The sequence below is a fragment of the Apus apus genome, chromosome 3 (genome assembly GCF_020740795.1).
Source record: "Apus apus isolate bApuApu2 chromosome 3, bApuApu2.pri.cur, whole genome shotgun sequence".
Classification (NCBI taxonomy): Eukaryota; Metazoa; Chordata; class Aves; order Apodiformes; family Apodidae; genus Apus; species Apus apus.
In genome coordinates, this window is record NC_067284.1 from 71,361,565 (window position 1) to 71,587,264 (window position 225,700).

Genomic DNA, 225,700 nt, shown 5'->3' on the forward strand with positions numbered 1-225,700 from the left:
TTAATAGAAACTTCCATTTATAAATACAAAAATCTTCATGTCATCATTAAATTACTGTCAGCCTAGAATACACCAACTAGTATTTCTTTCCTAATTGTCCAGTTTTAAATAAATGTGGCAGATCAGGTCCTATTAGAAGACAAAAAAAGTGGATTGTGTTGCTAGTGAGCTTGTTTATGTTGTTTTAAAAATCTTTGTTACATTTCGAGACAACACAATACACAACACAAACAGCTGATGGGCAGATTGAGACTTCTAAACAGTTCATTAACATAGCAGTACAAACAGAACTTTTTATAAAGCAGTATACGAACTGTGAAGTACAGTATGACCTTCCTGCCTGCTGTTGGGTAGATAACTAGCAAGAGTGAGGTTTCTGTAGTACTATAGTAACCTCCTCAAACGGACACTTCTTTTCAAGGTAACAGAGTCAGGAAATGAAGTCTCTTACATACACAAACACACTTCAACAGCTCAGTTTCTAAACACAGCTATGCAAGTATCATAGGGGCTTGCTCCATGTTAATCAAGCTCCAGAGCTACTTAGAGGATACCACACACCGTAAGACAGTAAAGCTGAAAATTTCAGAGTTCAGACAGATAATCTGTTCTGCTTTCCCCACTCAGCCCCAAGCCTCATGAGTGATCCACATCTCAACCTTGAGTCGTCCACTAAAACAATTCACACCGTGCTACCTAATCCACAACAAAAGCTCAGGTAGGAACTAGACCTTTTCCACCTTGTGATTTTCAGCAGCAATATGATGGGAGCTATCAGAAGAGCAGTGACCTCTGGGACCAAAGAAGCTCCCATGCTCAAGGCTTGCAGAACCTAGTTTATAAAAGTATTCTCAGGATGAAATTAATATGCTAGCACATGCAAGAGACTTCACCTTCTACCACAGACTTCATCTTTTGTCCTAGCTTTGAGCTAGCGGTCAGTAACAACAATCAGTATAAATAGTCAATGAATTTGAGCTTGGAAACAACTGAAAGATCACTAGTAACTCTCTATGTAAACAACCACATTGATTTGAAAATACTACTTGGAATGCAATGTAAATTAATCTATTACTTGAATGTCACTTTGTCAGTTTTTCTGCAGCAGTATTACTAAGCAAACTGCTCACTTGTAAGACACACAAGACCTATTTACCCCTGTAGTACAGCAGGCAAATGATAAAGCTTTTAAGTTTTTTAATGTAATTCACAAAACTAGTGTTCTTCTCTTTAATTTACATTTAAGTTTGGTTCATATTTAAATTTAAAATAGAGGCATATATTTCTCTATAAAAGAAGGGTGGTAGGTATTTGGTGTTGGAGTTCCTTATCAGACTAACACAGTTTCTATAGGTTATGTCCTGAAGGAAAAAATTCATCCTTGCATAAAGGAATGCACCACTCTTAGCTTTAGGTAGAGCTTTAATAGTCCATACAACTTAGTGCAATCCATTAGTTTGAGTTAATTTTAACTAAGGTGATTATTAACTCAGTAGTAATGAATTAGGAAGAAGAAAAAAAAAATTATAGTTTCTTTGGGAAAAGGAAATAAAACTGAGCAAGATTAAATTTAAAATACTGACAACTCTAATTTCATTTCCAGATTGGACACCTCTCCATCATTGTAAAAATACTTTGCTTTTTAGAATTCTATTTTTGCTTTCACAGTAATATGTGCCTAAATCCTAGTGCCAGGAGCAATTCCTTACCTTAATTTTGCTTTCCTTGGCAGAGCATTAGCAGCTTTGTCTGGGGTTTTCACCACCTCTGACTGCTGATTACAGATCAGCACTGGCTTCATATACCAAGATACCAGAAATGTTCTGTTGAAACTGATGAAAGAAATGCATTTAGAGTGCTGATGCACTTAGGCATCAGCATGACAGTATAACTCTACACAATTAAGTTTCTTTCTGGATTTTAATTAGCAACACCATGGTTTCTATAGGGGGCTAGCAAATACTTCAGAAGATGCATGTAAAATCCTGGAAGTAAATAAAGATGGGGAAACAACCATCTGAAGGCTTCTGGAACTGAAACCAATTATACTAGTGATACTTAGAAGAACCTCTTTTTTAACAAGTATTAGGGTCTGTAGAAGGCTATGTAAATCTTTGGGGAAGGAACAGTTAAAATTAATTTTGAGTTAATCATTATGAATGAGGCCACTTTCCTTATCTTGATCAGACAGGCAAGAGAGGATTTCACTCAGGTTTTCCTGTTTCTAGTCTCTGAAGACACAAAGCAGCTACCCAGCAGCAGGTGGTTAGTTGTAATTGTCCTGGATTTTGGGTTACTTCCCCAAAGCTGGACACTTTTGACTTGTCTTTTTGGGTTCACCTACATCCTATATCCCTTTCATAGGGTGGGTTATGCTGCGCCCTTTAAATCCTAGTTTCTAGTCTAAACCTAAAAAGATCTTTGATCTTTGACTGACAGAGTTTGAAATAATCTAGCCTTTAGATTGTTTCTAAAGATACATATTAAGATGTATATTATTTCTAAAAATATATATTTTCTAAGATGCCTTTGTCTGGCATCTTTTTTTTATAATAGTTTATTTGTATGCCCCAGTAACGACAAAATAACTACACGTATGCTCTCACACAGCAGTTATTAGGTGGCAGGAACTAGCTCAGGTCTTGTTTTGCTCCCTCCGCAATTACAAAGCCATGTTTGGGACAGTGCATCTATGAGAAGCCCAAGGCTGAGGTCCCATTAAGAATTGACTCCCGCCGCTCATTACTTGTTTGTTCACCCCTGGCTTTCCCACGGGTTCAGTCTTTCGACACCTCACGAGGGCCACAGTCGAGGTCCCCCGAGGGCCCAGCGACTCCAGGAGCCCCCGCACCGGCCCCTCTCACTCCAGCAGCCCCCGAACGCTCCCGGGGAGGGGACGGGAACCTCGGCGGAACCCCCACGGGCCGCCGCTCACCTCAGGCCCGCCGGGCCCCCGGCAGGCAGGCTCCCGCCCGCCGCACTGCTGCCGCCTACCTACGGGGAGCCGCGGCTGCCGGCGCCCAGGCGGAGGCGGAGGAACGAGCGCCGCCGGGGCCCAGGCCGCCGCTGCGGGGCGGGGAAGCGGGAGCGGGCCCCGCAGGGCCCCGCCGGGGGGGAGGCCTCTGTCCCCTCCCCGCGGAACTACGCCTCCCAGCGCGCCCTGCGCGGTTCCCCAGGCGACGGGCGGGCAGGCCGGGCCGCGGGCAGCCATGTCCCGGGCTGGGTGAGGGGAGCCCCGCTCCGCGGGAGGGGGCTCGGGTGGTCCCCGCCGCCGTGTGGGGAGGAGCCGGCGGCTGGGGAGGGCGGCCCGGAGGACAGGCGGAGGGAGGGAGGGAGGGGGTGTAGAGGGGAGCGTTTGGGTGTCGGCCCTGAAAGCCGGCGGGGCCGCGGGCAGGGCGGGGACGTGCCGGGCCCTGGGTGCGAGGGGCCGCTGCTCCTCGGGGGGACCCCGCCGCAAAGGGGGAGGCCTGGCCCAGCCTGCCTCGTCCCGCAGGCGGGGAGGCTGCGAAGAAGCCTTCGTTGCCCTGAGCGGCAGCTTCTTCGGGACGCTGAGCCCCCCCCGATCCGTGACCGGCTCCTGCGCTGCCGGGGTCCGGGAGCGCCCCCCGCTCCCGGAGGGTGCGGTGGGAAGCCTGCTTCGAGAGAACAGCTCTGAACGGCGCTCAGACCTGCCCAGAGCGTCCCGCCACTCAGCTGGTGTTTCCTCAGCGTGTGCCACGAATCACTCACTGCTGGGGTTCCCTGGGGAGTTGGGCTTAACCTGTTTTTTCTTAGAAGTACTTTGTCAAGCAGAGGGCATGTGGTGTGAGGAAATAATAACAATAATAATGCAATATCCTTCATTTATTCATTTTTATATTTTCGGGATTTATGGTCTAGGCTCCATTCTTTTTTTCTGTTACGACACTCTTACATTGTTTTTCCAACTAGTGATACTTTATGGGATCTTGCTGTAGCTGAAGTAGAGAAGAGAGAAAACCCTGATGACAATGGCAAGCATGTGGAAGCTTTGGAAAAATCAGTATTATTTATGGGAAACAAAAACGGGGTAACTATATGATAATACTACTGTATGATTCTGTGCTTTTCAAACATAGTTTGTGTCAGGGAAAGTATCTCATTTTCAGATATTAAGGTCTGCTTAATTCTTCTAAAGGCAAAATATGTCATGTTCTGATCCTGCCTGAGAGTGGGCATTCCACTGAGTGTGGACCAGTTAGACATGTTTACAATTCAAAAGCTCAAGTTTATGGTTTGGAGAGTCCAAACTTCAACCATTGTTATTGATGATGTGCTAACTCTTTGACATTTGGCTTAATTAATTTTTGTAAAAGTAACTGCTAGAAATAGTTCTACTCTTTAATTGTTTGACATGACAAATTTTCCCTTGTAAAGGTTTAACTGGTAACAAACCAATTAGAGGGCATCGATACCAGTTTTGTTGTAGACAGAAGCCTTGACATCCTGCTTTGAATTGTGTCTGTATTATGCCTGGCCTGTTTGAACGTGCCTTATCAGTAATTGCAAACTCATTGTTCCACCTGCTGGGCATTGTTTTAATGCATTGTCCCCTAAGTTTGGCTATTAGGATTTTCATATATTTTTTTCTGTTAGCATTTACTTGTAAAGTAAATAAAGAGGTGGTCTTTTTGACCAAGTGAATAATATTTTTTTTAGAATACAGTTTTTATTTTAGAAGGATTGGTATACGTGCAACTTCTTTATCAGCAATTTGTAAAATACCTTTTCAGAGAAAATACAGTTACTTTTCAGATTTACCTGAAATTCACTGATATTTGAGATAGGAAGGGACACAGGAATAGACTGTAGAAGTGCTAGCCCCTTCAGTGTGGCATGGAACTCAGTGTTTGAATTTCAACAGCATAAAGACATTTTTCTGTATGCATTTTAAGCATTCTTTTTACTTCCATCTCATCAGAGATAATTTGTTCCAGTGGAAACCAAACAATACATACATGTGTTATTAATTTAATGCTATTAAACGGTTCAAGAAAGTTGGTCAGGTTGATCACTAATGTCTAATTTTAAGCACACTATTCCTAGTACTGTGTTTATCATCTCTATTAGTTTGTAATTATAATAATGATAGTGTAACTTGATTCTGACAGAAAGCTGGCAGTGAAGCTTCCACTATAAGGCTACAGACAATTATATGAGTTTATGCTTTTCCGGTACTTTATTATTGGAATGTTAAATGAGTGAGTTTCTTTTAGCAATACAACTTTTATGCTTTAATGACAGTACAGTAGGGTTGTTCTTTGTTTTTAATTTCCAGGGAAAGACCACTATTATGCTGAGGTGTCTGGAGAGGTATGTGTTAAATTTTTAAGAGAAGTTTTCAACCACAGATTAGAATTTTACATAAATAGTTTATTGTGTGATAATTCATAATATATGTATACAAATGTTGTCTCCTGTGACCAGTTGGTCACTTTCATTACTATCTGTCATTTGACTCCTTCAGTCCTTCTCCAGAATTAGAGAGCTTAAATGGCCATCTCTTCACACAGGTGCTGTTAATTCCCCTGTCTTTAGCAACTGAGACCTGTTGTCTTAAAAGTGTCCTCTCTGTACTGCTGTTTCTCAGCCTAATGCTGAACTGATAGATAAATATAATTTAGTAGCTGTAGAATTAACTTTCTTTATTTAGAAGATCTTGACAAAATAAAGTTATTTTTCCTTACCTAGGGAAGAGAGTCCAAAGCCAACATTAGCCCTGGAATATACTTTTGGAAGAAGGGCAAAGAGACACAATACAGTGAGTATACAGAAAGTATAGTTTACAAGAGAGATACATATACACACACATAAAATAATAGATGTGTGTATATTTTAATGTATAAGAATCTTAAGAGTTTCTAGCTTCTTGTTTGTGAAATAAAAAGGGTTTTAAAATATAATTTTATTTGAATTAGCTAGCTTAATTTTGTATTTTAATCTGTAGTATGCTTTTCCCTCTCACTGAAACAAGACTAGTTCAGAGAGCAAAGTACAACACAAAGCAGTAAGATTCATCTATTAAAACTACCTTGTTTGTCATGTTCCAGTACTTTTATTTTCCCATTGTAATACAGGGTGCATGCCTTTAACTTTGTCTTTAGAACGCAAAATGAGTACAAACCAATGAAGATACTTTAAAATCAGTTTTATGACAGAAGCAATCAACTCCGAGGGTGTTAAAGCATAACTAAATTTTTGGGTTATGTGTCCATATCTCTAAATTTTGTGGTGCAGATTATGTTAACAGAAATACCAAACCCATTCCTGTTACAGCACAACACTGCACAGCAGCAATAATTATTGCTGCAGGTAATTGCTGTTTCTATTACTGAATCAGGGAGTGGAAAATCTGACTCTGTCTGAAAGATAAAAATCACTCAAAACTTTTCCCAGAAACTAAATTCAGAGGTGAAGATTCATTACTTTTCCAGTTGCAGACTTCTCAAAAAGCATTAGTCTTGAACTGCCATAAACAAAAAGAAAGGGAAAATAACCTGATTTTTTAATGTTTATCATTAATCATGCTGCTTCCTGACTATTTTACTGTAGTCATTTATCAGGTCAGTCACAGGCATGCCAGGAGTCTTTCCTAAGTGTTGTATGGGATTTCTTTAATATGGGGGGAAGGGTGTTGGGTTTGTTTTTTTAGAAAATACTATTGAAATGTTATGAGTGACTTGCATGAAAAGCCAGTTTATCAGATGAAGCTCTTTTCTTGGTGTTGCATGGAAGCAGACATTTCTAACTCTTTTACAGCCTAAAGATGTAGCTCATTTTTGGGAACTAGGTGGTGGAACCTCATTACTGGAACTGATTCGAATACCAATCACTAGCAACAATGTAAGGTAAGTGATTAATATTACAATTCCAAAGTTAATTTCAGCTTTCCCTCAAACATAAGTAAATCTTTAGACCTTTTGTTGTGGTAAACCCCTTCAAAACGTAAGAGAGGACATTTATGAATTTTTCAAAAAATCATGGTAATACCACTAATTCTCTGAACTTTCTTGGGTGGTTCTCTCTTAATAAGCCAAGTTCTTATCTAGCTCTGATCAAAAAAAGCAATAACATGCAGGAAATGGGTTGGCCTTAAGTCGAACAGGAAATACAAAAAAGAGTAGTAGTGTCTTTATGCTCATTGAAAGAGCAGAAAAAGCAACTTTGGGGCAAAAAAAATAAAATCTGGCTTCCTATTTCTGTATGCAAAAATAGAAGCTTTCTCTGTGAGGGGCAGTATTTTAGGGTGAAAAACAAGACAAAAAAAGTTGAGAAAAAAATCTCTGGATTTTTTTTGAAGTGACCATCTGATGTGAAGATCGTGCAAGAGAGTGGATGTTTTTGAGAGGGACTAAAACTACTGAAATTATTTGAAGACAAAAGGAAATAGGAATTTAGAGAGAATTAAGATAAAGTACTGAGAAAAATCCATAAAAGTGATGGAATAGTATGGGAAGAAGAAGTGCATGAAGAGTTTGAGGAATAAATTAGAAGGTGATGGGGGATACATTTAAAGTTCTGGTTAGGGAAGATGGAGTTGTAAGTGGAAAGAGAGGAAAGGATGGAAAGATAAATTTTGTATTTTGATCCATTGGTTTGTTTCTTTGGTAGCAAGCTTTAAATTTTGTGGGGAAGAGAAAAAGAATATTATTTTTATCAGGTGATTTGCTACTGTTGGGGCTACTCAGATAATGCCATTGAGAGACTAATACACAAGTAAAACAAGAAACACAACACTTCTGGCATGGAAGGATTTTTGTTTCTAGAAGAGCTTAGGGCAAAAAATCAACTATAATTTTTCAATTATTGCCTCATTGAACTTACATGAGCACCACCTCCCTCCATTGGTCTTGTCTTCCCTTTTTACTGATAAGGAATCTTCTCACGTGGATGACATTAAGATTCTTTGATAGGATAGCAACATTGTTCTCTAAGACCTCTCGTGTCCATAAAGCAATATTTAACATACTACTGAAAAATTCTACCATTTCAACTTAAGTTTAAGTACTTTTCTCTGGTTTTCTTATCTGTGTTAAGCAATTCCCTTTTTTTAAAGCTCCACAAACTGAATCTAGTTTCACAAAGACTTTTTAGCAGATTTTTTTTTCCCCATAGCATTTTCAAGTGAAATTGGACATCGACTTTGCTTTCTAGTTTTTCTAATACCACTCTGTTCTGGAATCTCCTTTTTCAAGTCAGGATGGAATATGAAAGAATGATTGCATGCATCCAAATGGCTACATTTTTCATGTTCTTCTTTACAGTTGCACTTTAATGGAGTATTAGGAGGAGAGATTCTGCCTTTGAAAGCCTGGTAATTGCTAACTATGTCTTGAGTATTTTGACTTCTGTTCATCTTTCAGAAGACTTTCTCATATGCTCATTTGAGGTTCAATCTAATTAGCACAGTCTACAGCACAGAATATTTCCCTTAACCATTTTTTTTATTACAAAAGCATAATGGAAGTATAGAACACTAATGGTTAGGAAAGATCCTCACCATTTGCTAACATTGCTTCACTGGGGATTCTGGAATTATGAGATGCCCAGTCATACAGAAAGGAAGGAGCTATATGGGCTTAAGATATTTGCATAATTTACTGTCTTCAGAAAGAAAGTTTGATACATACAATCCCCAAAACCTCTGATAGAAAGTTGCCAAAGTAATAGTTCTGAACAAAAGACAGAGGAAAGGTTTCTTCAGAGCTCAGCATATCCTTAAAAGAGCCCTTTGTTGTCACATTTATTTCTGTCTTTGCATTTGTATTTTCACAATTGTTGCTGTCACCATTTGTACTACAGGTATGGTTGTTGATTAAAATGTTACTTGTCTTATGTGCTAAGAATCTGATCAAATCATACCTTCTTGATAGGTCATTTTCTGTAGTTCTTGTATTGGATTTATCCAAACCTAATGAACTCTGGACTACTATGGAGAAACTTCTGCAGGTCACCAGGAACCATGTGAACAAAATTTTGACCAAATTAGAAAAGACAAATCCTAAAGTAGCTACTGAAATGAAACACAGGATGCGAAACAATCTGCAGAAGGATCATCCAGTAAGTTCTTCTAATATTTTCTCCAGATGTCACAGGCCTTTATACAGTTAAAGATAATGCTTTTGAAAATCATAAACAACTCTTTTAGATTTTTATGCATGACTGAAAATCCATTTGATGTAGATGAACCTGTTCACTGGAAAATTATAGCAATTTAATAAAAATTCAATAAGAGCAGAAACAAGGAAAGAAGGTTTCTTATATCTTTTTGTTAGATATCTAATGTGATTGTTATGGCATGTTACACTAATCAAAAGAAATAGTTTTAGAGTAGCAGTTTGCTTTTTTCCCCCCCTCATCTTTTTAAAATGAAGATGAAAACTAGAATGTACAAAAGTCATCTAGCAAGAGACTAGCTGAAGGTACAAATTTAAGCAAAGAATATAGTTATAACAGCCATCAACATGACTATATACTTTGCATTTATTTAAATGTCTATCACAAACTCAATGCCTTTTGATAATCTGACAACTAATTAAATTATAAAGTTTCAGAAATGTTAACATCAGTCCTTTAAACATAATTGCTAACTAAATCTGTGGAAAAGCTAAACTAGATTATGCGCAATAGAAATGAAAAGTCATTGTGCATTAAACCTCTGCAAATGTTGTGTGTATATAATGCATAAATAAGTATTCAACAATTCAGAGACTTGGCACGTAACTCTAGTTACTGGAACGTCTATAAAATTCTGCAATACAGCAAATGCTTATATAGCTCGACATTTTTAAAGTAACTTGTATTTTTTGAGAAAGCAACATATGTAGCACTCTTTAGATTCAGAGTATCGGGTATGAGATCTGCTGGATTATGATTTTGGGTTTTACTTTTCAAGAAGGTAATTCACAAAAAGAAAATGCCTGCAAGCAGACTTGGCAATAAATCATCATCACAGTGTCAAGCTTACATATAGGGGCTTGCATTTCAGAAAACTGCAAGCTTTTTTCTATAAGTAAAAAGAATAATGCCATTAATTGTTAAGAAGACTTGTTATACTTGCCATTTAGGGAACACAATTATACCTTCTAAACTAGAATTTCTATTCAGCCTTCGTTATCAAAACCAGAAAAGATGCAAACAAAATGTTACATTACTCCTCAGTTCTCTTCAAACTTTCATCGTTGTTCAAGAAAAAATTATGTCAATTTTGTGGGAGGAAATACTGTCTTTTATAGTCAAAGTAAATGACAGTTTATGCAGATTTTTATTTGCCTTTTTACAGCTAAACATATTTTTATGATAAACAGGAATTGGTAAGGTTCTTGAGGGCTTTTTTAAGGATTAGATACATTCTATTGGCCTAGATAAAAATTATTGAATATTCTTATAAAGCATAAATACATCAACTCCAAACCTTGTTTAAAAAAGCTGGATGCACCTACGTAGTGCACATTTAATTCCATAGTCAAAAGATTAATAGGATTCAGTAGGCCAGTTTTATTGCTTCTGATGTTACCCTGAATTAAATTTTTATTAGTTAGGAAACTAAAACTAATTTCTTTTCAGTTCTATATTCCCCCCAGGAAGGGGGCTTCCAAACCTCCCTGGGCAACCTAGTCCAGTGCCTTACTACCCTCATGGTGAAGAATTTCTTCTTCATGTCTAACCTAAATCTGCCCTCTTTCAGTTTAAAACCATTACCCGTTGTCCTATCACTGCCCTGTCTGATGAAAAGCCCCTCCCCAGCTTTCCTGTAGCCCCTTCAGGTACTGGAAGGCTGTTATAAGGTCTCCCCAGAGCCTTCTCTTCTCCAGGCTGAACAGCCCCAACTCTCTCAGTCTGTCTTCATAGCAGAGGTGCTCCAGCCCTTTGATCATCTTGGTGGCCCTTCTCTGGACCCTCTCCAACAGCTCCATGTCTTTCCTGTGCTGCGGGCACCAGGACTGTACACAGTACTCCAGGTGGGCTCTCACCTGAGCAGAGTAGAGGGGCAGAATCATCTCCCTGGCCCTGCTGGCCACACTTCTTTTGATGCAGCCCGGGATGCAGTTGGCCCTCTGGGCTGTGAGCACACACTGGTGGCTCATGTCAAGCTTCTCCTCTACTACCATCCCCAAGTCCTTCTCAGGGCTGCTCTCCAGCCTTTCTCTAGTCTGGCAGTTGTTTTGTGAATATGTGGAGTTTTTCCTCTCTTCCCTTACCATCTAATGTTGGAGCCAAAGTATTATAGTGTAAGAACCCTTTTATGCCAGTAAGTGTTTTGGGGATTATTTCCTGACCATTTATGAAGAAAACAAGAAAACTGGAGAATACGGTATGGATATTGCAATAAAGTTTATTCATCTACTTCAGGTTTTGAAAAAATAGACCTTGTCCTCTGTGAATTAATTTTACCCCTTTCAGTTGTTCTAACTTGGACAATCTTGGACAGTTTGTTTACACTGCTTAACTGCCATCTATCTGTTTAATAGGATTATGAGTTAGTTGACCCTTTTCCAATACCTTTGGTGATAATTGGAAGCAAATATGATGTTTTTCATGTAAGTAATACTTTTTTTTTTTTTAATAACTGGAAGATTCCTGGTAGAGTTTCTATATACTAAAATCTTGGTAAAATAATCGTAATAATTGAATAAACCAAATATTAGTAAAAAAAACTACAAGGCCGGTCAGCCTTCTTCCACAAAAAAAATCTTTCCATCTAACAGCATTATGGAAGGCTGCCACTGCTTCACAAAGCACTCAAAAAATGATGATTTTTGAGATGTACTTGGGAAATGTTGAGATACAAGTTGCTGCAGACCAAAATGGGGAGCAAAAAACCATCAGGTTGATGACTTTCTTTTATAATGAGAAAAATGTGTCCCTTCTGAGAGTGGCTGTAAGTTCATGGCAGTGAAAGAGGGGCATCTTTTAAGTCAGCTGGTCAGATTTTTTTGGTAGTTGTGGCAGCACAAACAGTAAGCTATCATTTCAGTCTGAAACTTTTTTTTAGTACTTAAGTTTTTAGAGACAAGTGGTTAACTGCATATTTTAGGGGAGAGAGGAAAGAAATGTCATAGTACAGCTGGCCTCTCTCCCAGGATATTAAAAATCCAAACAAATGCAAACTCAATTGTCAAGCAGCACTTGATAATGAGAAACTGGAACAGTATGTTTGATTTTTAGCTGCTGTGCTGGCAGCCTGTGTTTCTCTGACTACATACTGCATGGGTATTTGGCTGACTCTTTGAGTTGCTTAATTCTTTATTAATGAAGTACTGTTCCTTCTTTCATACTGAGGCTTTATGCTGAGCCATGACCTCTTTAAAACTCAGTGTCTCTCATGTAATAAGCACAGAATAACAGCCTGTTTCCATTGGGGTCTATGCACAGATGCCTGCAGGCTTCACTGGGATCAGGTTTTCACCCACTTTAGCCAGGGAAGGCCATCTGTGTGAGTTTCTACTGAAGGAACATTGTTGAAAAGGTGTTTCTATGCACCTTTCAAATCTTGCAGGTATTAGAAGTTAGAGAGCATATACCCAAAGATTTACTGAAAATTAAATATTTTCACAACCTTATTTTTCTAGTAGACATTAGTTCTACTTCTAAAAAATTTAAACATAAAGAAACCAAGTCATTGGAAATGGAATATACAGTCCTGATTAAGGAACTTTTTCTGGACTAACATATTGCCTGAATTAGGCTTCCTCTGTAAAAAAGAGACAAAGGGAAATTGTGACATTTCTTTTCAGAGTAGGCTGTTACTGATTCTGTCTTAAGATGTAATTATGCTGACAGCTGAAAGCCTCGTATATTGTAGCCTAAGTGCATTGCAGTTTATACAAAAAATGAAAACTTCTAGCTGTAATATTTTGCTTTTTCTTTCTTACATACATGTTCCAATATCAACTTTTTCAGGAGTTTGACTCTGAAATGAGGAAAATAATAAGCAAGACACTTCGATTTATTTCACATTATTATGGAGCATCATTAGTGGTATGTATACTCACTTTCTAACTAAGGATAGAGAAAATGAGCAACATTTATGTTGCAAAACAACATTTAAAAAAATAGAAATGTAAAACTAGAGGAAATGGGATTTATTTGGTTTTACAGTAGCTTTCTTAATAAGATAATCTGTCAAACAGGTGACAGGCACTGACAGGGGATGGATGAATATGCCTTGTGAACAAACAAACTACACGATTCCCAGTATTAGCAAACTAAATAAAAATAATTATCTGTTAGCCAGATCAGTTCCCATATTGAGTTTACTGCATGTCTGGCAGTAGTTTTTTGTTACAAGAAAGGAGGACGGGGAAAAGTGATCATCTTAGAATTAGAGAACTGGCCTTTCTGGTAGAAGCATGAATTATGTCCAGTGACCTGGCTTCAGCAGATAGAAAAATTTGCATCCAAGGGCTCATTTTCACAGCAGTTTAAGCATACCAGATTATCACACTTACAGTGTTGAAGAATGAAGGCAGTGATTTTTTAACAGTAATGAGTAGGAACTGCCAACCATGAGGACAATTAAGTATTTATGTGGGTAGATAGGTTGATTTGAGCTTGGCAGATCACCTCCCGAGTAAAGGCAGAAACATGCATGCTCAGGTTCACATCCAAAAAAGCTGCCTCTTTGGCTTTCTCTACATCAGAAGATAGATCTAATTGCATCAACCCTTATTTAAGTAATAATTAATACTAATAGTGGCTTATTTTGATTACCAAACACCTTATGTTTGCTTTATATTGTAATCACAGCACATCCTTTTGCATCCATGTAAAATTGTACAGCTTTTGTACTTTGACACCTGAATTGATCTTTTGCTAACTGTTAACTGTCTTGATCAATTCTTTTTTATTATTTTAAAAAAGTATTTAAGCATTATTATAATTAAAAATTAAGAAGTAGGAGGAGCCTAAAACTCCTTGTCTACTAAATCCTGATTTCTGTTGAAATGAGCGGGATAAACTTCATTTCCCAGAGTAGAAATCTGACTTCTTTCTCAAAGATGTGAATTTGTTAGGATACAAAAGCCCTTAGATAGGAATAAGCATGCTTTTTGAGAAGATATTCTGGGAGCTGCTTTCTGATAAATTTGTACCAGTTCTGCCACTAACAAGCTGCTTTTATGTGTGAACAAGTGTAATTATTAATCACATTTCTAGTTGTTTATGGTATTCTGGATAATTTTTAATGTAGTTTAAAATATTAGTAACTCATTAGTCCTGGGCAAAAAATTGTGTCCTTAATGTGCATACGTCTAAAGCTGTGAAACAATATTTTAAAATTTATTCTTTAATTATGCTATTTTTCATCTAATCTTTCTTGATCTATATATTCAGTGACAAACACTCATTTTGGAAAGGGAGGGTGAGAGTTTTATTCTAGTAAATTCAGCACACCTACTAAATTTGTTGAGGTCAGAAATTAGGCAGGCTGTATCTGAAATCCTCTATGTAGATGACATAATGTAATAATGATGGAAAATCATAATGTGTTTTGTTGTGGTTTTTTTCTGATACGTTTAGTTTACCAGTAAATCTGAGGCTCTCCTGATGAAAGCTCGTGTTCTTATTAATCACTTGGCCTTTGGCTATGATAAAAGGTAACATAATTATTGTCCAATTATCAGCTGTCTTGCCCAGAGTCTACAAGTAAAAAATATTTTAATCACCAAAACTTTTCTTCTTAAATATGTTCTCTGTAATATTCTTGTTTATGGACTTTAACTTCTGTGTCTCAGCTGCCTAAGACTGAAAAGTCCTTGATTTTGATCCTAAAACTGATGGATTAGAAATTATGGTCACCACTAGAACTGAGCAGATTTTTATTTAAATGTATTTGTGTGCAAAGCCCAGTGAGAGTCTAGTCTTGGCTTTTTATTGACTGCTAAATGCTCACTTGATATGTTTTCTTTGTTCTGTTTAGCAGGTCTGCATCAGTGGATCACAGCAAACCTCTGTTTATACCAGCAGGCCTGGATTCCTTGAGCCAAATAGGTTAGGACATTTCCTGTTTATTGTGTTTTTTCTTAATTGTCTTTGAGAAAAAAAATGTAATCAAATAAAAAATGAAGTTAAATTATAGCACGACAGCATCGGTTTTAACAGCTTATTGAAAATAATGGCTTAGAAAATTTAAAATTATGATTCAGTATGTATCTTATTGTTAATTACTTGTGCAGTTTTGTTAGGTAGTTAATAAAGTATTGGGACTACTTCAAATAGTAAAGCACTAACAAGCTTAGATCTGAAAGAAAATATAATATGCAATGCCACTCACCCCATTTCAGGGTAGGAGATCAGTGTTTATTCAAACTTCTTTCACTTTCTCACTGTAGAAGATAAAATATTAAATTAGATGGATTGTTATAAAAAATGGTTTGATAATATATGTTGTTACCTATGTGCTATGACAACATAGTTGTGTTACTTTGTGCTGTGCTGTAATCCTTAGGACCACCACCTGCCTCTGATCCTGACATTGGAAAGCTGCGTGCAAACACACCTCTGGAACTGTGGAAAAAAGTGTTTGAGAAAACATTTCCTCCCAAGGTATGTATTTACATGTATGCTGCACAGCTGCTTTCCTTCAAGTCCAGTCACTGGAATTTCAGTGTCACTTTGCAGTTCTGTTTCTTCCAGCCTCTTTAATTCATACATTTCTAAAAGATACAGATTTGTGTGTCGTGGTGTTTTGATTATTAGCTTCTGTGTCTTCAGACACGTTCCTACATTTAATAATAATGGAAGTATTGATGTAACCTTCTGTTTTTTCCAAAAGCTGTACCATTGCTTTTTATTATAATGAGAGACAAGCTATACTCAGGGTTTTTGGAATTTGGTAAGGTGATGTATCCCCTAATGCCTAAAACGACAGTGACATTCCAAGATGAGAGCTCTTCCTGGCCATAGCCATGCTACTGACCCATGCTCTCTTAGGGCGTGAGTCTTTGCATGAGGCAACTGTGTTAAGAATTCCTTGTCAAAATCTGTCACTTCGCTATAGGAAGTGTTTGGATTTGCAAGGTAATTAGAATCCTTTGGCACCTAGGTAGTGATATTGTACATATTTCAGAAATTTCTGGTCCCAAGGGGCAAGTCCTCAAATGCTTCTTTTCAATAAAAGTAATTGCTGTTGTTAGGAAAGAAAAATTCTTCTTTATTTGATCCGAGCTAAAACAGGCTTCTGCTTTCTTCTGCTCTACTAGACTGTATTTCCTGCCCTACAGCATACCTGGGCAGGCAAGGAAGTTAGGGCCATGCAACTGTCTCCATTCTTGGTGAGAAGGAAGGAGTCTGAATTCACCATTTCTTACTCACTTGACTGCTACATATCAAAGGCTACACATTATTTCAGGTGGTTTGTGACCAGGAGAAATTATTCCTAAGATGCTGTTCTCAGTTTAGTGTGCCCCAATATCATAAAGACTAAACTTCACTTTTCAAAAACTATACAGAACTGTTACTTTACATGAAGATTGTCTGCATGGCCTGTTAAAAAGCAATAAGCAAATCTTCCCTGTCCCTCTGTGCCACAACTCCCGAGCTCCCCATGAAACAGCTGGAGAACTGTACTCATTTCTTATCTTGCAGGCTCTTGTCAGTGTTCTAAGGTATCAGTCTAATTCAATAAAATGTCCCAAGTAGATTCCCAGTCTTCTGTTTTGCTTCCAAAATATGCTTTACAATTTAAAGCTGTTTTTATGCATTGTGAATTTCTTTTTTCATCACCTCATCTAATAATCATTATAATTTTGCTGTATTTTATTCCATCATTTGTATGACTCACTGCTACCTTCCATTTGTTACGAGTAAAGAGAAATCTGCAGGACAACATTTAAAAAAAATCTTCTTTGATAGTGTTCTTTTTATTTTAGTGTATTTGCTTATTTTCAATTAATGTAATTCCTTATAATTCCTTCAAGGTTAGTAAATGAAATTTCAGGTGTTTGACAAAAAGATAATGATCCATTTTTCAGATATTGAAGTAACAGTTCTGGTAACTGGAACTGAATTCCAGTCATGATTTTTAAATGCTCTAGCAAGAGCAACCTTAACCCAAATTCATGGGCCAGAAATTTTCATTTTGAGGAGCGAATAATAAATCACTACAAACTAGGAATATTTTCTTTTTTTTTAAGATCTAACTGCATTACTGCTTTCACATCATTTTACCAATCTGAGATTATCTATAGTATATTTTATCTAATCTCTATCAAATAGCTTAACATTCTTTCATAAATGCAGGGATTTAATATATTTTTTATAAAGGCAAAATACTTCCATTAGACACCCAGTGTGGCATTTTCCTGTTAAAAGAACAGGAGGTAAAACTTACTTTATAATTTCTTCTTTTAGAGTTTCTGCGATTTGCAGGATACCAAGGACCCTGCACAGGATTTGCAATATGCTGAGTATGAAGTTGATGTCATGAGAGCTCAGAAAAAACAGGTGTGTAGTTGTTCTCCAGTTGTTGTTCAGTTAGGTGTTCCAGAACCACCAGCATTACTGAATTAATTGCAGAATATGCGTGTAGCCCCCCATTTGCCTTTAAATAACTTGAACTTTAGCAGTAGTTTGGTGTGTTGGTAGACATTTCAGATTGTTTCAGTGCATTCAGACAGAATAATTTTCAGGATTAAATGCTCACTCTGGATTTGTATGGCAGTATTTGCAAGGCTGACTTTCCAAATAATTTGTCTCGGCATGTTACCTCTGTCCAACATTAGTGTTGCTTGTCGAGAGAGCGAAGTGTCAGATGTTGCTGCTTGTGTCCCTTTTCCTACTCCTGCTGCCTGGTGGCACTGTCCAGGTACCTCCAGTCCTCTGCTTCTCCTTGCCCTTCCTTTCCCTTCGATTTCATTTCTTTGCAAACCTTCCTTGCCCCCCTCCTTGCCCTTCAGCATTAGGATAAGGAAATTCTTCACTGTGAGGGTTGTGAGACAGGTTGCCCAGAGAAGTTGTGGAGGCCCCATCCCTGGAAGTGTTCAAGGCCAGGTTGGATGGAGCTCTGAGCAACCTGGTCTAGTGGAAGGTGTCCCTGCCCATGCAGGGGAGTTGGAACTAGACAACCTTTAAGGTCCCTTCCAACCCAAATCCTTCTGTGATTAAGCAGGTAGAGCATTGTTAGATCTCAATGCTCTGTGGTTTCTTTAGAAATGAATAATTCAGATTTTCTCTTTAGGTCTCTTCCAGAATTACTTCACTAAAATAATATTGAAGCAAAGCTGTGAAGCATTCTTGGTAGTAGTGTCTTAATTTCTGCCTCCTGTTCTCTCATTTGGATATTGACTGGAAGGAAGTCTAGTATCAAGGTTTACAATGGGGGCTGTTCCCTTTTTATTTTTGTCTTCCACCTTGAAAACTGTTTTGTTTAAATTGGAAAGCTACTGAGATCATTACATTTCTGACTGGAGCTTACAGGCTATGTACATTATATCTTTAACAGAGTGAACAGAATCATTCCACAGAGTCATTTGGGTTCACCCTTGAATTCCAATTCTAGGAAAGGCCTTTACTGAGGAAAGGGTCTTTTTTTTTTCCCCCCCTTATTAATTTTGAAGTGTTTCTGCATTCCCTGCATTTATGGTGGATTAATTTTATGAAAAAGTTCTGTGGCAGCCTATGTGAAGGTCAGAACATTACCTTATAGACAATACCCATTACCTGAGTAGAAATACTGTGTGGGCCTGTTAAAATCAATCCAAGAACTGAGTATTTTTTTCTGTTTGGAGGAAGAACTTATTCTGGAAACTCTGTTTCACATACATTAATTTGTTTCACACACAGAGAATTCTAGAGAAACTTTCCACTCTTACTTTCACAGCTTCTATGTGGGCTACTTGTACACCATTTATCTTCTTTGTGGGTTACTGTGGTTAAAGGAGGTTTTTCGCACAGTGCTTTAAGATGATGGATCATACCCATCTAGATCTAAACTGCTTCTACAGACTCCCACTCTTAAGATGAAAGGCAGTTTTATTGAATTGCACTGTAGTGAATTTCAACTAACCCTAAAATACTGTGGCAGATTTTTGCACGCTTGTAAAAGAAAGGCAAAGGATTAGATTATTACTGCTATCACTTTTTTGTAGAATTTAGTTAGATTGCATAAGGTAGTAAACCTGTGGTTGCCCGATCCAAAGAAATACATTAATAATGTAAAAGAATAAAGCAATTTCAAGAATCCCCTGCAGTCTTTGAACTTGCACAATATCCTGTTAATGTAGGCATCAGTTCTGAATTTGTGTTACATCAAGGGCAGTCTTAGAAATCATTAAAATTTGTAAAGCACATTGCTTTTGGAATTTATAATGTAATCTCATATGCAGTATATCTGTAGATCTCAAAATAACTATATGGAGCACTAGGTTTGTTATTTTGGATAATACTTATGGCTTGCAAAAGAAGATACTGGCATGTGTTGATTAAATTATACAGGAAATCATTAATTTTCTGTTTTTAAACAAAGGAGACAGGCTTTTAGAATCTTAATCTGTTCAAGGGCATTGCAAACCAGTGTAGCTTCTTTTAGTTGGACTACAAGTAATTTGAGCATTAAAGAGAAAATTACTTTTGTTATCAGCAGCTATTTCCGAAACTTCTCTATCATGAAGTTCAATTATTACAAGATTATTTGCACATTATTCAAATGTTTTAAACTCCAAGAATTTCATTCAGTTTGAAATGCACCAAGATAGCAGTACACATCTAAAAGAAAAGAACTCTGTAGTTGCAGTGATTCTTGAGGTGGTTTTGGATTTCCCAGTTATAGGAAAAGTAGCACAAAAATCCTATTTTTAAAGCAACGTTTTAAATGCATCATAAGTCTGACATTCTTTATAGAGTCTCATTAGATCTACTGTGCACGACATAGAGTATATGAAGATGTTTAATATGCAGCCTGTTGGTAATGAAATTATGGGACACTTTCATATGATCACAATGTATATTTTAAAATTAAGTGCATGTTACAATTTTTCTCGGTTACTTTCGGTTAATTAATATGCCACTTTGGACTCTAGGTGATAACCAGTTTGCTTTCTTATCTCAAAGATAAGCTTTAAAGGCAAAATAATCACAAAACATTGCAACATAAACAAAACATAGCTGAGTGAAGCACTAGCATACCTGACTGATATTGCAGTCTTGGTCAGGACCACTCAATGATAACTGTGGCAATGTAAAGTTCAATTACATCAATTCTAACTTTGTTACCTTGGTCGAAGGGTTTCTCTGCAGCTAGGGTTTGTAGTCTGTAGCTGAGTAAAAGGTTAAATTCTCAAGTCTAAAATTAGAAAACCGTTTTTTTTTTAAAAAAGTACAGAAACAAGAAAGTGCCTGGCTTGCTCCCATGTACCAGCTGTCAGCTAAGTGTTTTTTTGCTGTGTTTTTGGCTGTTGAAGTTAAGAGTCCAGCTCATCAGCACTCTGTCACAAGAGTGTTATCTTTTAGACCAGATTATTTTGTCTCCATAATATTTTCACAGTTAACTACAAGACCTACCACTCTATTCTTAGACCTTTTTGCTCTGGAAAACTCTCTGAAGCTGTCTCTCTCCCTCACTGGGCTTTTGTTCAAGAGAGAGCACATCTCTCTTTCTCAACCATATTCTTTCAAAATTATTTTCCTAGCTCTTACCCCACAGACATAGAACGAGCAGGTTTAAATCAAACAGTGCTGTTGCAATTGTGTACTGCTTTTTCATTCTCTGGAGTTAAGGTCTGAGCGAGAGAGAAAACAGCACCAGGGACCTTCTTGGAATTTACATTTTTGATCTATTTCTCAAGTAGCAAATTCTCTCTGGGAATGACTAGAATTTTGTGCTCTTTGCAGGGCTTTCAAGATTCAATAAAAGCATTAATTGTGCATATTTATTAGGCCTTTAATGCGTGGCTTGCTGTTAACTCATCATACAGGCCATGTAAAGCATAAACAAGATGTCAAACCTGCCATCCATTTCTCTCCATTTCTCTGCTACCTTAATTTAATTTTAGGTAGACATGTAACTTGAGTAAGAGTGAGATCTTTTAAAATAATCTTGCCAATTAGAACTGCACATGTAACACCTGCATCTGTGAGCACCTTGGAGATCCTTCTAAATGTCTGTGACAGGGAGATAGCAGAAGGGGTGTCTGTTTTTTTTTCCTTTTGAAATGCTCTCTGCCAGGAAGGTTAGTACTTTAGATTTCTTCTCAAAGGTTTTTTTTTTTTTTGTATTTTAGCTGTCCTGCTACATCTTGTATTGTTAATATGCAAAATAGGTGCTTGAACCATTTTTATCTGGACATTTGACTGCAGCTTCATTGGTTGAAGCAAATGACAAAGCCAACCTTGAACTCAAAGAATTGGATAACCTCCTAGTCAGGTACTCAAGAACTCAGTGTCATGCAATGCTAAAGTTCACACTGACTGGTCCTTGTAACACAAAGGTATTAATTTAGGGATTGGTGCCCATTTTAACTGAAGCCTAATGCCATAAAGTACAAGAAGCTTAGTCCTATTTCCTGTAAAATATGAGTGATCTACTTAACCATGTCATTCACAAATAGAAGTCATCTCGGTGTCAGATCTGCAGCTGACTGATTGAGTTTGGGACTGTGTTGGCCAACAGAAGGAGAGATGCTTCTCTGTTGTGACCATGTTGCAGAACTTCAGGGGACAATTCCAATCTCATGCAACAAAATAAAAGGTTGTATATTGTGTGAGGCACCTCCTTTGTCACACCAGTGTCACTGGGCAGAGAAATATGGCAGGCACCTTATCATGGGTAACAGAGCAGTGGCATCTTTTCATACTTTGGAAAAAAAAGTTACTTAGGACGTTGGCTCATCTGGCAAGAAAAATGTCTCATTTTCACACAAAGCGTGTCCAAATAGGTAATTTCTTTTTTTTTAAACCAGTTTAAAAAACATTATTAGCGAACTGCTATTAAATTTCCTATTGAAGTTTGGTGCTTAAGACTTATAATCCTTATTTCAGTACTTAGTTATTTTCACCGTGTTCCAGGTTGAGGGCACTTTCAGAATGAAACTGCATGAAAAAGAAAGTCCTATCAGTCCCTCAGAACTGAGGAAATGCAACAATTAAGGCTTTTCCTACAATCTTAATTTTTCCTTCTTGTTTGTAGACATTACAGTATTGTCTTTAATTACATGATCATATACTGTTTTGCTGATGTCTCTGTTCAATTGTTCAGTATTTCTTTTCATCATCTTTATTCTTTGTGTACCTTATTTCTCAACCTGCCATTCAGACACTTCAATGAACACAAAAGTATTAATTTTTTTTTCTCTGAGAATGTGTGGTAACAAACATCAGTTAAGTCTTTCTTCCCAGTCCCTTTATGAGATTAGGTGTGATCTTACCCATTTGACAGATGAGCAATTTATAAAAACACAGAAGTACAGAAGCACTACAGTTAAAAAAAAATAAAATCCACTTTATGCCAGTGATGAGACATCTAGGACAAGTTGCCAGCACTAAAAGTTTAAAGCACTTGGAGCACATGGGAAGCGTGTTAATTCACGCTTGGGAAAATAATGGGAAGCGTTTAATTTCAGTTGTTAATTCTTTGTAAATCTGATCTGTGCCCTTTACACTTGGCACCCTGAAAACAAGGGAAGCGTAATGTGAGCATCAGCATTTTGGAGCACTTTGAGATATATTCTTTTGTAGGATATTTTTCAGTTTTGTGAGAATATCTCTTAGCTTATTGTATAGTTACAGCATATTCCAGAATTCTGCTTATGTTTGTAGTACAGGACTTTGTGAGCAGGAAGATACCCTTTTTCAGAAGGGTCTCTGGAGTGATCTTTAAGCTGTATTTTTCCATTACACTTCTGACTTAGGCAGATTTAGTTTAGTTTCTATTTTACATTAAAACTAAGGAAGAGTACTTCCCTGACAGCATCTTTCCTCCTGAATCACTGAATCAGTTAAAGATTTTTATTTTTTTAAATCTTTAAAAATCTTTTAAAATCCTCCCCTTTAATTCCTCTTTTTTCTTTAACTTAACTTCTCATTGTTTAGTCTTACCCAGATGTCACCAAAATAAATATCTCTAATTTTGTTTTGTATGTGGGGGAATAGCTGTACAGTTTTAATATATGCTGTGGTTTCTATACTTTGCATTCCTGTATTGTTTTGTATTGCCTTTACACTGAATGCTTTCTAGCTAGCTAAAATTACAGCAAAATAAATTCTGCTAAATTATCTACCTCTTTATTGGAAGAGTTTAGTCAGATGATAAATTTGCAAGGCTAATTATTTAGACAACACCTGTAGACATGACCTCCAGACATCATAGTCTTCATATGTAAAACTTCATTGTCTTAATTTTACCCCTTCCTGTAGCCTTTGTCAAAGTTGTTATAACTGAAATTACTTACTTAGCATGTCAGGTACACATTATTCTTAAAATACCACAATATTATTTCTGTTCCTAACTGTGGGCAAGTTTCCAACAGTTCAGTATGTTCCAAGATCATAATTACTTCATATTAATAATGAGGGAGTGAAAATACTGAGGCTTAGAGACAGAACAGTTTTGTAGTACTACAGTTGTATTTCATAATGCAACTTACTAGATTTAGACTAATGTGTTCTGTGTCAGTCACCTGTGAATTACTCACTTAACTGTCAAACCAGATTCTGCAAGCGACACGAACAATATGCGCTAATTAAAAATCCTCTTACTGCTTATAAACCTGTGGTGCTTTCTGAAAATTTTCACAGCTGACAAAGCTGCTCAAGTTATTTTCTGGGAGAAAGAAAATTCCATTTATTATTTCCATACAATTTTTAGATTATGATTTCTTTTTCCCTGTGCCCTGTATTTTCTTCTTCCCTCTGTGCTCTGCATCGGTAATTAGTACTTCTGCTAAACCCACCAGGTGTGGATTTTGTTATTGTTGTCAGTTCTGTGTATCTATGGTGAAACCTCCCTTACTCTGTTAAGTTTTTATTAACATCATAATAGCAATCATAGAAAACACATGCCCACTTTTGAGGGTCTTTGCTACATTTATACTGATCACTGGTTTATGTTCACCTCTTTTCCTGATCTAAGTAAGACGGGATGACTTTTTTTGTATTGCAAGCAGTACCTGGTTAGGTCTAACAGTAACTCATGAGTGTTATCAGCTTCCTGCAAATACATTGGAAGCCTCCTTATTCTTAAACTAATAAAAAGCAATCGTAAGGCTTTCCAAACTAATTCTTGCTGAAAAAATATTCAGAAATAATTCCCAGCAGTATGCATCACTACCTAAAATTGACAAGATTAAATTATTGTTTGATAATGTTGCTAGAACCTTTTATTACAGGCTTCAAAATTCCCAGTAGCACTTTTGACTGAAACAAGGTCATTTGTCTACTGTGCTAATAATCTGCTGATGTCAAGTATAGCTTAATGTAGACTGCCCCATCTTTCCTACCTAATTTGCTTTATTTATAGCTTCACAGTTTAGGTCTCTGTTTTTAATAATCTAATCTAGACAATGCATATTTTTAATTACCACACTGGGTTTGCATTTTATTTTTACATGCAGATGCTAACTTTTCAATCTACTAAACAGTAGCCCCTGAAATAATATTTTAAGCTACTAATTGAAAAACCAAAGCATGGCATCACTGTCTGTCATTAGTAATACCCTTGCTGAAAAACCTCATGCAATGATGAATAATACTTCCACAAATACCCAGTACCATTGATTGAATAGATATGGCATTTTGATTTCCTGAACATGCATTGAATTCCTCTAAAATATATTTCTGCTTACTGGACAATCCTGTGTTCTGGAAGGGTTTCTAAGGTCCTGAGTGGTTATCACCACTGGCGATGTATAAGCTTACAGCAGTTCATTTCAGTTCTGTGCTTAAAGAAAAAGAAAAAACAGGCTTTGTTCTTCTAGTTTCTTATCAGGAATCGCCAATCCATTTTGCTTTTTGAAAGGCCCTGACTTCGTGTGTGTGAAACAGTAGTTTCTGTTGGGTAATTCTGAATTCTGTTTTTAAAACACAGGTAGTTCTGCATTTCTGTATGTTCATAGGGAGCCTGGTTTCTCAAACTGAATTTCAAAGACCTCACCCAAAATTCGTTCTACCCTAGAAAGCATCTAGGCCAAACTAATTTAAATCTTGCTCCCTTTGTGAGACCAAATGTTACAGCACTTTCAGTATAAGTCTGTTAAAAATTTAAAAATACATAGTACATTTTTTTCTCCAGTGAAAAATGTTTGTACATGCTTTAAACATTTAGGTGGCTAATGTATGTATCTATCTTACCACTTTTAATAATGAGGAGATTACATTAATATGTATTTATGTTTCTGTTTTAGGAACTTGAACAATATAAAAGAAATGCCTCTAAATCCTGGAAGGAAATGGATTTTGACCCTGATTGATGAATTGCTATAGATGTCTTCAGTTTAACATTTACAAAATCACTTGATTGTTTTATCATTATTCTACCAATTTAATCTGACACAGTTAAAAAAATACCATATGAAACTACAACATTAATTTTTATTATGTATTCCTGTTATATTTAATAAAAATAGCTGTTTATTCATTGTCAGAATTGATGCATATCATGTTACAGACACAGAGTTTTAAAAAGTGGGGAGAAAGGAATTCTAGATTATTCAGAGACAGGTTTGAATATCAAGACTGGCACTGGCCAGTTCTACCTATTTTTTAAGTTACAACATGTTATTTGATTTATTTTTCATTGCTTCCACCCAAAACTTGTATTTAAATATAAGCAAGTTTTCAAACCAAATATGTGAAACTGCATAGTAAAGTATGCTAAGCATTTTTTCCTAGTCACTTGTATATATAATTCAAAAGCAAAGCTTAATGATATAGTTACATCATTGTTTGATATATTTTAATAGGACAATCCCAAAAAACCTGGCAGAATAAAGTGGAATTAAAACCAGGTTTAACCTGGTCTAAATTTCAGAAGTTTCCTTTATCTCTGTTTCAGTATCACATAGTTTAATCCAAGAATGATTTCCTGCAACGTATAATGCTGTAATAACTTGGCACAGAATTCAGAAGATGACATTTCTGCCAAATATTCAAAGATCAGGAAGTCAGTGTAATCCATTTGACAGATATGTGGTTAGTGGGGGGGGAGTATAATCAATTCACATGCAGCCTAAGCTGGTGAAATGCCAGCCTAAACTTTTGTCCACGCCACCCTCACTATTTATGAGATGGCCTGAGCGTTTTGAGAACAGGCAAGATCTGGAGTAAAGGCAGAGGTGTCTCTTGAGAGCCAAGACTTGTTACCAGACATTAAATGGCTCCCTTGGCAGACCAGACTGTAAGAATGTTCCCAGAAGAACACCACTACATGTGTATAAAAATGGGAAAGCCAAACTAATGTGGTATCTTTACAGCTCTTGAAAGGTATTTGTCATTTTTAACATAATTGTTCACCAAGTGTTTTCCTGATACAACATTTGTATCTCAGAATATTATACAGAAAGATATTAGAAAAAAATCTTGGCCTTACACTTAAGTGGAGAACTTGCATTAACTTGAGGATTTCAAATTCTTTGTTACAAAGTGCATAGTCTCAAAACTATAATATTAAACTAGTTATATTATTATGGAATTTCAAGACACAAAATACCTCCTCGAAGAAATCTGTAGCTATCCCTCTGTAATAAGTAATTCTTTCAGTGAATGCAAAAAGTTAGAAAATTTAGAAATTCCATGTCTCTTAGACTTTGAATTTTGAGAGGTACCTATATTTATTATAAATGGATAAATCAGACTCTTAGGGATGTTCATGAGCATATGAGAATAATTTCTAAAGATGCAAACAACATAACTTCCAAGAACCGGCAAAACAACTTCTATATTTATTCCCTTGAATTCCCGTTGACATTTTATTAACAAACAGAAATTTGTTCTAGTAATTCACAAGCTGCTTCCAAAACAAGATTTAGAACTTAGTAATGAAAAGAAGGAATAAATAACATAACTGTCATCTCTGATTTATCATCATTTACAAGACAAAAAACATGTAGGTAACTTTTGTATTGCTTAAAGTTCTTGTACTCATTGGTTGTATAGTATGCATAAGATGAAAGTGATTTCTTGATTCTTGTCTTTATTTACATGTATTTGCTTTGTTCCCTTTCTACAAAGACCCAAAATGATATAAAAACAAAGCATGGGACTGTAAAAGACAATTCTAGAAACAAGATTTACTACCAGTTGTACCACTCTGTTTATTGGTAATGGCTGAAAAACAAAATGGTGGGGAAAAAATTATAGCACCATTGCTACATTGTTAAAAGTTTACAGCAATAGCTGACTAACTTAAATTCAAAAAGTCCTTTAAAACATGTAATACTGTGGATTATGGCTGATTTGGAGTGGGGTGGGAATACCAATAGCAGGAAGCTATTAGGAAGCTACTATAAGAGAACATTGTTTTTCAAGATAGAAAAACCCAGTCAGAACCAAACATGAGAAAATGAATGTGTTTATACATGTATAAACACTTAAATTCCATCTATAATCCAGTAATTTAAGACTACAACCATAATAGAAGTGTAGCATTATACGTTGTTAGAACTCCTACATTTTATTGCCTGCCAATAATTCTCTCTCTTATTTTGAAGCTCAGAATTGCTATAATGGCAAGTCCTGGTAGAAAAGCATAGAGTACTAGGAAGTTGACTGTGAACCGGCTCAGTGCATCAGGAAAGGTTTTTTCAATGAACTGAATGCCACCGTAAAGACATGTGGCATTAGGTGCAGTGGAACTGTTGACTCCACCTGTCAAAAGAAAAAAATAATGTATTTAGTGAGTGAATCAGTCAAATTAAAACTCAAGCTTCAGTATCTACATTGATATATTTAATATCCCTAGCCCCTAACACTATTTTAATAATGTACTATATCCACAGCAGTATTTCTCATCCTTTTAGAATAAGAACAGACAAGCCATATGTTTCTGCAGTTTTTCTATGCCATGTTTTTTGAATGGAAGAATAAAAGGTCACTAGGAGCTTTCTGTTTTGTTCATGCCAAGGAAAAGAAGATTAATGGCTTTTCAGATACATTATCTGGAGGGGCCTCAAAAAGCAAGTTGCCCAATGTGGTAAACTTGCAGTGTTCATATTTGTTGAGTGCTTCCAAAATTCAAGAAATGGGAGACTCCCTGAAGGGCACATTAAAAATCACCTGTTTATTATTACTACCAAAGTCAAGGATTCATTTTCTAAGAGCTGCCACCTATGGTCTTGTAATAAAGAAGAACAGGAGAGATTAATGGATAAAGAATATACAGCCTTGGAGAGGAGCGCAGACACCTGGCTACAAAGCCCCAAATATCTTAGGACAGACCCAAAGCTGCAAGTTTTACCCCCACTGATGGATTTGAGCTGCTAACCCCACCAACTTGATTGATTCTAATGTTTTGCCAGTTGTCTTGCTCACAACCAGCAAAGCACAAGCTGCTCAGTATATGCCACAGTAACGTGCTTGAACTGAGGCCTCAGGATGAGAGGAAACATCTGGTCAGGTGTTACCTGTCAGTCCTCCCTGCACTGATGTTTGATCTTACATTGTGCAATTCCATTGATCCTTATTTATGTAACACTGCTCCGATATGCACACAACAGGCTGGAAAGTTTACCTTCCAAAATGGCCCCAAAGGGGGAGGATAAAATAACAGTTGAAGAAGAGAATGATGAAGAACTGAACAAAGGAGAAATGGTTGAAAAAGGGGAGTCAAACTTTTGTCTAGCTTGCTTATATGGTGTTACAGTATTTACTAATTAATAAGCCTTTCTAACAACTCATAAATTATCTATATCAGGATACTTTTATTGTATGTAGAAGGAAAATAAGCATTGACATTTCATTAAAATTATTTACAGTGGACTTAAAGGCTTATTTTTTTTTAACACTTACCACATGTGAAATTTAAGCCATAAAATTCATTTACTATAAGAACTTCACTGCTGTATTTTTGAAAGGTAAGATAACTGAGTATTTTAAAAGGTGTTGGCATTTCTTCGATGGTCCTTAAAGAAACAGAGAAGTTAAATTGGCTTTTGCCACACTCCAAGAGTCAATTTGACCCCAAATTAAAACAAGCTGTCAACTTTGGTCAAAGCCTGTTACAGAAACAGTTCTTGGCTGTACCTGTGGGGTTTTCAAACATAAAGGCCATTTCAGTGCTAAATGAGTTGACAGCCATGAAGGCTGTCTGTGACTGTGGTGCAGTGTCATAACATTCATCCCTGACTTGTTTATGGACAGTCACAAATCATTCTATGAAGTTGTTTACTATTCACATTGCAGTGATAAACTGAACCTGACCAGACCCAATATAAACCTTAGTTGCAAAAATGCATTGCTTCCAAAGTAAGAAACCCACCACCCCCTCACTCCATCTGCAACACCAAAAAAAGCTGAATACCAATGCACTGGAACAATAACAGCACTACCAAAATGAATCACATAATAGTGAGAAGAGAAACACAGTATGACGATTTTGAAATAAAATTATTCAACGAGACTGGGCAATTTCTGCACCTAAAATACTGCAAGACTTTATGGTTATACAAAATAAGCAGCAAACCAGCAACCCAAGCCTCAAATGCTATTTTTTTATATCTTCCATTGCCTATGAGTTTTACTCCTCAAAGCAATTCACAATATTAATTAGCAATGTCTCTACTGTAAAGGAAGGTTAGAAACCACTCTAATGCTTTTTAAAAGTTAGCATTAAAGCATTAGACTATGGTAGCAGGACTGTCTTGTCACTATAAACATACATCTTTCTGAAATTAGGCAGCCAGCAAATTAATTGGCTATTAATTTAGCTTCATTTGATAAGCAAGTATTAGCTGAGATCTACTTTGAAGAGACAAAGCATCATCTGCTTTGTGAAGACTCATGCTTTTCTTGAGGACAATCTGACATCAGCTTCATTTTATTTTCCTTGGAAAAATCTCAGGTGACCATGTAATATTTTCTTAACATCAAGAAAACTCTTTTGACAATAATTTGTTATTATAAGTTTCTCAAAACATAGTAAATTCAGTATTGACAAATTCAAGAGGAAAACTGTTAAAAGTTCATGCAGTTAAAATGCAAAAACATTTATGTGCACAGTAACAGAGTAAGTGGATCAGAATTTTCCTGCACATTTGAAAAACTACTTTACTAGTTTTATGTAGTTCAGTCTGCATAGATAGAAAGGGTGTCTGAAAAACTTAATGACTAAGCTGGAGAATAACACTAATAAGAAGCCGAGAACAACTTTTTTAAAAACCATAATTCCTAGTGTTCAGTACCTGGTAAGTTCCAGCAATTATTAAAGGTTTTAAGGTTTTTTTCTTGCAGACTCCTCTAATGAGGACAGTATTTCATGAAAGAATTCAGCTGAGCTGATATTAATTGCTCAGTTTTAGCTTCACTTTATTTGCTAAAAGTGAAAACTTACCATTTTTGTTGCTATGTAAAGTTACTTAGATTCCTTTTTGTGTGTTTAGCACGTGGTCTAACATGTTTAGGCAGTTCTGCCTCTGAAAGGTAACAGCTGCACTTTCTTTCCATTGCTACCTGTGCATTACTGTCCTGCAGCGATACAGACTGTTCATGACACTCTTCCACAGACAGATTATTTTAACATTAACACCACAATGAAATAAAACTTTTTTCCTACCTTACTAGTCCAGTTCCTACTATCACACCTGCTGAATTAAGAAGCACCACTCCACTTTGGACCATATTTGGGTTTTGAACCACACCAAGTATAACAAGTGTTAGTAGTTCACCAATTACATGAGATGCTAAGACAACAGCAAAGAAAATTCCAAATCTGGAAGCATCTGGATACAACCCCGTAGTCCTGTACAAAAGTAACAAAAATAAAACTTAAAAATCAGTGTTTGGATACTAAACTTGGAACATAGCTTTTCTTTTTTGTTTTTATTTAGGTTTTACAATTACAGCTCATTAAGTGAACAGTTTACATGTTAACCCTTTGTATACTGTTTAGAGCTTTAACATAAAGGACACCCACTCAGTATTTTAAGTGCAGGTATATTATATTTTTCTCCATCTAGATTAAAGAGGGTCATGTTAAGATGTAATAGTAGCAGAAAGCCATGTTGTTTCAGGATAACTGCTGTGGCTTTTACAATCCCTTAAACTAACATTCTCTTTTTAGAGTTTGTGGCAGTGGGAGTTATTTATGTAAGTCACATATTTAAAGAACATCTTTATGCAGATAATTAACAGATGGACTTTTGCACTTCTGATAGTGTGCATGCAAATGCAAAAATGGATATACTCAATTAAATGGAAGGCTAATTGAATTCACCACCCATGTAATTCATCCAAATGCAATTTCCTCCATAGTCCTGCACTCTGTAATAAAGCATGCTGTTCCTCCCAGCTTTTCCCTGTCTCACCTAAGGAAAAAAGTTGCTCTCTGCCAACCTGCACCAAAGATGAAAAAGTTAAGATGCCAGCAATTGCTTGGCAAACTTAATCCAGCCTAATAGCAAATATGACAGATGAAAAATTTTATTACACAGTGACATATTACTCTTTTTCCAAAATGCCTCATACCAAAATTGTCTCATGTTAGGTACAGACTGCATGCTTTGCTTAACTAACAAACAGCTACTCAGCATTTTATTTTCTTCTTTTTCATTGCTCACTCTCAGGCCCAATGTCCCTTTTTTTTTTTTAATACACCATCTTTTTAGTATGGAATACTTCTTAAAATAGAAGTATTAATTTTCTTATAGGTTTCCTGTAGCATTTTTTTGCATGTAATACCAAAATAATCTCTGTTATAAATAGATGGCTGAACATTGCTTTCAAGTATTAAAAATTCAATGATCTAGCAGGTATTTAACAACCTTTAATCATAGACTGGTGCAGAAGAAACAGCTCTCCAAAGCCCTAGCATAAAAGTATTACTTTCTCTGAAGTGCTCTAATACTTTATACAGGGCTGTGTGGACACAGACTAGTGAATCTGGAGTAGGAATATAAAGAGAAGGCTAAAAGAGAAGGGGAAAAAAGCCAACCAAAATCCAAACTTCAGAAGAGAGAATATTACAGTAATAGAGCAGTAGGATAATATAAACTGTTAAAACATTTCCCAGAGGTATCTTTTGCTAGGAATATCTGTATAAACAAAGTACATATGCTTGATAGCCAAAGTGGCTTGTATTTGTTCTTGGCCAGAGCTGCTCTCTGTCTGACCAGGTCAGAGTCTGAGTCAGCCTGACCCTACACAACCACAGACTCTGGGAGAAACTGCTTGTAAGAACACAGACCAGAGGCTATCAAAACCTCTCCAAAGTTAGTCCATCTAGGAAAGTTTAGTCCTGCACAGATACAATCTTCAAAATTTCACAGAGAAACTGCTTGCCCTAAGAGTTCTAAGGGCACTATGAAATCACTCTGACACATCACTAATGGCTTACAAACAACCACATGGTAGCAAAGATATGCAGAGGTTCATATCTGCAGATATTATCCATTAACCGGAACCATACTCTTTATTGTTGATTGTGTTTAAAGCTAATAAAGCACAAAGGCAAAGTCTTTGCCCGTATTAATTTCCTGTTTGAGTGAGCATGACAAACAGCAGCTCATGATCTTCAGGAGCTTCACAAACCTTCCCTCATTGAGCCTGACAAGGTGCTTTCCAAATGGCTGCCTTCTTGGCAACCAGCTCACTAGCAGGCAGAAATGGAAGGACTCTGGTGAACACAGTGCCTCCCTCTAAATGTTTAGTGGAAGGAGAAGGAATTTCTGTTTGTGAAAAAATAATTCTCAGGGAGCACTGCCTGAAGTAAGCAGCCCTGACACCTTGCAGAAATAAAAGCTCAGGTTGCCAAGGGGACAAAGAAAAAGATGGCCTTGCTTGAACTAAACGTTAGTGCACTACACACCACCCCCTTCATAATCAGGAAACAAAAAACCCCGAAAAAGTTTGAAGGACAGAAACTGGTCCTTATTTTGCTATTGACTTATGCCAACAGCCATGGGCTCTATTAAGCTCAGAATGAGCAAGAAGAAGGTGGGAAATCAATGGAACAGAAATGAAGAGCAGATGTGTATAACAGATAAGGCAATGAATGACAAAATATTTCATCCTTCCATTCTGAGGTACTACTACTTCACAGTGATGTGAGAAAATTAATGTACTGGGGGGGAAAGCAACCTTTACATTCAAACACTTTCTCCCACTATCAGAGATCCACTTCAGTGCCTTTCTCTGGAGTATGAAAGAGAGGGATCCAAATCTCATCACTTTCATGTGCTGTAGCTAAATCTTAAATGTCCCTGAGAAAATGAAGCTTTGTTACTGTCACATACTCACTGTTGTCTTCCTCATGTTTTGTTTTGTTTTTTCCCCCTCTTATTTTCTAAATGCAGTGTAAAATGATACTTCTGGTTTTGGTATGACACAAGAATGCTGTCCCAGGCCCATTAAAACTGCTGACTGACTTACTCAGCAAGTGTTTTAACACTGCCTGGAAGAGAAGTGCTTACCAGTATATAAAGGTGCTGAAAATTGCCACGCTGATGACACTGAAGGGCAGGAAATGTACTATATAAGCTAAAAGCATTTGCCACTTCTTATACAAGCCATCCTTACTTTCTTGATCACTGATGGCACGTAAAGGTGAAACTGGATTAAATATATAAGAAATACATTAAATCACCATTGAATAAAGAGACCAAGACTTGTTGCTAGCAAAAATGATCTGCAGTAGAGAGACAACTTTGAGAATATATCATAAACATGTTGTCTAAACCATTCTGATCACTTTTCCCCCCACTATAAATGCAAACTTTTCTCCCTGCAGATTGCAAAAGCTGGTAAACTTCATGAAAGAGGCCTGACTAGGCAGCACGCAGGACAGCCTTCTCTTTTTGCAGTTACAAATTAAAGACATGAAAAAACTGTCACTGCTGGATAATTTATTGAGGTGCTCTGAATCCAAGGTGATGACAGCAGTGTATGTTCCCTACATGAGCAGAGCAGTTTTTAGGGCTGTAAATACTATTCTTGGTCTTAGCATGGCAGCTATAAGGGAAACATCCTCTAAGAAAAATGTAAGCATCACGTAATACTCTTAAACCTAATTTTCCTTAATTGCTGTCAAAGCTGGTTTGTATTTCTACTCTTTCCATGTCTTTGGTATTGATCTCACTCCAGATGTTAGCAGACCTAAACCTTGTCTTGCCTTTGTAAATGCTACACACAGGCAAGTGAAGGGGCCGTGCACACCTCCTGTACACAGGCCAGCTGCAAAAGGGAGAGGCAGGGATCAAGGCATATTCCCTCATTAAGCACAGTGAACTGGGAACCCCTCTGATGGGCTAATCTTTCTCCTGTGTTGCAAAGCTTTCTGTTGCTTCACCTTTGAATGTTATGCTTCTGTATTAGCTCTGACATTGCCTACAACTGCTAAGATCCTTTAAATTACTACCTTCAAAAAAAGACTTGTTCCGACATACAAAATAGTGGCAGCAATACCTGCTGCTGCACATAAGACAGGAACTCACAAAGGGCAACAGCATTGAGCATCCCTGTGTAGGGGGGGGCACTCACGCACTGGTAGATAAGCCCCACACGGTCCTGCACAGCTCCTTTATCCAAGTCATTCCTTAGTCTAAGAAGGAAAAATGCTACAAACAAGCCAAATAAAAGATTCTGGAGGAGACGCATGATGACACCCATCTTATCTCTGGAAAAGTTTCTTGTTGTCCTCCTGATAATGAAACAAAACAATAACAATATACTTGTTATCTATGACTGACAATATGTTGCTAGGGTATTCAACTTTGAACAAATCTTACATACACAATGTCCACAAAGAAGTCACATTAAAAAAAGACAGTGACAAGTACAGTGGTAGACAAAATAGAAACAAGAAAGTGCATTTACAGGTATGGAGGGAAAAAACTGAGAGATTAGTGCATAAGGGAAAAACCACATATTTTTCTCAAAAGAAAGAAAGAAAATAATAAAGAAAAAAATCTTACCGTAAAAGAATCCATAATTTGTAGAAGGCACTGGGCGAGTCTTTGTTTTTGAATGGTATTGGTGGCAGCTCTTTCATACACTTGGTTTTTTCAATGACTGCCAGTACTTTGCTAAAGATCTCCGAGTTTTTGTAGGCTGACACAATTACCTGAACCCTACTGTAGGTTTCAAGTTCACGTTCCTTGCTTCGGGTGTCCACAGATGTCAGATCCACTGTAAATTTACAAAGAGTTTACTATACATTCACATCACTTTCCCTTCATACCTCTTCCTCCTTTGAAATGAACCTTTCTTTGTCTCTAACTTAAAATCTGCAAAGAAGAAAAGGTCCATTGAAAGTATTCAAGGTTTCTTTAACATCTCCCTTCCACTAGAAGCAACACGAATTAATAACTGTTCTGCCACAATGCATCTCTGTGCTTTGTGGCCTCTGAAGGACCCTGAAGTTCAAGTCCTTGATCTGGAAATGCAAAGACTGAGCAGTGTGCTGGTCAGACCTTTAGGGTTCTTGAACAGCACAGGGCTGTGCCACCAGGAAAGCATTACTACTGCTGAGAGCAAGACAGAGCACAAGCTGTGGATGAACATTGATGAGGATGAAGAGACAACCTTCTGGTCATGTATTTCTTAGGTTTTCCTTAGGGTAAATCCTCAGACAGAACTCCCTGATTGCCACTTGTTACTGCATTGTTGCACTGGGTTTCACCCACATCCTTCTCAGACATACTTCTGTTTTAATGTGCAGTCAGGACATGTTCAGCAGGCCATACACCCCTAGTAGGCTCAGCCCAAGCTGAAGAAAATGTAACTTACTGCTGTGGAACTTACTAAAGGTAGATACTTCACAGAGTTAATGATTCTTTCTAATAAATACACCTATGCCTATTCCCAACACCAGCAATTCTAATATTGGCAGAGGGGAACTTTGTGTGTGCTATTTGTGCAAGTCATACAAATTCAGCAATTCTGCTAAAATGCATTAAAATTTTCTTTTACTCCAATAACAATTAATATCTATGGTTTCAAAAACTAGATTGTTGTTCTCAGGAGTAGCTGTGCTTACAGATTTTTCTATTATTCTTCTACGTCTGCTTTCTTTATCAGTTATTTATTCTTAAGGTTTCTGTTGTCTTTAAATTTCAGTTTTCTGGTATTATGCTCAACTTCAAAATACAAATTGAACAAGAGAAAAGAAGCCCGTTGTCCAAGCTTCTTAATTTGTCCTCAAAACCTGAATTAAGCCTATGAATACTGTGCTGGTGTCCTGAAAGCTGAAATTCAGCAAAATTGCTTTTAATGGCAAACATACCCAAAATGAAGTCATCACTTTTGTAAATATGAACACACAAAATGCAGTCATGCTTTTTAAAACTTGGCCAGCGTGACTTGCTGGAAGTCACACACAAAACAAAGGCAAGGAGATGTGTTTTAAAAATAACAGCACTAACTAGTCACTAGACCAAATAGCTAATGCCTACTTGCACTTTTATATTAAACACAACACGTGACATTTCAATAATATAATCCATACTCAGTACATAGGGCCTATTTTCCTCTGCTCTTGGTGTAAGTTATATCAGAATCCATCCTTTTATTCACATCATTAAATCACACAAAAAATATAAACTACCCATTTTCCAAAGACTAAGTATTCTGGTGATTCTTTGCTCTAAACTGTATTTTTTCCTTCTCTTGTCACATTCAAATGTTGACATTTGAAGAATGCAGTACTCTCTTTACCAAGCTTTTGAAAAAGTGGGTCTAAATCTCAAATCATCTGTGCTTTTCAAGACTATTCAAACTCTTGAAGGCAAAATTATCCTCACTGTCACACCAATACTTTCAGCTTCATCCCATTCCAGTTTCATGTCAACAATCATCCTCTCTTCTCTGAGTTTACGATGCCATCTAGACAATAGAAAAACACTGCCTTCTCTGAAACTGCCATGTTTGTGAATGCAGCTTTTGGGACTGGTCCATTTCCCTGCTTAACACTCAGCGAGAATAGTCAGAAATCAACCTACATACTAGACTGAAGATAGATAGATAGATAGATAGATAGATAGATAGATAGATAGATAGATAGATAGACAGACAGACAGACAGACACAAATACATGTAGGTACATCTATACACACACACACAAACACATGTATATGTTCTTCAAACATGTATCTGTATGGATCAGGTACACAGATGCCCTGCAGCAAAACCAAGCTTCATTTCCGACATCTCAGGCTGACACTTATTTTATCCTGAATTGGTAAACCAGTACTCTTCAGTTTTTGACAACAGCTCGCTGTCTTTGTCTCCTGAAACAGCCGTATGTTCTCCCCCAGTAGCTCACCCTGGTATTAGCAACTCCCCAAACTTTTGGAAACCTAAAACTTAGTATATATCTGGAAACTGTTGCCTCAGTTATCCCACATTTATTCCACATCCTTCCCTCCTGGCAACAACTGTCTTCAGTTGCTTGGCATCACAGAGTTTGTAAGAGCATGGGACTTTCCAGAATTTTGGGATAAAACTGATTTTCTAATGTTCAGTGGACAGCCATAGGGAGATGCCAGGGAAACCACAGGTTTCATGAAGCTGAGATTCCTTTTTTATTGGTAGTTTACTTCTTTTTGCTGTATTTCAGACCAAGTGCAAACTTTTGCTGTTTTATGGTCTCAGTAAAAGTTATATGGGCCCAGCCCTTGCTCTTCTCTGAGATAAGAATACTTGCAAAGTTGGGGAAAAATTCAAACACATCTCTGTCTCTGGAAAAAATTTAATTTGGGGAAACAAACAACTTGTTTATCTAAAGGAAACTCACATGTTTTCCAAAAAAACTTAGAAAATCTTACCAAAGAAGTCAAAAGGATTTGATTGCTCAGGACATGAATAGCCACAGCTACTAAAAAACGTGATCATTTCCATAGGGTTGCCACAGAAAGTCATTTCTCCAAAGCTCATGATGGCTATTTGGTCAAATAACTGTGGGGAGCAAATTAATATATTAACAATAGATACCAAGAAGCAGCACGGTAATTCCTGAGTATGGCTACTGTATTGATAATAAAAATGTTTTGATAGGAAAAATAGTTTTGTAACATTCAAATTTCCCTAGTTCACTTCTGTCAAAGAAAGTTTCTCCTTTCTATCGCACCTCTCGTTGGTTATACAAGATGAAAACTTTGTAAGCTCTTAAAACTATTAGTTCTCAAAATGTGTTAGTGACAGCAGCACAGAAGTAATCCAAAAACAGAAATGGGAGCTGTGGAATTCTGACTTCATTTCTAATGCACCTTCACTTATAGCTTGACCTCCTTTGGTGCCTAATAGCCCCAGTCTAAAATCCCCAGGTTCTTGGGAAGATGGTACTGAAGTGCTTAAGGACTTTAACAGCACTGTTTTTCAAGGGCAGGGTTCCTACTGACTGTGATCAACCTGTATTCCCGAGGCACCAGGATGGCTTTCAGTCCAGACCACCACTGTCATGCTCCTCTGGCTTCATGACCACTTACATGCAATTCAGTCAGCCAGGGAAGAGGTACATTGCATTCATGTGGTGGGTGGTGGATGTGCCAGAGAGCACAACGGTAATGGGAAGGGAGAAAGCTCTCCCCAAGCACAAGCCCTGCAAGGCAAGCCTGCCCCACCACGTGACCAAGATGTACCCACATCACTTGATACAGGAAAAAGGCAGAATTTTTTTCGCTTTCATTTCAAATCATGGCTTTATCTGTCTCAAGTTGCAAGTGTTCTGAAATATGAATATTTAAAGATAAAGAAAGTGCTAGTTTTTACAGTGCCTGCACACATGGGGGTTTACATGGCTTCTCTCAGTGGTTTTGATTTGGGTAGCTGCATAACCCAGAGGTTAGGCACACGGTCAGTGCGTGTACTATTTTCACAGGGCAGTATATGTTCCATAGTGCCCTATGACTGGCCAGAGCTAGTTCAAGATAAGCCTTGGAGTGAGCAAGGAAGAGAGCTTTTGAAGGCAACTGTACTGGATCTTATACTTTCATCCTGAAAAGAACCTAGGTACTCCAAATAGTGAGTAGGTGTCATTTACCCTGAAGAGTTCTGAGCGAGGCTGATGAATCGTAATTATCACAATCCTGTCTCTGTGTGCAAGCTCGGAGAGCAGCGAGACAATCTGGTTTGCTGTCAGGCAGTCCAGCCCTGTCGTTGGTTCATCAAGCAGCATGACCTCTGTGAAATCACAAGAAAAAACAGCATTAAAATGCAGGTAAAGGGGGACAAATGCTACAGCTTCTGCCTGTGAAGCTCATTTGGCAAAATAGTATAGAAATGACTTTACGTGTGAAATTGCACATGTAAAGTAGAGTATGCACAGATATTGCCATGATGTAATCTTTCAGTTTTAGTTAGCTTCAGTGCTTCAGTTTCAATCACTAAGAACAAGGACAGAAGAAACTGCTGCAGGAGCAGAGCATAATATGTTTTTGAAGCTCAGGTGAAATCTGAAAATTAGAAAAATAGATTTGATGCATACATCTGCTTCTAAGAACAAGAATGATAATTTTCAGCATGTATAAAAATGTAAATATAACTGACAATTACCTAGAAGCTTTAAACTTAATTATATCTATATATGCACATAATTCATTATGAACAAATTAAGTTATGCTAAAATACAGCATATATAATTGCACAGATGAGAGAGGTAGGGGTTTTTTACTGCATTTTCTTAATGATTTTATTGCACATGGAAGGGGAAAAGTTACAGTCAAATCTGTTATTTTTACATAGATGAGACAGCACAGAAGAGGGCAGGTCAGCCTTGATCAGGATAAGAGGGGAGATCTCACTCTATAGGTTTATCTACACAGAATTACTACAGTGTTTACTATAGAGTTTAGTGAACTTACTGAGCAATAACTACACCTAATTAACTCTCCAGAAGTCACCAGTAGCACACACTATGAGTGATAAACCTCACTTTGCTATTTAAATGCTTTTTCCTGCCTGGTATGCAGTCCTAGCACATCTGCACCACTACAAGGACTCCAGAATCAAATAAAAGCATCCTATACATTCACTAGGTAAGATTCTGGCACCTTTTTGGAAACTATCTCAAAACTGATAAAATTTACAGTGCTGTTTCTCATGGCTAATCCTTCTAGTTACTCTGCTTTGATTTTCATTCATGGATTTCTTTTTCTTTACAGTACATCTACAACCACATATAGACTGCAATATTCATCAATATCTAGTTTCTTATCAAGGGCAATGCAACATGAGGGCTATTACTGTTCAAAGCATATACTCTGTTTTGTTTATGCCTTTTCCAAATGAGCCAATCTCCTGTGCTGGCTACAGTTTGGCTCTGGAACGTACATGACACTCACATGTACATGGCTACATGGCAGCTACTCCCCTAGAAGGCTCAATGCCTGCATCTGTATGGCTCTAACGTGGTCAAAAACTATATATTCATGTGCCACAACCAACATTTCATACATGGGAATGGCGAGTCCTGGAAGACTAACAAGGGATAAACACAAGGCTAAAGTTATATTCAGTCCCTAAGGTTTCAAATTCACCTGTTCTCCAAGATCAACCTAGTAGATGAATGAGCAGACCTGAGTTACTGCTCATCCTTTTCTGTCATCACTAGACTAGCTTTTGCTGAATTACAGAATATAAATGCTTTTGTAGTTTAAAGTGGTTTATGGAGGTCAAGAGTGCAGAGTGCTTTGTTTTATTTTGAAAATCTGTGCAGTGGTACTTACTGGGATCTTGTAGTAGCTGGGCTGCAATCGATACACGACGCCTCTCACCCCCAGAAATTCCTACAAAAATGCGGCTTCCAATTACTTTGTCAGCAATGTGGCTGAGACTCAGCTCAGCCATAACAGCAGCTACCTGAAAAACAGTTACAATTTAGAAAGAACACAGTCCAACCTGTGTGCAAAGTGAAAAAAACAAAAGGAAATAGCCATAATTTTAAGCTATGGCTTCCCCAATATGCTGCTTGCATCCAATCTAGTTTGAAGGTATCTGACTTAATTTCTATTTCATTAGTTTAAATATATTATTTAAATTATTATTTTTAAGTGTTTTGTTTTGGTGTATTCTGAAATTAGTAGAATTTTAGCTTCAGTTGACATTAAGAGATGAAGAGTTCAGAGGTGGACTAGAAGTTAAGGTATGAACCATAATGTACTGGTCTGGCTTCCAAAATAAGAACGCAGAAAGGCACATTAATCCTAGGGAAGTATAAAATACTGAGTGGAAGACAGATGAAAAGAGAAGACAAAGAGCAAGAGCCTTTTGTCAAAAATAGCCCATCTTTACTTTTAACAGTAGCCAAACAGTGTCCTTTAATAGATCTGAAACACACCTATTTTTTCAAGAAAGTAGCTTGTAGAGGGCTGATTAGACCAGTGCTTTCTAAGCTGTTCTGCTTAGTAAGAGATGTTCCACAGAAGCCAGAGTAGTGTCAAAGTCACCTCTGCTGTGCAGGAGACTTGCCAGCATACATGGCTCTAAACAGCCCAGAGAACTGGGTTTCCCAGCTGGGGAAGGGGAGCTGACCTCCATACAAACAGCAGTATCTGACACAGCAGTTACTTTGGGTGGAAGAGTTTTGTCCCAGCATAATGGTGATCCCTTGAGGCATCAGCAGAAGCCCCTTGCAGAAGCGGGGAGCACCAGGGACCTTGTGTCCTACTCCTCTGCAGGAGGATTTCTCCCAGTTTGCAGTACAAGAATTACACATCTTTATAAATGTAAACCACAGCCATGGATGGAAAGTGCTGCTGCTGAAAACATTACATGACATCTGTCCTGGTTTGAGCCAGGATGAAGCCAATTTTCCTTTTTACTGATTTTTTTTTTTTCCTTCAGCAAGCTTTCTTTTAACTAGCAACAAAAAGCTTATAAGACAGTGGCATGTTTTTGTAACTGCTGGGGCTTCAAGGTCGCACCTTCACTCTGCCGGCTCAGACACTACAGGGAGATCTGTGACCCCCCCCGTAGGAGGCTGAGTTAGACAGACAGCAAAACTGGCCAGAGATATTCCATTCCATATATCTACGTAAGCTCAGAGGAAGGTCAGAGATCACAGAAGACAACTTCCTCCTTTTTCTTCTTCCCTTCTCTCCCATCCATGGCCGGCATCCGGGGAGGACTCCGTCCATCCATCACCATTGACCCTCAGGCTCGAGCTCTCCTGACCCTCATCACTCTGTGCTTTCTCCAGCAGCAGCTCTGGGATTTCTCGGGACTGTCCCAGCTCAGAGGAGTGCTGTGGGAGTTGCTGGGGGTGCGGGGAGGTGAGAGGCCTTTGCTCATACCTGACCATATTTGTATATAATTGTATATATTTTCTTGTATCATCAGTGTTTAATTAAAATGGTGTAGTTTAGTTTTCAATCCAGCCAAGTCTCTCTCTTTTCCTCTCTCTCCTTCCCTACCTGGGTGGGAGGGGGAGGGGATCGAGAGTGTTGTTGTCGAACCTGAGTCAAATGGTGACACATCTTTATAAATGTAAACCACAGCCATGGACGGAAAGTGCTGCTGGTGAAAACATTACATGACATCATGTCTGCCTTTCTTGTGGAAGAAGATAAAATACAGACCTTCTTTTTGATGAAGTCATTAGAGCATTTTTTAAGAGTTAATAAAGCAGTGTAGGTCAGAGACTCTTGTACGGTGAGGAAGCTTAACAAAGTGTCACTCTGGAAAAAAAGGTGAAGGGGAAGAAGCAGTTAGTCCAGTAGTAATTAAGATCTTGCCCCTGCTCACACAACCTTCGTTCATTCATACAATTTGTTAACTGCTTTACACCAAATGTATGCATAAAACTGAAACCAGATTACATTACTTCATTACACCAGCAACTTTACTTCCTTTATGTGAGAGGAAACAGTGCACAAACATGAACGTAAAAATCAACCTGTGGCACATAAGAGAAGCAATCTCTAAACTGTTCCCTCTTCAGCTGACGCCCATTCACGTACACTTCACCAATGAAGTTGTCTTTATGTCCCAGTCTTCCTGATATTGCATCTAGAAGTGTTGTTTTCCCAGATCCTTTCAAACAAAAGAAATTCATCACATGATCAAATGAATTTTATTAATTCGAGACCAATAGCCTTACTTGGATGGAGAGCCCTTCATAGCCTCACTATGAAGAGAAGAAAGTACTTTTTTTTCTCAATAACATTAAAATAACAGGCCCTGAAAATGCAACTAGCTAAGGGAAAGTAAATGGGAAACTAGAACTTTTGTAAATTAGCATTGAAAGTGTACAAATTAACTTCCTAGTGAAACATTCGAGTTTAGAAGTAACCTTACGTTTTACTGAAGTTATAATTGTTAGTTAAATGACACAAGATCAAACTTTGAAAACCAAGCACCTCAGTTTTATGAAGCAGAGTTTAAGACTAGCTATAATTTCATTATTTAAAACACAGACCTCAGTCACATTCATACCACTGTGGAAGTCACCAGTATTAACTCCAAACTTATTTCTCTTAAAGCACTGGAATAACTTACCAGAATTTCCTAAAATCCCCATCATCTGGCCACTCTCTATGTGAAATGAAACATCCTTAAGTATTTGCCGGGTCCATTTTTTATTATATAAAGAAACATTCCACCAGGGGCCAACACGTTCTCTTGGAAAACAAATATCAAAGAAGATGAAATACAAAAGACTTAAAAACTTTCTGTAAAGTAAGAAAATAGTTTATATCTACCCACATATGGAATGAGAGCCTGCAAGGGTTTTAAAACACCAGGGGGTAAAAAAGCAAACAACAAAAACTCTCTCCCCTTCCTCCCCCAGGCTTTAACTTTTTAACTTCAGCATTATCTGAAAGATAAAATAAAGTCTGAACAGATTTTTCAGGATGACTGCTAGGAGGCTTTCAGACTACAACCAAAAAGGGAAACCTGAACTATGGCTTTATTTGTTGTTGATGTTTGCCAGCCAATAATCCACCTGACCATCTTCTTATGGCCTCATTTTATCCTTCTGGCAGCAGTAAGGAAGGCAGTGGGAAAAGGCACAGTCTTTGGAAATCTCCTCTAAAGCACCTCCTTCAGAGCCATGTGAAGAAGAACCAGTGAATGTCTGGAGGACAGACCGGCTCTGCCTTCCCCCAGGCCCTGTACTCTACCCCCATGGGGGGCAGCCCAGCACTGTCAGGCGGGCGGCCTGGCAACCTCCCTCCTCCTTCACTGCGCCGAAGCAAAACTCACAGCCCACCAGTCCCAGCCCCTGGCCCCTCAGTCCTTGGGGTCAGAGCAGCTCCTGGCTGGCAGGGGCTCACCATGCCACCTTCCTGGCCCTACCTGATGCTGTAGGAGATGCTCCGCACACTGATGCTGTTGGAGGGCTGCGCTGCAGCCTTCACCTCACCCGTCTGCCCGCGGCTGCCGCGCCTCTCCAGGCTGAGAGACTCTCCGCCCAACATCCTCTGGTGCTGGGGCCCCGCAGGCTTCCTCCCTCAGGCTGCTGGGCAGGTGCCTAATGCTGCCACCATGCCTCTTCACAATGCTGGACAGGGTCAGCCCCCCTCGCTGCCCCTGGGTCAGAGCAGGTCGCTGGCCCCGGAGCTCACCACCCAGGGAAGTGCCTAAAGGAAAATAGAGGGGCTCCCAGTTCTTTCTTTTTCCTGAGAATAACTGATAGGTGATTAGCTGAAGCCGTTATCTGATGTACCTTTAGCCTGAGCTGTTGCTGTCCCAGAGGAGGGGAGTATTTCCCTGTCCTCAGGGTCACACCAGTGGCAGAGAGACAGCGCGCCAGGAGAAATGGTGCTGTGGTGAAGGCGCCTGGAAAGGGCTGAGCTCAAAACCAAGAGAAGGAGGGTTTCTACAGCTTTCATAGAGTTGACAGCCAAACCATCACAGGGACTGATAGCTTCCACGGCCAATATGAAAGAAACCACTGAAAACGTCTCTCTGGATGGTCGCGGCTGGAACCAGGCGGCATACGAGGGCTTGCCGGTGAGTGAGACCTGTGGGGAGGGACCCAATGGGCTTGGTCATCTGCAGCTGCAGTGTTTGCCCAGGAGCTGGGAGAGGTGGGCAGCCAGCCTGCCAACCAGGCTTTGTCAGGAGGAGAGCCCTTACCTCCTCCAGCACCTTCGCCCCCCACAAGCACACACTGGGGACGAGGCCAGTGCCATACATGCTGCAGTCGGATCCATGGTGGTGGGGCTAAGGAACGGATCTTCAAATACATGGATGGAGCAGAAAGTCCTTGAGCATGGCCTTGACTGGGTTTCCCAGGACATGACTCCGGTCTCCCCACATTTGCTGGAGACCATCTATTTTTTTTTTTTTTAATTAAGTTCAACGTAAGTAGAAGCACCAAGTGCTTTCGCAGTATGGGGAGCTTGGAGGATTTTAATGTGGCTTTCCAGGCTCCTTGGTGTCCTGCTGCTTTGTACTACATATCTAGTCTGAAAAGAGTAATTAGCCTCATTTGCTAAGAGGGTAGGAGGCGTACACAAAGACTGTGGAAACCATCTGCCATAGATACCATAGGCAGGGATAGGGTTTGCTCCACAGGAAACAGGGACATTTGCCTTGGCTAGGAAATGAGTCTGACTCGTAGGAAAACCACAAGGCTCTGGGAGAGATATGGCTGTCTGGAGTAAAAACTACAGGCACGCACAAAGAATTAAACTCAAAGCCAGAAAGCTGCCTCAGCAAAGACATCTTAGTTGCAGCTATATGCAAAAGATTAACTTAGCCACATAGGGACTCTTATTTTAATTCATACCTCAGAACACCAAGTTCCAGCTGACAAACTGGATTTAAAAAAACAAAGGGGAGAAAAAGAGACTGCACTTAAGAGTTGCATGCTTACTTGTTTGTAAAACCTCCAAATTAATGAGTCCCTATAGAATTCAATAACATACTTCCAGTGAGCCTTAATTTTTAGCTGACATAACCTATGAATTCCAATATACAACATTTTGATCTAGAAGACTAACATTGCTGAAACAGTACATTTTTTCCTCAAAAACAGAGACTCATCTCTTTATAGTGGCATGAAATTTATCTCCATTTTGAAAGTGATCCCATTTAAACTGAAAGTAAACAGAAGAGCACAGCAGAGCATGTTTGGCCCTCACACACGTTGCTAGATCAAAGTACATTTCACACTGATTAACAGATAACTAATTTCAACCTTTCAGACTTTTGCACTACAGTAACTCATCAGCAATACATTTACATCCCATAAAATAGATTTTCTTTTTTGCTTTACGTTTTCTGAATTATATTTTTAACAGCACTTTCAGTATTGTAAATAATTATTGTAATTAACCTAACAACTTTTCCAGACCAAGGCCCAGGACACTATTTTTAGCTCTGAAGAAGATAACAGTCTGTATTTCACATACAGTGGAAAATCAAACGTTCTTGAAGTGAAAGAACTCAACTACCAGGTAAAGTTGTAATATATACTTCTCTTCAGCAGGGAGCATGTCCAGTAATGCCTACTTATATAAACAAGTCATTTTTAAAAGCCAAAGTTGAAGCTGAAGAGACAAAGTTCACATGACTGTTGCATAAATACACAGTTTTGTGAGCAGAATCATGCTCTTGGCTGCAATATTGACAGCAGACTAAACCCACCATTGTAAGCCTATCTAGTAAAGCCAGGGCATAAGACAGGAAAAGGGGTCTGTTTCTAGGCTGTTTTTTCTCACTCCTGAGCCAAATTATTCCTCTGAGGGCTGGGGCAGAGGGACTTTCTGTCCAGCGAGGGATGGTGGGAGATCTTGCTGGCAGGAATGAGTATCCAGGAGACAGAGGATGACAAACAAGGAGGATTTCAGGGAATCAGTGACATTTTTCATCTTCCTTTGTGTCAACATGGAATTCAAAGTAGATTTCACAGTCTTTTGCATAATTTCAAATTATATTAAAAAAATTAAACATTTAAAATTTACAATAGCAATAAATTACCAAAGTAAAGGAGGACAGAGATAGCCTTGGTGATTAACAGAATAAGAAGAAAAGTATGAAAACCATACTTGGCTGTAAAAGAACTTTCTTCCATGTATTTCTGAACATAAGCAATATAGTTTAACATATTCCCAGCTTGTAATGACATAAGTTGGAAGATATTTGTTGCTAAATATTTTATTGCTTGAATTGAAGGGACTTGTTTCTTTCTTTGGTAGGTTAACATGACATCCCAGATTCCCTGGTATGAAAACCTGGCGCAGATGAAAATGCCATGGACCTGGAAATCAGATCCCCGTTCTCACGTGTTAACAATCCAGAATCTGAATTTAAAAGTTCAGAGTGGTCAGATGCTAGCTATTATAGGAAGCACTGGTAAGACCAACCAAATTTCATTATTTGACCAACTGTCAGATAAAACATACACAGCCAAGAGCAATAATCTGCAGTCTTTCAAATGGCAAAATCTAGTTGTGAAAAAAATATTGGAAATGTGTCACAAAAACATTATTTAAAATGTATGAGGAAACAAGGGATGATAGGGGAGAGAGGGGGATTTAACCAATTTTGTTATGACTTGTACATATTTGCTATTTGTTTCCTGAGGTGCCATGAGGTATTGTTTTAACTGCAGCCTGCAGTCCCAGCTCTGCTGGACATGAATCAGCTTCACGGCTGACTTCATTTCTACAAAAGAGGTTTTTCTTCCCCATTGCCATGGGAACTTTTTCTTTGCACATATTCTTAACGTATTTGAAGTTGTACCTTAGAGATTCTCCTGATAATAAAAAGAAAAGCTTGTGATGAAATAACATATTGAGTTATAGATACAGCACCTTTGTAAGGCAACATAGACTGAGCACAAACCCCTTTCAGCAAACTAGTCAAACTATTTTTAAAAGCTGTTTATCATCTGTTTCATCAAATGCCTTCATAAAATGGATTAAACTGCTGATGGGTTTCACATTGTCAATGGCAATCAATATGTCACTCTTAAATAGAGCAATACATGGTTTACAGATAGATGGGTTCCTTTTTAAAAATGTATATATTAAGAAACAAGTGTGGAGTTAATCTTTCAACAGGGAGACTAGAAATAAATGACATCTCTTCACAATATGAGAGCTCTGTGTATTTACATTATCATACAGCAAAAAGGAAAAACTATTTGCTATTTAATTCCAAACCAGGTGTTGTTTTCACTGTTTCACTTTTCTTACTTCTGAGTATGAGCCAGCTTTTCTTAATTATTTAAATTACTTTGTCTTACTTAAGTCATAATAATTTTTATTTCAATCATTATTAAGATTCTTACTGTCTGTATAAGAATTCAGTGCTGTAGTTGCTCAGCTGTTCCAGCAGCTGATTCTGAATTCACAATTCCCTCCACAAAGCAAGCTCTTGCCGAGCATCTAGATGCCAGCCCTGCAGCTGTTGCACGATGCTGTCCACCTTTCAGCTGTGTTTGAAAAGTGAAAGAGTGGTAACAAGAGGAAAAGAGATCCTGCCTCTTGAGTTCATAGAGCTCTTCTCAATGCCCAACTACCCAATGCTGCTGAGAAATGACAAAGGTTAAAGCCACGTACTCCATTCCAGAGGAGAGAGCATTCCTGAACATGAGCCTGTAGTCAGTATTTTCTTTCAAGACATTTCTGTCTCCGTTGCTTTGGAAAAGCTTTGGGAAAAGCTTTTGGGCTGGGGAAAAGATGTTAAGGAACCAAAACTTCTATCCTCTGTCTGTGACTAAACCACTTTTCAAAATGATCCCTTGGAAGTTAATTTCATTTTAAATTTTGATTTTTCCAGCTGGAGGAAAGACATCCTTGCTTGACGTGATAACCTGCCGGGATCATGGAGGCAAAATCCAGTCTGGCCAAATTACGATCAATAACAAACCCAGCACTCCCCAGCTTGTTAGGAAATGCATCGCACACGTGCGGCAGGATGACCGACTGCTCCCCCACCTGACTGTCAGAGAAACACTACTGTTTGTTGCCAAACTGCGTCTTCCCAAGTTTTTTTCAGAGTCACAAAGGGAAAAAAGGGTAATTAAGCTGTTGAGAAAAAATAAAGTTGTCAAAAATGTGTCTGACAGGAACTGTCCAAGAGATTCTCTGTGTTTAGAGTCAGAACAGCCAATCTAGCATTTTTAATTGAGATTACGAATTATAAGCCTTTTTCTTCTTTCAAGATAGAAACCAGCAATTGTTTCAAAGATTATAAAAAATCACAATCTAAAGAAAGCATTAGAGAGGCTGAAAGAACAACTAAATTGCTGATCACTGAGCCTTTTTTAATGTTATCTCTAACATCAAGATTTGTTTTCAAGTGCCTCTCGATCAGATAGCACAGAAACATCCAGTCGAATTTTAACCACTTTCATCATAGTTTCAGCTTTATCTATGCATGAATGTGCGAATAAACTCTATCTCTGTTACCCTCCGGGTCCCCCCAGGTAGAAGATGTCATAGCAGAGCTACGCTTGCGCCAGTGTGCAAACACCAGGGTAGGGAACGAGTACCTCCGTGGCGTTTCGGGAGGCGAGAGGCGAAGAGTGAGCATCGGGGTGCAGCTGCTCTGGAACCCAGGTGAGCAGAAACCCTGCCACCTTTCTCGTGCCCAGCAGGGGCCACCAGGGGAAAGGGAGCAGTGAATGCAGATAGAAGCTTTCAGAGATGGATCATACACACAGTTGCCCCTGGGGCACCTTGAAGAGTTCATACTCAGGACACTTAACAAATCTTGCACCACCCTCTGCCAGACGCTACCTCTCCATAGCAAAGTCAGACACAGAGACGGGGTGCTGGTCCATTTGCTTACAATGAAATCAGATTATACTATAATTGTTACAGTAATAATTCTGTAAATTTAGTATTTCAGCAGCCAATCCACTTTCCCTTCAGTCACCTTTGCCACTGGAAAAATGGGGACAGAGCCAGGCAGAGCACTCCTGGGAGCCTTCACACACCGCTGTCTAAAACCACCATCACGCAGGCTACTGAAAGTGGCCTGAAATCACCCTCACAGCTGCACTCTGGTTTGTGCATACCAGTATGAGGTTTGTTTTTTATCTGACCGCACGCCACAAGTTACTTTGGAAGGCTGTGGGCCTATTATAACATCAAGATTGTTTTGCTTTCCTCCAACCCAGCCCATTTACATGCACAATGTTAATAGGCAAGGTCATTTTCTTGGCTGCATAGTCAAGTCTTTGTGGTCTTGTGCAACTCACTGACGTGGCTGACTTATACCACAGGTGGACTAGAAATTTCCATTGTCTTCAAGAGAAGCAAAACAGGAGACTAAATCTGCAGTACTGATTGAGGCCATTAAGTTCTATAATAACACAAACAATGCAAAATAATAAAACCCTTTCAAGTTTATAACAACCAACTGCAAAACCAGAAAACAAAAAATCCAAACATATGCAACTCTTTTCATATATATGTGAAAATAGGTGCAAAATAAAGCATAGGTTGTGAGGAGTAGCTATCTAAATTAATACTGTGTGAGTATTTACATACATATAATGTAAGAAGTTTAAATATCAGGCATTTAGATTAAAATATTTCAGTAGGCAGGGTATAAAATTAATACTATTGTACTAACTAATATTAATGTACCTGATGCTTGTACAGTCAAGGTGCAAAAACTGCAAAGAGGAATGTAAACTTAATAAGGAACCTAAATTCATCCCAGTGAAAAGAATAATTTAAAAAATCTTGTTTCCAAGGGAAGCAAGATAAGATTTAAAGTAATTACTCTTGGTCATCATGTTCAGTCAGATAGGGGAAGAAATTGCCATTATTGAATAATATGTAATGCTGGTATGAGATATACTTTGAACTTTAAAAAAAAAAAAAAAAAAAAAAGAATGTATCAGTGAGATTTCATGCACTAACACCATTTCACTTAGAGCACATGTTGGAATTCAAACATGCTGCTTTCCATTGCTAAACTTATTCTCTTTGGCAGGAATACTCATACTTGATGAACCCACATCTGGACTGGACAGTTTTACTGCACATAACCTCATGATAACATTATCCAGACTGGCCAGAGGAAACAGATTAGTTCTTCTTTCACTTCATCAGCCCCGGTCAGATATCTTCCAACTGTTTGATTTAGTTCTTCTGATGACTTCTGGAGTCACTGTCTATTCTGGAACAGCAAGAGACATGGTCCAGTATTTCACTGAACTAGGCTATCCCTGCCCAAGGTACAGCAATCCTGCAGATTTCTATGGTTAGTATCAAACACTACCATAAAAAAAAAAGTTACTGGGAATCATTTGCTTTCCTAAAGAGTATCAGCTAGCATTGATTTTTATTGACCATCACTGCCTTAGAAATGCCTTATAACTGACTCAAATCAATACTGTAGCAAGCTCAGTTTTTAATAAGTTCCTTATCTGTCAGTACAGGAAATGCAACTAAGCCAAGAGGTATGGACAAAATAAATTTTAAATAATCTTCCTTCTAACCCTGCCAGGTGTAGCAACTCTTCCACATGTTTAGCACTCTTACTCTCATGTTTTAGCTGGTTGAAACTTTTACCCTCACTGAGAAAGACATGGATGGCCTGATGAATTGCTTTCTGTAGCCAGTTCTCTGACTTCTAAATCAAGAAATATGGTAAGGTAGCTTCCCAGGGTGAGGAATAATACATACCTGGAATGCTAAATAGGAAAGGGAAGTGCTGCCCACCAGACTTTATTGGAAGGGAAAAAAAAAAAACCTAGAACAGCAACCCTTCTATTCCTCTACTCAACAAAAGGTAACTACATGGTTCCACATCCATCCGTCTTCTGGTTTTTGCTACACACAAAGGGAATCTGGCCGTGTTAATCTAATGGCAATAGACTCTTACCACAGAGGTCAATTCAGTTCCAGCCCTCAGGTCTTTGCACTCATGTTAGCTAGGAAACCTTGTACAGACACCAATTGCAATGTTCTGGAGTAACCTCTTCGGCTGTGCCTATGTGGCAGACAGGGTCAGCTGGTATCAGCTGTGCAGAGATAAACAGAAGTTAACCTCCATGTCAAGCCCTACAAAAAGACCTTTGTCAGCACCATTGTTCAGAGCAGTCCTTCTCAGCCACGTACAGCCTTGAGGAGGGCTTGCAGCACCCCAGTATGGGAACAGAGAATATCAGGCACTCCTAGGGAAACTTGTTGCTACAGCCTGTGGCCACAGAGACAAGCCTCTATGACATGGAGGCAAGGAGGGATGAGAAAGAGGGGGTGGAAGATAATTTAGTGATATGCACAGAGTCAGTACCCATAGGAGGAGAGGAGACTAATATAGGCAGCAGGAAGGTGGAAATGCAACAGGATGCTAGAGGATGCCACAGCATGAAAGAGCACCCGACGGAAATGCACAAATGCTGTCTGCGTGTTTGATAAAAAAACAGGACACCATGGCAGAAAGGAAGAGGTAGGGCGGGCTGCAACTCATTTCAGATGGACTCCTGCTGAAGAGTCCAGAGATGATCAGCCCAATGTAAGGAGTTACAAAATGCGCAGCAATAGTTCTCTCAGAAAGCATCTGCAAAACATCAGGTATTATCACTCTGCACTGGAGATCAGCATTGGAAAACACTAGTATAAGTTTAGTCTAAAGAAAAAAATAATTTTGTTAAGTAAAACAAATGATGCTGAGTCAAATCTTGTTGCTGCTACTATGTTGTCCTTAGATAATATTCTACCTGGGCTTTCTCAGTATTAGGTAAAGTTTATGGCCTCTCTGTAAGATACAAGAAAAGATTATAACTAATTTTGCAGATGGAGGAAAAAACATTATTTAAGTCAAAGTCACATAACAGATTGTAAATGCCTACATGCCAGGAAGGAAATTCAAACTGTTTATTCTCAGCTCGCCTCTCAAGCCACTTACTAATTTAGAAAAATCTGAAACAGTAGTTTCTAATGGTATGATAAGAAATTATGAAATCTCTCAGTGATTCATTGAACTAGGTAACAAATGTCTCCCAAGACAAAATACACATTAACAATCTGTTCTCTAATTACCTAAGGTGACTGATAAAGTTTTAACCATTGCAATTTAATGCATGAACACAGGTCATACAGACTGTTCTTGATGAAATCTCTGATTCTACATACATGATAAAGTTATCACATCTGTAGCATATGGACTCACCTCAAATAATGTCTTGCAGTTGATTTGACCAGTATTGATAAACAGAACGCAGAAAAGGAGATGGAAAGCCGAAAAAGAGCAAATACTCTTGCCAACTTGTTCCTAGAAAAAGTAAAAGATTTTGATGATTTCTTATGGAAAGTTACTGAAGGAGATAAAGTTGCAACCACATTCAGCAAGCAAAGGTAAAGGAAAGAGTGTCATAGAGCAGATCTGGAATAACAGCTACAGCCTGTGCTAATGTCAGGTTTTTTTTCTCTTTCATTTTGGGCAGGTCCCATTTGAATTCAGAAGAAGCTATCATCATGCCTCATTGTTCAACTGATCAGTTACCAGGAGTCTTAAAGCAGTTCACTATATTATTAAGGTAACCTTATCTTCAGCATGAACAGTCCATGCCCATTTGCATTTTAAAGCATAAGACAGAAGCACAAAGTGAGAACCTCACGTGTGCTCGAAGTTCACGCCTTGTGCTAGGCCCGAGCAAGCAGCAGAGCAGAGGTGTTGCTACACCAGCTCACCCCAGCCCCCTGAGCAGGACAGCAGCCAAATGTATGGCCCCAGGGCTCCTTCCAGACACAAACACCTCCAGCTCATATTGCTGGGAGCCTGCAGCATTAAGGAGCAGCAGGAGCCTCCAGGCTCAGGAATGTGTGTTCCAGTTTTGCGCACCGCCATCCTGTTGTCCGTGTCAAGGGGTAGAGAACTCAGCCTTCAGCAATCCCAGGCTGGCTCTGACATTGCCATCCTCACATCTCTGCCTCAGATTTGAGGTCAGGAGGCTTCACTGATTATAGCCAGCCTTGGTGGGTATTATAGTTGGGTCTCATGTTTGCATACTCAAAAGAAACATGATCAACAGGTTTAACACTTGTAGAACATCACTACTGGTATCAGCTGTTGTTAGCATACGCTGCAGGTCTTTTAACAGAGAGAATTCTGTAATTGAAGTAACTGCTTCTCAGTCTCCGAAATCAGTCACACCTCATTGCCTTCCTTCAAGATTTCAGCATTTCATTTCTGAAATACTGGGTGGCTACATAAGCTCAGTAGTTGTGATTAGGTAAAATCCTTTACAGAAGCAGACAGCCCAACTCCCATCCTACTCAAAGTCAGGAGGTTCCAGTAACTGATTTTAGCAGAGTGTTTGAAGCAATGTATCTGAATATAACAGGCATTAGTAAGTACTATCCCTTATGGTCAATGTTGCTGTTTTCCTAGTCGTCAAGTCTCCAATGACTTCAGAGATCTTGCAACGTTATTAGTCCATGGATTTGAGGCCCTTCTCATGTCATTATTAATTGGATTTTTGTACTATGGCCATGACAAAACTGGACTCTCTATTCGTGACACAACAGCACTGTTGTACATGATAGGTGCACTAGTCCCATTCACAGTGATTTTGGATGTTATTGCCAAATGTAAGTGCCAGTTTTCTTGTAAATGTCATTAAAAAAATCAAAATAAGAAAATTCATAAATCAATGAAAACATTAATGCAACCCCAGGATGAAATCAACGTGTTTGTTCCTACCCTGCAGGCCATTCGGAAAGAGCTATGCTTTATCATGACTTGGAAGATGGAATGTACTCTGTTAGCCCATACTTCTTTGCTAAGGTAATTGATTTTGTTGCCAGGAAATACAAACAGCTAGCTTTAATATCATACAATACGGCTTTGGCTTGTTTGTGTTTTTTAAACTACCACATTCATACCAGACTTGATGTTCTTTTGTGTCTGCCAGCTGAGGCTATCGTTCTTGCTTCCTTGGCATTAATAGATTAAATCTCACACTACTTGAGATCTGTTGCCATAAGCCATGGCTGGGATCCCAACCCAGAAAAGCCAAAGAAGAATCTTTCCTTGGATTGTTTAGCTGAAATTTGAGACATCTCAGGCTCAAATTTGAGGGTTTAGACAGTTACACATACCTGCATATTTCATTTGATGAAGCATCTTTGAAAGTCTGATTACACATCTTCATCTGTAAAACAAAAAGATTTGTATTAAATGCTAAAGCAAAGCAAAATGAAAGTGACAAAATGCTTATTGTGACATCACCAGTAGTTGCTTGGACCTGTACTGGTCAAATGATTGTATTAAGTGCATAAAGAGACCGTTTCTGGGAATAAATTTAGAACTTTCTCTTTTCCACAAGCATTTAGAATAATCCCTTCTTTGTGATGTTGCCACTGTCAGAGGAGTTCTGCCTGCCATGGCATCTATAATTTAGGTTTCCATTTCTGCACAAGATTTTAAATGCTTATTAGTGGTCGCCGGAGAAAAATAATCTTTGCATTGTGTCACAAAGATTGCACATTATTCATAGAGAAATCAATGAAATTTGTTACAATCTTAGTATTAAAGGATAGTAGCAACCTCTCTGGAAAAAATAATCAGAATACTCTTTGTACATACCTTTAGATAGTTGAGAAAATCCTAAGCTTGTTTTTGTTTTACAATGAGTTAAGTTGTTACTAACTGGACTGCCTTTGGGACAAAGTAGGGAAGTGACCAACAGCCAAATTGGTCTCAAATTTGATCTCTAGGTTCAACCAAATTTGGGCAAAACATACAGTTGTAATGAGTCAGTAACAGTATTACTGTTATCAAACACACCAGTTCTCGGGGAAAGCATCTTGAATTCTTAGAAGCTGCCAAAACTGTAACAAGACATCTAATCTCTAACAAGAATCCTCTCATTTTAACAAGTAGTTATAGGAATTGTCACAACTGGAGAAAAAAAATTAGTGAGGATATCGATTTCTGTTGTGGATTACTTTTGCATGTCACTGACAACACCTAACAGGGGGGTGATGGCATTCTCAGGGAGTATTCCCAGTAGTATTTATAGTCCATACCTACATGGAGGTGCACCTCAGGTTTCATGATGATAATTCAACTTATTTTTCTTTCTCTCTTCCCCCCCAAACAGATTTTGGGGGAGCTCCCAGAGCACTGTGTTTTTGTTATCATTTATGCTGTTCCCATCTACTGGCTGGCAAACCTTGTTCCTGAGCCAGAACATTTCCTGCTGAACTTCCTCTTGGTGTGGCTGGCCGTATACAGTGCCCGTGCCATGGCGCTTTGGGTGGCAGCTCTGCTGCCCACATTACAGCTCTCAGCCTTCTTTGGCAATGTCCTTTTTACATCATTCTACCTGAGTGGTGGTTTTGTGATAAGCCTGAAAAACCTCTGGACAGGTAAGACAAAGCTCCCACCATCCCTCTGAAGTCAAACACGGGTGGTTTTAACCAGTGACTGCTTGTTGTGAGGCTGAGTATGTCCTGTGCAAGAAAACTCAGCTTTATTCCTACCTTTGCAATTGTCTTCTTGGGTGGTAACAGGGAAGTCAGATCATTCATTCTACATCTGTTTCTCTATCTGAAAACAGAGTAACATTAAGTTTGGTGAACAAAGCTCACTGAGTGAAAGGCTCAATTCTTATATGGTTGCGAAAATTTTTCAGTAAGAAGAATTACATTCAGTAGATGAAGACTGAGCTCCAGTGAGACTTAGTTGACAGTGGGAGATGGATAAATATGGACATGAGCTCTATTCTAATTTCCCATCTCCACATAACAATATGAAGTGTATCTGCAATTTTCCCCCAGGATAAACTGTTAGATGTTTACAGCCTCTGATTGTCAAGAAATTAGACAAACCTGCTGTATTTAGCAGCAACACAGCAGTTTTTCAGGTCTCAAGTTTTGTGTTTGATTATATATTTATTTCTTTCTTTCTCTCTCTCTCTTTTTTTTTTTTTTTCTAGTTCCATTCTGGGTTTCTAAGATCTCTTTTCTCAGATGGAGTTTTCAAGGCATGATGCAAATTCAGTTCGCTGACCTCACATACGAAATAACTGTTGAAAATATTACACTTCGAATACCCGTAAGTCACTAATAAGAATTGTTACAAACATTTGATAACTAATTAGAATGCTATTTATATGCCCATCATATTTAAGTAAATGTTGCAGGCCTCAAATTTGGCATGCACTAAACCAACACGTTAAGTCATGTTAGGCTTAGCATATTTTAAATTTGTCCCTCCAAATGTCCCCACAGCAGTCACTTCTCTTATCCTTTATCTTTTTTAGTGGAAGAAAAAAAAATAAAAATAAATAAATAAAAGGGGCAACCATTGAAACACATGCTCCAAATATGTGCTTGCTGAAATTGTTCAGAAGCTGAACTGTATTCCTTGGAAATAGCCCACCCAGCCCCTAGGCACAGTGTAGCTGTAACCAGCTATCAAACGGCTCTGAAAGTCACATCCAGCTGGAAACCAAGGAGGAAAGGTGGCAGGGGCCAGGGAAGTTCGTATGTAAAACACACTTGGCAGATGCAGCATGAACATTCTGTGTCTGATCCTAATTTTGTGCTGTGGTTTCAGGTCACTCAGGCTCTGGACCTGGACTCCCATCCCCTCTATGTGAGCTATCTCGTCCTGGCTGGTATCGTCGGCAGCTTCCTGCTTCTATACTACTTATCCCTGAGGTTCATCAAGCAGAAATCAAACCAAGACTGGTAACAGCAAACCGCGCAGAGGAGGCAGCAGGTTACAGCGTGCCGTGCAAGAAACCAGGCTCGGCCCACGGGTTTATTTTTTGGTCACCTCCGCAGGCGGGCAGGGGAGAGCCGGGAGCGGCGGCCACGGGATGGCAGCAGAACACCAGGAGTCGGCAGGCAGGAGCCTGCCACAGCCTGGGGCTGCGGCTTGCGGGGTTGGTTTGTGGCTTTTTTTTATGGCATAGGGTTTTCCTAGGTGACAGGACGCTTATGAGTTCTCCACACCTTCAAATATTCTAACATAGGGGTCACTGATTTAAAGGGACTTAATACCTGATGTGTTAGTCCATAACGTTTGAACATGTAGGGATCAGGTACTTCATCCTGAGAGCTCTGAGAAAAGAGGGTTCAGCACACCCAAACCACTGCTTTCTGTAAAATATAACATTCAGCCCTCATAAGAACACTGTAGAGGAAAGCAAGACACAAAATTTTACTGATGCTTCAGGAGATCATGCAAAGATGGACAATACAACTGTTACTGAGCCTGTCCTGTTTCTACTGAGTGATGTATTTTAGGGCTTTGCCTTTGTGTTCCATTTAGACACTGTTGATGCCCAAAATGGGTATTGTACAGATGATCTTTTGTAAAGGAGAAATTTATCTCACTCTCTTGGATTTATTTGTGCACTATAAACACATACCAGTTCATTGTTATTAATCACATCTTTCTCTGTGGCAATACAAATCACAGCAACTTGCCAAGTTTGGTTCCTAGGAATCTCAGTACCAAACCTCTCCCTCCAGTAATTAAAAATCAAATGGTGCCATCTATGAAATGCCTGTAATTGTGCACTTAGTTACGCTCACCCGTAAGACAGAAATCCTCATAAAATGAGTATCAGTAAATAAATGGCTGTAATTCACACAGTCATGGTAAAAGCATGGGCAAATTAGGAGTAGTTGTTGTGAGTATTTTATAAAGGTAGCTTGCTTGATTTTAAATGTTTGGAAGCATATCTCTGTGCTTATATACAGACACCCAAAGCACATCTGCTACTTTCAATTCCATGTTGCACAGAGTGGAAAACTCCTAGTGTAATGGGCTATAATGCCCCAGACACTGTTATATAAATCCTTTTTCTTTTTTTTTTAAAGAAATAAGAATGAAAAAACATCCATGTTTTATTATTCTATTTGGCAATGAGGACTGCCACATTACTTTCCACAGGCTCTATGTGGTAGTAAATTACCAGGAAGACCCTAGTCTAAAGATGTTAAGCAGATTTGATAGTATAACAACTCCAGCCCCAGGCAGCAGCAAGAATCCAGAACACTCCAAGGTTTTTCTAAGGTAAACTCTATCATTTCTTTGTGGTTCTGCTACATTTGAGTTAAAAAAAAAAAAACACTTATCTGATCCTAGTGCCATTTTGAAATTCTCAGATTTTCACTGCCTGTTAATGGCAAAGCCAATTCTTTCAGTCCAATTCAGCATCATTAAATTGTCAGAACAGCAGCTTCCTGTTTGATTCTTAATTATTCCTTTTTATTACATTTAAGACACTTAATTTTTTTTAAAGTGGTTTACTCTTCTTTGTAATGATCTGTTGTGATTAGCATCTCTTTTATATTACACTGAAGTTTTAAGGGTATATATTGGTACTTCTAGTCTAAACCTCTATTTTCAAGGTATTTAGAGGATTAAATTCTAGGCTGACTCTCTGTTGTGAATTCACTTTGATGCTTAATAAAAAAAGGAGAGACACAATGGGAGAAATTAAAGACATAAGGGACAGCTTGGAATTTTAGGGGCACATTGTCACGCACAGAAATCTTCAGGCATCTAGATAAGAATATTCCATAGCCTTAACTTTGAATTTCCTTCCTTTTGTGAAATTACTCAGGCTGCTGACATTACTTAAACAGCCTTTTTCCATTTTAAATTCCACCCTCTTAACATTATGTGGCAGGACCAAACAGTGTGAGTGTTTCAGAGGTGGTGTTATGACAAGGGTAGATATGTACATAATGGGGACTTGAGCAGTGAGCCCAGGAACAGCCATCGCATGGAGTGTAGGAAGAGCTATCATAGGATGTGGCCAGGCCTGTGTTTACACAGAAAAAGCTCATATTCCATATACTACAATTACATTAGCACTTTGCCTATGATCATATCTTGTTTCCTTGATGCCTAGAGATAGGGAATATAGGCTGTGATTATTGTTACAGGCTTTAGCAATAAGAAGATAGGAGCCTTGAAACACCAGCAATTAGTATTCATGCCTAACAATAGCACACCATGGGGCTGAGTACAGAGAAGAGCACAGGGAAGAGTGGGTGGATGGCACACCTGCCCCACTAGCACTACCTGGAGTTGCAAAACAGTGCAAGTTTTGGGGGGGTTCTGCACCTCTCTGCCACAGAAGATCACACTCTGTGCTTCGGCGTCTATGCTCGTGTCCTGTTTCACGTTAGTTGTGTGCAGGAAAGGTTTCACACTTCCACAGAGGAGATGCTGCTGCAAAAAAAAATGGTTAGTGGAGGAACTTCCCAGGAGTTCTAAAGCTAAATAACATTATTTAATCTCAGCACAGCTTTGCTTTCCAAGTTTCAGAGTAGCAGTTCCTTTTCCTCAGACTCCCCTGTATCAGCAGCAGGTCGGCATGCCCTCCTGCCTGCACTCCATGTATCAGTATAGCTAAACTTACAGCAGTCCCCAAATACAGAATCATTTTGGCTGGAAAAGACCTTTAAGATCATCAGGTCTAACCATGAACAAAGCACTGCCAATTCCACCACTAAGCCATGTCCCTAAGCACCACATCTACACATCTTTTTTAATACCTCCAGGGATGGTGACTCAACTACTTCCCTGGGCAGCCTGTTCCAGTGCCTAACAACCCTTTCAGTGACTAAATTGCTCCTAATAACCAATCTAGCCCTCACCTGACACAACCTGCAGCCATTTCGTTATGTTCTGTCTCTCCTTACTTGGGAGAAGAGGCCAACACCCACCTCACTACAACCTCCTTTCAGCCTTCTTTTCCCCAAACTAAACAACCCCAGTTCCTTCATCCGCTCCTCAGAAGACTTGTTCTCTGGACCCTTCACCAGCTCGGTAGCTCTTCTCTGGACACGCTCCAGCAACTTGACATCCTTCTTGTATTGAGGGGCCCAGAACTGGACACAGTACTTGAGGTGAAGCCTCACCAGTGCCTAGTACCGGGGCATGATCACCTCCTTACTCCTGCTAGCTGCACTACTCCTGATGCAGGCCAGGATGTTGTTGGCCTTCTTGGCCACCTGGGCCAAGAAGGCTGGCTCATGTTCAGCTGGCTGTTGATCGACAACCCAAGGTCCTTTTCCACTGGGCTGCCTTCCAGCCACTCTGCCACAAGCCTGTAGCACTACAACAACAAATGCAATGCAAACAATAAAGATCGTAAGAGAGATACTGCAAGAAATAAATCTTACTGGCCACTCCACATTGGTTGGGAATGGGAACATCAGCTACAAGCAACAATGATATTTGTAAGGAAAATTCTCCAAATACAGAACGAAAAATAACAGATGTCTTGGTTGCAAGGATAATATAAAAATAAAACAGTGTGTGGACAACAGAACTGTGTGTTGTTACAACACCTCCATGTACTAGAGGACTTGTCTCTATGTAAAGAAACAGATATGAATAAATTGAAAAATTGTCTTTTTTATGTAAAATATTTAAGACAGGGAGAGGTGTGAAGTTCCTTCCCAACCTGCACTCCAAGTTTATGCAGTCTCTCCACTTGGCAAAAGGGACAAACTTTTACAGCACTGGAAAATGGACTATAGAAACACTGCTTTGCATATTGGTTCATGGGTAGTGGGAGCCCTCCAAAATGCTTTTAACTTGTCGTTTCGAAAGGACTCTGGCTAAGCTAAATTAATAAGTAGCTGTTGGAAGTTTAATCCCATATTTCTTCACTGCAAAATGCATTCAGAAATGCTTCATCAGTAACAAGTATCAATAGCCATCCCTTTTTATATATTAAAAAAAATCCTAAGAAATTCCTTTAATAAAACCCCACAGACAATACACTACGCAAGGAGACTCTATGGGTAAGAAATTACAGGTGTTGGTGTGTCCACTTGTACCACAAATAAAGCAACCTTTCAGGTTCTAGCCACAATGATTCATTTTAATGGCAGTAGACAAGAAACAGTATACACGGAGCTCTGTGACACGCTGCTTCTTTTTTCTGTACTCTTGAGAGCCAAGACAAGCCCTTCATATGTTAGCAGCTATTAATTAAGGCAACAATGTTTAAGCAGTGCGTTGAAGTAATTTTAAAACTGCTTAACCCTTTTAAGAACTGACGAGCTTTAAAAAGCATATATATATGGGCGTGTGTTCATATTAATATTTATATGTAGAGGTATCTGAATGAATAGATTATATACATATGTATATAGGCACACAACCATAATGACTGATAGCTCCAGTTTTTTCAGGGAATATTTAGAAAGCAATTCAGATCCATAATTTATAGAAGTGCTGTTGCAAATTTATATAATTAATTATAAAGCTATTTGGTGATGTTTATTTTTGTCATGAAATCATACATGGCTATTTTGAGAACTGCAAAATTTGTTGAGATTATTTTGTTTTCATGGTTACAACTTGATCATTCTCATGTTTCCAGCGCTAAGAAACCTTGACTTAACAGACCCTCTTCCCTTGACCTTCATATCACAGCTCCAGAACCAGCATCTCCCATCAACAACACATTTGGATCTTTTACTGCTTTATAGGCATCTAATCAGATTTTGCTGTTTCCTGGCATATCTCAGTACTGTTTCTGTCTCACCTTATTTTTTTAAATGTTTAACAAGTGGGTTTAGAGGCAGAAATGTTAAAAGAACTGGCCAGAACGCATATGGAGAGTAGAGAAATGATGCCACTTATGTAAAAATCTATTCATATTTTGTACACAAGCAAATTAGTCCATAAGATAGTAATCTACTACTCCAGTACTGAATTTTCAGCAAATGCAGACCAACTGGAAATTTATCAACATTCACAAACTCAAAATCAAAATGCACAGAGCCTTGCCATGATACACAACTATACTAGTTAACATCATCATTCTTCAAGCCAACACCTTTGCTCCTTCTCATTTACTGAGGGCTGGGGGAAGAGTTCAGGAAAAAAACCACCAAAACTCTTTTTAAAGTAAAAAAGACTTCATGATTTAATGAGAAAGCAAGAAGAAAAATTAAAAAGTAGCCCTCTGCTATGCCAGTCCAGCCTCCACCAGCAGCTCCTCCCAGACACAAGTAAACATCTTTCTTCTCATGACACAAGTCACAATGCTCAGAAGAGTGCCCTAAATGAACCAAGTAGCATCTCCATGGTTGCTTCTTCGAAACCACCCAATCTTCTACTTCTCTTAGTTACAAATAGCTAATCACCTTGCAGCAGTGCTTCAACTAGCTGCAGAAAGGCACAAAGCCAAGAAAATGGGAGTTCCAAACCAGGCAACACCAAAACGTGCTGCACAAACTGAAAAATTTGAAAAACAGCACATGTGCTGTCCTCATTAGCTGCCGCCAGCTGCAGGACGTTAGGTCACACAAAGCAGTCCTTGAACTTCCAGGTGGGTAAGTCAGAGGTCAAACCTGTGGTAGCCACCACCCCCAGAGGCTGCCCTCTGCTCAGAAAGGCAGAGCACAAACAACTTTTTTTGCTCTTTCAGTATTCCCTTAGTACAATTATCCAACAAACCTTTTGGCTGGTAATTCCTAGCGATACAAACACAAGTTGCCACCCCTACGGAGCCACAGGGGCACTTCAGGCCAGCGAGAACAGTCAGGAAGCTGGAGTCTCCCACCACTCCTGCAGTAATTCTGCATGCAGTGGCTCTGGCCATTCACATCACCACCCAGCACCCACAAGTCCTACTGGCAATCACGTACAAAAGCGTTTTGTCCAAGTATTGTTACCTAGAAAAGCACGTTGCCTCATTACAGCAGAGGCTCAACCACTGTCAAATGCTTTGGACACACCTGCTTCAGGTTTGTCCCCTCTAAAAGGAAGACAAAATAAAACTGAATGATTATTTAGCTTTATATACTTCATAAGGAATTTCTCAGTGCTTTTTGTACTAGAAAAATGCCTTGCAGCTTTGTAGGATGTGCAGCACCAGGCAAATGACAAATTTCTACTGGAAAAAGCCCTCTTGTACATGACTGACAGTAGTAAACCCACAAATTACCGTAATTTTATGCCCCCTGCAGCTAGTGGTATAAAACATAGTTTTCAATCTTGTTTTTACTTGCTGAATTTAGACAAATTTATAATGTTATTGATGTCAGTGAGAAAGCCACTCAAATGCAGAAATTATTCCTGAGCATAAAAACAATCGCAGTATTTTATAGGTACTGTTAATGATGAAAAATATGGCTGTCATTAAAACGATTAAACAATATGGAAAACTAAAGGGTTATTTGTTTTCGCTTGTTCTGGGGTTTTCTGGGGGGGTTTTGTTGTGGTTTGTTTTGGGGTTTTTTGTTTGTTTGTTTGTTTTGTTGGTTTGGGCTTTTGTTTGGCTTGTTTTTTTTTAAATAACTATTTATTTTCAGCTACCACAGTTCATCAGGGTTTGTCCTCTTCCCTGGAATGCTGAACAGTTAACCAGGTGAGATGTGGTATAACTAACTCTCTCACTTTGAACATTAGAGTTTGAAATACAGGCTGAGTCAACAAAATCATGAGGGAAAGCAAAAGCTTTGTTTAAGCAAAGTCTACAGATATATGGCCCAACAGATTTTCCAATGAGCATACACTTTCTATCATATTTCCAACTTTTAGGGTGTAATTTCATTTACACAGGGTTTCAAGGGCCCTAAAAATGGACAATTGCTAGAGATGATCAAGACTTACACAGCTAAGCTAACCTTCACACAAGAACTGATCAAGCTTCTAGCTGAACTAATCAGAGGGAATTCCCAGGGACCTGTGGAAGTAACAAGGGCAGTTGTTCAATTTATTTTTGATCTGGGCAGAAAGCCCTTCAGAGTTCAGCTAGGTAGTGGGCTCAGCAACCCAACAGTTGCTTTGGTTGCAGCCTCACCTCAGGCTGCAACTCCTGTACCAGATCATGCAATGAAGTCCTAAGAGTCCCAGTGCTAAACACTGTCCCATACTCAGACTCATCTTTAGGACCATTCTAAATTACAGTTCATAGAACAAGTATTCCTACAACTGCTTTCAAATTTGAGAAATGTGAGATTTATGAGGTTGGACGTAACAACCTTCAGAATTTTTGGCACATGATGATGCTCCTTTGTCTCCAGTTACACCCAGCTGTCATTTCACCACTGGTACCATCATGAGTCTCCATGGTGGAAAGGCATGAGAGGACCAGGCTTGGCTCAGCAGCTCTGACCAGTCCTTCACAGCATCTTCCTTCATCGAGTTGGACTTAGAAGCCAAGTTGCCTTTAGCAGCCCTTGCTGCTGCCACTGCTTTCTTCTCCAACAAACCTCAAGAAGTGGTTGAGGAGGAGACAGTGGGATTCAAGAGAAAGGTCAAGATCCACAATGGTGCTTCACTGACCCCAACTGCCAGCAAGGGCTGCTACTTGCCCTCACATCATTCTCTCTGAATCCAAAAAGGTCTAAAGCATCATGCTGAAGCTTCTACTTTGTCTTCTCACTATCACCCACAGTACCAACTCTCATACCTAGGTATTTTCCCAGTACTTCCAATCCCTTCAGAGTTCCTGTGCAATGACCCTGTATTTTGACAATCCCTCTTCACAGCCCCTCTCCCATAAATAAAATCCAGCATACAGCAAAACAGCCTTTCAGAGCCCTCTTCAACAACCTTGAAGCAAGTTGGCCAAGCCAACCCCACCCTGTCAACACCCCCCTGTGCTTTCCCTCCTGCCCAAACAGTTTTCTATCTAAAAGCCCACCCTCTATTCTTTCCCTAGATATTCACCCGTGCTACCTACAACTCCTCCCATAACTCCACTTTTCAGGTTTGCTCTGGTCTCATGGACTATGTGAAGAACAGCAAATGGAAACCGGTTGCAAAACCAAAAATTATATCTGCTGCTAGTTGTCAAGACTCATAATTTTCACTGTGAGACACCGAGATCCATTGCTTTCTGAACCTTGAGTTCACTGGCACTTATGGCCGAGTGAAAGAACTACAGTAAGCACAGAACCACTGCATACAATAGCAATTCTATAGCTAACACTGCTTTATCACAGTATTATCAGGGTAATCACATGAGGAACCGTGAAGCATTAGCCAATTGTAATATAGAGGTTTTACGAGTATCAGAGAGAAACCTTGAATTAATAGTTTTATCTAAAAGTAGATCAATGTGGAACCCCCCCCATAGCAGGCAGTGCATAAGACAGTTTCTATTATCTCATTTACTTAATTACAGGAAACAGTAGAGAAAACTCAAACCTCAAACTTCTGTATCTGCTCTTATTTCCATACCTAATGGGAAATCCAGAACTTTGCTCCTGTAGCTGAGGATCTGCACTCTCATACTCAAAAATAAGCCCTTGGATTATACTACAGTCTCAGTTGAAGCCACTAATTTACAATGATATTGGGTTTCCTCTGATTATTGATTTACAGTAGTACTGGAAAACCACCAGAGGCTGCAGCCATTCTGGAAAAGAAAGATCTTTTTACACAGAAATTATAATTTAAAGAAATGCAGAGAAAATGTTGCTAAAAAAAAAAAAAGGCTAAATTCAGTGACAGTCTCAGCTTCTTCTTACATGCTCACTTTTTCACCTTTACAGCAACAATACACTGGTGCAGGAGCTTGGACATTCCTTCTAGATGCTGACAGATTTCTCACATGGAACAGCAAAACCTCCTGATCCATCACTTCTGTTATTTCCTCCTCTGCTGCGTTCCTGGAGAGTCTGGAAGCATCAGACCTCAGAGAAAAGCAGTAAATACAGTAGTACCCTGGTGAACACGCTTCCAGTCTATTTCTCTGTCAATATGTGCCCTCCTGATTTTACCTTCTCTGGTAACAATCCTTCCATGTTACACTGTAAACTGCAGCTGGAATCCTGCTGACTCAGGCATTCAATCTATAAAAACCTTCTGAGTTACCACTGCCAAAGACACAATCCATTCAGTTACTCCATTTTCAAGAGTGAGTGCATATTAACAAAGCCTAAAGACAGCTACTAACCTAACGAGTCACATTTCTCGCTATAGAAAAGGGTCTCAGGAGACAATGAGTTGAACAAACTGTTTTAGAAGATAAAGATAGAACTACAGCATGTAATTATCATGTTGCAAAATTACTACATTGGTAGTTAACAAGGAAACTCTTCCCATGTTGAGCTTCAAACCCAAAAAGCTTCCTCCTCCTAACCCTTCCTCCTCCCTAACCCTGCCCGTATCTTAAGGGTAGGGGGGGAAAGAGGCAAGTCCATAACGTGGCCCAGCACACAGAAATGAGATTAAGTCATCTCAATTCAGCAGCAAGCTTTTTCCAGTCCTCTCAACCCTAATCAAGACACAGTACTATGCAAAGACATACACGCTCACGCAATTTGCTTTTTACAGTAACACGTCAGGTCATTTCATGTCAGCCACTCTCTCCTTCTCTTGGAGGCCTCTGGAAAAGCACACCACTATCTCACAGGCACTGGACCTGGTCTGGGTCTTGAACAATCCCAGTTATCCACTAGCTGGTGGCAAGTAATTCTTTTCTGCTTTAAAGCAGTAAGCACTATGGTCAGTATGACAGAGTACGTTTGGTATCTAGACTAATGAATCACCATGACAAGCTTGCAAGACTGCCATTCTGCATTTTGTCATCTTAGACGTTTCTTTCTTTGAATATGAAGAAACAAATAATGGAACTGCCTACTTACTTGGTCAAGAATCATTAACCTTCTAAACTGCATTTTTCTTGCTTTTCATGCTTCAAATGGCTGAGTCTCAGCACATGAATGCACAAGAAATATTATCATTTCAAGCGTAGTCTAGAAGAGTCGGCACAAATGCTGATTCTGCAAAATCTTCTTGGTATAACCTTGTTTTAGACAGAGATGACTGTGTCCTGGAGTGGCACAAATCCCTCACTGTTCCACATTTTAAATACAGGATAGACTGCAATGCTCTGTGTAATCATTCCTTAATTGTACACAACGCATTTACTGGAACAGAAAAATCAGAAATGTTATCATACAATGTCAGCCTTTGCCTATCCTTTAAATAATCTCTGCCTTCCCATCTCCACCACATCACTCAATGGGTCAGGGTTATCACAACGTGATCCCAAGTGATCAGTGTGCACCTTCCCCCTCTTCCAGCCACTAGGAAACCCTGGATCTGTTTGGTTTCATGTTCCTGTAGTGCCTCACTGATCTTTAGTCTGCTCAGTAACCAGCTCATTCAGCTTGTAACTTTCCATGAGGTCATTCAATATGCAATTTCAGAGCTGAAAACAATTTATATTCTTCAGTTACATGCTATGAAATTTACTTTCCATTTCCACAATCGCAACAATTGTAGGGCAGCTATTGCAACTAATTGTAGGGCATTATTCTGTAAGAGTTCAAGTCTAGCAAGTTAGAAGAAAAAAAGGTGTGGATGGCAACTAGGGCTAATCCTGCATGATCAGACCTCAAGCATGGGCAGTAGTAACATGCAGCTATACATGGGGCTGCAGCCTTGTGTGCTGCTTTTCCGCCTCGCAAGCCAGCAGCAAGCAAACACAACCTGCCAGTACGACAGCACAGACTAATGACAGATGCAGCACCTGACACAGTCACACCTGGTCCACAAACAAAATGGGTTCCATCTCTATGTCAAAAAGGTAGCTCCAGCCTACAGATCTGCACTTGACTTCCTCTGTGATGACCCGCTGTTTGCTTCAAGTAATGTTCTCTTCCTTACCCTATGGGCCAGCTTAGCTCAAAAAGCAGAGGCCCACAGCCTCCAGCTACACTCAGATGTGACTCCACTTGCTGGAACACAGATGTGCCTCTGAAACTGTGAGGTTCACAAGATGACCTCTAAAAACAAGAGCACTGGCACTAGAGAAAGGGTTGCCAACTGGTTGACACTGTCTTCAATTATGCTGCTATTACACTGAAACACATGTAATGTAGCTGTAGCTTTAGAAAAAAAGAAAAATCTCCATTTGTGAAATGAAATAAACTGAGTACTGCCTAGGCTTGCTTTCAGACAGGGCACACAACCATTAGGCTATGAATGAAATTTCACATGTTAATGCCTTATCTTGACAACCCAGGAACAAAGGGTGCCAGACGGTTAGAGCCACGAAGCTGCCGCGTGTTGTCGAGTCTAAGCTCGAGAAGTAACAGAGGTCATTGTAAAACCATACCACCAACAGAGCAGACACAGCTAGGATTCATTCAGTTTCTTTGGAAAACAAGATTTATCACTCCCCTCAGTCTCTTATTAGTTATGCCTCATTTTTTGAGTCCAGCAGCAATTTTCAGTGTGTTTATAAATATGCTAGCTAGTAGTACAATTGGAAGTTATACTTAAAAAAAATAGGTCCCAAATTCTTCCCACCTTCCACGCTTTCAGATTAGTGTACAAGTCTTTCAAAATTCTGTCAAAATCTTGTGTGCACACATGAATTCTTGATTAGCAAAGTGCTGTCTATGTGGAAAAAAAAAAACAACTAAGATACAGATAACTAACTGAAAATCAATCAAGAAAGTTATTAAATGCACAGAAACAAGCCTTCATTTCATAAAAGCCTGTTTGGAAGTACTGCACAGGCAAGGTATTCCATTTGTTATATGAAGGTGTACATTTATGAGTTTGCATCATTATTCACAAAGACAATGGATACATTTTCTGTTTTCTTTCATCTTTGTAATTTACAAGTGTCTTACTTTCACCATCCCACAACTCTGGACTGTAAAACTTGACATCAGAGTAGGTCTGCTCCCACATTTTGCAAATACAGCATGCCCACCAGTCTCCCAGCAAGTAAATGACTGCTACACCTGCAGATAACAGGCACTGTTTTGTTTAAAAGGCATGTTTTCATGGATACCTAGGTTCTCATATCCATAAATCAACTGGGCTAACAGTTATGAGATTGAAGATACTATAAAACTACAACACACAAACTAGTGTAAAAGTATTTTGGTTTTAGCTGTAATATTGAACACCCTAATGAAAGACTTAACACAAGAGAAGTACATTTAGGAGAACTCTTAAAAAAAAGAAGAGGTGTTTATTTTTCTGTGGAGATACAGTTGAATCCTGATGTTCTTTACCCTTCTGCTTTCAACCCAGAGTACACTGACCAGGCAATCAACAACAGAGGATAAGACAGTTGCTTTTTGCTTAAGTTACAGTTACATACCTCTCTAGCAAATTTCTCCATATACATATATTTGGTCAATCAACAGAAGCTAAAATACAGTTGAGGTTATAGCAGATGAAAACAGAAACAGCCTAGAAAGTTACAGCTTGGTATTTCATTACGAATTTTAACAGCACTTGTATTAATGACTTTTTCTATCAATTACAGCTACAGAAAGTGCTGAATAAACAGAGATTAATATTAAAAATTACACAAAACAACATGCTGTTTTAAATTTTTATTGAATGTAATATTTAAACAATTTCATAAACAACTAAAACATAAAAGACTGCCTGTTCATGATGCTTCCAATCTCCTTTTCTTCCATTTTTCCATATAGAACTTCAACGTCTCCTATAAACAGAGTGGAATAAACAAGTTCAACATTGTTTCAACTGAAGTTACTAATTCTGAACAAAGTCTCAGGTCCTAAAAAAGCAAAATCTATTATTCTCTGTCATGCAAAACTAGATCTGTATTGAAGTCTGTATAATTAAGAGAAATACCAGAGAGCAAGAATAAAAGGAAAAGGAAAACCTTGCAGAATATGCATAATGAAGCTGCTGTTACAAAATCCAGTAATATAATCAATTTCGTTTTAAAAATGAAAATACTTTTTAACTGCAATCTGCAATTGTGCAAAAAAATTGAGGTGCTTTTAAAAACCAAGTTGCATTAGAGGAAAATTGAACAGGGAAATCAGAAAATGAATAATTTCAATGACTTTGAAAAAACACTCTTATTTTCACTAGCTACATGTAAGAAATAGTCTAGGGTTTTTAAATTTACTAAGTCCAAATAAAAATTCAGATTACAAATTATGTCACAGTTGCAGAAAAAGCTCCATTACTGTTAAAGGGCTAAACGAAATTTTCCATGCCAAATTTTTTTCCAATTATTTGCAAAATTATAAAATAAAATCACATTTATCATTAAGCAATACGGAGAAACAGCATACAACCAGGTCTTAACAGAATTACAGAAAAACACTTAATTTAAAATATAAAAAGTGGCTAGGAAAATAACAATTCAAAGTTTTCTTAGAGGTAAAATATAGGAAGTCCGTAAAGACTGCCTTGTGAAAATGGTACTAGTAGACTACTAGTCTAGTGTGGACTCACAGTCTACTACAATGTGACAGAGTTAGTGTCATGCCACTTGTCATTCTCAAAACGTATTTGCACAGTTGCATGTATCTGTTGGCAAGGCAGCCAGAAGCAAAGCTGCAATAGAAAATAATTCTACAGTTCTAAAATCCCATCCTAGTAAAGCAATAGCTTGCACTAGATACAACACAAGAAATTAATGAAAACTAAAACCCATTACTTGCTAATGAACTACACATTCTATAAGCCTTTTAAAGTCCAATTGCTTAGATAAATGCCCCAAGGACATTTGATAAAGGTACACCTACAGATGAGTGCCAGATAAGGATCAGGTAGTTTAAACATCATAAGACCCAAGAGGTTTTATTTCCTTAAGTCAAATACAATGCAAGATTACTATAGCTCCTACAACACTCAGTACTTCATCCATTACATCCTTTGAGGAGTCTCAGCAGATATTTAATCCCTATGTAATTATTAATGGAATTTGTTTTATTAACACTGAATATACACAATTCTGCAGATCTATTTCTTAAGTAGGAAATACTCACAGGGGGTTCAGTGAATGGGACAGGCTCTCCTACTTTCTTCAGAAAAGCTGCTAAAGATTTCAGAGATAGCTCGTGCAGGTGTATATTCTGTGCCTTTGCTTTCTCATACAGTGCCTTCACAGAAGCAACATCCCCATCCAATTCTGAGGAAAAAAAATACAGACCAGAAAACCCCCCAGTGGTTAAGTGTTGCTCTTTTCACCTGTTTCCACGATGTCATGCACTCCTACTACTTGTCAAAATATGTTCTAAATAATTTAACATACAACATTCCAAATATTCTGGGTATTTATCATATCCTATTGACAATTCACATTGGAGAACAGAACATACAGCCATTCTAGCTTTTATTTTCATTTGAGGTTGGATAATCAGTTCCTTCCAGAATGTGGCACAAAGGAGCAGGAGCCACACACTGAGAATATACCATTCTAGGATGTGAGAAACTGAGACATGCCTCTTTCTGAGGCAAATTATTAAAAAATAAAAACAAGTGCTAGAACAAAAGCCACCCAAGTTTGCCATGTGACAACCTAGAACAGAATTTAATCGCTATAAGTGCAGAATGTTGTTACAATTACAGGTGCTGGCTACATCAAAACTATAACCTAAAGGAACAACAGAAAAAAAGTTCAGATGCTCCTTTTTGAGCACAAAAAACCCACTTCATCCTATTGTGCAGGAGAAAACTTACTGTGACCAACTAATACTATTAGAAAACTCAACTGCTTAGGTAACCAGTAACATTTTTTCTGAATATTCCATGAAAGGCAACATCCCCTGCAACAGGTTCTAACTAATCCATTCTTAATGTATTTAAAGCACTATTAACTTTCAGCTGTAGGAGAGTGGAGTATATTTCTCCTTCCTCTAAAGTGGGAGAGGGGAGAAACTGCTCCTTCTCCATTGACTCATGCTTAACCATAGACTTTTCTGCTTCTCAGACATTTGCTTGAGAAGCTTCAGGATGAAACTGAAACGACCCCTGACAGTTTCACTGTTGTCCTCAGGGTCCTAGAAGCAGTACAAGTTCCTGGCACCTTGCAAACAACAAGGAAGCCATCATGTCCAGTTAAATTCATTTTGTTGCTTGGGAAAATGCAAACGTCTGCAGTATGGGAGCTGTCTCAGATTCTTAACGCGTTCAGACTTGGAACCACCATCTTCACAATCATATGGGCTACAAAAACTGGTTCTTAGGGAAGAAAAAAGCTTTAGCTGTGCAGAAATGGATGGCTTTTGTCCCTTTCTCAAGAGAAAATCTTCCCACTCACATCTGGCAAGTGTCTTGAGTTCTTTTTTGAATGTGGGAGGCTACTACTGAAACTGTATGAAGTGATGGTTTAATAAAAGCCATTGCATTGACTTTCTATTTCTTTAAAATAGATGTATATATTGTATTGGGAAAAAAAAAAAGAGCTAATATTTAGATTGCACTTAATGGGATTTTATAAAATTCCTTTTTCTCGAAGGTATACAGCAAAGAACTATGAATCTCTCACCAGATGAAGGAAATCTAGTCCTGGCAGTGGATCATATCTCAGGACAAGGGATTAAGTAGATGTCCCTTTATTTGTTCAGTCATGGATGTCTGATACATGATCAGACCTCTTTCAGCTGTGATCTATACTCTACTATATCTTTTCTAGACACATAAACAATTATAATTTTGTCTATTTATTTTTATTAACTAGAAACAGTAACCAATGTAGTAACAGCACAGTTGTATTTCATTCTGCTTTCTAGCTAAGTAAAAATAACAATGGACCTCATAGGACAATAATTTGTTCTCTAGAAAATTACGACACTACAAGCTTGGATTTGGCCCAAAATGAGTAATCATGCTTTATAACTTACTAACTGTAAAATGGAAAAATACAAATAAAAATAAAATCTTTCAAATAAACTACTTGATTTCTAGCCCTCTGGCTAGAACACAACCTAAGCACAACCTTCAGTTGTGGTTCATATTTTGCTGACAATCATTTTAACAGTCATATGAAACTAACATACTCATCACTGCAGAAAGTATCAAAAAAGGAAGAGAAAGAATGATTGGAAGAGGTAACTAAATTACTGTTCATGCGTATAGGTCTGTATATACTATATGCATGGTGGGGACAGAATATACTAAACATCCCTGAATATCCTAAGAGCAGGACAACACCCCACTTCCTTAAAACAGAAAGATGCAATAGAAAATACAAAGACACCCTAGTACAACTCATCGAGCCCAGCCCTCGTAGAGTGGATGAAGTAACTTATGTGCACTCTTCTACCTGATACAGGAGCTGAACCAACGTCTCACACAGCTGAGATGCTTGTACAGCATAACCTCGGAACAGCTTCTAAAAATCTTCATGCTGGTACTGAATGTCTCCTCTGGAAGTTGCTACGAGCCAGCTATGTCTCTGCCTGAAGAAACTACAGCAACCATCTGTACACATACACAGTATGGCTTGACATATTGAATACACTCCAACCACTGTTTTAGGTAGAGGAAGTTTAGCAGAGCAAGTGATTGACTCTCTGCAATCTCTTTATGAAACTCTTCCACTGTGATGTAGTTGAAAAGAATACTGAAAAGTTTAACTTAGTTAACTTAAGGAATTCTTACTCAGCTAACAGCAGTAAAGGACTAATGACAGCGTAAAGCAGCAAGTGCTGTGCTGGTGACAAAAGGGCACTTTCTTTGTTTTATAAAGACGTTAAAAAACTTACCCTGCTGTGAATGAAACTAGTTTTGATGTTAACTAGTTAGAATGAAACTAGACTCAGCGGTTTTGGTAGTTATTGCTGTTTTGAATGTGAATTATACGAGTTAGATACTACCTCATGAGAACTTCTACAACTTCATTCAAATACAGTGATGTTCGTAACCCTTTAACAATATAGCCTGTATTGGGGTACAAAGTGTTTTACTATTTCTATTTATCTCCCCTATAATAGACTGAAGCACAAGGGCTATTGTCATAGTATCATTTTGCTTGTAACACATGTGAAAAGTATTTACTCCCTGTAATAAAAGTGGTGGAGCTGTATTAAGAGACACAAGCTTCCAACTGAGTATTGCCACAGGGGCTGTATGTCTTGTTTTTTCAAGAGTGAGTCTTGCAAATAAACATACTTAAATAAGCAACTTGGGGTTTTTTTAGATCTGTTCTTCTCTGACTTCAACTATAAAAGGAACTGACTAGTACTTTCAGATCAACTATTTAGGTAAATCCAAATGAAGGCACCTGGAATATTAATTTGGCTAAATGAAAACAGATATAAAGAATCTACACTAATAAGGTCCTTGCACATTACTGATAGAACTAATATGGTTTAGAGACACACATAAAAGGAACAAATATACTTATTAAAATGCCCTTAATTTCTAAGTATTTCTCTCCATGGGTTAGGATGGATTCTCTTTCTTATCCCAGGAAGCCCCTACTTTGCACTTCTATTGTAGCAGTATCCTTTAATCTATTACAGCTCTTTCCTAAAGGATTCAAGGCTGGGTCAGTTGGTTGCTTTTTCAGCCTAATAGCTAGACCCAACAGACTTAAACAACAGAAACCCCAGACAAACCCCCCATCTCTTTGTGACTCAAACCATAAAGCAAGTTATACAATGCAGATCCTACTCCTCTTTCTAAGGGTTTCCATGATCTTTCTGAATGTCTTAGGAGTCCTTTATAAAAAACTACTCCAAAGAGATTAAATTACCATAACATTTCATGAGGTAACTGTATGCAAGTTCGGTATCTAGATGCTCAGGAATCAGTTCTAGAAGTGTCTCGATCTTCTTTGCCTATGAAATTTAATACACAGACAAAAAGAGAATTAATTTCAAATCCTAAAGGACAAAATAAAATTGCCAAAGTCAGAACAATTATTTCAGATATTTTATGTGAAATGAACCGTACTCATAACAAGGAATGGACTGTGCAACTGAAAGAAGACATTACAACTTCCTTTCCAAAATTCCATATGTGGGTATTAAATAGTCAAAGAAATAAGGCACAAAATAAAACATGGGACTAATATTCTTTTTCAGGAAGCCTAAAACGTAATTTCTCCTTTTTTTTTTTGAAGGAAGCAATTCATGTATCAATGAAAATATGTCAACATATCACCAAGTTTTAAAAAATGTAAAATCACTCAACAGCCTTAACTGACCTAGAGGTCACTGGCAGCTACAAGCAGTGCTTAAAAGAAGTCAGAACACCAAGTAATGTGCTTAGATTTGGAACCCCTGCTTCCAGTTTCAAAAACTCTTAGGTCTTGAATTAAATGAAGATTATAGAAATTAATAACATCTTTATCACATACTAACTACTATGTGTTACTAAAACTTGTCTTGAAAAGCTGTAAAATTTCAGGTTCTTTAATTTCTTCAAAAACTAGAAGATGTTTAGAAGGACACTAGATGTTTATCATCATCGTATTTACCATCATCACTTCAACAGAACTGGCAATTTCCACAAAACATAAATATGCATTTTTCCTCATTTGAAAAATATTCTAGTTTGTATATTAATTGTCTCCTGATGTTGCTCTGCTGCAAAAGAGAGATCAATATTTTGCATGTGTGTGTTCTGGGTTTTTTGTTGTGCAGTGTTGGGGTTTGGGAGGTTTTTCTTTTGGGACAGAGGGTTTCTTTGTGTGTTGTTTGGTGTTTTGTTGCGGTTTTTTCTTTTTTGTTTGGTTGTTCGTTTTTCTGGGGTTTTCAGGTTTTGGTTGTTTTTTTTACTTTGGGTGAGTTATATGAGGAGGGAGGGATAGCAAGACAGCAGGCACATTGAGAGCATTTTGAATTATAGGCAATGAGCCAAAAGCCAAGAACATAAACACATTCCAAACCACAGTAACAAGTAATAGGAAATGTGTCTTTTAATGTAAACATAGAGGTATTTTATCATTAGAGAGAGGTTAGGATTTTGACTTGCATTTGTATTTGTACAATATAACCAATAAAATAAGTACTTTCAGGTTGCAATACTGAACTGGATAATGCAGTAAGACACTTGGAGAACAATGTTTGTAGGATATAAAGTATAGCATCAAATGTGCAGGAAATTACTGAAGTAATAGAAAAATATTAATTATACCCTCTTTCCATCGTGCTCCGTAATAAATGGAAGCAGCTCTGCAAATTAATATTCCCCTTCTCCCTGACAAACCTGACAAAACCCTCAACTGTGAAGTTCAAGATCCAAAACACTTCAACAAGGAGTGATGAAATATATTTTGCTACATATAAAATTATATACATTAAAAAATAGTATACCTGTCCAGGTCTAGATGCTGATCTAGCCATAAAAGTCACGAAAGCTCTCTTCTCCCCAGCTAGTGCACCACACCTCTGAAGAAAAGAAATAATGTAGCAGTCATGAGCAGGTTAGTGATAAACAGAATTCCTACAGATAAAATGTTCAGTTACAGATGTTTCAAATAATAAACTAATACATGACTTATTTACAAGGTCTATAATTGACTAGTAGTTTGGAAAAAACCCCAAAACAAACAAAAACCCAACCAACCACCCTACTGAACATAGCAAACAAGTTTATTTCAGGCACCATTTTGGTAAACATTGGTTTTAAAATGGTAGGTATAAAGTTTGTTTAAAACAAAAGGGAAAGGAATTAAACTAATACTTCAACACACCACAAAAATGAGGTTTAGGACTGCAAAAGAATGAAAAAGAGAAACACTATTCCTCTCCAATTATACTGCCAAGCATTCACAAGTGAGCTAGGGATCATAAGGTTAATTATACATTTAATAAGGTGTCAGGGAGATAACTGCTCGCTTCTTTATAAAAATTAAAATGTACAAAGCAAGTTCTCTTTAAAGTATAATTACCTACATTTATGCATACAAAGGACTGATTTCAATCTCTCTATTTTATAAAAGGCTTTCACTGAAATAGACAATGTTTGAGAGAGAAATAAGTTGAACTTAAAAAAGTTTCAGACAGACCAGATAAATAAAAAAAAATAATCTATCTTACTTTAGAAACAAGGACAAAATAAAATATACAAGACGGTATTTTAGAGTATGTTCCTCAAAGACATCAGTTTTAAAATTCTTACAATGCACAGTCCTTTTTACCAGCTTTTTACCAGGTATTTTATCAATACCAAAATGCAGAGGAGAGAATATTGTGCATACAAAACCACAGATACCATGAATTTGATACGTTCAACTGGTATTTTAGATGTATGCAAACAAGACATTTTTATTTATGCCCTTGTGTATATATGTGTAATATGGTTTGACTCTTTTAAGGTCCAGGTGAAAAGCTGTGAAGTTTCATTCCATCAGGCAAACTCAGACAAAAATGCACCTGTAGTGTTCTGACAAAAAAATTGCTTTATGGTCATAAACAGAGGCAAAATATTCATGTGAGAAACCAATATTATTTTAGTTACTAATTCTAGCCATTCTCACCTACTGGCACTATAAGAAGTAAGGATGCTCTGAGAGGAAAGCGACAGTCCAGTCGCAGGATGTTTTCCACAGCCCCCTTTTGCGCTGAAATACCAAACCACTTTTGACAGTAAAAGCATTCTCCCTTCATACAGTATAAGAGACACTGCTGCTGTTTCTTGAGCTTTTAAAGACACACTTAGATGCATTTTTGAAAACAAGGGTCCTCCATGAGCATATTAATATTTCAGATTATTACAAGCAAAATAATTAATTTAGGTGGTGGTTTACTTTTCAAGAAAATAACAAAAATGGACACTGATTATTACTATCTTCTGGTTACCTATTAGTTGAATTATGTGATTCACAGCAGCAGTCAAGAATGCTTAAACTGAGTTTTTCCTGCATCGTATGAAAAACAAATTTTCCCCATATACACAGAAATTTCAACTCAAGCATATCTGTGAATGTCGTTCACTTAATATGCAATATTTTTAAATTGTCTCCCCAGATATAGCATATTTCAAGTTTGCTATAGAGCCATGAATTTAATATCAAGAGTTGGATGCTTTTGTGATAAGTTTTAGGAATATATGAATGGAAATTACTCCATTATTTGAAAAAATTTAAGAACACACAGATTTTACTTTAAAATGCAAAAACTCCCATCTTCACAAAAGCAAGAAATTGTAACCAATTTTCATTCACTCATTCAATTTCATTCATTTCAATCAAAAAATCAGGAAGAGTAAAATAACTTGTGGTTTTTTGCATTTTGATGTTTCATGCTATATAGCAAGGGAGTTTGATATCAAAACTTCAGTCTCCTTTTATTATTCAATGACCTCTTAAGCAAAGCAAAAAAATAATATTCCAGAGCAGGGAATATCTAAAATAATACATGTCACACTGTTGTAGAAGTAATGAAACACATATGTTGGTATGCAGTCTTCTCAAAAAATGGTCTTGGAAGGTGATAAAACAGCTGATGGATGAAGAGGAGCTTTCTCTTTAACAGATTAAAATACTTAGGAACTTTTAAGTAAGTAGTATTCATTATCAGCAGATGGTGGAGGCCCCAGTTTGAGGTGGGAGCCTACACACACAGAACAACCTGCAGAGATGGCATGACTGCTGGGCCGCCACCTGTGGGGATGAGCCTCCCTGATGGAGCCTGTTGGTGGGTGTTGCCAGTGGCAGATCCCATCACACACAGGTCATCCCACCTCTGCCTCAGCTTTGTCTTCAGCTCTGTACCAACAGCACAAATGCAGCTGTCCCATTCCTTGAATTCTGCTAACTGAGCTGAGACTGCGGCCCACAGGCCAGCATTTGACTTACAATGCATCCGTGGCACTCAAGTGAGTAGAAAGCAAACTCAGCTCTTCGTAAACCTTGAATGCAGCATGTACAATACTATAGCAACAAAGTGAAATAAGGTCCATGAAAAGCAAGCGCCTGCTTCTGGTTTGGAAATTGTACAGCTGTAAGACACTGCTATGTTTACAGCACATAAACATGTATGTTGCAAGAAGATGGTCTGCAAGAATTAACTGCTGCGTAACAGGAAATATAGAATAGCATTTGCTTCAATGGAATTTCAAGCAATGTATGTCTTAATTTCCTTCAGGTTGTTAGAAGATAACTGTCCAACTCTGGCACCCACTATTACTATTAGTACTAGAATACTAGCCCATAGTTTGGAGTAGTCTTAACTGTGCTACTGCTACTCATGCTGTAATTCAAAAACATACCAGCACTAGCCTGTGCTATACAACACCTTTTTTTGACAATTTCTCAGTTGAAGAGCTCTAAGCATTTCTGTACATCTCTTCTTATGTCATTACCTGTAACAGTGATCTGGCATCATCCACTCTGTCTGCACTGACATACTGAAGGAAAAGATCTGCGACAGGTCTGTAAATTCCAGACTGACTGGCCAGTCGTTCTGCCATCACACCAACTGCAAAAATGATGGGTACATAAGGAAAATACTTGATTGAAAAGCCACTTTTGTAAAATTCACTGGCATGATTTATGCTGACTGAGCAGGTTTTACATGTAATAGCTCTTTCATAACACTTCTGTCTAGTCAGAATATTTAAATATCATTGCAATTAACTTACATTTTTCCAAAGCTGGTTCTAATCCTTCCTCAGACACCCTTCTTAACAAATAGGAAATATTTCTGACAGGTTGATCAGGATTCTGTGCACCAGAGATAAGCAGAGGCTCAAGGTATTCCACAGCAGCATCAAGGTCATTGCTAGAAAAAGCGATAGAACTGGCTTAGTTTCTGAAATCAAGATTAACAAACCTAAACAATCAATTATATAAAATCTTTTGTTTTCTACTTTAAGCTTGTATATGCTAGGAATGGTTGAGTACCTATGACTTCATTCAGATACTGTAAAAGTGAAACCATGAATACATAAATTACCCCATAAGTATAATTTTTAAAATGACCTTTGACCTGTACAAAGTGTAAGTTATTTTGACACACTTTTTGCCTCTTAAGAAAGAAGAGTTCAGCTATCTGCTTTAGGAAAATGTGCTCTGCAAATCGAGAAGGCAAAATCAAAACACTAACAGAAGGTATATGAATAATTAATGCACACAATTTTATTTCTTTTCTAATGCTATTCAATTAATTATTTACCTGATTTTTCCCATGCTTGCCTTTTTGGATGCAAAAGACAATGTTAAATGTCACTTGGTCAGTACCTTAGCCTAAACACTTTTAATCTTACAGCCTAAGTAAAGCAAATGCTAACAAAATAATGCAGGAAGTATTCACCGAAGTGTAAACTCTACTTCTAGGATTCCATAAAGTTCAAATGACAACATCTGTTATCAGTGCACTTTAAAATGAATTTACTTTGAAAGGAAACCAGAGCACAACGAGTACACTTTTAGGTAAATCAGAAATGCAGCACATTTGAAAGCCATGCAAAATGCTTTGAAAACTATCAGAAACATGAATCTATCGATAAATGAAAGGTATAAAAATATCCATAAGAACCTGTTTTTCACAGTTCTCAAGGTACAGCTTGCAAGATATTTAAGAATATGTAAGGTGTATATTATTTATGCTGCTGCCGAGTCTTTTCATACATCCAACTGAGTTTTGGTATGGATGCTGCTTAAATAACCTGTGCTTGCATACAGTGATTTATTTTATTCCTGTCACCAATCTACATCTTAAGAAAATGGGATAGCTTTCCAGCACCTTTATGGCATTGGAAGACAGGAAAACATGCAGCTTATGAGACATATCCTGAGTATCTCCCCTGTTGGAGCATTTAATTCAGTCAAAAGTCAATGCAGCTCCTAGAACTCTGTGCTGACAACCACACAGTATTTACAGGATCAGTCTTGGTTTTAGTGGCTGAAAATATAGTGAGCTCACTACTGGAACTGGCCTGCGTGGTTATCCTTCAAGTCAAGACCTCTTGCTGCTCTGAACACTTGACTATTCTCTCTGGCCTAGCATGCCTCAGGCAATGAGGTATCTGTTATGAACTACACAGCTCTACAGCTTTCTTGCCAAATTAGACACAGGAACCCTACAATTTTAACAACAAAAAATTAAAACTACTCCTCAGATATATGTCTGGCTTTCACATTTTGAGGGTAAACACAATATTTTGTCATTTCAACCACTTGAACAGGTAGCAGATTCTTGTTTCTGTGGGTTCTGAGTTCCAAGCTTTTCTACATTTATATTGATGAAGTAATTCAATTTTACAGTCAGATTTGCTAGGGCCTTTGATCTAACACTAGGGAGAACACTATACATGAGGCATAATGTTAGAAGAAAGGTATCAAAGCTAAATTACACCACCAGAGGAGACCTTATGCTCTCCCAAATGCTTCATAGCCGTCCCTGTATTTCACTAAATGAATTTCAATCCCAAATGTGTTTGGGAAATGATACGCGAAGAGAAGTCAACAGCACACTGCTCAACTGTAATTTTAGCATCTAGGACACTGTAAGAATGGAAACAGAATGAAATGAATAATATAAGTGATCTCCCACCGCTCCGCGTGGAAAAATTACATATACCAGTCCTAGAAATACTTACTTCTTGGTATGAGCCCATGCAATAGCATTTGCATTTAGTGAGGCAGACACACCCATTGATTTTGTGAGGTCTTCCAACATGTTTTTAAGTGCTTGCAGGTTCTTTATATCTCCTTTTTCTGCCAGAGCCTGAGTGAGTGCAATAACTGATGCCCTACTAGGCGACATGCCATTGTCAAGTATTCCTTTTAAAACAGCCATGGCACCTAAGAACAGTGAAGTAAGGGAAAATGGAATCAGATTTTAGTTCAGAAGATAACCATGCTGCTGGTATCATTAACCCCACCCTTTAAAAGACATGGTCAGAAAATAATTCTCTTGCTAAACGTAGGTCCCAAAATTATCTTAGTGAATTATAACAGGAATATATACACACACACAAATGAAAACTTTCAACAGTAATTCAGGTTGTCGACATTTAGTTAATTTTAGCATCCAGCTCAAGAAAAGAAGCTGTCACAAATGTCCTCCCTTATGACCTTATAAGTCATTACCTTTTCAGCTTGTTTTTTCACCAAAATAGAATCAATTTTAGTTACTAAAACCCAAAAATGTCACACACTTAAGAATACAGTTTAAAAATGTAATTCATTATTGACACTGCTAAGGTCTAGTATTCAGGTTTCTTTCTAAATGTGCACTAAAACTTTGCTTACCAACATTTAATTTTTAAAGAACAAAAATAAACTCAAAATTGGACAGTTACCTCAAGAACTCATAAAACCATACCAATTCCCCATGTTAAATCACACAAAATCAATCTCCTGTCTGTGTGCCCCAAATTTCCCTAAACCCACTGTAGATACAGTCACTCATTTCTCTAACCAGAATTATTGTCAATTTATGTTATACATGAGCAAAAACACAGAGAAAAGACTTGCCCTGCTGGTAAAAATCTCTTACTCCTTACCAGCACAGGCAGAATTAATCAAAGATAATAATTATAATACCAAGGGATAACACTTCTAACATAATATACACCCACTTGAACTTCACAGCATTAACATTCCAATTCAATATGCAGGTACTGCAGAAACCAAATATTACCTTTTACAACAGAGGAAGAAAAAACATCCTGTATGCCTAATCTGCCTTCATAGCACATTTTCTTTCTGCATCCCCTCCGTTCCAACCTGCCTCCCCCACACCCTCTTTCTTTTTTGAGGAAAAAAGGAGCATTACACCAGGGGCAAGATTCCCGAAATTTAAAAAGCAAACTTAAAACACATACTAACTTCAAATTCACTCCCAACTGTGAATGTGGAGCACCCTTTAGCATGGGGCATGACCAGTTTTCTCAGGAACAAGGACAGAGAAGGATTTGAAAGATGCATGTGTGCAGCAGCACTACAGCAATAAATTATGTACCAGTAGCATACTAGGTAATTCTGCTGGTATACATTTTTTTCTTATGCAAAAGCACTCATTACTGCTAATCTGTATTAATGATTTAATCCCTTTGGTTTTCAGTATTCAAAAGCAGGTAACCATGTGCTTGTGAAAACCAACCAGTTATCTTATAAAAAGCTTTCCTATAAACTCTGCAACTTCCATACTGTGAAACTCAAGCTCTGACTCAAAGTAACTTGGGTTTTGCCAAGTTCTTCTAGAAGGTATTAGAGCTCTTAGAAGTACACTTTGTGACCTGTATGAAAACTTCTAACTACATGACATTACACAGCAAAGAATGGTGGTAAACTGTACAAGGGAAAAACCAAGCAAGTTTTACGTGAGTGAAAGCCATTACAGGATGTAGGTCAAATAGAGCTCACCACCAAAAATATTACAAAAAGACTGTCCCCCAAAATTAGTTGGGTAATTGATGAACCTCAGCAAATGACCAGTATGATCGAAATATTTAGTAGCTTGCATTTTAAAGGCTTCACTTACAAAAAGAGAACCAGTATCTTTCCAATAAAAATATAAATAAGGATCAACCCTCACTTTTCAATTAAATCACCAATATAGAGCTTGTTCAATGCACAAGATTAAGACAAAAATAATTTTGCAAACCAATGTAATCCCACAGACCTCTTGAGAAACTTTGTATTATGCAAAGTAAAGATTTCTAGAGTACAGCAAGGGAGAGGGTTGATGTGGCAAAGAACATAGTAAGCTAGCTAAAAAGAAATCATTTAGTTGGCACAAGAGACTGGTAGAATGCAGAAATACCGGTGATGTTCTGAAGAAGGGAAGATTTTTGGTGTATAGTATTTAGGAAGAACCGGCAAAGCTTCATGGTATGCTGGACAATAAAGGCAGAAAATGTATTAGAATAAAATCAGACAGGAATGCCAACTGAAGGACTTGAAAGCTGCCAAAAGCAAGAGAAGCAACTGCATTCACTACAAATACTTTAATCAATGACACCTGGCAATGATGTCAGACAGGAGTCTGAATGGGGAAGGAATTTGAAAGAAGACAAGTTTATCAGCTGCAGGAAAGAGTGTAAGAAAATGCATCTAAATGCTGCACTTGGAGTATTTTTATGTAACTGATCTTACATGGATATGGGCTACTGCAGATACACAGATAGCAGAACTGATGGCAGAATCAAAAATTACTTTTTTGGTATGCCTTCTGGTGTGAAAGCAAAACCCAATTCAGAGTAATACATTTTTTTAATACACTGCTGCGTGAATGCTTAAAGTTACTGATGAAAATACCTAACAACACGGTACTTACGTTTGCATAAGGACAAAAGAGACTGCACTGCATGTGCAACTACGTGCTTGCAGAGTTTTCTTCTCTAACAAGAGTTCTACAGAACAACTAAGTAAGTCAAATGAATCGCTGTGGAGCTGAGATTGAGGCTGCAAAACAACCAATGCTGAGAACTGAAATAACACAACTACAAACTTCACCCACCATCTTGCTGGATACCCTTACATACTCTTCAGCCACCATTTTCTTTTTATCATCATGGTTACATTAAAAAGGAAAACAAACTCAGTATTTTGCTACTGTTGGTATCGAGAACTATTAGAAAGTATTTGATTAAGTTTTTAAATCAATATTATAATCATTTAGTGCACAATCATGCACATTTAACAGTCAATTTAACTCATCTGGTATCTCACACAACCAACACAATATGCAAGAAACAACTGCTGGGAATTGTTTCAGATGCTCTAAAGTATGTTAATTTTCAAAGCAAAATGACTTGTGCTGTGAATTTTAACGCACTTGAAAGCCTGTACTTTCTCTCGTTCTGGAGCACAAATTTTGCATGTCTGAAGAGCTGTGATTCATCTTAAGAAAACCCATCTTGTGTTAAATGGAATGGAAACTGGACTAAGTGGTCAAATGACAAGTACATTCATATTCAAGCTGTATTATAAATGCATGTACAGTAATTTACGTCTCTCAGCTACCACAAAAGGCTCTTGATAAGCAGGTAATTTGCTAAATGGACTCCTTTATCCAAGTATTCGAAGGGCGTTACAAGAAAAATCTGCAGAGGCATTAATGTGACGTAAAGGTCAAGCATTGTGACATACCTTTCAAATAATCCCGCCTAACTTGCGATATGATGAGGAGGCTGCTGGCAGCACTGTTCAGTGTGAAGCCCTTGATGTGGGTCTCAGCACTAAAAGAAGCAGACATTTAGAAAGGAATTACTGACATGCTTCTGATACGATAATAAATGGTTGAGCACCAAGGTGAAATTATAAAAACTACTGTTCGTATGTTAAAAATATTGCTGCAAAATATCGACCTGGAGACAGCTTTTGTGTTATCCTGTCAATGGTTATAGAAGGATAATTTTTTTTTGCATTCTGACAGATGACAAAGTTGGAAGTGAGCAACAAAAGAAACAAAGTACAAGATTTTTTTTAAACAATCGGTTCAGATTCTTGAGTGCTGACATATTAGATGACTAAAATAACTGCATGCCCTGCATTGTTCTGTTGTATCCTAGGCTGGATACTTTTTCTTCTTTTTTCAATAGTCACCATAATTATAAAACGTAAAACTATTCTTTCAGCAATAAAAATGAAACATTTATTTTCAGCACTGTATATTTTAAACATAAACTAAAGCATATTATGAACGAACACCATATCATTTGGTTGATTAATTTTCAAATTTCTGTCATCTAGATGTATACAGGTTTTAAAGTGAACATACTGCATTTGCTGCCTTAGCCATGTTAAAATTGTATTTTGCTTATCAATTCTTTATCTCCTGTAATAAGAAACTTCATGTTTCTTTAGCAAAGAGAATCTTTACTTGAGTAACACTGCTAAAGCTTTTCTAACACTCTGACAATTAGTCAAGAGAGACTAACCAGCAATCACACTGATCTTATACAACAAAATGTTCCCGTTCCTAAATTACATACAGCCGCATTTTTAATATATAAGGATAACTTTACAAATGTTCATTTCTAGATTACAAAATCTCTACACAGAAAAGGGGGGCATTGCCATTTACCATATCAGCAATCAAGATAAACCTCACTGATCATCTTGTGGCAAACAATTGAGCAGCCTACCTACTTGAACTTAGAGGCTGAGCGGATTGGGAGGTAAGCAGGGTCATTGCTAAATTATTCTCCTCAATCCCAAGAAAATCCTTCACATTGCACACAATATGACTATCCTCTCAGTCACTTTCAGCCTCCCAGGCTCACAAATGCAGTCACTGGACTCGGGATTTTCTTACTCTCCCAACCAATCCTCTTAATCCCTGCCTAAGCACCCACTGCTCAGTTCTGCCTTTTTTCCCCCCCCCCTTTGTCCCATCTGTCAAAGCCCTTAAGTCAACAATTCATGCATGAGACTGTAAATTACATATAACAAAGGATTTACTTCCTCCAATCTTCCAATCTTTAGTGTGATTAAATAGATGTTAGCTACTATTACAGAACTAATCCATCATTCCAATACTCCTAAATTTCTATTTAAAACTTCTTGGACTAAATGCAGTAAATATTCCTCAAAACAGTGCTAGAATGCCAAAGCAACTGGACTTGGGTTGACCAGCAGACCAGTAATCTGGGTTGTTTGGGGTATTTTTTTTCAAATGCAGAGTAGGAGTCCAATTTCCTTCTATCACATCACTTTCTCACTGAAGTTTCTCAGTTCTGGTAACAGTAGGGAAGTTTTAAAATCATCTGACCTTGTTAAATACAAAGATTACTTATTTTGTTGCCTATGCCAATCCTCACACTCAGGTTGTCTAGATATTATTTAAATATAAAATTTGGCTTCAAGCACAGTAAAAAGACATTACTTATATAAATGGAGGTAGCTTTCCTGTATTTTATGAAAATATTAGGAGTCGCACAAGTTTCAGGCCACTGCACACATTTAGGCTTTGAAAGAGTAATCTCTTTGTAATATGAGGCTGGAAAAATTGTTGAGCATGCAGAAATGTGTGTGTATCACAGAGATTTGTTATTCCTCAACCATGTGTATACACATAGTAACTTTAGCTATTTCAGTGAATAATTCAGAACTTACAGACTTCTGAAAATTCTTAAAGCAAGCATTATTTTGTTACAAAAAAAAAGATACACGGATGAACACCATGAACACTGCCAATATGAAGCATTTTCTGTCTTGATGCAACAGTGAGCTGTTAAACTTTTCTCAGGAAGTCATTCTTTTGCACTTCTATGCTATGAGATGGAGTATGAGAGTTCTGAAAAGCACAGTGGTTAGTATGATGGTTGGCTTTGACCCATGACCAAAACTAGAACCTCTCATTAAACCCCATTTTCTTTTTTTTATCTAAATATTTCACAGTTCAATGTCTTAGTCCTTTAGAACACACCTCTTTCAGTCTTTGAAACTTTTGGTTTATTTTTCTCCTGCATTTTGGATTTGCATACAAAAACATTTATCTAAAGAGAGAATTCTGAATCATCAAAATATCAGGAAGAAGCCACCACCTTCCTTCTGGTCCTCCAACCTGTAAATTATTGCTGATAATATGCAATACTTTGTGCACCTTCCTTAAAAGAGTGTTTGAAATGCAGAGCAGGGAAGCAGTTGGTGTATGCACAAATCTTCAGTAGAAAGTTTCCAGCTTCTTCCCTGAAGAATCTTTCAATACATCTTTGGACATAAGTATTTTCTGCAAATGTTTAACAAACTACCTAAATTTTATCAGCATTCTTTGCACTTCTAAAACGTCTTTTCCCTCTTATCTTTACAAAGATTTATTAATTACTTTAGTTTCAGGAGCTTAATTTTATTTTTTCCCTGATATAAGCCATATATCCATCAAGCACAGACGTTCCTTATCATAAAGCCCAGTTACTGAGACCTATTTGAAAGAACATATTTGTTCTTCTGAATGTAGTACTCAAATGCTTTTTCAACAAAAGATTTCTTCAATCTAACTGCTTTTAAAGAAAACGTGAAAATAATAAACACAAACTATACTGTTCCAGGACACCAAAAAATAAGTTGACTCTAAAAATTATTACATTTTTATAGTGCTCTAGTGCATCAACTAAGTTAACTACAGGCACTTCCACATTCTCTGTATTCAGTGAGAGAACACACTTGATGACAACCACTGTCCTTGTTTTAGCTGAAGAAACTGATTTATATGACTTAAATGTTTGTTTTTCTTACCTCTATATTGATAAGTAGTAACACATTTATTCTCAAGTCTATAATCTGAGCAGGACATGCATTACAGGCAATAATTAAAGCAAGTGGTGTACCATAAAACTCACTAAAGGTTACTTCAATTCTGGTGATTCTAATAATGCATGACAGCAGGGTGGATTTGTTTCAGAAGTCTAAGAGTTGGATCTGAGGTTTACAGTCATCTCCTAGCCACTGGCATCACAGTCAAATGTACCATTTTGCATCTGGCAGTCAGCCAGCTGCCAGGGAATGTGGGCAGGGCAGGACAGCAGCAGGGATGGGCACTGAGGGGAAGGCTCACGGGCAGCTAAGTGAAGGCATATTGTCTGTTTGGATATTGCTCTAAAGAGGAAAAGGCAGACTGCCAGAAGGGTAGTATTTCAGTTCTAATGCCAAGTACATTTGTTGATTCTGTTAGCTGCAATGAGTTATTAGCAATACATACTGCCACTCTTATTGCCTTCTTAATATATGGCATACCACTCTATGAAACACTAGTGTATTTCTTACTTTAACTCCTTATACCAGTCATGACCTATTTTCCCATAAGGACTTATCTAAAATGATCCAGAAAATATTTTAAAACACCCCCTGCTAAACAATTAGAATCCCCCAAATGCAGAAAAGACTTACATGGTTTTCACTTTGATGGCTTCTTCAAGAAAATTCTCTGTTAACAATGCTTTTATAAGGGTTTCATAAGAACGATAATGAAGCTCATTCTTCCCTTCCATTTTCAGGAAAACATTGTAGGCCTCTAAAAATGAAAGTAAAAATGGAATGTCATAATTCTATTATGTTGATCATTGAAAGAAGTCAGCTATTCACTGCAAAGGTCCATCTTAAAGCTATTTATCTGCTGCTTACAACTTCAAGCCCAAAGCTGATAGTCACAGCTTGTTGAAAACTGCTTGTACACAACAATCAACTGACACGTACCTCCACAGAACAAAGTTTGGTACTGCTGTTTTTCCTTTATGCGGTTATTGCTTAAACAGCACACAGCTGGTTAGGAGGGGAAGACTCAGGATTTTTAAAGCAACACCTAATTCTGGGGTATATAGTTACAGTTTCTGGTGCACAATCACAACAGCATCTAACAAATAATATAGGAGGGGAATCCAATATGGGGAGATCAAATTATTTGGCTACGACAAGATTTATACAAAACATACAATTTACAAATATACAGATATTTAACAAGTAAACTATGCCACATTTGTTTGACTGATTAACAGTTTTATTTCATGCATTCACAATAACTGTCACTGTATGAAAAGATGTTACCAAGAAGGGGGAAAAAATGATGAGTACACTTTTCAGTCATTTATTTTTCTGAAACAAGATTATGCAGTTATAAACACGCAGCTAAAACTGCTATCCAGGCTGTAACATATATTAGAAGGCTGTGTTAAGAACCACAAATCATCTTTTACATCTAGACTGTAACTGCACGTTTCATTTAATGAAACTCAAGCAATAATCTCTTTGCTAACTCAAAAGCATAGCCCCAATTGCTTTTAAAAACTTTTCAGAAATACATAGACTGTCACTACAAATTTCACAGCCAAGCATTAAGTTTTTTTCTTATACTTTGAAAGTACAGATGAAATAAACTCATTTGAACCTTACTGTTCCAAGAAGTATCACACTAATAGCACTTATTCCAGTGTTCTGTGGAATTTTAAGCTTGCACTCCCCTAACCAAAACTGTTGGTTAGGGGTGTTTTTTGGTTTGAATCTTAAATTTCTTCAACGAAGAACAGAAAACTCACCTGAAATCTCAGCACAAAAATGACTATGCATAACATTTATTTTTACAACACAAACTCTTACATTGAGTTAACAAGTAGAATTAACATTGCCATCCATAACCTACTTTGGATGCTTGAAGCTACACTAAATATATATATGAACAGAGATAAAGGATAAGAGTATCAGGGTAAATACTAAATACACTTCTGTGTCTGTGAGTTTCATGTATACAAGACAGACAGAGACACACAAGAGAGTTGGAGAGAGAATATGATTGATGTCTGACATTACAGAAGTGATTGCATTGTCAACCAAAATACCAAGAAAACAACAACAGGATGACACAGGAAAGGTCTTGAAATCCTCCACCATGTTTACTTACTGCTCTGAGGTTAAAGCTTGGCCTATTGCACTTTCACTTTTCTGAAATCTGAGGTACCAGTAGACTAGCAAGCACATTCAACAACAACAAAATTTCTTCCACTGGTATTAATCTATTTCAAGTGTAACTAATTATTTCATTAACAAACACTTCGCTGACTGGTGGAAGGTTTGTTGTTCAATGCTCCTGAAAACCTGTTTTCAATTCAATTTTTTAAATCCAAAACCTCCTTATGTTTGAAGACTCCTACAAATAATCTGCTGTCTCCGGACTGAAGTAGGATTTCACCCTGTGTTTGAATATTGCTTTCCTTTGGTTGGATACAGAAATGGATTTTGCCACCCATGGACATTATGTAAAGCATTTGTTAATATCAATTATCCCACTTCACGAAGTGTATTTCTAAAAGGAAATAGATTTTAATCTTTTTTTGTAATTATTAATTCAGTGAAGAATGAAAAATCTTTGCATCAGATTTTTGCATTTTTTCCTGCTCTAGGATGTTTTGTTGTACATGTCAGTCCAGACCTCAGAATTATTATCTTATTCAGATTATTTTCTTTATTTTGCATCAGTGCAAGTAACATGTTTGAAATATACCTAGATGAGTCTCAAATTGAGAGATATGCCTGATCAGGTATTATCAGCTTATTACTTCTTCGGATGGCATCTAAAATTTACTGAAGTACATTAGCATTCAAAAGAGAAAGTTCTTGGTTTCAAAATCATATTGTGTTATACTAGTTATTTCAAGTAAAAAGATTTGCTGGGAAAATGACAACTTGCCAAGAAAGTCTCAGTTCTCAAGACAGTCAAATGTGTTTCAGCAATTGCACCTGTTTGGGATATGTGTAACATGATCCCCTAGAGTCAAGTTCTCACACTGAAGAATCGAGATAAAAATGAAAAAATGACTTTGCATAAATCAAGCACTTCAGAGAACAGATTTTCAAAACACCTCCATGTCAGAGCTGATAAGTTCATTATATTAGTTACATAACTAGATCAACTTAATCCTTTTTTCTCAAAAAGCTGATGTTGATAAGAAGTTATATTTTGCTCTATTACATTCACATCAAAATTACATTATCCTGTTACATAAAAGTGACAACTTCGTTTTTATAGTTTAAGACAAAGATAACTGTTTCCCAGCAAAAAGGGAAAAAAGAAAAATATTGAAAACAATTCCTCTAATTCCCAATAGCTCTAGATCACTTCCTCTCAAATAATACCCATGTAAACAACAAAATACGCAGGAATAATTTACTGAAAAATTCGCTTAAAACAGTAACTTTATGGCAGATATAATACAGAATTCTTAAATGGCCATGTGACAAAACTCAGAGGGTTGAGATTAATGGAGCAGAGGCTAGTTGGAGGCCTGTAAACACTGATGTCCCCAGGGGTCAATACTTGGTCCGGTCTTGTTCAACATATTCATCAAGGACCTGGACGAGGGGATCGAGTGTATCCTCAGCAAGTTTGCTGATGATACCAAACTGGAATCCTCTTTTGCTGGGAAACAGTTGTCTTCAAAATTGTGACCAAACACCTAGAATTCCTGGGAACTTTCTGGGAATTGTTGCATGAATCCTGTACGTAAACTTATTTCTGGTGTTTAATGGACATATTTGAAAAGTCTAGAACATGATGTTAACCCAACAGTATCAAGTGAACTACAGACCAGCAATACTTCAGTAATTTTAAACTTGGTGACTTCACCCTAGACTGGCTTTCAAACATGCGTTTAAAAGCCAGTACTTCAATAACATTTTTACTGTTTTAGCATGTCTTTCTTGTGTCAGCTTCTGAAGCAGAATATTGGCAGGTAATGCTAGCTACCTTTCCTAACATACTAGCAAACCAACAAAAAGCAGCAGCAACCATCTGTTGCTCTGTAGTTAATTGAAAACTTAAAATTAATGCTGGGGGGGCGAGGGGGAAACAACATAAAACAGTGGTTTTCCATTTACCTTTTGCATTGTTTTTCTTGCAAAGCATCCTCATCTTTCTTTCTTCCACGGTAGAAACACCTAAACTTCTAGTATCTTCATGTCTAACCTTTAAAACGAACAAATAAGGTATGCAATCCTGTTAACATTTTTCAACAGAAATAAATATGTTCAAAAGTACTGGTAGCTAGTAAAGTTAAGCTCCAATTAATTACCTTAGGTACCTCAAATGGAACAACCTGACCATTATTCTCAAGTATATCAGCCAGTAAGGCTAGTGTTTTCTCACGAGGGACAACATTTTCTTCTTGAATTTTAGTCCAAACAGCTTCAGCCTTTCTCCAGTCACCGCTGTTCTCTGAAACAAGATTCAGTTCTTCAGATAAAGGCACATTTAGAGTATGCATACGTAAAGTTATTAAAAAAGGTATTTTTTTAAATAACTCATTAATTAATCATGTACTTCTGTTTCTTATGATCAACTTGAAAAGTTCTAAACTGCTTTTACAACACAGACGACACCAGAAGATGCAAACAGAAAAAAAACCAAAACACAAAAGGATTGTATGAATTTTCAAATGAATGAGAAATCAACTGAAAAATATTCCAGAAGTATTCCTCCTAGCTCATCGATTGTAATATTCTTCATTGTTAATTGTAAAAACAGTTACAAAAATTTGTAAATTATTACAGAACATTAACACTCTAAGGTATGACTTCTGAGTTCTATACTGAAATTCCTGAAATGAAATCTTCTGGATATGTTGCTACTGAGTTCAAGCATATACATCCCAGAAGTTTATCAAGTCAAAGAAATGTTCTAGACCTTCAGGTTCTCTATTTGCTAGGGAAAAAAAATATGTACCTGAAGACTGTAAAAGGTAAATTTTATGAAGGAGAAAACCAATAAATTGCTACCAAATTCACAGCATTATTCAACTGCTTTCAACAAGACTAGCATTTTATATTTCTACCACTGTACAAAAAACGCTAGTAGTTGGACTTCGTGAAAGAAAACCGTTAATTGCTATTTAACTACATACAGCAGGTGCTTTCCTATGCCTCCTATCATAAGTCACCAGAACAGCATTGGTTGTAGGTCCTATTCGCAACTACCTAAGCCCAACATCTGCTAGCTGTTATCTGTTCTTTCAATAGTTTTAATTCAGAATCCCAGAAATGAAAAGATACAAGGCAAGGATACTAAGTCAGAATGCGGATGATGGAAGAATTAGTCACACAGCAGTATCTCAGCCTGTAACAGCAGCTCTTCAGCTCTTCTTCCACTGTTCAGCTAAGCAAATACAGCTGTTCTGCAGCTCAGGCACCACTGGACTAAGTCATAACACAAGAAAATGCTGGAGCAGCCACCCGGAAGCAGCATGACACACTGGAACTCCTATATTGGTGTTTGAAAGCAGCATATACTGCTTTACAAACACTATCATAATGTAATACTGAAACAGTAGAGTGCAATAATCTCTATATTCCAATATATGTGTTTACAAAAACACAGATATGTACAACTGGGCTGGTTCAAGATGCAAGCCCACTTTCAACAAGCTTCTGGCATCACCTAAGTTTCTGGGAGAGGCAGTCAACTTGGTGACTACCTTAAATCAAACAAAATTATTGGTTTTAAGGACTCAAGACTGCAGATAACATTTTAAAGCAGATTATTGCAGTTAGCAGAGCAGGCCAGAGAACAACTTAACACTTTTTCATGTGTTTGTCCTTATTTTTGAAGCTTGCAAGCCCACATCTAGGAGACTGTGTCCAGCTTTGGGCTCCACAACTACAAAAGAGATGCTGGCAACAGGAGCAAATTCATTCATCAAGATGGACATGGGACCAGAGGATATGGAGTAAATAAGGAAGTTGAAGGTGATGAGTTTTAGGGAACCTGGAGAAAAACAGGCTATTAGGAGATTCTACCTTCAGTTACCTAAATGACAGTTACAGGCAAGAGTGAGTCCTCCTTGGAAGTACACAGCAAAAGATTAAAGGTGATGGTTAGAAGTTGCAGCAATGGAGTATCTGAGGATGATCAAAATCTGGAACAGGTTGTCCAGGGAGGCTATTTGATTTCTACCCTTGAAAACTCAAAACTTTACCACACAAGGCCATGATCTGACCTAACTTGGAAGCTCTCATAGCTCTGGCCTAAAACTCCCGAGGCTCTTTCCAGCATAAATTATTCCGTGAATCTACAAAACCAAATACATTGTTTCCAACATTTTTTATCACAGTTGGCACGAAATGGTTGATAATATTTTTATACACTTAAAATAGTTCTGAAATTATGGCTTAGGTGCACAATGACAACTCTCTACTGTATTTGTACATGGGGCAGCTTTGATAGACAATCTAACATGGCTGAAAGCAGGAATGTGCATGGTTTTTGTCTTTTATGGTGACAGAAACCCACAAATGTTTTCCACTTCTTCAATGGGTGAAGTTACAGTTTGGCTTTGAAGCTTCCTGAGTCTGTTCAGGAAATGAAAAGCAACAAAGTTCTAAAGGGGTCTCTGGTGATTATTATTATTTTCTTTTTTTTTTTTTTTTCCCGGAAGTACTCATTCCTTCTGCTTGTTTTAAGTGCAATGGGCTCCTCCATTACCATAAGAAAAGAAAAAGAAGGATCTAATAGAATTTATTTGGCATTAAAACATTGCTAGCTCTAGTCATCCAAAACTATATATGGGGAACAGCCTAAAATTACTTCAAGATCAAGTGCAGGATATTCCATTGACCAAATTGCTGTGATGGCTGATTAATGCATATGCACTTAAATGAAAGGCATACCTGTCCCTGTGATGCTTTTTTTAATGTACCAATTTACTATTTAGAGCTCTGTGTCCAACCTTACATAAAATGTTTTTTTCCAAGACTTTAAAATATCTAAAGTTTCCACAATTTTTGCCATATATAACACAGCATGATACACTGTATAACAAAACCAACACAGACTGAAAACTACAGAAAAGAGGAAAATGAAAACCACTATATATATATATACTAAGCTAAGTCTGCAGCATAGAATTGAAAATGAAATTTTATAAGCTTTTCCATTCCTACAGATGATACAAAAGTTAGGTTGTGGCTGGTAAAGAATTGGTGGATTTAAAAAAAAAAAAAGCACATTTCGAAACTACATCCCATTGCAGGAGACTCCCGTATTTTTATCAGTTACAAAGATATAACAAATGAGCAGTTTTTCTTAATCAAGCATATTAAAAACCAAAATAGAGTAAACTTTCAAATTAGGACACAAGACAATAGCAACAACTGGAAGCCTTATAGCATACCGTTTCTAAGTAAGTGTTGAGGTCTGCATGCAAAAAAAACCTTGTACACTCTACCCCTCAAGATGCCTCAGAAACGGTATTCATGTTAACTGCCTATCAGGTTAAAACTCCTCTCCAGCTCAGGGTTATTTCCCATCTCCAATCACAAAAGGAAATAGATTATAACAAAAAAGATCACAAGCTCACTTACCACACAATTGAAGCAAGTAGTAGTACATCTCATCTCTATCACATTCAAATAGATTTTGAGTTAATTCTACCAAGTGTTCCAATGTCTCCATCTTTAAAAAGAAAGAAGGAAGAAGAGTTATACCTCAGACAAACAATTATTTTTCAATAAATGTGCAATTACATGCTGTGTGCATTCAGCTAAAATAAGGTTTCTGTTTAAGTATACAACAGCATTCACAAAGAGCATTAAGTTCACCTCATCAGCCTGTCACAAAAGTCCTTTCGCAAACATAAAAATCAAGCAATAAAATCTTTCAAAACAATTTTTCTTGACAGCTACACAGAATTCATCTTACAAGCCACATACCTGATTATTTGATATACACTTTTTTGCAAACCACTGCAATCTTCCAGAGTGTGCTCTCAAGCCAGGAGTCTGTAAAATATTTCCACAAAAAGAAAAACATTACTTTGCATACAACATGGTAAAGAAAAGTAAACATAGTACATGTACACATAATGCTTATAGCTTTTGTTTTTTGAAATCTGAATGAGACTTTAAGTCATAAATAATCAAGTTAGGTTGCGTTTATGAGAGACTTAAAAATTGCAGTCATTTTATTCAATACATTTTCCTTTGTGGTTGAATGCTGGTGAGAGAGTCAATTTAAAATACACTTCAGATAAACTGAAATGTTAAATCATTGCTATCACCACAGTAATAGAATATTATTGCCATTACCCATAACAATAATTTGTATTACTCATGATAAGGAATTATATCAAATGTTTCTAAACTGTCTTCACAATTAAATATTCTTATTCAACACAACTGCAAGAAAACCATGCCTCTCAGCCACATCACCACCATTTGGTACCCCTCTCCTGCTAAGATTATCCATTTTCTTACAACTAATATCTAAAAAGAAAAATTTACTATTTTTAGATTTTTACTTCTCTTGCTCAGTAAGAAAACCAGGAATTTACAGAGCAAAAACTCTTACAACTGTAATGTACTGCCAATGGAGATGGCAGGTACACTAACTGTAAGGCAATTCTGTCTCAAAAGAGACCCAAGGCTTAGTCTTCTGTGTGTATACACAGAGGAACTGATGTATAACAGGTAATACACCATACTTCTTTCTGTTATTGATTATCCCAGGTTTGAGGAGCCTTTGCTTATTCATTCCTTTGTTGTTTCAAGTGGACTAGAGCTATAGAATACACATTCCCAAAAAGCTTTCAATCCTTGGAAACTCCATCTGGTACAGACTATCGTATTGTCCATTCTCAGCACAACAGACTACAGTCCAAGTATCTGTTTCTCTACAAATTCTTAAATAAACAGGAAAATTCAAAGTTCTTGAAGAAACATGTTACAGTCATACCAGTACTTATGTCCAACTTATCTAAAAAATGACACAAAAAAACTCATGTGCAAAGCATCCATCATTTTCACCTCTTACCCTTCCCTCCCACAGAGTACTCAAATTTACTTTAGTTATACTCTTCTTGTTTTAGCACAAAGATGATTTACAGAGAGGACTCTCATTTCAGGTGTTCAGATTCAAATGAATACAGCTTAAAGTGATTCTGAGAAATGTCTATTCATCCTTAAAGAGAAAGGTGTTTTGACTCTTGAAGCCTCTAGTGTTTAGACATGAAGTACGACTTCCAAAATTTGAACACCACTTCACAAAGATGTTAAGAGGCAGTTTGAACAAAAAGCTGTGAGAAATAGCGAGTCTCAGTTCCAAAGCAGCAGAAACAATTACCACTGAAAAAGTCAATTTTACTTTGTCTTTTTAACACGGATAATTTCCTTTTCCCATACTCCTCAGGAGCAGAATTATTAGAATCACATCTTTCTGAAATAATTGAGCATATACAAAAAAAAACAGCCTGCAAAACTTCAATCAAAAATGTTTAAATTTGCTTAAGTTATAGGAAGTTGCATTCTGCACGGTCAATGTTAGGCCATATGATCCTGTCAACCATACAAACTATTTTATGCAATCATTATAAGGTTTTTAAAAAGAAGACAGTAACACCCCAGTCCTTCAATGTGGACCTTCTTATCTATTTATTTAACTGTACTATAAAAATAGTCTCAGAGGTTACAGAAAAATAGTGTCTTCTCAAGTATTCAAAAATTGTATACATTAAACATGTTTTTTCTTTTCAGGTACTTGTTTTTTTCTGATTAGTTTTTTTCCCCACAGCTATATATGTTCATTGGTACCTGGTTCAGTGTTTTTTTAAGAGCCACTAAGCAGTTTCACATAAAATATGCTGAAAACTAAGTCAAGAATTAACATCTTACACAACAGGCTTTTGAAAATGAAAAAGAAGAAAGTGTGTTGCCTGCATTTGTAGCTAATCCTCTTTAGGACATGGTAGAATTCAAATACTGAATTCCCTTACAACTTCCAATATCACTGCTGATCCGAATGCCAATGAACTCAACAGCTCCAAAGCTAGAAACTTTTTATAGTAAATCCTTTCCTGTTCAGAAATGATTGATGCGTCTGTCACTACAAGGACAGCTGAGTTATACAACATATATCTTTGTGTTTCATTTTGAAATTGAGAAGTGTTTTCACATACTGCAGGTCTCAATCATCAAAAGAACATCTAGGTCAGATTAACTAAATCTCCAGGGCTTGCCTGATAGTCCATATTTGTAGCTTATCCCTTACCATCTTAGGGAATTTTAAACATTGCATTAGCAGGAAGCAGACCTTCTACAATATAACAGACTAAAATACAGAATAAAAAAATGCAGCGTATAAAAATTAAGTGAAAACCTGTTACTCTAATTACTCTTCCATATTCCCATTTGCTATTTTGGTCTTGCCTGTTTGCTTGTTCCAATGGACTAAAAAAAAAAAAAAATCTATTACTAAATCTTAGCGGGTTTTGTTGTGTGCTTTTGTTTTTGTTTTTTAAATGTTAAGACTTTCACTGCTTTAAAGAATGAAAACAACTATTCAGAGTCTCAAGCAATTCATACAGCATATAAACTAAACTTGGAGATTTTCTGGCTTTTACATCCCCTTGGAATAAATAAAATAGCTTTACTGTACCTAACCAAAAGTTCATCTAGCTTGTTATCCTCTCCTTAACAGTGCCTATTGAGGAATACAAAGTGACAGGAAACCCAGCAACCCTTCCCTCTTAGTGCTCTTTCACTCTCCCAACTAATTGAGGGTTCAGTGGGTCACATTGTTTCTAGTAAGTGGATTCAGGGCTGGAATCCTGTAAGATTTATCCTTCGTAACATCTTGTGGCAAAGGGTTGCCTCAACCACCTTCTGCAGAAAACAACCAAAATGATACCACTTTGTTTGTTTCCAGCCCAGTCTCTACTAACTTCATGTGAAGCCTCTAGACTTTGTACTGGAACAGAATGCACAATTTATCCTATCATCTTCCTAACTGCCTCACCAGTGCTGTGTACAGAGAAACGGTCACTTCCCTACTCCTGCTGGCCACCTGTTCTGATACAAGCCAGGGTGGTGCTGGCCTTCTTGGCCACCTGGGCACACTACTGGCTCACATTCAGCTGGTGGAACACCAGTTCTGACTGGTCGCCACTTGGATTTAACTTCATTCATCATAACTCTTTGGGTCCATGCATCTGGCCAGTATCTTACCCAGTGAAGCTTACACCCACCCAAGCCATGAGGGGTGCTGTAGCACATCCAGAGAACGGCAACAAAAGTGGTGAAGGGTACAGAGAACAAGTCTTCAGAGGAGTGGCTGAGGGAACTAGAGTTGTTTAGCCTGGAGAAAAGGAGGCTGAGGTCTTACTGCTCTCTATAGCTAGTTGAAGGGAAGCTGTAAAGAGGTGTTGGTCTCTTCTACCAAGTAACAAGAGATAGAACAAGAGGAGATGGCCTGTGCCAGGGGAGGGCTAGACTGGATATTAGGAAAAATGTCTTCACTGAAAGGGGTGTCAAGCACTGGAACAGGCTGCCCAGAGAAATGGTTGAGTCACCATTCCAGGAGGTATTTAAAAGATGTGTAGATGTGGTGCTTAGGGACATGGTTTAGTGGTGAACTTGTCAGTGTAATAGGTTAATGGTTGGACTTGATGATGTTAAAGGTCTTTTCTAATCAAAATGATTCTATGATTCTATAATTTCATTAGTGGCATATATACTATTTCACTGTTTCTTCTCCAGACTAAGCAGTACTCACCTACTTAGGTATATTTCCTATCGAAAGCACTCCCTACTTTTGATTACATTTGTTATTATCTGAGGCTCAACACGAAACCCTACACTAATTTGCTCTCCGATTCTATACCTTCACACACAGGAAGGAAAACTAACCAGAAAGCGAAAAAATATGCTGCATCTTTAGAAGAATTCTTGCCAAGCAGCACTTAAAAATCATGTGAATGCAACAATCCTAACACACTAAATGCATTTGATTTGTTCTACTCCTTGCTAGAACCCTGTCACTTGAGACAGGTGATTGAAGGTGTCCAATCACCAGAAAAAATGTTTTCTGTTCTAACATTTTTATTTGAGCTAATTTCTATCTATTACAGCTGAAAGAAAACAGATTGTCTGGAAAAATACTGACCTGTCAAAGAAGAATTTATTCCAAGTTTTCCCAGGTTTTTAGATAATGATAGAAATATTCAAGTTTTTTGTTTACATTACTGTTCAGTAACTGTAACAGCTAACAGACCAATATTATTATTTTACTTTTAAAAAAACTTTAAGAAAGTTAAGTAATTTACAGATGACATATGGAAAATGCTTATTTACTTCTCTCTACTTGGCTAAAGCAACCTTTTCCTCTTTAAACACAATACTTAAAGAAAATAAACATAAAACTTACATACAAGAAACCCGATGGTATTGTTCAAAAAGAGGACTTTCAGAAAAGCAAGAATTGAGAATGTCCCAAAACAGTACCAACTTTTGCTATAGCTGGCTTAGGATACTGTGCACTGGTTGTTAAATAATTGACATAAACCTGGACAGCTTGTTCTAGCCTTTCACGGTATAATTTCACTGTGAATAACATACCAATGCGAACTATTCAGATTTAACTCTGCCCTTCTTAAATGTTTTTTGCTTACATTTTCTTCTCAAAGTTCAGTCTTTACTTACGGAAACAGTTCTACTATAATCACCAATCCAAATATACTGGAAAGAAACAGCCAAATTTTATAAACATCATCCACACTGCACTTTCTGATGGTATTTTTTGGATAGGTACATCCATTCATTTCTCTGTTTGCAGCTGAAAAAAACCAGTAATAGTAAGAGACAGCTAATGCTGCTAAAGGAAGAAGAATGTTTCATGATGAGTTACATCAATAGCCATAACAGACTTATGTTTCTAGTACTAGAACCAGTTACTGAGATTTAGATGCCAAAGCAATGTCTTGCAAGAAAATGCTTTACTTCTCCAAACAGACAGCCTTGAATAGACAGCTATAAGAACTGATGTGTGTCATTTCTAACAGCTCTCTCTAACATAAGCATCAGTGAAAACAGAGTATTTGATGGGAAGTTCTTAATTTAAAGGTAGTTTTTTCCCTGATTCCACAAAAATGTCTATGAAAACATCACAATTTCCATGCAGCTTCAATGAAGCCTGGAATATTTCTGCATGGCAGCTTACTTGAAAGTTTTTTTTACAACATAAACACTGTGTGCTGTGCTTGAATCTCCCCCTATGTTAGAACTCTTGGCAGAAGTTCTCACTCTTGCAAAGCAGTAGGTGTACTGCTTAACCAGAAAGTTAAAAGTATTTGCAGATACAAAGTTTTTGTACCTTACGTAGCCATGTTAGTCTAGTTGATAGATGAGATGGTTGAAAATTTCTTACACTTCTGCTCTATTTTTGCCTCATTAAATACTCCTTCACCTTCAAATAGCAATGCATTAGTTTTTAAAAAATACTGATCAAAACATTTAGACTAACTTTTAAAAATAATCTTAAATCTGTGTTCATATGTACAAAACGAGTATAACACTCTGCTGTATTTGTTACATTATAATCTTTGTAGCATAATGGAAGTGAAGTACTATAGTGGGATACCCAGAAATTTCAGGAGATACCTCTGATTACTGGCTCTGAACATGCCAATTTTTATGCAATAGTCCAGAAGTTTACAAAAGATGAAGCTAAAAAACTAAAGTAAAAAAAAATATCTGCATAAAAAAAGCATCTTTCCTATTGCAACCATATCAGCTACCTAATAAAACACATTCATTTTATCTAGCTCAGCTTTTCTTTAAGTCACTGCACTACCAGGGTAACACTAGAGCTACACCTATATATGGCAGGCAAAGGAAGTAATACTTTTTCTACAGGGTCACTTTTCAACTTGAAGTTAGCTCTTGTGTATTTTGAAAATGGTTTCTTAGGTGATGGCACCGAAAGATACACTCATTCACTTTATTGTTTCTAAACAATAGAAAACCTTGAGAACTGCTCAGAACTAAGCTGGGATTACTCTAAAAAAAAATAGTAGCTGCTTTTGGTCTTTGTAAGCAATTTTGTTCAGAGATAAATAAGGACTAAACACACCCCAACTCCCAGAATACTCATTTCTTTAATAAGAAGCTCATCTGAAAAATCTGGAAATTTGGATAAATTTTTGGGCAAGAAATAACTACACAAAAGCTTGAAAACAATTAAATCTGCACCTTCAATATGACTGCTTTTCATGTTTGATAAAGAGGGTAAGCACTCCAAGGGAGCAGCGGAGTTTTGAAAGTTATTCATTGCTCCACTGAAAGTTAGCCTTCAGAACCTGCTAAATTATAGTGTAGTTGATATTTTATTTGTGCTGATATGTAATTAAAGATACAAATGGACACAAATCTACATATTTACCATCCCTAACTCTTCTATTGGGTGTGACTAAAATGCAAGCTCATGCTATCCTTTTAGCCTGCCCTATGATAATCCCAGGTAGCAACTAGACTACTTTCACTAGGTTAACTTTTACATAAAATACACCAGTAGTTCATAGTAAGAAAATGCAAAGCTTAGTCTTCAATGCAAAAGTTTCCACTGTTGCATTTTTTTTGTCCCTGGGGGATGTATTTACCTCAAATCTTCTCCAAGTTATGTAGTTCACTGACTTTACCAGCACAATTAGTACCTGTTGAGTAAAATACTAATGATTTTCTTTATTTCACTAGAAACAGGAATATATGTTGTCTGTTAAACAGACACTGAGAAAAAAGTAAATAAACTTGATTATTTTCAAAAAATACCAAAATATAAATATGAAAAAACTTCACAACTTTAGTGCTACTCATCACAACAATGACTGATGTAGTGTTGGAATACACTACAGTAAGGTCTCCAAGATAAATTATGCAGTAAAGCACTATTATAAAAAAATCATTAGACAATAAGAGAACTTCACAGCAATGATCACACTGGAAGAAAAAGTGCATCAAAAATAAAAAACCTGCTAAAAAAATCTTCAAGGATGCTCTATACTCAGAACAAAAAATTGCTCTTTGCATTGCAACATGGTTTTTCATTGTATGATGAATGAAAAAAGCATTGTAGAACTCAGTATTATCTTCCCTCTAACATGAAGTCCTTGGAGCTAAGAAAGGATGCACAGCAGCTCTTACCATGATCCCATTTTCCAAACACATGACCCTCCCCTCTCCCTTTTTGGAAGGCGTCTGTTCAGCAGTCATCTCCTTTACCAAATTTACCTACTTGAAACAGTCATTTGCTTATTTCAAGAAAGCAGTATTTAAGAACTTCTAAACAATGTGCACTGAACTAGTAAACACCCTTTTTTTATTATACACACGCATGGACACAAAATCCAACTTCACTAATAGCTGTCTCACAGTCCAGCTTCGTAAGGAGAAGTAATGCTTTTATTGGACTACACAGGACTCAGCAGTATGAAAAAAAAAAAATAGTTTATTGTAAGTATAGGGCTTGTATGTCTAGAGGCTCTTCATCCCTTCCTCTGCCTCTCAGTTGCATACAGTTACTCTAATAAAAGCTATTACACCCCCTACAAACTCCTCAGTCCTAGCCAACCATTACCTAATACAATCTGTGTTCAACATTCACAAATACTTGAATTTATACTAATCACCTCCACTCTTCTTAGCAGGACCAAAAACAGTTCTTTGTACGTAGATTCAGGCACTAGATATAACCATAATTAAATTATACATTTAAAAAACCCTCTATATCCTGCTGTTACAAATCAAGCAAGCTTCTTCCCCCAGTAGTTTATCTCCAGCATAACATCATCAAGACTTAATTTTATGATGTAGACTCTTAAACAAGCAATCTGGGTGAAAGAAGGTTGTAATCTCTCCACATCAAGTAGAAATATTCTCATTGTTTTTATGGTAGATTAAATCCAATGGCAACTGGTATTTTGAGGTCTGCTGACAGTGGATGTCACCATTCTTTGCTTAAGCCTATTTACCTCTTGAATTAACTTGACATTTGCTGATAGATATATTCCTGTACACTAAACTAACCCAAAACAGTTATTTTGTCAGGTCTTGCATTTCAGCAGCAAATGCCTTTTCTTGCATTTATTCACTTTGGAACACATTAAAACATTTCACAACCACTTGTCTGTCTCTCAATTCTTCACATAAATGTCTTGAGATACGTGAGATATATTTAACTATTAAATATAAATAATATATTTAGTATGACAGCAGAAGATGAGGAAAGAAATTAAAATCTGGTTAAAATATTCTGAAGCTAAGTGTCATGCATTGCCATTTTTAAGGGAGGTTCCTCTTGTGATAGCAAACTTTTGTAGGTGGGTCTTCTACTAAAAAAAAATTTCCTGACAGTCCTGAGATCTTTCCCTATATCTGCTGAAGGGACAACACAGCAAAGCACCAGCAATCCAGGAAGTTCCTGGAGTGCAGTGATGACAACTTCCACCTCCAAATGACAGAGAAACTAATAAAAAAAGGTGCTTTGCTGGACCTTATTCTCACCAACAGAGCTGGGCTAGTTGATGATGTAAAACTTAATGAGAGACTAGGCTGTAGCAACCATGACATTGGAGAATTCAGGATCTTTAGGGTGGTAAGGAAGGAGCAAAGCAAGCTCACTATATCCAATTTCAAGAGAGCAGATTTTGGTCTCTTCAAGGGTCTGCTTGGTAGGGTACTGTGGGACAAAGCCCTGGAGGGAAGGGGAGCCCAGGAAAGTCGGTCCATGTTCAAGGATCACCTCTTCCATGCCCAGGAGCTATGTGTCCCAACAAAGAGGAAGATAGGCAGTACTGCCAGGAGGCCTACATGGAGTGCAAGGAGCTTCTGGACCCAGTTAAATGTAAAAACAAGGTATACAGAAAGTAGAAGCAAGGCCAGGTATCCTGGGGGGAGTACAGACAAGTTGTCAGAGAAGCAAGGATCAGGTAAGGAAAGCCAAAGCACAGACAGAATTGGTCCTGGCCAGGGATGTTAAGAACAATAGAAGTGTTTCTACATGTATGTTAGCGATAAGAGGAAGATGACGGAAAACATGAACCCACTTCAGAAGGCAACTGGAGACCTGGCCATGCAGGACATAGAGAAGGCTGAGGTACTCAATGACTACCTTGCCTCAGTCTTCACTGGCAAAGGCTCTGGTCACACCATCCAAGTTAGAGAAGGCAAAGGCATGGACTGTGAAAAGGAAGGTCTCCCCACTGTCAGAAGAGCAGGTTCATGACCATTTGATGGACTTGAAGGTGCACAAGTCCATGGGACCTGATGGAATTCATCCACAGCTCCTGAAGGAACTGGCCAAAGAATATGCAAAGCCTCTGTCCATCATATTTGAAAAGTCTTGGCAGTCTGGCAAAATTCCTACTGACTGGAGAAGGAGAAACATAACTCCCATTTTCAAGAAGGGAAAAAAAAAGACCCAGGGAACTACAGACCAGTCAGTCTCACCTCTGTGCCTGGCAAGATCATGGAGTAGATCCTCCTGATGGCACTGCTAAGGCATGTGGAAAAACAAAGGAGGGACTGGTGACACCCAACGTGGCTCCACCAAGGGCAAATCCTGCCTGACTAATTTGCTGGCCTTCTACAATGGGGTCACGGCATTGGTGGACAAAGGAAGACCACCCAACATCATCTACCTGGACCTGTGTAAAGCCTTCGACACTTGCCCACACAGCATCCTGCTATCAAAACTGGAACAGTACAGATTTGATGGATGGTCCACTCGTTGGGTAAGGAACTGGTCAGACAGTTGCACTCAGCATGACTCAAAGATCAATGACTCGATGTCCAGATGGAGACCTGTGATGAGTGGTGTTCCCCAGGGGTCAGTACTCAGACTGGTGCTGTTTAACATATTTGTTGGTGACATGGACAGTGACACTGAGTGCACCCTCAGCAAGTTTGCGGATGACACCAAAGTGTGTGGTGAGGCTGACATGCTGGAGGGAAGGCATGCCATCCAGAGGGACCTTGACAAGCTTGAGAGGTAGATTTGTGCAAACTTAACAAAGTTCAATAAGGCTAAGTGCAGGGTCCTGCACCTGAGTAAGGGCAATACCAAGCACAAATACAGGCTGGGTGGGGAATGGATTGAAAACAGTCTGGAGGAAGAGGACTTGGGGGTGTTGGTTGATGAGAAGCTTAACATGAGCCAGCAATGTGCACTGGCAGCTCAGAAAGCCAACCATGTCCTGGGCTGCAAAGAGAGCAGAAACGGAAGCCTCTACTCTTGCACTGAGGGAGCACTTTTAATTTTATAGCAAATGTGATTTGATCTAGAAAGATTTCAAGAACGATCTGTCAAACAACAAAAAACAGCTAAATATTTTTACAGTATCATAGTTCCTATCAGAAGAGTCCACAAGCTCCTAAATAAAAATGCCTGTAACCTTATCCTCTTTTTAAATGTGGTGCTTTTTTTTTGTTATTTTACATTGTATTTTGCTGCCCAATGAAATACACATTACGGTGACATTTTTCAGAACACCACAGAAATGGATTTAACACCAGTTTAAAATCTTGCACACTTTAGTGACAGGTGTAAAGTGCTCATTTCTACTTCAAGAAAACATGGTTAAGATTTTTACTAAGCAGATTTATAGTACAGTCCTTCTCTGCTGCAGGACCGTTACAGTACTTAATGATATATAAGTCTTCCAACTCTATGAGAAAGAACCAAGCATGGACATGGGCTCAATTGCATGCAGATACAGAGTATTTTGATAATTGCATTCAGCATGAATAATAAATGGAGGAAAATGGGTGAGTCTAGAATAATCAACCATCAGGCATGTAAAACAGCTGCAAGTATGAGATCTCAGAGCAAAATTCAGAGACGACATAGAAGTCAAGCTGTGCCACTCCAAAGGAAATCAAACTAGTATGTGATCTTATAGTAGGGGGTAAGTAGAGAGATGCGCCAACTGTGTTTTGAAATGATCGCCTTTGAAGGACTCAAGACAAAAGCCAACTTATCAGCTGAGGTGCAATTAAGAACTAAAGACTACATCATGCTTTGGTGTTCTACAGCACCCGACGATAGAACTTGCTCCCAGTAGAGAGCAAAAAAGCATCCGCCTACCGGCTTGACTTCAAGGACTCAGGAGCATCCAGGCACAGCTAGAATAAAATACACTTAATTTACAGAGCAACCAAGGCTATCTTATTTGGAAGTATTGTGTCTGAGAGAGGCTTTCTTCTCTAGCTACCTGCCACAGAACAAATGAGATCAGCCCTTCAAAAGCTTAACAGGGCAGTTCTAGCAACACTGCACAGTGTTTTTTATCCATCAAACTCTATGAATTCTTAGAAATCAGCTGCATTTCTCTCTTCTGTCTTCTCAATCACTGCTTCTCTTCTACTTCGCATTGCTTCAAAAGAGACTCACACCACCAAACTACCACATGTTTCAGTTTACTTGTTCTGGTATCTGTCAGGTGCATTACTTGCCTCATTTCCTTCCTATTCACCTTTTACTGCCTTTTATACTATCATTCCCTGCTTAGTCTTGCTGTCCTTCCAGCAAGCAGATAAGCCCCAGAGTTTTCAGCTTTCTTGCTATGATGATACCTCACAACACAAACATATATCTATAAATACATACACACACGCACAAGACATTTGTGGCTGGATAACATATATACACAACTCTGACCCAATTTTTATCATGTCACTCAAATCTTACCCTTCTTCCTTTCCCACTATGTCACCCAGTTGCATTTTACCAAATATTGAGATTTAACACTTATTTTCTTATCCCTGGGGCTTTGAGTTGCAAGTTTTTCAAAGCAGCAGTTGTAACTAAGTTTCACACAAGTCTCTACTGTACCTCTGATTTCTAAAAATAGCAAGAGCAAGTAGAGACAGTTATCTCCAAAGAGTAACACCCCATTTAAAGGACCACAATCTCCACGGTCTTAGCTCCGAACACACTCTTTTCTAGCTTCATTACTACCCTTTTAGATACTCTCACCAAATCCATAGATAATTTTAAAACAAGTTATATCACTAAAATCAACTAACCACCATAATCAGCAATACATGATAAAAGCACATGCTGAAAGGTAATCTATGTCTAAAATGGAACAGCACCTAAGAAGATTGATCACCTTTACTATTATTTCACAACAAAGGAAAAAAGAAAAATAGATAATAGATGCCCAACAAGAGAAGCAATTGAGTTGCAAAAACCACTGGACTAGAGAAAAGGATACACATACACCTTGTATTTGATCTTTCACATTGCATTCATTAAGGCTTCAATTCCCCAACAAACAAAAAAAGGCAACAGTAATTTTTTTGTGGTTTAAAACATTATAAGGTATTTTCTTCTTCAGCAAAATACTAATTTTAAGATTCTTTACCCCCTTGTGGAAAAAAATTATTTGAAAATACTTGACATATTGTTACATAATAAAAGCATACTCAAAATATAACACAGTGTACAGTAATTGATTCTGTGCCACTTTATCCACTGGCAAAATACATGCATTGTATTCCTATACTCCTAAAAATTCTGAAATGAGACAAGAGCAAGAAAACCTACTCTAAATAGCAAAAAAAGTCAGGAAGATTCATATTCAGTGTCCAAATATCAAGTGTTCAGATTTATGCTTATGTGATTACTAATAATTGATGATCCATCACCAAATCCTGAATATTTTCAGAGATTATTTGACACCTTTTTAGAAAATTACAGAAGTTTCAGAGCCCCAACAACTTGATCATTTGCTTACTGTCCTACTTGTAACTGCTGAACTGTAGCCACCAATTTAAGTTTTGAGAAATTAAATGCCAGTATCAAGAAGTAGCTGCTAAATCACATCAAGTACTAGTTTTATTAACTTAGCTTTAATTTTACTTCCAATTCTCAGATTTCATCCTTTTACCTCTTATATGCTTTAATCACTATAAAAGGAAATCAAATCCTCAGTGTCATCTTTCTGTCAAATACTCATATTTCTATTCTTCTGTATGATAAGACTTTGAGCTCCACAAAATCCTCTGAGAACAGAAACAATGCTTCAACACCGTGCTTTGCATTTTCACACACCCCACAGCAGGACATTGTTCCAGTACAACCAGTTCCTTAGTTAAGATTTTTTAAATGCAGGAATTCCAATAGATGATTCAAGTAGGGATAACTGGTGTTTCAAATCTTTTAGGGGCAATTACGAAAAAAAACATACTTTGTCTTTGGAAGGCAAACCCCCAAAATATTAGGTTACTACTGAGTTGTGGATGTATATAACACAAAAACAATGAGGACAAAGTATTACTTTTTCTGCAAGATGCCTCCTTCCACACATTAATCTGAAAACTTATGCAGCATTTTAGAAACACAGGAAAAAAATAATCACAATCTCGGCAGACTCTGCAGCTGCCCCTTTGACTTATCAATTTCAGTAAACACAATTTCAATCAAGTCTAGATAAAATATACTAATCCTAAATAGACCAAGTTTGTCACCTACCACTTTCCTATAAGCTGCTTACTATCCTGAAAAAGAGAGAGAGAAGAAATGCTAAATTAAATGCCAAACAGTAGCAGACAGCGCTTGTTTGGCTGATTAACTTGTAGACAAGCATTACAAATAAATCTGAGCATGGTCTGCAGCAAATTAAATTCCAGTGCTTTTAAGAACAAAGAATTCCTTCGGAAAGAGGATTAGCAACTTTACACCCAGGAATGCCAGTTTAATTTAATTGTTCCACAATCCGATATTTAATATGCAAATATCATTTTGATATATAACAGCGAATTTGAAAAAGTGAGGAAATACTTTCAATACACAACAAGACTGTCTCTTCTGAACTGTAATTATACAAAATAAAGCTGGTCGAGGGTTTTTTTTATTATTGGGATTGAATTATATTAACATGAATCAGAACAAGTCTAATTGAAGGTTAAAAACTTTAAATGTTTCTAATTAAGAGTCTTAATAGCTGCATGATTAGAGTACTATAGTTAAAATCCCACCTCAATGACCTTCCTGGCCTCTTTGTATTTCCCTGTTTGCAAGAAGGCAAAGAAGAGATCATAAAGGGCCATCATGTCACCATATTCTCTGCTTATAAAATCTGAAACTGAAGAGAGAATTAAACTCATTACTTTACAAAATATATTTAAGCATTTTAATATATGTCAGATATTCTTAATACTAATATTTTCCAGGCATCACAAAACTCCAATAATAAGCTAAAGGGAAATAAAATTTAAAACATACAGAATGATTATCACATATTACACAATTTGTTTTAGCTTTGCAGTTGAGCATATTTTAAACGGTTTTCTTTTTATCTGCACTATATTTTTAATTGCATTCAGCAAAACAGACAGACTATATATTGGCATTTTCTGTTCGCATAGAGTGAGGATATAGGATTTCTTAACAGCCCAACTATATGGAAAACAGTTATGTTGTTCCACTGTTGTGTTACTATCAAGTTGTTTCTCAATAGTAATATGCATAGCTAAAGCAAGTATTTGCATTAATATTTGAGAGCTTGATGCTGTATTATCCAAACACTAGAATTCTTCTACACTTAGAATTAATATCAATTTTCAATTTGAAGGATGTAGGCATCACTTGAGGGCTTTGAAGTTACGCATATAAACACAATCTCTTTGATTTGAAAGAAATGATATAAAAATAATGGAAGACAAGCCTCCAAAAAACACTCCATATAACCAGACAGCATCTGACTACATGCAACTAACCCTTTTGCAGAAGATCAGCATCTCCTTTTTCTATCAGTTTACAGTAGATGTTATGAAGCTGAAGAATTTTACCATACTTCTTATAACAGTTCATTAACGCTTCCAGAGCTGCAGGCATGTCATCCCTTGAAGAATGAAACAAAACAAGAATAAAAACAATCACACTTTCCAAGCAGGGGCAGTGCATGCCAAACCCACCTTAGTCTTGAAAATTTCAACAAAAATTCATTCAGCAGTCTATAATCAAATAGTCTATTCTCCCCCCAATATGCTACTGTTATTTAAAATAACAGATAAGTTTTCACCAATAAATACTATGTATGCTTGACAACCACAGAAATGAAAACAGAACTACAGATTTATGCTTAAGCCTCTTGGCTATATAATTTTTGATTGCATGACCCCTCTTCACTACGAGTTAACCAAAGGTGTGAATTCCATCACTGGATGCACTTAATTTTTGAAGTAAAATTCTTAAGTATGTACTGTTTTGACAAAACCCCAGTGCCACAGAAATCCCAGTTGGTATTTAAGACTTCTATACTTGTTGTTAATAAGTAATACTGTGCACATTATACTACCTCCAATTTCGTCTGGTCAGGCATTTTCAGCATTTAAGCTCTTTAAAACTTTTGCACAGAATTTTAATTTCAGTATAAATCTTCAGAGTTAGCTAGGCTTTATACTTGTTTTGCACCTTAACAGACTAGCTATAAAACATTCATTGATTTCCATTCATCACAATTGTTGAGCTAGTGTTTTTCTGTTCTGTATAAAGGTCAGAATACAATGTATATTTCTGCAATAAAAATGTGACTCAACAATACATTAAGGTACCAAAATGTATTTTATGCTGGCCCATCCATGTCACATAGAGCCCTGGCACTAGTAAATTAGTTTGTAAGATGCTGACTTCCTTAAACATACTTATTCAGGAGCCTCTGAGCTGTAAGTACCAGTAACAATACTTGAATTGTTATCTTAATCCTTTGCTGACTCTTTTCCTTGCCTATACAGTATTAACAACTTCTAAAGTATACATACTTAAAATGCAAAATTGAAAAGCCATAAAAACTATCAGATCTGGAACTCAAAATAGCAACAAATTTAAATTAACACTCCGTACTGTGCAACTAACAGAACTAAAACATCTGCCACAGACCCTTTTTCTAAGGATTACAAAACAAATCTAAATAAGCAAATCAAAACCAAAGGAGGACAACTACTGAAATACTGGTAATGCAGTATGTGAAGTTATTCTTTGGAGGGCAAGGTTTAAACTGACATTGAAACAAACCAAGATGACACCCACAAAACATAGTAAGTAGCAAAACCGCGATTAAGACTGCATTTTAGGTTTTAAAAGCTTATCAACTAAAGGGTGGTGGAAGTAGCCATGGGAAAACAAAACAAAACAAAACAAAAAACCACCCCCCAAAAAAACATTTAACAGCAGTAGCTGAAGGGCATAATAAAACTGACTTGAAAGAGTGATTCTGCACTCCTGAAACAACTTCATTATTGATCAACTGAACCTTAACAAATTGACGTGTTTTACTGTTAAAACAAGCCACATTTGGATGTCTCCTCCTCACACTGCATTTCTTGTGCAGCAACCCTTCTGCTTTTCCAAAGAATTATCTAGATTACTATAGACTACCTTAACCTAGGCTGATATTTTAAAAATTCTAAGAGTAAAACACAGAACAAGAATTATTTTTGTTCAGTAATACTGGTATTCTGAAAATCAATGTAAGATGATGGATTTCTACCTTATCCCCCCTTACTGAGCCCTGTTTACAGTGCATCTTCTGGCACCCCATGGAGTCATTTGAATTTTTGTCATTTGGGGTGAAGACTAAATTACAGGTTAATTTCAAAACTGCAAGTAGATGTTGCAGGCTAGATTACTGTCATAAAAGAGAAATACTATGGTAGTTACCACAGACAGATATAAAGCTTTATATAACCAGTATTTTTCTCCTACTTTAGATACAAGTTCAGTTAAACATATAAAAAACAGTTTTACAGAAAACTACTCAATTGCTAAGGAGGCACAACAACATTTATACATTCAAATTAAAGTTTTCAGTGATAAATCTAGTTTTTCAGATTGATGCTCAAACAACTGTAGTATTGTCTCAGCTCTTTTCCTAAAGGATTAATGTGGCTGGTTTTAGGTCAAAGCTATCAATAAATGAATGAATAATTGGGATATCATTCAAACAGGAACATTAAGAGTTTTCTAGTCTCTAAATGTACACTTTTGAAGGCATTAATACTGTATTCCCAGAGAAAAAAGAAAAAATCAGCAAAGAGCTGAGATAGCAAAAATGGGAATACTTTACTTGTTACTGGTACTAACTGCTCAAAGGCACTTGAATACATCTGCATTTAAGGAGGTCAGTATCTTACACACTAATTTACTAGACATTTGTTTTGAAGCTATCAAATTCAGATATATCTGTTCTGTTGTAATCAAGCAACTAATCAGTGACCCACAGTTTACTAGAGATTGGTGTTTATAAAACAGATAAATCACAAAACTGGCAAAAACTAGTTATGAAACAACAAAAGGCACAGAAGTCCAGTCTCTACAAAGGAATTGTTTGTACTACTTCTGCAAAGAAAAAAACTTCAAGCTTATGCTTGAACTTGAGTTAACATGATTTATTCAACAACCTGTAGTATTTTTTAGTTATCACAAACTGCAACTAATTCCAAGTAAGTACTAGCAGTTTTTGCAACACTGTTAGAAAAGCCCAATGAAAATCAGGAACTTATTGTAGGCTTCAAATTGCAAGTAAAAGCAACATTTCAATGTGTTTCTTGTTATGACTCACTAACTTAAAAAGAACAGCACAAAAAAGATCTTCCATATTTTCAGAAAATACTATTTAGACATAAGGATTTTAAGCTAACGAATAGCTGTACATCTGAAAATATTTGGCAATTTTTCTGTACAAACTTATGCATGTTGAACACCCTTTTATCTTCCCAAAGGATATTTACTATACTACTACATTAAAAGCCTGGTCCGAATTGCTACTGAATGAATATAGATCAAGTAAAAAAAAGTAGTAAAGTTCATACACACACAGCCATGTTGGAACAATCTCATTTCCAGTATCAGTCCGGACAAAATTGTATTTAAAATGTGAACACAGATGATTCACGCTTAATTTTGAGTTGGCCAGATACTACAGCATTAAGTCACTCACAAGTATTATCTGTTCAGGGATACTACCTGTTCCACTTCAAGATTAAGTGTATTTTTCCCCCTCTCTTTGAAACTTGTTCATTTAACAATGATTATATACTATTATTTTTAATTACAGAAGGAGCCTCAGTCATCACTGCAGTATGTTTGGCCCTTACGTTGTCCAGAAGATTTCTACTTTGGCATTATGTTTCAACTACCTTGATGCTAGGATTCAGATACCATAAGTTTTTTCACTAATTTGGTTTCTGTTGAGGATGCCTTTGAAGTCTATGATACTACAGGCACAATCTTCCACAATATTTGCGTGGGCAATTTTACTCACACAAAGCTATTTGAAGACATAAAATAACTCAGATGTCTGAACATTTGCAGAACACTCTCTAGCAGGACTGACTATAACATGCATGCATATAACATCCTCCTTCAATTTCAAGAAGCCACTCCCCTCTTGCTTTAAGAATGCAGCAATAAATCTAACCCTTTTACTTGTAATAAACAACTTTCCCAACCAGAGAGTCTGCCTGATAAAAATAAGACTCCAAATATTGATTTTAATTGGAATGAAGTGCTGCAACATTATGCATAAAGCTTTAGTGAAGTGGCAATTTACCTAAGGGGTTTACTGATTGAAAAGCTCTCAAACCTGAAATCACTAGAGAGGTAGAAAGAAAAAAGAGACTCTATAGGGTGGGGGTGGAGGCTAGACTGGTAAAACAAATCCCTCTCTACAAATCTGAAGCAGATGTTAGTGTAGAGGGAAGTCAATTCAGCAAGGTACAATCAGCTTTACAAAAATTATTCTGTTAAAAGAGAACAGGCTCTTGAAAGAGATAAATGTTTTTCTGTTCATTTGCTATACTAAGGAATCTTCAAGGAGACTGGTGTTGCAATTACAACTAATCCTCCCCAAAAAATTAACTGTGTTGAAGGCTTTGTAATTTCCCTAGGTACAATTTAGCTGTCACTTACTTTAAAATTTACTCAAACATGCGTTCCGAACAGCACTAACTTCACATGTCAAGTGCTTTCCAGCCAATTGAGTCTAAACTGGAAGTCGGTGTTAAACAACTGAATGATTAGACAAGATAGCTCATTTCCCTGCTCTTTTGTTCAGAATAAAATGCCACATTTACATTATCAGACTCAACAGGATTTTCTGACAGAGGGAGAAAAGACCCTAGTGAACACTGTCCGTACCAAGCACATGAAGCCTGTCATTTACCAATCATCCTTCAAAAAGCAATAGCCATGAATGTAACTTAATTACGACCTAATGATCCTTAGCGAAAAATCATCTTATCACTGTCCTGTGCCCACAGGGCAAATGAGACACTTTTGTCCTTTGGCATTGATGAAGCTAAATTCCTAATTACAATGATGGAGTTAAGAGAGCCAAACATCCTTAATTTCACTGAAACACATACAGAGTTTTAATACACATATTTGAAATAAAGCTGCTAAAAATTAGAGAAAATTCTCCCCAATGGAGATGTTTCTCCCCACTCAAAATGCCACCAAAGTAAAAAAGATGCTTATTTTAAAAAGTAAACTTAAAAGTCAATTAACTTCTATGTGCTACAAAATCCTCTGAAACAAAAATCAAAGGTCGAATTTAACTCAGTGAAAGCAACAGAAGAAAAACTGTCATGGCCCTATATTCATGCTGTTTCTACTAAGAAACCAAATAAAAGGGGCATATATAAGATTAATCACAAACTAGCACACAATGCTTTACTGGACAATACTGCATTAAAATACACTGGCCATTTGTAAAGAAACAATCTAGGAATAGCCCTTTCATCATCTAAAGCACAGATTTTAACTGATCGTTTTCACTGTTTATAACAACAGAGAATGGAAACAAACTTACATTAATGAAAAGACAGGAACCACATCAAGTTTTTAAGATGTGTATTCCATTTTTTGGTTGTATGCAAGTTGACTTGTGCAGCTTTCTTGGAAGAAAAAAAAAATATCAGTAGCTACTGTATCTGTTAATTTTTCATCATATAAATAGGTATTACCAAAGCACAGGGGCTAGCACAGGGGTTGGTTAGCTTCACAAACCTCTTCAGTTTTGTAAAATGACTCATGTTCAAAGAGGCTTCCACATACAGTTGGTAGAAAAGGAAAATGCCAAAACTACACCCCTTAAAATCCTGAGAAATTTTATATGGTGTAGGTAACACAACCTTTTCAGATTATCATCAGTTGGAAGAACCAGTTCAAAAGTAAGACACTTTTTAAGAAAAAGTACAAGCTCTTCACACCTTTGCAGCTTTGCAACTATCATTTTTGTCATATTGTTCAAAGGCTGGACTATGACCTCGGATGACAGACCAAGATTCCACATGCGGACTGTCTCCATTTTTAATGTGATTTCACCATCTTGAGAAACTGTTTGAACTAATAAATAAAAATCATACAATTAAAAGCAAGCGGGTGGTTCTCCTTAAATTTACTCAGGGTAAAAGAAACCCAAGATAACTTGAGATCTCTCTCTAGTTACTGCAGTTAAATATTTCTCAAAATAGTAAAGTCAAATCTATTAGAATGTTAGATTTTCTCAAGTTATACTCTTCATCATCAACAATTTTTTTCTTTTCCATGCTCTGCTCCAGATTGTCTCTTTTAACATGTACTAGGACTTCATGAGAATTTACTAATACTCAGAAGTGGGAACAGAGAAAACGGGTTGGTGAAAATATTTTACCACTACAATTGTTGAAATCTTCAAAAGCAAATCACAAATTCCTTCACAAGCAACTAGAAAAGTTTGAAATAAATTAAGAACACAAAACACAGGTGAGTACCAATGACATATAGCCATACTATTAGACAGTGTGGAATTACTCTCTCCCTTAAAAATCAAGTCTCACAAAGAGTCCCTTCATGAAAAAAAAACTTTTTAGAACTTTTTACCAAAACTACATAACTCAAAAGAATGTGGAATCAAAACTAAGACAACACTCTCCGCTGTCTCCCTTTGCATCCAACACATGCTCACATCTTTATTTACATCATCATATACTACTTCTGAAGTGAAAAGAAAACAAGTAGCACAATGTACAGTTTGCATGTCAACGTGCATAAAGCAATTATGTAAAATGCAGCTGCTCTTTACTGCACACTGCAAATCGTATCAGATATTTTTCCGACACGTTAGTTACATATGATTGCAGTTAAATTACTTTCATAAACATCTGCCTTGTCTTGTGATGTGACAAAAGCAGTGTTGCTGACTGGAAAGATGTACACTGTATTTTTCACTGTTGACCACTAAATACTAAAATACTATTTTTAGGAGACTGCACGTGCACCTACCAAGAGCTACATCTTTTTGAGAAGAATTCTGAATATAGAAAACATTTTACAGACCTTGCGTACTCAGAATACTTAAAAGAACTAAAACTCTACATGGTAACAGAAACATTAATATGCATCTCTGAGACTGACTTAAATAATACTATGAAAAATTATCTTTTTTTGTAGGTATTATATTTAAGCCAAGAACATTTCATATACATGAACCAAACTTCAACAAATTTATCAACCACTTTAGCTGCAAGATACTAAAATCCAGCAACTACACAAATGACTTAAGAAAAAAAAATTACAGGACTGTGCATACAGTATAAGAGACTGAAAAGGGACTTGGCTCAATTTTCGTAAGAATCTGTTATATAGTTCATATGTACATTAGCTCAAATATCCTACATGTCATAATGCAAACTTATGCAAAGGGACATGACACATGGAATTACAGATACTTCCTGCCAAAAAGAATGCATGAACTTCCTTTTCTCTATTAATTGTATTAAAAGTATAGATGGAAAAAAACTCACAACAGACAAACCAGACAGTAATTTTTGAATTTTTAAATTCAGCAACATAGCAGTCTATTGGCAATAACATCCAGATATTTTAATTACGTGAATGAAAAATATTTCAATGTTGAACAACTGCCCTTCAGCTCACCTAAGATGTATTGGATGGCACAGCACAATAATGCTGCTGTGATGGAAAAACACTTACTACTTAAGCACAAGAGTTGAAAATATACCTATTGTGCTCTGAATAGCTATCTTGTCAAACAGACTTTAGAACCAACTAATTCACAAGCATATTCCAATATACAGCCACTTCATATCCAGTGTGTCCATAGAACACAGCTGTCATGCCCAGTGATATCTAAATGATTAAAACTCAAGACGTATCTTAAGAAAACTTACTCATTCATCACTATTCCTAGATCACTTAAGTATTACATGTGTGTGCATGTTTATGTGCACAAGCACTTTCAAACATGAACATGCAGCTGTGTGCAGCACACACAGGTCATGGAACACAAATAAATACCGTATCGTAATTTGTTTCATCTGAAGCCCAAACATAGCTTACTTTTCAAGGTGAACTGTAATCAGAGGGGAATGAAGGACAGCAGTTTCTGCCAACCCCAGTTTCACAATGGTCTCATGTAATCGATTCACTGCTTCAACTTCACCTCGCATGGCAGCAGCATTAAGAATGCGGAAAAAAGATGCGACTGTTCTTTCTGAGATAGGAACATCCTTCTCTTTCATCTCCGTTAGAATGTTAATAGCATCTACAATGAAACAACACAAAAGACCCTTAGGTAATTTCATGTAGGGAAAACAAACTGCTATTAAAACAGCATTTCAAACCCAGCAGGAATGTAAATTCTGGCATATAATGCCGATTTCAAGTTAATTACTACTTGCATTTCTAAACGAGACTACAATTATAAATCCACAATAGCATGGTTTTATCATTTTGGTGCAACTTTGACTACAAATTATAGATAGGAACTGCATGCCCACTCTGCACCACATAACCCTGCGGAGTCTGCCCTATAGCTGCAAGATTCTGCTAAATGGATGCTTTTATCGTTCAATGCTAACATCTGCTAAATCACTCCATTGTTTCTTCAGCAGATGGCTTGTCACGAGGCCAGATAATAAAGATATGTTTACACTGTATATACAGCCAGACTAATGGTCTGATACCGATAGGGCCTGTTTGCTGTGTCGATACTAATTAGCCAAGGAGAGCCAATGAAAGCTTTCTAACAGACTGCATGTTAAAACATTAGGTTCATTAAGCTTCATTAGTAAGGCAGAAGCAAACATTTCTGTATATGGAATAAGTGCATTTTTATAATGTTTTTAATTATTGTACAGACTGAATGTTTTGACCACTCTACATTTGGCCACGTTTATGAATTAATTTATTTTTTGAGGGACATTTATGCTATTAAAAGCAATCTAATCTTTTCAAACTGCTTTAACGTAGAGATGGTCATGATCTGATTTATTATGATTTGTAAAACATCGGCTTTGTTTATTATTTTTCTAACAGTAAGCTTAATAATAGGCCAAGACAAATTTTTAAAAGAAAACTTAAAAAAAACGCTTTTTATTTTATTGTGTAGTGTTTTGTATAGAATTATAACTTTTTGCATCTAGACGAGGACCGTGCTTTTATAGTGTGAAGTCTTCCACAGAATCACAGAACTCAATATTCAGAATCTCCTTTTAAAGTTGATGACAGTCTGGAGTTCTTTCAAAGCTCAACCAAATCATGTAAATTACAGAATTATATTAGACTAAATTACAGAAATTAAAGAGCTAACAGCCTAATGCAAATATCCAGAAATACACAATAGGCAGTTTGCAGAACACTCATTAAAAGCCAAAATTTCCAGTCAGTTTGACAGATTGACTCTAAAATTCAATAACAAACACATAAGATAATACTAACAGAAAAATATATACTTTATAAAAAGTTAAATTATTTTTTGCAGTACTTGGCTCTTAGAAGAAGGTTATGTTTATAGGTTCTATGTTCAGCCTTCAGACCTTCTTAAGCAAAAACAAAGCCATTAGTCTAGGCACATACGCAATTTGTGCCATAAGTCATGATCTTCAAACTCAATCCAAACAGCAATGCTAATAAAAACTAGCTGCAGAAATGCAAAAAGCACTGAGCTGTGCAAATGTAAATGACAAGCTTGCCAATCCATTAAAACTAATGGCCTGCACTGTCCAAGCATCTCTGGTTGAATTCACATGCAAATTTGTATGCAAAATGTTCAAGCACTTTTCAGGACATGATATACCATTAATATCAACTCACACTTTTATTCTTGAGGCAAGATACCTTTATTATATAGCAGAAACACACAATGAAAGCAAATTGATTACCTTCTAGTCTACCATGCTTTCCTAAGACTTCTACCAATGCTACGTACTTTCCAGTGTCAAGAGCAACAGGTGAATTCTTAGGGAAGCTAGAAATTAAAACATTCAAAATTGTATCAACAGAAGTTCACATTTTATTGATTCAGCTTAAAGATTTATTTTTAAAACTACATAACAAAGCAACAGCATTTAGAACTAAAAGTTTTAGTAAGTATTAAAGGAAAAAAAAAAATCTTACAGAGTCTAAAAGGTGCACCATTAAAATATGATTTAAAAATATATCCATACACCTTCCCTCCTCTAAAACTCAATAGTTTTCTTTTAAAGACCCAAATGCTTTGATTAATTGTTCGGTAGGTATTGCAAAAAATGGTATTTCCCAGAAGCATGGGAAGAAAACTGTCTACATAGCTGGGTTAAAACTATATTCTTCTCAATAAAGAATATTAAACTATTTGCCTACAGAAACAAGGTAGAAGCTACTGAAGTTTCTGCTACGTATTTCTTTTTTTTCTGGAAATGTTACAATTAATTCCGTCTCTGTTGTTCCTTTTTCTAAAAACCAAAAATGTCACTTCTTCACAATATTATGCTACAGTTGAGGCAGATCAGTAACATTGTGCTGCTGCAGCTCCCCTAGAAGACTCAATTTTACTTCATAGCTCACTATGGGGATTGTGTGTGAGTGGTAGTGCAGCCAAAAAACAATACACTACTGTTATTTGCGGAATGGCAAATTTCTTGATATTCATAGCTCAAGCATTTCACATAATTTCAAACATTAGCAAGGTGTAATGAGCACCTGCTTGCTAACCTACTGTTAAGCCAAAGCAAATACTTTGAGAGTGCATATAAAAGAGAGAACCTGAAAGTAACACAACTTGTTCTATATTCACTGTAGCATCAGACTGAAAGGAGGCTTTCAAGGAAGAAAGGGAAGAGGCAAATAGAAATATTATCTTTAGGAATTTGCTTTGGGCTAAGTCACACATAGCATGTTTTTAGCTGGGAGCAAATTTTCACAGCCAACATACAAAGCTCTGAAACGAAACATTTAAAGCAGAACGCTTATTGACAGTCTTAAAATAACGTCACTCAAACTCTGCCATTCTAAAGACAATATAGGTGCATCATATTCTAAAATTTCTAGGTGCTTTCTAATACAAAATACAGTTACTTTCCCTACCTTAAATCAAGCAAAACTTCAATTTAGACACTATGTAAGCTTCAAATAAAAACAAAACAGATTCTACAAGCAATTTGTTTTAAATATATAAATATATAATGATTGACCACAAAAGGTAGCTTCTTCTTAGGTTCAGTTATATAAAGCAAATTTTTGTTTCAAAAAAACACACCCTTGACTGTTACAAATGCACATACATTGGCGGGGAAACCTAATTAAAAATGGATGAGGGGGTTAATACTCAACCTACTTAATTCAACAAGGTCTGTGTATCAGCATAAATCTCTGTGACATGTTTCAGTGCCGGTGTACTTACACTTTTTCTTTCAGGTTCATTGCCTCGTCTACATTATCATGTCGACAGCACAAATTTATTAAGGCTGCATAACCACCAACAACCATGTCCGGTTCGTATTTGGCTTTCACTTCAAGGGCTTTTTGCATATTCTAAAAAAGGAACAAAGCAAAGATGTGAACTAGAGGAAAAGTCAAGATGACATTATGATTCTTATATGTTCAGTGTGCAGTTACATGACTGCCTTACTGCTTTTATTAGGATGAGATCACATTTGAAAACACAGTGCTGTAACGCTCTAGCAAATATAAAGAGTGAAAGTTACTCTGCGGAAATTAATTTTTTCTGAAACACCTTTTAGTTTAACTTGAGAGGAGATTTCTAAACAAATCTTATTGCTTTACCCTTATATTTCTATCATTTTTAATGCATGATTTTTTTATTCTTTTTTTTTTTAACTTAGACCAACACCATGATCATGATCAAATCAAATTCTAAAATGGCCTATATCTATTTGAAATTCATAACATTTTTCACCTGATACACTGCCAAACACATAACAAAACTATTTTCTAAAGAATAAGAAGCTACTTAATGATCCTACAGAAAGCTTATTTTTTTATACATTCCTATTCATACATTTGACCAGTTTGAACCTACAATGGTGTTTGCTTTTAGTCTTATTTCATATGCAAAACTGAAGAGACAGACAGCTGAGAATCACTCTTTCTGAACTGTATTCTTAGCAACAGAGAATATTGTGCTATCATTTGCACAACTGCTACTGTTCCTATATATACAGCTTCACAGGCGGGATCATACTGAACAAGAAACAGAATAAAAGTCTGGTGATACCCCACAAATTACAGACACACACTAAATGAATGTAAACTACAGCTGGACGCCTGCCGAATGAAGGCAAGAGACCCTTTATCTCAGAAGAGCTTTCCTCCTGCAGGAAAATGGAATTTGAATCCCTGCATTAACAACCTAGTAATATTTGAATTGCAAATGACTAGTGAATGTATCAGTTGCTTGACAATCTAGATATAAGAGACCGGAGCCATGGCTTGAAAGGACATTTGGCATGTATGATAAACCTATCACAGCTGTTACTATCATTCACTTTGCAGATTATTGTAAACAAACTTCAGCAACCCCAAAACATGCCATTCAAGGTGTTGCTGAAATTAGTTAACCTTTTGATTTAATTGCTTTTTGCACTTATGTTTGATTTATAAGCATCAAACCATGAAACCTCAAGCACTGCACTTGTCTTTGCTTAACTATATCTTCCCATAAGACAGTCATTTATGTCCCTTTAAAAATATAGCTGTGTTTCCAATTATCTCTGTATTGCTTAAGATACCTCTTCTTCACAAAGAGCATGTATGAGTTGTTTCAAGACATCTGTAATAGGCTGATTTTCAGCTTTTTGCTTTTCTAGCTTCATCTCCAAAGCAGACACGTCAGATTTTGCACTCTAAATGGAAGTAAGAGAAAGAATGTCAATTCCAGAAGCACACTTCCCCGAACAACTTGTAGGATCACTTTAACAGAAGACAGACAAAATAATCCTCTTTCACACCGTAAGTTTTTAATAATTTAAGGTGCTTTTATCTGTTTAAGTAGTAAATACTAACTGAAGATTTGCATCAGAATACAGTAAAAAAAGTATTAGGTAGCATATCTGCAAAGGTCAACATTACTACTACTTTCTTATACTCAGTTCTCTGTATTCAGGGAAGTAGAGAATACAAGCTTGTTTCTTCTTACATCTCTACTCTGCACAGATCAGAGATTTAAAGACTTGACACTCTACCATCAGAAGCAGAAGCAGTATGGATTTACGTGGTGCTTGCCACTCAAGTGGATCACTGTAATTTACAAGCATGAATTAAGCCTCACTCCACCACTAAGTAGAACTTTCAAAAAACATTTATCCAACTGGGAAACTGAGGCATATAAGCTCAGCCAACTCCAAGGTCAGGTCTATGTGAAAATGTGGATAGCCTTTACTCCAAAACTGGAAAAAAAACCTCTGAACTTCAAATGAGATTTAAATAATATACTTCCATGATCTGAAAGCTAGTGATTGCATTTCATTTAAAACCCATATCCAAACACTGTTATTACAGTAAGAACAAGCAGAGCTATCTGTGAATTTACTTACTTCTGGAATGCTGTCTGTAGACAGGGATTTTTTATGAGACAGTATCCTTGCATCCTAAAATTCAGCAAGACAAAGATATCACTAATCCCCTCCAAAAAAAGTTCAATCTCTAAGCAAGCATATAATGCTAAAAATCTTCAATTTTATTATATAATTGCAATGATTAGAAAAACCCTCTATTCTGCAGCACTATTACACAGACTTGAAAAAGCACTTCTTAAGGGTATTCCTCAAAAACTTTCACATATGAAATTAACACAGCTTCAACAGTGAAAAAATATGGAAAGGCTAAAAGGCTTACATATCATCAACGCATAGTTATTTATTTTGTAAAGGAGAATAAATTCAGATAGTACAGATACTCTATTCTGTACCTTAGAAGTAATTTATATAGAACCACAGACCTTAATTAATTCAGGAACTTGAGAGGAGTCCAGCAGTCTGCAAATGCCGCTGCAGTAGGTTGTAGGGATAACTACATTCTGTACCAAGAGGTGGGGGAAAAAATTATGAGTTTTCAAACACAACCAAACTGAAATTTGTCTCAAAGAAATTATATTAGACGTAATTCAAGTCTCTAGCTCTTGCATGTCATTGAGAAGTGGTCTGGTTGTACTTAAAAGCAGCAATTTCAAATCTAATAGATACATGTCAGGCAGGACAGGCATTATGTAGCAAAAAATGAAATGGTACCATCTTCTTCAGCTGATGGAAGTATTGTCTCAAACGCTCCTCCTTGGCCTGTACCTCTGAGTCACTCATGCTGTCAATCAAGTGATAAAGAAAATAGCCAACAGCTTCTGTGGAAAAAAAACAAGAGAAAGCATTCCACTAAAATTACTGAGACTGTCATGTTATCAAGATTAATTTATAAGAAATCATTTTGGTGTGAGATGTCACCCTGATGAGAGGCTCTGAAATGGCAACAATGATCACTGAGGCATAGAGATTATGTGGTTTGGAAGCACATATCTAACTGGTGAGTGAAAGGAATATTAATTATTTTCAGACCTAGTGACAGCTTTTCAGTACAGAATCTTACTTCAATCTATTTTTTCCACTACTGTGTGACAGAAGTGGTACTGCCCAAGGCCTTCCCCCCCTTTCCTGTCCGCTACCCCAAATACTTGCCACAAATATTTTGTCATTGCTCAAAAGAAAAAAGATTTCTAACACCTTGCATACTTATTCTATACATTTTACCCATTATGTTTCATTAACAAACTACACTAAATATTGCAATATTAATATAAAAAATATTTTAACCATTAGATCAATGAATACTAAAGAAACTGCATATTAGCCAACGAGAATCAATAAGAAAATCCAGATTAACAGATTTTGGCAAACAGTGCTAAGTTTCTTATATTATGCAAGGGTAAAAATGTATGAGGTTCTGTAGCCAAGAATAGGAAAAGCATACATTATTGTCTTCTCGAGAGATAGCTTTCCCCACACTCCCTTGCCCATCTGGCTGAGACAAGAAGAAAAAAAAACACCTGTTTTTTAAAAACCATAGTATACCAAAAAAGTATACTTATTTCAAAATAGAAGATTTGGCATGTTAAGTACCATTTTAGTCTGCAAAATCAGAAGAGCTAGTAAAGGTAAAACTAGGTTGAAAGACCTAGAGTATTTAAGCACTGATATTGTGTTAATTCTAAATCTCTATTTTGGTCAATACATTTAGAAAAATAAATCATTATCAGCAAGATGTATTTAAAATGCTAAAAAAAATATCTCATGGATCTTGCAAAATATGCTCTGATTATTTGAATCAGGATTTTGCCCAACATGTTTTCAAATTTCACTTTCAAAAAGAAGCAATCAGTGTTTACTGTTGTAATCCCTCAAACCCATCATTACACAGAAGAACGGATTTGTGGATAAGTTACAATCATAGAAATTGAAACTCTACCAGTTGGTCCTGGAGGCGTCAGGCAATAACGTTCATCCTTGTACAACAGTTCTGTTATCTGGTAAGACAGAATAATCGTACATTGCAGCCAAAAGAAGCAAGCAAGGACAAAGAGTGTCTGAAATTCAATTCTCAAAATAATAAAACATTTCTCTGTTAAAGTATTATTCTTTACCACATGACAGTAATTCCCTAAGAAATACAAGTAAAGGTGTTTTTTTCGGTAAATAATAGGTTCTTCTTTAAAGAATACTGCAAACAGAAATGCTTTCTGAAGTGTGGCAGTAAGACACTCTATTCTGTTTATGTATAACTCTACAGAAAGTTATCTATCATAAGACATTGCTTACAGCAAGTATTAACCAGAGTCACTCCTGGAGACAGTAAAATTATGTTCTAGTTTACAGAAAGGCTGAAACTGGCCCATAAAGCTTTTTTAAAATTTATTTTAAAATAAGCAAATACAGAAATAAAATAGAGCAATATGATTTATCATGCTCTGCTAGATTTAATGTAACTAGTGCAGCTGTTGTAAATGAGTACAATTTTGAATGACAATATATGCATCCATAAAAATTAACTGCATTTTACCAAATTTAGCACACATTCCATCAGTCATACAAACTGAAGGAATACACACATTTTGATTCAACAGAGGAAAAAAAACCTTTAGCCAAACCCCCCCAGATCCTATCTGCAAATTCTTTAACCTAAACTACATCACTTTAAAAATCCATTTGACTGTTCTTAAGGAAAACTGGTCTAGTTAAAAACTGATATTTTAAGTATTTCAAGAATTTTGTATTATCTGCCATGATTCTCAAAAGCAATCTGAAGGTTTTAGGGAGATGCATGCCCACTGTCAAAGTGCTGTACTTTAAGCAATGACAGACCCTCAGCTTCAATTGTTAATGAAAATTAATTAACAAAGCCAGAAAATATCAACTGTGGAATGCAATTTGGTATCTAACACGTCTCACTCTACCAACAACTAGTTCACACTACCAACTGTGAACAGTTGAACTACAGCTTTCTTCTGGCCTTTTGCCCATCCTCCTATGACAAATCAACACACAGAAGAACCTACAACTACAATAAAATACAATAAAGCCAAAATAACACAGGTCTTCTGACTCAAATCTCAGAGAATACTAAAAAAGGATGGACTACAGAAGAAACAACACAAACATGGTATTATTTTAATGCTAAATATCTATTTCTGACTCTAGTATTTATTATTTTTAGATTACCAACACACACATTTACTCATATATTTAGTGGAAACAAAATGTATCTTGCTTCTCCTGTGGAAAACAGCACAAGTAACTCTAGACATTACTTCATGTGCAGACTATCATTACTTCAGTCCTCTGACTGTCCTTCAAAATTAATTTCATAATAGGACAATTAAGAGATCCCCCCTTTTTCCTCTCCTTGCCCTCCCTTTTTATTTTTTAATGCAAAAAAAGAAGAATAGAGGCAGAGTACGAAAGCAACCCCTCACCATAATCTTCACACAACAGAAAATAGTAGTAAAACACAAAAACAACAGCACCTCACAAGCTGTACCTGTCTCATACAAATCACTAATCAGTGACTTTTGAAATTAAATTTCCTTTTCAGTCCAAGATTTCCTTGCAAAATCTAAAATATACTGCAAGCCATGTACTAATTTATTAGTCAGCAGGTACAGTACTGAAGAAAAAAGACAAAAAGCACAGTGCATCCCTTCCCAAATTCTGAAACCAGTATTATGACTGAAACTTTTAAATTCTAATTGTGTCTTATTATTTTATAAGTAGTAGTTTGGGGATGGGAATAAAGTTTAAGGAAGGCAGGAAGGGGAATTTAACAATGTACAGCCATAGCAGGCTTTGTTCCAGAAGCTACACTATATATGACCTCAAGCTATAACAACACTGATCTAGAAATCGGAGTAGCGTAAGCTACATTACATGATAACACTACATTTGATTTTTCACCATTACACTTAGCTGTCCAATTTGAAAATTTAATTTCATACAGCTGCATAAAATCTGCCACTGATAAAAGTCTTGGTCAAATTAATGAGGTCTACAATTATAGGGCTCGGAATTCAGGTTTACAGTAATGTATCATAAACATGCAGTGGCTAAAGAACTTGATTTTATTTACATTATTTCTCCACTTACCTTGCTCCAAAGCTGTACATCATTTGAGCTGAAGAGGGCAGCAAAGGATAACAAATTAAAAGCAACAAAACAATTTTACTGCTATATCTTTTATTAAAAAAAACCAAAACAAACAAACAAAGCATTAACACTGAGAATCTTATTTAAATAAAATCAAAATACAATAATTGCCACATATTATTTAAACCACCTTTACAGGGCAAGTATTGTACTTTTTCCTGTATTGTAATAGTCATACTTTCTGCTAAATAACTTTAAATAATGCAGCCACCCAGATCACTAAGGCTACAAAGAATATTTTTTAGTTTTACTTTTAGTTCAATCTTTTAACATGTCCTAATTGTATTTTTTTTATTTTATATTTCATTCTATTTAGTATTTCAAGAAAATAAGCTTCACTCAAGCAAGTCACACTTTACCTAGCTAGCACTCAAGATGAGGAATTTGCTACAGCAAAAATAAAGACTCCTGTGCATTAAAATTAGATTTTTAGTATAGACAGATAACTATGCGCCGCTATAAATGCACTTATACCATGCGAAAAGAAAGTAATCAAATTGCTTACTTAAGGTATAAAGTTTATTATAGAGAGATAAATATATAATACTTTAAAAAAACAGAAAGCAAAACAGAACTTCAGTTTCTCCCCTCATTGAACAGGACATAACTTGGAGATGGAGAGCACTTCTCTGTACATCATCAGTTTATAATGAAAGATCAAATGTTAACCAGTTCACTGTAGTATAAAAAACCTGATGTATTCCTGTAACTTGTAGAACACTAAAATTATTGCTAGAAGATACAACTTTTTGAGATGTCAGTCTGAATAACTGCATAGAAACCTGAAAGCATTCATACAAGTTTAGAATTTTATTTACGAGGTTCAAGCCTATGAAGCATGTATTCTTTTTGTGCTACTGCCACTTGTATTTGAAAATTACCCAAATGCAAGTCCACATAGAGGGGAAATTAAAAAAAAAAGAAAAAAAGCTATCAGTGAGGTTAGTTAAGCTTTCCTGGATGAACTTGCTCCACCACTGACAGCATGACAATGAACTGCAGATATCAAATGCACCAATTTCCTAAAGTACTTGACTCTGAAATACTAATGGTACATCAGGCAGAAAAGAATGGGAATACTTCAAAGCAGTTGCTAGAGAAGAGCAGCTTCAACAGAAATCCATAAACTAGTCTTCCACAGACATTGTTTATACATCCCTGGTGTCCATACCCTGCACTTCTGTATGCTAGTCCTAAACTCTGCTCATTTGATCATTTAAGATCTGCCTTTAATCACAATATTTTGCTACCGTCTTTATAAAAGGTACAAATATTCTTTTCTTCAATCCTATTACACCCTTAAGCTTCATTTTCAGGCTGTTCTAACCATTAAGTTTGAAATAGAGAAAGAAACATGAATTAGCCTGCTTTCAGAAACAGTGAGACTGAAATTTGGGAACAGCCAACCTTGTACCAGCCAACCTTCTGAAGCCAGGTAGCAATGAAGGCAAATAAGAGATTAATATTAAAGAACCAAAAAATCCTTACAGGTGGCAAGGAGAGGGTGGGAACAGTAAGCTGAAACAAACAAACAAGCACCAAAAAAAAACCCCACCCAACTAAAAAAACCCACCAAAACCATACTTAATTGTCTCAGAATTCTGGGCTTTTAAACCAAATGTCCAGTAATTACTGAAATCACTGCAGTAGTAACTGTCCCACAGCTGAGGAGAGCAACACTTTCACTTGACGGAGAGTACAATTCTGTAGCAGTTAGTTTCCACAATACAAGTTGTTAACATTTAGAAGATGCTTTAAATCACATTCTAAACACCTGCACAACTCTCCAGTGGTGGGGGTATTTTATGCTTTCACTGGCTGTGTGTGGAAAACAACAGCATGGCTTCCTTTCCAGTGCAAGCCTTTCTGTAACTGAATATTTAGCTACACTTAGAGAAAATATGTTTCAAAAATCTGTTCCTTTAATTAATACATCTGAAAGAGATGATGCTGGGGCTGACTACTAAAAGGAAAAGTAGAATACCCTTACTGGATCTAAAACATTATTTCACTTATCCCTCAGACATGTAGGTCAGCTAGAGCCTAGTCAACAAAGCCAGTTTTAACACTGGTTTGCTTTTTCTCTTTCTTTTCCCATGGTAGAGCAGAATCAGCTAGACAGAACTTGCGATTTACTAGGATATATTTCTGGTCATATTTACCTGGCATGTTTTACTAATATCCAACCTAAACATAGTTATATCCCATATCCATTAAAATTTTTTAAGAAATTACTTTGTCAAGAAAATCAGCCTTCAGACTGTTAGTCTTAGAAATATTAAGTGATCTCTCTAGTTCCCAGTGGTGTAGGTATGCTGCAAAAAAACCCCTCATCCCCAGTCCTAAATGTCTGACTGGGGCAAATAGTGAATGACAGAATTGCTTGTTAATTCACATACACTTGCATAAGCTTAAGGCAAACCTGCAAGTTAGCAAGGAGCCCTCCTTACCAAATGGCACCATATTGCTGCAATTACAAAGTAATGTAGAATAATACTAGGTGTTAAAAGTGGTAATTTGGGAGTCCAAATGATCCATATTAGTCCAGAGAGCACAGAAAGCTATCAGATGTAGCAGAATATACCTGGCTCCTACTGGTATTTCATCTTTATTAAGCACTCATTTACTTCAATGGTTAATAGTCATAATCTTCAGAGAAATCTATTAACCTAATTGTTTATAAACAAAAAAAGGAATATAAACAAAACCCCAAACATTTACTATAGTGAGAAGTTTATACACTGTTAAATACCAGAGAAAAAAAACAAGAAGACTGAAGTTCTTTTTAATCCACTATACATAATATTTCAAAGGCATGCTTATACATAGAAGAGGCAAAGAAACCAGGGAGAGCAGAAAGGAAAAAAAGGTATTCCTCAGAAATTCTACAGCTGGAACCCTACTTTAAGGTTTCAAACACGGCATGAGGAAGACTGAACAGACTTGTGCTCACTGATGCAAAAAAAGAGAGGGAACTTTGCTATGGAGGAAAAAAACCCCAAATGTTATTCATATAGCAACCTTACCTTCTAAAACCCAAGACGAGGCTGTTTCTAAATTGACGCATATCAATGGGAGGTGTGCTTGCTGAAGACACTGTAAATGAAATAAATGTTTCTAGTCATTGCAAAAAAATCCCTGAACTGCAACAAGTCAGCAGGTCATGTAAATAGGGTGTAATGAGAAAAACTATTTTGTTAGTTTATCAAATGTTGACAAACTTCTGTAAATCAAAATTTCAAGTATCAGAGTATTTGAAACTCTCAGGTCTATCAGCTCTAAATCTTCTCCATTTCAAAAGGCATCAAACCTTATAAAAGAGAGATTTTTCCCTTTTCATTGCCTGTAATATCAATAGTTAATGCGTTAATTTTTTAGACATATTAGTAATAGGAGTATGCATCTGTAAAAAAGTACAAGACCAAAGAAAATACCATGTTCCAAAAAGCAAAACAAAACCCAAACAATTTCAATCAAGAAAACTTAAAATATTAACAAAAAACAATCCACCAGAGGCAAATGGTTTCCTAATTGTTTCAAACCAAGTATCTCCCTTAAAATAGACTTTACAAATTTGCCCTTTTCTTTCTTACATGTTTGTTTCTTCTGGTGTAAATTGCCTGACAGGAAAAAAAAATTCCATCTAAAGTGTTAACCACTGAGTTAAGTTAAACATAAGGGAAAATTGTAGAGATACACAGTTCTAAATGCTGAAAAATGTTGGTATTTACAATACTGGTTGAACATAAAGCAAACAAAAAACTACTTAAAATTACATGTCCCTGAGAGGTCATTCACAGTTATGTCCCATGTCCTCATCTTCACATCATCTCTTGGCTCAAGATGATTTCAGATCCTGCTGCCTTCTGCCTCTAGAATTGCTGTGTCTAATTCCAGCACCATAGTCCACCAAAGAAAAAAATACAGCAGAAGATGCATTTAAGTCCTATATGAAGTTATTATCCTCTGACTTCACTATCACAGTAGAAATAACCTAAAAAAACCTGAATGCAATGGGCCCTTTCAGCAAAGGCTCCAATGATATATGGTAGAAAAGAACTGAAATAAAAACATCAGCTCTGTAGGAACCTGGGAGTTCCTTGCTAAAACCACTCCTTAGTCTAACTCCAGGCATTTAGATAATTGAAAGTTTAAAATGCTGGAACATTTATTTTAGTTTGAAAATCACAGGTAAAGTTGGTTTCAAGAAAGCCTCAACACAAATCCTCCTCCAGTGGTATATTCAACTTTTTCCTCATAAAAAGGCAAGTAGAAAAGCATCTTAGTATGCTCAGCTGCTGCTGACAATTGGCAACCTGGTTTCCTTAGCAACAAACAAGTCTGAGGAAATCAAGAGGCTGACAATGAAGTGGAATGGAATGGCATGATAAAAGGAAAAAGCAGCTCTCATGTACGCTGCCTTGTGTGCCCAGATTCCTCAGCTGATGCTTCGTAGTTTTAATCTTGTCAGTAGTAGAAATCTATATATTATAAGGTATGAGAAGCTGAATCAATACAGCTAGACTGCAACCAGCTTTAATAACCAACCTTTGCCTCCCCTGTCTACACTGATGAGACAATTTTGAACTATTTTCCATACTACATCTTTTTTTTTTTTCCCCTCTTTGTAATACTGCAAAAGAACCAAAGTAAAAAATTTAGCTGTGTAATACCATGCCTTATCATTACACAGGTGCTAATTAGATTTACTAGCATTCACTGCAGCTTGGTAAACTATTTACAGGAGTACCTTCCTTTAAGGCTCCAGTTCAAAAGATATTTTGTCTGTCTCTATGAATTATTAACCCTAGCCTTTGTGAACAGAAATACCACTACAAGATTTAAATTCGACACACAGACAACAGCTTAATGATACACTATGTGAAACCAATTTAATAATAGTAAGACAGAATGTAGCCTACTATATGTGCCTGTATCATACTTTTGATAACATGCATTTACCATATACTAGGCACACAAGTATTTGTGCCTTATAACACATCAAAAGCTGACTGTTTCAGTTAACGAAATTGAGTGTGCAGGGTTGAGAATACTTTTTTGTGTAGGCAAAAAAACCCTTCTTTCACTTTCCACAAGAAACTTCATTGCTTCTAACAAAGAGTTATCCTTTAAAATATTTTTGAAGTAATTTAAGTACTTTTATATTCCATGGTTAATGGGGTTTTTTGTTGCAACAAAAACAAAATTATAACAGAATGTAAGGTGAATCTTAAAGCTTCACTAAATGATAAATGTCCAACATAAAAATTAAATCACTGATGAGTAACTACTAATTTTCTTATTTTCAACACAACAGCTTCCCAAGATCATGGTGTATGTATACCACATTTTTATATACTCATTAAATCAAACAACTGATGACAACTGCAGCAAAGGCTGAAAAGCTTTTCCCTGAACCTTGCACAAATAGAACTGTTTTTTAAAAAAATATTTTTCTGTATCAGATTTAGTGCAAATGTAGGTGTTTTAACTGTTGTCTCAGTACACTAGGCAAACAAAAACTCTTTTGGTTTTAAATTTTGAAAAGAAATATACATTCCTTCTTAACCAAGCAAATCATCCCAAACCACACATTCAGTCAATGACATGTACTAACTTTTGCAAGCATTGAGGATCAAGGGCAGTCTTTGGAGAAAACTCTTAATAAGTGATTAATTCATGCTGGGACAACTTCTTCATCTCATTAGCCCATCAAACTTATAAACATTACTTCCATGGCCAATAGATCAGCAGAGCCCCATCGGGTTAAAATCAGTGCCAATCAGTTCTTTAAAGTTGGTTCTTTCATTAATTCTGCAGTACTTCAAAGCCATACTGTTAGACTAGCATCCTGTCGTAATTGATGCTACAAACAAAAGCAAGCCCTATACCAAAGACTTTAATGTGCAAGGCAAATAGTTTCCTTAAGTAGAAGTGGATCATATTCCCATCACAATTACAGCAAAGCTAGGATTATTAAGTATCTTACACCTTATATATATGGCCAAGTTCAATATTAAAAATAATCTGACCACGATATGTTGTTCAGAATTCAGTTTCACACAGTCTGATATGTCATCATAGAGGACCTCACATAATAAAGCTTTACTCAAAAGCTTTAAACCTTTAAACCTCATATTAATACATGTACATCTCCTAGCCTACTACCAATCAACACTACCACCAAGTACATAGTAACATGCAACATGAAAAATACTTACGTAGAGAAAGAACATTGTTCAGTTTTCCATGTGTTGCTTCATATCTTATTTCTGCTACAGAAAGTCCAATGGTTTCAAACAGGCAGCCATTTTCCTAGAGAAAAAGCAGTCAGTCATTGCAAAGAGAAGACCTTTTGGTACCTTATAATTATAAACACTTCCTTCCCAAAAGGACATTGGCATTCTTGTATTCATAGCTGTTGAAAACATAGAACATGCTTTCCAGAAGTCAACATGGCTAGCCAGGTAAGTTGCTACTGATCAAAAATTACCCAGCTTTTGTATTTAAATCATTTCAAGAGAACAAGTTACCAAAGCCAGAAATATTGAGACAAAAATTACGAATTCTCAGCATGTAAAAAGAAAAAAAAATCAACAGAAGCAACTCCTAATCCCCAGTAAATAAAGGACATCATTCATTGATTTATTTTTCCACTTCAGGAAATAGAAAGTTAGGAAGTCGAGCAAAATATTTCGGCTAGCTCTGAAAGGAGGAAAAAAAAGAAGCAGGAGGAAAACAAGGTAAATAAACCATCAGTGCTACAACTGTTTCAAAAGTAATTCAATATACTGAGCAGGCTTCATCATACGAAGTTCATGTTTAAAGTACTGGGATCTAAAGCTGAGCAACAGTCACTTTTATGAATTCTAAATGCAAACTCACCTTCAGCTGGGCAAGGGCAGTTTCACTATCAGCAAAATTATTAAAAACATAGTCTGTGTATGTTTCTGCATCCAGTTCCACATCCAACTCGTGCATCACTTTGAGGACCCCAAAGATACCTACAAGAGCAAAATCATTTCAGAAAAATGAAAACCTAAGACTCAGCATTTAAAAATAAATGTTGCTTTTCAAAAAAAGGACTTGTCTCCTCACTTTCTCTCCTCAAAATTGCCATGCAAAATCCTGCAGTTTTGTTTTAGGTGTTACTAAAGTTCTTGATTATTAAACTTAAAATAGATTTATTAAACTTCCTATTATGTGCTGTGAAAACATGAAACTCTTGGCTAATTTGAAAATTGCTACTATACAAAGTTATTGTCTAACACAGCTAATATACGACAGTCATGTTTGCAAAACATCTTTTACATCTGTATATCAAAATGTTCATATTACTGTGCATAAAAAAGAAATCTGAAATTTGGTGTAAAGTACAAATGAATTATTCAATAAATAATACATTCTTAGCTTTGTTGCCAGTATTCAAAACTTATTAGCAAGACAAGTTTTCAACATTTGTCTCCAGATTTGCTTAAAACAATGTTTCTGTAAGGAAATAGTTCGATACTCTATCAGAGCATCAAACTGGAAATTCAGAGAAGGGCTGGAGTCTCCCAAGCCCCAGCAAGGCTACATTGTAACTTCTATGGAGTTCAGATCAATTCACACAACTAAACTGTATTACTACTGCAGATATGCATTTGAAGTTAACAGACACTGTATCTTAATAGTTTGGCAACTGGAGTGTAGAGTTTTAGAATATATGTCACACTTTTTAACTGCTCACTCTTCTGATCTGCAGAAATTTCTAAGAGTAACCGTAGCTACCAAACTCTAAACCCCTGTCAAAACCAATACAGGTATTATAATTTTTTGCTGGTCTAAAAATGATTTGTCAGTTGCTGCAGGACACCAGTACCAAACAGCATATGTTTTTTTCAACTTGCATTTCATACTTATTACTTTTAAAATGTAAAGTTTCCCAAAGTCCCTGTCTTTGCCCTGGAGTGCCACCTATGGAAAAGTGACACTTCCATGAATATTTTATGCAGTGCACTATGGTGCAAATAATCAAATGTGAATTCCCTTTGAGCACTTGAAAATACATGCAGGCAAGTCACACTAGATTAAAGTCGCATCATCTGTTCGAGTTTGCCTGAAAGAAAACTCTTTTGGCCCAGAATCTGCAAAAATGTGAATAAAGAATTAATTACAGTAAGTCTTTCTTGATACCTTTCTAATTTTGACAGTTAGTTTCTATTTCATGTTTTCAGCTTCCAGAAAATACACTCAGTCCTCTTATGCTGAAACCTTCTGAAAAATAACTGTGTCTGATTCCCCAAAAAGTAGACCAAGAACTAGATACCATCACGAACGAGGTGTGGTAAACTCAGGAGATTTGGGTTCAAACTTTTATCTAGAACACAGCAGAAAACAGGTTTGTCAAGCATCCCCGTTCCCTAGTAGACATTTGTCACAAAAACATTATATGACTTGGCCAAGTTCCCAAGTAGGAAAGGGCACATATGAGGATCAGAACATGAGCACAACAGTGAGATGCAGATTGAGGAGGAATACTGATACTGCACATAGACAAAACTTTAAAAAAATGCTGCCACAAATTTCTTAATTTCTAAGATAGCTGCTGTACAGTTTTTTGGGGGAGCAGAAGATTAATGAAAACCAACACAGAAACCTATAATTTTGTATCTATTTTCTACCTCACTGGGAGCAGAAGTACTTTATTATCACATAAATATCTTCCACAATACAAAGCAATGAAACATTCCCACTTCAAACAAAATGCTGTAAAATTGTCAAATACATGCATGAAGTAGGATTTGAGCATTATGTGTGCATTTGCTCTTTATACTGGAAAATACCCTAACCTCTTCTCTCTTTCCAAACAAAAGAACAGACTGAAAAACAAAGACACAAAAGTGCAGTCGTGTTTATCTGGAACACTGGTCTCCCAAACTTTTTTGAGAACACATCCCTAGTACAAGTATATTTATTTAGAAATCATATACATGTACTACTGTACTGATACACTATGAACATAATAAAATATACACAACAAGAGAAAGCAAAAAAAGGATTAAATAATTATTTCTTTATTAGCAGTCTGCTCACGACCCAACGGGTTGGCCTTGCACACCCCACTTTGGAGACCACTGATCCAGAGGACTGGGTATGACTAAAACTCACAGTAAAGTCATCTCCCTGATGATCAAAATCAGGTTTTTAAGAACATAAAGGCTGCAGGAGATGAAAACCTAAAAATCAAATAATTGAGTTGAGTGGAAAAAGGACAGAATTAGGGAAGGAAACACAGCCAAACTTCCATTCTCCCTTTTGTCAATGCTGGGAACAACACTCCCAACACCCCAACAGAACAGATTCCAGCCTTGAATCACTATACCTATATCAAGATAGAAGAAATTAATTTCAAGATGGTCATAATATTTTTGTGGTAGAGCAGAGCAACTTGCTGCTTTCAAGAAGTCAAAATTGACACTTGCATTTCAGTCCACCTTTCATTTCTAAGTTTCTCATAGTAAGTCATGCCTTCTTTCTAAAATAGTCCCATCAGAACAGAGATCTTTCTAAGGCAGTTACATAGAGTTCTATATGTTCAAGGGCAGTAAAATTGTGCTTTAAGCAGTTTTCTAAGGAAACAAAAAACAAAACTCGAGTTCAAAAGGTGAGGTCACATGCAGGAAAGCAACATACTACTTAGGATATTTCACATGCACTCAGAATGTTCTTTGCCAGAAAAGTCTATTTAAAAACCAGTACCGCAAGCACTTTGTGAAATCATCACCCTTATTCCGCTCTGGACTTAAGACTGTTATTTCCCTTATTTCCCAAAGTAAAAACTGAATTACCATTCACTAAGCATGCTTTGAGTATAAAACCACAGTTTAGTAGAAAATACAAGTGAAATACACAACTGACTTTTTAAAACTGTCTTTAAAAATAATGTGATTATACAAAGGTGATGAGGAGCTATAAAACATTCAGTAACAACTATAAGTCAAACGTTTCTGCTTATTTATACTAGGCTCTCCTGTTTTTTGTGTAATCTGATACATGATGGATCTCAGTACCAATAACAGTTTCAGATCCACTGCATACTCATTTTTTAAACCCTGCAAGCACTTTCCATTCCTAAAAGCCTAAAAGTGTTTACTTAGACAAATAGTATGGAAAAATTCATTATCAACTTATATAACAGACGTGCATTAAAGCAAGAATACCCCATCCGAAATTATCTACCTGTGTAAAATGACTGAACTGTTTGCCATTTCAGAGTGGTTGAGTTATCTACGGTATATTTATTATAAAATGGCCTTGCTTAGCTTCATTCCTCTTAGCCACCACTTCACTGCTACTTTTATTTTAAACTTAATTCTGTAATAGAGAAGCTGGGGAATTTCCTTTGATAGCCAGTGTCAGCTTTTGTTACAATAAACGTTAGATGAAAGTATAATTAAACACGGCTACTAGTTATGTAATTGTTTAGGTCACACTTATACATACTCATTCAGACATCTGTACCCTGCAGTTATAGATAGGTTGTTGCTTACATTGTGTTCTTTAATGATTATTTAGTCCACTGTCTATATTCCATCACATTTTTAATAGTTTTTCCTCAAAGTTTTTTCCACTTTCAGTATTACCTATACTGAGATGCAAAATTAAACACATTACACCAAGCATCACAACTTTGTAGAGAAAGGAATTATTACCTTTTGTTTGGTATATGGAGATGTGATACAGTGTCCATCTATACTTCAGTTCAAACAGCTCTCTTATTTTTTGCTACTAGAAAACACCACTCTTTTCATTGACTACCTGCTGTCACCTTTAGGTTCTCACTGCAGCATTATTTTTTGCCCTATTATTTCTATGAAACAATTTCAGGGTGGGTTAGGTTTTTTCCCACTATTTACTTTCTTTCAAGCCTACTGGTTCTATTTTTACAAAGCGGATCACGTTTATTCATTTTTTTATTATTAAATTTTAAAAAAAAATATCTGAGCTTACACATGGGAGAGAACAAGACAACTTGTTTCACTGCAGCAAGAGTAATTTGACTGATTCTTCACTCCAGAAGAAATTGCTTAGATATCTTCTTATGCATTTTAAGAATTTCAAAATCACTGTCTCTCGTAGGTATGCACAGAGTGGTAATGTTCCCATTTGACAATTCAAAATCAGAGACTAAATACCAGGTTACAAAAACGTGTTTGCCAATCTACAGTACTATCAGCCATATAGAACTTTATGTATTTGATGCCTTTGCAGATAGAAATTGCTAAGTCAGAACTGAGGGTTCCTTCATCAGTTTTTTCTCAGTTTGCTCCCATGACTTCCAGCAGGAACTACTATCCCATGCATAGCTGATGTCTACAGTAGGAGTCCAAATCAATCAAGAGAGACATGAAAACTCCTGAAGGTCAGATACTGCTTCAGTTTGGGGACCTAAGTCTAAATCTAAAAATACTTTCAACACCTCTCCTCTAATTGTGTTAGTGAGGTGAAATTTTCCTTGGATTAACAGAATGCACATTTTTTCAGTAGGCACCATTCACATAGAGAAGTATCACACCACTTTCAATTTACTTATTTTTGGCAACACTGTACTTCAAGTAAGTCACAAAGGACCCAACTAAAACAATGTTGCCAGACTTCAAAAATACCATAGAACTTTCAAGCACTTGAAAACCTGGGAGAATATAAACTAGGGAAGTAGTCTAGCAGGAACAGAGCCTAAGGAGTTAATAAAAACTGAATATTGTTTTCACAAAGGATTTTTGAAAAAGACTTGAGACATTTTTATAGCCAGAAACAATTAGGGAATACTTGTTTCAGCATTTCTTCCAAACTGGAATGTGACTGTATATTTAAGATAAAATTGCGATATGAAGAGTCTGCTAAAAGCACTTTTTTTTTGTTTGTGCATTTTGTTTGTCACCCAGTGTCACACTAACAACTCTGCATCTCATTCTAAAGCACATTATACTGTGAGATAAGATGAAAAAGACAGTTTTTTGTTTCCCCAAGGGGGAAGTACTTCTGTTAAAAGCATCTTTTTACAATACCATTCTTTCTGAATTACCAATAACGCAAACCAAAGAACTAGATACTGTACTCTAAAATTTAATATTTGTTCAATTCTTATTCATATCCTGTAGACATCCCCATGTGTAACAGGGGAAAGTATGCTAAATGCTTAAGCCTACTTAAGAATCCCACAGATTGAGCACTTCTGTCCTTCAATCAGTATGCTGTCAGGTCAGGCTCACACATTCAGCAATGTAAGTTCTCCAACAGTTTTTATTATTGCAACGAAGTTTGGCTTATTAGGTAGACAATATGAAGTTGGCATGAAAAAAGGACTGGATTTACAGTCCAAGACAGCGATTAAAACATAACCTTACTTGTAAATTCTTCTCTCAGATTTCAGTTCCTTAAGAGTAAACTGTAAAAGGTAATGAGCAGAACAAAACCAAAAAGAACCAGCGGAAGCCAGAAAAAATGTGAAGAACTAAAAAGATAAACACTCTCACACATCTTTGCTGCAAAGGCTGATTTTAAATTTGTAGAACTGTGTCATAAGTAAGAAAGGAGGCTTTGTAAAAAAGTCTCTTTGAAGGAAAAATATTGCAACAAAAACATGCAGTAAGGTCTTTTGTTTACCTTCAAGAGTCTGCTGAATCTCATAGCAATGTTTTAATAAGGATTTGTGTACTAGGTTTGCAATAGAGCTAGAGAAGCTTTCATCAGATAACCAACCTTTAAGATTCTTCTCTTTCTGGTACCCAACTAGCAGTGGCCAGCAATAATGAGGTCTGAGTGGCAAGCCTTCCTCTTTCATCATCTTCATCACATCAATGGCCAAGGCTGAAAACATTCACAAGATAATTAAGCAATGACCAAGTACTTTAAATAAGCAGACGTAAAGTAACTAAACAAGCTCAGTACCTGATCTGTTGGTCTCCAAAGCACAACGCAAAACAAACGGTAATGGTGCAGAGTGCATTTTTGTTTCTTTTAACTCAGTACAAAACTGCTTCAGCTTGTTCACAGGCTGCAAAGAATTTAAAAAATTGAATATATTTTCCAATTTCTAAAATTGTTAAGAATCTCAGATTCTTCTAGTGTTTAGGAAATGGGTATTACACATGCCGAATGTTATGCCTTTCTAAATTTCAATTTACTATTCCAATCAATATAAAATATTAAAATCCTTCTTTCATTCTTTAATAATCATGCAAAAAAACACACAACCTTCTGTACCTTCACATTAAACTAAAAAATTTACTGTTACTCATATATTAAGAAAAAAGTATGACTATTCTGCATACCAGATCTCTGTTTACACAATGTTGCAAAAAAAAGCTACCCTGGTCCACATTGTCACGTGATACATGATTAAAAGACTTCAAAATATGGAAACTTATGTCTTCAAAGCCATGAGTTATCAGAGTCAAACACAGGTTCATTGCATCTAGCAAATAAAAAACAAAGAACAACAAAATTAAAAAAAGGGCATATAACTATCTTCCCATTAAAATTAGCTAAAACTAAGAAAACCAATTTTTTTCAAGTATCATTAGCATTAAACATTACTAACCAATCAAACTTGAGACTACATTTTTCAAAATTACTTATCAATGAGATTCATTTTTTCCATTAAAAAGACTATGCCAAAAATCACAGAAGCATCACCACAGCAGCATGACAGGATACTAAAACAGAGAAACACATCAAAAAGAAAAAACAAAGTATAATTAACAGCTATCAATCAGATTATGCATGCTAGGATCCAAAAGTGAATTTAACTGTAGATAAAGTGATATATTCAGTGTTTAGTCTCTCTTTTCATGATATTCACAATGAGCTGTCACAACAGGAATTCCAAGTGTTGTTTGAAGAAAGGACTCCACACATACTGCCTTCCTTTAAAATCTTAATAAATTTTAGATGTTAAATAAATAGATTAATTTGTGTACACAACTTAGTAGATTGTTTGTTTGGTTTTTTTTTTATTAAAATTTTATCTAAAGCAGCACAAATTAATCCACAAACCAATGGCAAAAATATTGTTTTCCCTAAATATTCAAGAGAAAAGTACAAAAATTACCTGGTCTTGGCTACAATAGTTATTGTTGCGAAAAAAGAATGAAAATGCTTTCCCTCTCCATTCTAAGTACCAAAACACTGCTGTAATAACAAAGGACATACCTGGAATTAATTCCCTTTCAAATCTTATGCGTTCTTTAATATCTTCAATATGCTGAGGATATCCAGCCTTAGCAAGGCTAAAAATCACCTGCATCAAAATCCTATCCATAAGGTACCCTTCAGTCTTCTCAACCTCTTCTAGAGTCTGTAAGCCAGAATAAATTTAATAAACTCCAGTGACAGAAACATAATACATTAAAATAAAATAATACTAACAAAATACCCCACAAAAAACCTCAAAAAGCTAGGGGTTTTTTTCCCTCTTTTAAAACCATGGGTTTAGATACAGGGAATATGGTAGAGAATACCAAAGCTCTATGGAGTGGGACTCAAACACCTTTAGACTGGAAAAATAAAGAGACACAGATAAAAGGGATATATTAGATATCTTTAATATCTAATATATGAAAACAGATGTGTTCCCATTGGGAGCTTACATTCAAAATAAATTGTTTTGAAAAAGGGAGAATGATTTATCAATTTTTTCTTAGTGTTTGGAAGAAGGCTGGTTGATTAATATTTGATTAAGTACTAAGTCTCAGAACAATATTATTTCCCATATCCTCTTCCTTGATTTGGTCTTCTCCATCTGATACTATTTATTAAACTCAACTTTTATTTTCTCATTCCTTTCTGAATACTTTGATTTAAAAAAGAGGAAGAAAGAATACTTGGGAAAAAAAAAAAATCAGCTGCTGTAAGGCAGCACTATTTATCCACACTTCATGAACACCTAAGCTGCTGGTATGAGGTCTCAAAAAAAATTCAGTTTTACTGTGGTTTCAATGGGAGCCAACGAATGGCTTCATGGGAGCAGAATAATCACAGTTTACTGCTTCTTTTTATAAATAAATACATAAGCACCTTATGTGCACTATTTGTCTTTTTTTAAAAAGTCTGAATGATTAAATCACTCAGTGACAAACACAGCTTCTCAGAGTGAAAGGGAAGTATCAAAAGACAAGTATTTTTCACAAATTCATTTCATAAAGTATGAGACTGCTTTCAGTTAACCAGCTATTCTGATGCAAAAAAAAAAAAATGTTTAATTGCTGTGGACTAGGTGAAAACAAGCAATACAACTCAGCATTATTACACTCCTGCATGGATAGAAAGCATTCCAAAACTAAATTGAACAAAAGATCAAAAAAGTTTTATTTAAACTCAAACTTGCAATACCTTTTTGATGCTGTCAGCATCTCCCTTTTCAGCATAGACATTCAGCAGCGATAAATAGGTGTCTGGTCCTGGTTCAACACCAGCCATCCTCATCACTGAGAGGATATTTTCTGCACTCTTGATATCTCTGAAAGAATTCAAAATAAAGACCTTAATAGATTTAATCATAATAATGTTTATTGTGACTTCCACATTTCCTCATTAATTGGAATTGGAAACAAAGACTGTAACAAGCACAGGGAAAGTTATTTTAAGTAAGTAAATCCTAAAAGGTGAAAACGCAAATCTTTTAGTTATTGTATAAAACTTAGAATACTCTGTCAGCTTTAACAATTGAAAAAGTTCAAAACTAAGCTCATCAAAATTGTTCTTTAAACAGTACAAAAGTAATTTATCTTGAAATTCAGGAATTTCAGAAACAAGAAAAATCTAATTCCTCTGTTTTACTTCAAGCCCTGTTTTACTTCAAAAATTGTCTAAAAAAGACAGTCTTCTACATATTATTATTTAAAACCATCACATTGTTCTGCAGCATGCAATTTTTCCATATAGTATCACTTTATATTGTAGTAAAACTAGAATAAAACAAAAGAAACAGGTATTACATTACCCTGATCTTGCATGACCTTTCACAAGGCTACTGAATACCGCCTCAGTGATTGGGAGATCTTTACTCTTCATAAATCCAAGAATCTTACTGCAAAATACAATACAATTAATTGTTAGATTTTTTTTTTCCTTTGCAAAGATAAACTACTGAGCTATTGCTGCTCTGCTGGACAAGCAAGGATCAAACAAAGCCAAATCCTCATGTCACTGACCCATTAAATGTGGTCATCTTCATTTTTTTTCAGATTAATTGTATTTGTCACTTTGAAACGTAGACAAACGTTGGGGAAAGAGGACTGGGTTCTTCTATTTTTATCTTCCTTCTACGTATTTCTCATGCCCAGCCACCACACTGTTGCAACTTAACCTTTCTAAAATTAAAACATTAGATACCCAGCTAGGCCTCCACAACAATGACAATAAAAATTAGAAATACTACTTTTTGCTCCTTAGCCCACTTTATTCTCAAATGTCTTTCCCAGTAGCCTTTTCCTTACACTGGCTGTAAGCCTTCATAACCTCCTATGTTTTCATACTGGTTCTAGAAATTACAAAAGATGTTATTTTCCGAGCAACTTTAATTCAATTTGATTTGAAAACACTGGTCTATCATTTATTTTTATTTTGCTTGTGGAAGTTCCAGCTGTCTCTAAAAAACTGCTCTTCAGTGCTTGGTTAAAATATACTTAAACCTTCTCTTTGCTTTGCTCAATTTTTAACAATTACACTGAAGTGAGTTTTAACATTAATGGTAGGGAACGTGAGAAACAGATTTTGTGGAAACCCCTTTAAAAATAAATGCAAAAGAATACCTTGCTCCTTCAATGTCACCCTCATTGCAATAAGCACCAATCAACCTTTGGTATGTAACCTAGAGAAAACAAGAAGGGGAAGGTAATGATTTCCATCCAATAAATGGATACTACTATTAAGAATGAAGATGCCATAAAAAGGTAACATACTCGATTGGGCTGCACATTAGCTTCCTCCATTCTGGCCAAGAATTCCGTCGGAGAAAATTTATGCTCATTCTGAAGGTAGACTTTGAGTAAAGCATTAAAATGGCTTGTATCATACACAGCACCTAAGGAAAAATTTCAACCGGTCAGTGAATGCAGGTTCTCTAAAATCAACATAATTTATAGCTTTCTCTGGTAATTAATTTCATATCCTCTTTTCTTCTGTATGAACTTCATGTATCATCAGACTACTTCATTTTATCCACGTTTGAAATATCAGACATTTATTTAACAGCACACATTTGATTATAAAAGACTAAAACATAACAAGAGTACACTAACATCAATGCCTGTGTGCATGCTATTCCACCATCTCTACAGCTGTATTTGTTTTACGGATACAGCACTATTACTATCAAGAAGCAGTTCACCTATGCAACATCTATAGATAAATGAATGGCTTAAAAGAAAAAATATAATCTGATAAAATAGTTGGTAGCACTATGAATACTCAGCCCACAAGAGATCCAGATAACATCTAACAGAAAAGTAAAATACATTTTTACAACAATCAAACTCAAGCACAAGTCCAATTTAAGCATCTTACACACACACAAAAATAATCTTTAGACTTATTAACACCCCTAGATGTCAGTATAACTCCCAAAATAGAAGACAGGTGTCTCACCTGAATAATAAAATCTAGTGTTTATTTGGTATTGAGTATTTGCTGTTATAATCTAACACTTAAACACTACTAAAATATATTCAGTCTCTGATTACAAAGGAAGTAACTAAAACACATAGCAAAACCAACCTACCTAGTTCTTTCATCTTGTCCCATATCATATGGGCTAGTTCTGTTCTTTCAGGTGACAATACCTCTGGTAAAAGAGCACCACAACTTCGCAACAAAAGCAAGGTCTGGTTACTCCCTGGACACCCTGCAAGTTGAACACAAGCATAATATTTCTTTACAAATAATTATGCATTTCGTATTAGAAAAAAATATTCCAGACAGACCCAGTGAAGTATTTAAGGATATTTACTGAATAGAATCTTATACGTATAAGTTTGCAGATTTTTACTGAACAGTAGACTCAAATTATTAAACAATGACACTATTATGCCTTATCATGAGAAAGATTCACGATAAAATGTGCCATTTAGTACAATAAAACACTAAACTTGGATGATCTAGTACTTTAATTTTCCCAATCCAAGATCCACAGATAATTTCATCCTAACAGGGATATTACTTTCTGGTAAATTTCTAAAATTACAAAATACTTCACATCAAATCCAGGCAACTAGCAACAAGACAAGAGGGCATAGCCTCAAGCTGCTCCAGGGGAGGTTTAGGTTGGATATTAGGAAGTACTTCCTCACGGATAGGGTGATTAGACATTGAAATGGACTTCCCAGGAAAGTAGTGGAGGAACCATCCCTGCATGTGTTCAAGGATAGGCTGGATGTGGCACTTAGGGTCTAGCCGATGTGGTGCTGTTAGGTCACAGGCTGGACCTGATGATCTTAAAGGTCTTTTTCAGCCTTGGTGATTCTGTGATTCCATATTACTCCAAAACTGATATTCAGAGACACTGCACATTTAAATTTTTATTTCCACTTGTGCCTTTGGTCAATATAAAATAAATAATTTACAGCTAGAGAATCATGAAAGAAAGCTGTAAGAATGTCTACCTTCTCTGACTTCTGCACTAGTCCCAGGATGTCAAAAAAGTAACTACAAGCTCATCTGTCTTTCTTGGATTTCACTACTACTCTTAAGGCAAAGTAAGGCAGAGCTGCAGAATCTATCACAGATGACCCGATAAGAGGGAGACAATTTTTTTTTCAATCTTTATATGCAAACCCAGTAATCAAAAATAAAAGGGAGTTCCTTCAGAAAGCAGCATACTATAAAGAAAAATAAACCAATGTTACCTTTCTTATCACAGAGAAAGGTATATTTCAGAAGTAATTTCCCCTAATGAGGAGCAAGATAAATGTTCACATACAACATAAACAATAAAAAATCATTTCTATCTCAGAGACATATATGTAGATTCATGCATATGAAAGATTCAGACTTCCAAAATTGCTTGCACCCTAAAGCATAATTAATTCTTTCTAAGTTACTTCCAAGTCATCATGTCAACGTGCCAAGTGGTGCACAGCCCACCACAGAGGCAAGAGCTGTTGCCACAAAGGTTATTTTCAGGTGCTGCTGACCCCTGCAAGTGTAATTTTAAAATTATAAAGAACTGTATAAACAGCTATACAGCTATGAAATATTGGAAAAATAAAGTAAAAACAACAACAAAAAAAACCCCAAACAAAACCAAAACACACACCCAAAACGTCACACAAAGCAAACCTCAACAGAACAAAGCTATCTACCATCTAGAATTACATCTTCAGGTACTGAGAAGGACCAGCAAACCTAGGATATCGCATAACTACTGTGAACTATGTTTCAAGTGCTCAATCTACAGCAGAAAAGTTATTAATACAGAATAAATTCATTCGAGAAGAAACACAGGCAGTAGTAGGTAGAAAACTAAGCAATAATGAGAAGAGAACTAAATTGAAGTATTGAGAGGGCACAGGCAGAAACTGCAAATGGGGACTTGAACTTCTGAAGACATAATGGAGGGGTGAAATAAGTCACACTTGACTAACTTTTAAATCCCTGCATACAATTAGTTCATGAAATAAAAACGCCAACACATCTACGGTTTCACAATGCCAGCATTATACTAGTGACCAAGTACCTGGAAAAGCAAAAGAAACAGGAAAGGATGAGTATGGAAAGTATTGCAGGACAAGAGCTTATATGTAAATATTCGTAATTTATTATGACAGCATTTTAGTTAAATCTCTCACGAAGTTCTACACCTTTTTTTTTTTTAAAAAAAAAAACTATACTTACACAGTTAAAGGAAACCACCATAAGCAATTAATACTTTTGCTAATATGTTCCTAAAAACTGTGTAATTAAAGATCATAAAGAACTGTGATTCACACATAAGCTTAGAGATATAAAATCCTGCCAACCCACACTTGTGAATTACAAGCTTATACCTTAAAAAAAAATTAAAGCAGTCAGAATCAGAAAGGATATCACAAGCAGAAGGGGAAAACGGCAAAGTTCAACAGAAAAAAGAGCAGGAATCAAGCACTCAGCTTTTAAACACTGAACTGGAAAACTTGTAAAAGCGCAACCCCAGGTATACAAGCCAGTAACAGACCAGAGCAATACACAACAAAGTTTAAAACTAAACCAAAACAATATACTGTCATTGCTAAATATATTCACTAAGTATTACTGCCAGTATTCATCAAATGTCTCCATTGACTCATTAACTGTGGTACCTGGTTTGCAAAATATTAATAAAGTCTGCCTACTTTTAACCGAAGGGGTATTGAGTCTGTCAAAATGAACAATGCCTCCGCTGCTTATTTTTTTAAAAACATAAAAGCTTTCTTGTCCCAGACAGCCACAGCTACCAGGGAATGGGGAAGAGTGGGGACATTTGGTTTATTACAGACATGTAAAAAATATACTATGTAACACAGATATGATCCCTGTTCAGAGTTCACAGTACAGTTATATGAGGAAGTTTAACATTACCTGATAAAAAAAACCCACAATAAGCAAGACAGTATGATAAGATTTCTTATAAGCACACTAAATTTTTACAAGACTTACACATTCCCAAAGACAAAAAAAAAAAAAACCAGGAAAACTAACTTGTGCATTCAAAGCACTTGAATTATGCTAATCATATGCAGCAGATTAAACAACACTTGAAGACAAAATGAAAGCCAGAACTCTTTATATTAGTTTAGTTGGTCTGATGAATCAATACATTTTAGCTTTTATATTTTGCTTTTGTTTTCTTTTAATTGGAAGCAACTTACCTGTTTTGCATATTTCATTGAACACTTTTAGTAGAAGGGTTTTAGGGATGCGGCCAGTTTTTCTGACAGAGTTATCCAGTTTATTTAATGCCCAGTCAAACTGCCAGCCCCGTCTGTTTTGAATTTCTGAAATTGGTTCTTCTTTAATTCTTCCCTCCTGTTGAGGTGCAACTGTAAGGAACCGTGTTTGGTAGAGAACGTTTCTGCTTAAGTAAAAACAAAACAAAACAAAAACCCAGACATTACACTTCTGTAAGTCATTTGCAACTACACTAATCACACCATGTCAAAAAGTTAATGCACTCTTGCTGATGAACAGCTTCTCAAAAACATTCCAATTGCGTGTGACACATTTCAGTGTCTTTCTCCTTACAAAACATATAGTCATGTATATTTTCTCACTGGAACAGCTTTTCCTTTGAGATTTTTAGTTGGATTCACCTCATGAGTTAAATGTTTCAAACACTTTTCCCACAAAAATAAAAAAAATTTAAGTCATCCAAGTGCTACAGAAGTCTATTGTCCCATTAAGGATTCTCAAAAAGTTCTCACATGTTTTTGAAAAATCACTCCAGACATCTCTTTCAGAATAGAGCAAATCAAGGCAGCAAATCATACCTTTCTTTTCAACATCAACACTGCATTTAATATTTATTTTCTCAAAATAAAGTGACGACAACAACAAGAAACATAATGAGAAAGTGTTCTTACTTCTAGCAAAACAGTAAGAGACTGCCAATTTTCTATTATTTTTTTTTTAAAGAACAAGTTAAGGTATGTAAGAATAAGAAAATAGTATTTGTGTCATAGCGGAATTGAGAATTTTACCTGTGCACGTAAAATTACCACTACACACAGGGTTTTTTGGAAGTTGGTTCTCAATTGTCCTTAAAACTGCATAAAATAAACTAGACTATCCTCCACCAGACTCCTATACAAAGGAAGTAATACACGTTGGATGGCAAAAAGATGATTCAGCAACTTCTGAAATTGCCCTCCCTCATCTCTGGCTCTCTAGCCAGCTTTTCACCTAAATTTCTGTAACATCTGTAGTTTAAAAAAAAAAAAAAAAGCACACACACCAAAAAAAATATAATTTTTATACTCCCTTGCTGTAACAGATGCTCCAGAAGTCCTATCTAGTAAAGGCTAAACATTCTGTTAAACTGGTAGATGAAAAGTAAGGAGTGCTGGCATTCTCTACAAAAGAGACCTGGAGCTTGGTCCCAGCTGTATCTGCCGGCTGGTTTCTCACCAACCAACGCTAGTTCCTAGCAAAGGAGGTCCAGTGGAGGAGAGAAAGCAGTTTTGGCCATCACAGTACAAAAAAAGATACAAAACCACCAGAGTGTCCAGAGGAGGACCATGAGGTTGGTGAAGGGTTTAGAGGGGATGCCATATGAGGTGCATCTGAAGGCACTTGGTCTGTTCAGCCTGGAGGAGACCGAGAGGAGACCTCATCACAGCTTACTGATTCCTCATTAGGGAAGGAGGAGTAGGAGCTGACCTCTTCTCTCTGGTGACCAATGACAGGACCCAAGGGAACGGTAGGAAGATGTGCAGAGGGAAGTATGGGTTGAATATTAGGAAGAGATTCTTCACCTAGAGGCTGGTGGAGCACTGGAATAGGCTCCCCAGGGAAGCAGTAATGGCACAGAACCTGACAATATTCAAAAAGCATTTAGACAACACCCTCAGGGGACATGGTGTGGACTTTGGGGTTGTCCTGTTCTCGGGCAGAATTTGGACTGGGTGATCCAGGCTGTCTAAGAAGGCAGTTGAGCCATCATCCCTGGAGACATCTAAGAAGACAGATGTGGTGTCAGGGAACAGGGTTTAGTGGTGGACACTGCAGAGGTAGGGTAGTGGTTGGACTCAATGATCTCGAAGGTCTCTTCCAACCAGAAAGATACTGTGATACTGTGGCAACTCAGTGTTTCAGCAGTATTAGTAAACAGCTGCTAAAGGGCAGAAAAATCACCAGTGGGGTGCATAACAGTGTGGTGGTAAAAACAGATGGATGGTTTACCACCTGATAGCCTATTGTGAGTAGCCCACAGACCACCTTTTCCCACCTATTTGAAAACTTGATTTGATAACTGAGCAGGCCATAAATTCTAGGAGTAAAATTCTTTAAATAAAATCAGCGTGAAGCATAATCTGTTTCCTAACTGAGCTGTGAAAGCTTTTCACAATACTTCAACTTGAAAAAAAATGCTTTGGAAGTGAGCAGCAACACAACTTACTGTCTGGAACACAGAAATTTATACTTGATTTCCACTAACAATCAAAGTACAAGTGGACAAAACATCCATGCTTCACATTAAAATTGAAAGGTCTTTTTCTATTGGTTTACAGTATTTTGCAAACAATTGAACTGCATCTTATGCCATACAGCACACTTGTAACCGTAAACTAATGGTTATTTACATTTCTTAGCCTAAAGACCTGCACTGCTTTAAGAAAACCGTCTTTGTAAGATTCTCTGTGTCAAAAGTCACAAACATTTTAAAGCACCTGAATAGCTCCACCAGATGAAGTATGAAGGTAAAAAGCTGGTTAACAGCATGAAAGGACTAAAGTTTCACCTGTTACTAAATTTTCCCTACTTAGTAAATATCATGATGCTGTTTGAAACCTAAGTTTAGAATATTATACTATATCAAGCTGTGCTTGCACACTGTAAAATATTATAGCTGCATATTAAGTGTTATTTTTATACAGTAACTTAGCCTTCTAAAAAATCAGCAGAATTGGGCATTTCTGTTTACCCACCACTACCACCTGGTATTACCAAATACGGTACTGGTGTATCTGTTAATTTATGTTGATCAAAGACATTTTAAGGAATGGCAACATGGGAGTTCGAGTTTCAGTTTCAGACAGACACGGGAAACCAGTATAAGATTATAAAACAGCCACTCTTTAACTTCCACTGGCATCCACCTAAATCACCATCATCAGCCTGAAACACAATGTCTAGCATAAGACTAAGGTGTACCTTACCATCTCTAGGCTTTCAGCAGTAGAATAAATTAGCACACTTGTAGCATGATTTGAGGTACTGCATAATGCTAAGCCAACCCCACAATAACAATTTGTTAAAATAACTGTGGAAGTCACAAAAAGGCAGCAAGAAAGGCTTCTACATATAAGGAAGACAATTTTAGAAAATACACATCTCTTAAAATAGAAAAATACAGATCATACAATGTTTAGCTTTCAAAAAGTGTTAACTGCAACCACACTATGTAAATTTTACCCATTTTACCATGACTAGATTTTAACAAGGAGATAGGGGTGTAGGTGAGAATAGAGAAGACTAAGCTAAGTTCATTAAAAATTTGGATGACAGTAGAGTTAATAAACTTATAAAATTTTACAGATGACACCATAATGGTGACAAACTCTTAGAAGGAGAGCCTCGGACTTCAGTGTCATCTTGATTACTTGATATAATGGTCTGAAATCAACAAAAAATAAATTTAATACAGACAAAATAAAGTTGCATGTTTTGGATTAAAACACAGAAATGTACGACGGTGTACAACTGGCTACACAATAGTACAGCGAAAAAACAAGCTGCTCCTGAACATGAAACACTATATAGAAAAATACCCCAAAAAACTCAACAAAACATTTCAGTTCTTCAACTCCTAACAAAAGCAACATAGACAGAATAGAGAGAAATATTCTGCTTGTCATGGTTTGTTTACTCTCAAAAAATCCTAGTTTAAAAAACTCAAAAGACTCATCTATTCCATCTCACTTTCCAAGTACAGAGGCAACTATACCTAATCCATCAGACATCACACTGGTAATACTAATTGTTGTCATATTAATTGTAATGAAATATTGGAATAGGGTACTTTGACAGTCAAATCTCATCTGGAAGCTTATACAGTAATATTAGGAAGGGAGGAAAAAAAAGAAATCTATCATGCAAGACCCTGGCATTTCTGGTCCTGCCGCAGTGCTAGATGTTAGATTATATAGTCTTACTATGTAACCATATTTATTTCAATTATTTTAATTCACTTTATTCAGAATTAAATGCTATGCTACATGGATAAATGAGTAACACTTCTCCACAAGCTGCAATAAATGCCAAGTATTTAGTTTAATCAATTACCTTTAAGCAGCATTTTAAGATTTTTGTCCATGTGAAACAATAAATTTGCAAGTATGTGAAGCTGCATGACAAACTTCAGGTCTGTTTCTATTAGCAATCCAATTCTTCCCCAATGTATAATTTCTCTTCACTATGCTTCAGACCTGTGTTTCTTGGTACATACCCAGAGAAGCTCAAAGGATATATTAAGCCCTATAAAGTGAACTCTCTTCTACTCCCACAATCACCAGATTGGAAGTAGCCTTCTGACATTTGAGCCTTTACATAATTTTCAGCTTTATCTCTACAATTGTGAGGAATAAAACTGCAGACCCTGCCGACACAAGGAAGATCAACCAATTACACATTCATCATCCCAACACACAACCACCTACTATTTAGCAGTAACTTTCCACCTCCAATTTAGCTGCAACATTTGGAAAGCAGCTGAAGACAACGGTGTAAAAAAAACTTAAGCAGAGATGAAGTGTGCATGGGGAAATTCATACCAAGTCAACTAGTAAAATTCCTCTATGTTTGCAAAGGTTTAGTGAGAATCTCAGTCCCGTGTTGAAGTACTTACTTGTATGTTTTCCATATTTCTAGAGTAGACTAAAGGCAGTGTCTTCAGTTTCCTAAAGAAACCCATCTTACTAGCCTGAGCAAAAATGTCCAATCCTTCCCAAAACTCAAAACATAGTTACAGTGCTCTCTCTGGCAGCAGCACAAAGTTTACTTTCTGTAAAATCTGACCATTTCCAAACATTCAAAAAAAACAGAACTACAAAGCCACTATATGGGTATTTCCCTCCCTTTATCAGAGCCACAATTAGGTAGTTGCTCTGCTTTTTCTGTAAGAAGTACTGAATATTCTGTTCTTAACTAAACTGTCAACTAAATTCTCAAGTAAATAGGTGACAGGTTGAAATACTTTTCAAAAGACAAGCCATGCTCGAATTAGAAAATGGTAAACTTAGAACAGTTAAAACTCACTGCTGTACATAAAAGCACTACATATAGATTTAGCATTAGTTAAGTTTACTAAATATACAACCTGAGATCCCAACATGATGCACGTGACTGCTAAACTGTACTTCACCTGACTTAGATATAGTCACCTACAAAACAAGGCTACAATGTTAAGGCCACTGTATCCTTGTTTCAGTGAGATACAGTTAAGATCCTTTAAGAGAATATTTCATGTTTTTTCATGTAGACTAAGAAACCTCAGGTTTCTTGGAGAATATCTAAAAATTGTGCCGAAGTGACTTGCAAGAAGCAAAGCAGGAAAACTTTGCTTTGCTATTAGTTCTTAGGAAGTCTCTACACATTTTATGTCTGTCAGTAAAAAACATACAACTGCAAAAACAATGCATTTTATGAAACTATTACGACAGAGCGTTGCTTCAGTATTACCAAAAGTGAGTCTACAGAATGCCTCCTCTGCATTTAAAACCTAGTACTTCTACCATTTTGCTAATGTAATTAAGCATTCAATTCTACGTTTTCCTCCACTCATGATGCATTGCTGAGTACAATAGCAAATTGCCAAAAGCATGTAGTCCTCAGCTAATTAAAAAAAAAACAAAACAACTCACAAGAAAGTATGAATCATTTGGGTTTTTAACTTATGGATTACCCAAAGTTCAAATCAAATCCCCTCCAGATTTGAAACATTATTTAAAAAGGTATTCCTCTCGTACCACACCAAAGTGCTTCAATCTTGTACAAGCACACCACAACGGAAAAGGACAACTGGCCACTGCCAACTGGCCACCACCCACATCTGCATTGATAATTCACCATCGGCACAACTGGCCCCGGACCAACAGGGAGTGCTGGTTCAGCACCATGAAGAGAACTGCTCTCAGCACCATGAGCAGAACCTCGGGCAGCAGGCAGCCCTGCTCACAGGGCTCTTCTTCTGCAGTCAAACTGCAGATATACATAGGAGAATGCATGAGTTGCACAATTTGTAACACAGAAACAATGAGATAAAAGGCAACTCAATCAAACACAAGGTACTTTCTAAAAGTAATGTTAAAATGCACTTAGAAAACATCAAAACACAGTTTTTAAAGTGATTATTAGGACTGCAACCTGAAACAAGCTGTTTTAAATACATTTGATTGAGTTGCCTTTATCTCATGATTAATTTTTCATGCTACAAATTGTCTGACTAATATGCCCCCCCTACATATATACAGTTACCTTGCAAAATTCAGAGTCCCATGAGCAAAGGCACCGGCTCCCCAAGATTCTGCTCACGGTCCTGAAAGAAAACACCCTAGTTTTTGGCGGCCAGCTGTCCCAGCAGTGAATTGGCAATACAGAAGTGTCTTGGCAGCATTCCGTTGGTAGCAGCCAGTTGTCCTAGACCCCACCACAAAATACCAAAAGACAACAGTCTTTACAAGGACAGCTTGAAAAGCACTGTACATGGTTGCACTCTTAACAACTTCATCAGCAATCACTCCTCCAAACAAAACTGAGACCTTGCAAAAAGCAAGCTTGACTACAACACAACTTGCTATTGCTCCACAGTCCTGAAAACTGACATATAATCTCACAGACTAGAATGTCAAACCTAAGAAGTGAAAGAAAAGCCAGAGATGCCTTGCAAAACTTCCATGTGGAGAATCCACTTGATTATCCTCCTCAGCTAAACTTTCACGATCCACACTTTAGGAGCCTAATTGGTCTCCTTTTCTATGGAAACAGATAGGGTGTCAACTTCAGATTAATATCCTAGTACTTGCACATCTGAAAGTGCAATTCAGCAATACACCTGCATTGATCTAATGTCACACAGCCTTCACATAAAGGTTCCCTCTTCTCCTTTTGCCCATGGCCCCAACCTTCCAGAGTTTATGAGATCGTTAACTGATCCAATAAAACCTGTTGATCCCTCAGAAAACATTTTCCTTGCAGTCTAGCAAATGAAATCAGCTCAGCAATAGTTCCAAGGAACACTCTGATCTATATAGCAGTACCAGCTCACCAGCAAGGGGAGGGCAGTCAGTGTGGGAAGACTAGAGCCAACACCCTTCCTCCCAACACTAACTATCCCACAGCAGCAAGCTGTAACATCAAACCATTATATAATCACCTGGAGTACATAAAATAAATTCCCTAAAAATATTCTGACGTTAATCCAAAATCTATTCTGAATACTCAGTGACTGACAGGTTTGTTGTTACAGCATTCTGGACAGCCAACTACTAGCAACAAATTTAAGCATCTCTTCCTTTAGTGAAGCTTCTATGAATGAAGTTCCATTAAATAATTTGTACCACATAAATCTGTGCAGTGCTAAAGCTTGTTGTTGTAGATCTGAAGTCTGTTGTATTGGTCCGTCATAGCTTGCTTAACTTGAAACTGTAAATTTGCTTTAGAGCTCATCTGAGGCTCTTTCAATTAAATGCTTCTCAACAACCTAATGCAATCAAGTGTCCTAATCCATATTCAGAGGAAGTTTAGATTAAATCAACAAAAAATTAAATAGGAACCACTGCCACAGTATATTGCACTGGCTCAACTGTGGTGCAGCAACACATAACAGAGCTACAGGAACCATTGGTCATTGCAGGGAGACTACCTTAATCTAGCATATCCACTCTGTCCCACCGTGGTCAAAGTCATCATTCCATAATAGATGCAGACGTACTTCAAAGTACTGAGATGTAATTTGAAACCTCATTTGCATGAAGAATGGCTTCTCTGTCCAGTGCATATCATACTGGCAGAAAAGCAACAGAAAAGCTCCTGAGAGCCTCTAAATGTACACAGGTGTAATAAACAGTCCAACCACCATTTGTCTACTTTACAGTTTGGTGATGGTAGTTACAACTTTCCTAGAAAAATCAGAGCAACATGATGCTTTGGTAAAATCTCTGCTTGAATGTGAATGGTTACTGTTTCACATCTCTGAAGAAATAAGATTTTCAACTTTTCTTTAACTGTTACTGTAATGAAAGTCTCAAACCTGACTCTGAACTGCTTTCATTACCTCCAATGCTAAAGCAACTGTATCAAACACATATAAATATCCATTCATTTACCCAGTTCTCTTGCAAAATGCTGGATTATTCCTTGTTACTCATTTACTATAAGAACTGTGGGGGTTTTTTTCCCCACCCTTCCAAATAGAACTTTATCAATATGCTCTGGAATTTATTGCAGTGGACTGCATTTCACTCTTGAAAAACCATCTCAAGACCTGAACAGTAAGTACAGGAAGTCTAATTGTTGTCCATGTCATTCTAGTTCTTGAAGAGGTCCGCTTCCAGAAATAAAGGCTTAAGTAGAAAAAAAAAATCAACAATTATTAGTTACACAAGGTAAAAAATGAAATGAGATTACATGCTTCTGTGTGAAATTTAAGTTTATAAATGTTACTTCTGCTTTACACTTTGTTTTCATCATCACTAGGATGTCTAAATCATATAGTAATAGCCAGTAAGACAAAGATTTTAGATGAAAAATTATCTTAGGAATTATTTTCCAGAAATCATGCATGAATTTAGGTGTGCTGCTTAGTCTTACTCTCATGTAATTAACATCTTAGACTGAAAGCTAAAATAAATACCATTGCAGTTTTCTGGGAACGTGTTCTCTACTAAACTCTCTAGTTAACTAAATCTAGGCTGAGAATTAAGAGTTTTCACTGAACTATCCCACCTATGACCCCACTTTTACTTGAAAATATAGAAGAGTGTAATTTGGTACAAGAAAAAAGTATCATTTGCGAGGGAAATCAAAATGTAGCTGCCAGAGTCAAATTATCACAAGAACACACATTTCTTGAAAAAAAACAGTTAGTCCTTCATCAAGGACTAACCATGACTCTTGGTGATTATTACCTATAGCAATAAACTAATTTAGGAAATCAAGCTTCTAGCTGAGGAAAAAAAAATAATAATCAGCTGAATTACCACAAAGTAGAAAAGTTTGTTCATTATCTGCAGCTAACTAAACTTGTGGTCCTGTTGCCAGACACACTGCAGATGTCTTCCCAGTTCCTGGTCCTTCCTGCACAGATCTATCTACTTCATCCTTCACATCAACTTAAGCATTTAACATTCTGCTACACTTTAACCACTAAAACCAGCTGAAAACTATCCTTTAAGATAAGATTTCAGTCAGGCTACTGAATAAAATCAACTGAGTGTTTTGATAAGCACTAAAACTAGTGCGGGTAGCAACAACTTCCTTAATTTGGTGGCGAGACTTCACTCTAGAAGTTCTCTGCTGCAGGCTCTTGTCTGTTCCCAGCCCTTCTCCTGAAACAGCTCTGGAACTCACGGAGTCCTCTGCTGAACGTATTTATTTTTCTAGAATGGCAAGAAACCCTTCAAGTTTTCTACCAGAAATTAAGTTACGTTGACTGAGAGGGACCACCAAAGCTGTAACAAGACAGAAGCGAGACTGGACAGAATAACTTTATCCCTTCAGTAGCTCCAAGCTGTTACATCAGCTCATAAAACTCAGTGTGTATATTAAATGCTTTCATATCCTCCAATTTTATGCAAAAATTGGTCTATAGCATCATTGGGACATTTACTGATAGAATGTTTTGGGCTAGAAGGGATCTTAAAAATCCTCTAGTTCCAACGTCCCTGCCATGGGCAGCGACAATTTCCTTCAAGCTGTCATTAATACTAATTAAAGCCACATGCTGATACTTTTTTTTTTTTTTCAGTTACTAATGCTGTTTTACCACCTTCAGAGGTAACGGTGACACCAGGTGCTGTCTGAACAGTCTGTAAGGTAACACATCTACATACTAGAAGCGCCACATCTCCTCCCACCCACTTGTACTGGGTCCTCACTAAGTTTTGCAAACACTAGAATACAGCACGCATTCATATACTTAAGGAAAACTGACCCAAACTTCTATATAACTAAGCATTTGTATTCGCAAATGATGAGTAACTGTGTCATTTGTTTAATTGCTTTGTGCAGGGCCTCAATCACGTATTAGCGCGGCCAGTCAGAACAGCGACAGGCACACACACATGGGGTGAGTTTTACAGCCTGTGTGGTGGCAGAGCGGGAACCACAGCAAAAAAAAAAAAAATATGGAAGATATTCCTTCTCAAAACTGACACAGCGGAGTCTGACCGGGAGGGAGAAGCCCCAGCTCAGCTGCTGCGGTTACCCACGGGCAACCCCTGCTCCCCCGCCTCCTCCCTGGCCCCTTCTGCACCCGCTGCCCCACCAGTGCCCTCGGGAGGACAGCGCCCCTCGCCCTTCGCAGAGAGCCGACCACTCTCCTCTCACTCGTGCCCAACGCGACAGGGCAGCAGAGCGGAGCAGCGAGGGGCGCTCCGCCCCCGCCCAGCCAGCCGGCGGGGCACGGGGCTCCCCCGCGGCCGCTGTCCCTGAGCCGGCCCCGCCGCGCACACGCGGCCAGAGGCGGCCGGGCCGGGCCGGGCCGGGCCGGGCTCCCAGCGGCGCCCCCGGGGCGGCGCAGCCAGGACACCAGGCCGCGCGGCGACACCGGCGGGCGCGCCCGGCGGCCCCTCCGGCAGTGCCCTTGGGCAGGCAGGGCGGGGCGGGGCGGAGCGGAGCGGCGCCCCGGCCGGCCCCGCCGCCCCTCGGTGGGTCGGTGGGGGGGGGGGGCGGCCCCGCGGGGCAGGTCTCACCTGGCCGGGGCGGGCGCGCGGGGCAGGAGGCGCGGGCCCAGCGCCCGCAGGCGCGCGGCGCAGCCCAGCAGCGCGGCCATCACCGCCGCGCGCGCCGGACGCCGGGGAGCACGTGAGCGGGGCGCCGCGGCACCGCGCAGGCGCGGCGCGGGGGGGGGGGGGCGGGGGGTCGGCAGGCGGCGGGTGACGGGAGGAACCATTGTGCTTCGGGGGGAGGGGCGGCCGGGCCCAGGCTTGGGACGGAGGGAGCCGCTCGGGCACCGGCGCGCTTCTCGTTCCCCCCCGTGCCCCGGGTGGGACGTCCTGGGCGCGGCCGCGGCGCCGGCGGGAGCGCCGGGAAGCGGGGGCTTTCCCGGCAGGCTCTCCCGGGAGGCGGGCCCGCCTTGCGCGCCTTCCCCGCAGGTCCGGGAGGAGCTGGGCCCGGGCCCGCCCGCCATCCCGTGCCGGAGGGAGGGAGGGAGGGAGTCCTGTGGGCGGCCGGGAACGGCGCTGGGCCCCTTCTCGTCGGTACCGGTAACAGCTGCCGCCGGGCCGTGCGGCGGCGGGAAGGCAGGGCCTGCGCGGCTGGGCGGGGGAAGGCAGCCTGGGCAGGGCCGCGGGAGCCCCTGCCGCCCTCCCTCTGGTCACGCCGTGGGAGTGAGGAGCAGAGGAAGGAGCCCTCGTTAGGAACTCCGGCCTGAGGTGCCGTCTGCTCCGATGTGTCATTTTGGCGTGCTGGTTAGAGCAATTCCTACAATATAAACCACTGAGTTAGTTACCTGTAAGTTAAGCGCATGTTTTCATGCAGAAACACAGTCATTCTTTTTGCTATAGATTGCAAATAATTACTCCAAGGAGCAAATTGTTCATTAAAAGAGATGAGATTGATTGTTATCAAATAAAAAATTACTATCAGCCGTTTCCTATTACACTTTATTTGGTAGACTTGTAAGGCCCCCTCATCAAGATGCAAATGGCCCAGTTTTTCGAAGTTATGAACACCCACTTTTGCTGCTTGTAAGGAAGCCCTGGATGCTCAAGACTTCTCTTGCAATAAGGCATGAGCTGTAGCTAGTAAGGGAATATGTGTAATGTTAACTGGTTATCATAACTTCTGCTGTATCACAGTGTGATGGTAATTCACAGAATACAGAGTTCAGTCTTATTCAGAGAGATCAAGATGAATTTTTTTAATCCAAGTACAGACTCTAGTAGCAATCATGCTAATTATAGGCTGGCTTGTGTATGTCCTTACCAAAGTTGATTTTGGAGTCAAGCCCCTGGGAGCTCATTCTGAAGACATAGTACAAAAATGTCTACAATGTTTAAAACAAGGGCCAGAAATGATGAAGCAAGTGGCTGAAAGAGCGAAGTAAGGAGATGGCATTGGTCAGGATAATAAATAATAGGTTATTGTTGCTGAGACTTTCTGCTATAGAATCAGTAAATATCAGATTTAAGTGTTTTGAAGGAGAATGATGGGACAGATGCTGACCAGGAATTCTTCCAGAGGACAAAGAAAATGCAAAGGTGTTTGAAAATCTAGTAAGTAGATAATGGGATCTGAAATGATGGGCTGCTAAGAAAGGAGTTGTCTTCTCGCTGCCAACTGAGAGGTTGTAGCTATGATTCTGTAAAGGCAGCTGATGTGAAAAGGAAAGGATTAGATTTGAGAAATTACATTCACTGAAGTTCTCTGAATGAGTGTGAGGGTCTTGCTCACATTTATCAAGATCTGAAAAATAGAACAATCTATAAGTAGAGATAAAATGTTTAGAGTCTAGATGAGGGTTTTAGTTCTCTGGATGAAGAAAACAAGTTGTGTATTAGATATAGAATCTTAATCATGGAACTATTCAGGTTGGAAAAGACCCTTGGGATCACTGAGTCCAACCATCATCCCTACTCTACAAAGTTTTCCCCTAAACCACATCCACCAACACCCCATCCAAACAACCCTTAAACATATCCAGGGATGGCGACTCAACCACCTCCCATGGAGAGAACTTATTACCCCTTTTATGTGAGAATGTAGAGAAAGCACTTTATCGTAGTGTCACCAGTAGGAGTTCAGAAATAGGAGGGGTTATATTAGGTGAAAGGTTCATTTTAGTCATGCCACACTTGAGCTAATTAATAAGCTGTACACAAAATGTGAGTGAGGCACCAGGGTTCCAGTAGGGACGAAAAGCCTGAGATAGATCTGTGGGTCCTCAGCAAAGTACCTATGCTATATTTGTAGAAAAGATCCAGAGATATGGAAAAGGCCAAAAGCACAAACATACCCAAAGAGGAGGAGGAAGAGACTCATCCAAGTAGGAGGATTGCAAAAGATACACCAGGAAAAGGAAGGAGTCACAGAAGCCACTGAAGGAAAAGCTGTGGTCAGCTGTATAAAGGCCCACTGAAAAATCAGATGTGAATGAGTCCAGACTAAGAGAGATGGGAAGGAAAGATGTATGGCAGACAAGGGACCAGGAAAAGAAAGTTTAAGGAGACAGGATTTGTTGGTCTGTCCTGGTTTCACTGAAAAGAAAGGTGGGGCAGCTGTTGAGGGCAGGCCATTAGTAGCCCCAGGTCAGCTGGGAGCCTCAGTCCCAGCAGCTGACCTGAGCTGATGAACAGGTGTATCCTGTAACATTTACCTCATTATAGACCAGGAGGGATGGTGAGTGCTAAGAGTTGTGTTTCCTGGGCCTTTTCTTTGGCTTACTGTGCTCTCTGCTCCTCCTGAGGACTAGGTTGAGTGTAAGTTTATATACTTTATATAGGTATGTGTATTAGTTTTGTTATTTCATTAAGTCTGTTTATATTTCAACCCATGGGGCTTCTTTTCCTATTTCCCTCTTTTGGCTGGTGTGGGATCATTGGGTGAGAGAGCAAACTACTTCAGTTTACCCTTGGATATGGGCTTAGTGAAGACGTGGTCTTGTAACCAAAAGAAAAAAAATAAAAGAAAGCTCTAGTGAAGCAAAGTTAATCCTCTGTTAACTTCCTGGGTTTTTTCCTCTCTATGAACAGGCCATGCTCTCCAAGATTCTTAGTTGGATTTGCTCTGCACAGGCAATTTATTCTCATTGTTAATAATTCCTAGGAGACTGTCTCTGGAGATAGTAATTAAGCAGTACCGGTTTTTGTTCTTGGGCTCTGGAGCTGTGTCTCTATTACTGAATTTCTGTTCCCTGAAACAATTTTAGCCTGTGCCAGATGGTTGCCTGGTGTAGCTGGAGGTATTAGTATAAAGCAGCTGGAGGCTGCAGCAAGTAGGCAGTCTGGCAATGGCCACGCTGTGCTCAAGGGTGGAAGGATTTAACAGTAAGGACTCTGGCCAAACTCTTCCAGTTGACATGGAGGCCATAAAGTTGTTCTGGCTATTTAAGGTAATAAATAGGCATTGCCTATGTGTATACTATCTCTATTTGAACTTGTAAATTCTGATAAAGTTTCTGCTAGAGTTTACTTCCTAGAGTTTACCATAAAAGCCTGTTAAGCATTTTTTAAACTTAATTGGAGTGTGACATGGAAATTTCCAAGGAAAGATTTGTTATAACCTGCAGTAATTAGAGTTTTCTTCACTCACTCACCTGTCTTTCAAATAAAACCCTGCATGCACAAAACACCTTAAAAAGTGGCTTATGCCACAGTTGACTTTGGAAAATCTGGCCAATACAAAGTTAAAATTATGTGATAAAAGCACCCCCAGAATCTGAGCAATAAAGACTTCTGGAGTTAAAGATTTAAGTTGTGTCAAAAGTGCCTTTGCAACAGTAACTGTAAGATGACATGCAGAAGAGAATTTATGCTGGTGTACGACTGCTGCCTTTAGGCAATTTGGCTGTGGTTACTGTGTGTTGGAGGGTAAGATGATAAGAGGGATTGTGACTAATTGCTGTTATCTCATGTAATGGGATACATGAGATATAAAGAGGTTTATGAGATACTAACCTGAAAAGTCAAATTTGGTCTGTGGTTGCCCACTGTGCGCTGGGGTCTTGGTTCATGCCATAGTTTCTTCAAAGGTCTTGGAGGTACACTTTAGTGGCTTGAGCTCCCTGACAGAGCCATCACGTACGTGTTGGAAAGCTGGGGCACACTTACAGAGTTTTCAAGACAGGAGGTTTAAAGGAAGGCACAAAACATCTTGTGGTGTGTAGGATGGAACCTCTTGCTCCTAGCCTCCTAATGGTTTTGCCTGTTCTCTCCTGTTCCCTATATTAACATGGCCTCACCTAGAGGCAGCTCTGTGTGGTTGACATCAGTACAGCCAGACACCCATCTTCCTACGAAGGCCATAATTTATTGTGGTGTATGGTTTATGTTATGCAACAGGGAGAGGCAACATAGTTCCCAGCATTTGTTTTGAGGCTTCATTCATCTTGGGAAACGGAACATCAGGAAGATTTGCCTTGGGGAAAATAATTTGGAGTGCTTATCTGAGACTTTGGGGGAATGTGGGACATGGAATAGAGAAGACAGCAAGATATGTACATATTTATATTGTTAGTATTGATATTGGTTTTATTTCTGATGGCTGAGTAAGGATAACCTTAGATTTTGGAGACTGTGGTACTTAAAAGACTCTGGTATGATGAATATGCATTCTTAATATATCTTGAGATAATATGACAAAGAAACTAAAAAAAGTGACCTTTCCCTATGGAGATGGTGCAAACAAATCAATTGTTCAGAGGGAAAGTGGGGAAGAATGACAACAGAATAGGTTGAAAGAAATGAAGGAAAGTCTATGAGATGGCACTAACAAAGTAATTGGTAATGCTGCTGACTGGATGGAAAAGGGATTTCCATTCACCTCCCAGAAATAAGGTGAAGGGAAGCCCAGCTGACTTGCAAAAAGACCATAGGAAGATCTGTGTATTTTTTCTGGATGTTTAAGATGAAATTTTGTTGCTCAGATGCCTTTGGGAGCTCTTTGTGTCTCAAGTGTCAACTGTTTCCCACTGCCCCAATAAAAAAAAAACCTCCTCTCATCCATGCTGTAGGTTTCCTTAAGTATAAGCCCTTCCCGTAGTCTATGGAAGTGTGACTGCATAGCTTTGATGGTATGGCATATTATATTGCTTTGTTCTGGCCCTGGCAGGGTGATAAAGTCAAAAAGAGGTACTGGAACAGGACAAGTAGTAGCAAAAAAAGAGAAAAAAGAATTAAATCTTAGGATTTGTAGGCTAATAGCAAAGTGTCTTGACAAAATGACAAATAAGGCGGCAAACCAAGGAACTGGAGAAAGGTAGGTAATAGACAATTTTAACTGAAAATTCATGCTTGAATGTCCTGTTGATACATGCATAAAGCATGCTTGGTTTTCATCTAAAACAATTCCTTGTCAATGTTGACTGAATCTCTAACAAAATACTAAATTAAGTCTTTGCTATATGCATCCATTAGTTAAAATGTTTCTGGAGGCAAATGTATGCCTTTGCTGTTGTTTGAACCCACCCAAAATTTTCTATGAGCTCTTTTAGAGTTGTATTGCGCTGTAAAATTATTTTCACTGAAGATACAAGAGAATTTAACTTCCTGTTCTTCTCAGCTCTGTTAGTTTTGCAAGGTTAGTAGAAATGCTAATAAATAGCAGAGCCTTTATTTTTGTAACTAAGTCAGCAGATCTTATCCTTGCTATCTGTGGGGAGTAGATCTGATGAGTAAGAAGGTGCTTTTTTTATATAGTTAGTTTTCAGAGGATCACAGTTTGAAAATGGTTGTGACATAACTGGGTCATGTCTGAATTTTTTCCATAAGCTGCATAAGATGAGAAGTTGAGGTAGCACTTTTTGTCACAAGGTATATTCATAGAGCTGTAGTGAATTATATAGTTGAGAGACCTGGATATTGTACTGATACTGAAAGCTGCAAAGCAGTTGTAAATCTATAACTGATTAGTAGTCCTTCAGTCTCTTAAACCTATTGCTTTTAAATAATAGCAAAGTAATAATTAAGAAATAGATGCATGTGCATCACATTGTGTTTCTTCTGTTGTTGCCTTGGTGTTCGCCATGTGTAATTGTGGCCTTGCTGTACTTCAAAGAATGTCATGTCCCAGGGTTTGGTTATTATGAGTGTTGGAGGGAAGAAAGTGCTAAGACAAGTTTCAGGAATGATAAAACTGTTTCAGCTGCTGGTAGATCCAGTGTGTAATAAACCATTTTCATATTTTGATTAATGCATTAATTTTTGGTTGGAAACAAGAATGGAGTGATTCAGAGATCAGACATTGCTAGCTGAACTGGGAAATTATCATAAAATGTTATTCATAAGCTTACAGGGCTTTAGGTAAGAATCCTGATGCTGCTTTTAGATCAATGTTCATGCTAGCTGATGCATTTTGCTAGATCTCCTATCCCAAACAAGAAAATATTTTATAATTCTAGATATAAGACAGATCAAGTGAGAACATCTAAAGTCAAAGCTTCTGATTTGGTTGAAAATATTTGAGGTTTTGTTACAGCATCTCTGGGTGTACCTCATCAGATCCCAAGGTGTAGAAGTCCATGGGATCTTATGAGATACATCCATGTCTCATAAATTACTTTAAATACATGACAATGGCATGAAAGTATTTGTGTTTCTTTAACCTGTGTTTTAAAGGCATTAATCAAATAGATGCAAAAGAGAATTTTTAGCAATGTAGAGAGAAATGCTACAAACATGGATTCTCTCTGCAAAATCCTCAGCTTATTTTTGGCAAATATATGTTCTGATGAAGCAATGGAACACTTATTATTTTACTAAATCAGTGACGCAGACAAGAATTTCATGCTCCACTAAATACAACTTGGTACTCTGAATATTTGCCTTAAAAGAAAATAAATAGAAGTTTGTCCTCATAGGTTTTGTTTCTTGATTGATGCTGTTCTTTGGAAAGTGCTACTAAAAGTTGCTTATTTTCAGAGGAGAGAGTGTTTTGCATCTTTAACAGTGAGCATTTCTACTCATGTATTTGTAATGTTTGAGCTTAAAAAATGTTAGCTAGGAAAAAGTCCCAAAAAGAACCAGTTCATAAGTGATATAGCTACAGTTTATAAATTTGCAGAACAAACTGAGATTGAAGGATTCTTCCCACTGTCCTGCATTATCCAAAGGAGCTTCTGGCTACATCTGATCGCTGGAAAATTTCTCTTCCATCCAAGGGAGCAGATGTCTCTCCAACATGTGCTGTGCTAGGTTTACTGCTTTGATGAGAATCGTGATATGTTGCATTGAATCCTGTTTGAAGGTCAGACACTCTATAACCTTCAGTTACTGAGAATTTCATAGTGGCCCTGTATCTGATGTAACATCTTGTTGTTATGCAGGTACTCGGTAGTCACCGTTTGCAACCAAAAAGCAAGGAAGAAAAGTATGTTTGCTGCTGTCTAATGATAGCAACATAACTGTCAGGTTTAAACATAGATTTTTGAAAAATGTTCACCTATACTTCAGAATGAAGATGTTTCTCTGATTTATTTTAGGATTGCTTATAAAAACCTAATGGCTGGGATCCAGTTCTTACATTAACACAGTCATCCCAGGCACTGTTATCATTAAGAACAAAAGTAGGGAAAAGGAATTTTTTCATGACAAGAAAAAAAGAATTCTGTTACTAAAAGGTTTGTTTCTCAGCATAGAAGACAGTATTTTCTACAAGGCGCAAGTACTTCCTAACGCAATGGCTGTAATGTAGAAAAAAAACCACCTGGATGCCTCTGTATGTATATGAACAATAAAACTTTTTTGCCCCACAGTGAAGAGAGTAAAAGGGCTTCATTTTAGCATGATGTTTTTTTTACGTAAGCAGGTTGAAAGAAGCCATCCTGAGGTTCTTAACCTGTCTGGACTGATGATCTTGATTTTAAATTAAAATCTGAAAAGCTCCAGAGAACTAGGAGAACTATCTGCCATTGTTGTAAGTGATAAGATGGTTGACTTGGGAAATGAAATACAAGATAGTTATTTAGCATGGAGCCCCAAGAAAGTAACAGTTCAACTGATGATGGACTTCATCAGTAGAGAATTAAATTCTGAGAATACAGTTAATGTTAACCAGCATGATTTCACAGAAAGTAGGTCTTGTCATACTAATTTTGTAATTTTTTACAAGACTGAGTCTGGTTGATACAGGTGACAGCTGTGTTGGCTCACTTTTGTAAGGCATCTGACTTATGACACCAATTTAAAAATGATTGCTATTCAACAATAACATTTTCAAAATAGGTTAACTTGTAATACTCAAAATGTATTTGGTAGGAATAGCTGGAAAAATCAATTATAATCCAATGAGTTTTACCGAGCTCATTCTCAGCTTTGTACTTTACTTAAAACCTAAAGGAAAAATATCACTGTCTGAATTGGTGAGGAAAATCATGGAGCAGAAAATTATGGAAATGGCTCGCAAAATGTTATTTGGATCATGTTGTCAGCTGGTACAGACAAACAAGAGCTGAGTGTTTTCAGCGCTCGGGTGTATTGGAATGAGTGGTCACTGCTCAAGAGGACTTTCTTAGAAGGGGACCCTGCCTGGAGATGCACATGTGGCCGTGAATGCCCTCTGTGTGGGTCAGGGCAGCACTAGCTGATAGGGAGGAAGAAGTTGCTGGCACTGCAGACACCATCATGTTGTGATCAGCTCCATGTGTGTGTGTATTAACTCCTGTGTCGTTGTTTAGACAATGTGCTAGGACAATGCCATGCCATACCTATGCCTAGTTCTCTGTTTAAATCTTTTGTCCACCCACTATTTAATGAACACTGCCATACACTTTTACTGTGTAGCCCCAAAAATTCATAGAGGGAAGGCAAGGACAGAGGAGGAGTCAGACTAATTCATAGAAGTTTGAAAGAATTTTGATTCATCTAATACATAAGCTTAGCCTGATTTTTTTAATTTTTTTATTTTTTTAATACATGGAAAAGAGGTTGTTTTGTTTGAGGCAGTGGAGTATGTATCAAAGTGTGAGACTGTCATGTGAACACAATCTGATCTCTGTGCGGGAATTAGTCTGTCACTAAGAGCTGAGAAACCCTCTGAGGTAGGTAGCAAGAAGGTTATATTAAAAATGTTTCCCTCAGCCTGTGGTTCGCTTCTAAGTCCTCACCTGCACCACCCTTTTGTGCTGCACAATTGTTTACATAGCTGTTTGATGAACCAGATGGATATATGTCTGGATTAGTTTTAAGTAAGCTCATCTTCCCAGCCCTTTACACTGTACAGCCACACAAATGTTTGTGTCAGCACAAAGTGATGACAAGGAGCAGGCCTGTGCAGAAATGGGAAGCTACGTGACTGATGGTGGCTGGATGTCTTGTTTTAGCAATGATGCTATTTTATCCTATCTTGAATGCTCAGAAAACTAAACTTAGATATTCAGTGTTTAAAATGTGATCTAGTAAGATACTAGACCTTATTTAGAAGCAAATTTGAGTAGAACAATACTAAATTTTATGCTAATACTGCTGCCAGATTCCAATGCTTTATAATGCTCAAGCCAAGTAGAATATTTTCTTGACTTTTAGCTAGGGAGCGGGATGGGAGATGAAGAGGATTTCCCTGCTGACTGTTAGCTATCTGTCCCCTGGGTTTGTGTTTTGATTATTCCCTAGCTACACAACATGATCTTTATTAATAGTTCTTACATTGCTCCTTTCAGTATTGTATGCAATTCTGGAGATAAGCTTGATGTAATCTATCAACATGTTTAATTTTTAGTTGTGGAAAAAGAATTCATTGAAGTGCATAAATCTTAATTTGAGAGTGGAAACATGCTTTGTACAGAATAAGAGGAATTCTTGAAATATTTAGTCAGTGATACCTGCAGTACTATAAATTTACAGTCTCTGTTCTGAAAAAAGTTAAGCATACAGAGAAGTCTATAAGGTGATGGCCCAAAGTTGTGTTTCTGGTCCTTGTAGAATTTCAATGTAAAGACTTCATCAATTGTGTTTTAAAGTGTGCAAGGATTAGTTTAATAACATATGTTTAAACTGCTTCACTTGCTCCAGTTTGGTATTACTCTACTTGTTTGTGGCCAGATTGCATCTGAATGTTGGTAATTTGTTCATTCCTAGTTTAAAGACCAAATAGAATTACAGCCATGATAACCATGCCCACTTTCCTGCAGGTACATTTATAGTTAACTCTCATTATTTGGTCAAGCCTCTCCATCTTTCCAGAGTTTTTAGTAAAGGTTAACTGTATGTGACAAAATTCAAGCTTAAGCATCTAGAAAAAAAATTTACAAGAATAAATAGAATATTAGCTTTTTTACCTAGAAGACCACTTCTAACACTTAAACCTCAATCTGAATTTAGAAGATGCACAGTGAATTAGTTGGAATGCATTAGGACTCCTTTAGGAAGGGTTTTGCCTATTGGCATGATAGATCAACAGAGGAATGTAGCTGGCCCCTTATATTGAGGATCTTGGCAAGTTAAAGCCTTACTTTTTTTCCCCTCTGTATTAGCCCTTAGAATTTAATGGCTTCCTTCTGGTTTTAGTTGCGTGCATGTACTACTTGTTTTTTATCCCTGAGCTACACTTTATTTCCTCATATTGGGGAGTTTGGGTTTTATTTTTCTTTCAATTTCTGCCTATAAAATTCAAAATTTACTTCCATCTTTTTAGCTATTCGCTTGACAACTCCAGCCACTGGCTTAACTGTACCTAAGGCATATTTTTACTAAGAAGCATGAAGATAGACATGAGCCTAGATGTTTGTGGGGCATAGACCCAGAAGTTCATTGAGTAAATGTGTTTCTAACACCACATTTTGTTATGAATATTTGATACATGGATTATCGTACAACATTTTTCTTCTATATCTTTTTGCATTTTCACCTCTTATGATATTTTTCACTTGACTTCAACAAAGCATTCTTTTTTCAGACTCATTCTATTACAAGAATTACTTACATGTAATTAGAAAATAAAACACTTTGAGTTTAGTTTCTTTGCTTTATCATAAAATCTATAAAAGGAGATGTTTTATTTAAAATTTGGAGGTAGCAGTAGATTCCTAAGAAAAACTAACATGAGTTAGTATTTTTTTTGTCCTCAAGAAGAAGATGTATTTTCAGTTGGGCAAGCTATAAGTTACTTCCTTGGTTACTCAGGTTTAATGTTATCCTTATAGCACATGAATCTTACCCTGCTTGTTGTTTAGTCATCCATGGAATCTGTAAGTAAAAAAGTACATGTGGCTCACAGTTCTAATATAAGCAAATAAAACTTTTTAATATGTAAAAGCATTAAAAAATAAAGAAACATACTTTTTCCCCAGTCCACTTAAAGTTTCGTGGTCTTGGCTTAATAATTAGATTTATACTGAGGATTAATTTAGCCTCTGTATTTTTCCTATCTGCATGTATTTTCCTACTCAAACCAGTCTTTTTTTACTTTGTTCCAAATACTCGCTTCTAAGCCTTTCCCTGGCCTTCTCTTTGTTGTCAGCATGTTTTTCTTCCTTTCCTGTTACCTTTCCATTTCTTCCAGTAGAGCTCTTTAAACATTTACAGTTTCAGAAAGTTTCCAATCTGCCAGTAAGCTCTTAAAAGAATTCCTCATCTAGAAGTGCCTAAGTAGGACATTGTTACTTCACCAAAAGATTAAAATATTTTCCTAATTATGTATCCATTTAAACTGTAAAGCTTATGTAGAAATCCTTGTGTTTGGTGGTCACTTCCTTAAATACACTTCAATGAGAAAGACGAGTTGTGAGTGTCAGCAAGATATGCCTTCAAACTGTTTAGGTTTGATTGCATTACATTATAGAATGCTTCATTACAAGTTTAACCTCTCCAAGGTTTTCAGCTGCTGTTTTATTTAGCCATACCGACTACACTGCCTACAGCAACTCCAGGCAATGATTCCCCCAGTGGCATGCATGAGCTGCCCTGCTCTGCTGCAAAAATACATTATGGCTGAATTTGCCCTCAGAGTTTGGAAAGATCTAAAGTCTTTGGAGACTAAAAATGTGTTTTTTCTTTGTTTTAGCTGGCAGTATGAGCCTCTGGCATTTTAAAGTGCAAGTCATTAGCGTCCACAAGGGTGATGTTAATACGTCTGTGTTTCAATCTCAGGACATTTTCCAGTTGCTTCTGCCACAACAATCTCTGCCATCTCAGTGCTTTTTAAGCCCCTTGTGAATTCAAGTAAGCTTTGCAATGCCAGTAAGAATCATTGTAGACTTGAGCTGAAACCAGTTGCTACCTGATTTATTCTTTTTACAGTAGTTGGCAGTGAGGTTGAAAGTCATCCAGAGCTACTTGATGGGGTCAGAGTGGAAGGAAATTAAGACAATGAGGGATGTAATGCTTAGAAACATTAAACATGATCAAAAAAAAAAGCTAGATTATTTTGGACAACCTTTTTTATTATTATTTAGATTTATTTTTAAAAATTGAAGAGCTGTGGTTTAGATTTACAATAATCAGTTGCACATGCAAAATCCTGGCAGCAGTGATAACATGGCATCCAGAAATAAGAGCAAACTAAAGGATCAATGAAAGCAGTGCAGAGCATAGCCTGAGGAACCAGATGACAGTCCTCATTGGTGAGAAGGACAGAATCTGTCAACAAAGGTGATGCCTTGTGGGAAATGGAATAAGGCAACACAGAGAGATCAAGGGCTGACCCTTTCACCCGGTGTGTAAGTGCTGAGTGTGGATGTACAGTGTGTTTGGTCAATTGCTGCTTGTTTTCACTGGGAGGAATGTCAGAAATACTCCCACCTTCCCTTTTAGACTGCTTTACTGTATTCCCTCCAGTTCCCAGCTCAAGTGTAATCCCAGCTCTCACAACTAAGTGGAATGTAATCTAATCAGAAGGATAGGGCAGAAGAAGGAAAGAGGTCTGAATGTGAAGACAACCAAGCAAAGCTAAAAACATAAACATTTTGGCAAGCATTGCTCTTTTTAGGCATTTCATTTGATCTTAGGGAAAACTAAGATTTCTTGAGAACATCACAACTCTTTATTGTATGGTCTTTAGGAACACATTTTCCTTTGGATCACTTTTATGCGTAATATTGGGAGTGCATATGTTGGTTGTTGCCATTTCCTTTTGTGTGCTTATAGTAGCAAGTAGCTCTAATCAAGGCAGGACTTTGCAGAAACTCATGTAGTATTCTGAATGTCAATAGTAGATTATATTCTATAGTGGTCTGACCTGTTTACCCATTAGCCTATAAAGAACTAAAAACTTATATTTAAGTTTTGATCAAACATAAGCCATTCTTGGCTTGTGCAGAACTGGGACTGTAGGGATGGGTGGTGCAAGTGATTAAAAGCAGAACTCGGGTGTTGGCTAATTCACAGTACCTGAAATGTCAACATCAGAGGAGATGGGTGGACCGTTCTTCTATATGAGAGGAGGTCAAGCTGTTTTATGGGAACTGTAGCAGTAAATTTATGGTCATTGGAATGAAAATTCAGAGTTTTGTGACTAAAGTTGCAAAGTAAATGGATGGCAGTGCTAAGCACAGGCTTGGTTTGACTTCCAGTCCCATACACCAGAGAACACCTTGCCCCTTTTTATTTGATTTGAACATGACTGGAATAAGTGAGTGTCTCATGCTTTGAAAACTATGTTAAGCTGCTGCTTTTAAAGTGGGAATTTGACAGGATTCACAGACAAATACTAGAATTAAAAACTAGTAGGCAGTGTCTTGTATTTCTGCTTAGCTGAAAGCTGCACATCAAAAGCAAACACACACTTTAAAAGCCTTTCTGACAAGAAGAGGCCAGAATGACTGTGGGCCTGTGTTTGTGTAACACGTGTCTGTGTGTCATAGATATTTAGTGCATCTTAACAGAGGCTGAGTGAGTCTGATGTGTTTTCAATTTAATTTATTATTGTCTATTTGCAAAAAAATATGAGAACATCATACTATTTTAACAATGGCCAAGTTTTATTTATATTTTTTAAAAATAGTATTCCATTATGTAATTTCAACACAAGTTGTTTGAGAATAATTGTCTCAGAATAATCAATATTTCTTTTATATAAAACTCAACAAATTGTCTGAGAATGATAGCTACAAGAGTTTCTGTTTTGCATATCTATCATTCTTCCAGTGGATGCCCTAAAAGCATTTTACAAACAATAATAAATTTAGTTTTACAATACCCTGCTAGTGTGAATGAATATTATGAGCATTTTTTAAAATGGTAAAACTGAGGCATAGAGATATTAAAGCAAAATGCCTCAAGGGCAGCCACTGGCATTACTTTGGGATCCTTAATTTTCTTTCAGTGAAAGAAAATGACACTACATTATCAAACTGGTGCAAGTGTAAGGAAAAAGTTTCATGATGCTGTCATCACTTCTGCACTTCTATTTCTTGGAAGATGAGTGGTAGTCTGTGAGGATGTTCAGAATTTCTAAGAAAATAATGTAAGGTTTGTTGTAAAGGGCTGTTGTGAACATCATCAAACAAAACAAACTTTGCATGAAATAGTGTATTAAATATTATGAACCTTATAATTTGTAATACTGTACAACTGTATGTGAACATAACTTTAGATTACTTTCTAAAATAAATTATGAACATTTTATGTTTCAATGATAAATCCATTCCAAATTTTCTAAACATGTATTTAAAAACACTTATATAAAATGGGCAGAGAAATATTTTTTTAAAATGTCAAGATCCTTGTACTTCCCACACAGTATTACAAATAGAAAGGTATAGAAAAGTTCTCCCCATTGCTTCAGATATTTAGTTTTGCTATTGCAAGAGGAAAAGTCTCTTTCATAAGTAAAAGTCAAAGGAGAGACATTGCATGAGATGTTAAAAGATTTTGCAGTCTTAAAAAATAAGCAAGAACCACACGCTAGACTCCAACTGTAGCCCATAGGTGGAGCCAAAGTTTGAGTTAAACTCTTCTCCATGGACATGAGAAAGTTATTTTCTCATATCCGGTTAATAGAAAGTTAATAAAGCTGATGGAACTTAAAAATAACGTGAAGCTTCCTTTGGCTTTTAACAGGGTTGGTATATTTGTAACTTGATTATAATCACAGAATCATAGAATGGTTTGGGCTGAAAGGAACCATAAAGATCATCTACTTCCAGCCCCCCTGCTGTGGGTAGGAATACTGCCTGCTAGACGAGAAGCCCCATCCAACCTGGTCTTGAACACTTCCAGGGAAGGTACATTTACAACTTCATCACCCTCACAGTGAACAACTTATTCCTAATAGCTAATCTAAATCTACCCTCTTTCAGTTTGAAACCACTACCCCTCATCCTATCACTACATCACTTGTAAAAAGGGATCCTCCAGCTTTTCCTGTAGGTCCCTTCAGTTTTTGCTTCTGCTTTAGCCAACAGTGGAAAAAAGTCTTGATGGAGTTCATTGAGAGTACTGCAAAGCTGCTGCAATTCTTTGTAACAAAAAAATGTAAATGAGCCATAAAAGGCGTAAGAATTAATTTTAAAATCTCTCAGGGCTGAAGGCAGCCCATAGTGAACTGGCATAGTTGCTTATCAGTGTAAACTGACATTTAGTTTGTGAAAGGTGCACTGCCTTATGTCCTTACTGTAGAAAACTTCAGTTCAGGTTTGTCATGTATATAATCACTTAGTGATTATAGACGTCAGAAGCCTGCCATTGCTCTATGGGACATCCTCCTCTGCAGCAAAACAAACTATGAACAAAAATTGCATGTGTAAGCTATTAATAAATTATTTCAAACATGATAAATTTTTCTTTACAAATATATCACTATTGTGCATTGCATGCTTATTTTACCATCTAGTAATTAGCCTTGTTTCATTATTTATAACATGCTTCTTATTTCAGATCTTTAACAATTTGTTTCTAAGTTAGTTAAATAAATTAGTTAGCGGTAGAAGGCTCACATGTCAAATTAAAAAATGGCACCCTAGCTAATACCAATTGCCATGTAGGTACTTCCAAATGTGATTACCTTGGAAGTCCTGACACTAAATAACTGGGTGACTTAGTTCCTTTTGCAGCACTCTAGAGCACCTTGCTGCAGATATAAGTCAGGATCATAGAATCATAGGGGTTGGAAGGGACCTCTGAAGATCATCAAGTCCAACCCCCCTGGTGCAGCAGGAACACCTAGGGCAGATCGCACAGGAACAGATGGGTCTTGAAAGTCTCCAGAGAAGGAAACTCTGCACCTTCCCTGGGCAGCCTGTTCCAGTCCTCTGTCACCCTAAGAGTAAAGAAGTTCTTCCTCATGTTGAGGTGGAACTTCCTGTGTTGTAGCTTGGTGCCATTTCCCCTCGGCCTATCACAGGGCACCACTGAAAAGAGTTTGACCCATTCTTGATACCACCCTTCAGATATTTGTAGACGTTAACAAGGTCCCCTCTTAGTCTTCTCTTCTCAAGACTAAACAGCCCCAGGTCTCTTAGCCTTTCCTTGTATGACAAATGTTCCAGTTCCTTAATCATCCATGTAGCTCTCTGTTGGACTCTTTCCAGCATGTCTCTATCCCTCTTGAACTGGAGGGCCCAGAACCAGACACAACACTCCAGATGTGGTCTTACAAGGGCAGAGTACAGGGGCAGGAGAACCTTCCTCGACTTGCTGGCCACACTGTTCTTAATACATCCCAAGATACTATTGGCTCTTGGCCACGAGGGCACATTGCTGTCCCATGGATAAACTGTTGTCCAGCAGGACCCCGAGGTCCTTCTCCACAGGGCTGCTTTCTAGCAGGTCAACCCCTAATCTATATCGGTGCATGGTGTTTTTTCTCTGCAGGTGCAGGACTCTACACTTATTCTTGTTGAACCTCATTAGGTTCATCTTTGCCCAGCTCTCCAGTCTAGGTCTCGCTGTCTAGTGGCTGCACAGCCTTCAGGTGTATCAGCCAATTCTCCCAGTTTGGTTTTGTCAGCAAACTTGCTGAGGATACACTCCATCCCTTCATCCAGGTCACTGATGAAGATGTTGAATAAGACTGGGCCCAGTACTGACCCCTGGGGAACACCACTAGCCACAGGTCTCCATCTGGACTCTGCACCATTGATCAAAACCCTCTGGGCTCTATTGTTTAGCCAGTTCTTGATCCATCTTACTGTCTGTTCTTCTAACACTTCCTGAGCTTATCCACAAGGATGTTATGGGAGACAGTGTCAAAAGCCTTGCTAACGTAGAGGAAGACAACATCCACTGTGTTCCGTACTTCTATTCATTCTGTCACACCATCATAGAAGACTATCAGATTAGTCAGACACGATTTCCCCTTGGTGAATCTATGCTGGCTATTCCTGATAACCTTCTGTTCTTCCATGTGCTTAGAGATGACCCCCAGAATGAGCTGCTCCATCATCTTTCCAGGGATGGATGTGAGGCTGACTGGTCGGTAGTTATCCAGGTCCTGTTCTTTTTGAAGACTAGAGTGACATTAGCTTTTCTCCAGTCCTCAGGCATCCCTACCATTTTCCAGGACTTTTCAGAGATGATGGAGAGTGGTCTAGCTCTTCATCCGCTTCCAGGGAGAGCTCAAGACGTTCCAGTTGCTCTCTCACATAAAGAGCAATTCCAACACCTCAAATTGCTGGCCTGTCTTTCCTAAAAAAGACGTACCCATCCAAGACAATGTTTCAGTCGTGTGAGCCATCCCACCATGTCTCAGTGATTGCAATGAGATCATGGCCGTGTGACCATACACAGTTCTCTAGTTCTTCCTGTTTATTCCCCATGCTGTGTGCCTTAGTGTTTAAGCATTTCAGAGAGGGAAAAATGCATGCTGCCCCTCAAGTGCTTAGACACAACTCCCAGGCACCTCTCTAGCAAGCTCACTTGTATCCCCATCCCCTTTTGAATCTGGTTTAAAACTCTCTGCATGAGCCCTGGTAACTCTTGTCCTCTTATTGCTGTGCCTGAAACTGAGCTTTTACTTTTGAGTTGAGCATTAGCTCTGATATGCTCTGTCTCAAGGAATGAACAGCATTAGGAAGTAAATGAATTAAAGAAAATAGAAATCAGGGGTCTATGTACAACCAGTTCTGATTTATTTGAATCTCATGTCTATCAGTGGTCTTAAAAATAGCTCTGTCTCAGTGTAATTAGTTGGTCTGACAGCTTTTGGGGGTAGGAAATTTTTGCTAACTTTAATAGTAGGCCTCTGGGGATTATTCTATTATTTTCATATTGAAATCATGCCGCAAATGCTAGTGGGGTTTGCAGAGCAGATGTTACCCATGAAACAGTGAAACCAGTCCCAGTGAATCCTGCTTCAGAACCTCAAGATGTGGAATAAAAGCTGCTTTGTATTGCTTCATAGAGAGACCACCCCAGTACCTGAAAAATCAGAATGTCTTTTCTCCCTCTTTTTGTTCTTCTAATTGGAGAGTACTGCATTTTTTTCCTCCTTTCCTACTTAACTAGAAAGCTGCATGTGGAATTTTTTACTTAGCTTCCAAAGTAAGCTATTGCTGAGTATCCTCTGATCTGGCTGGGCAGGAATCTCTTCCATTGGGTTCATGGCCTAAGAAGAGGAAGTCATTAAAGTAAAAGCTGAACAGCAGAGTTTGAGCCCTATAGTAAAGTTATTTAATTTTATATTTTTTTTTCAGGTGTTCACAGGAATGCTTGATAGAGGAGTTTTGCTGTTTGCTTGGGTTTTTTTAAAAGGCTATTGGATTTCAATATTTGTCCCGTAAGACTCAGTGCTGGGAAGTCTTTGAGTGCAATGAAAACTTTCGATAAATTTTACTATAAATGCTTATTCTGAAAATAATTATTTAAAGTTTTTGTAGGTCAGCTTCTTTCAGAATATTAGCCAGGCTAATCTGATCTACCACCTGGTAAATCTATGGAAATCTTGAAAGTGCTTTACAGTTCCTGAGAGACTGTGCTCATGGGAAGAACTCATGTTGGAGAGGTTTGTGAAGGACTCTTTCCTGTGGGAGGGATCCTGTGGGGAAGCAGGGGAGGACTGTGAGGAAATCTCCCTGAGGAGGAATGAGTGGCAGGAACCACCAGCCTGTGAACTGACTCTAAACCCCATCTCCATCCCCCTGTGCCACTTTGGGGAAGGAGGGAGAGAAATCGGGAACAAAGTAATTTGGGCCCAGGAAGAACGCAGGGGTGAGGTAACATATGCAAGCCCTGCTCTGTGTGTTGTCTGTGTCCTGTGTGTGTTTGATTAGTGTGAAATTAAATTATTCTTTTTCCCCAGATTGAGCCTGTTTTGTCTGGGACCATAAATGGTGAGTGAACACTCCTTGCCCTTTGTCTTGACCCATGAGCTTCTATTTGGCCTTTGTTCTCCCCATCCCAGGTGTTGGGTGAGTGAGCAGCTATGTGGCTGGCTCTTTGGTGTCGGGTTAGGCCGAAACCACAACACTACCATAAATAGAATGACTAGATTTAGTACAGATTTAAAGCTTGAATATAAGTTTTTTACTAAAGTTGTCAGTGTCACCTGTGCTGAAAGTGTGCTTGGTTCTCTACAGAGGCACCTATGAAACAATGTGGCTGAGGATCCTTCTTTCAAACTTTATTAGTTTAATGCCATTAATATCACTGGTTGTAAAGTTCTACAGGCACTGAATACCTTTTAAAATTCTCCCCATGGTCCATTAATACAAGATTACAGATGTATTTACTTGTATAATACTTTGGGCTGAGGATGCTTCTCAGATACTGACCTAAATTGTACCTTTGAGCATGGTACTGATAGAAATGGTGCTCTAAAGCGCCATGCAGCCCAAGGTAATGTAAGAAATGGACCTCCTAGGCCTTCACATCAAACATGAGCACACATAGCACATCACATAACTCTTTTTCTGACCTTGTCAAAATTCATCATGCTGGGGAGCAGCCCTTTTGCTTCCACTGCTTGGATGAGAGGCTGCATTCCAGAACTGGACTGCCGCAGGACTGCCTCCAGGAGCCTCTCAGCTCACTTCATTCATCTGCCTGTCATGGTGGTTAAATGGAAATTCTTTCTCTTCTGCACCTGATTGATATATATTTCTTAGAATAAAATTATATCTGTAATCAGCCTCAACAGGTCACTTTCTTCTCATAGTTATCTCATCAGATAGCTGCTTCTTGCAGTACTGTTCCAGTTTGTGGAGTTTTTTCTTGAACCAGGTGACCTGAAAACTTCATAATATAGGTGTCACCCTAAGCTTCCAGGCAGGAGCTCACCTGGAAGCTTTGGGTAGCTTTGTGCAGCTGTGTTGCACAATTATATTAGTAGATCTTAAACAGAAAAATCTCATCTGAACCACCTTGCTCTTTCCCTTTCTCATAGTGGCATCAAATTATCACCAGCAACTCCTCCTGTGATCACTTGTTATACCAGAATCCTTCTTATACAGTTGATGGATTCTCAGCTTACAATAAAGATTTGATTAGTCTCCAAAAGCACATTCTTATGTTTTGTGGTATACCATTTCTTCACAGTTTTATTGTTCCAGTCATCAACTTTTCTCTGAGACATGCTGACTCCCTTTGTACTGCTGTACCTTTAACTGAGCATTGTCAGCCCATCTCATCAGCATGCTGTCATTTCTCTGTTCAGGTCACAGAAATTTTGACAAACTTGGTTTCTAAAATTATCCCACTAGTAACCTCTCTCCAGTTTGGAATGCTTATTTTCAACATTGTTGTGTGCTATCATAACCTTTTTGATCAGTTCCTTAAATGTACCATGTTTTCCTTTACTAACTTCATCATTTCATCTTCAATTTTCCCAGGTAGCAGTAATTTTTATATTTTTTTACTGTAAACCTGGCAGAGAATTTTTTCCTCGTTTCTTATAACCATTATTTGCTTGAATAAAAAACCAAGGTTAGGCAAACATGAATTCTTTTCTCCAGCCATTTTCTATTTTTTGAGGAATTTCCATCCATTTCCAGTATGTCTTGCTGATTTGCTGAATGCAGGTCCTTGCATGCCATCATATTATTTGTTTGATTAACAGGTTTTATCTCCTTCTTAACTTCCTGACTTTAAAGACTATTATTCTTCAATGTCCATTTAGACAAGATGTTCAAGCACTTCATTACTGGGAGTTTTAACATACTGACATGACTAAAAAAATCCCTGTATAATCCCAAAGTGAGAAATAAACAGCTGAACAATGGATTTTCTTGCTTACTTGCCTCAGCTGTCAATTGGAATTTTTTAGCTCAGGAAAAATAGAAGTTTAGCTGGTAGCAACTAATACAAATTTTATATTTATTGCATTTCCCTATTTTTATGCTTTTTGCATGAGTTCTAATGAAGGATTCACAAGAAAACCCAACTGGCAGTCACTTCCCTATACATTTTATCACATATCCCAATAGAGTGACATTTTTAGCATACTTTTCCAAGTTGTTACATTAACAAATTTGCACTGATTTCTTTATCCTGTCATCTAAAGACCACCTTGTAGTAAGACAGTGAACTTTTACAGCATTCCATAGTTGATGCACTGTCTAATGTCACAAATGTCTGCTCAAATTACTTCACTAAGACTTGAGAAGAGTCTACATTGTGCCTTCCATTTGAGCTTGATTTGACAGAATCAGTCCCTGTGCTAGCTCATGGCACTTATCAGTTAGTCAGCCTTCCTCAGGGAAGAGAATTTAGAGTGCACCATATTCAGTTTTCAGATCAAGCCCTGTCCCCTTAGGAAGCTGTGTACTGCATTATTAAACAAGGTGCCATCAGCCGTAGCACCATGCTTAAACATTCAGTCAAATAAAAGACGACATCATTATGTTAACTCTTTTTTTCACCAGCTTCATCTATCTTTCAGTGGTCTGAAATAAAACGCTAAGACAAAGAAAACTGCTACATTTTTCTTCTAATTTCAGTTGAAAGTGCACAAACACAGGCAGGAAAACCTGTCTGATGTTATAAAATAATTATTAAACTTCAGGTGTTTTGGTTTGTTGGGTGTTTTTTTTGCAAATTAGAATGTTTTAAGTTATTTGAGGCCAATTTGTTGTTTCTTTTGTTGGTTTTATATGTAGTTCTCATACAGAGTACTCGTTATATGTTTTAAGTGTTATATCTATACACAACCAAATTCTGATGATTGCTGTAACCTTAAATATATCAAAGATGGAAAAATTACTTCAAGCTAATATAACTAAATGAGAGAAGAAATTGGTCATAAATCTAACAGTCCTGTTATAAAATATATTACCTTTTATACCATCAGTGCACTGTGCAATGAGGCATATGTAGATGTGATGAAATTATGCACACAGCACTAAGAGTTATGAAACCTTTAAAGTATTTTATGCCATTTCAATCAAAACTGCAAATCACACAGAAGGGAAATGTGCTCCCTCTTGAAAGTGAATAGATTTAGGAAATATACTTTAAGGTTTATGTTTTAAATCTCCTTGGGTCTTCTCTTTGTATTCAAAGTGTGTTTTATACATCTTTATTTATCTTGTCAGACCAGAAATTGCTGAGATTCTCTGAGAAAAGGAAAGATATCCTTTTTAAAGCTTCATGTTGATATAAATATGAAAATGGATTAAACTCTGCTTCCAATTTTCAAACATATGTACTTCAATGAATATTAAATGGTAGACCCATATCATCATCATGACTTATTTACTTTGTAGAGTTTTTATCAAAAAAGGACTGGAGTTTGCTGTGGAGCGTGAAACTCCACTGTAATTGAGTTTAGAGTGGTAAAACCACTAAAGAGGCCATGGCCCCAGAGAGTTCCCTGAAACCCACCTGTCAGCTGGTGTTACATCACTGATCCAACAAGCCGTGCCTTCTTCCCACTAAAGGTTTCTGTGGCAAAAAAAAGGAGGAAAAAAGAAAGGAAAAAAAAAAAAAAAGAAAAAACACCCGAAGTTGCTCCTAGAAAAAAACACCCTCTGCAACAGCTGCACAGTGTCAGCAGAAATAATGATCTGAAAGTCAGCCTCCAAGGGATGCTAGTTGGGGTCCTAATTCTGTAAGGTGTCATTTCTTTCATTGCAATGCTATTAAGCATGAAAGTAATGGAGAGGACATGAAGTGTTCTTTCACCAAAGTATAACAAGAGAGAGAAAGGGTACTCCAGGATATTGACAGGAAAAGGTGTCTTGTTTTTGAAAAGGATCATCTTAAAGGATCCATGCGTAAAAATGGCAATTAAACTCTCAATATTTTGCTATCAAAATTGTGCAGTTTGACATTGTAAATTCTTGATACGTATGTTCACATGAAAAATGAAATTTTCAGGAGGTTTAGTTCCATAGGTTTATTTGGGTTAAAAGCATTTTTTGCAGGTAGATTGAATTACTCAGAAGACTGATGCTAAACTACTGTAAAATCATTGATTAAATCAGTTCTTAGGTCAAGTGTTCTGGTTGCATATCTCCATTTACTTCAGTGTAGTCATATTTGTGCAGGATCTCGATATAAGCTGATAGTCACTGTTGATATTTAACAAATAGCTCATTAGCCTGTTTTCTGTCCAGCAGATTAGTTAGATCTGAAGCAACCTCTCCTGCTATAATTTAAGCACCTGCACTAGCCTTTTTAGCAGAGGTGAGGTGCTGAACTACATGAGAAATAGCTTCTTTGTAAAACTCAGGGTGATTCCAGCACCAAACTGTCAAGGCACGCTGGCAGGGCAGCACTAGCAGTTTTCCAAAATGGTGCATTTATTCTATTTTTGGCATGAAAAGAGGCTTTTGTCTTCAGACTGTCAAGTAAGTCCCTTCACAAAAGCAAACGCTTTGCTTCAAAGACAGTTAAATGCCCAAACCTTATTTAAGAGCTTACCTCCACTGAAATCACTGCCATTCTGACATTGCATCAAAGTCTATAAAAGAAAAGAGTCCAAATGTTTTCTTTTAAGAAGATGTAGCTGATCATATTGAGTCCCTTTTTCAAGAAAGGGAAAGAAGCTTCTCTGTTAGACTTGGATTCATTTCAAAGATTGTGGCTGGCAGATGCATTGTTCTGAAAACTACTACTGCCAGTTTTTTTTATCTATTACACCTACATTAATATTCAGTGCAAATGAGTCTTCTGTTTGGTCTTTGAATTACTACTGTGATCATCGGTGATGAAATTGAGACAGGATACGATACTTCTCTATCTTTGCTGCACATCAAAGTCTGAAGTAGTGCTTCCAACAGGAGAGGTGCTGCTCTCAGAGCTGTCCTGCTGTAACACACTTCAAAAATAGTTGCTGGGTGGAACATTTCAAATGGCTGTGTGTTGCTTACTGACCTTAGCATGCAGGCTTACTACAAGTAGTAACTCCAAACTGATTCACTGCTGGGAGAAGTGAATACACAGAAACTTCAACCTACTCAGGGAGTGCTTTGGGCTCCTAGCCTGTTACTGAAGGAAGACAAGTCTCTTGTTAGTGTGGGTGCTCTCCTAGGTGTACGGAGGTATATTTTCTTTAAATCAGAGAAAATCACTGAAGATTAATTTTCCGCCAATGTTTCTGCTTGCTTTCAGTTTCAGACTCGAGAGTCTTGAGTGGTTATTTATGAACAACACTGAACTAAAAATAACAAATACGATGTCCCTCACTGAAGAAATCTACTAATTGTCCGTCTCTTCAAAATTCTGTCCATTTTTACAACCAAGGCAACCTTTAGGCACGTTGTGAAAAAAAAAAAAAAAAAGCGTGTGGGTGTAGAAATAACACACATTTGGTCTTTTGATTTGATCTTTATGTAGAAGTATGCTTTTTCTTCAAAGCTTAAATATTTTAAAATATTGGTTCCTCTGTGCTATGAATTATTCTAACTTTAGTATTGATATATCAAAAGAAACATTACTCCCCTGCCTTTATGTTTTACACTTACTGAGAGGCTATACCTCACACCCATCACTGAATACTTTTGGTCTGTAGCGTTACAGCCTTGGGTGTGGTTTCACTTGTTTCTAAATCAGTTGAACTGTAGGCTGCTGCTAAAAGGGGTGATTTTCCTTGAATGAGCAGTCTGCTATTCCTGCCCTTGTACCTGCTGCAGGGAGTAATTTTTGGTGGCTATCTGAAAGAAAACTTTTTTTTTCCTCTTCAGTTAGTTTTCAGTTGGATCAAGTCACTGACCTGGCAAAATCTGATGCTGCAGGATCACCGGGCCCGACATGAGGAAAGTGGTGGGTGCACAGCACCACGGAGGGCAATCTGAGTGACTTTTTTTGGCAACAGTCTAAGATACACAGGATAAGATGTATTATGAGGTCACTTTGCAGTTAATAACAGTGGTCTTTTGTTACACTAAACAAACAGGGTAAATGTGACTCGGTATCTCTGAACTACCCTCCTTTTTCTCCCCTTACTCTACCCACCAGTGTAGTGCCTACATTTAGCAATTTTAGCAATACATCAAGAACATGAGAGATGCTGAAAAGAGCTGTTTCCATAGATTTTCACAAGGAGTCTTTTTTACATCTCTCTGACTGCCACAAAGCTTCTTGCAACCCTGCTCACCCACAGGTTTTTTTTGGCATCTTTATTGGAGGGGCCCAAAATGGAACAACTCAAGAAACAATTACACCTTACCCCAAATAATTTACATTCTTATGTTTATGGGAATGTACCAGATTTCAGGTGCTTATTCTTGCCCTTACTGTGCCATAAAAGGTTCTAGCAATTGCTTAGGAGAACTTTATGGTAATGTATGTTAGATGTGTACAGTCCTCAGTGACAAAAGACTATTTGTGCTAAGAAAACTGCCAGAATGAAAGTAGTGCTGTGGGTTTGGCTGTCACTGTCTGTGTTGCTGCTGATATCACTGGATATGGAGTAGCTGACAAGAACACAAAGAAAAACAAATGGCAGTCTGCATGTCTTCAACTTTCATTACCCATTTGGCTATTGTGTGAGGGTGTCAATTGGGTTATATTGTCCTCCTTACTGGAATTTCAGGAAAAGTGTGTTGTTGCAATCTGCTGCACAGCAAGCTGGGCTATCAGTTCTGGCGGTTTACTGAAATAAGTGATCGTTGTAATGTCCACATGTCAAAGTATTTTATTGTAATGTTAAGCAGCTGTGTTTCTGCAGGAGATTCTGCAGATGGGCTTGTTACTGGACATTGATCGGCAGCTTTCAAACCAAAGATGTTCACAAATTGTTCACTCGTACTGCCCAAACATCATGGAAATGAAAAGATATTATTATTGTTGAGGCTTACATCTAATACCCAAGCGTGGTATCAGTAACCTGGGCAGTAAGTGATGAAGGATATATTACGAATATTGTAAACATTGTGAAGATTAAGACTTCCCTTTTGATAAACAATATCCGACACTAGATGGCACGCTTGGCCTCAGGATCAGAGCCACTTCTACATGTCCTTGCCTTGCCTAAGTGTCCTCACTCTTTGGTCTTTCTTTTCCACGGTTTTAAAATAAGAAAAGTAGGTGATGTTACAGAGCACAGCGGGGCCACCCTAGTACAGCAATTTTGAAACCTCTGTCCTGTGATCCTCTCCAATCTGCTTCTTTCTACCGATTTTGAAGAATTTTTAAAAATTCCTTGATATGGGAAGAAAGTAACACTGAAATAGTAAAATTAGAGGAGAAACAAGAATTAAAATAGTGCAGTACTAAGAATAGTAACATTTTTAAGTAAACAGTAAGTAATCAAAAAAGGAGAAAGGGGATGCAAAACTATTTTCAACAGACATTTTCCTCTTCCTCTATTCCGTCTGTATAATTTATTGTTCTTATACTGCTGGATTAAAAATGGTTACATATCCTAAAAATAAGTTGTTTCATGACAGTTTGATCCAAATCAGAGTTTTACTTTATTTTATGACAATCCTTGATTTGATTATTGAACCAAAAATCCATAATTTCAATATCCCTAAGGCATTTTTTTCCTTTGTCAGGTACTAGTGTGACATAATAGGATTGGGATTAAAGATCAAAATAGATGGAGCTAAGGATCCAATGACCATGCAAAATTAGTGTCAGGGAGGTTGCTTCGACCAGCTCTAATCTGGGCCTGTGGGCTGAATGCCCATGTATCAGATGAGATCTTGGAGCTCTGGTTTGATTGCATTGGCCTTGGTCAAAGCCTGTTCTGATTATGCCTGAAAAACCCAAGCTACTTTCTCTATGTATACTACTTAGAAGTTCTTAGAAATTAAAATATTGCTTTTGTTGTCATCAAGACAGTGCACAAACACCCGAGGTTCTCTGCACTTGTCTCCATCACTTAGTTGTAGAAAAACACGTATCACTTAGCTACCAGTGATAGAAGCCTTCCTTAAGTCCTTGTCGCACACTGAAGTATTTTTAGCTGTTCTTTACCTCACTTTTATGTGAGAATGCATATATCTCGGTGGTATTTGTGCCTCATTATTTTTCCATCATGGGAGGCTTGGTCATGCAGTCCCATGCTGCATTGATGATATCTGAGTACAGACCTCTGCTGTTCTGTTATAAACCTTCTCTACTCAACTGGGACTATTATCAGGGTATGATCTCCCTAGTGAGAGCGTTGGCTCAGTTGTTTCTTCTTTCTGAATGAGTGGAAGCAGGACATAAAGCACAGTTTTCTGTCAGAAGCTAAGAGTCCTGTCCTGGCAAATACAGGCACTGAACAGAGTGCAGAGCTATTTTTTGCACTCTGGTACCACTTGGTACCAATGCCCATGTCAAATATTTTAAACTAATTAGGCATCTATTATTGCTAAATGTCTGCCTTTCCACCATTGTAATTTAAATACTTTTACTTGCTTTACTAATTATTTACATCAATCAAAGTGGGAGTGAAATCAAACCACTTGAAATCTTAGGTGAAAAAGGACCTTGTTGTACTGTCCACACTAATAACCAATCTACTGATTTTAATTGTTCAGCATCCTAATTTTTAGAAGCACTGAAATACCTCCCAGCTGAGTTTAAAAAATGTATGAAAGGCAGCCCTGTCTAGCTGATACAATGTCAGAAACCTAATAAAGGGAATGCAGCATTGGAAAGTACAAAAGTCAACATGTCAACATAAATCAACTTTGCCAGAATGGAACAGATGACTCCATTTGTTGGTAGATCAGATTAACGTAAATCAAGGCAGTATAAAGGTTACACATTATAGGGATTTGTGCCTGGTAAACTTTCATATTGTGATCAGAGATAGTAATCATCTGGCAGTGGGAATAAAAAGTCAAAGTGAAGCTTAAACACTGAATCAAAAATCAGTGCTGTTAATGTCTAACATGCTGGGGTCAAAAATTCATAAGGGTCCAGCTGTGAAAATAAGATGGGAGCTGTATTAGTTTTCTCCATTCTGTATCTCACATTTAAGTGTTGTCAGCTGATGAGGGTTTGTCCCTTGGGAATTGTCATGGGGTAGTTTAGTCCATGTAAAGAGAAATTTTTGCATCACATAGAGGATCTTGTGAAATTCTGTAAGGCATGAGGACAACATGCTGAGATTCATAATGGTGAGGAAGGAACAGTGGAAACAGTAATCTGCCACATGTCCTTATCTAAAAGTGGTTCTTGACAAAAGAAGGCAGCATGTTTGCAGTGTAGAAGCTATCAGAATCTGTGACATTTTAACAGTCAGTGGTGACTAATGGATAAAACTTTAGACTGATGCTGACATACAGAACTGTTTAGAATAAATATAAATCCCAATGGACCCATTATTTTCACACCTTTTTGTATTATTTCTGTTTGTGGCTTTGTGTAAAGATCCATTACTGGGTCAAAGGTTTGATGTAAGCAAGCATAAGCTCTCTAGCAGGATTTGTATACTGAGAAAACTTGAATTAGGATGACACATCACATGCAGCTTCTTTGAGGCACATGTTGCGTAATGTCTATGCAAATATTTTACAAAGCTTTTTGTACTTTGTCTGGTTTTCCCCTTTTGTTTTCAAATTCTGGACTGAGGATTCATTGTTTCCATCTTGAGAAATTTCTAAATTTATGTAACATTTTAATATCTTGGTTTTACTGCATACTTAAGATAAAAATATCTGAATCAAGCAAAGAATGAAATGTTAAAGAAATTATGGAGACCTGCTTTTTTTGCTAAAAATTATTTGCAATCCTTGGCAAACTTTTTAACCTCTGTGATCCAAATTCAGACCTTTTTAAGAAGCACTTTCTTTTGTATTTGACCCCACTTTCTTATTTTAAATCAGTGATGCTTTCCAAAGAGTAAGATGCTAATAATCACATCAACACTTGTCATATCTATCTATAATGGATGTATTATGTAGATTTTCCAACATGTATTTATGTAGTGTATTTAGCCTCATTTTATAGATGGGGTATCGAGTGACACAAAAAAGGAGAACAGATGATGTCACTACTTAAATTCTTCTCTTGTGATGTTCTCAATGTAAGTGAAGAAAGGTCCTGAAGATGTTGGCTGAGGCTAATGTGCATAAGAGCATGGCCTATGAGCCCACTTGTTTCCCCAACTCTGTGCCTACCTACTTGTGAGTAATTGAGGCTCTGGAAGCTGGAAGTCACAGTCTGAAACACTGATTTGTCCAAGATAACAGTGGCAGCTGTGACAAAGTCAAGATAAAAATACCCAAGTATCCCAATTCTCGGTTTCCTGTTCTGGTTGCAAGGTCATGTTGCCCTTGCCTTGTAACTATAGTGAAAGCACCATTTCAACAATAAAAATAAAATTCTTATGCATCTATTTGTTCTTTTGTAAATACAAACTGGGAATAATATATATAACTAGCATTAGGTCATTATATCAAAACCAGAGGATCTATTACTCTTATTTGGTTAAGTGTATTTTACTGAATATACCCATGACTTACATGTAGAAGACAGTATTGCCCTTTTTTAATAAAGGTGGTATATGGTATTTAAATTATCAACAATGGCTTCAACTTTTAAATAAATCACTAAGGGGACAACTGACTTATCCACTGTGTTCAGGGAAAAACAGAGTTGCACAAGTATCCTCAGCAAGTCACGAGGAGCTTACTTACTGTTCTTTATAGTTCTCATTTGGGGAAAAAAAATAAAAATCTTACATGATAATAAGACCCACTTTAGTGCTGATGAGCTGGAAAGGTCATAGCCAGGATCATGAAATGTAGAATTTAGTATTCAGAATGGCAACGAATGACAGTAAGTGACACAGAAACTGAGGGCAGATTATGTCACTTATCTTCTTAGCTTGTGGTGATTTAACTGACCATAGTTTGTCATCGGATGGTGCCCTAACCTACTAAAACATTAAGTTGGTTAAAAAGCTAATAATGATAAAAATATCTACAATTAAACTAAAAACTGAAATAATTTTCTTCCATTCAGAAGGGTTTCAACTTAATTTAACAATTACTTCTGTAGAAATTTTTTTATTTGCCACAGAAATCCAGCCAACTCAGAAATGGGACAGAAAGCTTTTAGCAGTTCAGAGTAACAGAACATCAGTTAATGGCATAAAATGAGAAAGAAATGTGCTACTGGAGTAAGAGTATAAATAGGAAATGTAGTGAAATAGGACGCAGTCATTGCTAGGGCAATTGGACAATGAACCTGATCCTGTGGAATTAGGAGTTCCAATAGGCCTAGAGAAGAAGGAGAGATGATACCAGGTCAGAGCCAGGAGCTCTCAGTGAGAATTATCAATTAAGGTAAAAATACAGTATTGCGTAAGGATCTGTGGACAGTTAATGAAAGCAACCACAGACTTGTAGGGTAAGTGAAAAATTAACGGTCTCACTGAAGTGATAGTTGTTTTTTTAGACAGAGTGTACTCAGCCTGGGTTTTACCCCAGACATGAAGTCTGTCAACATTGAAATTGCCTTGAAATCTTTTATTGTAATTTTCTAACTCCATTCACTGGTGTTGATTTAGTGCTGGTGGGTACTGACTGAGACTGAAAAATGCAGCATGGTGGGTGGGGGGCTGAAAGTACCCCGTCCTGCAGACATGTGAGTTTTCTTGGAAGTTTCCCCTCTGAATACTGACCTGGCCTGACCCTGTTTAGCTTGTGAGATCTGATGAGATCAGAGCCTGAGGTTATGGCACTAAACTAAGAAAAGTGATAACAAAACAAAAATGGCATGATTGACAGGGTAGTAGACTGAACACAATAAACCTATGGAGAACTATGTGTATGTATTCCACTCTTTAATATCCTCTTTGTAGATAAGAAAAATAAGCCTTACCCTGGAGCTAAAATAGTAATGGGATGAGGGCTGCCTGCCTCACTTGATGGCCACAAACAATAAGAATATTATACAAAGATGGATTACTGAAATGGAAAGTGGGTACTCATGAGATGCTACCTTGAGGCAGGACTGAAGCAGGAGCCATCCTGGACTCTTGTGCTGTCTACAGTTATCTCCTTTTGGTGGCCCTGTATTTGTCAGTAAGCTGTGATATGACCCTGTGTAGTCCAAGTTTAGTGCTTTTCACTGTCAGGTTCATTGAGGCTATAAAAGATTATTTTGCTTGGAGAAAAAAAAAAGAGAGACATGAAGAAGTCACTGAAAGCATTTACAGATAAAAGAAGTAATCAGCAGAAAGCTGTCTAAAGAGGTTTCTTTTGTAGTGCACCAACGAAAAGCAGCTACTTAGGACCATGGATAAAATGGCAATAGAAGAGTTACATAAGGAAGCTTATGTTTCTTTTTTTGTGTCCATCTTTTTCACTAATCTTGAAAATTATTGAGACACGTGCTGTTAAGGTTGTGATGTAATTGTATCAAACTCATTTAAGAGAGATGTAATGATGGATTTTTCTCTTTGCAATGAGTATTGGAAGCAACTTCAGAAATTAGGTCAAGTTCTGATGTTATGTTTAGTATGATGAATAGAGAGAAACTCTATCGATTTCAAAGGAATTGTTCTAGGTCAATATCAACTACCTATAGTTGTTCAGTGATCAGAGCATATATTTTTCAGTTTTTCAGAAAACTAGCATATTTTCTGAGCATCTTTCATTTCTATAGACTACTTTATATGCAAGCTGAAGGCTCATATAAATCTTTTCCTTGCTTGGAACAAGCTGGGGCAGATCAGATATCCCCGAGGCTTTTTTCTCCAGTATTCCAGTTCAACATAGAAATGCAAATACATTTAATTATAAATTACCAAAAATCTTCCTATTTTAGAAATTCAGAGCTGGTTTGTGATTTATGGATGTGAAATAGAGCTACTGGGAATTTTTCTGTCAAAACAAGTAATGGCGAATTGCATTTCTGAGGGAGCACAAAATTCCATTAAAGGGGGAATACATCCATATAAAATTTTACATTAATAAAAGCTGATGATTTAATGTATTTTAGACTAATTCTGGTGAGAATCTCACAGGTCTTCCGGCCCTGTTAAATTATCATTTTTAGTGCAACCTGTAATACAGGGATTTTCCTCTTCACTAAAAAATCTAAAGTGATTGTCTGCTGTGCTTTCAGAAAACATGAATTAATTTGGAAAGCAACAGGTCATTTTCTTGGGGACTTTTCCAAATGCATTTTTATTTCCTTGTGAGGCATACTTGCAAGTGTTACTGTTTTATGTTCTATATATAGAACTCAAACATGAGAAAATATAAAATACTTTTAGTACTCTTATCTTAGTTGTTGCAAAGTGCTGGCTTCTGTCACATTTGTAGACATAGTTTTGCAAGTACTGAGAAGTCACCTGCTCCCTGAGAATGCAATCACTACAGCAGGGACACCCAGATCTGGAATGCAAATCATTTTATAAAGGCAAAGTAGTCCAACCTCAAGTGTTTGTCACTAAATTCATACATATGCTTTTTCAGGCATTTGAAGCGACTTCTTGGGAAAAATGATATTGGACAAATCCATGATTAGAGCCTTTGTAATGTTAACCATCCCTACTGTGCTGGAATTGATTACACACATTTGGTGAAAGGCAATTTGAATGGTAAGTCACTTAGTCATATTCTCGTTTTCACACACCATTCAGCTTCCTACTGTCCTCCTGCTCATTCTTTTCTCTTTTCTCCCAGCAGTATGCACAGCATGTCCCCACCATTGTTCAGCATAATTTAAGATGGTGTTAAGATAGAACGATTGGTGTAAACATGCGGAAAAAGTTCCCAGTGAAATGTCCAGGTGTCTCCAGTGCACACACAGCCACAGCCTCCTAACATCCCCCAAGATAATGAAGAAATTAGCAGCACTTTTTACTGAAGGGATGAACTAATTGCTGCAAACAGGTTGAAGCCCAGTCCTACAAGTGGCTGAGCATTCTTACTGCACCAGTGAAGTTTGAGGGAACAGAGCATACTCAGAAGCTTTATATCTTAAATTTCACCACTTGACTAAAGAAACTCTGTTTCCTGCTACATAGAATATTTGGGATTGAAAATTAACCAAAAAGGGCCAAAACAGAACCCAGACCTCAACTTTAAAGCTATATCAAATTTCTCTTTTTATTAATTAGATGAGATTTCCATGCATGAACATGTTGAAATATGAACTTTGACAGATTGTAAAATGTTTTGATTCTCTTTTTACAAAGAGCAGCATCATAGAAAGAATCAAATCTAAACAGATCTTCATCCACTATTCCAAGCTCCATGGTTTTATCTTTCTTTTGTGACTCTTACTACTACATAGGCATCACAACTGGCTTCTCACACTGATGTCACTCAGTTATCAAACACTAGGATTGCTTTGTTTTGTTTTAAGCTGGCTGAACTGCATGGCAGCATTTACAGGTAGCTGCCCAGAGCCATGGTTGTAACAGCTTTGAGGTCTTTCCACAATGGTAAGGCTGTAAGCTGAGACCCAGGGAAAAACATCTGCAGCTGACAGCACAGTCTTGATTAGAGGCATTTAGCCAGAGTCTGAAGCTGCTAAGTGGGGTATTCCTCAATACATCTGAGGTGTATCAGCATGGTACAATGCAGTTCTGAGGCCAGAAATGCGAGTTCCTAAAATGACTTAAGGACCAGCAGGATTGCTACATTAGCACAGAGCTTTGCTCAGGCTTTAAATGCTCCTGTTTCTTGTAGAATCTGTGTTTGACAGTCTAAGCTACCTGCCCCACTTTAAAATGTACCTGAAGAAGTGCCAGTGCAGGTACAATAATACAAGGTGGTAGGATGCAGCAAGGCAGAAGGGAAGGCAGGACCACAGAAGTATCTTCTCAGAACACCCTGGGCTAAATAACCTGAAACTGTGCTCTCAGGCCAACACCCGCTCCTTGGAGAAGAAGACCTCATTTACAACCAGTAGCCTCTTAGGTCTTCTTATGATCTCATTGCAGCAAATGATAACGTTTCGGTCAAATCAAGGCTGGGCAGTACTGCCCCAATATCTGGGAGCAGAGGCATTATGAGAATCTCCAAAACACCTCAAAGAACCAGTATCTTCAGAAACTGTAACCCTGAAGGAGGTACAGGTGCGAAGATCTCACAGGCTACATGCCAGAGATCTACAGAGATAAGCTGAAAGGGCCCTCTGGTTTCTCTTCTTACACAACACAGGGCAGAACTTCTCCAGTTATCCTGGTTTTATTCCAGATATCAAGTGGTCAACACAAAATTTGAGAGAGAATTGTAAATAATGTACTTCCTAGGTGATTTCCATCAAAGGCCAAGTTTTCACAGTAAGTGGGGTTATATATTTGCTGTCTTTTACAGGCATAGTGAAAAATGTCTAACCAATTATTGTTCATCCAATGAACCTACCTTTTAGAAATGCATTCCCATCTTGGAAACGTTTGAAATATGTGCTGTCTGGACTGGAGGGTGCACACTGTAATTTCTTCCCTGTCGCTGTGTCAGGCAGAGTTTGCTAGCATCGCTTCTTTTCAGTAAACAAATCTGTGCATAAATAAGACCCTAAAATCATTTCTCTTTGATAAATATTTTAGTGAATATTCCTGTTTGCACAGGGCTCTCTTTGGTTCCCCCGAAGCCAGATCTGGCCCACATACAGTGAAAATGAGGCTGTCTGCTCAACAGGCAAAACTCCGTATGTTCTAGCTAAACAGTAAACATCAAGTTAAAGGAAAAGGACTTTTTCTGCCTTTGTCTTCCAGCAGCTTTAGCTTAGACAGCCACCAGCACATGATCATTTACATAAGGAGGGAACTGCAGAGCTGCTGCCAACTGCCCATAGTGCCTGCCAAAAACAGATGTTAGATGTTGCTGTGAGAATAACGTCTTCTTCAGCTTGACATCTGAGTGCTGCAATCTTTATTTAAAAGGAAGAGGAAAAAATACGATTGAATTAATGAAAGGAAGCACACAACATACAGTCTAGAAAAATTACAATGTAAGGGAAAGTGCTAATGGTCCAATTCCCTAAGACTGCTAAAACTCAGCTGGGTGGATTTATCACAGAAAACGGTCCGGCTCTGTCACGTAGGTGGATCTGGTGACCTAAAAGGTCTGTTGTGTTTTTACATTTTTACTCCCATGTCTTCACATTGACTTTTAAATAGTTTCCAAAAGGCAGTTGGTAAAACCATAAAGCTCTATATTGATCAGGATGTTGCTAAATCCAGCATTCTCTGTTACCAAAAATCTACACAGTAAATATCAGGCAGACTTATCACAAAAACTGGGATTTATGCTTACCTTTTCCCATCATGTTGCATGAATTCTGGGGGCTCTATAAAAACACAATTGAGATAAAGCTTGGTATTTTACCTGTAATGTATTTTGTTCATACATCTTATAGAAAAGAAGGAACCTGTCTGCAAGGTGAACAATGTTATAATTTGTTACTTTGTTTTCCTGTCTTCCCGGAAGCAGGGAATTAAACCTCTTGGTCTGTAGAGCTGAAAAGCTGACTTCTATTTTAGTCAGTTTTATATTGTCAGCCTTATGAAGACTTACATTGATGCTGGTTCTGTGGGGCCAGTAAGAGCAATGAACTCTCAGTTTTGCATTTGTGTATTGAGGCCGAGCTTTAACGCAGCCTCAGCCATGTCAGACAATGGTTAGTTCCCTCTTCAGTCCTTCCTTTGGTTAATAGCCACACTGTCCTCTTGCTAGTCAGAAGCTGTGGGGACTTAACATCCCTGAGATCTCTGTCCCTTGTCTAAATGTTGTTGGAAGAGGCTAAAAAAAAAAGTAACAAGAAATACAGATAGATGGGCAGGCACACATACTGCATGATCTCACCAACATTGTTTTTTCAGGAGGGCTGGCTAAAATGGTTTCAGATCCTCAGCTTTAACACACTGTGATTTCCTTGCAGGTCCTATAGTAAAAGCAATTAGCACCTACCAGGTGCCTCTCCCCAGAAGACTAGGAGATAAGGCAGAGTGTCTTTCTCACTTCTGCTGCAAGGGTGGCCAATACAAACTGCCACTCAGGGGATGCACCTACAGTTTTTAGGACTTCAACTTGAAGCTGCTCTGTGGAAAAAGCAGCACCTAATTGCACAGCTGCCTGTTCTACAAGAGTGTGCAAAATGCTGTCATCCGCTTCTGAAGACAGATGGGACAACAGAGCATGTGAGCGCTTTGTCTCCTTTCTACCTCTTTTTTCTTCTCCTGGACTGGGAGAGGTGGTTGTCAGGGTGTTCCCTGAGTATGAAACTCTGGTGGGCAGGTTTGTAGGAGGTGGGTTCTGTGGCCAGGTCACAGCTGGCAGGAGAGGAAGCCCTTGTCCCCTTCTCACATCTGCCAGGTCTGTGGTGAACTGTGGCTCCCCTCTGCTCCTACAGTGGGCTGTTTTAGCTGATCAACTGATATTGTAGGTGTGTTTTGTTACCTTTTAGGGCTCTGGTGAACAAATACAGCTCAGTGAAGAGTCCGATGCAGACTAGAGCTTCCTCCAGGGAAGAGGAAGAGGGAATGGGATTGCACATTTTGATAGCACTGACCTATAGGTTTGGCTCAGCCATCTTGCCTAGAAGCACCAATGGACTGCTTTGAGATGCGATCAGTGCAGGAGGTTACACAGACATTACCCTTGCTGATATGGTTTAAAAACTGCAATAATCTTGGGTTTTGGTCTTTCTGATCCTTAATCATTTTTAATCCCTTTCCTCTTTCAAATTACAGACTGTTTCTCCAGCCATTCCCAAAGAAACTGGGGGAGGACACAATAGGGAAACGTGTGCTGACACAGCTCTGCAACAGCACACTGATGTGAAGGTTTAGCTGGATGCAAAATATACTGTGTTCCACAGTTAAGCCCTTTTTCTTTGCATCCTCCTATCCAAAGAAGTATTTACATGAAATGTCAGTCACCCTCTGGAATTACATGAGAATTAATTATCTGTGGAGAATGTTTTGGCCCTATTAATTATAGGTCTCACATAAGAAAAAGAATAGGCCTAGTGTGTCATATGATTTAGGTTTTTTTAGCCAGTGAACTAGGAACTCATCAGCATCAAATATCAATAATGGTTTTGTTGAATACAGATTGATGACCTCTGACAAAAAATTATAGGAGAAACTTGTATCATTTTTGTCTTATTATAGCCTACTAAGACCTTAGTCAAGTTCAGGGTCTTATTTTCTTAGGCTGTCATGCAAGGGGTTAAAGCTAATATTTATCAGATTATTGTTTGCAACCAGTCATGAATGAATAAGGCTTTAATGTATGTAGAGTCAGAAATAACTGATGTTAAAATGCAATTGCAAATCGAATACAGTATTTCATGGAGACAGTTAAAACATTATGTCTAATTAAGTCTTCATTTAAACGTGTGTGTAATTTTGTTGTTCAGAATTATGTACAGCCTTGTAGACTCTTCGCAGCAGTGAATCATGGTGCCTGTTTGTCTCTTGCTATGTGGTAAAGGAAATATTGAACTTTAGGTTTTTCAGATATAGTCAGATATAAACAAAGTCCTAAGAAGTTTTCTGGGTTATTCAAAATCTGTGTAAAATGGAGTATTTATCGTATCATACGTCTAAAATATACCCTAAGTATTTTCTTTTTCCTGTGCTTTCTATTTCTCTTCTCACATTTTTTCAGAAACTTTTCTGAATGTCTGCAAAGCACTGTACTGGAATAGCAAATTTGCTGGAATAGGATCCTTTGAGGGGAAATAGCTTCCTGGCTTAAAGAGAAAGTCATACTTAAATACTAACAAAATAGATTTCACCACCATGTATATACATTTCTGACTGTAGCGTAAATACATAAATAAGATGAAATTGTAATAAGTTTTGGATTATTTTTTTTTTCCTTTTGATAATGATGAGTAACATCTAATCATTATCTTTCTGTGTTGCCAAAAGTGTTTTAGGAGGTTGGTTGAAGTAAACCTGAAGACACCTCAAGGCACCTAGCTGTTACAGAACTGCACATGTGCTGAATGCACACTGGGAAAACGTCACATGGACAGCAAACATGACCCTCGCACAGCAGAACTGTTTGAGATAAAGGATGATCTAGCAAGAGGATAAGCTGGTCTGTAGCTGCCTTTTGAAATAAAGCAGTATGTGGACATGCTACTTTGTCCGGCATACGTACTCTGCTGTGTTGCCTGCATTAGGATCTCGGTGTTTGTTGTACTGTTGAGTCTAAAAATTATCTAGGTCAGGCTGAGGAGGGTTGATGTGAGGGAGTCTCGTGGGTCACATCTCAAGTTCCACAGGAATTCTGTAGAGGGGGAAGTGCAAACTACACATTCAGTAGGATAAATCCACCAAGAAAGATTTTTCCTGAAGTAACACACAATTATTTTCTCAGGAATAAAATTAGTGCAAGCTTAATTTTCTTTAGATATTTTACTGATGCAATAACATACCTACTGCTGCTTGAAGGAGTAAACCTGTGACAGAATTTGCTTTTGGGAAACAGTGTCTATATACTTCAGAGGAACAATTTCACCTACTTCTTTAGTTTATGAGGTTAAGAAACTGCTAAATTGCAAACTGGTTATTTGGAAATAGAAGAGAAATAAAACTCTAAAGGAAACTCAGATAATACAAATACTTCTTTGATACCAATTTTGCAGCATTCTATTCAGGTAGAACAAAATGGGAAATGCAGTGAGGGATACTCATAACATTTAACTAAAGAAAAGCTCCTTCTTTCTTCTGTGTGTATTTCTTTAAATTATTTGCTGCTTTTTTTTTGTTAATTTCTATGAAAAAGGATAAATTGAAAATACAAGCTTTCACATTTTTTCAAGACACGAGCCATTTTTGCATGCAGATTGGGTTAATTCATGAACATTTATTCAGCTGCAGACACATCTACATAGAAGAGAAAAACCAGAACCAGGAAAAGGAAAACAGCAAGTAGGAAAATGACAATCAGGAAAAGCCTTTGAACGGTTTCACTGCAAGTATTTTTCCCAGCTCCACTGGAGATGAATGGCCCCTGCTGTGTGATACTTCTTGGCTACCACAGATCTAGCATCAGGCTTTGGTAGTATCTGAGCTGAAGAGCAGGACCTGATCACAGAGAAGAGACCAAGTTAAAAAAAAGAAATAGAATAAATACATACAGCTATTATTCAAACCTGGGTTTTAGGTCTTTTTGCTTTGCTCATACAAGAAAAAAGAAGAAAAATATAAACAGCAAGAAAGACAGTTTATTCATTAATGGCAAATCATTGCCTCTGTTCCCAGAGGGAACCAGTAGCAGTACTCCCATGGGCACAGAAGGGCAGAAGGCCAACTTCAGTCTACCCAGCACCTCCCTATTCATCCCTCTAGACAGCCTTTTCTTACGAACTTCTGTTTTCTATGTCTTTGCTATTTTTTCAGCTGATTACCTATTTACCTAACATAAGAACATGGGTAAAACAACATTGCATACAGTATTGTACAGGGACTGACTACTCTGCCAGCTCTGACAAGATACCAAAAGGTCACAGCAAGGTATCTTATCACTACAATATGATGGCATTTACCTTGCCACAACTTTGATTCTTTATTCTGAGAGTAATTTTTGTGAAATGAGTTATCATGCTAACGTATCAGGAGCTCACTCTGCAATTGCTCTGAGGCTACCTGCACTTACATTCAAGGGTGTTTACATCTCCCTTTAATTTTTCTTTGAAAGGAAAGGTGTCTTCTTTCCCTCTCCATTCCTGCTTCTTTCAGTCTTTGGACTTGCTGAGCTTTCTAAAGGCACAAAATCCCCTTGATCCTGGTAAACTCAGCAATAAATGAATGTGCTTGGATCTTGTGAAGAGACGACTTGAATTTTTATGTTCAGTTCCACCCGCAGTGCCCAGAGGAATTGTGTGTGGCTGTAAGATCACACACTGCATGCATTCACACTAGAGTGATGCTGATATTTACAGAAGCATAGAAGTTCGCAGCTGTCTGTCCTTTCATAGATGATCAATAAATCATACGTCAGTTCTGGTGATAGTGCATGTCAAGTAACAAGTCGTCAACATCTAAGCTATGAAAGACAGTGCACTGTTTTTGTGGTGTTTTAAGACCTGTAAATCTAGTCTCACTAAAAGAAGAAAACAGAATGTGTGGAGGTAAAGAACCTCTATATATGAAGCATCACTTGTTGCCGTTTTTGACTCTGGTCAGGAATTGCAGAAATGTTTATAAATAAGGACAGTGCCTTCCCCAGTAAAAAAAACAAACAAACAAATAAAGAAAGAAACAAAACACCAGCAAACCTGCATGATCTCCAAACTGCCCTACTTGTCACCAGTTGCCAGATCTGAAAAAATGAAAACCACTTTTGACATTTACTGATCTTAGTCTAGCAGATGATGTGTGGCACTTCCAGACCAATGTGACGGGGAATATAGGAATGGTTGGAAATCAAAGCAGATTGTAATTGTAAGCATCCTCTCCCATAATTCTGACCATTTGACACTTCATAAATTAGTCAATCTGACTTCCAGTGTATGGTAAGTATTCCACTGAAAATCAGACCAGGTAAATGGATCCGGTTCTGCATCCCACATGAAAAAAAAAACAACCAGAAAATAAACAGAATTCTGTGACACTCTGCCATCAGCTCTTTACCTCCACTGACTCCCTTCTGATGCAAAGGTATTTATGGTCTAAATTAGTGTTAATGTTTTGGAGGGCTTAATTCGTATTACTAAGTGGCTTTGTGATAAACAGCTAGAAGTGCAAAATGTTACAATTCTATTTCCCAGACTATAATTTTCTGCAGCAATAAAAATGCATTAGTGCTGGCTTTAACTTCTTTTCTGCTAATAAGGGCATATTTTAATGCATTTCTGAATCTACTGTACCTTGTTCTTCTGGGGTGGTTTAGTGACTTATTTCCCACTAATAAAACACAGGCAAATGCTGATGGTCTGAAACCTGGAATTGTGCAGAAGATCTAGGAGCTTCCCTCAAGATGGCACTACTGAACTGTTTGATATACCTCTGAACCCTTATGTAATCTTGTTTATACAGCATCGGGGTCATTTTAAAGCTAAGATCACACGATGCTAATTTGGCCAATGATTTTCATTTTCATTTTGGCAGAATGCCTTCTTTATGTCTAGGCACAGACATTTAAAGGCAATATTTTTGTGGGGGCTCTGCCAATAGACTTGTAGTCAGGGAACACTTGTTAAAAAATAGCCAGGTTTATACTTTTCAGTTTTCCTTAGAAACCACAAACCCCTCTGAAATCTGCTACACAGATTTGTGTACATCAGATTTACAGGCCTCTTTTCCTGTTGGCTGTTACTCTGGATCTTCAGCTTAACATGTAAATAGAAAAAGATGAGACAAATAAAGGGGAGAATGGGAAGAATTTATTTTTCCAGAATCTGTGAATGGAGGGAGCCCCTGGATCCAGCTATCTATCTCCATTCTGAAGCAGGAAGGTTCTTGTCTTTCCATCATCCTACTAGAGCCTCCTGAAACACTGTATAGAACTCAGAGGTCATACAGCATCTAGAGGTAAAGGGTCTGGAGTGGTGTCATTACTTCTTCTCTCATCTCAAGCTTTGCAAGAAATACACCCCAGACTTCTCCCATGCTGTCCTGACCTTTGCACATACACGCAGCCTTCCAGGCTGGGAGTTTCATTGCAAAGAAAATCTGGACTATGATCAGCAGAGGCAGTCCTTAGAAAACAAATGCTTTTTTTTGTGTTTCCTTTTCTGACTTTCCACATTTGTCCTCAAAATTCTGCTCTCTGAGAGGGCAGCTCTCTTGAGAATGTTGTAAATAAATTCTGCAGAGAATTCTATAGATAATTTCTACATAGTTTGGGATAAGACATTGAGAAAACCTTGCTGATAGAAGTGGTTGAGTCAACATCCCAGAAGGTATTTAAAAGACATGTAGATGTGGTGCTTAGAGACATGATTTAGTGGTGGATTTGGCAGTGTTAATTGTTGGTATTGATGATCTTAAAGGTCTTTTCCAACCTAAATGATTCCATGATTTTATCTGTATCAAGGAACTCTAGGAAGAAAAGGAACTGAGATAATATAATTTGCATTAGCAAAAACCACTGGGAAGAATCTGGTTATACTTAATTCAGGGGTTGCAGGAGATTAAATGAAATGATCCTCATCACAGGACTCAAAAACCTTTCTATGCTATGCTAAAACTATGCTATGCCTTGAGTAACTGATTCATCACAGTAAAACCTCAGCTGTGTACCTATGAATCATATGAAACCACCTGAACAACTAAGAACTAGGAAGAAATTTTTACACTGTGAATGATGCACATCATCGTAAGCACAGACTCTGTTTAAAATATCTAGTTTTATAACTTTTAAATGTCTCCTCCATGTTTAAAGGGTAGTTGAAATCCTATGTTTTTACTCTGAAGAAAGCTGGTAAGAAACTGTAGCAATCTGCAAGAAATTAATAGACTTGCATGAGACCTCCCTGTTCTGTGGCACTGACACTGCTCAATCTATCCTTAGCACAAAATTTGTCCCGTTCATATGAGAATTTTGGGATCAGGCCCTCTGGGACCAAAAGCTAGTCTGCTTCTGATAAGATATATTACCTCTCCCTCAAAAATATTGTCTTCCCACAGCTGCAATTACAGAGATCTCAAATTACTATGAAAGGAGTTTCATGACTGTTTGTGTTGTTACAACACGAGATGGCCAAAATTGTTCACTGCAGGTGAACAGGGGCCAATTTTGCCTAGCATACCCTAAGCTGAAATGACTGACTTAATTAAAGGTTCCTTAGACATTTGCAAATGGCGTCATGCTGGAAAACAATAATTTAGCACAAGCTCTGACAGAACAGTTGAAGGATGTAATGTGAAGATGGCATGTGGGACCTATGCCCTGAACAATGATGCTTGAGGGAATCCATGACACGGGAATGCTACTCAGGATGCTGGTGGGTTAAGTGCTGTAGTCTCTGAGGATTGCTGATTATTACTTCAGATCCCCAAATTAATATGGTGGTTTTGTCTCTCCACGTAGTAAAAAGTTGTATCTTCAGAATCTGATCAAGTATTTGTGAAAAAGTGATTATTATCTGTGGCATATTCAACAGAAAGTTTGACAGGTACATCTAATCAGCTTATGGAGGATGCATATTGAGCTGCATTTACTTTATAACAAAACCCCAAACTCCAATCCCGATGTTAAAAATACACATTGTAATTGCTGGGGTTTTTTCAGTAAAGGAAGATGCTGAAGAAATACACACACACACACTGGGATGAGGAGGACCAAGCTCCTGGGTTAAGCCAAAGGGCAAGGAGGGTTCCTCACCAATTAAGGTCATGGGCAAAAGAGACTCAACCTGGGGAAAAAATAATAATTTAATTTCACACTAATCAAACACAGGACACAGACAACACACAGAGCAGTGCTTGCATGTGTTATTCCAGCCCTTCCTTCTTCCCAGGCCCAAATAACTTTGTTCCTGGTTTCTTTCCCTCCTTCCCCCCAGGGGCACAGGGGGACAGGGATGGGGTTTAGAGTCAGTTCACAGGCTGGTGGTTCCTGCTGCTCCTTCCTCCTCAGGAAGAAGGATTCCTTACAGTCCTTCCTTGCTTCCCCACGGGATCCCTCCCATGGGAGAGAGTCTTCCAAGTAACCTCTCCTTCATGAGTCCTTCCCACAAGGTCCGGAGCTGCTCCAGCCTGGGCTTCCCACAGAACCACACAGAATCTTAAGGGTTGGAATGGACCTCAAAAGATCATCCAGTCCAACCCCCCTGCCAGAGCAGGATCACCCAGAGCACATCACACAGGAACGTGTCCAGGTGGGTTTTGAATGTCTCCAGTGAAGGGAACTCCACAACCTGTCTGGGCAACCTGTCTCAGTCCTCTGTCACTCTCACAGTAAATAAGTTTTTTCTGATGTTTACATGGAACCTCCTATGCTCCAGTTTGCACCCATTGCCCCTTGTCCTATCACTGGACATCACTGAGAAGAGCCTGGCTCCATCCTCCTGACACTCGTTCTTAACGTATTTGTAAACATTGATGAGGTCACCCCTCAGTCTCCTCTTCTCCAAGCTAAAAAGACCCAGCTCCCTCAGCCTTTCCTCATAAGGGAGATGTTCCACTCCCTTCAGCATCTTTGTGGCTCTCTGCTGGACTCTTTCAAGCACTTCCTTGTCCTTTAACTGAGGGGCCCAGAACTGGACACAGTATTCCAGATGCGGCCTCAACAAGGCAGAACAGAGGGGGAGGAGAACCTCCCTTGACCTACTAACCACACCTTTTCTAATACACCCCAGGATGCCATTGGCCTTCTTGGCTACAAGGGCACATTGCTGGCTCATGGTCATCCTCCTGTCCACCAGGACCCCCAGGTCCCTTTCTCCTACACTGCTCTCCAGCAGGTCAGCCCCCAACCTGTACTGGTACATGGGGTTGTTCTTCCCTAGATGCAAGACTCTACACTTGCCCCTGTTGAATTTCATCAAGTTTCTCCCTGCCCAACTCTCCAGCCTGTCCAGGTCTTGCTGAATGGCAGCACAGCCTTCTGGTGTGTCAGCCACACCTCCCAGTTTAGTGTCATCAGCAAACTTGCTGAGGGCACACTCTGTTCCCTCATCCAGGCCATTAATGAAAATATTGAACAGTACCAGTCCCAGTATTGATCCCTGAGGGACTCCATTAGTCACAGACCTCCAACTAGATTCTGCCCCATTGACCACAACTCTCTGATTTCTTCCTTTCAACCAGTTCTTGATCCACCTCACTACCTGATCATCAAGACCACACTTCCTCAGTTTATCTACGAGGATGCTGTGGGAGACAGTGTCAAATGCTTTACTGAAATCAAGATAAACCGAATCTACCACCCTACCATCATCTATCCACCTAGTTACTTCCTCATAGAAAGCTATAAGATTGTTCAAACATGACTTTCCCTTGGTAAAACCATGTTGACTGCTCTTAATGACCCCCTCATCCTTGATATGCCTAGAGATAGTGCCAAGAACAAGTTGTTCCATCACCTTTCCAGGGATGGAGGTGAGGCTGACTGGTCTATAGTTAGCTGGGTCCTCCTTCTTGCCCTTCTTGTAGACTGGAGTGACATTTGCTGTCCTCCAGTCCTTAGGCACCTCTTTTGTTGCCCACAACAAGTGGGCACAACAACAGTCACGGGCTGCTTCAGGAACAAACTCCCCTCATGCCGGGGTCTTCCAAAGTGGTGCAATCGGAGTCCACACGCAGTAAATCCACTGGCCACAAAATCCAAGTCCACTGGCCAAGTTCACCCCTGCTGGCATCCCCAGGGAATGTTCCAACATGTTCCTCCACGAGAGCAGGGGTACAGCCTGTCATCTCACCATGGGTTGCAGGGAAACTTCTGCTTGGGCACCTTCTTTCCCTTCCTCCTCACCAACCACCAGCACCGCTCTCCTTCCCCAGCACAGCTCTTCTCCCCTAAGTGCTTCTCTGCTCAGGTGTTATGTTGATTCTTTCATATGTTAATCGCTGAGGTGCATCTATTGTCCCTCTAATGGCTCCCTGGCTGGTTTTGGGGCAGGGGCAGCTTCTCAGCTTCTTACCGGAGGCACTCATGTGGCCCTTCCCCACTACCAAAAAACCCACCAAACCAAACCAGAACACAGCCCCTCCTGCAAAGTGTCATGATCTGAAAAGATATGAAATAGATGATGAAGTGTAAGGGAGAAAGGCCAATGAAATGTGAAAAAAAATGCTAGACAATTCCAGTCTTCCAATACCTGCTTTTTCTTTTGCTCTGGCAAACTACAGAAACTTTTGCAGAACGTTTCAAGTTATGCAAGAAGAGACTCGGAACCTCAGCTAAAAAAAATACTCTCTGAAGACATAATTACTAAGTCTAAGTAAATCTTTGCATCTCAGCCAATTCAGGCACATGAGTACAGTCTCTAGAAATGACCCTCTCTTTATGAACAGTTCCTTTTGCTTAGAATGTAATAGATGCCAGTCAGAGGTGCAAGAAAGTGAATTGCTAAATCTGTCGTATGCATGCATGGAATGCCTCTACTTTCATACTCTGCAACAGTGCAACATGAAGTAACACAGGAGGAATTTCGAGTTAATTAATGGAGTCACAAAAATGGACGTGGGCAAGTAAGTGTTGTGTGATATGTCAGTTTGATTCTGATGAGAAAGCAATATCCACATGTCCAAGCAGAAGTAAGAAAAGAACCACTGCGCTAGGCTCTCACAGAGAAGCAGCTACACTGCTAGATGGAATCTAATCAATGCAAGCCTGCTTACAGGAAGGTTGGCATCAAAACACAACAGCTGAAGTGTAGCAGATGGCTAGATCTGAAGGAGATGTAAACAGAGGCTGAATAACTAAGCATTGCATTCTGCAAATGTCAAAGTTTCCAGGCTGTAAAAAGTTTAGTCTAAGTGTTGTCCTGAAAGCTCTTTTTGTTTTTGGCTACCTAAGCCCCGAACTCTACCCACACTCTCTCCATGTGATATCTTAAAGGCACCTGAATTGCCTGGTTTCCCAGCATATGGCTGATGAGGAGTTGTCCCTGAAAGGCCACAAAATGCAGAGGATTATCATTTCCCTGCTCCTTGTACATGAATACTGACATTACTGGCTGCTCTAGCAGCACGGAGATATTGTAAAGGTGCAGAGAACACTGACATTGATACGGTTAAAGGATAGAGAAGCACCAGGATGGAGTGGTTAATTCCAATTTCCTGAAGATCAGGGAAGTAATAGAGCTCTCATAATACCCTTGTCATTCCTCACACATTTCCAGCTTGTTTATAGGGTCCATGTACAAAGAAGGATTCTACACCTAGAGAATGGCAGAAAACCAGAAAGCAATGTTGTGTACAGGAGTCAATTGTCCACAAAGCAAATAGATTCCTGTGTAGTCCTCCAAAGAAATAAACAGATTTAAAAGCTGTATGAGTCAACCTTGATCTGTTCCATCCATTTTCTGCTGCTTACATCTTTTGTCATCTTCTTCCACTTGTGACTTGCACCTCTTTTCACATCACACCTCTGCTTAGAACAGGCCACTACTTTTTAGATTATAAGCACCATTCAGCTCTTTCAATCTTCCCTAAAAACACTCTACCATTGAAAAGGAAAATTGTGAGATCTCTTCACCAACAATAACTGGCCTGTGCTTCGCATTCGTCAAGCAAGGTAGTGAGTTGTTCATTCTCAAGGTGCTCTGTAAAAGGCATGTGCCTACTTGATGCTGTATACACAGCAATATCTCCCAAAGTCAGGCAATTCAATCTGCTAGGGCAGACATTTTAACTAGTCTTCAAGGAAAGGACAGCAAATGGCAGTGCAGAGGGGAATAATAGCTCATATGCTGAGCCGCCACCTGGAAACTGATACTAAGAAAGATCTATAGGAGACCATCACTTCCCAGCTTATGAGTCGTGGAGAATGAAGTTCAATAGAAAAAATACCATGAGAAAATTATTAAATGATAACTTTTAGTCCCTTGCTCCCATCTTCAGCTAATTGCAATTGTTCTTGATGGGTAGGTATATTGTAAAGGATTTTTTGCCTCATTTCTACTTTGTTTTTCAGAAATTCTAAATTTATGCCCTCTTAATTTTGGGCTGATGGCAGCAATGCAGCTTAATTAGCTTAACGTGCCTGTCTGCAATCATCAGCAATGCCGGCTGCCATGCTATGCTTTCTGCTGTTGACTTTGTGAAAGGTCATCAAAAAACACCCAGCAGTTGTCTCTCCAGTTCCTGCTCAGCAGGAATCCTTCTCACCTCTGGAACAAGGATTTTTAGGTTTTCTTTTGGCCTCCTTTACAGCATAAAGGTGAAGTGTATTTAAGTTACAATTGGATGCCCCCTGAAATTGACTGAGTAAAGCATGATCTTTTTAGTGATTTCAGCTGGTATAGATTATCTCAAACCATGCTATAAGCAAATTTTTGGTACCAAAAGAGATAGGCTTTAATGAAAGAACAAAAAATGACCATGCTTCAGCTAGCATTCAGCTTGCAGTATTAATTAGTGATTTGTTTTGCTTTGGCAATAAAGCTTTAGGTAATAAAATTCAATCTGAGACAGAATGTCATGGTAGAAAGTAACCATTAATGACATTGGTCTATTTGATTACTTTTCTGGTGAAATTACTATGAAAGCTGACAATTCAGCTTTGGCATGTGGAAAACACTGTGTTGTAGTCTGGGTCATAGGCCACATGGTGAAATCAAAGTCTACACCCCTGAAAGTGTAATTGTAGACTGTATGCATAGACTATGGGTTCATGTCAACTATGTTTTAAAATTCAGATCCACAGGTAAACATCACCAGTCATAAAGGTCTTTCTTCCAGCTGCCTAAGTATTTTTAAATACTACAGGTGATCAGAATTAAAAATCAGATCCAAATTGAAATTAATGCTTTTCAGTAAAATGCGGGCGTGTGTGTGTGTGTGTGTTCAAAATTAGGTCCAAGTTCACATCCATGTCTAGCTAAATACTAGACAGTCTTTTATTGAAATGAGGAAGATTAATTGATTATATAATCAAAGAATTAATAACATTAAACAGAAAAAGCCAATCACTGAGATTGTCTTTGAAGTTCTGGCTGTTTTCAGGTACATGCTTGAAGCCTCTGGTCACTGACAAACTTTATCCTGAGTAATCCATTTCACCTCTCCTTCCCCAAACATACCTCATCACTGAGACTTTCTCACTATCCAGAAAGCCCAGGGGCTAAAGTGATGGACATCAGCAGATTTGAGAGATCAGTTTCTCAGACATCTCTGGACCTAGTTTTGTCCTTCTGTACTGACTGACTCCTTGCTCCTCTAGCTACACCTTCCACCGCATACTTTTCCTTGCAAGCTTTCTGTGGCTTCTGGCTGTGAATGAACACTTCAGTCTTTTAGTGCAAATTCAGACTTTCTCAGTTCCAAGGACCTCACTTAGGAGGGCTGCTCTGTGGGGTGCTTCATGCCCCTGGCTGAGGCCTGAGGCAGGAGAGATGCTGCACGTGAACACGACCAATGTGAACTCTGGTTTTCTAGGAGTTTGCCTTTGAAGACCAGGGTTAGAATTCCCCTTCCTTCTGCTACTATGGGGTGACTTCAGCACCAGCTGATTGCTTTGCTTTTCCTTAGGGAGGGAAGTATTTCAGGCAGTACTTCCTAGAGATACATATTTATATATATATATAGATACATATTTATGTACATGCACATCTGTATGTGTGTGTATAAAGATACATTATAGATTCTTCAGATTCTTATGGGGTAAATGCTGCTAAATAGTGTTTTCTAAGCATCAAGTCTAGCTATTTGCCATATGCAAGGAAAATGTTAGAACTTTGTTTAATAAAACAAGGAACAATTTCCAAGCTGGTCCAAAAAAAACCTAGGATCTGACCCTGGTCAATATCAGATGCTTCAGAGAAAAATGTAAAGGATGCTACGGTATGTGTTTCTGGAATAAACTCATTAATTATATAGAATAAACCAAACGTAGCTGCCACAGTTAGTGAGTGAATATTAACCATGCATTGTAAGAACACAAAACATGAGTGGAGTCAGCTGTTACCACCCTGAGTGATATATGGAGTTTGAGGAGGTCAAGGCAGTCTTCAGCTCACTCCAAAATTGCTATTTCTGCTTCTCATACAGGCTTTTATTTTGCCTCAGTAAGGCAGCAGGGACTGCATATCCCTGTCACTAATTACACTGCAGGGTTGTTTGTCTCTGCATGGCCATGGTATAGGCAGCTGTTTACAACTGAAAGGTTCAGAAATATTCTCATAAACCTCATTCTGCTGGTCACTCACCCAATTCTCTCTGGTGTTTCTTAAATAACTCCAGTTACAGCCTTTGCTTTGTTTCTGAATCTCTGCAGCAGGGAAGTTTCTATACACTGACAACCAGATACCAATATGTACAGTGTATCATGAACTCCAAAACATCCACAAGCATACTATCTGTTAGACAGCTTTGTTTTCATATCCCTTAAATAAAAAGTGATGGTATGGGGCTTAGCTCAGAAAACCGGGTTTCCTTCCCTTTCCTTCAGAAGTGCTCTGGACTCATGTTTTTCCCTGGTGGTTCATGTGAGGCTGTGGGGCTCTGTGAGCTTACAGTTTTATACCAGCGAGTGAGTTGTGCTGAGCAAGCTTCAGTCTCTGACAGCTTGTCAGATGTGTCACTGGGCCTGACTGCCACCCAAAAGTGAACTGGCGTGTTTCTGCCAGGGATCCTCTCATAATGGCTAACTTGCTTGGTCTTACGCTGCCCACAGTTATAGTTCGTCCTAGCACAACCCTATGTCCCCTACTCAGAACAGCAGCTCAAAGACCAAGTGTGGGGTCAGGCACAGGGAGTGCTGAGGTGCAACCCTGCTCCTCTGGACTCTTCCCCCTTCCCACACCTCCCACAGCTTCAGGGAGGGAAGGATAGAGGGAGCATAACCCAGATGAGTCTGGTTGATTTCCCTTAGGACTGAAATAACTCTCCCAATGAGTATGTCCAGGCACGTGCCCTGAAGAGACAATAGCACTGCAGCCATTGTGTTTTGGGTTATACAATGCTGAGTTGCACAGTTTTTGCCCCACGTGCTTCTCCCGGGGGCTGCCAGAGGAGAAAACAAACCAGCCACTCTGCACGTTGCTCCTGCAGCTAGAGAGCTCAGGCATCCTTGTGGCTGAGTGCATGCCGGGCTAGGAAAGCACCTCTCAGCTATTCAGAATTAATATTTTTGAATTAGTAACTATGAATAACAACTTATTTTTTCTGAAGAAATAAATAAATAAAAAGAACCAAATGAAAAGTGTGTGTTGGATTTAAATAACAAAACCCCACAAAATCTGAGAAGCATCTTTGTGAGGTCTATTTAAATGTTTGCAGGCAATTCTGAGGCAAGCATCTAAATTTAGTCAAGTGATTCAGGAGCTACATTAGCCTACATGATACCAGCACTAACTTGTCTGGCAGACAGCCAAAGCTGCAGGGCCAGAGTGTGAGCTGCTAGAATGAAGACTTGTCTTAAGGAAAGTACTGCTAGTTGCTTTTATTCTTTTACATTATATGACTAAAATACATGGAGAAAGAACATGGGATATAACTAATACCACATGCTCTTAATTTCTGAGTCACTGGCATCCAAGATTTGAGAGGCTCTGCAAACACTGGTGCATTTATTTGCAGATTTCATCTAGGGCAAGTAGGGTGCTTATACAAATAAATACTCTACAGCACAGCAAAATTAAGAGACTTGCCCAGCATTTCTGAATAAGTGAATGCACATTCTTTAAAACTGGGAGGGTATTCCAAGAACTTAAGTTTATTAGAAGTTAGGTTAGAGATCCAGAAATGTTTCATCACAGTGGAAACTTCCTAAGTCACAATTCATTTATGCCTTCCATCTGACCTATTCTTCCTACTTATAAATTAGTATCCTGCATGGAACTGTAGATGGCTGAAACAACTCTTTCTAATCAACAAAACACTCCTGAAATCTGTAAGGATTTTTGAGATCTTCCCCTGTTCACATCAGCTGCAATCAGATTTTTCAACCTTTCTGAGACACTGGAAGCCTCAGCTCAAATGTTAGGTCTAGTCCTGAATCAACAAATCCTTTCAAAAGAGGGCAGAAAATATTTTCCTTATCACAATCCTAGTCTTTTTGGTGAGAGGCATCAGGAGTATCTCTAGCAGGAAATGGCTGCAGCAGTCCTACTTCTGGCATTTCTGTAGAAGTGTGGGTGGTGCTGGGAAGACCTGGATGTGTGGCAGAGCTGGCTCCTGGGCTCTGGAGTGACTTGAGTGCAGACTGGGCTTTGTGGCAGGCCACTGTGTCTGCTGTTTTACCAACCCAGTTATCTGTGAGACAAGCCATTAACATTTCTAATTCCAGGACACTTTATCCAGACTCTAGGTACCTTAACCTATTACATAATTAATTTCTGTCCCAGTGTTGGACAGTTTCACATACCGGAGACTATGCTGTTTTGTAATTGCTTTATTAAAAGTGCAGATGAAAATCAGTTAGAGCAGCTCTACTGGCAGCAAATGAATTTCACTTCAAAGCTATTATAGTTACCAACCCCAAATTATCCTCATCCCAGCTGGAGTGGTGCCTCAGTCAGCAATTCACCTTTTAAAATGTTCTTTGTGTGAATAGTCAGAGAAAAAAATAACATAATTGGCCCTCTGTTGTAATTTTTATTGGTGCATTTCCAGTGGATCTTTTTGCTTAACATTACTACAGAGTAACTCAGAAGCTCTGTGTCTCCACTTGGATTAACATCAGTGCTGCCAAAAATGGAGATAAGACCTCAGGGTGGAGATTCTACTCTTGGCTCATGCAGAATCTGATACAAACAACTGAGAAAAGATGGTGTCTTTCCTAAATTTCTGACAGGTTTTCAACTTGGACTAGGGCAGCTGAGGCCACATCTCTGGTGGCCTCTGTGGCCACTGGTGACTGCTGTGACCTACCCCAAGCATGTGAAGAGCAGTCCAAAACCAGCTCATATTCCTCACTCTGCCAGGATGTTTTCCCCATTGCTCCAGGGATACCTCTTCTTGCTGTTCTTCATGCGCAGGTGAGTTATCCGGAGGTTGCACAGTCCCTGTTCTGACTGGTCACGGAGGCTCTTTGTATAGGGAAGACCATTTGGGTCTGAGGAAGCTAAAAAGTGTTGTCCTCAGCCACAGTCAGTGAAGAAGGCAGCTCCATTCCTCCTCCTTCTGAATGGGTCTAGTGAGGTGTAGATCTGAGCTCCCCATGGTGGTCACCAGTGCTAGCTGCAGAAATGTGAAGGGACTTAAACTTCCAGTGAGTGCTCAGGATACTCAGCACTTCAGGAGCTGCTAGAAACTTGAAGGCTCAGTCACTAATAGAGGACTTTTCAGATACTCAGTCTTTTTTTTTTTTTTTTTTCTTGCAGAGGTGAGAATAATTTAAAGGGCAAAAAATGCAAGAGGAAGGAGGTTGAAATTCAGGGCCATCCTATACTACAGCCTGCTGGAAGCTGTGCTCTACCGAAGTGAAAGGCTTCAGAGGCTGTCGGAGCTTGCAGGGTCTCTGTCACACTGAGATGGGGAATATATACAGGAAGCACCATGTTACCCTTTTTAGTACTTGCAGGACTTCAGTGGCAAAACATCTCATTCAGAGAACAGGGCACTTGTAGAAGGAACAAAAAGTGGGGGCACAAGGCCTAGTAGCTTGCATTCAACTGAGCAACCAACTAATAAGTTTGCTTTCTTTGGAAGGAAACGTATTCCTGGCAAGTCTCTCCACACTCAGGGTGAATCAGGCCATCAGTAGCTCTGCTCTGTGCAGCAGCAATAGGAGAGGGGCTTGCAATACGGAAATGGATCTGTCTGAGCTGTCCAAGAAAAAAACCCTTCAGGAAGATTTAGCATATGAGATGGGATAAGTACCAGCAGAGTTTGTGGTCATTTCTATATGATTTTATTGCTATCTTAAACGTGTTATGTTCTGTTCAGTTGCTCCTTGTATTTTTCAGTTTAGATCAGCTCTTACAAGGAGCTTATTCTCAAAATGATGCCATTATGTGGCCCATGGCTACTAATATCCATATCTAATTATGCAGTTTGCAAGTAAATAAATAGGCTTTCTTTCTGCATAATCTTATCATATACGTTTCATAATAATCAGCATTCCTGGCCTGGCTGATCTTTGGAGCCCTTTGAGCTACATCAGTTAAAACATACCAACTTTTGGCACACCAGAAAGCCATGCCTCTAATATCTCATTTATCTGCCTTTGACTCCTCAGCCCAACTGTGTATTTACAGTCTTGAGAGGAGACACTCTGGAACAATCTGAAAGCCATCCTTGTAACATCCCAGCAACCCATATTAACCACTCCACCACTGCACTCCTATGGTTTCCTGTTATCACGTTACTTAATGTGGCATTTTAAAGCCATAGTTTGCTTATATACAAATACATCTTTGTGAAATATTATTTTGCAAAGTGCCTAAGCCATGTGGTTGGCAAGAATCTGAAATGGAGATGCTTCTTTAGGTACTTTGCTTCAGGAAGTGGCATTTGTCTTAATAGATACTTGATGCCTTGACAACAATTCTCTCCATATAATGAATCCCAAGGGCAGAAAGAGCAGCCCTGACCTTACTCTTATTAAAGCCCTGTTTTAAAAGTATTACCCGCATTTTTCTGCCTCTTGTGATAGGATTGCTTGTTACCCTGCCTAAATATTGATATTAGGAGGAGAGAACAGGAGGTGCTGGGTACTTTCAGCTCCTTTTCATCCTTTCACCTAACCCAAAACTACTGTGACTTTGGGGAAGGAAGAGCAGATGTCTGTCTTCTGTAGCACTTCTGAATGGCTGCTTTACTCCAAGCTGCAGAATAACAGGTCAGGTGGATGATGTAAGGAGGTTTTGCACTGCAGGGAATATAAATTTCAAGTGTTGGAACCCCTCTCTTTATGCAAAGATGTTTAGGAACCAAAATCATAAGAACAACATGGTTTCATCCCAGTTTCATTACCATATATCTCTTCTGACTCCACAAAATTCCATTCTCCTGAATAGTGCTTGATAGCATTGGAAAGGGGTTACTGTTGGAACCAGCTTTGTCTCTTGAAAAATCCACACATTTCAAGTGTGAGTGTTTGGGATTTTTGCAGAATCACTGTGGAAGTTACCGGTGGCACAAGATTTTTGGGAATTCCTGTTTTTCTTACAACAAACAGGATCTATCAGTGCTCTTCCTCCCAGGTCAAGACCATTCCTTGAGTGCATGAAAGCCTTGACCAACAACAGCTATCACAAATACTTCCTGAGGTACCTGTTTAGGGGCAGGATCTTGTTGGGCTTCCTGTGTGGAGAGAGATCAACACCATTAGAAAATGCATCACACCTTAGGTGGACTGACTCAGTTCATCATGCATGATCAACAACACTATGCAGACACGAGACTGATCAACACCAGTAGTTTCCTACAGCTAACTGAGATTAATCCAGACCTAAGACATTATTCAATGGAATAATGGAAGAATTGAAACATAAAGACTCAGTTTGGGTCTCAGACTCAAGATCTTATCAACTCTTGTCCTGGCAATGACAACAGAGTCTCTGTCAAATCATTCTTCACCTGCACATGAGTCATTTTGGTTTTTGGCAAGACCAATATAGATCCACTGACTCTACTGGTTAAATGAGGTTCCAGAAGTATAACTATATATAGTTACATACAGTATAAGTAACAGAAACATAATAGTAATCCTCTTGGTGATACATGAGACATTATGGAGGACCCAATTAATTTCTCTCCTAGGGGTGGTATTTTCATAGAGGTGTGTGAAAGTAACAAGTGGTTACTTTTGTAATTAAATTAAATATTTGTGATACAGAAGGCTCAAAGGAACAGGTTTGTCCCCAAAAACAGTAGCAGTCTTAAAAAAGAAGTTTCATAACAGAGTTGCCCCTTGTTAGTCCAGTAGAAAACTTTTTTTTTTTTTTTTGCACACTGTTCCACTTAACTTTCTGAGGCTGGCTGAGTTGAATTGTACTTGCCATTGTATTGGAGAAGATGCATACAATTAAATGATGGGGAAGGAAAATCAAATTTGTATAGCTTCCTTCTGATGTTCTAATATTTATATGAAAGGCTTCCAGTTCAGTGCTCAGTATGTTTCCACAATCTGCACATCTGTCTTTGAAAGAGTAACTGCAATGAGGACATCCTGTTGTACCTAAAATAGACTGGACTACCAAGGGGAGGTGTCATGAAATGACATTTCATAAAAACTATTCACTCTTCCGCAGCACTCTTCCCTGCCATGTCCTTCATGCCTGTTATTGATCAGCTCTTCACTCAATGCAAAAAGCCTCTCTCTGAGCCCATGCTTTACATGTAATAATAAAGTAGGTCATTGATTAACTGGAAGTATGACAGACAGCTCCCACAGTCAGGTCCAGGGGTACTGTAAATCTTGAGGGAGGAGAGCAAGTGATGAATCAGTGATGCAGAAAGAAATAAAGCCCACGGGTTTTAGTCTTTTGGGAGGACTTCTCTCAGCAACATGTACCATTACCCTCAGCAAGGCAATGGTTATGCACATTTACCAGAAAGGCTTTTTGGATTTAAAAAATAATAATAATAAAAAATGTGTAAAGTGAAATTCACTTACCCTGCAGTACCTACAGAATTTTTTTATGTTGCAGGCAGCTAACTAATAAGGGCTACTCCTACTCATTGTTCTCTACATTTAGATATAGAATATATAACTAAGCACTGTATAATTAAGCTGTTTTACATGCATTGGTTTCCACTGCACTGTCTTCTGGTAGCACTTCCGTAAGAGTCCTCATCCCCAGGTCCAGTCAATGGCTGCCCCCTCTGTCCTGGCCTCCAAGCAAAGCAGCTCTCAGCACTGGCATGCTCTGGGAAAGCCTCAGGGTTGCTCAGCTCCAGCAGCTCTGTGCAGGACAGTCCTGCAAGCAGTTCTGCCATCCTATGCGCCTCATTGTCCCAGACTACCCATTGCCCACAAGCAGCACAAACATCCTCTTACTCTGCTTTCCCGTGCCCTTGTGCTTTCCAAGGAAAAATTGCAGCACACACAAGCCTTTCATTAGCTGGTTTGCACCATTAGTAACATCTAAGAAAGGGTGGTGCTTATACCACAGAGCAATTCCCTATCAAGACTCTCAGTGGTAAAAGAACAGAGATGTGGCTTTGACTGAGCCAGAGCTAGCCTTATCCCAAACATAGAATCACAGAATGGTTAAGGTTGGAAGAGTCCTTAAAGATCATCAGGTTCCGGCCTCCCTGCTGAATAGCCAGTTTTCCCTCTTCCCCTGCCCCCACTGGAGGTTTTTTTTGCTCCAAAATTGCTCACCATGTGCCACGACTGGCATTGCTAGATGTCACATCTGTTCACCAGTCAGTTCAGAGAGCAGGACAATGTTAGCTCAGCACTACGCATTGTGATATCCAGCAGCTTTTACACACTCATGTTTGATGCAATTTTTCCCTAAGCATGTAAAATCTGCAATTTCTTCTGCTGCCTCCTCACTGCTTCCCACTTTCCCACCCAGTAAAAGCTAGCTCAGCCACTTGTATAAGGGTTTGTTGTTTGTTTTTTTCCAGACCCTATCACTGCCCACAGTCAGTCTAAATAAACATATTGGTGTGCAAAAAGAGAAAATGAAACAACTGGCATTTATTTAGCTATTTTTGTTTTACAGCTATGGTCTATGGACCTCACCCTCACCCACACCTCTCTAGCCTTTCTGTCTCTTATGTCCACATCTCTGGTGCCCTGACTACTGCATTTCCACTCTCTTTGCCTGTAGCTGCAGTAGCCTGAGCTAAGCCATGGCTACTTTTATGGGTTGAAGGGAGAAAATTATACATGTGAATTAACTCAGGTAGCATCAACTATTTAAAGTTAAATCTATTATGTTTATATTTTCTCAGAATTACTCAAATATAGGTATATGCATACAGTCAAGAAATACAACAATAGACCTGTAAATAGTCAGATTCCCCACTGCATGTTGTACAGTCATCATATTTGTGAAAAAAAACAAAAACAAAACAAACCAACAACTTGAAGTGATGTTGACAAAATATTAGGGTCACTGTAAATGAACAAGCTTAGTTTGATTCTGCCATCCTTCATTTTTACTTCTAGAAATTTTATTTTGCTTTTTATCAAACAAGTAGGAAAATTAAATTGTGTTGAAAAATAATTTAACATAGTTGTGCATTTGCTACAAGTTTTTTTACATAGCAAATTAGTTAATAAAGATCTTTAGCCCAATCTTTTTCTCTGGAGTTTCTCTCTCTCTCTCTTTCTCATTTGAAGTATCAGCACTTGTACTTCATCTTTGACATACAATTTATGAAAGCTGGAAAACGTAGCACTACATCTACATGGCAGAACTAGATGTTTGATCCTATCAGCATTTCTTATGTAACAATTACCTAAATGCTACAGGCATGAAAATTATGCTCTAGATTACATTAAATGAAGTAGCATACTGGAAAAATGACCAAGATTATTCAGCAGTTTCAGCTTAGGAAATCTGTTGCTAGAATAGAAAAAGCCTTTACTAGTCCCTTTCCAGCAAGGACACAGAATGACCGCATATTTCCACAGCTGAATTAATCTACTGTCTGTTTAGACAGAGAGATGTATCATAAGTGCATTCAGGAATTACTTAAATCAGAAAGACACAACAGGGGCTATACAGAATTTTAAGAATAAGCATCCCAAGCCCTTGGACTAAGCCCTCCTGAAGCCTTGCAATGTCATTCCTTCACCCAGTCACAGGGGCTGGAATTGCCTTGATCAGAGTCCTATGCGAGGTCTCAAGAGGACCAAGGTATCTCACTACTTTTTCAGATACCCATTCAAAGGCTGGGTAGATGAAATGAGGAGCAGCCCAAACCCCAAGATATACCAAAGACCTGAATATGAACCCATACCACCTTTCCAAGCAGCCTAATTGGAGTGAACAATGACTGCCAGAGCACTCAGGAACTTCCACTGCTCAGGCAGGTGAGACGCTGAGTAGAGACAGCGGCTCTTATGTGGCCCAGAGATTAGTGCTTTAATGCACCTGAAAGCATTTAAGGGTGGAAAGGAAATAAATACACCTGTAGGTTTCCCTTTTGTAGGCTTATTCACTGTCTTACAAGGATTCCATCTTTGTAGGTGTGACTGGAAGTTTTTAGGTGTGAGTCTGTGAACTTCAAGTTTGAGGTTTCTTCTGGGAGAACTTGTCGTGAAAGAAAAGGGAATTCCATGGACCTCTTTCAAGCTCTGGTGGCCTTTACTGGAAGACCTCAAAGGTAATTCAAGAATTACTGTTTGTAATGTCATCTGCTGCAGCCAAGCATTAAATCATCTTTGATAAGTCCTTTATTCTGAACCTGTTGTATGGTTACCAGAGCACACTTCCCCTACTCAAAGTAAGTTTGGAAATAAACTCCTCAAGAATTACAGAAAGTGTTAATTGCAGTAGCTGATAAGAGGCATAAGGAAATGGGGAATTTACCTAGTTTTTTATAATTTAAACTAATGTTCAACAGCCCACTTTAATCTTAAGGAATGCTGAAGAAAAAGCAATGTATCAGGAGACTGAGTGTTGCTTCCAGCAACACTTGATAATGAGTTTACTAAAATAGACACTACTCTATACTGTTGTATTAAATACAGCTTAAAATATACAAAGCATATTGAATATTGATCCTGTGTGGACAGACTACATGCTGAGAAAATATTCTAGAAACATAAGCATGTGTATGTACACAAGTGTATATTGTGTAGATATATCTCTACAATAATGAGGTTTTCTGCTGAAAACTTTTCCCCTCTCTGCTGTTTACAGTTCAAAAGCAGCATATCCCACAGGATTTCACTTTGAGTAAAATATTTGAAGTTATTACTGAATAGTATTATTGAGTGAAGGTGGTTGGAGAAAAGCATTTCTGGTTTTCTTTGTGTGCCTTTTTTGCAACATGCTAGCTATTTTTAGCAGATATGTTGCTAACTTGTCTTATTTGCAACTTGGGTTAAGTGCTGAAGTCTTTGGGCTATGTGTGGGGAGTTGGCAACCCTGATTACTCAGTGAGTAATATATTTAGTAAACATGGCTTTGAGTTTGTCCTTGGGGCTTTAGTTAGAGACTGAAAGCCCAAATCCAGTTTTAAGGTCCCTCTGGCACACACAGAAAAACCCCTGCCCTAAGAGCTTCTTGCAAAACCTTCACAGGGCTTATCCTCTTCTGCAAGGTGTGCTTAAGGTTACCTAACCTAATGATTCTAGTTCACTCCTCAATTCAGCAATGTTCATGAATTGATGTTCCCTCCAACCAAAGGGTCCAATCCAGCAGACTAGTTCCAACTATGGTTAATGCCTTATAAAAATAGGCAGAGGCAGCAGCACTGGCAACTGTGCCCTCTTTATTCAGAGTGTAGGTGTTAATATGTAATTAACAGAATTTTTTTTTTTAAAACAGCATATTTTTCCTAACAGTACTATCACATAGCAATAGCAAATGAAGGGCAATATTAATTGCCTGAAATACTAAGTATGTGATGAAGCTCACCTGGAAAAGGAATTAGTGAGTAAACCAAAATATAATCATTAAGAGAAAATCCAGGAAACATCCTCACCTTGAGAATAATGAGAGAACAAATTCAGAAAGCATTTGCCAAGGTATCAGGAGAGCGGGAAACAAGAGTCTGCAGCCTAAAATAAGAGGTTAAGCCATTTCTATTTACACAGATTTTAACCTATCTGATAGAATCTTGGCCTCTGTTTTGTAACTAGATTAGCTGATGTGAATTTGGCTGCATCTGGGTGGCATCACTGTAATAAGTGGTACCCAAGTGGATGACTAATCGTGGCAGTGGATTTGGTTTCCAGACTGGGCTGTGAGTTGGTCAGTCAGCCAAATAGCTGTGTGTGTATATGGCCATGAGTCCATTCACTAGATTGTAAGCACAACCATATTACTTGTGAAATTTCCCTAATTTTCCCTTTAGTAAAACTAAGGGAAAATGTAAGTAGCAGAGCACCCTGGATTAATGAGGAGTGAAACATGCATTTCCTATGTAGCCAGACAAATTGGGATATGCTGGGAATTATACATTGTATATAGAATGACAGGCTAGAAGAGAATGAAATCTGTTTCATAGGAAAATGACGTATAAACAATTTAACTTTTCCATGGAAATTAAGAAAAGTGGAAGAGCAAGCAGGATTAGTTCCAGCCTTACAAACACTCATGTACTTTGCCTTCAGAGTCTTTCAATAAGATGCCACAATTAAAATGTCCTTCAGAACCAAACTGACACTATTTTGTTTATTACACAGTTGATGTCAGCTCAGTAATGTCATTTGTCATTGGATTTTATTATGCTCTTGAAACTGAGTGATGTAAACAATTAAAATTGGAAGACAAAAAAAAGCTCCTTGTGTTTCAATCAAGAAATCTACTTGAAAAGTAGATGTGGTTCAACTTTTTGTCACTGTAATGCAACTATGTAAATTATTTTATTTACAACTGGAGGTTTTCCTAACAGCTTTTCATATTTGTGTTAGCTTTGTTTAATGAAAATACAAAAATAAAGGGTTTTGGGGGTTGGTTTGTTTGTTTGGTTTGGTTTGGTTTTGTGGGTTTTTTTTGTTTGTCTTTTAACATGTTGAGCTGAGAACACCTACAGGATTTTAGGAAAGCTGGGTCTGTCATTAATGCCATCTAGACAAAAAGCAGGAGGATAGCGTTATTTTGTTACTGTGAACTGTTTCTAAATGTACCTTGCAGATTCCTATAACCGTAGGATGGTATGTCTGCTGGTGACTCATGCTGACTCACACACCAAGCCAGAATTTACTGAGCCTTCTGTGCCCACACAGTGATATGATTTCCAGTCTGAGTGAATTCTTCAAAATTTAATTTAGTAGGCTTTAACTACAGAGACAGATACACTTCTTCAATGGTTGCCTTAATTTGTATTTATGTCTTATTAAATGTGTGTTTAGATTATGTTTTGCAGAATCTTTTGAAATCAGTTTTTATAATACTGTGGGTAAGTGCAACTGTACTGTCCAAATACAAAGGCCTGTCTGAAAACACTGCAGGTATATAGAAGCAGTGATAATTTACTGATGCTATTGACTGAAAGGCCCAATACTTAATCACTGCCTTTTTGCTATGGCTTTAGTAGCAGAGCATATGGGCCTCAACTGTGATAAGTTCCTAAGCTTAGGTAATGAATAATTAAAAATAAGACAATTTGGCTTTATTCTGGTTGTATTTTTAAGACTGAAAATCATATATTACATCACTGAAGTCAACAGAATTAAACCATATAAAACTAATTGTGAAAGCAATTTTATAAATGCTACTACAAGTATCTTCAGACTAATTTTGCTTTTTCTGAAATAAATAGGAATTAAATGGCAGACTTTAATGGGAAGTTGATCAGTCCAGTTATTTGCCTCTCTCTGAGTTCTGGTCAAAATCTGATGTGATGTAGCAGCCTGAAAAGTAACTCTTCTTGTTCCAGTAACTGAAGAGATGAATGCCAGTGAGATCCTCTCTCGGAACCAAATAAATGCTTCTCTTCAATCTCATACTCTGATACAGACTCGTGCTTGTTAAATCAGGATTTATGATGGTCTCATCCTCACTCCAGGATTCTTTCCCTTCCACACAAAGACTAAGGAAGAGAAAAAATTATTTTGCTTGGACCACTCCTGCATGATTTGCTTTCTAACAAAATGAGATACATGTATCTTCCCCCAAAAGAAACATGATCAAATGCTTTGGTAAATTGATCGAGGTCTCTAGACTCTTCTCCATCCTTCAAAATTCTGAAAGAACAGTTGATGCCCTCAAGCCACATACCCTTACCTCTTTCTTTGGAAATTTATCATTTCTCAGAAGTATGCCAACTTCAACAGTGTTTTGGGGCTGTGTTTTTTACTTCTGTTGTTCCTGCAGTCAGGCAGGCATGACTCCTAATCTGCATGAGCTTGTCTATGATTTTGTTTTCTAATGTCTGGGATTCACTGAATTGCCCTGTCCTCTAAATCTGAAAGTGCTGGATGAGTGGACACTTCATCCCTTGTGGTTTCTGCTTCACTGATTTCCTTGTACTTTGGATATAGTCCATCATTTTGCTTTTTGGAAAACAAAAATCCCAGACTTAAGTCTTTTGTCACACCTTCCTGCCTGCATCATTGTTCACATGGGCTTTCCTGTAAGTCTATCACTGGAATTCAGAAGTTGTTGGGTTTGTGGTTTGAGTTAAATGTGCTTGAAAATAGAGTATAACTTCTTTTTGTTACTTCAGCCCTCAGTGGTCATTAAGATCCTGTATGTGATGGGGCATGATACAAGGAGAACCACACAGCTCTATAATGAGGTCTGAATAGAATTTGAAATACGTGTTTCTACCTCAGTCTCTGTATGTTCTGCTTATTAACATTCTTTTGCTGTTGCACTGCTGGTCACAGTGTACATTTTAGCTGACATCATCCATGATGTCTATCAAAGAGGGATGCACAAAGAACTACACTCTGAACTCCTGGCAGTAGAGAAGCCCACTGTTGAGATGCTGCATCTTTCTCTGGTGACAGAAGAGGGCCATATATTGCAGTCCATCCTTTGCTGCATGACAGGCCAATTTCCTGAAAGTGCCATAATTACTGAATATCCACAACAGGTTACTGGCAGCAAGCTTCCCATGCTGAAGGTATGAGTGCACAAGGAATACAGCAGCTGAGCATAGGCTGGTATTGCCAAGTAATTCAGAGGGTTTACTGTTGGTCTTATTTCCAAGCAGTGCCACAGATCTTTGAGCAGAAAAGAGTGATGACTGAATTAATTCTTCTGACAGTAGCTCATTTTTAAAAGCCCTCTTTCTCAAGGGGCTCTGGTCTTTCCTGTATTTTATTGCTGGGCAGGGAAAGAGCCTCTGGAAGGAATGGTGGTAAGTAGGCTACTGCCACTACCAGAGCAAGTCATCTTGCCTACAGCCTGTTCCAGAGGGCTGCAGACTGAATAAACAAACCTGGAAGTCACAGCCATTGGAGACTGAATGTGCCCCTGGTCTTCTCCATATCTCTGCAAATACTGTATCTTCCTTTCTTTTACTCCTGATTTGCAAAAAATAAAATGTAATAGTGATGTGCTAGTAATTGAAAAACTAACTTTTTTTTTTCAAGGAAGAAAAATTCCCAAGCCCCATTTGACAATGCAAATAAGCAGTTTATGGTGTTTCAACCAACACTGTCCTTAGACAAACATACATCATTGCAGAGCCTGTCTCCAAAAGTTGTTCTCTAGCTGAATTAACTGCTATTGAGGCTTTCTGTATCTCTATAGCTTATATTCTGCTGGCATCCAGTTTTAAGTGTCCTACTGTGCTATGACAGTGCCAGAAGTGTGTTTGGCAGTGTCCACTACATACTTACTTTTGCACTTATTACACTTCAGCTGTGTAGCCTTTTATTTTTTTCCAAACACTTTATGAAAAAGATGAGTTTGTTACCATTGAAGAGCTTTGTGCAGTAGTGCTCTCCAGTTTATGTTGTCATTCTTTCTTTTACAACTTTTGGAATTTCATTGTTCTTACACCCTTTTGCCATGGAATATAATATTTACATTTCTTAAACTTTTTGTTAGGTGTAAGATACTCAGTACTCTTGCTTGACTCTCTTGGTGGAGTTTCACATGCTTTTCTGCCTGACCCCCTCCTTCCCTGCAATGCGTTGCATCCTTGGAAGTGCTAGAGCACTGTGTAACTATGAAAGATTTAATCTCAGTTGGGCACCTGTAATTGTGCTATCTCTTGTGTTCAATAATTGTTCCATTGGAAAGACTTCTCCCCATAGTGTAACACTGACTGACTATTTGTTAAAAAATGCCTTGGTTCCACAATTTTTTCCCAGGTTGTGAGTGTCTTAAAGGTATTTGTGCCAACTCACTTATTAGGACCTGATGCTTCTTCAGCAATAATGTATCTGGTGCTTGCCACAGTTACTTGAAATGACTGTTTACCAGGCAAAGTTAAATAAGTAAAAAAGATTATACTAGCAAAACGAGGTAAGTATCTGATTACAAAATAGAAAAAAGAAGAAAAAAACCAAAACACAACAAACTAAAAGCCTAGAAGAAAGAAAATCCAACTTCAACCTGTACCTTGTTTGGGCAGTCACTCACAGCTTGCCTCCATGAGTCAAGGAGCCAGTACTAAGTGCACTTCAGGTTGTACTTCTGGGTTGAGTTTTTGCCTGCTTCCATACAAAATTATGAAGGACTTCCCTACTGTAAGGGAGGTTAAACCTAAGAATGTTTCTTTGGTGCATTCTCTTTCCTTGTTTCCTTCAATTCAGAGAAAATTGTAATATATAGTATAGTAGTTTTGATCAATCTAAGCTATTTAGATGAATGCAAATGAAATCTATTTAAGCTTGTCTCAAGATGATTCTTCTCTGATACACAGTGATCCTTTGACATGCCAGTTTCCAAACTTACTTTCTAAGCAAGAAAGTAAATC

At 37.9% G+C, this 225,700-nt stretch overlaps 4 protein-coding genes across 9 annotated transcripts; 2 read left to right on the forward strand and 2 right to left on the reverse strand.

Annotated features, from left to right (window-relative positions):
- The first annotated feature begins 2,824 nt into the window (after positions 1–2,824).
- DYNC2LI1 (dynein cytoplasmic 2 light intermediate chain 1) lies at positions 2,825–25,594 on the forward strand. Of its 4 annotated transcripts, none has more exons than XM_051615616.1 (13): positions 2,825–3,223; positions 3,931–4,048; positions 5,297–5,331; positions 5,710–5,779; positions 6,778–6,866; positions 8,892–9,078; positions 11,490–11,558; positions 12,922–12,999; positions 14,539–14,615; positions 14,942–15,009; positions 15,467–15,564; positions 17,371–17,463; positions 25,353–25,594. In XM_051615616.1, the coding sequence occupies exons 1-13, from the start codon at positions 3,210–3,212 to the stop codon at positions 25,416–25,418; spliced, it is 1,062 nt and encodes a 353-aa protein (XP_051471576.1). In that variant the 5' UTR covers positions 2,825–3,209; the 3' UTR covers positions 25,419–25,594. The 4 variants fall into 4 exon arrangements, with proteins under 4 accessions (XP_051471576.1, XP_051471577.1, XP_051471575.1 ...); XM_051615615.1 differs by having other exon boundaries at positions 3,143–3,223; positions 14,939–15,009; XM_051615617.1 differs by lacking the exon at positions 17,371–17,463 and having other exon boundaries at positions 14,939–15,009.
- A 1,264-nt stretch (positions 25,595–26,858) lies between these two features.
- ABCG5 (ATP binding cassette subfamily G member 5) lies at positions 26,859–44,749 on the reverse strand. 2 transcript variants are annotated; one of them, XM_051615613.1, is made up of 13 exons: positions 44,389–44,747; positions 43,588–43,709; positions 42,986–43,122; positions 42,669–42,767; positions 40,818–40,950; positions 39,134–39,273; positions 37,920–38,049; positions 35,070–35,283; positions 34,590–34,795; positions 33,570–33,708; positions 30,716–30,901; positions 28,954–29,066; positions 26,859–27,813 (listed from the first exon to the last, which is right to left on the reverse strand). In XM_051615613.1, the coding sequence occupies exons 1-13, from the start codon at positions 44,508–44,510 to the stop codon at positions 27,620–27,622; spliced, it is 1,935 nt and encodes a 644-aa protein (XP_051471573.1). In that variant the 5' UTR covers positions 44,511–44,747; the 3' UTR covers positions 26,859–27,619. The 2 variants fall into 2 exon arrangements, with proteins under 2 accessions (XP_051471573.1, XP_051471574.1); XM_051615614.1 differs by lacking the exons at positions 33,570–33,708; positions 34,590–34,795 and having other exon boundaries at positions 44,389–44,749.
- ABCG8 (ATP binding cassette subfamily G member 8) lies at positions 44,474–59,414 on the forward strand. Its single transcript, XM_051615612.1, has 13 exons — positions 44,474–45,045; positions 46,392–46,496; positions 47,238–47,394; positions 48,826–49,064; positions 49,475–49,607; positions 50,995–51,264; positions 53,198–53,363; positions 53,453–53,545; positions 54,400–54,599; positions 54,719–54,795; positions 56,114–56,381; positions 56,951–57,069; positions 57,574–59,414. The coding sequence occupies exons 1-13, from the start codon at positions 44,974–44,976 to the stop codon at positions 57,709–57,711; spliced, it is 2,037 nt and encodes a 678-aa protein (XP_051471572.1). The 5' UTR covers positions 44,474–44,973; the 3' UTR covers positions 57,712–59,414.
- Positions 59,415–69,929: 10,515 nt separating this feature from the next.
- On the reverse strand, positions 69,930–160,609 carry LRPPRC (leucine rich pentatricopeptide repeat containing). 2 transcript variants are annotated; one of them, XM_051615611.1, is made up of 38 exons: positions 160,495–160,609; positions 149,737–149,939; positions 146,634–146,756; positions 145,816–145,937; positions 145,666–145,724; positions 144,855–144,941; positions 144,245–144,371; positions 143,066–143,210; positions 142,186–142,328; positions 141,803–141,908; positions 141,614–141,721; positions 135,755–135,873; positions 135,091–135,184; positions 131,896–131,965; positions 128,810–128,837; positions 126,639–126,696; positions 125,414–125,520; positions 125,125–125,202; positions 124,721–124,774; positions 123,917–124,030; positions 122,569–122,699; positions 121,070–121,155; positions 119,247–119,451; positions 111,623–111,747; positions 110,882–110,988; positions 96,788–96,856; positions 96,440–96,530; positions 93,157–93,299; positions 92,963–93,050; positions 89,486–89,609; positions 85,745–85,833; positions 82,246–82,450; positions 80,287–80,426; positions 80,008–80,123; positions 77,016–77,090; positions 75,452–75,536; positions 71,739–71,881; positions 69,930–70,435 (listed from the first exon to the last, which is right to left on the reverse strand). In XM_051615611.1, the coding sequence occupies exons 1-38, from the start codon at positions 160,572–160,574 to the stop codon at positions 70,379–70,381; spliced, it is 4,104 nt and encodes a 1,367-aa protein (XP_051471571.1). In that variant the 5' UTR covers positions 160,575–160,609; the 3' UTR covers positions 69,930–70,378. The 2 variants fall into 2 exon arrangements, with proteins under 2 accessions (XP_051471571.1, XP_051471570.1); XM_051615610.1 differs by having other exon boundaries at positions 149,737–149,942.
- Positions 160,610–225,700: the final 65,091 nt, after the last annotated feature.

Excerpts from the sequence above, each read along its gene's own strand:
- DYNC2LI1 (XM_051615615.1), top strand. Across the intron at positions 13,000-14,538 it reads ATTATGGAGCATCATTAGTG|TTTACCAGTAAATCTGAGGC; the intron begins GTATGTATACTC and ends TGATACGTTTAG. Across the intron at positions 15,010-15,466 it reads GGATTCCTTGAGCCAAATAG|GACCACCACCTGCCTCTGAT; the intron begins GTTAGGACATTT and ends TGTAATCCTTAG.
- ABCG5 (XM_051615613.1), bottom strand. The coding sequence starts at position 44,510 with ATGTTGGGCGGAGAGTCTCTCAGCCTGGAGAGGCGCGGCAGCCGCGGG. Across the intron at positions 43,710-44,388 it reads AGCATCTCCTACAGCATCAG|AGAACGTGTTGGCCCCTGGT; the intron begins GTAGGGCCAGGA and ends TTGTTTTCCAAG. Across the intron at positions 40,951-42,668 it reads ATGACTTCATCAAAAAGAAG|GTAGCTGCTGTTATGGCTGA; the intron begins GTCTGTATTTTA and ends ACTGTTTTTCAG.
- ABCG8 (XM_051615612.1), top strand. The coding sequence starts at position 44,974 with ATGAAAGAAACCACTGAAAACGTCTCTCTGGATGGTCGCGGCTGGAAC. Across the intron at positions 49,065-49,474 it reads AGTCACAAAGGGAAAAAAGG|GTAGAAGATGTCATAGCAGA; the intron begins GTAATTAAGCTG and ends GGGTCCCCCCAG. Across the intron at positions 57,070-57,573 it reads ATATTACACTTCGAATACCC|GTCACTCAGGCTCTGGACCT; the intron begins GTAAGTCACTAA and ends CTGTGGTTTCAG.
- LRPPRC (XM_051615610.1), bottom strand. The coding sequence starts at position 160,574 with ATGGCCGCGCTGCTGGGCTGCGCCGCGCGCCTGCGGGCGCTGGGCCCG. Across the intron at positions 121,156-122,568 it reads ATGAACCTGAAAGAAAAAGT|CTTCCCTAAGAATTCACCTG; the intron begins GTAAGTACACCG and ends TTTAATTTCTAG. Across the intron at positions 80,427-82,245 it reads GCATGGGCTCATACCAAGAA|CAATGACCTTGATGCTGCTG; the intron begins GTAAGTATTTCT and ends CGCTTTTTCTAG.